Raw genomic sequence first — 288,358 nt, 5'->3', positions numbered from 1 at the left:
TACAAAACGCTCGTTAGGCCACAGCTAGAGTACTGCCTGCAGTTCTGGTCACCACCCTATGGGAAGGATATGATTGCACTAGCAAGGGTACAGAGGAGATTCATCAGGATGTTGCCTGGAGCGTTTCAGCTATAAAGAGAGATTGGTTAGGCTAGGGTTGTTTTCCTTAGAGCAAAGAAAGCTGAGGGGGAACCTGATCGAGGTGTACAAAATTATGCAGGGCATAAATAGAAAGAGACTTCGCCCCTTAGTAAAGACCAAACATTCTCTCTTCCACTTTCTTCCACTGGGAAAAGACACATACTCACCAACTCAAGAACAGTCTCTTTCCTGGATCTACCTCACACTAAGCTGATCTTTCTCTACACCCTAGCTATGACTGTAACACTACATTCTGCACTCTCTCCTTTCCTTCTCTATGAACGGTATGCTTTGTCTTTATAATGAGCAAGAAACAATAATTTTCACCGTTTCCCAATACATGTGACAATAGTAAATCAAATCAAATCAAAAAATCAGTAACCAGGGGAAAAAATTTAAGGTAAGCTGCAGGAGATTTAGATGGGATTTGAGGAAAAACTTTTCAACCAGAGGGTAATGGGAATCTGGAACTCTCTGTCTGAGAAGGTAGTAGATGCTGGGAACCTTACAACATTTAAGAAGTTTTTCGATGAGCACTTGAAACGCCAAAGCGAACAAGGCAATGGACCAAGTGATGGTAAAGGGGATCAGGATAGATGCTTGGTGACTGCCACAGATACGATTGTGCTGTCAAACTATGACACTATGGCTCTATATGGTGGTTTGATGGTAACATCACAGGAGCAGCAATCCAGAGGCCCAGTCTGATGCTCTGGGGACATGGGTTCAAACCCCACTAATGGCACGTGGTGGAATTCGTATTCAATAAATATAAAGCTAATCTCAGTGATGGTGTCCATGACAACTGTCGTCAATTGTTGTAAAATTCCAACAGGTTCACTAATGTCCTTTAGGGAAGGAAATCTGCCGTCCTTACCTGGTCTGGGCTACATTTGACTCCAGAGCCACAGCAATGTGGCTGACTCTTAAATGCCCTCTGCAGTCTAGCCAATTACTCAGTTCATGGAAGATGGGCGGGTAATGCTGACCTTGCCAGTGACACCCACATTCCAGGAAAGAATAAAGAAAAGAAAAATTTTCCATTTCAATTCAAATCATATCCTGCACAACCCATTAAATTAGCATTGTCCAGAGATTAGTGTTTACACACGCGGCTTAGATGCAGATTATGAGGATTTACAGACCATTGACATGGTTTACACACATAATCGCACTTCAGGCGAACTGGCTGTGGCATTTGGATTTGTTGCCCAAACAGCATAAAGGATTTGATTTGGTTTATTATTGTCACATGTATTGGGATAGAGTGAAAAGTATTTTTTCTTGCACACTATACAAATAGAGCATACCATTCATAGAGTACATAGGGGAGAAGGAAAGGAGAGGGTGCAGAATATAATATAGAACATTGTCACCTCACTCCAGCACCATCTTGTTACTTGACTAAAACCCTTCCCAAATTTCCACTCTCAGGAAAATCAAGCGGCTCGAACTAGTAAGTATGAAATAAGAATGTACATAAGAACCCAAGGCTCTGATGCCTGGTTTGCCCAGGTTTTCAGATTTTAAGACTATGGAGGTTATAACTAGTCCACAGCCGCACCAAACAAAGATGTGGAGATGCCAGTGGGCACAGTAAGAAGTCTCACTACATCAGATTAAAGTTCAACAGGTTTACCTGGAATCACGAGCTTTCAAAGCACTGCTCCCTCATCAGGTGAGTGATGAAGGAGCTTTCAATAAGTAAACCTGTTGGACTTTAACCTGGTGTTGTGAGGTTCCTTACTGTGCACTAAACAAAAGCAGCAGGAGGAGCAGAATCTCGAGGCAGGTCTGACACTGGGGTAGCAGCAGAGTTCACTGCATTATTAGTGAGGATAGGATCTTTCTCAGGAGGAGGCCATTTAGCTCCTCTAGCCTATTTCAGTCAGATCATGGCTGATCTATGACCTAACCTAATGCAGGGCGGCACAGTGGCACAGTAGTTTGCACTGCTGCCTCACAGCACCAGGAACATGGGTTTAATTCCCGGCTTGGATCACTATCCGTGTGGAGTTTGCATGTTCTCCCCGTGCCTGTGTGGGTTTCCTCTGAGTGCTCCGGTTTCTTCCCACAGCCCAAAAGACTGCTGGTTAGGGTGCATTAGCCATGCTAAATTCTCCCTCGGTGTACCCGAACAGACTCTGGAGTGCGGCGACTAGGGGATTTTCACAGTAACTACATTGCAGTGTTAATGTAAGCCTACTTGTGACGAATAAATTAACTTCATTAACTTTAATCTATGTATATATCTTTACTCCATGCTCCTTAGTACATTTGGCTCACAAAAATCAGTCTTTCTTTTATCCTGGGATGTGAGCATTGTTGGCTAGACCAGCATCTATTGCCCAATCCTAACTGCCCTTGAGAAGGTGGTGGTGAGCTGCCTTCTTAACCCTCTGCAGACCATGTGGTGCAGTAATGCTGTTCGGAAGAGAGTTCCAGGATTTTGATCCAGTAACAATGAAGGAAAAGGAATCGATTTCCAAGTCAGGATGGTGGGTGGCTTGGAGAGGAATTTCCAGATTCATGAAAGAACGGAATTCCTTCAGCCTCACTTTCCAAACGTGTGACCTCGACTATCTAGAAGGACAAAGGCAGCAGATGGAAATTCCTTCCAGCCTAAGCGTCATCCTGACTTGGAAATAAATTGCTGTTCATTCATTATTGCTGCGTCAAAATCCTGGGACCCCCTCCCTAACAGCACTGTGGGTGTACCTACACTACTTGGACAGCAGTGACTCAAGAAGGCAGCTCTTCACCACCTTCTCGTGGGCAACTAGAGACGGGCAATAAATGCTGGCCAGTGAGGTCCATAATTTAGTATGAATTTAAAAAAAATCTGAGTGTCTTATTGTCTCATTCACTCCAGCATTCTGATGCTAATGTGGAGATTTGGAAGGTCGATTCACCCAGAACACTGCGTTAATCTTTTAGCACAGCGAGCTGGGAGAATCACAAGTTGGCCAAATCGTGGGATTCCTGCGCCTGTGTCTCCCAGGTCTGGGTTTTGCACCTGCGTCTGCACGGATTTTACTTACTATTTAAATGCTATTAGTAGGCCCTGGACTGAATTCTCCAGGCCCGCTCACATCTCTCACCCCACCAGGAGTGTTTCATTCCAGCGGGGTTCAGGCTAGCTCTCCACTTTCAAGGAACTGGCGGGTTGACCCCACTGGAGTGAAAAGAGGGCAATCGGGGTCCCCCCAGGGGGCCACGTGATGAGAGGGGTGCACCCTGGGCATGGGCACCCTGGCAGTGCCAGCCTGTGCCATCTGGCACCGTCCGAGGGCAAAATGTCCATGCCCTGGGGGCACTGCCCATCAGGCATGGGGCAGTCCGAAGGGGGCAGGGCCTGCTGGGGGATGGGGCCTAAGGGTGATCGGTGGAGGTGGGGAGGCCCACTGCCACTCTGCATTGAGGTCCAGCTGGGAGGCCAGCGATTGGAGCAGGCTGGGAGGGGTGGTGGTCAGGGTCTGCCTCCCAGTGGGGGGGACGTCTGCCGGGACAAGGGGCGGCATTCTGGGATGGGTGTTCGGGGCTGGCCCGCGAATGGTCCGGGGGGCATCAATCGAGCTTTGTCGGGGGGGATGTTTGGGGGGCAGCACTGCAGGGACCCCAGGCTGGCCAGCAATCGAGCCAGTAAGTCAGTGGGGGGCTGGCAGTGCGGAGACACTGAGCATGCGCAGAGACCTGCTGATTTCAGCCTCTCCTGTGGGAATAGGTCCCGCCCTCTGAGATCTAATGATCATAGAATCATACAGTGCAGAAAGAGGCCCTTTGGCCCATCGAGTCTGCACCGACCACAATCCCACCCAGGTCTTACCCCTACATCCCTATACATTTACCCACCAACCCCTCTAACCTATGCATCCCAGGACAGTAAAGGGCAATTTTAGCATGGCCAATCAATCTAACCCGCACATCTTTGGAATGTGGGAGGAAACCGGAGCACCCAGAGGAAACCCACGCTGACACGAGGAGAATGTGCAAACTCCACACAGACAGTGACCCGAGCCGGGAATCGAACCCAGGTCCCTGGAGCTATGAAGCAGCAGTTCTAACCACTGTGCTACCGTGCTGCCCCAAATCTAATGATATTCACACTGGTGGCCTCTGTAGTGCACAGAGTGTGGGAGATTCGAGTCTGAACTCCCACTGAAATAACCAACATGGATTAGTCCAGTTTTCCTGTGAATTCGACACTTAGAACTTTGTTGGGAGAATTCCACCCTTTAAGTTTAGTTCAGTCAGTTAGACAAGATATTCGAGATATTACTTCTGTTTGCAATGAAACATCAAGTTGCTATATTGTTATATGGTCTTTGTAGCCATTTCCACCACATCTGAAACTGCTGCTATTGTGTTATTCCTCACACCATTCTCATTTAAGTAAAAATTACATGTTTACAGTGACATCGTTTCAACCTCAACTTACCTAAGAGAAATATCATGAGGATTGGATTTGAGTTGTGTCGTCTTTGTTCTTGGGGAGGCAGTGATGGCCTGGTGGTATTATCACTGGACTATTAATCCAGACACTTAGCTCAGGTTCTGGGGACCGGGATCAAATCCCACCACGGCAGATGGTGGAATTTGAATTCAATGAAAAGTAACTGGAATTAAGAGTCTATTGATGACCATTGTCAGTTGTCGGAAAAACCCATCTGGTTCACTTTACTGAAGGAAATCTGCTGCCCTTATCTGGTTTGGCCTACATGTGACTCCAGAGCCACAGCAATGCGGTTGACTCTCAACTGCCCACGGGCAACTAGAGACAGGCAATAAATGCTGGCCAGCCAGCTACACCGATGTCCCACAAATGAATAAAAAACACAGAAACAGTAATGTATATGAATGGCACCGACTCAGGGCATTACACTGAACAACCCAAATTTTATAAACTGAATTGTGGCTCTTGGAAATTGGGAGGTCGAACTTCTAACATGGCGGTCACTAGGACAAGAATGTGAAATATGACTGGTGGCGCAGTGGGTAGCCTCCCTGGCTCTGAGCTAAAATCTCCAGGTTCGAGTACCACCTCAGGATTTCATGGCCAAGGAAGGTGAGTTCATAACGCGGACAAACAGGTTGAGTGCACAATCCTTCCAACACACGCCAGTGGTTGGCACTAAGAGCAGGAGAGACTCCTGTGGGTGGCGTCCCACAAGCTATAAATCCCGTGGTGACAGACTAGTGACCAGTCCAGGAATTACTAGCTATGGAAGCAGATGAAAGTCTGTCTTAGTGCATCAGCGGATACAGGGAGAAAATTGGGATACTATCAAGGGATGTCTACTTCTGAAGATGAAGAAGATTTGACTGCAACTATTGAGCATTCCTTGAAAGGATCCTGGCCATCCAACAAGGCCAATCATTTCGTGAAAGTGACTATACTTAAGGTTTATTTCCTAACACTATTCCAATATTCGAGAGAATTTCAATGTAATGGGGCGTGAAGGGGGTTGGGGAAGGGGGGAGGGGGAAGAGGAGGCAGGCAGCAACGTAGACTTATGGCCACAATCAGATCACTGAGGTCTTTTTGAATGGCGAGTATGCTCGGTGGGCCAAATGGCTGACCTTTTCCTCCTTTCTCTTGTGATTTTATGCTGCTGCCTAAATGAAAGCTTCACAAGTTAACCGATGCTGTTATGAAGGGCAGCACAGTGGTTAACGCTGCTGCCTCACGGCTCCAAGGACCCGGGTTCAATTCCCGGCTTGGGTCACTGTCTGTGCGGAGTCTGCGCATTCTCCCCGTGTCTGCAGGGGTTTCCTCCCCAGTTCAAAGAACTGTGGGTTAGGCTGATTGGCCATAGTAGGTTGCCACTAGTTTCGGGAAGATTAATAGGGTAAATATGTGGAGTTAGGGTGGATTTGTTGTTGCTGCAGGCCTTCTGTAATGTAGGGATTATAATGTGCAGGGTGTGACAATACGGTCTGGGGTGGGACTGCTGCTGGTACAGACTCAATGGGCCAAATGGCCTCCTTCTGCACTGTAAGGATTCTATGAAGCACAAAGTGGACTTTTTATTTTCTGTCTTAAATGCTTATCGTAGTCCAGACCTATTAATTAACACCTAATTATAGAAAATTGCTGACAAGAGACTCTGTGGGGTGTCTTAATAGAAAAACGCAGACTGTTAAACCATCTTGTCCAGACAAAGAAATGTCTTGTCCAGATTTATGTCCAGATAAACATATACACAAAGTGAGAAAGGTTAACAAGATAGACATACACAATTACACCAAAAATGAACAAAGTGAACTCTTTGACATAAAACTAACATGGTTCAATATATTTACCTTGCCGATCAGCAAGTTCATGGGAGCAAGTTCCTGAATGAGACATGGGATGATTGTTTATGGAGTTGCGAATGGGGGAATATTGGATAACTGAAGACAATGAGAGACTCTTCACTGTATTACTGGGCAGGGCAGTTTATAACAGAAGGCCAGGCAATGAAACCTCCAGGAATACATTGGCCAGATTTGATTTGATTTGACTTATTATTGTCACATGTATCAACATGCCGTGAAAAGTATTGCGAGCTGTACAGCCAGAGCATACCATTCATAGAGAAGGAAAGAAGAGAGTGCAGAATGTAGTGCTGCAGTCATAGCTAAGGTGTAGAGAAAGACCAACTTAATATAAGGTAAGTCCATTCAAAAGTCTGACAGCAGCAGGGAAGAAGCAGTTCTTGAGTTAGTTGGTATGTGACCTCAGAGTTTTGTATCTTTTTCCTGAGGGAAGAAGGTGGAAGGGGGAAGGTCCGGGGTGCATGGGGTAGCTGAGGCAGCGGGAAGTGTAGACATTTGGGAGGCTGGTTTGCGTGATGGACTGGGCTACATTCGCAACGTTTTTTAGTTTCTTACGGCCTTGGGCAGAGCAGGAGCCATACCAAGCTGTGATCCAACCAGAAAGAATGCTTTCTATGGTGCAACTGTAAATGTTGGTGAGAGCTGTAGCGGACATACCAAATTTCCTTAGTCTTTTGAGGAAGTAGAGGCATTGGTGGTCTTTCTTAACTATAGTGTCAGCATGGAGGGACCAGGACACCTAGAGTGCTATCAGTTCCCCAGGAAAATTACACCCAATAATTCTTAATTGCTTTCTTGAAAAACAGGATGTGGAGGATGATTCATGTTTTTAAATTTCTCTGTACTCTGCTGTTTTGCCAGTGTCCTCTTGTTGTCCTGATCAATATTTCTCAACCAACATCACGATTGATGCAATGAGTTGTTCATTCATTTCAATGTTCTGACCAGTTTCGTACAAAATGACTACTGTTTTGCCATTCAAAACCAAATCATTGAATTCCTACACTGCAGAAGAGGCCATCCAACCCATCAAGTCTGTGCCGACTCTCTGACAAAACATTTTACCTCCGCCCTCTCCCCTACCCTATGTTTATAATCCCACATATTTTCCATAGTTAATCCATCTAACCTACACACCTTGGGAACTAAGGGGCAATTTAGCATGACCAATCCACCTAACCTGTACACCTTTGGAGTGTGGGAGAAAACTGGAATGCCCAGAGGAAACCCAAGCAGACATGGGGAAAATGTGCAAAGTCCACACAGACAGTCACCCAAGCCAAGAATCGAACCCAGGACCCTGAGGCTGTGAGGGAGCAGCGTTAACCACTGCATCAATGTGCCACTCATGCCTTGAGATCATTCTGAGATGAAATAATGTGTCACATAAATGCCAAACTTCCCTTTACTTTGTTATCCCTACACCTCGCCAACCCTGGCCTCCACTTTTAATCACTCCACCATTGGTTGCCATAGCTTTGGCTACGTGGGCCTTATTTTCTGGAATTTTCTCCTAAAGCCTCGCTGCCTTGAAAAGAGGAATCGATCGGGTGTTGGCTGCTTTCTCTCCACCCTCCCCAGTAATAAGGACATCAAAGCATCACTGCATGTTGAGGAAGGGACGAGTGATTCAGGGTGGCATGGTGGCACAGTGGTTAGCACTGCTGCCTCACAGCCCAGGGAACCGGGTTCAACTCCGACCTTGGGTGATTGTCTGTGTGGAGTTTGCATGTTCTCTCCATGTCGGCGTGGGTTTCCTCCGGGCGCTCCAGTTTCCTCCCACAGTCCCAAAGATGTGTGGGTTAGGCGAATTGGTTGTGCTAAATTACTCCTTAGCATCAGGGCGATTAGAGGGCTAAATACATGTAGCTGTGGGGATAGGGCCTGGGTGGGATTGTTGTCGATGCAGACTCGATGGACCATACGGCCTTCCTCTGCACAGTGCGAATTCTATGAGCTAATAACTCCTGCAGGAGGCGTGTGTCGGATGTAACAGTGGAGGAAGATGGAGAAATCTTTCACCTTCTCCCCTTGATTGTGCTGTGGCAGGAAGTTTTCTCATCTGATTTTGTAGTAAGCCTGCAGAGGCCAAAATCCCTTTATTTACAAACTCTAACAGTGGTACGCCGACTGCTATAGTTAGTAGTTTACCCCCGGGGGGTGTCAGAGGAACTGGCACTCCCAGTTAAGTACAAGGAAATGACTCCCTGATTGGCCTATCAATTGGATCCTTAATCAGGGAGCTCATACTCCAACAGGCCAATCTCAATGGCCTGATTGAAGCCACTACAGATTCCTTGGGAAAGGCCAGGGCAAAAGCTAGGCAGGTCCCTCAGAATTATCTGTACAAGATGTGAGCTTCTTACCCTAATTATTTAAAAGACCCGCATCGCGGCCTCTAGCCTGGGAACATTGCAGCTGAGACACACATAACATGACATGTCTTCTCTGAGCCATTTGTGCCTGTTGAGGCGAGGGAACAAAATGGCCTCATATTGTAATATCTCTGCAGGAATCCTACTGTATTTCCAATACTCCATTGTATTCCTCCCCAATGGCAAAAGCAAATCCGTCTCTTCCTTCATTTAAAGGTTATTTATTGGTGTCACAAGTAGGCTTACATTAACACTGCAATGAAATTACTGTGAAAATCCCCTAGTCGCCACACTCCAGCTCCTGTTCAGGTACATTGAGGGAGAATTTAGCAATGGCCAATGCACCCCAACCAGCACATCTTTGGAATGTGGGAGGAAACCCACGCAGACACGGGGAGAGCATGCTGACTCCGCGCTCAAGCCGGGAATCAAATCCAGATCCCTGGCCCTGCGAGACAGCAGTGTTAACCACTGTGCCACCAAGCACCCCTCCCCCACCCCCAGGCACTAATTGGTTGCACACGCCTCTCTATCAACATCAAAGATGTTTGCATAGATACAAAAAGAGAAGCAGTATTCAGGGGTAGGGCCCAACCTAACAGGTGGAGCCTATTTTTCAGTGATACATGATGATGTGGAGGTAAATGTGATTCAATCATGGTGTCTGAGGATATAAACAGACTCCATTTTGTCTTGATCTTTGACAAGGTGAATCATCTCGATGTTGGTTATCCTGAGAGAAAGATTTCTCCTCAGGAAAAGATTGAGGAAAACAAAATGTTGTAAGACTCCTTAACCTGTGTCAGGAGTTTTGGTGAGTAATATTTTCCAACTCATACAAGCGTTGCAGTAATAATGGAAATGGGGGGAAGATTAAAGCCATTCCTAGGAAAGCAAAGGAACAGCCCAACCTGAGGTAAACAATGTTGACCTTTGACCTGCATTGTCACAAATTATTGTCCTCAGTTCAGATAAAGAACCCCACATATTGGATAGCTTTGTTCTGATGGTTCAAAGGAGCTTTTTTAAGAGGATTTTTTTCTATTCTTTTTATCATGAGCGAAGGCCAAATTGTGAGAGAGGCAGAGATAATTCGCAGCAGGCAACCAAAGGAAATGGGTGACCAAATCTCTAGTCAGAGGGATTAGTTTGTGACGGAGTGAGGTACCCAGGGAGGAAAGGCTTAGAACACACAAAAAACCCGCCATTATCAGATGAAGAGTAGAATGAGGAACGTTCCCCTAACCAGGCCAAACCACAGCCATCACTACTTCACTCTCCTATTTGTCCGAGAGGGAAGCTTCCAACTCCACATCCTCACTCTTTATTCCAATCTCCGTGATATTGTTTCTGCTGCTGTCTCAGCCCTCTTGCTGTCGAAATCTTCATGCAAGCTTTTGTTACCTCCAGACTTGACCACCTCAATGCTCTCCCCACCCGTCGCCCATCATTCTCCCTCTGTAAACGTAAGTTCATCCAAGGTTCTTGCTGGGATCCAAACTGGCATCACACATTCACGCACCCACCCCCTCCCCGCCACCCCCCATTCACCCCCCACCCACCCCCACCCGCCCTCAGCTCTCTTCTTGCTGATCTACATTACCACCCAGTCCACTAATGCCTCAAATTAGAAGTTCTCACCTTTGTAATCCAAGCACTCCATAGCTCATTTGTTACCATGGCAACATGCTGTGGTGGCCAACTGACCCGGTAAAAATAGGAAGAGCATAGGGATTGGGGTGGGGGCACGGTGGCGTGGTTAACAGTGCTACTTCACAGCGCCAGGGACCCGGCTTCGATTCCCAACCTGGGTGACTGTCTGCGTGGAGTCTACACATTCTCCCCGTGTCTGCGTGGGTTTCCTTTGGGTGCTCTTGTTTCCTTCCACAGTCCAAAGATGTAGGCGCATTGACCTGAACAGGTGCCGGTGTGTGGCAACTAAGGGAATTTCACAGTAACTTCATTGCAGTGTTAATGTAAGCCTTGCTCATGACCAATAAATAAATTTTACTTGTGGCCCAGGGCATAGCCCAAGTGTAACAAAAGATCTTTATTAAGCCTTTACTTGGATTTACTTTGTGAAGTTGTTTTGTTTTTGCTTGTTACTGGAGGATTCTTACTGCCAGATGAACATTTCTGCCTCCCTATCTCTATAACCTCCTCCCGTTCTATCTGCAAACACTCTGTGTTCCTCCAATTCTGGCCTTTTGTGTCCCCAATACCAATCTCTCTACAGTGTCTTTGGCTGTTGGCTCCTCTCCCCTCAAGACACTCCTGAAATACTGGCCGGAATTTGACTGCCCTGCCCGCCATGGGAATCGGATTTTACTATATCGGGATGAGCGAGGTCATAAAATCCTGCCCACTATCTCGTTGACCATCTACCCTTACATCCTGAATCCCCATCCCCATTCTGTTCTGAAGAGTGGTATTTGGATTTGAAATGCTAACTAAAATTCTCCCCCTACTGATGCTGTCGGACCTGCTGAGTTTTTCCACTTTGTTTCTATTTTAGGTCTCCAGCATCTGCAGTATTTTGCTCTTATGTACTATTCTGCCTTTACGTCCCCTTTGGCTTGTGGGAGGGGGTCAGTTTTAGAAGAATGAGGGGAGATCTCATTGAGACATATAAGATGATGAATGGGATGGATAGGATAGAGGTGGAGAGACTCTTCCCACTCAGAAAGGGCAGTAGGACTAGGGGGCACAGCCTCAAGATAAAGGGGGGGCGGTTTAGAACGGAGTTGAGGAAGAACTTCTTCACTCAAAGGGTGGTGAATCTCTGGAATTCTCTGCCCGTTGAAGTGGTGGAGGCTGCCTCGCTAAATATTTTTAAGACGCGGGTTGATGGGTTTTTGATAAGAGAGGGGATTAAGGGTTATGGGGAGAGGGCGGGAATGTGGAACTGAGCCACGACAGATCAGCCATGATCTTATTGAATGGCGGGGCAGGCTCGAAGGGCTAAATGGCCTACTCCTGCTCCTATTTCTTATGTTCTTATGTTCTTATGTTTTGGTCCGATCACCCTTCTCTGAAGTGCCTTGGGATATTTTACTGCGTTAAAGCTGATATATAAATGCAGCTTGTTGTTGTGATGCGTTTCAGCATCTTATTGGGTGTTGCCAGGAGAGGCTGCCAAGGATCAGGGTGTGTAGGATCTGCAGGGCAGGTTCCTACAAGCAGGAGAGAGGTTACGGCAATGTTCAGAAGCCTAAAAGGGAAGCGTGGTTACTGATCTCAGTCCTCTCCTCACCTAATGCCCATACAGGAGTTCATATAACAATAGAATCCATTCAGTGCACTCCCTCAGTACAGACCCTCTGACAGTGCGGCACTCCCTCAGTGCTGACCCTCTGACAGTGCGGCACTCCCTCAGTGCTGACCCTCTGACAGTGCAACACTCCCTCAGCACTGACCCTCTGACAGTGCGGCACTCCCTCAGTACAGACCCTCTGACAGTGCGGCACTCCCTCAGTACAGACCCTCTGAAAGTGCGGCACTCCCTCAGTGCTGACCCCCTGACAGTGCGGCACTCCCTCAGTGCTGACCCTCTGACAGTGCGGCACTCCCTCAGTACAGACCCTCTGACAGTGCAGCACTCCCTCAGTGCTGACCCTCTGACAGTGCAGCACTCCCTCAGTGCTGACCCTCTGACAGTGCGGCACTCCCTCAGTACAGACCCTCTGACAGTGCAGCACTCCCTCAGTGCTGACCCTCTGACAGTGCAGCACTCCCTCAGTACTGACCCTCTGACAGTGCAGCACTCCCTCAGCGCTGACCCTCTGACAGTGCGGCACTCCCTCAGCACTGACCCTCTGACAGTGCGGCACTCCCTCAGTACTGACCCTCTGACAGTGCAGCACTCCCTCAGTGCTGACCCTCTGACAATGCGGCACTCCCTCACTACAGACCCTCTGACAGTGCGGCACACCCTCAGCACTGACCCTGTGACAGTGCGGCACTCCCTCAGTACTGACCCTCTGACAGTGCGGCACTCCCTCAGTACAGACCCTCTGACAGTGCGGCACTCCCTCAGCACTGACCCTCTGACAGTGCAGCACTCCCTCAGTACTGACCCTCTGACCGTGCGGCACTCCCTCAGCACTGACCCTCTGACAGTGCAGCACTCCCTTAGCACTGACCCTCTGACCGTGCGGCACTCCCTCAGCACTGACCCTCTGACAGTGCAGCACTCCCTTAGCACTGACCCTGTGACAGTGCAGCACTCCCTCAGCACTGACCCTGTGACAGTGCGGCACTCCCTCAGCACTGACCCTCTGATAGTGCAGCACTCCCTCAGCACTGACCCTCTGACAGTGCGGCACTCCCTCAGCACTGACCCTCTGACTGTGCGGCACTCCCTCAGCACTGACCCTGTGACAGTGCAGCACTCCCTCAGCACTGACCCTCTGATAGTGCAGCACTCCCTCAGCACTGACCCTGTGACAGTGCGGCACTCCCTCAGCACTGACCCTCTGATAGTGCAGCACTCCCTCAGCACTGACCCTGTGACAGTGTGGCACTCCCTCAGTACTGACCCTGTGACAGTGTGGCACTCCCTCAGCACTGACCCTGTGACAGTGTGGCACTCCCTCAGCACTGACCCTGTGACAGTGTGGCACTCCCTCAGCACTGACCCTGTGACAGTGTGGCACTCCCTCAGTACAGACCCTCTGACAGTGTGGCACTCCCTCAGCACTGACCCTGTGACAGTGCGGCACTCCCTCAGCACTGACCCTGTGACAGTGTGGCACTCCCTCAGCACTGACCCTGTGACAGTGCAGCACTCCCTCAGCACTGACCCTCTGACAGTGTGGCACTCCCTCAGCACTGACCCTGTGACAGTGTGGCACTCCCTCAGTACTGCACTGGAGCGGCAGGCTTGATATTTGTGCTCAAACCCTGAGGTAAGACTTAACTCAGAACCTTGTAATTTGGAGACAAGTGTGCTAGCATCTAAGCCAGAGCTGACACGTACAGTTGCAATCACTCATCCCTCCCTAGCCCAGGGGTGATTAGATCAATTGTTAAGTCCTGGCTGCTGTCACGTAAGATGAGATCCAATAATGCAGTACTGACTGAGGTCAAACCCTGAGACCTTCAGCACCTTTGCAAGCAGTTGATTTTGCGTTGAACCATCAGTATTTTGGTCTAACACCTCAGATATTCATGTCTGCTTCCTCACTATTTCTGTGAGCCTCACTATAGTGCAGAATATTCAAAGCCAGCTCCCACCTGCAACATGCACACCTTCCCACAGCTGTCACTCCTGTTGGAAGGCTGTGCTGCAGTGGTACATTCACTGGACTAACAATCTAAAGGCTCTGGGGAATTGAGTTCAGATCCCATCTTGGCAGAAGGTGAAATTTGAATTCAAATTTTAAAGACTGGAATTTTTTTAAGAAGTCTAATGATGACCATGAAACTACCTGGTTCCCTAATGTCCTTTAGAGAAGGAAATCTGCCGTCCTTACCTGGTCTGGCCTACATGTGACTCCTAAGCCACAGCAATATGGTTGACTCTCAATTGCCCCCTGAAATGACCCTGCCAAACACTCACTGCAAGGGCACTTTAAGGTCAGGCAATAAATACTGGCCCCTCCAGCTCGATTTTCAAGTTTGCTGACGACATCACCGTAGTGGGTCAGATCTCAAACAATGACGAGACAGGGTACAAGAATGAGAGAGAGAATCTGGTGAACTGGTGCAGCAACAATAATCTCTCCCTCAATGTCAACAAAACGAAGGAGATTGTTATCGATTTTAGGAAACATAGTGGAGATCATCCCCTGTCTACATCAACGGGGACGAAGTAGAAAGGATCGAGAACTTCAACCTGTCCTGGTCTCCCCATGCCGACACTATAGTTAAGAAAGCCCACCAATGCCTCTACTTTCTCGGAAGACTAAGGAAATTTGGCATGTCAGCTACGACTCTCACCAACTTTTACAGGTGCATCATAGAAAGCATTCTTTCTGGTTGTATCGCAGCTTGGTCTGGCTCCCACTCAAGAAACTACAAAAGGTCATGAATGTAGCCAAATCCATCCTCCAATCCATTGACTCTGTCTACACTTCCCACAGCCTTGGCAAAGTAACCAGCATAATTAAGGACCTCATGCACCCCAGACATTCTCTCTTCCACCTTCTTCCATCGGGAAAAAGATACAAAAGTCTGAAGTCACGTATCAACTGACTCAAGAACAGCTTCTTCCCTGCTGCTGTCAGACTTTTGAATGGGCCTACCTTGCATTAAGTTGATCTTTCTCTACACCCTAACTATGACTGTAACACTACATTCTGCACTCTCTTGTTTCCTTCTCTATGAATGGTATGCTTTGTTAGTATAGTGCACAAGAAACAATACTTTTCACTGTATACATGTGACAATAATAAATCAAATCAAATCATCTAACAATGCCCACATCCAATGAATGAATTAAAAAAGCTCCTCTATTTCAGATATAAACACTGGAATTTTACCACCTTGCCTGCCATGGAATCGGCACTGGCGAGGGTCCGACATCGGAAATCTGCATTGACCCTCGGGCGGGAGTTCCAGGTCTCGTCCGAGCGAGGCGATAAAATCACACCCAGAGTCTCCATCGTCCCAGGTGACCATGGGCTGTGAAGGGGAAAGCTGACTGGTGGCGGATTAACTCGAGGGTCGCCACAACTTAGGCAAGGGGCAAATCAAATTAAATTAAATGGGGGGGGGGGGGGGGTGGGAAGGGAGTGGGCTGGTGGAATAAAACTACAGATTGAAGCAAGATGTTAGGATTCCCAGGTTGAGTTGAGATGCAGAAGGGGTAGAGCGGGGGAGGGGGGAGTGGTGGGTGGGAGGCGGGAGGGGTGAGTGAAAGGATAAGGCCGGAATTGGAAAAGTTGGAGATTGTGAAAGGGTAGGACGCTGGACTGGATCCAGTGTCTGGGTGAACTAGGTCAGAGTTAGCAGACAGCTTCTGTAAACAGAGATTCCGTTGTGGATGTAGTTCTTGAGGAATTGTTTGTCCTGCTGCAGGAACAGTTGGCACTCTCTCTATCTCTTTATAGTTTAATGATCTTTTAAGATGTGAGACATGGGGAAGTGGTGACGTGGCAGTATTGTCACTGGGCTAGTCATGCCAAGACTCTGAGTAATGCTGTCTGTCAGATAGTGAAGCCTGAATTCAATAAAAATCTGGAATTAAAAGTCCAGTGATGAACATAAAATCCACCTGATCCATTAATGTCCTTTAGGGAAGAAAATCTGCCATCCTTACCTGGTCTGGTCTACGTGTGACTCCAGAGTCACAGCAGTGTGGTTGATTTCTTTTTAAAAAAAAGTCCTCCGTAAACTCCGCAAGTTAGTTCCCTCGCCATCAGCAACTGTGTGCAAAGCTCGCACTGGAACAGCAGATGATAGATAGAATCATAGAACCCATGGCACTGAGACAGGCCCTTCAGCCCAAACTAGTCCATGTCAACCATCTAAGATAACCCCATTTGCCTGCATTTGGCCCATATCCCTCTGAACCTTTCCTATCCATGTATCTACCCAAATACCTTTTAAACATTGTCGAAGTCTCTTCTTCAACCAGTTCCTCTGGCAGCTCATTCCACAAATGTGCCAGCCTCTGTGTAAAAAAGTTGCTCCTCAGATTCCCGTTAATTCTTTCCTCTCTTAACTTAAACCTATGCCCTCTAGTTCTCGATTACCCTGGGAAAAAGGATTCAGTGCATTCACCCTACCCATGACTCGCATGATCTTGTACACCTCTATAAGATCACCCCTCAGTCTCCTATGTTCCAAAGAAAAAAGTCCTAACATGTCCAATCTCTCCCTATACCTCAGTCCCTTTAAGTCCTGGCAACATCTTTGTAAATCTCTTCTGCACTCTCTCCTGTTTAATAACATCCCTCCTATAGCAAGGCGACCAAAACCGAACACAATATTCCAGATGCAGCCACACCACCATCCTGTACAACTGCAGTATAATTTCCCAATTTCTACGCCCTGACTGATGTAGGCCAGCATGCCTAGCAAATGCACTAGTGGTGATTTACCAAAATCCACTGGACTCTGGAGTGGTTCACACAGATTAGAAAACAGCAAATGTGACTGTTTAAAAAAAAGGTAGACAAAAAGCAGGTAACTATAGACCAGCTAGCTTAACTTCTGTAGTAGGGAAAATGCTTGAACCTATCTTCAAGGAAGATATAGCGAAACATCTGGATGTAAATTGTCCCATTGGGAAGACGCAGCCTGGCTTCGAGTCATGTTTGACTAACTTGGTATAATTATTTGAGAACATTATATGTACAGTGAACAATGGGGAACCTGTGGATGTGGTGTATCTGGATTTTCAGAAGGCATTTGACAAAGTGCTGCACCAAATACTGCTACTTAAGATAAAGGTGCATGGTGTTAAGGGTAATGTATTAGCATGGATAGAGGATTGGTTAACTAACAAAAAGCAAAGAGTGAGGGTAAATGAGTGTTTTTCTGGTTGGTGATCAGTGACTGGTGGTGTGCCTCAGGAATCAGTGTTTGGACCATAATTGTTTACAATTTGCGTAAATGATTTGGAGTTGGGGACCAAGTATAGCGTGTCAAAATTCGCAGATGACACTAAGATGAGTGGCAGAACAAAGTGTGCAGAGGATGCTGAGAATCTGCAAATGGATGCAGATAGTCTAAGTGAGTGGGCAAGTCTGGCAGATGGAGTACAATGTTGGTAAATGTAAGATCATCCATTTTGGTAGAAATAATAGCAAAATAGATATTATTTAAATGGTAAAAAAATTGCAGCTTGCTGCTGTGCAGAGGGACCTGGGTGTTCTTGTGTATGAATCACAAAAAGTTGGTTTGCAAGTGCAGCAGGTAATTAAGAAGGCAAATGGAATTTTTGCCTTTGTTGCTAGAGGGATGGAGTTTAAAAACAACGAGGTTATGTTACAGCTGTATAAGGTACTGGTGCGACCACACCTGGAGTACTGTGTACAGTTTTGGTCTCCTCACTTGAGAAAGGATATACTGGCACTGGAGGGGGTGCAGAGGAGATTCACTAGGTTGATTCTGGAGTTAAGAGGTTAGAGTAGACTGGGGCTATACTCATTGGAATTCAGACGAATGAGAGGAAATCTTACAGAAACATATAAAATTATGAAGGGAATAGATAAGATAGAAGCAGGGAAGTTGTTTCCACTGACAGTTGAAACTAAAACAAGGAGGCATTGTCTCAAAATAAGGGGAAACAGATTTAGGACTGAGTCGAGGAGGAACTTCTTCACACAAAGGGTTGTGAATCTGTGGAATTCTCTGCCCAGTGAAGCAGTTGAGGCTACCTCATTGAATGTTTTTAGGGCAAGGATAGATACATTTTTGAACAGTAAAGGAATTGAGGGTTATGGTGAGTGGGCGGGTAAGGGGAGCTGAGTCCATGAAAAGACCAGCCATGATTTTATTGAATGGCAGAGCAGGCTCAAGGGGTCAGAGGCCTACTCCTGCTCCTAGTTCTTATGCCAAAAGACTTCTTCACTGCCCCCTGTTCCTGTGACTCCACCTTTAGAGAACTGTGCACCTGAACTCCAAGGTCCCTCTGTTCCACGAAACTCCCTGACGTCCTACCATTCACGGTGAAAATCCTACCTTGATTTGACTTTCCAAAATGCAACACCTCACACTTATCTGTATTGAAGTCCATTTGCCATTTCTCAGCCCACCTCCCCAGCTGATCAAGATCCTGCTGCAAATTGTGATAACTTTCTTCACCGTCTATGATACCACCTATTTTAGTGTCATCTGCAAACTTACTGATCACGCCTTTGTACATTCTCATCCAAATAATTGATATAGATAACAAACAGCAGTGGGGGCCCAGCACTGACCCCTGAGACGTGATAACTGTATGTAGCACACATGGATTACCATCGTGTCAAAGGCAATGACAGCCCAAAAAGCAGGAACAGTATCTACAGAAGCTAGCTGTTCACAAATCACTCACTGCAGACAGTTATTGGAATAAAGACAGCCCTCTGCTTCTTGTAAATGAAGAAATTGGCCTTTCCAATGATGCAAGTAGCTTTTGGCACGCAATGTTGACGGCACCAGCATGTAGAGACTTGCAGCCACACGTTGACTTGTAAAATATGTCAGCTGCGGCAAGAATTTCCTTCCACTGCACAACCAGCAAGAGACTGAAGGTATGACCGACATGTAGCTTCCTGGTGCTGAATGCGCCCACATCACTGTCAGGCTGCAGAGGTTTACTTTGGATCCAGAAATATTTCAGTGGTAGTGGTCTATGCTCAGCACCCCCAGGCTGAGTCAGTTTGTGTTGTGTACTCCTGTCCCATGATGGTTTGTCAATCACAGTGCACCTGAATCTAATAGACACACGGCGAATAATGCTGCTTTAAATACCACTTCTCGTAGAAATCATTGAAGGAATCATAGAATCCTACAGTGCAGAAGGAGGCCATTCGGCCCATTGAGTCTGCACCGACCACAGTTTCACCCTCCACCCAGGCCCTATCCCCATAATCCTATACTCTAGCTTGTCTCCCACACACTAAGGGGCAATTTAGTATAGCCAATCCAACTAACCAGCACATTTTTTGGACTGTGGGAGAAAACCGGAGCACCCAGAGGAAACCTCAAGCAGAAGGGGGAGGAGAATGTACAGACTCCACACAGACAGTGACCCAAACCAGGAATCGAACCCAGGTCCCTGGTGCTGTGAGGCAGCATTGCTAACACTGTGCCACCACGCTGCCTGGTGACACAGTGGTCAACACTGATGGGAAATATAAATGTTTATTTGCATTAATGTGACCATCTGCGTAGATATCTCCAGGTCTTTACTCTGCGGGGTAAGCATTTCACTGTGGAATTCCTTCACATGAGATTTTGGGTATTGTTGTCTGCTTGGGAGCTGAGTGAAAAGGTTTATAAAGAAAGACTTCTGGACACTGGCCATCGATATGTAAAAGGTATGTATTGCTGTAATCGGCTGACTGTTATAGAATGCGGGCGGCACAATAGATTTTTTCAATCATTCATGGGACATGGGTGTCGCTGGCTGGCCCAGCATGTATTGCCCATCCCTAATTGCCCTTGGAGGGCAGTTGAGAGTCAACCAGTTTGCTGTGGCTCTGGAGTCACATGTAGGCCAGACCAGGTAAGGACAGCAGATTTCCTTCCCTAAAGGACATTAGTGAACCCAGTTGGGTTTTTCCAACAATCGACAATGGTCTCACAGACATCAGTAGATTTTGAATTCCGGATTTTTTAAAATTAAATTCAAATTCTACCATCTGCTGTGGTGGGATTGGAACCAGGTTCCCCACAACATTAGTTGAGTTTCTGGATTAATAGTTTAGCAATAACGCCACTAGGCGTTCGCCTCTCCTGCTGCCTCACAGGGCAAACGGGGTCGGGGTTCGATTCCAATCTTGGGTCACTGTCTGTGTGGAGTTTGTACATTTTCCAGATGTCTGCATGGGTTTCCTCCAGGTGCTCCGGTTTCCTCCCACAAACCAAAAATGTGCGGGTTGGGTGGATTGGCCATGCTAAATTGTCCTGTAGTGTCTCAAGATGTGTAAATTAGAGGAATTAGTGAGATAAATATGTGAGGTCACGGGAATAGAGCTGGTATAAGATGCTCTGTTGGAGCGTTGGTACAAACTCAATGGGCTGAATGGCCTCGTTCTGCGCTGCAGAGATTCTATAGTTCTATGATCAAGAAAAGGATGTATGTCTAGTTTCAATCTTAACCATCTTGCTTGGGATCCAATTGACCCCAGTCATGAGTTAGGTGTGGTTAGGATCTGAATGAGGTGTAGCCTACCAGTGTTCGAGCATGGGAAGAAACATAGCAATTATTAAAGATTTTGAAGGGGGGGTGGAGTAAAACATTGCAACCACCTTCATAGGTATGATTGGAATTGAGATGCTTAGAGGAAGAGTCTCAGACACTGGGAGATAGATTTTAAAAAACGGGCCTTCCAGATGTCACACATAGATCAATAAAGAAACAAGACTGGGTGTAGGAGAGAATGACTCAGATTTTTGGAACAGGCAAGGAGAACATTAAAATAAACAGGACCAGAAACAAAGCACTCAAGTCATCAACAACTTGTATTCTGGAGGTATGTTTATAGGAGAGTACACTGTTAATTTCTTGTCAATTTTATTGTTAAGGTTTGTTAATGTCATGAGGATTAAGATAAATAGGCAATGAGTATTAATTGCCTGAGCAGATATAAGCAGGGGATGGCTGGGACACTGGGTAGCGTTGTAGCCAGGGATTGATTCCTGAAATGCGTCAGCAGCCACAAGAATTTTCATCCATTGCCCAGCCAGCGCAATACACAATACACCCCCACAATACAAGCTCTTAAGAGTATTGATAGGCAGAGGGATCTGGGTGTACAGGTAACTGAAAGTAGCAGCGCAGGTGGAGAAGGTAGTCAGGAAGGCATACAATGCCTTCTTGCATTCGTGCCTTCATCGGCCAGTTTAAAAACTGGCAAGTCATGTTGCAGATTTATAGAATCTTGGTTAGGCTGTACTTGGAATACTCTGTTCAATACTGGTCGCCACACTATCAGAAGGATGTGGAGGCTTTGGAGAGGGTACAGAAAAGACTTATCAGGATGTTGCCTGGTATGGGGAGCATTAGCTATGAGGAGAGGTTGGGGAGACTTGGTTTGTTCTCACTGGAACGATGGAGGTTGAGGGGAGACATGATAGAAGTCTACAAGGTTATGAGAGGCATGGACAGAGTTTTTTCCCAGGATGGAAGAGTCAGTTACTAGGGGGCACAAGCTTAAGGTGCGAGGGACAAGGTTTAAAGGAGATACGGCAAATCTTTTTACACAGAGGGTGGTGGGTGCCTGGAAGTCACTGCCAGGGGAGATAGTGAAAGCAGATATGATGGTGAGTTTTAAGGGGCGTCTGGGCAAATACATGTATAGGATGGGAATAGAGGGATACGGGAGTAGGGGGTTTTAGTACAGATGGGCAGCATAGTCGGTGCAGGCTGGGTGGGCAGAAGGGCCTGTTCCTGTGCTGTAATTTTCTTTGTCCTTTAGACTGAGTGTGAGGCTGAAGAATTCAATAAATTCTCTCAGTAAAGGACAGCTCTGTACAGGGTGGGATTTTCTGGCCATGCTCACCCCAAGACCAGGAAATCCCACCTGAAATCAACGGAGCTTTGCATGGTCCGTGTCCCACCCACTACAGTCCCCATGGCAGGAGGGACAGGAAACTTCTGCCGCGTGCCTTGGACTTTGGGCTTCACCAGCTAGTTTGGATTGTAGTCACGCGATGGAGGTCGGAGAAGAGGAGACAGGATGAAGAAATGGAGAGGAAAGAAGAGAGAACAAGTAGTCCAAATAAACAAAAAGCAAATCAGGAAGTTAACAATGAATGGGCCACAAAGAGGAGAGATTAAAATGAACAAAATTGTAAAACAGTTGGAAGCTAGTTTGAGTTTTATCTGTGTGAATATGTAAAATATTTTGAATAAAATTGATGAAAAAAAGGAAATTATTATGCTGGGTACAGCAGAGGAGTAATGCTCCCTGTAAAATTAAAGTGTTATCGGTTTTTTTGTCATGCTATTTCAGAAGATCATTAAATCTTCTCACAGTGTTTAACACAAAACAAGGTGTGGTCACTGTCTGACCATGCACACATGCAGATTTAGCGGGAACATGGTACTAGGCAAAGCAAGGGCAGGATTGAGACATACACATTCCTGGTCACAAAACATCCGGGAACGTTTGAGCATCCGGAGAAAGAGAGATGTTAATATTAGATTCCAAAGGAGCAATGGTACACAGAATTGGTTTAGTGGGTGATGCTAAAGTTGATTCTATTCATTTAGACTAAAGGAATTACGAGGAACTGCGGCATTGTTACAGACAACCCAAAGTGTGGAAATTAAGTAGAGGGAGAGGTATGGATTCCCTACAGTACAGAAGGAGGCCATTCAGTCCATCAAGTCTGCACTGACCACAATCGCACCAGGCCCTATCCCCATATCCCCACTTATTTACCCTGCCGGTCCCCCTGACACTAAGGAACAATTTAGCATGACCAATCCACCTGACCTGCACATCTTTGGACTGTGGTAAGAAACTGGAGCACCCGAGGAAACCCACACAGACATTTGGAGAACGTGCAAACTCCATATAGACAGTGACCCGAGGCCAGAATCACACCCAGATCTCTGATACTGTGAGGCAGCAGTGCTAACCACTGTGCCACTGTGCCACCTTAAATGTAACAGATTAGAGAAAGATGCAGGAGTCAGAGGGATTGTAATAATTTGTGACTTTAATTATCCAAGGATCAATTGCAGTACGGGAAGTGGCAAAGAAGGGAAGACGTTTCTACAGGACATTTTCTATACTGAGTGCTGGCCATAGCTTGCTTCGTAGCACATTCACCTCAGGGTTCAAGTCCTGCTCCACTGCCGTGAACATGAACACCCAGAGTGACATTCCAGTGCGGCACTGAGGGAGCACTGCACTGTCAGAGGTGCTGTCTTTACGATGGGATGTTAAAAACAGGCCCCAGCGACAGACTCTGGTGGATGTAAAAGATCCCACGGCAGTACATTGAAGGAGAGCAGCTGATTTATCCCCAGTGCCCGGCACAATATTCATCCCTCAATTGACACCACAAAAACAGACTAACTGTTCATAGAGTGATAGAGGTTTACAGCATGGAAACAGGCCCTTCGGCCCAACTTGTCCATGCAGCCCATTTTTTTAACCCCTAAGCTGGTCATTAATGTGTAATCACTTTCGTAAAGTTGAAGTGCCACAGACAGTTTGCACACAGCAAGATCCCACAAATAGCAATGTGGTAACGCGTAGATAATCTATTTTTCTTGTGCTATTGATTGAGGGGTAACTCAGGTGGTTGGGGCCTGGTGTTTAATAATACTGACAATGTTGACTAAATTCCTGTGTTTGCAATCTGCCTTTTCGAATTGCCCCATGGTGACAGCACGCAATAGACTGCTAGAGATAGAGATATGTGGAGAGCCGTTGACCAACCGACTCAAGAACAGCTTCTTCCCTGCTGCCATCAGACTTTTGAATGGACCTACCTCGCCTTAAGCTGATCTTTCTCTACACCGTAGCTATGACTGTAACACTACATTCTGTACCTTCTCCTTTCCTTCTCTAAGAATGGTATGCTCTGTCTCTATAGCTATGTCTGGGGCTATGCTCTTTGGAATTCAGAAGAATGAGGGGAGATCTTATAGAAACATATAAGATTATGAAGGGAATAGATAAGATAGAAATAGGGAAGTTGTTTCCACTGGAGAGTGAAACTAGAACGAGGAGGTATTGCCTCATAATAAGAGGAAGCAGATTTAGGACAGAGTTGAGGAGGAACTTCTTCACACAAAGGACTATGAATTTGTGGAATTCCTTGCCCAATGAAGCAGTTAAGGCTACCTCATTGAATGTTTTTAAGGTAAAGATAGATACATTTTTGAACAATAAAAAAATTAAAGGTTATGGTGAGCAAGTGGGTAAGTGGAGCTGAATCCACAAAAAGACCAGCCATGATCTTATTGAATGGTGAAACAGGCTCGAGGGCCCAGATGGCCTACTCCTGCTCCTAGTTCTTATGTTCTTATACTAATACATGTGACAATAATAAATTAAATTAAAAATCAAAAAGAGGGCGGCATGGTGAGGCAGTGGTTAGCACTGCTGCCTCATAGCCCCAGAATCCCGGGTTTGATTCTGGCCTCAGGTAACTATCTGTGTGGAGTTTGGATAGTCACTCCGTGTCTGCGTGGGTTTCCTCCGGGTACTTCCTCCCACAGTCCAAAGATGTACAGGTGAGGTTAATTGGCCATGCTAAATTGCCCCTTAGTGTCAGGGAGATTAGCAGGGTAAATACACGGGGATTGGGCCTGGATGGGATTGTTGTAGGTGTAGCTCGATGGGCTGAATGGCCTATTTCTGCACTGTGGGGATTCTATGATGATTAACCCTTGGACAACTGAGGGAGTGACATGGAGAGAAAGAGAGAGAAAGAGGATAAACATTGGACCACGGTTAAATCTCAGCCTTTCTTCAAAATCTCACTATTGAGTCTTTAATGTCCACATGAATTGGCAAACAGGATCTCAATTTAATGTCTTTTCGCAAGACAGCACCACTGACAGTGCAGCCCAACCTCAGTACTGCATTGCACTTCACCTAGAGGCTTGTGCTGTCGTCTCTGGGTGGCAATTGTAGCTACATCTTCTGATCCAGGAGCAAGAATGCTTCTAACTGAACCATAGTAAACACAAGAGACAAGAAAGACTAAATTGAGGTAGGGAGAAAGATTGCTCAGAGAAGGTACAAGGTAATAATAAAAACATTTTCCAAACACATCAAAAATTAAAACAATTGTTAAAGAATAGGGCTAACCAGGAATGACAAAAGGCCCTGAACAAAGCCTAGTCAATCACTTGAACCAGCCTTCCATCATTGACTCTGTCTACACTTCCTCAGAAAAGCAGCCAGCATAATCAAGGACGCCACGAGCCCCGGACATTCTCTCTTCCACCTTCTTCCGTCAGTAAAGATACAAAAGTCTGAGGTCACATACCAACTGATTCAAGAACAGTTTCTTCCCTGCTGCCATCAGACTTTTGAATGGATCTACCTCGCCTTAAGTTGATCTTTCGCTACACCCTATCCATGACTGAAACACTACATTCTGCACTCTCCTGTTTCCTTCTCTATGAACGGTATGCTTTGTCTGTATAGCACACAAGAAACAATACTTTTCACTGCATACTAATAATACATGTGACAATAATAAACCAAATCAAATCAAGTCAAAGAAAAAATACAAATAGCTGAGATGTTAAATGAATGCTTTGTCTCAGTTTTCACAGGAGAGTGGGGTAGTTAGTACAGAGGACAAAAGGAGGACGTGGAGAGAAAAGAGATTTTTAGAAATCATTCTAAAAATATGGTGGAATCCAATGTGGCAAAGACAATAATCCTGCTGGCTTGTATCCTAGAATGCAGAGGAACTTTAATCACAAACTTTAAATGTTCTCTAAGTGGATGAGTGAGTTGGAAGGTATAGCAGAAGTCTGAAGCATTGCCAATGTAATATCTCTGTTCAAAAAGGGAGAAACCAGGTAACGTTGGTAAGCTTCCAAAAACAGTAATATGAGACATCATCCCCAAAAAGCCAGCACGCATTTGTAAAAGGGATGCAATGCTTAATGAAGTTAATGTAGTTCTTGGAAGAAACAATTGAACAAGTTGGAAAAGGGAAATGCAATAGATCTTGCAGACCTACATTCGCTCCCAATTCAGCAATGTTTCAACTTTAACATTTCTATCCTAGTTTTCCAATAGTCTCGCCCCTCCCTATCCCTGCAACCTCCTCACACCATAACCTGCACTCCTCCAATTAGAATCCCTGCAGTGCAGAATGAGGCCATACAGCCCATTGAGTCTGTACCAACTCTCCGACAGAGCATCTTAACCAGGCCCTACCAGCCTTTCCCCATAATCCTGCACATTTATCCCGCTTGGCACAGTGGTTAGCGCTGCAGCTTCGCAGCTCCAGCGACCCAGGTTCAATTCCCGGTTTAGGTCACTGTTTGTGTGGAGGCTGCACGTTCTCCCCGTGTCTGCATGGGTTTCCTCTGGGTGCTTTGATTTCCTTCCACAGTCGGAAGTTGCGCAGGTTAGGTTGATTGGCTTTGCTAAATTGCCCCTTAGTGTCCTAAGATGTATACAAATATATAAAATGAAAAATTGACAAAAACAGCCAAGAAAACAGCTCAGGGTGCAGTTGGGCACACACAGTGAGGCAAGGTCCTGCCTTCCAGAATAGCACGTGAGTGCATACACAACAATAAAACTAACAAAGAACAAAGAACAAAGAAAATTACAGTTCAGGAACAGGCCCTGCAGCCCTCCAAGCCTGCACCGACCATGCTGCCCGACTGAACTAAAACCCCCTACCTTTCCAGGGACCATATCCCTATATTCCCATCCTTTTCATGTATTTGTCCAGACGCTCCTTAAAACTCACTATCGTGTCTGCTTCCACTATCGCCCCTGGCAACGAGTTCCAGGCATCCACCACCCTCTATGTAAAAAGCTAGACTCATACATCTCCTTTAAACCTTGCTCCCACACCTTAAACCTATGCCCCCTTGTAACTGACTCTTCCACCCTGAGAAAAAGCTTCTGTCTATCCACTCTGTCCATGCCCCTCGCAATCTTGTAGACTTCTATCAGGTCGCCCTTCAACCTCCGTCGCTCAAGTAAGAACACACCAAGTTTCTCCAACCTCTCCTCATAGCTAATGACCTCCATACCAGGCAACATCCTGTATCCTCTCCAAAGCCTCCACATACTCCTGGTAGCGTGGTGACTAGACTTAAACCTTATATTCCAAGTGCGGCCTCTATAAAGCTGCAACATAACTTGCCAATTTTTAAACTCAATGCCCCAGCCAATGAAGGCAAGCATGCCGTATGCCTTCTTGACTACCTTCTCCACCTCCGTTGCCACTATCAGTGACCTGTGTACCTGTACAACCAGATCCCTCTGCCTATCAATACTCTTAAGAGTTCTGCCATTTGCTGTATATTTCCTATCTGCATTAGACCTTCCCAAATGCATTACCTCACATTTTAGTCTGAATTAAACTCCATCTGCTATTGCTCCGCCCAAGCCTCCAATCGATCTATACCCTTCTGTATCCTCTGATGGTCTTCATCACTATCCACAAATCCACCAACCTTTGTGTCGTCCGCAAACTTATTTATCAAACCCGTTACATTTTCCTCCAAATTATTAATATACATTACAAACAGCAAATGTCCCAGCACTGATCCCTGAGGAATGCCACATGTCACAACCCTCCATTCAGAAACACACCCTTCCACTATAACCCTCTGTCTTCTACGACCGATGATGTGGCAATGCCTGCGTTGGACTGGGGTAAGCACAGTGAGAAATCTCACAACACCATTACCTTGTAAATTGAGTTTGTGTCTGTATATGCCCTGTTTGTGAATACAAGTCCTCATTCACCTGATGAAGGAGCAGTGCTCCGAAAGCTCGTGCTGCCAAATAAACCTGTTGGACTTTAACCTTGTGTTGTAAGACTTCTTACTGCTCTATGACTGAGCCAGTTTTATATCCACCTTGCCAGCTCACCTCTGATCCCATGGGACTTCACCTTGTACACCAATTTGCCATGACAGATCTTGTCAAAGGTCTTACTGAAGTCCATGTAGACAACATCCACTGCCCTACTCTCATCAATCACCTTCATCACTTCCTCAAAAAACTCGATCAAGTTAGTGAGACATGACCTCCCCTTCACAAACCATGTTATTTCTCACTAATACGTCCACTTATTTCCAAGTGGGAGTAAATTCTGTCTCAAAGAATCCTCTCTAATAATTTTCCTACCACTAACGTAAGGCTCACTGGCCTGTAATTACCTGGATTATTCTTGCTATCCTTCTTAAAGGAGCAACATTGGCTATACTTCAATCCTCTGGGACCACCCCTTTAGCCAGTGAGGATACAAAGATTTCCCTCAAGGCAATTTCCCTAGCAATGCCTCTCTCAGTATTTTGGGGTATATCCCATCAGGTCCTGGGGACTTGTCTACCTTGATGTTTTTCAAGAACTTCAATACCTCCTTTTTGATCTCAACATGACTCAAACTATCTACACATCCTTTCCCCGATTCATCATCCACCAAGTCCTTCTCTTTGCTGAATACTGACACAAAATACTAATTTAATACCTTGCCTTTTCCTCTGCAGTGCAACTCCCCATCCCTTTTACCTTCCCCTCTATCCCACCTGAAACATTTGTATCCTGGAATGTTAAGCTGTCAAGCCTGTCCTTTCCTTAACCAAGTCTCTGTATTAGCAAAAATATCATAATTCCAAGCTTTAAGTTCATCTGCCTTGATGTAGAGATGTCAGCGTTGGACTGGGGTAGGCACAGAAAGTTGTCTCACAACACCAGGTTAAAATCCAACAGGTTTATTTGGTAGCACGAGTGTTTGGAGCATTGCCCCTTCATCAGGTGCTCTGGTTCCCCTTCAGTTAATTCACCTTTGCTTTGGCTTCCACTCCCCTGCCAAACTAGTTTAAATCCTCCTCCCGTGTGACACTAGCAAACCTCCCGGCCAGAATATTTATGCCCTTCCAGTTTAGATGCAACCCATCTTTCTTATACAGGTCCCATCTGCCCTGGAAGAGACCCCAATGGTCCAGATATCTGAAACCCTCCCTCCTACACCAGCTGTTGAGCTGCACTATCTTCCTATTCCTAGCCACACTGTCTCATGGCACAGGGAGTAATCCTGAGATTACTAGCCTACAGGTCCTGCTTTTTAACTTTCTACCTAACTCCCTGAACTGCTGCTGCAGGACCTCATCATTCTTCCTACCTACATCATTAGTACCAAAATGTACCACGACCTCTGGTTGTTCACCTTCTCCTTTCAGAAGGCTTCCTGCCCATTCAGAGACATCCTAGGAGCAGAAAAGCTGGGAAAACCTTGGAAACACTGAGATGTTTCAAGAACAGGAAGGCAGATCCGAGGTTTGATAAATAGAAGTGAAAGCAAAGAAGTGATGTTAAACTTTTACAAAGTTAAATGAGAATAGCTTCCTGTACACTGTTAGTTGTGGGCAAGGTAGAGAGTGAAGCTTCCTCTACGATAGGTATATCGAAGCCATACAGGTTGGCATCATGGGGTCTCGAACATCGCTCATAAAGTTTAAATTTTAAAACAACTCCCGGGGAACTCTACTACAAACCTCCTTCCAGCACAACAAACGTCCATTAATCATAACCCTCTTTTATTGATGTTTAACTGTTAAAATAAATTTAAAGTTTATTTATTAGCGTCACAAGTTGGCTTACATTAACACTGCAATGAGGTTACTGTGAAATTTCCCTCGTCACCACACTCCGGCACCCGTTCGGGTACACTGAGGGAGAATTTAGCACGGCCAATGCACCTAACCAGCATGTCTTTCGGACTGAGGGAGGAAACCCATGAAGATACAGGGAGAACGTGCATACTCTACACAGACGGTGACCCAAGCCGGGAATCGAATCTGGGCACTGTGAGGCAGCAGTGCTAACCACTGTGCCACCGTGCCACCCTACAGTGAGGTAAAGTTGCCATAGTCCCAGTTGACCATAGGCTGATGGTGATTTTAACCTGAGGATCAGCACACCTGAGGCGAGGGGCAAGGTTCAGGATGTGAGGCCTTCATAGATAACGTCAGCCGGTGCGGGATTTGAACCCACACTGTTGGCATCGCTCTGCATCACGAACCAGCTATCCAGCCAACTGAGCAAAACTGATCCCCGCTAGACTCTTTAGGGTACCTTACTTCAGGAATGATACGCACGCTATGGAGAGAATATAAAATAGATTTATTAGAACAATGCCAAGCATGAGGCGGGCTTGAGAGAGAGGAAACTGGGTCACTTTACAGCAGAATATAGAGAGTGAAGTAGAGAGATGGTAAAGGTGGGTTTAAACAGGAAACTAATGGGCATAAATGTAATGTCATCACCAAGAGAATATAAGGAGAGATTGACTTTTTAAAATATATTTGTTAGAAAGGGCATTGTCCCTAACAGATGATGTGGAGATGCTGACATTGGACTGGGGTGGACACAATAAGAAATCTCACAGCACCAGTTGAAGTCCAATAGGTTTATTTAGAATCTGATGAAGACCGGATGAAGGGATAGTGCTCTAGAAGCTCATGATTTCAAATATACCTGGACTTTACCTGGTGTTGCAAAACTTCTTATTGCGCCTCTAATAGGAGCAGGGAGGGGACACAGTTTCATAATTGTTTTTAATAGGGAAGTGGATAGATATTTGGAAAGTAAAACAATGGGAATGGGGACAGCCCATGAGGCACTAACACAATGTACATACTGTCCCATCAATATTTCCAATACAGTCTACATTCGATACAAAATAAATCTTTCTTATCCTGTCCCATCAAAGGCTCCCAGGTAAAGATTTTCTTTAGGAACGAGTTTAGTTTCCAGTACACTATCAGGTTGAGTACAGGTAAGGTGCAGACTGAAGCTTCCTTTACAATAGGAATATCCAAGCTTTCCCTTTGTTGGCTGCGCAGATGGGCACCATGGGTCCTCGGGCACCACATATAAAGTTTGAATTTTAAATCGATCCCAGGAAACTCTATTACAAACCTGCCTCCAGTCCTGCAAACAACCATTAACCATTCCTCTCTGTCACTCAGCCAATTTTGAATTTGAAAATGAGACAATTATTCAGAAAAGAAACAATCTGCAGGTTAACAGACAGAAGGCAGGAGAATGGCACTAGGGCAAATGCTCATTTGGAGAGCCGGTACAGACATGATGGGCTGAACGGCCTCTTCCTGCACTGTAACCATTCTGTGGAAGCTATATTCTCATTGATCTGCACTCATCCCAACCTGCTGCTCTCCATAGATCTGCATATTTCTATTTAGAATCTTCTTGTATTCATTTGTGGGACATCACTGGCTGGCCAGCATTTATTGCCCATCCCTAGTTGGACGTGGGCAGTTGAGACTCAACCACATTGCTGTGGATTTGGTATCACACGTGGGCCAGACCAGGTAAGGATGGCAGATTTCCTTCCCTTAGTGAAACAGATGGGTTTTTCTGATAATGGTTCCATGGTTGTCAGTAGATTCTTAACTTCAGATATTTTTTATTGAATTCAAGTTCCACCATCTGCTGTGGCGGGATTCGAACCCGGGTCCCCAGAACATTACCTGAGTTACTGGATTAATAGTCTAGTGATAATAATATTAGGCCATTGTCCACCAGTGAGGCAACAACATTAAAAGTAGTCCTTTCCAAACCTCCAGAACTAAATAAACCAGCAAATGACAAATACAAGAACAAGTAGGGCTTTTGGGTTTCAATAGCCATGTCGCCCAAGGTTGAGGGCTTTTTGTGGCCTTAGCATTGGACACTCCTACTCCACAGGTCCATCAGAACTTCCAGCTTGGATTCAAAGTAAATCTTCAAATAATCTGCCCCGTCGAGGGCTCCCAGGTTAGATTCAGCCTCGATTAGATACTGAGTAAAGGCCCCTCTTCATTGCCCCATCAAATATTCCAAAGAATTATATCGTTTCACCATCAGGGAGACTCAGCTCAAACACAGCTCAGGCGAGATACAGAGTAAAATTCCCTCTGCTCTGCCCAGATAAATGGTGAGCTCTCTACACAAAGGACTGAGCTGGGACTGTCAGGAATTAAGGTACAAATTGAAACAGCTACACACGTTGGAAATCTGAAATTAGAGAGTTCGATTTGGGTATGTATCTCTCTTCATTCAAAAAATACTTTGCCCATTATTCCTAAAGCTGGCATGGAGAAGAATACCCACCGGCTCTGGGAAATAAATGGGCAATATTCGATCCAGTTCACCAACCAGCCCCCTGGTATTAATTCCGTTAGCATCGAAGGTGCGGATGGAAGCCAGCCCACTGCCCAGCATGATGGTAGCTGCCTGGAGACTATTCTGCTACGTATGTCACTGGATGGAGTCTCTTCTGATTGGGAGAGGCAGACTGGCAGCCTGCCAGCAGCGTGCGAATTTTCGAGAATAAAGAAATTAATATTTGCTATCTGCTGGTGGGGAGATGGGCGGAGAGATAGACCACTGTTAAGTTTGTTCGTAAGCATTTATAAAAATGATTGTCCCAGATTGTCAGCTTGCTAATACAAGTGTTGTAACATCTCTAAGTCTCATGAGTTGTGACCACTGAAGCTGGCACAATAAACAGGATGAAATACAGCTCACTGTGACTTAACTGCGTCCCTCTCAAAGCACAGAATAAAATAGAATAAAATCATAGGATCCCTACAGTGCAGAAGGAGGTCATTCATCCCATCGAGTCTTCACCCACAATAATTCCACACAGGCCCATTCCGCATATTTATCCCACTAATCCCTCTAACCTATGCATCCCGGGACACTAAAGGGCAATTTAGTCAGGCCAATGCACTTAACCTGCACATATTTGGACTGTGGGAGAAAACCAAAGCACCCAAAGGAAACCCATGCAGACACGGGGAGAATGTGCAGACTCCACACAGACGGTGACCCAAGCCAGGAATCGAACCCAGATCCCTAGAGCTGTGATGCAGCAGTACTAACCACTGCGCCACCGTGCCGCCCAAAATCTATTATCAAACTCAGTATGGTGATTGTGAGTTTGGCGTTCCCTTACCATTAGACTGTTGGCTAATTCTGGCACATTACTCAACACTAAATCTCAGTCACTCTTTGTCATAGGATCCCTGCTGTGCAGAAGGAGGCCATTTGGCCCACCGATTCTCTGACAGTGTTTCTTACCCAGGCCCTTTTCCCTCACCACCCTGCCAATCCATCTAACCTGCACATTTTGGGACAATATAGCATGGCCAATCCACCTGGTCTACACATCCTTGGACATTAAGGGGAAATTTAGCATGGCCAATCAAACAAACCTACACATCTTTGGAGTGTGAGAGGAAACCAGACTTCACACAGTGACCCAAGCCAGGAATTGAACCCAGGTCCCTGGCACAGTGAGGCAGCAGTGCTAACCACTGTGCCACAGTGCCATCTGTGCTCTTGTTGGCTCAGGAACATATTGTTCCAGCAAATGCACTGAAGAATTTTTTCTGCTTTTGGGATTCCAGCTATTCCATTTCTCCCAGTCTATCTAAATCTTGGGTCACTGTCTGTGCAGAGATTGCACATTCTCCCCATGTCTGTGTGGGTTTCTTCCAGGTGCTCCGATTTCCTCCCACAATCTGAAAGACGTGCTGGTTAGATGCATTGGCCGTGCTAAGTTCTCCCTCAGTGTACCCGAACAGGTGCCAGAGTGTGGCGACTAGGGGATTGTCATGTAACTTCATTGTAGTGTTAATGTAAGCCAACTTGTGTCATTAATAAATAAACTTTAAACTTTAAGTCTAAGCACTTCACAGCTGGTTGTGGTGTAGGGAAAACAGGAGCCATGTTGCGCCTAACCCCCAAACTGCAGCATGATAATAAGTGGACAATCTGTCGCTTTGTGATGTTGATTGAGGGATAAATGTTAGCCAGGGCACACCAGGGATAATCCTCCGCTCATCTTCAAAATGGTTCCCATAGGATTTTCCACATCCGCCCAAGCAGGCAGTTGAGATCTCGGTTTAACATCTCATCCTAAAGACAGCGCCTCTGACAGTGCAGCATGCCCTCAAGTACCCAGAGCCTCAAACTTGTTTTTTATGCTCAATCCTTGGAGTGGGCCTCGAACTCAAAAGCTGTGACTTAGAGGTAAGAGGGTTACCGACACAACCACGCTTGACGCAAATGCTAAGGCAATGGAAGAATATCTGCGCATTAAGGTTGGAGAAACTGTTTATTTTTGGATTGAAGTTGTTGAATTGATTCATACCCTTTGCACCAAGGGATTGGCTGTGGAAGGAACCAGTGTCAAAACAAGCCAAGATAGTATCAATGACAAGGAGTACAGGCTCTCTTGATCCAATTCCTGCCTTGGGTCTGTGTGAAGCTTGCACATTCTCCCCGTGTCTGCATGGGTTTCCTCCGGGTGCTCCAGTTTCCTCTCACACTCCAAAGATGTGCTGGATTAGGTGTATTGGCCATGTTAGAGTACTCCTCAGTGTCCCAAAAGGTCTAGGTCAGGGGGATTAGTGGGGTAAATACATGGGGTTATGGGGATAAGGCTTGCATAAGATGCTGTTTGAAGGGTCGGTGCAGACTTGACGGGTAAAAATAATATTCCTAAAATGGAAAGACACATGAATATGTGTAAACGCAGGAGTTTCAGAATAATGAAGGGATGGAGATAGGTAACCCAGACTGAAGGATTTGTTGATGTCCAGTAAGGTTCATGAGCGAGTCTACATCAGCTTAAAGTTATAGCTTAAAACAATTCTTGGGGGTTGGGAGTAAATGATCATCACATTTGTTTGGCTTTTAGTCATAAAGTTAAGGGAGAAATAAAGGTCCACAGGTGCCAGGCCTACCGGGTGGCAGGCTCGAAGGGCTGGATGGCCTACTCCTGCTCCTATTTCTTATGTTCTTATGTATTTCAAATATCCAGCATCTGAAGTATTTGACATTATTGACTAAACCGAACCACATTCTTCTCCGGTGAGCTAACTATAGGAGGAAGGAAAGAAGAATATTTTTGTAGCATCTTTCGCTGCTGCAGGATGTACTTCTGCGGATAGTTGGACAGGAGGCCGAGAAGAAAACCTTGAAATATTTTACCTTGTTTCACAAAACATTTGACTTATTGGAGCACAACTTGGGGAGAGAGCTCAGAATAGGCAAATGGAACAGGACAAGAAACCAAAGTCTGGACACTCCAGCAACAGATGACAACTGCTGCCCACCCAGGATGGCCGAGACAAAATGGCCGCTCAGGAATATCCAACATTCTTGTTTTTGAAAGGGCTAGGCACATCCGATAGGACTTTGTTTAAATGGAATTAAATTGAGATCCACACAAACATTAGCAGGCTCACTTCGTGGTCTTGTATTTGATCCTGGATTTCTTCACCCTTTGACCTTTACGTCTATTACTATGTTTCTTGTGATTGGACAGGTAAAGCAAAAGTGTCAGCCTGGGTAAACCAATCCTGGGCAGACATGAACTTGGCCAACGCGGCCTCAGTCAGGGACCACAATAGAGACATAGTAACCTCAGCTGGTTTCAAAGGGATCTCTCTGCAATGACTTTAATCAGGCAAGTGCGGTGGGCCTGTTGGAATATGAACTCCCTGATTAAGGGACAAATTGATAGGCCAATCAGGGAGCCTCTTGCTTTGAACTTACCCAAGCGTGGGACTCTGAGTGGAGACTATGGACTGAAAGAGTCCGTAGTCTGTGACTACAGACAGCTCTCTGTGTGCTGTCATCAGACTCATAAAGAAAGGGGTTTTGGTGAAGGGACTTCTGCCTCTGAGGAATTATTACACTCTCAGACGATTAAGGCGTGCAATTTAATCGATCCATTGATTAAATACATTGAAGAATGAGTCAGGCTCTGAGTCAAGTTCACTGCAGGGAGGAGCTTAACCAGGGAGGATTAAAGAGAACTTAACCACAGTAATCAACAATAGCTCCTCTTTGAGCTAACTCAGATCACGTCTTGGTGCGATCCTTAACCAGGTTCAACAGGGTTCCCTTCAAATCCCTAGACTGTGCTGGATGAACAGAACTCAACCAAGGGGAGCTTTGGATGGAGGAGGAGAAACAGCCAGGGTTCTGCTCCTGATCACTTCCCCCAAGGAGTGCGTGCGGGCGAGAGAGTGAGAGCTGAGGACAGAAATCAGTTTTGCCGTGACGTGACTAACACCCGAGGGTGGATTTTGATTCTTGAGGGAGCCAACGGCCTTCTCGCCCAGAACAGGCCTCGGCTGATATTCCAGCCTGATTTACTCTCCATCAGCCAGCTGCCAGCTCCCCCCGCCACCCCACACCCCCCCCCCCCCACCCCAGTCAGGCAGAAAGAGGCAGTTAGGCAGCTTTGGACAATGTCAGGATAGTGAGGCCTGGAAGCTGCCCGACTGCACCAAGGAAGGGCTGAGAGTTCCGAGGACTTTGGGCCAGCAGAATCCCATAGTTCTGACCATCTTGATCCCATGTGAGTTGACTTACCTCAGGGGATGTCCACCCAGCAGAGTTAACCACCCACTGCTGCCTTACTCACTCAACCATCAAATGTCAATGGATCCCACAGGACCCCAATTCAAAGAGGATGCCACCCAAAACAGGCGAACACTTCAGGCACCTAAAGGAAAGGACCCAGTTAAGATGGTGGCAGATGGGATTGGAGCAGGATCAGGGTGGATGTGCCCCACTCCCATTAATGCCAGGCAGGGATGGGTTAAAATATCCTTTCACTCTCTATCCTCGAAGAGAGGCAGCTTGGGGGTGGGGCTGGGGGGTGGGGCTGCGGGGGGTGGTATGTGAAAGACTGCTTGTACTGACAAGGTAATCACAGCTCATTGGGCAAACTTGACATCAGACAGGAAGCAGTTACTGTCAGACTCTGGCTGTACAACACAAACTCCCTTTATAGAGAGGTGAGGCTACCTGTCAAACCCTGGCCATATAACACAAGCTCTTTATATGGGAGTGAAGCTACCTGTCAGATCTTGCCTCTGCGGTGTACACACTAATCTTCCCAAATCTCAGCTTCTACTGCTCACTTCAGATTTGGTTAGTTTTTTTTTCTCAGGTGAGTGAGTGAGTGAATTGTTACCTGAGCTGCGTGAAGCACACATGAAGGAAATTCTCTGCGTCCCTTCCCTGCGTTCAGTTCCCATCAAATCTCCCGGTGCCCCTATCTACATGTCAGAGCTGAAAATTAGCTGAATGAGTTTTGTGGCGATTGTCCCTTTAAGGACAAAACCATGTGATCCTTTCTCTGCTGTGTTGCTTTTAAAGGGACAATCCACCAGGGAGCCCCTCGCATCCAAGCCCTTTGCAGGCAGGGCTTTCACTCGTGACTCCTGACCTCCTCCCTGGCTTATTAACGACTGAAGCTGAAATAGGGCCACATTTTCCACAAAGTTCACCAAAACTCTGAGAGGATCCCCAAACCCCAAATAACTGCAGCAATCTCAGACGACTAGGTGGGCTGGTGCAGCACGTTGGCACAGCAGTTAGCACTTTTGCCTCACAGCGCCAAGTTCGATCTCCAGCTTGGGTCACTGTCTGTGTGGAGTAGGCACATTCTCCCCATGTCTGCGTGGGTTTCCTCCAGGCACTCCGATTTCCTCCCACAGTCTGAAAGACCCGCTGGTGAGGTGCACTGGCCGTGCTAAAATTCTCCCTTGTTGGTGTACCCGAACAGGCGCCAGAGTGCGCGATTTTCACAGTAACTTCATTGCAGTGTTAACGTGAGTAAATAAACTTAAGCTAAAACAGGTGGACAGCTCGACACAAAGATAGCCATGAGAACCACGTAACCAAACAACAGCCAAAGGAGCGACCTTCGCGATCCTGTCGCTGCCTATTCCCGTGTGCGAATGGTTTGCCCGTGTGACAGGAGCCTGTGAGTTGGAACGCACGCCCCTTCCTCACAACACAGTGCAATTAATAAAATCCAGCAATTTCTCACCTCTCAAACGTTGGCGTTTCCTTCCTTGTCTGATTCTCCTGTGCTCTAAGTCCATTTCATAACCTATGCCCCGGGGTTCAGTGCCGAGCTAACCCCTCAGCAGCCTGCTCCCTAGAAGTCCCCATACGACGCTGTGGCTTTAACACTCTCCTGACAACCGCCGAGACTGAAGTCCAAAACAAACAGCTTGGCCGCCTCTCGGTAGACACACTGACATTCCTTATCTGCAGAGTAACAAGATCTGTGTTCTCAGCACCTGGCGCCCGACTGCAGGAGGAGGTCCACTCTGCCTAAGGCAGTCCCCGAGCTCTGCCGTCGCTCGCTCTTTGGGTTCCGCACCAGGCGAAAGATCTGGTCAGGGTGCTGTGCTGACTTGCCTGGTAACCTCCCACTGAAGTGTTCCAAACAGGTTCTACTGGTGTGGAGCCCTGCACAGCAGTGCGAGAGAGAGAGAAAAGAGAGAGGTGCTGTTAGCTTCTCAAAGGAACATTCGGTACTAATTAAAAGGTAGTTCCTGCATGGCACTATGCAAATAAGGCACTTGAACTTGTCCAAATATCACTAAACATAAAAGCTTGGCCCTGTGTCTCTGATCAATATGACTGGGGAACCCAGCTCGGGTGACGAATCAGTCCATTGAATAATTTACAGACTAAACATGCCTTCACTTTACGCCCACTCTATGGTTGCCATTTGGAGTTCTCCAGTTTATACTGTGAGGCTGAAGCTTTTCTCAAACCGTTCTGTGTGCCGCCAAGTCTCCAGCCAGGGCCGTTAGTTCTAATTTCCTTTTACAAACAGGATTTGTAGCTTAATCAATGCGCGGGGCCCAAACTTCAATCTGGAGAAATGTCAAATCTCTTCCTAGAACAGATTTAGGAGCAGGAGTGGCCAGCGCTGGGAAACGGTGTGATTTAGACAATGTTCCACGCGAGGTGAGAGGTTGTCCCTTTCTGCGGTTTAAAGGAAAGATTTGCATTCAAAGGACTTCAGAGATGGTGAATAATCTTGCACGTGTTAACTCAACACAAACGCAGCCGCCATGTTGTGCTGAGTGAGATCCCACAATTCCTTTGATAAATGACCAGTATAATAATTCCAGGAGTCAGGCTGTAAAGGACTTTATTGCACAAAATAAGTTAAAGTAAAACCACAAGCCTGTGGTGAACACAAACAGGTCCTGACTGGGACAATACAATAGTAGACCCGCTCAGGGGTCTGCTTTATTCAGGGCTCAGTATTCGAGCTCCATCCGGTTAGTTAATTACCAATCCTCAGGGAGCTCGTATTCTACGAGTCAGTCAGGGAGGTCTATCAGTGTTTCCCTGTGCCTGTCCTGGGGGGTTATCACAGCCAGTTAAATCGCATTTGAAGATTTACTTCAACAAGGACACTGATACTCTCCGCTCTTTTTCACCTTGTGCCACAGGATCTTTAACATCCCAGATCAAGCAGCAAGAGTTTCAGAAAGCATTCTGCCAACTGTCCTTGATGGTCTGATCAGGGAACCATCTGACAGGATCCACCATCTCCTTTTTGAGGTGGCACAGTGATTAGCAGTGCTGCCTCACAACGCCAGGGACCCAAGTTCGATTCCTGGCTTCGGTCACTGTCTGTGGGAGTTTGCACATTCTCCCCGTGTCTGCATGGGCTTCCTCCGGGTGTTCCAGTTTCCTCACACAGTCTGAAAGATGCGCAGGTTAGGTGCATTGGCCGTGCTAAATTCTCCCTCAGTGTACCCGAACAGATGCCAGAGTGTGGCGACTAGGAGATTTTCACAGTAACTTCATAGCAGTGTTAATGTTAGCCTATTTGTGACTAAAAAATAAATAAACCTTTAATCTTTCTTTCCCGCAGGGTCTCGAGGACTGTCCGATGGTCTTGTGGTTAAAGGTGCTTCTCCACTTAAAATTTTCCACAAGAGACAGGTGGTACGATATGGTCCAGTTACCTGGTGCGTTCCGTGGCAGCGTGGTCAGATTCATTCTCCACAGCACGGGGGACAGGTAGAACCTCAGTACATACTGACACTTGGCGTTTGCATACCAAGGATTTACTCTCAGCTTGATGCAGCCAAACATAAAGATGGCCATCAGGATTAGGGAGATATTGGGTGCACGCCTCCGCCTTTATGTAAATGTTTGTACATCATGTCCCTTTGAACACAATCCATTTTTCATCCCCAGATGAAGTAGAAAATGGCTGCGGTGATTTCCACAACACAGGAGTTTTTTTTATTCATTTGAGGGACATGGGCCTCGCTGGCTGGCCAGCACTTATTGCCCATCCCTAGTTGCCTTTGAGAAGATGGTAGTGAGTTGCCTTCTTGAATTGCTGCAGTTCATGTGCTGTGGGTTGATCCACAATGTCGTTAGGGAGGGAATTCCAGGATTTTGACCCAGCGACTGCGAAGGAACGGTGATATATTTCCAAGTCAGGATGGTGAGTGGCTTGGAGGGGAACTTGCAGATCGTGGTGTTCCCATGTATCTGCTGCCTTTGTCCTTCTAGATGGAAGTGGTGGAGGGTTTGGAAGGTGCTGTCTAAGGATGTTTAGTGAATTGCTGCAGTGCATCTTGTAGATAGTACACACTGCTGCTACTGAGCATCGGTGGTGGAGGGAGTTGATGTTTGTAGATGTGGTGCCAAACAAGTGGGCTGCTTTGTCTGGATGGTGTCGAACTTCTTGAGTGTTGTTGGAGCTGCACCCATCCAGGCAAATGGGGACTATTCCATCACAGTCCTGACTTGTGCCTTGTAGGTGGTGGACAGACTTTGGGGAGTCAGAAAGTGAATTACTTGTCACAGTATTCCTAGCCTCTGACCTGCTCTTGTAGCCACTGTGTTTATGTGGTGAGTCCCGTTGAGTTTCTGGTCAATGGTAACCCCAAGGATGTTGACAGTGGGGGATTCAATGATGATTACACCATTGAATGTCAAAGGGCCAGAATGGGCCAAGTGAGGAATGGGTCAGACCTGCACCACATATAGAAATCATAGAAACCCTACAGTATAGAAAGAGGCCATTCAGCCCATCGAGTCTGCACTGACCACAATCCCACCCAGGCCCTACCCCCACATCCCTACATATTTTACCCACTAATCCCTCTAACCTACACATCTCGGGAGACTAAGGGCAATTTTTAGCATGGCCAATCAACCTAACCCGCACATCTTTGGACTGTGGGAGGGAACCAGAGGAAACCCACACAGACACAAGGAGAATGTGCAAACTCCACACAGACAGTGACCCAAGCCGGGTATCGAACCCAGGTCCCTGGAGTTGGATAGCAACAGCGAGACTGCCTCATACCTGATGACCAAGCTCTTACTTGCAATGGAGAGGGAGCATTGCTCCCACATTCCCAGTTTTTGGTTCATTATACCTGCTGGTTCCTTCCAGTTTCTAGTGCATGCCCTGTTCCCTACGAACCATATCCCAAGCGCCATCTGACCTGACAGTGAAGGAAACAAAGGATCAGTTCCCAAAGAACACACCCTCACTCTCGTCGCTATTTGTCTGAGGCCAGTGCAGATGTTGATCAGTCTGCGCTCTGACAGCAGATCTGAGCAGAAGGTGGTGACATTGTCTATATACAAGGAGCTTCCGAACAACACTAGCTTGGAAGCCCTCCCCATCGGATCCTTCCTACAATCCCGGAGTCTCACCTCATCCGCACATCACCCTCCAGGTGACAGTTATTCCTTGTGGAACGTGCCTTTGCAAAAAAAAAGGTCTGGAGAGAGATGGGTGGTTTTGGTTGAAGTTAATCTCCAGCAGCTCAGTGACTCTGTGCTCTGCGGGCTGTTCCCAGGGACACACACACATCGAGATAAGCATCACCTACTGCCGGAGGAATATCAACTGGGTGAAAGACACTCTTCGATCTGCCCAAAAACTTGTTGGTTTTCCAGAGTAAAGAATTGTCCCCGAGCGAGTGTTGCTGACTGGTACATTCCAAAGCCCAGGACTGTGTGCTGAGGGACGCACTAAAGTTTGGCACAGCTCCTGCAGAGGCACACTGGCGGAAGGTCACTGGCTAAGATCACTCAGCTATAATGAACTGTGGGGAGGGGATTTGTACAGAACCTCCCTCAGACTCACATTGAATGTACACAGTGAATGTTGCACATGTCACAATTGTATTGAAGCACCTCAGAGTGCAATTTGATCTATATAGACCCTTTGCAACATTTGTAATGACAATTAGGGCCGGCACAGTAACACAATGGTTAGCACTGCTGCTTCACACCACCAGGGACGTGGGTTCGATCCCTAGCTTGGATCACTGTCAATGTGGAGTTTGCACATTCTCTGCGTGGATTTCCTCTGGGTGCTCCAGGTTTCCCCCCCACAGCCCAAAGTTGTGCAGGTTAGATGGATTGGCCATGCTAAATTGCCTCTTCATGTCAGGGGGATGAGCTAGGGTATACATATGGGGATAGGACTTGGGTGGGATTGTGGTGGGTGCAGAATCGATGGGCTTAATGGCCTCCTTCTGCACTGTAGGATTTTGAAATATCTGTGATGTTTCTTTAATCTATTGAAGCAGCTCAGATGGACACATGATTTATCAGAGAACCAGAATATTATTGTACTTTGTCTGACAGCCACTTTGAAATGGTCTTTCAGATATTTTACAAATGTAACATTGTAAGAGTTTCAATTTCACATCCCATCCAAAGAGCTGTGTCAATGACAATGCAGCAATCCGTATCCGTACCGCATTCATGTCCAGCGCAGGCAATTTAGAAGCACAGAGTCTTATCAATAGAGTGAGAACACGGCAGTGGCAAGTGGCACTGTTTTGAGGGTGTGAATTTTGCTTGATTCTGTCCCACAACAGCAAGCTGCAGCAGGAGCTCGCTGAGGGCCAATTTGCACAAGTTTGATCCCAGCAGTTGCATAAAAATTCTTCAAGTAATTGTGCTTGGCTATCAAGATGTAACTTGGAGATTTTCCAGAGCCTAATTAATGGAAGTTTCAGCAATCCCAATCTAGCAAACAATTGGTGACTGTTTCAGTCTCTTCGTAGAGTCACAGAGGTTTACAGCATGGAAACAGGCCCTTCGGCCCAACTTGTCCATGCCACCACTTTATTTTAACCACTAAGCTAGTCCCAATTGCCCGTGTTTGGCCCATATCACCCTAGACCCATCCTACCCATGTCACTGTCTAAATGCTTTTTAAAAGACAAAATTGTACCCACCTATACTACTACCTCTGGAAGCTTGTTACAAACACTCACCACCCTCTGTGTGAAAAAATTGCCCCTCCGGACCCTTTTATCTCTCCCCTCACACCTAAAACCCACTTGTTTTAGACTCCCCTACCTTGTCTCCTGGCAATTAAAGGACAACTGACACAAGTGTCTGTGGCAGAAGAACAGTTGGGTAGCGCCACTTATAGTGATGACACAACAGATATGTTGAAGTTTTTCATCATGGACTCATCAGGGCAAATGCAAGAATACCAAATTTCAAGTGATCACTACCGTTTATATATACTACGCATGAGATTGTGTTAGAGAAAATGGCCGGAATTTTACTGTCCCGCCCACTATGGAATGGTCCACTGACCACAGGCGTGATTTTATGGATTTGGGATAATCAAAATCCCACCCAGGAGTGGATATATCAGAGAGTGGGAATTGGAGGTAGAGTGAAGCAGTATTAGAATGTGAGTGAGTGCACATGGATGAGTGTTTGAGAGAGTGCGAGACAACGTGTGTGTGTGAACAGGAGAGTGAGAGTTGTGCACACAGGGAATCTCCATGGGTGTGGCACATGTCAGAGCGAAACAAAATGAAGCCAATGAATGAGAAATTGTGCGAGAGAATACAAAATACAACAGGACACCTAACAGCAATTTCTACATCACCATTTTATTCAGTTCCACAATGACTTTGGGTGCCAGTTAAAGTAACAACGCACAGCACAGGGCAGCATGGTGGCACAGTGGTTGGCACTGCTGCCTCACAGCACCAGGGACCTGGGATCAATTCCCAGCTTGGGTCACTGTGTGGAGTTTGCACATTCTCCCCATGTCTGCATGGGTTTCCTCCCATAGCCTGAAAGAGGTTAGGTGCATTGACCCAAACAGGCACCAGAGTGTGGCGATAAGGGGAATTTCACAGTAACCTCATTGCAATAAGCCTTACTTGTGACTAATAAATAAACTTTAAACATAATACTGTACAATTGTTGAATTCACGTGGAAATAGATTCACGTGTGAGGACGTACAGAGGGCACCTACCTGAGGAGGAGGCTCAATGAGTCAATCAGGAGTTTCCCTCTTTATCTGATTGACATTGCACTGAGTGGGTGAGGGACTCCACACTCTATCTGATCTGGGCCATTTACACAGTACTGCCATGGAGGTTTTTATATCCATCCTTTCGATTTTCTCTCAGTCTTGAGTTTAAGGGTGTGAGCTGTGGGTGTGGGTACATCACCACAGTGTCAGACAGTAGGCCCTGTTCTCGTAGGTAATTATAACACATCAATTAGCGCCCTCACCCCCGACCCCCCCACCCCCCCAATTAAACTGCAGGAGAAAATTCTCACTGGTCAACAAAACGTTTAAATGGCCATTAATCAGAGAATTGCTACAGTGCAGAAGGAGACCATTCAGCCCATTGAGTCTGCCCTGACTGTCTCTGACAGAGTACCTTACCCAGGCCCTATCCCTGTAACCGCACATACTTACTATGGTCGATCCACCCAACCTACACATCTTTTGGACACAAACAGGCAATTTAGCATGGCCAATCCATCCAACCTATAGTTCCTTGGACACTAAGGGGCAATTTAGCATGGCCAATCCATCCAACCTACACATCTTTTGGACACTAAGGGGCAATTTAGCACGGCCAATCCACCCAACCTAAACAGCCTTGGACACTAAGAGGCAATTTAGCACGACCAATCGACCTAACCTACATTTTCTTGGACACTAAGGGACAATTTAGCATGGTCAATCCACTCAACCTACACTTCCTTAAACGCTAAGAGGCAATTTAGCGTGGTCAATCCACCTAACCTACAGTTCCTTGGACACTAAGGGACAATTTAATGTGGCCAATCCACCTAAGCTACACATCTTTGGAGTACTGAGATTGGAAAAATAATGGAACCAATAAACATAAGTAAACACTGGATATGTATGAGGCTGGATAATTTTAATGGAAGGTTTCATTGCGTATATGTGGATTTAATAAAATACTCATCATTGACTGTAAGACTAAGGTCTGGTTAGAAAGCAGACTTGTGCAAGTAAGCACCTGAATTTGTTCCAATTCCCAGGAGTTGATACCAAATAGCAAAAAAAAAGCCTGAACTCCTCACACAGGCCTCGACAGGCCTGCAACAGATTAGTTTCTGTTACCTGGGTTCCAGACAAACTGTTCACATTGTCACAGAACAAAACAGGAAGAGCTGAGCAGAGCTCCGAGTAGGGGCAAGGTGGGCCTGGCTAATTGTGCAGAGCAACTGGAAACGCTTATCCAGTTTCAATGAAATATTGATGGGCCCATGGCCTGAATTGAGGCAATGGCCCCACTGACTGCTTCTTGGAACAGGGCCAGTCACTCCAAAGTCAACACCTTCTGAGTGGCTGCTGATTAAAGTCTTTCTAAGCTACAATTATCATTTTAGGTCCAGCGATTCACTCCAATTAAACCCTTTTTATGTTTCCTACATTGGGCAGCATGGTGGCACAGCGGTTAGCACTGCTGCCCCACAGCGCCAGGGATCCAGCTTTGATTCCCAGCTTGGGCCGCTGCCTGTGCAGAGTCTGCACGTTCTCCCCGTGTCTGCTTGGGTTTCCTCCAGGTGCTCCGGTTTCCTCCTACAGTCCAAAAGATGTGTTTGTTAGGCGTATTGGCCACACTAAATTCTCCCTCAGTGTACCCGAACAGGTGCCACAGTGTGACAACTAGGAGATTTCCACAGTAACTTCATTTCTGTGTTAATGTAATGTACTAGTGACACTTAGCATGGTTCAAGTTAGAAACTCCAAAGTGTCTTATGAAGCCCACCTGAATCATAAGTTTTGCATCTTGAACGTGGCAAGGATAAGCATGAGATGTTTCACTTCAATGTGATTCAAAAGACCCACTAGGGAGGTTCTTTCAAATACAGTTTATTTAAGAAAATGGTGAACATGTATAGGGAGAAAATTGGCAAGAACCTTTCTCAATTACAAACAAGAAACTAACATTCACAATAATGCATAACCCTTAACCAACTTATATCAGATATCCCAATCAAAACCAATGAGCAATAAGCAAAACCCTTTTAACAGATTTATCACCTCACAAGCTAAAGTTCACATGATGCTGGAATCCAGCTCCCTGGGTTAAATGCTGATTTCAAATGATCTTGAAAATTCAGAACAGGTTGTAGTCAGATCAGCTCCCCAAAACCCATACCACAGATTCTTTACTGCAGCATAGCAACAAGCCTTTCTTTCAGCTAACTGGTAAAAGTTTCAAAGCAAAAGAGAGAGAGACGTCTTTTCCAGCTTGCTTCTAAAACTATCTTTAACACTGCAGCCAAAACGAAACTGAAAGGTGAAAATCCTCTGTCACCTGACCTGCCCACTGTTTCTTTACTCCTTCCAGCAATGAGATCACCCAAGGCTGTGACAATGATCACAAAAAACCTCTTAAAGCTACACTAACATCACACACTAATGAAAACTTTAAAGGTATTTTTATAAGGGGAAGTTATTTTTGTTGTGATGGACACAGGAAACTGCACAAATTTAGCTTTGCTGAGTGTGCAACCAGGCTGTCTAAAGTTCAGGGTGTTTGTCATCCAAAGCCCTGGAATGCCTCGCTCACCTCAACAGTCTCAGAGTAATTTGGTGTTTGTTTTAAAATGCCTGCCATTCATCTCCTCAGTGGCTCATTGAGTAAATGCCCGTGGCACTAACCATGCAGGACAGGGAGCTCCATGTCCTTAATCAATTGAAGATTGTTACAATGAGGATTAGTCAGGGTGCCCACTTCTGATTGTTATAAAATGTGCATTTGATGGCCTAGTGGTATTATCACTAGACTATTAATCCAGAAACAAATGTTCTGGGGACTGGGTTCAAATCCTGCCATAGTAGCTGATGGAATTTGAATTCAATTTTTAAAAATCTTGCATTAAGAATCTACTGATGACCATGAAACCATTGTTAGTTGTCAAAACCATCTGGTTCACTAGTATTCTTTAGGGAAGGAAATCTGCCACCCTTACCTGGTGTGGTCTACTTGTACTGTAGAGCCACCACAATGTGGTTGACTTCAACTGCCCTCCAAGGGCAACTGGGGATGGACAATAAATGCTGAACAGCCAGCGACGCCCAGATAAAGGACAGGTAGCCAGACCCTCCCATGCTGGCACTATAGTTAAAAAAGCCCACCAGTGCCTCTACTTTCTCAGAAGACTAAGGGAATTTGGCATGTCAGCTACGACTCTCACCAACTTTTACAGATGCACCATAGAAAGCATTCTTTCTGGTTGTATCACAGCTTGGTTTGGCTCCTGCTCTGCCCAAGACCGCAAGGAACTACAAAGGGTCATGAATGTAGCCCAATCCATCACACAAACCAGCCTCCCATCCATTGGCTCTGTCTACACTACCCGCTGCCTTGGCAAAGCAGCCAACATAATTAAGGACCCCACAAACCCCGGACATTCTCTCTTCCACCTTCTTCCTTCAGGAAAAAGGTACAAAATTCTGAGGTCATGTACCAACCGACTCAAGAACAGTTTCTTCCCTGCTGCTGTCAGACTTCTGAATGGACTTACCTCGCATTAAGTTGATCTTTCTCTACACCCTAACTGAGTAACGCTATATTCTGCTTCCTCCTCTATGGACGGTATGTTTTGTCTGTATACTGCGCAAGAAACAATACTTTTCACTGTACGTTAATACACTTGACAATAATAAACCAAATCAAATCAAAAGATCTGGCTGAGGCTCAGCTGCATTCCTTGTGCTAAAATATTCACCAGGCATCACCATGTAGGCTCATGTGAAGTATGCCTAACTTTGATGAATTACTTGATGTGAAGTATCCCCATGTTCAAATACCTCCTTCCTTTCTCCCCTTCCCAACTCTCCAGCCCTACCAACTTCCCAAGAACTCTGAAAGTACTCTGGATTTTTACACATCTCCCAGTCCAGCTTTCAGCTCCCTGGGGCCCAAGCTCTAGAATTCCTCATCGATCCTTTCCTTTAAAACCTTTCTTAAAAGCCAAACATTTGACCAAGCTTGAAGTTCCCCATTTCCTATGATCTCTTTCTTCAGCTTGGTACTGTCTCCAAATGAATTCATTCATGTGAAGCTTCCTGAGATGTCTTCCTGCTTTGAAGGTGCTATACCAATGCAAGTTGCCTTTGTTGTTATGAAGGTGGGGGAGGCCCTGGTGGCACAGTAGTGTGAGAAATCCAACAGGTTTATTTGGTAGCACAAGCCACAAGCTTTCGGATCTCTCCTTCATCAGGTGAGTGGGAGTTGTGTTCACAAACAAGGCGTACAAAGACACAAACTCAGTTTATAAAATAATGGTTGGAATGCGAGTCTTTACAGATAATCAAGTCTTAAAGGTACAGAGAATGGGGTAAGTAATGATGTTTTATCCATTCAAAATCTAGGGCAACCACATTGTGACACGAGACCTTTCGGAGACCCAGAGGGCACTGGGCCATGGCTGAGTAATATACATCTTTTCAATCAAGTGCTAAAGAGGTTTTGCTCTGTGAATTCTAAGTATTTTACATAAGAACATAAGAAATAGGAGCAGGAGTAGGCCATCTAGCCCTTCCAGCCTGCCCCGCCATTCAATAAGATTATGGCTGATCTGTCGTGGCTCAGTTCCACTTTCCCGCCCTCTCCCCATAACCCTTAATCCCCTCTCTTATCAAGAACCCATCAACCCGCGTCTTAAATATATTTAGCGAGGTAGCCTCCACCACCTCAACGGGCAGAGAATTCTAGATAAGTACCTCTAATGAATGCATCTTAACACCATGTTAGCAACACGGGCAGCACAGTGGTTAGCACTGCTGCTTCACAGCTCCAGCGACCTGGGTTCGATTCCTGGCTTGGGTCACTGTCTGTGTGGAGTTGGCACGTTTCCCTTTTGTCTGAGTGGGTGTGCTCTAGTTTCCTCCCACAACTCCAAACATGCGCAAGTTAGGTTGATTGGCCATGGTAAAATTGCCCCTTAGTGTCCTGAGATGTGTGGATTAGTGGGTAAAATATGTAGGGGTAGGGTCTGGGTGAGATTGTGGTTGGTGCAGACTTGATGGGCTGAATGGCCTCTTTCTACACTGTAGGATTCTATGAACACCAAACACTTATTTATCACAGTCAGTGTGACAACTCCCACCTGGGGTAGTTTTGTTTTATATATAGAACCCCTACAGTGCAGAAGGAGGCCATTTGGCCCATTGAGCCCACACCAACAACAATCCCACCCAGGCTCTATCCCCATATCCTCATGTATTTACGTTGCTAATCCCCCTGACACTAAGGGGCAATTTGGCATGGCCAATCAAACCAACCTGCACATCTTTGGACTGTGGGAGGAAACCCATCACTGACACGGTGGGAATGCATAAATTCCACACAGGCAGTCACCCGGGGCTGGGATTGAACCCGGGCCCCTGGCGCTGCAAGGCAGCAGTGCTAACCACTGCGCCACCGCGCTCACAAGGTAACAGTTGTCCTCCCAAATACACTTAACACATAAAAAGAAGAACACAGTTTAGATAAAAAGTTAATTTTCAACATTCTTATTGACTTTGTGGCTGTAGATTAACTCTGGCATGACCCACACCATTGTATAATTGCCCTGAGACTTGGCCAAACTGAGTGGTATCAATGAGAAGTTACTGGGCTGCACACCCGATCACTGTTTTGGTGAAGGTGATGCCAGTACAAAGCTGGACAGCCATTTCCTCTGGTCTATGACAAACAGGGTGAGGCCATTGTAGGGTGGAAATATCTAATTTCATGATTCATACCTTTTAGAAGCATCACTTTTAATTGCAGGATTGAAATTTTTCAACCTAAGGTGAAAAAGACTAAGTTTGAAAAGCTGGTAAACAGACCCAAGATAATTGCCACTCAAAGGATGGTTCCCATATACTTAAAGCGCTCGAGTTAAAGGTGTAAAAATAAAAATACAACAGGTGGTCTTTCCTGAGCTTCACACTGGAGACAGTCAGTCTGGCAGCATTGCAGTTGTCCCCATTAGAGATATAACTTATTCATGGCACTTCCCCCAGATGAAAGAAAGGCTCAGGTGAGGTCTTAAGGATGGCATCGTGGCACAATGGTTAGCACCACTGCCTCACAGTGCCAGGGATCTGGGTTCAGTTCCTGGCTCAGATCACTGTCTGTGTGGAGTCCGCACCTTCTCCCCGTGTCTGTGTGGGTTTCCTCCACGTTCCTCCCACAGTCCAAAGGTTTATAAAATGTTGAGAGGAATAGATAGGGTGGATTCTCGGAGGCTGTTTCCCAGGGCTGAAATGGTCGCTACGAGAGGACACAGGGTTAAAGTGCTGGAAAGCAAGCACAGAGGAGATGTTAAGGATAAGTTTTTCACTCAGAGGGTGGTGAGTGAATGGAATCGGCTGCCGTTGGTGGTGGTAGAGGCAAACTCGCTGGGATCTTTTACAAGACTTCTGGATGAGTATATGGGATCTAATGGGATTGGGAGTTACAGATAGTTCTATGGCTTGGTAGGTATAGATGTGATAGGTGCAACTTGTGGGCCGAAGGGCCTGTTTGTGCTGTAGTGTTCTATGTTCTATGTGTGTGTTAGGTGGATTGGCCATGCTAAATTGACCCTAAGTGTCAGGGGGATTTGCTAGGGTAAATACATGGGGTTTTGTAGATAGGGCTTGAATGGGATTGTGGTCAGTGAAGACTCAGTGGGCTGAATGGCCTCCTTTTGCACTGCAGGGACTCTAAGAATCTGTCTGCTTTTCAGGTCAAAGCACAGTTTTGGGAATTGGGAATGACTGGATCTCTACATGGGACATCCCACATTGCAATGCGATAGGTGGCTTTCTTTTTGGCCAAATCAAATAAATTAAATCAAACAAGCTCAGGGGCAAAGCAAGAAAAAAGGAATGCCCCAATCAGAAAACAAAGGGTAAAGGAAACTTAAAACACCAGACCAAAATGAGATTAAAGGGAGCCAATAATATACTCCAGCCCCTGCGGTGCCCAGCGGGCATGGAAGGCCTCAATGGTGCCTGTGAACCCCACATGCTCCATCTCCAGGGACACCTGGCTGTAAATATAGCCACGGCAGAGGGGCGCACAGTCAGGTCAGACGATCCCCTCAGTTGCCTGCTGCCTGGACTGGTTTGTGGCAAGTTTGGTAAACACAGTAAGAAGTCTCACAACACCAGGTTAAAGTCCAACCAGTTTATTTGATAGTAATCTCACAAGCTTTCGGAAGGTTCCACACACCTGATGAAGGAATACCATTTCTGAAAGCTCTGTACTCCCTCTATATCAAGGACACCCTTCCTCAGATAAGGACACCAAATCTGCATACAATACTCCAGGTGTGGCCTCATCAACACCCTGTGCAATTGCAGCAAAACACCCCTGTCCTTATACTCAAATCCTCTTACTATGAAGCCCATTTGCCTTCTTTACTACCTGCTGTACATGTGAGCTTACTTTTAGCCACTGATGCACGAGGACTCCAAGGTCTCGCTGAGTATCCACCTCTCTCATTCAAGTAATAATCTATCTTCCTATTATTGCTACCAAGTGAATAATCTCACATGTATCTACAGTATGCTGCATTTGCTATGCACATGCCCACACATTCCGATGATTGTATATTGTCAGTGAGCCATAGATTAGCAAAATGAAAAACAAACCTAGCACTAAATAGGCTTTATTTCTAGAGGGACAGAATAAGAAGGTAGAGAGATTATGCTAAACCTGTATCGATCCTTGGTTAGACCACACTTTCATGTAGCATTGCGTGTGGTTCTGGTCACCATATTATAAAAGAGATATAGGGCAAGGGTGGACAACCTGCAGCCCAGGTGCCACATGCGACTGGGTTCTGGCTAAGATCAGGCATCAGATCAAGCCCAGGACGAGATGCAATGCCTTTACTGGTCAGCTCGGATCTTGTCTGTCTCTATTGTGGGGACCGTGAATTGGATTCAGTTGGATTTTGAATTTGGTTTTTGGAACAAGCAAGGAACGGATTTGAACTTTCCCAGTCCATTGGCTTTGGAACTTCAAGAATGGAGTGAAAAAATGTTTAAAATTTTCTTTAAAAATGTTGCTGACCATTGCCCACACGTGGTGTTGCCACATCCACTGATTTCCATCTGTGTGGTTTTTCTTCTACATTGCGATCGAAGTGATTCACACGAAAGGCAAGGGCAAGTGAGATGTGTGCTGATTGCTCACAGCATTGACTGTGAGAGCCATCCCTCCCTCTGAGTCCAAAGTGTAAATATTTCTTGTGCTTTTATCATTTGAAATTGATGATAGCTCTATTAATATATAAATGAATAAGCATTTTCTATAACTTATTGTGAAATATTTGGCGTGTGTTTAATCTTATTCAGGAACATGTCCAATTCTAATCTTGTGTCCACTGAGACGGAGAAGGGCCACTCACGCAACCCACCCACTAGCCTAGATTACCCATCAGTGATATTTTTTATTCATTCTGGGACATGGGCATCGCTGGTCAGCATTTATTGCCCATCCCCCCTTGCCCTTAGAGGGCAGTTGAAAGTGAACCGCATTGCTGTGGCTCTGGAGTCACCTGTAGACCAGACAGATTTCCTTCCCTAAAGGACATTTGTGAACGAAATGGGTTTTTCCGACAATGATTTCCTTGTCATCAATAGATTCTTAATTCCAGATATTTTTTAATGAATTCGCATTCCACCATCTGCCAATGGGGGGATTTGAACCCGGGTCCCCAGGACATTAGCTGAGTTTCTGGATTAATAGTCTAGTGATAATACCACTAGACCATCGCCTCCCCCTATAGGGGGACTCGAGAGGGTGTAGAAAAGAGAAGGATAGTATTAGAGATATGTTGGTATCTATATCAGGAAAGAACCAACAGGCTGAGAATCTTTAATAGAATTATAGGAGCCTTATTGTACAGAAGGAGGCCATTTGGCCCATACCAACCTTCTGAAAGACGATCCTCCCCCAGGACCATTCCTGGTCCTATTCCATGCATTTACTCTGCTAATTCCCCTAACCTACACATCGTGGGACAGACAGTGACACAAGCCAAGAATCGAACCCAGGTCCCTGGCACTGTGAGGCAGCGGTGTTAACCACTGTGCCACTGTGCCACACCCATCAGTCTTTAACATCATAGAATGGATACAAAGGGAATGTTTCCTCTTGTGGGGAGGAAGCATAACTGACAACCATCTTATACAGTCACCAAGAGATCCAATAGGAAATTCAGATAAAACTTCTTTATCCAAAAAATGGTGAGAACGTGGAACTGGCTACGACAGGGAGTGGTTAAACAGAATAGTTTAGATGCATTTAAGGTACAACAATTCAAGCATTTGAGGGAGAAGGAAATAGAGGGTTACGATGATAGATTTAGATGAGAAAGGATGGGAGGATTGAGTGGAACATAAATGCCAGCATGGATATGATGGGCTGAATGGGCTTTTTCTGTGGCATATATTGTATCTAAAACTAAAAGATAGACTAAAATATTAACAGGTTGTGGATAGTTAAATGATTGCACCCAGGCTTTCTCTAATCTTTAGACGTACACTTCTCCAAATGAGCTTTTTGATCTCTGGTCACATCTGGCCAAGATTGTGGCCTGTGTTTGGGTTAACCGGGGCAATTACAGTAAGGGATCCCATCTTCCAGGACTAGCCTGGTCTCCAGCAATTGAAGATCTTTTCCTGGGTCATAGCTGTGTGCAATCCTGGAGAAAAATCAGCAGGATATTATAAAATATACAATTTTGAATTTTCTTTGATGTCGGATATAAAATCATTGAAAGTGGGTAAAAGGCCTTCCAATTGGCTCAGGAGGGCTGGCTGAAGTGTGGGGGCAAGTCATAGAATCCCAACAGTGCAGAAGGAGGCCATTTGGCCCATCATGTCCGCACTGACCACAATCCCACTCAGGCCCTATTCCCATAACCCCATGCATTTACCCAAACTACTCCCCCTGACACTAAGGGGCAATTTAGCATGGCCAATCCACCTAACACACACGTCTTTGGACTGTGGGAGGAAACCCCTGCAGACACGGGGAGAATGTGCAAACTCCAGACAGACAAAGACCCGAGGCCAGGAATCGAACCCAGGTCCTTGACGCCGTGAGGCCGCAGTGCTAACCACTCTGCCACCGTGCCGCCCTGTGACGAAAGGTCCAGGAACAGACTTAATCACAAGTTGGGCAGGCCCACCCTAAGTCTGTCATCACCCATCGATTCCTGTAGGAGTCACTGGATTACAAACAAGCCACGGAAAGAAAGCTGATTCTATTTATATCCTTCGCCTAAACCCATTGAAGCCAATTCTGGAGCCTCCCCCCTTACCCTTTCCCCATCACAGCTCCACCCCTCCCCCATGCCCCCTCCAAGCCCCACCCCACCTTCCCCCACTCTCACTAGAGAGTGGTTGACGCCGTTTAGACCTGTATAGTCGGGAATCACTCCAATCGATAGGAAATCCAACAAGCTATTGCGGGACAGCAGCCTGACCTTCAACACTCCCTTCCGGTTAGGATAGAGCGAGCCTGTGCAGACCTGTCTGAAATGCAGGCTGTAAAACTGACAGCTGCACCACCACACCTGACACAACACATTCCTGGCAGAGTTCGCCACTCCTGCTCCACCCCCACTCAGCACCTCATAAAACCCTCTGCTTCTGGGGCTGGCTGACAGCAAAAACCTTACTCAAAGCAAATGCAATTATTTCATATGATTTGATTTGATTTATTATTGTCACGTGTATTGGGATACAGTGAAAAGTATCATTTCTTGCACGCTACACAGACAAAAACATGCCATCCATAGGGTACATAGGGGAGAAGGAAAGGAGAGAGTGCTTTTTAGTCACAGCTAGGGTGTGGAGAAGGATCGATTTAATATACGGCAGGTCCATTCAAAGTCTGCGGGTAGTAGGGAAGAAGCTGTTTAAAAGCAAATTACTGCGGATGATGGAATGTGAAACCAAAAGAGAAAACGCTGGAAAATCTCAGCAGCTCTGGCAGCATCTGTCAGGAGAGAAAAGAGCTGACGTTTCGAGTCCAGATGACCCTTTTCTTTCCAGCATTTTCTCTTTTGGTGGGAAGAGGCTGTCCTTGCTTCAGTTTGTACGGAGTGAGTGGAATCGGCTGCTATCGGTGGTGGTGGAGGCGAACTCGTTGGGGTCTTTTAAGAGACTTCTGGATGAGTACATGGGTTTTAATGGGATTGAGGGTTATAGATAGGCCTGGTAGGAATGGACATGATCAGCGCAACTTGTGGGCTGAAGGGACTGTTTGTGCTGTAGTGTTCTATGTTCTATAACCTCAGACTTTTGTATCTTTTTCCCGATGGAAGAGGGTGGAAGAGAGAATGTCTGGGGGTGTGCGTGGGGTCCTTGATTATACTGGCTGCTTTTCTGAGGCAGCAGGAAGTGTAGATGGAATCGATGGATGGGAGGCTGGTTTGAGTGATGGACTGGGACATGGCTCAAAGTATAAAAGGGTTTATTGCCGTTGATAAATAGTTATTACAAACAAGGGTCTGACAAAACTAAATAGGTGATTATTCTCCACTCTTCTCTGGCTCGGACTGAAGATCCTCCCCCGTCCAGGATAAGCACCATTGCACCTGATTGGCTCAGCCTCATATCCAGACAGTCCATAAGGTCTGGCCCAATCATGTGACAATCAGGGGTCCCTCCTCTCCACCCCCCCCCCCCCCCCCCCCCCCCCCCCACTTCAAAGGGCCACACTATCACACTCCATCTCAGCCCTCCCCAACTCCAGAGTTCACCGATGGGCGGAACAGAAAGAATATCGTTAACACAGGCATGCAAATTACGATAGACACCAGGAATAGCCCAGGAAAACGCATCACCGGTTACAAAAAGAGAAAATGCTGGAAAATCTCAGCAGGTCTGGTAGCACCTGTAAGGAGAGAAAAGAGTTGACGTTTCGAGTCCAGATGACTCTTTGTCAAAGCTAAAAGACATAGAAAGTGGCAGATATTTCGGGTGAGGGAATGAAAGATGAGTCATCACCACAAAAATAAGGGGAAAGGCTGCTAATGGCAGCCATCACAGGCTAGGATTTCTGGACACTGGTGGAGTGTCTCAATTTTGTATTATACTCTTCGGGAAGTGAAGAATCCAGTCAGAGAGTCACAAAAGACAAACTCATCAAACTGGGTTCGAGATCCTCCCTCCATAGCTGCTGTCTCCTCATTTACAGAAACCACTGGTTGTTCTGGTTCCACATTTACAACCGTGATCTCTGTAACCAATCCTGGTGAACCCAAACCTACTGCGGGGGGGGGGTCACCTGCTAAACCCCTGTGTCAGGTCCAGCTCTCCTGCTCAGATGGTCTACACGTTTCTTAACATGACAACCCTTATCTCTCCTGTTGTGGGCCCACCCTACCACCACCATGACCCCGACTTCCCCTCCCCCACCGCCCCCACCCCTTAGCTAGGATACATGAGGTGGCACTCAGATTCCATTTTGTGACATATCAGGACAAGGTTAAAGAGTTAAAAGCTGAAATCCACAGCGCGTCCTGCCTCAACATTATAGAGTCTGAGTCTGAGCCCACCAGTTTAAAGACATTAGCACACACACAAAGAGGCACCAACAATTCAATCACAGAATGAGATCCTGATAACTGCCAGAAATCAGGCAGCAATCAGGAATATTAAAGAACAAGGGATCACCCATCAAGGCATCCCACTGGTCTAAACATATGTAAATATATTTCAATGTTTCTGGCTGGTTTCATGAAAGATGACATTTGATTTCATTTGATTCGATTTGATTTGATTTATTATTGTCACATGTATTAACATACAGTGAAAAGTATTGTTTCTTGCGCGCTATACAGACAAAGCATACCATTTAGTGAGAAGGAAACAACAGAGTGCAGAATGTAGTGTTACAATCATAGTTAGGGGGTAAAGAAAGATCAACTTAATGCAAGGTAGGCCCACTCAAAAGTCTGACAGCAGCAGGGAAGAAGCTGTTCTTGAGTCAGTTGGTACATGACCTCAGACTTTTGTGTCTTTTTCCCAATGGGAGAAGCTGGAAGACAGAATGTCCGGGGTCCTTAATTATGCTGGCTGCTTTGCCAAGACAGTGAGAAGTGTAGACAGAGTCAATGGATGGGAGATTGGTTTGCGTGATGGATTGGGCTACATTCATGAACTTTTGTAGTTCCTTGCTGTCTTGGGCAAAGCAAGAGCCACGCCAAGCTGTGATACAACCAGAAAGAATGCTTTCTATGGTGCATCTGTAAAAGTTGGTGAGAGTCGTAGCTGACATGCCAAATTTCCTTTGTCTTCTGAGAAAGTAGAGGCACTGGTAGACTTTCTTAACTATAGTGTCGGCATGGGAGCCAGGACAGGTTGTTGGTGATCGGGACACCTAAAAACTTAAAGTTCTCAACCCTTTCTACTTCGTCCCCATTGATGTAGATAGGGGCACGTTCTCCTTTACACTTCCTGAAGTCGATAACAATCTCCTTTATTTTGTTGACATTGAGGGAGAGATTATTGTTGCCACACCAGTTCACCAGATTCTCTATCTCATTCCTGTACACTGTCTCGTCATTGTTTGAGATCCCACCCACTATAGTGGTGTCGTCAGCAAACTGGAAAATCAAATTGGAGGGGAATTTGGCTACACAGCCTCACATTATCAGGTTATTATATTGAAATGGGTTTCAATGTCTTTGCAATTTAAGAAACAATACAGTAGTGAGTATCTTTGTCTGGGTAACATCCAGCTAAATCGTACTATGTGAATATATCTTCCAACAGAGGTAAAAATGTTGAGACCTCTACACTGACTCTTTGGAGAAAGCGCTGGGATTAGAGCAGAAGATTCTTCTCCACTGATGTTAAATAAAGCTACTTTGAAAGCCAGATTGGGACTCTGATTGTGGAGTGAACATAGATCATAGAACAGTACAGCACAGTACAGGCTCTTTGGCCCTCAATGTTGTGCTGAGCCATGTCCGAACCCAAGATCGAGCTATCCCACTCCCTATCATTCTGGTGTGCTCCATGTGCCTATCCAATAACCGCTTGAAAGTTCCTAAAGTGTCCAACTCCACTATCACAGCAGGCAGCGCATTCCACACCCCAACCATTCTCTGAGTAAAGAATGTACCTCAGACATCCCTCCTATATCTCCCAAAATGAACCTTAAGGTTATGCCTCCTAGTAACAGCTACATCCACCTGAGTGATTTCTGAATTTGTCTGCGCTAATATCTCCGATATCGGAGACCGATCCGGTTCTTTCCACAAACTTTCCAGCCACCCATGTTGATCCAGCTGCAAAGTCTCTAACCAAAACTAAATCATCAACTCCCTTTTGTCTTGAGTCACGATTTTCGTACTGGGACGCTTATCCAGCCTCCACCCTCCTGCTTAATGTGGGAATGTCATCTTTTGTGGGGCTGAGCATTGCTGGCTGTCTAGCATTTATTGCCCATCCCTAGTTGCCCTTGGAGGGCAGTTGAGAGTCAACCACATTGCTGTGACTCTGGAGTCACATGTACGCAAGACCAGGTAAAGATGGTAGAATTCCTTCCCTAAAGGACATTAGTGAACCAGATGGGTTTTTCCAACAATGGTTTCGTGGTCATCAGTAGATTTTTGATTCCAGATAGTTTTTAATTGAATTCAAATTCCACCATCTGCTGTGGCGGGATTCGAACCTGGGTCCCCCGAACATTAGCTGAAGTTTCTGCAATAATGACCTAGCGGTAATGCCACTAGGCCATCGCCTCTCCATAGTTCCAGTAAAATAGTTCTAGTAAGTCATATCCCTCCTAGTAATTGCTGTAGGGAGATGTGAATCCAGAATCTTCTAGCAGAGGAAGCAGTGCTAATACCTGAGCCACACCAACACCAAAACTTGCCTTCAAGGAATTCTGTTTTCACATTCCCATTTTTTCGTTCAGCTAGCTCCTTCAGTTTAGACTCCCATTCCTTCTTTTCCCTTTCCCTTTCATCTCACATTTCTCTGGATTATATTACATCTTCCATTCAGCTTGAAGTCTTTAACCATCTCTTCACTTTTACTGTGCCGTCAGCAAATCTCAGTCTCTTGGACTTTACGGCCAAATCCAAATGACTGATAAATATCAAGAACAAAAGTAAATCCCGGACTTAGCCAGAGTATACACCATTGCAAACAATTTAAAAACACCCATTTATCCCAATTCTTTGCTTTCTATCGATCAAGTGCGAGGTGGTCCACTTTGGTAGGAATAATGGTAGGAAGGACTATTACTTACGTGGCGAAAAACTGCAGCAGGCGACGGTGCAGAGGGACCTCGGGGTCCTTGTGCATGAGTCACAAAAACCCAGCTTGCAGGTGCAGCAGGTGGTCAGGAAGGCGAATGGGATGCTGGCCTTCATAGCGAGGGGGATTGAATATAAAAGTAGGGAGGTCTTGCTGCGGCTGTATAGGGCATTGGTGAGGCCGCAGCTGGAGTACTGTGTGCAGTTTTGGTCACCGTACTTACGCAAGGATATTTTGGCCTTGGAGGGAGTGCAGAGGAGGTTTACTAGGCTGATACCGGAGTTGAGGGAGTTGAGCTATGAGGAGAGGCTGGATAAACTAGGCTTGTACTCGTTAGAGTTTAGAAGAATGAGGGGAGATCTCATTGAGACATATAAGATGATGAATGGGTTGGATAGGATAGAGGTGGAGAGACTCTTCCTGCTCAGAAAGGACAGTAGGACTAGGGGGCACAGCCTCAAGATAAAGGGGGGGCGGTTCAGAACGGAGTTGAGGAGGAACTTCTTCACTCAAAGGGTGGTGAATCTCTGGAATTCTCTGCCTGTTGAAGTGGTGGAGGCTGCCTCGCTAAATATTTTTAAGACACGGGTTGATGGGTTTTTGATAAGCGAGGGGATTAAGGGTTATGGGGAGAGGGCGGGAATGTGGAACTGAGCCATGACAGATCAGCCATGATCTTATTGAATGGCGGGGCAGGCTCGAAGGGCTAGATGGCCTACTCCTGCTCCTATTTCTTATGTTCTTATGTTCTTATAACATTTTTATTCATGTTTCTACACCCCCTCTTGCATTACACACCTGAACGTTTGCAGTAAGACCGCCCACCGTAGTCACCTTATTGGATGCATTCTGAAAATCCAGTGTGCCACCTTTATTACATCTTTACCTGTAATCAGTTGAATCTGGCATTCCATCTATTCTGAAATGTGACTCTCAAACTCTAAAAGTAAACATACAGGATTGGGGGTGAGACACCAGTGTTACTCCAGTGCCTGATGTAACCAGGTTGGATCAGCGATAACATCTTCAAAGAAATTGTCTGAAGGGTGGCACAGTGCCACAGTGGTTAGCACTGCTGCTTCATAGCTCCAGGGACCTGGGTTCGATTCCCATCTTGGGTCACTATCTGTGTGGAGTTTGCACATTCTCCTTGTGTCTGTGTGGGTTTCCTCCGGGTGCTCTGGTTTCCTCCCACAGTCCAAAGATGTGCGGGTTAGGTGGATTGGCTATGCTAAATTGCCCCTTAATATCAGGGGGACTAGCTAATGTAAATGCATGGAGTTATGGGGATAGGGCCTGGGTGGGATTGTGGTCAGTGTATGCTTGATGGGCCAAAAGGCCTCCTTCTACACTGTAAGGATTCCATGGTTTTATATTGGCTGTATAGGGCATTGGTGAGGCCGCAGCTGGAGTACTGTGTGCAGTTTTGGGCGCCGTACTTACGCAAGGATATTTTGGCCTTGGAGGGAGTGCAGAGGAGGTTTACTAGGCTGATGCCGGAGTTGAGGGGGTTGAGCTATGAGGAGAGGTTGAATAAACTAGGCTTGTACTCGTTAGAGTTTAGAAGAATGAGGGGAGATCTCATTGAGATGTATAAGATGATGAATGGGATGGATAGGATAGAGGTGGAGAGATTCTTCCCGCTCAGAAAGGGCAGTAGGACTAGGGGGCACAGCCTCAAGATAAAGGGGGGAGCAGTTTAGAACAGAGTTGAGGAAGAACTTCTTCACTCAAAGGGTGTTGAATCTCTGGAATTCTCTGCCCGTTGAAGTGGTGGAGGCTGCCTCGCTAAATATTTTTAAGAAGCGGGTTGATGGGTTTTTGATAAGAGAGGGGATTAAGGGTTATGGGGAGAGGGCGGGAATGTGGAACTGAGCCACGACAGATCAGCCATGATCTTATTGAATGGTGGGGCAGGCTCGAAGGGCCAGATGACCTACTCCTGCTCCTATTTCTGATGTTCTTATTTCAATGCTCCAGTTTCTTCCCATATTCCAAAGATGTGTGGGTTAGGTTGATTGTTAGAAGTCTCACAACACCAAGTTAAAGTCCAACAGGTTTATTTGATAGCAAAAGCCACTAGCTTTTGGAGCACTGCTCCTTCGGCAGGTAAGTGGGAGTTCTGTTCACAAGCAGGGCACAGGTTGATTGGCCATGCTTAATTGTCCCTTAGCAGAATAAATATATGGGGTTAGAGGGATAGGATCTGGGTGGGATTGTTGTCGGGTGCAGACTCGATGGGCCAAATGGCCTCTTTCTGTACTGTAGGGATTCAATGATTCTTAAAAAAAGACAAAAGGCAAATATATATTTCTCAGAACATCTGCACTGATACATATTCAGCCAATAAAGAAGGATAATTACAGAATAAAATGTAAGAAACCTTGAAGTACAGAAGACAACAAATCGCAAATAACTCAAATGAGCACAATTTGAAACAACTGTCGGTGTGAACCAGTTTATTCAATCAAAATATCCTGGTATATATACAGGGCAGTCTGCATCTGCAATCTGAAGACTTCAAATTTACAATGGATGCAAACCAGTTTAGCAGAAAGTGTTTATGTGTGGTGCAATTTGTAGCAATTTAAAATGTATGTTTCAGAACAAAAGACACCAGCCACTGCAGCTACTCTTTCACAGGACAATTTATTCACACATAATTTAAGCAAAAGTTTTTGGCCTTAGGCTACCACCCAAATGAATCTGAAGTAATTGGTTGCCTTTTTTCCTTAAAGGATGCATAAAACATGCAAAATAGCCCATTATATATAACCCTCGTGCTAGTGTCAGGCTGAACAATGTTGAGGCTGAGGTCAGAACAGAAATGGAGATAAGGGCAAAGGAAAATGCCGGAGAAACTCGGCAGGTCTGACAGCATCTGTGGAGAGAGATTAGAGCCAACGTTTCGAGTCTGGATGATGCTTTGTCAGACCTATTCTCTCTCCACAGATGCTGTCAGATTGTTGAGTTTCTCCAGCACTTTCTGTTTCAGATTTATTTTGCCTTTGTAATGGAGGTGAGGGGCTTGACTATAAGAACATAAGAACATAGAAGTTTGAGATGAAGACTGACAGAATAGATTGGAGGAGGCATTTGCAAACCCTGGGTTTACCTCATGGGTTGGGGGGATCTCAGCTTGGAAGGAACATGTTTTTCAGTGAAAACAACCTTCGTTTCCACAGGTTCAACAATGTTGTTGAAACGATGAAGTTATCGTGTTTCTAACAGCAGTCTGAGAGCTACCGATTCAACTAAACTCACACTGCATTCCAGTTCACTAAGGTTACCTTAACTGCTACATTTTCACAGGTTGTACCTTTTAGGTGGGATTCCAACCAAAATCCTATTTACCAGTGGTTCAGGTAGGTGCAAAGAAGTCCAGAAAGTCCTCTTGGTATCCAGGTTCACATTCCTCCTTCAACCCAAACCACCAAAACAGATTAACTGATCATTTCATTTACCATTTTACTTGTTATTTATGAGTTCCTACAGCGTGCAAATTGGCCTAAAATAGCACTAGTAACTGGGTTTCAAAAGCAATTAATTGGCTGTGAAGTGCTTTGGGCTATCCTGATAAGGCATTGCGCAAAAGCCTGCACATCCCTAGAACAATAACTTGCATCTATATAAGCACTATTAACATAATAACAGGTCACAAAGTTCTTCACAGGGGCAAATGTCAACCAAAATTTGATGTAGAGCCATATTTTTTAATTGTTCCACTATTGGTGGCTGTGTCTTCAGCTAACTTGATTGTAAATTCTCTCCCTAAATCTTTCAGTCATACCTCCTCTCTCACCCCTCTTTTAAGACACTCCTTAAAACCTACTTCTTTGACCCAAGATTTTGGTCACCAATCACTAATGTTGCCTTATGTGGCTTGGTGTCGTATTTTGCTTTGGGATATTCCCATGCAGGGTCTTGGAGTGTTTTATTACACTAAAGGCACTATATAAATACAATGGTTCGTGTTATGTATATATTCAAGTGTAAGTGTATAGGCAGATATATAAATAACTTTGAGTTAGGCTGAAAGATGCGTGGGGACACCACCACCCTGGAAGTCCCCCTGCAAGCCACACGCCATCCTGATTGGAAAGATATTGTCATTCCTTCATTGTCGCTGGGTCAAAATCCTGGAACTCCCTTCTTAACAGCACTGTGGGTGTACCTACACCACAGGGACTTCAGCAGTTCAAGAAGGCAGCTGACCACCACCACCTCAAGGGGCAACTAGGGATGGGCAATAAATGCTGGCCTGGCCAGCGAGGCCTGTATCCCGTAAAGAAATAAAAGATGGCACCGTGTTTCTCTGCACAGTAAAGGAGATGGAAGACTTACTGCCTATTGGAAACACGAGGGGAAAGTTGAAATGAGCATTGATTGTAGTAGTTTTGAGAAAATAAAAAAGAGAGACAAGGAAGATTGCAATAGCTGGAGGGTAGAGGTGTGGAAGTCAGACAACAAGTTTTACAGGCGTGTTTTAGATTGCACACCATTACCATGTGTACCTATCTCTAGCAAAAAAAATGCAGCAAGGACCAGGATCAGATTACACAAATCATGTTTGGCTCCACATTCTTTATTAAACAACGCTTCACATTTTGTGATTGATGCACAATGATAAGGCAAAGTAGCAGTGATATAAATATATACATTATATATATATTTGAATAGTTTGGTCTTCCTGTTGTCAAGATTCTGAGGGGGCAGAGCGGTGCTGTTCTCTTGCTTGACTTGTAGATACCAGCCCAGTAAAGCTCAAACATGGCTTACTGCTGAACGGAAAAGCTTCCAGCACGGTTCAGGCAGTCGGCAGTACTTTTGCTTGCATTGGTCCATGATCCAAGAACGTGTTTAAGCCTTTAATGTTTGCATCTGTCTATTATGGAGCAGGCCTGTTGGAGGAGGGAACTGGAGAGTGGGAGTGATGTGGAGTCTTCTTGTTGTTAAGATGGAGGTCTCTGCCCTCCCTGTGTCTGACCAGCTCCCAAGACACAGTGTGGCTACTCATCCAACTGTAATTGTTGATGTGGGTTGGGTCTTTAAGGATCTCCATTCTTCCTGCCATTCATTAATGAGGACATGTCTCGTTCTGCTCAGAAATCAAAGGTTTAAGGATGCACTGGCGAATAAGTTGCACATTTGAGGCAATGCTTCAACGCTTCAACTGAGTAACAGTTTGGTCAGTTGGAGTCACTATTGGTTGTGGGTGGCGTTGCTTACTCATTGAGGATAACACAAAAGGACAGCACATCAGGCCAGAGCTGAACTAGTTCAGGACAGTAAAGAGAGAAAGGGCCACTGTATTGGGGGAAATGTAAAAACAGACCACACAGCCTGCAGACCAAACGGGAGTATTTGCAATCTTTAAGGGAGGGAAGGGGGGTTAAACCTGACCATCTTATCCGTCATTAAAATGGAGACGTTGCACAGCCATGCACAGGCAGCTGGTTAGGGTATAACATGCCACACATCTGCAGCAGACACCAAACCAAAAGCATTGACTTGTCCGAACTAATCAACACCATCACCCTGCGACTTTGTTCCCCACATCCTACTGCTGTGGGAACGCTTTGGCTGGCTGTTCAACAGGCAATGCAGCCAGTGATTTCTTTCTTCCAGGACGGGGCCATGCTGTCAAAGGCTGACTTACGATGCTGCGCTGTACACCACTTCCTGCGGAGATAAGAATCAGTCAAATTAGAATGAGAGCTCAAGAGAACAGTCAAATCTGGCAGGAGGTGAGGACAGTTTGTTATTCCTGCTTATCTGTTTTATCCATATTAATCTGGTCATTGTCTATCCAATTCTTCCTTTATTGTTTCTCAAGCTGTCCTCCTCCATACTCTACCTCTTCTCTATCTTCTCACTTTCTCAATGTTAAGATTCTTTACACCATCCCTTATTGAATTTCATTTTATTTAACTCTACATATCCATTAATATATCCTTCCTCCACACAATTCACACAGGCTTTTAAAACTCAAGATTGAGGGTCAACTAATTACAGTTTGCTGATCGACCCTGTCTCATTGCCTACTTTTTTGTAAGCTTGTAGATGTCCTACATGATCAACCTTAGCCACCCCGGGATTTCTCAATTTAGAACAGTCAATACTTATACACGGAGGTGAAGACAGCCTCCCTCATCAGTCTCTGCATCATTCATGGCTTCTGCCACGAGCAAGCTGTGAGAATCCTGGACTCAAAAAGCCCTGCTTCCAGTTACAGTCATATCGTTCCCATTAGTTGGGGTGGCACAGTGGTTAGCACTGCTCTCCCATTGCGCCAGTGACCCAGGTTCAATTCTGGCTTTGGGTCATTGTCTGTGTGGAGTTTGCACGTTCTCCCTGTATCTATGTGGGTTTCCTCCGGGTGCTCCGGTTTCCCTCCACAGTCCAAAGATGTGTAGCTAAGCGAATTGACCATGCCAAATTGATCCTTGGTGTCCCAAGATGTATAAGGTAGGGGGATTAACTATGGTAAATGTGTGGGATGGTGGAGTTGGGGGGAAGGAGGGCCTGGGTGAGGTACTCTGTCAGAGAGAGGTGGTGCACACTTGATGGGCCAAATAGCCTCCTACTGCACTGCAGGGGTTCTATGAGTTCTATGAGTTATTGGAACTGAATCCAAGTTCAGTGCAGATTTCCATATATAAACTTGGAGTTACATTATGGCCTTAACTGCCAAAAACAGTCACCCATACACTACATAAGAGTAAAAAATACCTTGAATTAAATAAGCACCTATAAATGTACACTCACATGTAGGTACAGGTCCAAAATATTGTGCATTTCAGAATCATTAGAACAATTCTGGGATCTCCTCTCATTGGTGAGAGGCAAGAAAATAAGGCAGAAACTTACTCAGCGTTTGAACCTTCACTTTTGATTAATATTTCTGTTTCCCAGTCGCAGCCAGCCAGATTGCAAAGCCTGCAGCACTAGCCCGAGCTGACAAGGGCAGAGGGCCGAAGAGGCTGGGGGTGGGTGGGAGGAGGGGGAATTTGCTTGGCAGTTGGGAGGAACATTGGACACCAGAGAAAAGATTGAGGTCTGGGGCGGTCAGAAATCAGAGATCAGGGGCCTGAGGCTAGAAGGGTTGGGAAGATGTCACTGGATAGCACTGCTGCCTCACAGCATCAGGAACCAGGGTTTGATTCCCAGTTTAGGTCACTGTCTGTGCAGAGTCTGTACGTTCTCCTCGTGTCTGTGTGGGTTTCCACCAGTTTCCTCCCACAGTCTGAAAGACTTTATGTGCAGGTTAGGTGCATTGGCCATGCTAAATTCTCCCTCAGTGTATCCAAACATGCAACGGAGTGTGGCGACTAGGGGATTTTCATAGTAACTTCATTGCAGTGTTAATGTAAGCTTACTTGTGACGCTAATAAATAAACTTTAAAACAGTGAAAAGCCAGCAGGTAAGGGGAAGACGCTTAGCTGTTGGATTCAGCATCTCCTCATTTCCCTTTAGCATTTCCCAGTCCTCTTGTCCAAGGCCCAGAAACTCAGTCTGCCGGGATTATTCTATCTCAACAGGGGGGTTATAATAAAAAGCATGCAGCTGCATTATAGTATTTAAATGGCCGTGCTAGTATCCACAAGTTCGTTGGCTGCCTGCCTCCTTTAAAATTGGATGTGGGCTGTTGGGGGATCAGGATACAAATTTCGAACATTTGAAGATCCCACAAATCAGACTACTTTTGGAGGTTAAAACTCCCTCCTGTGTGAGGCTAAAGGCTGACCCTGTCCTCCCCCAGCCAAGGGATGATTTATACTTCACCACCACTTGGTTTACAGTATGATCTGGAGCGGCGAGTCGAAAATTGTCGGATCAACTTATGGCCATCTCCCTGCCCCCAGCCTGCAGGAGGTCTCAATTTCAATGGCCAGCACTTCTGGCTGGAAACTCATTATTCCATGGAAACCAGGACACTAATCTGATCTGAGGATCTCTTTTCACCATCAGCGACAAGGCAGTGGGAACAGTGCAATCTCACCATCATTTGCGAGGGTTAAAGGGCAGTAAACGTCTCAAGGGCAATTGGGGATGAAATTGCTGGCCTTACCAGTGACACTCATCCCACAAAATAATTTTTATAAAACCTACCCCTGGAAGCAGGTGTGGGAATATTATGATTTTATTGTTTTGAGCCTTTCTAAAAGTCCTCAGCCTCTTAAATTGTTCCATCCATTATCCCTCCATCCCCTTCCCTACCCCATGGATCTATCCCTCATTGAGATAGAAATCCGAGCTGAACTCCAGGATCCACTGGTTCCAAACCCACTTGCTAGGAGGGATACAGAATCCTGGAGGAACCAGGTTACATCCTGCTGTGTTTATTACAGATACTTGCGCCACGGAAGATGCTGTGGGATCCACTCTTTCATGTTGCTGTATTTCATATCCGATGGTTATTGTCTTTTATTACAGTCATTCGTATGAAGTAAACATCCTTATGTGATTGTTCGCTGCCCCGAGCTGACAACACAGCTCAATCCCTACTAACCTGAGACAGTTGCATGCTGACTCACCGACAGATAAACATCCTGGTTATCTGCTAGTGCCTGCTTTGCCAGATAATGTTCCCGTTTCATTTTCACCTCGAGAGATTCTGGAATATCCGGTACCAACCAGACAATGAGACGAAGAATGAAAAACACCACATGCTGCAGAACAAAAACACAGCGACTCAATGACATAAAGGGCAACATGTAGAGCAGCACAGTGGCACAATGTTAGCATTGCTGCCACACAGCGCCAGGGACCCGGGTTCAATTCCAGCGTTGGGTCACTGTCTGTGTGGAGTTTGCACGTTCTCCCAGTGTCTGCATGGGTTTCCTCTAGGTGCTTTCCTCCCACAAAGATGTGCGGTTAGGTTGATTGGCCATGGTAAATTGTCCCTTACTGTCAGGGGGACGAGCAGAGGTTACGGGATAGGGCCTGAGTAGGATTGCGGTCGGTGCAGACTCGATGGGCCAAACAGCTCTTTCTGAAATGCAGGGATTCTGTGATAAACTACACCCAACCTGCATCAGAAGCAATAGGATCCAGTAATCTTAAGAGCGACCAGAAAGTGCTGTCTAAGAAAAGGAGAACTGTCTAAGGGCAGAGCACTATCTAAGAGAAAGAGCACTGCCTGAGGGAAAGAACACTGTGAAGGAGTATCCTAGCAGAACCTTTGAGGGAAGGGCAGCTGCAGAGTGTCAGCTAAGAAGGATCAGCAGCAAATGATCCATACACTAGGGACTTTTTTTCAAATAATAATCAGGTTCAAGTCCATGAGAAACACACTGGACTCTACATCTTTTTATTCATTCATTGGACACGGATGTTGCTGGCTGGCCAGCATTTATTACCCATCCCTGGTTGCCTTGAACTGAATGGTTGCTTAGCCATTTCAGAGGACAGTTGAGACTTAAACACATGTAAGCCAGACCAGACAAGGATGGCAGATTTCATTCCCTAAAGGACATTACTGAACCAGATGGGTTTTTCCAACAATTGATAATGGTTTCACGGTCATCAGTAATTCTTAATTCCAGAAAGTTTTTGTTGAATTCAAATTCCACCATCTGCCATGATGGGATTCAAACTCAGGTCCCCAGAACATTAGCTGAGTTTCTGCATTAATGTTCTTGCAATAATATTATCAGGCCAAATACTAACAACCCTGAGTGGTAACTAAGGTCTATAATGATGAGACATACCTAAAGGGACCCAACAGGTCCACAGGGCAAGAGGACAAAACAGCAGCTACTGGGTGCAAATAAATGATTCTTTTACCAAAATTACAACTTTGTGCCACTACTTTACCTCAAAGGCAATGATGAATCCAAGTCTTATAGCCAGCAGCTTCCAGTAGAATAGGGTGAGCTGTCCATCTGGGTCACGAAATTCCTTGTATCTGCCGTTAGACAGAAGCAATTACAACACAAAAACAGACTTATTGACCCAAGCTGTCATTGTGCTTATACCCCACATAGATAGAATCTTAATCCTCCTGTTCCTTAACCTCCCTTTCCTTCAATCTCCCACCTAACTTATTCCTGAATGTTAACATGGAGTGGGATTTTCCATTCTCCCTGTGGCATGTGCTGCAGGGGGAGACACGGCCCACCATTGGTCAGCAGCGGGATCTTCTGTTTCTTGCATTGTCAACAAGGTTTCCTGTTAGAATCACAGAATCCCTGCAGTGCAAGAGGCCTTTCGGCCCACCGGGTCTGCACTGAACACAATCCCAGCTAGGCCCTTTCCCTAGAACCCCAAGTATTTACTCTAGCTAGTCCCCCTGACATTAAGGGGCAACTTAGCACAGCCAATTCACCTAACGCGCACATCGGCACAGTGGTACAATGGTTAGTACTGCTGCCTCACAACTACAAGGTCCTGGGTTCGATTCCCAGCTTGGGTCACCATCTGTGTGGAGTTTGCATGTCCTCCCCATGACTCAAGCGGGGATTGAACCAAGGTCCCTGGCACTGTGAAGCAGCAGTGCTAACCACTGTGCCACTGTCCCGCTCCCTTTGGATTCAGCATTGTTTCCTGATCTTGTCTTGCCCTTTTATTTACAAAACTCATGCCCAGCTCTCCAACAATTCTCTGCTTCCACCCTGTCCATCGCACCAAGACCAGGCCACAGTCACCAAAAGATATTTTCAAGACTACAATAGAGTGATGTTATTTCTCCCTGTTCTCAACACGGCATTTGACACGGTCGATTATACCCTTTCCTTTCTGTAACTTTGCCTCTGATTTCCCTTGGTGGCATTGCCCAAGTTAGTTTCCTACAGTTTGCAGGCAAACCTGGCTTCCCCAGTTACTTCCAGAATGGCCACACACTTTGCGCCACCCAGCACCACAAAAAGAGGGACTAATCTCCAATCCAGAAAACTAGCCGGGCATCTCACCAGGGTTGAGGCAATAGGCAGGAATCCCACTTTGACCATCCTAGGGGGGCTTCAGGGCAATCCAGCCCCTAGCCTCCAAGACACAGGTCACTTGAGTATCCCAGGTTAATCTCACCTGCACATGGTGCGGTTGCTTTCTAGATAGCTGTCGGGAGCGTACGCTAACGTGAAGTTCACGTATCCATCCAAGTTAGCGTTGTGTTCATACTGATAAAGCAAGCGAGGCAGGAATTCAGACGTGAAAGCAATCAGGAACGCCTGGAGGAGAAAAGGAACGGAATTCAGACAGGAATAAATGGCAGAAGAGGAAAACGTCACATACTGCACCTGACAGTGCAACAGACAAGTACATACACAAGCCAGGTATGCAGACCATACAGATACTAGAAGACAGACTTTTCCAGATATCGGAAATGTTTTGCCTTATGTTGACCAGCTTTTCCAGCATCATGGTCCCTAACATATACAGTGACTAATTCAGCTAAGCAGTTTCTAACATTACTGGAATTAGTGAGCATGTAAATATTAAACAGATTCCAGCAAAACTCACTGAATTGCTAATGCTGTCACTCAGAAAAAACGTGACTATTCTTCACCTCTTTTAGCAAAAGTGCAAATATATTTGTTATAAACAAATTTAAGATCACGCGACAAACTATAGTGTTAAAGTTGTTGGGTCTCCAGCTTCACTTATTGTGCACCTCATAGCTTACCTGTTAAGGCAGTGAGTCATACAGACCAAGAGGATCAATCCCTGGTCTCTGTTTCATTAGCTGATTTCATCTAGGATGGCATGGTGGCACATGCCGCCTTATAGTGCAATGGACCCGGGTTTCATTCCAGCCTGGAATGTGACTGTCTGTGTGGAGTTTGCACGTTTTCCTTGTGTCTGCGTGGGTTTCCTCTGGGTGCTCCGGTTTCCTCCCAAAGTCCAAAGATGTGCGGGTTAGGAGCATTGACCACACTAAACTGCCCCTGTGTCCTGGGATGGGTAAGTTAGAGGTATTAGAGGGGTAAATATATGGGATTGAGGGATTCGGCCTGGGTGGGATTGTTGTTGGTGCAGACTCGATGGGCCAAATGGCCTCCTTCTGCACTGTAGCATTTCTATGGTCTATAGAATTGTACCCCAGCAACAATCACTCCTTCAAGAGAAAAAGGAAGCAAATTGGCAGAGAAAGGGTGCAAGTTGGAAACCAATGATACACACAGGGTTAACCAATGCAGACTGGCTGTATACTCACATTAATAATGACCGAAAGCTGGGCTAATGCCTCGAGGATGTTAAACCAGACCCCAATGTTCTGAGCGCGTTCAGCCACTGGTCTCCGGTATTCACACACAAACTTGTGAGCGTCCAGGCGAATCTCCACCCAGTTGTTCAGCAAAGCAAAAAGCGGAGCCAGTGGAAAGGCAGCCACAAATATAGTGATAAAACCAAACTGCAGAACTGTCGAGAGGAAGAACAGGTAGAGCGTCAGAAGCCTCAAATCTCTACCTGTGGCTGCCATCCTTTACACCTTCCTAACACACACAGTGTATCATTCCAGGTGGATTTTTTAAAAACTCTACCCATTTAGGATTTGGTTTTTGGGTCACTGGCCAGGCCAGCATTTATTGTCCATCCCTAATTCGCCTTGAACCGAGTAGCTTGCTTAGCCATTTCAGTGGGCAGTCAATCAAATCGCCGTGAACCTGGAGTCATCTGTAGACCAGGCCAGGTAAGGATGGCAGATTTCCTTCCCTAAAGGAAGTGAGTGAACCAGGTGTGTTTTTACAACAATCGTTCAATTTTTAATTGCAGGTTTTTACTGAATTCAAATTGCACCACCTGGCAGGACAGTGGTAGAATTCAGACCCAGGTCCACAGGGCTTTACCCTGTGTCTCTGGATTGCTAGCCCAGTGAGAGTACCACCATCTCTCTTGGAGGGCACAGTGAGAAGTTTTACAACTTCACCAGCTAACAAAGGAGCAGTGCTCTGAAAGCTCATGATTCCAAATAAACCTGTTGGACTTTAACCTGGTATTGTGAGACTTCTTACTGTGCCCAACCCCAGTACAATGCTGGGATCTCCACATTATCCCTTGAGGGAGAAGTGGTGTTGCAAGTGGTAGTAAAGTAAATTTTTGCATCATTTTTATTTTAGCCACATCCGATTCACACAGGCAATCTGCCACTATTACCATCAGGACAATCATATCATCATCTGTTTCACAGTGTGTTCTGTGGAGTAGCACAACATACTTGAGGTCAGAAGCTGCACAACATTCTCCCCCAGAATGATCCTTTCATCTCAACCCCTGAACATGTGACTTGCTTGTACTGCACTCAGTGCTATCCAGAACAGTACAGCACATTACCACATACCATCTGATCTCAGGAAAAACTTGCTGGACATCATTGGTTGTCATTGGTCACCACCGGTTATTATGGTAATTGATTTGTTATCATTCAGATCCATTACAGAGGTTATGGGGATAGGATAGGGGAGAGGGCCTGGGTAAGATGCTCTGTCAGAGAGTGGGCGCAAACTCGATAGGTCATATGGCCTCTTCTATTCTGTGGGGGTTCTGTGATTCAGAAAGTCCCACTTTCATTCTGTCCAGATCTTTAGATGGGGCACTGGAGTGTGTATATAGGTGGCAAATTGCAACTCATGGTGTTTAGTGTAGAAATTTGCTGGATCTTTTACAGAATGAGTGGCACGATGCCACAGTGGAGGGCGGCACGGTGGTTAGCACTACTGCTTCACAGCATCAAGGACCTGGGTTTGATTCCCAGTTTGGGTCACTGTCTGTGTGGAGTTTATGCATTCTCCCTGTGTCTGTGTGGGTTTCCTCTGAATGTTTCGGTTTCTTCCCACAATCCAAAGATGTGCAGGTTAGGTGGATTGGCCATGCCAAATTGGGGACTAGCTAGGGTAAATGCATGGGGTTATGGGGAAAAAGGCCTGGGTGAAACTCTGGTCAGTCCAGAATTGATGGGCCAAACAGTCTCCTTCTGCACTGTAGGATTCTATTTTATGATTCTAGAATGTGACTGTGCCAAATCATTTACTCTCCTGATTAAGACTGGGATATTCTATTATCCCCGTCATATGACACCATTTGCAATTACTGTTATTGATTATTGATAACTTGATATCGTTGAATATCATTGGACAGTACTGGACATAACTAGCGACCAACAGATATCACTGGACATCATTAGCTGTCAGTGGTTATCACTGAAACTGGATATTGCTGGAAGAGACTGAATATCACCCATATGGGATGGTAATTGTTTTCACTGTGCATCACCATCTCTGGATATTACTTCTAGGTGGCCTCAAAGGTATTTACCCAAATATTTAACGTCTAACTAAACTAAAATTGCAGCTGTAATACATTAGGTAAAAGAATGTGTGTATTTTATTTCTATTTCCATAGTTGTATTGTGAATTCCATTCAGATGCGTGCACTCAGAGATAAAAGGCTTGTTCTAACCACTCACCCATTTCCAGATACTCCTCAAACAGCCCCTCACATGGGATGAGTTCATTGTCTTCCTCCCATCGCTTGGACTCCTGACTGATCTGGGAGCCCCGGACAATGGCCAGTTTTTGTTTCTGCCTCCAGGCCTTCAGTTTCCTGACAAATGCACGCAACAAAAAGTGGAAATAATCAATGCTTTCAAAGGGAAAATGGATGGGCACTTAAAACTGCAGGGCTGTGGGGATCGAGCGAAGGAACGGGACAGGCTGGATTGTTCCACAGACAGCCGGCATGGATGCAATGGCCAAATGGCTCTTTGTATAGTGCAAATGATGCTCTGATTCTAATTGAGTCATCTGTGCTGTCCCTCCTAATAATGTGAAGGTGAGCTGGGTTACTGGATGCTGCATCATTAGTGGGCTTGAATTGGCTACAAAAGGCCCATGCCGTCAATCTCAAGAACGTCACAGTCCACTGCCTCCATGACTAACATACATCACTGTCAGATCATCAGCTGCCTCCATGACTAGGCTGAGCAATGCTTTTTCCTAAAGACTAAGAAATACTTCAGGACACGTCCGTACCTGTCTGGATATTAGCAGTACAGTTTCAATATTCTCTAACCAACATAACAGATCATTCTTTTCATTGTTTGTATTTAAAATAGCCCTAGTCACCAGTCATACTTTTGAGGCCAATATCCATACTAAGATCATGGGACACTAGTCACCATGAGAACAGATGGTGGAGTGGTGATAATATCACCAGACTAGTGACCTGGGGGGATATGGGTTCAAATCCCATTCCAGCACTGGGCGGAACTTCATTTCAATTGATAAATCTGAACTATATAAATAAAAAGCTAGTCTCAGTAATGGTGACCATGATAGTTATTGTCAATTTGTTGTAAAACCCATCTGGTTTAATGATGTTCCTTTAGGCAAGGAAATCTGCCGTCCTTACCTAATCTGGCCTACATGCGACTCCAGAGCCACAGCAGTGTGGTTGGCTCTTAAATGGCTAAGTAAGGCACTCAGTTCAAGGGCAATTAAGGATGGGCAACAGTTAATGCCAGAGACACCCAATCCCATGAAAAAAAATGTCAGGCATATCAGTCACGAGGACTTAAAAAAAACTCTAAACTCTTCAGTCTTCTGATCTTTCAAAATCTCTATTTTGTTTCAACTGAATTTCAAGCTTCTCCCAGTCTACTCAGCACCTCACCCCCATGTTACTGTGCCTAATGTGTTTCTTTCTGCATTGGATAACACTACAGAATGGTTGATGGTAATCTGGGTGTAGAATTTCCCAATGTCCTCTCAGTTAGCCCTGGTCTGATGTCGGGCGTGATAAAGGAGCTGGAAATCTGTACTCACGGAATGACAAACTCTTGAATGTTGCTGATGATCTGTTTCCCCACCATGATGATGAAAAGTTGCTGAGCGAGTTCAATCAAACATCCTCCGGAGCCACACTGACAGAGTCAAATATGACAAGTCAATTACCATACACTGCAGTCTCTATCCAGGCGAAATATTACAGCAGGACGGGTAGAAGAACAGAGACAGAGAGAGAGAGAGCAGCAAGGAGCAGGAGTATGGACCAACCAAAACAGGTACAATAACAATGAGCCAATTCCACAATTATATTCTCAATATATAAATAGCTAGAACAAAAAACAACATCATCTGGAAGCTTCATTACTTGTATCTTAAAGAGAGAGGGTCATGCATGGCCCTAGGGATTTAGTGCTCTGGGAAAGACACAACTCTCCTCACTCTGTGCTCCAGTGAAAGCTGTCCCCTCTCCCCATGTTATGTTCTTGTTGCTTCAGAATCTCCTCCTGTCTGTTTGAGATGCATTGTTTCTCCCTGTTGCTCTCAGTAACAAGGGATCAAGTGTGCTATAGGGAGACAGGCCTATCCCAGCTTTCCTTACACTTTCAAACTCATCTCATCTACAAAATGAGGGGAAAAAATATATAAAGATTTAAATAAAGCTGAAAGTTTAGGAAATATTGTCTTTGAGAAAGAAAAGGCATCAAAATCATAGAATCACTGCAGTGCAGAGTCTGCACTGACAACAATCCCACCCAGGCCCTATCTCCATAACCCTATGTATTTACCCTACTAGTCCCCCTGACATGAATCAATTTAATGTGGCCAATCAACCTAGCCTACATATCTTTGGAGTGAGATGAAACTGGAGCACCCGGAGGAAACCCACGTAGACATGGGAGAACATGCAAACTCCACACAGTCACCCGAGGCTGGAATTGAACATGGGTCCCTGGCTCTGTGGGGCAGCAGTACTAACCACTTGCCACCCTTAAATGTATCAGGTGTGATCCTATGTAAGGAAAAACAGGGCAGTCTCTGCAGTCCAGTATGTAGAGCACTGAGGTTGTCACCAAACATTTAGGAACAGAAAAGAGTATAAAAGGTTTGGCCCTGGTGTGTGAGTACTTGTCTGTCTTGCTCTCTCTCAATGTAACACAGTCCTCAGAGGAGGAGGGAATTAGGGAAAAATAATTGGTCCTATCCAGACCGTCTGGTACTTACATCCTCATTCCTCATCCCAAACAGCTTTCCATAATGTCCTGGGTAACCCACAAACCTTAGGGAAAGCAAAGAAGAAATTCTTAAAATTCCACATTCGGTCCCAGCTTCCATTCATGTAGTGCCGATACTATAGAAAGATTTCCAAGGCACTTTCCAGAGATATAACCAGGTAACAGTAAGGGTAACAAGGAATAAGAAGGAGTGAGCCCATGAAGTAACTTAAACATGAGGATGAGGATTTTAAAGTAGAGGTTTGGGGGACTAGGTGCTTTGATTTGATTTATTATTATCACAGTGAAAAGTATTGTTTCTTGCATGCTATATAGACAAAGCATACCATTCCTAGAGAAGGAAACAAGACAGTGCAGAATATAGTGTTACACTCATAGCTAGGGTGTAGAGAAAGATCAACTTAATGCAAAGCAAGTCCGTTTAAAAGTCTGACATCAGCCAGGGGAAGTGAGGGAAGGGGGGGTGGAGGAAGAAGTAGTAGAGCAAAACGAAAGGTTTAAGACAAGCTAGAAAGTGGGAGAGATTAAACAATAAATAGGCTCAGGGTGCAGGGTCAAAAGAGTGGCTGTAGGACAAGTAAAAAAACAAAAAGTTGTGACTGGAGGAGATGTTAATGGCAGAATCGTGAACAATGGCTGTTCAGGAGACATAAATTGGGAGAGAGAGAGAATCCAGAGAAAAGCCAAAACCAGCACAAAGAAAGAAAACAAAATGGGTTACAATCTAAAATTGTTAAGCACAATGTTGTGTCCAGAAGGCTATAGAATGCTTAGCTGAAAGATGAGGTGCTATTTCTCAATAAATGTACCACATTGACAGAGGATACAATTGGTGATACAGATTAGTGCTGTTTCAGTCGATGAACTGGAGTGGAAAGCTGACTGCATTGATTCAAGCAGAGGTAACGGGGCAAGATTTTACCACTGGCTTTGAGACTCCCACATTAGGATCAATTGGAAATCCAAAGCCCTAAGCTGCTGGCAGTCAGACCCGGACACCTATATAGAAATGTAGAAACAGAAGATAGGACCAGGAGGAGGCTATCTGGCTCTTTGAGCCTGCTCCACCATTCATTACAATCATGGCTAATCATCCAACTCAATAGCTTAATCCCTCTTTCTCCGTAGAACCTTTGATCCCATTCACCCCAAGTATTTTTTTGACTGCCTCTTGAATACATTCAATGTTTTGGCATCAACTACTTCCTGTGGTAATGAATTCCACAGGCTCTTGGGCAAAGAAATATCTCCTCCGCATGGACCTAAATGGTCTACCCGGAATCCTCAGACTGTGACCCCTGGTTTTGGACTCCCCCACCATTCGGAACATCCTCCCTGCATCTACTCTGTCTAATCCTGGTAAGTCTCTATGAGATCCCCCCCTCATTTGTCTGAACTCCAGCAAATATTTCCAGAGGCAGTCTGCTAATTGGCCACCTCTACAATCATGATCCAAGTAAGGACTTCAGGAGGCACGCTTCAGCTACACAGCCTAAACACTGGGCCAGCAACTCCAGAGCTTTGGCAGCTCCACTGGGAGATGTGGGCACTGCTGAGACAGGTAGGGGACCTCAAAGGTGAGGCATTCACAAAATATAAATTCAGAGGGCCAAGTATACAACACCCTCGGAGCAGAGGGAAACCTCCCCCCCAGTGGCCATGAGTAGATTTCAAGTGCAGCCTTTGCTATAGTGACCCCTTCCTTGGGTAATGGAGTTTTGACAGTCCCCCAGCCCATTGCAGGGAGGTCAAACTCAATTGAAGTGACAGCCTCCATTTCTGCCGCCAGCAAAATGCCAGCAAGTTCACTAAACCATCCCCAAATGGGACTTTAATGATTTGAAATTGGCTTCCCGCCTTCTTCAGTGGAGACCCGCCTCTGGGACACTTCCCTTGCAACGAGAATGCATTGGATTGCCATCCCAACAGTTCTCCACAACCCTATTTTTCTGATGGATCAATTTCAAGCCTGCTGCCATGCGAAGGGTAAAAATTCTGCCCACAGTCTCACATATCCAAAGATGTGCAGGTTAGGTTGATTGGACATGCTAAATTGCCCCTTAGTGTCCTGGGATGCGTAGATTAAAAGGATTAAGCAGGGTAAATATGTGGGGTTGAGGGGATGGGGCCGGGGGGGATCTATTGTCAGTGTGGACACAATGGGCCAAATGGCTCCTTCTGCATTTTAGGGTTTCTATGATATCCAAGGCAATTATAAAGGCTGGCTATCAAATCAGATAGCCAGAATGAGAAATTGGGTGTTTTTTGTCTTAGGAAACCAAGGTGAAGTTTGAGAGAAGTTGTGATTAGGTTTTAAAACGAAATAGATATATAAGGAAGCAAAAACTGACTGAGATAAGGAATCCCATCATTTTCAGGCACTGGTTAATAGTGAATCATTGTAAGTGTTAGTGTGATGAACATTGATTAATACATTGAGGATAGAGGAAGAACAAATAATGACAAGATATGTGAAGGTTAGGGTGAGCAGAAATATTAATCACCCCAAAGGTGTTTTCATTGGAGGCCAGACCCTCAGACACTGAGATGTATATTCAAATCTATATTAACCATGTCTTTTGTTCTGAGAATTACTCACTTTCAGTTTTAATAGAGTGGCATGTTCTGGAAAAGAGCCAGCACTTATCTCGAAGAATCAATGCTTTCTTGTTTCAACGCAAAACTATTTGTTTGCATTTTTGACTCACCTGCCTTTGAAAAATGCCACATAGAATGGAGAGGAATAGAAGTTCACAAACTGGAACACAAACACTTTAAAGGTGAAAGCGTCATCAAACTGCGACTGTGTGCGGTGCATCTCTGCACAAAACAGAAAAACAAGCGTCAATATGTAGCCAAAATGAGCATGTGAGCATTTCCTATTTGTTCATGGCAGATGGGCATCACTGGTAAGGTCAGTATTTATTGCCCATCCCTAATTGTCCTGGAGGTGGTGATAAGCTATGTTCCTTCTTAACTGCTACAATCATGCAACGAAGGTGCACCCACAGCTGTTAGGTAGGAGTTTCCAGGATTTTGTGACAATGAAGAAACAGTGATGGTGAACATGTCCTTATCCTTCCAAGTGATAGAGGTTGCAAGTCTAGGAGGTGCTATCGAAGAAGCCTTGGTGAGAAGCTATAGCATCGATGGTACACACTGTTGCCATTGTGCACTAGTGGTGGAGGGGGTGAAGATAATGACAAAAAACTAGAACAAACTTATATCCACAAAAGAAACAGGACAAATCCAACTTGGCCAATTTCTGCCCCATCATCTATCTTGATGAAAGCGTGGTGAATTGGGTCCCGCTAAAGCCACTCAGTTCCTGACCTCATTATAGTCTTGGTTTAAACGTGCACAAGAGAGCTGAACTCGAGGTGAGGTGAGAGTGACTGCCTTTGACACCAGTGTGTCATTTGACTGAGTGTGGCATCAAGCAGCCCTAGCAAAACTGAATTCAATAAAAATCAAGGGGAAAAATCTCCACTGGTTGGAGTCACACCAAGCACAAAGAAGGATTGCTGTGGTTATTTCAGGTCTATCATCTCCTTCCTGGCACACTGTTGCAGGAGTTCTTTAGGTTTTTGTCCTAGACCCAACCATATTCAGCTGCTTTGTCAATGACCTTTCTTCCATCATGAGGTCAGAAGTGGGGATGTTCACTAGTGATTGCACAATGTTCAGCACCATACGCATCTCCTCAGATACTGAAGCAATCTAGTCGATGTGCCTAAGACCTGGTCAGGCTTGGGTTGATAGTAACAAATAATAGTCATACACACAATTGCCAGGCAATGACCATGTCAAACAAGACAGGATTTAAACCATGATATTCAATAGCATTACTATTGCTGAATCTCCCACTATCAACACCCTGGAGGGGGGGGTTTCCATTGACTAGAGATTGAACTGGACCAGCCATTTAAATACAGCAGCTACAAGAACAGATCAGAGGTTGGGAATTCCACAGAAGTAGCTCACCTCCAGACTCCCAGAGCCTGTCCACCATTGACAAAGTACAAGTCAGGAGTGTGATGGAATACTCTCTAATGCCATTCCAACAAAACTCAAGCAGCTCAACACCATCCAGGACAGAGTAGCCCATTTGATTGATACCCCATCCACCACCTTCAACACTCACTCCCTCCACCACCGATGCACTGTGACAGCAGTGTGTACCAACCACAAGATGCACTACAGCAACTACAACAACAACTTCTAAACCCGGGATCTCCACCACCTGGAACAACAAGGGCAAGTCCAACATTGTGGAGGTTAGGTAGATTGGCCATGCTAAGTTGTCCATTAGTGCCCCAAGATGTGTAGGTTAGGAGGATTAGTCCGGTAAATACGTGGGGATATGGGGATAGGGTGGGGGAGTGGATCTGGGTAAGATGCTCTGTCAGAGAGTTGGTGCAGACTCGATAAGCCAAATGGTCTCCTTCTGCACTGTAGGGATCCCATGAAAGGCAGTAGATACATAGGAGCATCATCATCATCATCCCCTCTAGTGTTAACCACTGTGCGACCGTGCTGCCCTCTGAACCCTATACTGCATATATGTACATAAGTTCATGGTTAACAGATGTATATAGTTAACCAATTTAAGATTATGAAGTCTTTATTAAGACATGCCAAATAGTATCCAACACCTACCATTGTACAATTCAAACTGTAACTAGATGTTATGGTGTTAACTGCGATCTATAACGGACAAAGAAACTAAAATCATGTGACTGAGTTAAATCTGACTTGTGTCTTAAAGCCAGCTGAAATGGACAAAGCCATTGACAAATTTATACCAAATGGGGTCTGACTTTGTGTTGGCTGTGTTAATGGCTTGTGAAAGTTTCCTTACCCCATCTGGTGAGCTTTTCTGCCAGTGAGGTGTAGACTTGGCCCATCAGCAGGATGAGTATAAGATTTACCATGGAGCTGCTGATATTTGCAATGTTTCCAGCCTGTTGGGGATTAATGTAACACACTGAGTAAGTCACAACAATTACAATAAATGCAACATAACAACTGTACATGGGGAATAGACAGGTGAACAAGGAACCAGAGGGCTGCCGCCATCCATGGAACTGTTCCCAAAAACAGTTCACAACTTTGGGAGAGGAAGAAAGAAAATTGTATCTTAATACTGTGTGTGAGAGGCTATCTGGTAGTCAAAGCAGCTCAGACTTGCAACTGCAATGATTGCAGGAGTCCCACCTTGCACCAAAGATCCAGGATCTTTGGGATCTCATAAATCATGAGTTGCCATCAATGGGAAAATGTCAGAAGTGACATTTATTATTAGCAAGGATTACAAAACAGTTGACGCACATCAAAATAGGTTACATTTTTAAACCAAATTTAATGACCACCCAATCTCATGAGATTGATCTTTAACCATTGCAGAAACGCAATTTTAATCTTGAGGCCTTGTGCTTTACCCAAAGATGGGACCTATCTACCACCACAGCCGGTTTGACCTTGAAGCTTTCTCATTCGAGTGGTACACACTCCCTTTGCCCCAGTCCTTTCAAATCACAGCCCTTGCATTTGTCTATAAAAACCCTTCACAACATAAGCCTCTTATTCCTGAAATCTGCTGCACACCTGTATTTTCACTGAACAACGAGCCTCACACTCTGGCCTTCTGTGCTCCTTCCTTCTCTTTTCCAAATTCTCTTTGCATTCTTCAGCCGCTCCCATCCATGTTTAATCTCTCTTTTCACATTTAAAAACCTCTTCAAAATCCATGGCCGGTATTTTATGACCTCGCTCAGGCAAGGCTTGTAAAACCCCGCCCGAGGCCAATGGAGAATTCCGTTCTGCAAGCCTCGCCAGCCCTGATTCTAAGGGTGTAAAATTCAGGCCCATTTCTCCAATCATCCTTGCAAATCCCCTGCCTCCTAATTCAGCTATTGTTTTCATTACGCTTATGTGGGTTACATTGTTCATCCAATGTACGTGCAAGTCATTGATGCTCTGAGGGCTGAGGAATGCAGCACTTTTCAAACATGTGGGGCAGGATTTTCAGGCCCTGCTCACCCCAAGATTGGAAAATTCTGCCTGGGATCAACAGGGCTTTGCATGGTCCTATCCTGCCTGCTACGATTCCTGTGGCAGGCGGGACTGGAAAATTCCATCCGTAGTGTCAGACTTGGTCCTTTACTCCTCAGGTATAGCATGGGCTAAATGTACAATGGTGCTCCCTCTGTGCTGCTCCATCAAGACAAGCTGGTACGGTACAGTACATGTTGGATACAACGTGAAACTTCTTCTACACTGTCCCATCACACATTAAGAAGTCTCAAAACACCAGGTTAAAGTCCAACAGGTTTATTTGGCAGCACGAGCTTTCGGAGTCTCAGGCTCTGGCGTTGTGAGACTTCATATTGTGCTTACCCCAGTCCAATGCCGGCATCTCCACATCATCATCATCACACTCCCAGTGCAGCACTGTTACAGAGTAAAGATCCTCACACATATGGAATCCTGAACATGCAAATAATTGAATTATTTTGAACAAGGCCCTGCAGTCAACACCCAGGGTGGGTGATCCTTCTCTTACCTGGGTCATTAGAATAGTGTTGCCTGTGTGGTACATCATAATGCTGATAATCCCACGATACATGATCACAGTCACCAGGAATATCATCACTACGCACAGCTGGACCCGGCAGGAAATACAGGAAACGGGAAGAGTGATAATTGAGGGCAGAATTCGAGGGATAGGCAGAGAAACAACGGTGAGGGCAGTAAAAGATGATATCAAATAAAGGGAATGGAAAATGGAAGAACAAGGCAGAAGGGAAAGCGGTTAGAATAAGAATGAGAAAGTGAACAAGAAGTGAGAGTGGAGAGGAGAAAAGCCAAAAAGGGAGGATTGAAGGGGAGAGTAAAAATAACTATTAATATTTCCTCAAAATTATTAGAAGCATTAAATACAAGACCAATTAACTCACGAAAGCCCAATAACCCTCCAATACTTCCCAATAAACCCAAACATTCCCATCATTCTTCTTAAAACAACACACACCACAATCCTCAGCATCCCTCAATAAACAAGCACAGCCCATTATCCCTCCCTGAAACCGAGAGTGTTCTTTCCCAATCATGGAAAAGTGTCCCATGTCCAGCACCATCTTGGTCAGAATGAGAACCAAACAGGCCAAATTGCTTATCTTTGTAAAGGACCCTGTGTGTTATGCATCAGAAAACATTGCAACTCAATGTCAAGAGCATGCACAGAATAGTAGTGAATTTGTGACCAAAAGACAGAGACAAGTAGTTCAAGTTCTCCCCTATGCATATGTACAATAGCCCCACTTTCCATTTTAACATTCCAAGACTGGTATTATTATATTTGGAGGTGTCAGTGGAGGCATTTACTTCACATACTGATGCTGATGCCACTGTCAACTTTGGTTAACTGAGGTGGCTTTGTTTCCAGCAGTTCTGGGGGAATCCATGTAGGGCGGCAAGATGGCACAGAGGTCAGCACTGCTGCCCCACAGCATCAGGGACCCAGGTTTGTTTCCAGCCTGGAACGTGACTGTCTGTGTGAAATTTGCATGTTCTCTAGGTGTCTGCGTCAGTTTGTTCCAGGTGCTCCAGTTTCTTCCCACAGTTCAAAGATGTGCAGATTAGGTGGATTGGCCATGCTAAATTGGTGCTTATTGTCCAGAGATGTGTAGGTTAGGGGGATTAGCAAGGTAAATGTGTGCGCTTAAGGGAATGGGACAGAGGCCTGGGTAAGACTGTCACAAAGTCAGTGCAGACTCAATGGGCCAAATGGCCTCCTTCTGCATTGTAGGGATTCTATGATTCTATTCAATGACTGTATATAACAATAGTGGAAATATGTATGGCAGTGAGTATGGAACGCCATTATTTTCCTGGCTTGCTAGACTTGTCCATATTTTCACAAGTTTCTGAGCAGTCTTTCACCAGCAATTGAAGAAGGATTGTCGTTAGAAATGAAAGTCCTTAATTCTTGGCAAGGAAATGTCCATGAATTGGGCAGCACAGTGACACAGGGTTAGCACTGCTGCCTCACAGTGCCAGAGACCCAGGTTCAATTCCTGGCTTGGGTCATAGTCTGTGTGGACTTTGCACATTCTCCCCGTGTCTGCATGGGTTTCCTCTGGGTCCTCAGGTTTCCTCTGGGTTCCTCCCACAGTTCAAAGACGTGTGGGTTAGGTGGATTGGCTATGCTAAATTGTCGCTTAGTGTCAGGAGGACTAGCTAGGGTAAAAGTATGGGGTTATGGGAATAGGGCCTGGGTGGGATTGAGGTCGGTGCAGACTTGATGGGCTGAATGGCCTCCTTCTGCACTGTATGATTCAATGAATCCAAGTCTGGAACCCCAGTTTCTAACAGATAGGAGCACTTAAGGTCCATTCTTTTTAATAACACCTATCCCCTCACCATAATTATAATAACCATCGATCCGGTGAAGATTCGGGACAGACGGTCTCTCTCAGGGAAATACGGCTCCTTGACCCCAGTTATTGGATTCTGTTCCATCATCGGTGCCATTGCTGAAAACTCAGGTCTTGGACGTTCCTGCAGGAAAAGAGTTGCTATTACAAAGTAAATCCCTGAAGTCTGGTGCCATCGTCTTTCATTTCACCCTGCTGTTAATCCCACACTACCATTACAGCATACCAACACTGAAAAGAATGGTACAAGGAATGTTAATAGGGATCCAAACCTTGTCATTTAACAGCAAAACTATTCCCACCAAATAGAACAAAGCCAAGCAGCAACTAAACAATGTCATGCACCTACTTTCCAATTATATGAGACAAATGGGGGAAGTGCCTCTAACACCCATCCCTTCTTTCTACACTGGAAGCTGTGGCTCACACAAATTCTCTCCTCCTCACAAAACATAGCTTTTGGATTTAGCTGAATCATTTCCTCTCCTTATAAGATTTATTGTAAATTGTCAAAAACCATAAATGAGGCCATTTTGTCTTCATTGTCTTTTTGGTGTCATTAAGCACCTTCCATTTGGTTGGATGAGACAGGTTCCAAGTACCTGGGGATCAGGTTTACTGTACTTGGAGAGGTTGGTTGGATCATCAGGCGAGATTTTCCTGGAGTCAAGTTCAGGCAGGAAAAGCAGTCTTGGAGCCACTGATAGCAATGGAGGCTGAAGGGGTTGATAATCAGACAAGTTTTTAAAAATCACGTAAGCTGTTAGCTGCTAAAACAGAGAAACAGGGTTTCTGGAATTTTGCGCCAATGGGATTCTCTGGTCCCGTTGAAGTGAAATGAGATTCGGCTGAGCGTCAAATTCTCCAAGCTCACTTGCAGTGGCAGCATGGCATGAACAGCCAGGGAATTCCAGCACAGATGTCTTAACTCTAGGCAGTCCCAGATAACAGTCAAGATCCCCAAAACTCTTAACTGCAAGGGAGGCACATAGTATACATAGGAATTGAATTGAACCACATGCAGCTGCAGTTTGCCTGGTCCACCTTCCTTCCATTGTCAGTTCTACATCATTCAAATCATTTCAGAAGATATGAAAAATTATCTATGATTTTACTATCAGTAGGAATCAGTTGAAATTGTATATGATCTGAAAGTTTAAAGGAGGACAATTAAGCTTTCAAGGATCTGGACCTAACAAAGCAGGACTGAACTGGATTAGGCTTGCATACTGAATCAATAGATACATATTTCTTTATTCTGTCTCACCTCATCCTCCTCAAAGTTCATGCAATCCCAGTAATATGCCAGAGTGGCATTCTTCCGCCTCCAGTACTCCAGGAAGGTCACTGCCCAGAAGGACATGAAGATACTGAAGAAGACTGTACCAGAATGGTCAAAGAGGTAACCCAGCTGCAGAGAACAAATGTGATGAGACAATAAAATACAACTCAGAGTTATGCTAATTCTCATTGAGAGTGTAAATCTTTAAGAAATGGGCCTCATGATTAATACTGGGCTCTGTTACATTAATTAAGATTGGGGTTATAGCTACGAGAAGAGGTTGAGCAGCTGGGGCTCTTTTCGCCAGAGAAGAGTGAGGGATGGTATAATAGAGGTCTTTAAGATTACAGATTGTTTACACATGTGGGTGTATCCAGCATTATAAATATAAGATGGTCACTAGTAACATCAATTAGAAAGTCAGGAAAAACCTCTTTAGCCAAAAAGTTAAAGTTTATTTACTAGTCACAAGTAGACTTACATTCACACTGCAATGAAGTCACTATGAAAATCCCCTAGTCGCCACACTCCAGCACCTGTTCAGATACACCGAGGGAGAATTTAGCATGGCCAATGCACCTAACCAGCACATCTTTGGAGTGTGGGAAGAAACCAGAGCACATGGAGGAAACCCACACAGATAAGGGGAGAACGTGCAGACTCCACACAGACAGTGACCCAAGCCAGGAATTGAACACAAGTCCCTGGGGCTGTGAGGCAGCAGTGCTAACCACTGTGCACCTAATGTAGTGGAACTCACTACCATAGGAAATAGCTGAGGTAAAAGGCATAGATGCATTTAAAGGCAGCCATGATGCTGGCATTAAAGGGAAGCCAGAGGTGCGCATGAAGTAGAAAGGAAGTGATGTTGTTAGGATGAAATGAAGTAGAGTGGAAGGAAGCTCAAGGAGAACATAAACTCTGGTGAAGACCTGTTGGGCCATACGATCTCATTCTGAACAGTGATTTCTATGTAAAACCAATGTAATAATGGGTATGAAGAACTGTCAATGTTTAGTGAGTTCACAATCTACACTGATGAAATAAAGGGCAGTATTCAGTGAACGTTCAGACTTTCTTTCCCATCATCTCCTTGGTTGGAGTGAGAGAGAACACCAGTGGCAGGTAATAAGCCTGGCAAGTGAATACATTCCTGTTGTGAGGGGGAATCTGTGCTGTTTCACAGATAGGGTAGCCCCAAGCAATTTATATGAGTTTGGTCATAGATCAACCATGATCTCACTGAATGGTGGAACAGGTTCAAGGGCTAAATGGCCTATTCATGTTTCTACATGGCAGGCAAGTTATTCTTTATTTATCACCAGACTGTCCTCAGGCAACAAACCAGCATTTTGTGATATCCTTACAATGCAGATACTTCTTGGATACAAGACAGGAAAAGCACTGGGACCAACACAACACAATAAAATACTAAAGGTGTTGGAGACAAAAGATTCTTGTATAGAGTTGATCTAATGATGTTGGTGTAGTGTGAGCTATCATGACGAGGAATTTATTGAAGCAAAGATAAACTATATACAAACAAGCTGAATGTAGATTTAGTTCCACTGACTTCCGGTCTCACATTGGAGGTTCCATCCTACCAGGAAATGTGCCCTAACACCCAATCAGTGCCAATTCGTGTGTTTCCTTCAGATATGCCCCTGGAGGGTCCTGTGACCCATGAACATCCGTCCCTTAAAAGGGGCCACACTGCCACAGATGGTACAAAAGCAAGTAATTGCACAACCATGGGCACCAATATATAAACATATCCATACAAATAAATACAAATAATAACCACAAGTTTTAACAGACTTACTTTAGCCATGGAACAGATCTCGGAAATATTCCAGGTGTCACAGGTATCACAGAGAGGACACATGTTGTAATGGTTGCTGACATTACAAATCTCTTTCCTACAATAAGTAAAATACATAATCAATCCACAGGTCTGTGTGCACAGTCTCTCTATCACACAGCATGATATTCTGTACAGTTCTTAATGGATTCAGAACTGGCTTGATCATAGAAGACAGAGGGTGGAACAGTGTTTTTCTGAATGGAGGTCTAACTAGTGGTATTCTGCAGGCATCCATGCTGGGATGTCTGCTGTTTGTAATATATATAAATGACTTGGAAGAAAACATAGATAGGTGGGTTAGCAAGTTTGCGGATGATACTAAGATCGATAGAGTTGCGGATAGTGATGAAGATTGTCAGAGAATACAGCAGGATATAGATAGGCTGAAAAAAATGGGTGGAGAAATGACAGATGGAATTTAATCCAGACAAATGTGCGCTGATGCATTTTGGTAGATCCAGTTCATGTGGGAGCTATAAAATAAATGGTAGAACAATCAGTAGCATAGAGGCACAGAGAGATCTGGGAGTGCAGGTCCACAGACCCTTAAAAGTGGCAGCATAGATGGAAAAGGTGGTGAAGAAAACATAGCATGCTTACTTTCACTAGATGGGGCATCAAGTATAAAAGTTGGCAAATTATGTTACAGTTATGTGAAACGTTGGTTAGACCACATTTGGAATACTGTGTCCAATTCAGGTCACCATGCTACCAGAAGGACATTGAGGATTTGGAGAGAGTACAGAAAGGATTTATCAGGATGTTGCCTGGTGTGAAGGAGAGATTGAATAAACTGGAAGTGTTCTCCCTGAAAAGACAGAGACTGAGAGGTGACCTGATAGAAGTTTAAAAAATTATGAGAGGTATAAATAAGGTGAACAGTTGGAAGCTTTTTCCCAGGCAGAAATAACAATCACAAGGGGGCACAAGTTCAAGATAAGGGGGGAAAGCTTCAGTGGAGATGTGTGGGGGAAGTTTTTTTTTTACACAGAGGGTGGTGGGGGCCTGGAATACACTGCCAAGTGAGGCGGTTGAGGCAGTCACGTTAGCCACATTTAAGACTCATCTTGATAGCATATGAACAAACGGGGAATAGAGGAATATAAGTTGTTCTGGATAGGACAATGTGATCGGCGCAGGCTTGAAGGCCCGAAGGGCTGTACTATTTATTGTTCTAACAAAGGTTGACAATTGGTGACATGGACTGAATGCTTTCTCTTTCTTGTAATATGGTTTTCTCCCCCACAAAGTTTTCTTGCAACTTTTGCTGAGATAATGAATCAACCTGGGATATAGCTTTCACAGCAGCCACTCTTGGGTACTTCACTGAAATGGCCAATCGATGAGCACAAGATTAAATAAATAGAGTAGGTTACAAGGCCATGGTGGCCATTCACCCCCTTCAAAACCTATCCTCACCTGATATATATACACTTACACACACAATCACAACTGGGACTGCCAGATAAAGATCAGGGGCAGGGACTGGGTCTGATATTCATCACCCCAGAAGCTTTGAAGGCAATTATGGTGTTTTGTTTTATTTAATGGGGGATTAGCTTTTAAATACATTCCTGGGATGTGGTTGTGGGCCAGCATTTACTGCTCATTCCTAATTGCCTTTGAATTGAGTGGCTTGCTGGGCCGGTTCAGAAAGCACTTAAGAGTCAGCCACATTGTTGTGGGCCTGGAGTCACATGTCTGAAAAGGTAAGGATAGCAGATTTCCTTCCTTAAAGGACATAAGTGAACCAGATGCCTTTTTTGGACAATCAACAATGGTTTCATGGCCATCAACAGACTTTTAATTGCAAGTGTTGATGGTGGGATTTGAATCTGGGTCTCCGGAGCATTATCCTGAGTCTCTAGATTACAAGACCATTATGCACCGCCTCACAGCCAATTTAGCACAAATTGGGAGGCACAACCTAGGCCTTCCTGGTATGTTTGAATTGGCTGTATTCTGAACAGTGCACTTGTCCACTGACTTATCCAGCATAGCTTTCTTACAAAGAACAAAAACAGCCCGGGAAACAGGCTCTTCGGCCCAACGAGCCCACGCCGCCATTTTAACATTACCCGTCCCCCCTCCACCCATGACCCTTATCTATGCTTATGGCATTCCACATTGAGGGAAACTAATTTAGGGACAATTTATTACCTCCAATCAGCTTAATAGCACATTTTTGGGGTGTGGAAGGAAACCAGAGCACCCGGAGAAAACCCACGCAAGCATGGGGAGAATGCACAAACTCCCACAGACACTGGCCCAAATCCATGTGTCTGCACAGCAAACAGTGATAGTCACTGAGCTGTCGTGTTGCCCAGCATCTGGTCCAGTTTAAGCACACACTAACGACATGAAGCACTAGGCTATTCTCGAACATCCAAGAGCAGCCCTAGTACAACCCATCGCGTGTGTGCCCCTCGTTGGACAACAAGGCGGACCGACTTAAAACCTGTGAATTAAAAGAGAAAAACATTAGTATCATTCCACATCCTTTTACATTACCAGGGACATCCCAATGCTAATGAACCTTATTTAAAACAATCTCCTATTATATCCTCCCATCTCCAACCCATTCATGTGCCTAAGTTACTCTTAAACAACTCCAGCATGCCTGCCTCCACCACCTTGCTTGGCAGAGCATTCCATACTCCCACCACCCTCTGTGAGAAAAACCTCCTTCTAATATCCGTGTTATACCTCTCCCCCCTCACCCTAAGCCCGTGGCCCCTCGTACTGTGTGTCTCTAACATAGGAAATAGCTTACCTCTGTTTACTCTATCTATGCCCTTCATAATCTTATATACCTCTATTAGATCCCCCCTCAGTCGCCGTCTTTCAAGGGAAAACAGCCCCAATTTGCTCAATCTTTCCTCTTAACCCAGTCCTTCCGTACCAGGCAATATCCTGGTAACCCTCCTCTGCACTCTCTCCAGAGTCTCCACGTCCTTCTGGTAGTAAGGCGACCAGAACTGGACACAGTACTCCAAATGCGGCCTAACCAACGTTCTATACAACTGCAACATTAGACTCCAGCTCTTATACTCTATACTCCTTCCTATAAAGGCTAACATACCATAAGCTTTCTTCACAACCTTCTCCACTTGTACTTCAAAGACTTGTGCACTTGCACCCCCAGGTCCCGCTGCGTTTCTACACTCTTTATAGGTTTACCCTTTATCATATAACTCCCCTCTACATTATTCTGGCCAAAATGCATCACCTCACATTTATCTGGATTAAACTCCATTTGCCATATATCTGCCCAATATACCAGCCTATCAATATCCCGTTGTATTGCCAGACACTGCTCCTCACTGCCCGCCAATCCAGCCATCTTAGTGTCATCTGCAAATTTGCTGATCACACCACTTACTCCCTCTTCCAAGTCATTTATATACACTACAAAGAGAAGAGGTCCCAGTACTGAGCCCTGCGGCACACCACTAGTAAAAAGTCTGACAACACCAGGTTTAAGTCCAACCGATTTATTTGATATAAATCGGTTGACTTAAACCTGGTGTTGTCAGACTTTTTACTGTGTTTACCCCAGTCCAACGCCGGCATATCCACATCATGCACACCACTAGTGACAGACCTCCAGCTAGAAAAGGACCCTTCCACTACTACTCTCTGTCTCCTCTTAGCAAGCCAGTTCTCAACCCATCTAGATACCTGGCCTTGTATCCCATGAGCCTTAATCTTTGCAACCAACTTACCATGAGGGACTTTGTCAAACGCCTTACTGAAATCCATATAGACGACATCAACGGCTCATCCTTCGTCGACCGTTTTTGTCACCTCCTCAAAAAATTCTACCAGATTCGTAAGCAAGACTTCCCCTTTACAAAGCCATGCTGCGTATCCCTAATCAGATCGCAACGTTCTAAGTGCTCATACATCCTATCCCTAAGAATCCTCTCCATCAACTTGCCTACCACTGATGTCAAACTCACCGGCCTATAGTTACCAGGGTTATCCCTCCTACCCTTTTTAAACAACAGTACCACGTTCGCTATCCTCCAGTCCTCTGGGACCTCACCTGTGTCCAAAGAAAAGACAAAGATTTGCGTCAGAGGCCCAGCAATTTCATCTCTCGCCTCCCTAAGCAGCCTAGGATAACTGCCATCGGGCCCCGGAGATTTATCAGTTTTAATGCTACCTAAAAGCCTTAACGCTTCTTCCCTCGTAATGGATAGTTCCTTCAATTGGTCTAAAGCTCCCTCAAAGACTGTACCAGACATCAGGCCCCTCTCCTTCGTGAATATCGACGCAAAGTATTCATTCAGGATCTCCCCCATTCCCTCGGACTCTAAGCACAATTCCCCTCCTCTGTCCCTGAGAGGACCGATTTTTCCCCTAGCCACCCTTTTGTTCCTAACATAGGAGTAAAACGCCTTTGGATTTTCCTTAATCCTACCTGCCAAAGCCATTTCATGCCCCCTTTTTGCCCTCCTAACTCCCCTTTTGAGATCCCTCCTACTCTCTCTGTATTCCTCCAATGCTCTCTCCGTTCCCAGTTGCTTAGACCTAACATACACCTCTCGTTTCTTCCTGACCAAGTCCTCAATATCTCTAGTAATCCACGGCTCTCTAATCCTACCTTTCCCATCCTTCCTCTTAACCTGCACATGCCTTTCCTGCACCCATTTCAGTTTTCCCTTGAAAGACTCCCACATGCCTAACGTGGACTTGCCCTACAATAGCTTATCCCAGTCTGTATCCCTAAGCTCCTGCCTAATCCGACTGTATCTAGCCTTCCCCCAATTTAGCACCCTCCCCTTAGGACAGCACTCGTCTTTTTCCATTAGTATCCTAAAGTAGACAGAGTTGTGGTCACTATTAGCCACACGTTCACCTACTGCAACCTCAACCACCTGACCCGGCTCATTGCCCAGAACTAAATCCAGTACAGCCCCCTCTCTAGTCGGGCTATCTACATACTGCTCCAAGGACCCTTCCAATACACATCTTACGAATTCCTCCTCATCCAAACCCTCAGCTCTAGGCACTTTCCAATCCACTCCAGGGAGATTAAAATCTCCCACTACAACAACCCTGTTCTTCCTACACTTATCCAAAATGTCCCTACATATACCCTCTTCTACTTGCCCAACATTGTGCCAACATTTTCAACATTTGATAATTCAGCGTACCAGAATCTTGCCTCTGAGAAATCTGGTGTTATCATGTTTGCCCATTTTACAAGTCAATTTGTCCTGCTTTCCAATTCTCAACGGCAAATGCTGGCTGTACTACTACTCAGTGGAGCTTTCTATCAATTAGTTAATTAATAACAACATTTCTTCTTCTTCTTTTGATAGAATCCTCCATTATTGAAAGGTGGCCAAACCACAGCATATGCTCTGGCTTTCTTACAGGACAGAGTGGGGAGGCAGGCCCCACCTCTACCTCAACTGGAACAGGGTTAAACCCCACATGGTTTCCGTTACTCTGAACCACATGCTAGCTGGCTAACCAACTGATTTAATCAGTCCTCCCCCTACAAACAACATTTACCACATCTAATAATCTGGACGGCATAGCGGTTAGCACTGCTGCCTCACAGCGCCAGGGACCCAGGTTCAATTCCAACCTTGGGTAACTGCCTGTGTGGAGTCTGATGTTCTCCCCGTGTCTGCGTGAATTTCCTCCAGGTGCTCTGGATTCCTCCCACATTGCACAGACGTGCAGGTTAGGTTGATTGGCAAAGCTAAATTGACCCTAGTGTCAGGGGGTTAGCGGGGTAAGTTAGGGTTGCAGGAATAGGGCCTGGGGGTCAATTGTGCTTGGTACAGACATGATGGGCCGAATGGCCTCCTTCTTTACTGTAGGAATTCTACGATAATACCATAATTCACTACAACCTCCTTGATCTCATGAGAATGCATTTAAAGTCATTTTTCACCAAAACTTTCTGAAAGCATTCATATGCAAAATCCATCATCCATCCAATCAAATCGCACACTCAGGGTATTTTAATGAATTTCTTATGGGGACCTGCCTTTATTCTCACTGGCAGGTAATTAGCCATAATTCACAAAGTACCATAGGCATCTGTCTACATTAAAGAGAGATAATTGATTATAAAGTTTAAGGATCAACACATCACAATTAAGCTTGGGACACAGAGGGAGGCTTCCACCAACTACCACCATAGGTCAGTATGGGGATCAAATCTTTGCTGTTTGTGTCGTTCTGCACCTCACTCTAGCTATCTAGCCAATAGGGCTAACCCACCCAGCACTTCAAGCAGAATCAACTCTACTATTTATCTAATTAAAGATGTTAAGTTGTAATTTACAAAGCCTTGCCTTTGATTTTTAGAGTTTGTGATAATTTTGTGATCTCCCGCTGCCTTCACATTTTAAATCTCTGTCTCCACCACCTCTAATTCACATTTCCGCTAGTCTCTCAAATGCAGTTATGTCACTGCTCCATCTGCTGTGACTCAATTATCATCATTTTCATGAATCCACATGGCTCCCCAAAGACTCTGTATGACATATTAAGAAAAGCACTGAAATTCTTTATTATAGAATCCCTACAGAGCAGGGTGAGGCCATTCAGCCCATCAACAACAATCCCACCCAGACCCTCTCCCTGTAACCCCATGTATTTGCCCTGCTAATCCCCCTGACACTAAGGGACAATTTACCATGGCCAATCCACCTAATCTGCGCATCGTTGGATTGTGGGAGGAAACTGGAGCACCTGGTGGAAACCCATGCAGACACAGGGAGAACATGCAAACTTCACACAGACAGACAGTCACCCAAGGCCAGAATTGAACCTGGGTCCTTGGTGCTGTGAGGCAGCAGGGCTAACCGCTATGCCACTATGCTGCCAATCACAGAAATGATTGTGAAAACAATCATTCAAAAATTCCCATAGCCTGTCAGCCTCCTAACTACCTTAGTACAGTATTGTGTATTACTGGGGTACTACATTTTCCTTCACGCTTAATGTGCTGTCAACACATTCAAAAATCCAGATGTTTTAAACCTCGGATATCGTGGGTTAATTCAAGGCTCCAGTTGCTCCACAGCCCAAGTAGATGGTAAACTATATTATATCAGCGTTCACTTAAAATCAGTGCTTGTAAGAGTTGTGCTTTTCAGTAAATGTGAGGCTGTTTTATCTGGTAACTATATAGACTTTGGTAGTTGTGCAGTTGCTGCAATTCATTGACTTACGCTGGCATGTTCGAATTCATTGTCATCAGTCCAGAGATGAAAACAAAAGTGCCAACTAGAGCAGCAGGGAGAAGCCAAGCAGTGTAAAAACCTGCAGAGAAAGAGGTAAAAGGAGCCATGTACATATTTAAATGTGGCAAATTCCCCAAGTGCTCCCTTCGTTATTTTATGTCAAAACGTAGTGAGGTGTTAATGACCAACGTAATCAAAGGAAATCCACCCATTTACCATTTTCCCCAGAGTTTCACCAAAGGTCATCTACCAATCTGCCCCCAGCTACACAACACCTCTCTCCGTCCAGTTACCAAAATCCACAATGAGGCCTTGGATAACGTGAACCACTTTCCAACCTTGCGAGCCTACTGTCAGCAAGGGCAGACATCGACAGTGAGGATCACCACATCTCAAGTGAGGGGCAAGGTTGAGAAGGTGGGCCTTTGTGAATAACCTCCACCATTACAGGAATTGAACCCACATTGATGGCGTCACTCTGCATCACGAACCAGTCGTCCAGCCAACTGAGTCCCATGCTACAAGAAACCATAGAATAAAGAACTCACCCAGCCAAGCAAAGTAAATGGCAATCTTTTCTCCAAAGTATTCTCGAATGTGATCAAGCGGTTGATATTTATGCCATTTGGACCAACAGGCCCAGTACTTATACAAAATTTGTCTTGGATTCAGATTTTCTGGAGGTACATCGTACTCTGGTAATTCATATGGACCCTACAGACAGCACAAGATATACCAACACATAAGTGCAAGATTATCAACAGATCCAACACACAATGACATAATGGGCATCAGTACATAGGGTGACAGAGAGAGAAATTACCAGCTGTGGAAGAAATGACCAGAGTTAGATCCAGTCTGCAGCTGGTGACTACTACATTCCATAGTCCCCTATCTGTCACAGAAAATAAATATTTTCTTTATCCCTGTAAATCTTACCTCGTGGAGTGGGAAGGCAGAAGAAAAAACTTTTTCATTTAGCAAGCGATCAATCCCAATTTCTGCTCTTTGCCTTTTCCCGTACACAGTTGCGGCTAGAATTTCATATATCTGAAACATAGCAAGGTCCAGTCACTCACTAAACATACATTCACATTACAGCCCACACTAATTCTCCTACTCAATGTCCCACCGACATTTCAATGAAGCCTTCTCAAATATTCCCACCAAATATCCACAGTCATGATTTTCAAGTTTGCAGACGACACCATCGTAGTGGGTTGGATCTCAAACAATAACGAGACAGAGTACAGAAATGAGAGAGAGAATCTGGTGAACTAGTGCAGCGACAATAATCTCTCCCTCAATGTCAACAAAATGAAGGCGATTGTCATCAACTTCAGGAAGCATAGATAAAATGCTCCTGGCTACACCAACGGAGATGAAGCAGAAAGGGTCGAAAGCTCCAAGTTTTTAGGTGTCCAGATCACCAATAACCTGGCCTGGTTCCCCCCCCATGCTGGTTAAGAAAGCCCACCAACGCCTCTATTTTCTCAGAGCCTCTATTTTTTCAGAAGACTAAGGAAATTTGGCACGTCAGCTACAACTCTCACCAACTTTTACAGATTCACCACTTTCTGGTTGTATCACAGCTTGTTATGGCTCCTGATCTGCCCAAGACTGCAAGAAATTACAAAAGTTTGTGAAGGTAGCCCAATCTATCACGCTAACCAGCCTCCCATCCATTGAATCTGTCTACATTTCTTGCGGCCTTGGCAAGGCAGCCAGCGTAATTAAGGACCCCACACACCCCGGACATCCTCTCTTCCACCTTCTTCCTTAGGAAAATGATACAAAAGTCTGAGGTCACGTACCAACTGACTCAAGAACAGCTTCTTCCCTGCTGCCATCAGACTTTTGAAAGGACCTACCTCACATTAAGTTGATTTTTCTCTACACCCTAGCTGTAACACTACATTCTGCACCCTCTCCTTTCCTTCTCTATGAACAGTATACTTTGTATAGCATGCAAGAAACAATACTTTTCACTGTATTCTAATACGTGAAAATAGTAAATCAAATTAAATCCCTTCCTAACGTTCCACCCAACCATAAACAACTCCATCCTACTGAAGACCCCGTTCAACACTCCCAAAAGACATTCTACCCAAGAGTACCACTTCATCCCAACCCCAAACAACTATTTAATACTAATACACACATTACATCCACCCAATGCCAAAAACCTGCAGCGAATCATCACATTTCCCATCCGCTCAATATCTGAGCATTCCCTTTCACATCAACTCACTGTTCAATTCAAATCCCGAATCCTCCTTATCTGCACACTTCAATCTCTCACTCTCCTATATCAGCTCCTCCAATCAACTCAGTAATGCACTGCCAGTTAACACCCATGATCTGGTCTCCACTGTTAGTCCTACTTATCCTTAAGTTATTCTGTCCTGAGCTGAAACAAACTTCGCACAGAATACAGTGGCTTCATGTGCTTGTTCACATGCTGTATAGACAAAAAAAATGTTTCCTAGGCCTAGAACAAAAGGCCTAGGGGTTCACCTTTTTTAATGGATCAATGTTACCTACATATTTTCTCACAATCCATCAGTTCTGTCTCTCTCTACAGATCTAACTCTCGCTGGCAAATTATTACACAACTCAACATCCTTGCGCAAGTTGCAGAATGTCAGACTCCACATCCAATATAGGCTGTTATAGAAGTACAGAGGAAAGTAACAGACAATTCTAGGATTTACCTTATATGGAGTTTGTACAAGTTAAGAATGAGAACAGAAACATCAGAGGCACACAGAAGCTCAGTCAGTGTCTATGAAAGAAAGACGGTGTTTGTCTTGCTTTGGACTGGAAATTCCTTCAGACCCATTGCTGGGTCTGAAGTGGGCTTACACGTGGAACCCACAATCCAGTCAAGTCTGGCCTGAAATTAAGTCTCTATCCTTGTTAATATTATTTGTGCAAGCTGCCTCAATCCTGGGCATTGTAAGGAAAGGACAGAGGTGGTATATGAATGGAGGCTGGGAGTACTGGGGAATTGGGGCACCACTTTCGTTCTTCCTAGTCCAGCAATAATGATTACAAAAGAAAAAATTACCAGTCACTAAAGAATCTCAATTGGAGAAAGCTCAGCTCATTGCTGTCCAATTTTGGCATGGGATAGAAATGTTGAGTTGGCCACAATGAAAAGGGCAAACAAAGGCACATCGGGAAAAGAACTCAAATAAATAAGTGCTCGAGGCAGGTGAATACAGATGGCTTCATGAGACAATTGATACCTTTCTAGATAGAAAAGGATAGATAGACAGATGTGGTAAAAAGGTAGAATTCATCTGTTAAATGAAAAGAGCAAACAAAGGTGCACCAGGAAAAGAACTCAAATAAATAAGTGCCCAAGGCAGGTGAATACAGATGGCTTCAAGAGACAATTAATACCTTTCTAGATAGAAAAGGATAGATAGACAGGTGTGGTTAAAAAGGTAGAATTCATCTGTTAAATTATTGGGGCTACTGGCCTTGTCAGAGTCCTAAAAATGTTTGTGTTATCAAAACACACATGCACGCACATGAGCACACACACTTGTGTCATTGCATATTAACATTCACATATTGTTAAACAAGACTTACAATCTGATGCCGCTGTGTATTAGTAAAGTATGTGTCATGATCATTGCTTCCCAAAAACCTATAACAACAAATAGAAAAGGTCATTTTTGTCTTGAAGTGCTACATGTGAGCAAAGTCGGAACAAGAACATTGAAGCCACCAATTCAAATTGACTTTCCTATCTTGTAGATGTGGGGGAAAGTGGTGGAAAACGGGACTTTGGTGATTACTGTAAAGAAGTGTACCGACAACTAAACAATGAGGAACACTACAGACAATTACCCACAGATCCGACCAAAGAACACGCTCGTCAACTCAACAATCTGATCAAGACCTTTGATCCGGACCTTCAGAGCACCCTCCGTGCTCTCATTCCACGTACTCCCCGCATTGGAGATCTCTACTGCCTCCCAAAGATTCACAAGGCAAACACACCTGGCCGTCCCATCGTATCGGGCAATGGGACTCTGTGTGAGAACCTCTCCGGCTACGTCGAGGGCATCCTGAAACCCATTGTACAAAGAACCCCCAGCTTTTGTCGCGACACTACGGACTTCCTACTGAAACTCAGCACACATGGAGCAGTTGAACCAGGGACACTCCTCGTCACAATGGATGTCTCAGCGCTCTACACCAACATCCCCCACGACGATGGCATTGCTGCGACTGCATCAGTACTCAATGCTGACAACTGCCAGTTTCCAGATGCAATTTTACAACTCATCCGCTTTATCCTGGACCACAATGTCTTCACCTTCAACGACCAGTTTTTCATCCAGACACATTGAACAGCCATGGGGACCAAATTTGCGCCTCAATATGCCAACATCTTCATGCACAGGTTCGAACAAGACTTCTTCACTGCACAGAATCTTCAACCGATGCTGTACACTAGATACATCGATGACATTTTCTTCCTCTGGCCTCATGGTGAACAATCACTGAAACAACTATATGATGATATCAACAAATTCCACCCCACCATCAGACTCACCATGGACTATTCCCCAGAATCAGTTGCATTCTTGGACACACGCATCTCCATTAAGGACGGTCACCTCAGCACCTCACTGTACCGCAAGCCCACAGACAATCTCACAATGCTCCACTTCTCCAGTTTCCACCCTAAACATGTTAAAGAAGCCATTCCCTATGGACAAGCCCTCCGTATACACAGGATTTGCTCAGATGAGGAGGATCGTGACAGACACCTCCAGACCCTGAAAGATGCCCTCGTAAGAACAGGATATGGTGCTCGACTCATAGATCGGCAGTTTCGATGCGCCACAGAGAAAAACCGCACCGATCTCCTCAGAAGACAAACACGGGACACAGTGGACAGAGTTCCCTTCGTCGTCCAGTACTTCCCCGGAGCGGAGAAGCTACGACATCTTCTCCGGAGTCTTCAACATATCATTGATGAAGACGAACATCTCGCCAGGGCCATCCCCACACCCCCACTTCTTGCTTTCAGACAACCACACAACCTCAAACAGACCATTGTTCGCAGCAAACTACCCAGCCTTCAGGAGAACAGTGACCACAATACCACACAACCCTGTCACAGCAACCTCTGCAAGACATGCCGGATCATCGACATGGATACCATCATCACACGTGAGAATACCATCCACCAGGTACATGGTAAATACTCTTGCAACTCGGCCAACATTGTCTACCTGATACGTTGCAAGAAAGGATGTCCCGAAGCATGAGACCATGCAGACGCTACGACAACGGATGAATGAACATCGCTCGACAGTCACCAGGCAAGACTGTTCCCTTCCTGTTGGCGAACACTTCAGTGGTCACGGGCATTCAGCCTCTGACCTTCGGGTAAGCATTCTCCAAGGCGGCCTTCACAACACACGACAGCGCAGAGTCGCTAAGCAGAGACTGATAGCCAAGTTCCGCACACATGAGGACGGTCTCAACAGGGATCTTGGGTTCATGTCGCACTATCTGTAACCCCCGTGACTTGCCTGGGTTTGCAAAACCTCACTTACTGTACTGTCTGGAGACAATACACATCTCTTTAAACTGTGATCAGTGCTCCTACCACTCACATTGTCAGCCACTTCAGGTCTTGAACAGCAGGTTAGGTGTAAGGATTCGCATTTTAATCAGTAATCTCTAAACTGTCTGTGCTTTATATGCTCTGTCTGAGGCCAGAACTCTCCATTCACCTGACGAAGAGGGTAACCCCTCGAAAGCTTGTGAGAATATTATCAAATAAATAGGTTGGACTAAAACCTGGTGTTGTCAGACTTTTTGCAGTCTGTAAGCACAGACCACATTGCTGGCTAAGAGTTAGTGTTTGTTTCCAATCATTAACCAGTACCATTCTAAAACATAGTGGAAAACATAGACCCATAGAATCCTACAGTGCAGAAGGAGGCCATCCGGCTCATCGAATCTGCACCAAGCACAGTCTCACCCAGACCCTATCACCATGCATTTACTCTAACTCATCCCCCTGACACTAAGGGGCAATTTAGCATGGCCAAACCACCTAACCCGCACATCTTTGGACTGTGGGAGGAAACCAGAGCACCCGGAGGAAACGCACACAGACATGGGGTGAATGTGCAAACTCCAAACAGACAGTGATCCAAGCCGGGAATCGAGCCTGGGTCTCTGGCGCCATGAGGCAGTGGTTTTAACCACTGTGCCACCAAGTCATAAACATCCTCAAAACTGCAGCATCCAAAGAGATCAGAGTTCTTCTTCCCTCAGCTCATGAAGACTTCAAATTTGTGCCATAAACTGACAAGTATACATCCTAGTCCTCTTTTCCTCTCACACACTAGGGACTACTCCTCATTATACTACCTTCCTCATTCTGACTCTCACTTTAGGGAGCAGGATTTACACCCTGTGGTGCATGGTTGCCAATGAGCACACACTTTGTCAAAGCTACAAAAGATTTTTTTTGTCACTGTGTAATATGATGCTTGGAGGCTGAAAAACTAGCCTAAACAAACTACCTTGAACAATGCAAGGCTGCAAGACCTTTCATAATGAATAAAAATTTAAAATAGTTGGATAGGCAGGACCAATTTCCCTTAGCACGGAGGTCAGTAAGCAGGGGGCCTAGATCTATAGTAATTGTGAGGGAGATTTGAGGAGATTATTAGTCACCCAGAGGGTTTTGGGGGTCTGGAACTCACTGCTTTAAAATATGGTAGAGACAGAAACTCTCTTCATGTTTAAGAAGAATTTAGACACGTACTTGAGCTGCCATAACCTACACAATTACGGATCAAGAGCTGGAAAGTGGGATTAGGGCAGGATGGCTCTTCTTCAACTAGCTCAAACAAAATGGGCAGAATGGTCTCCTTCTGTGCCATAAATGTCTATGATTCCACTCCCAAATCTTTATCAAGGCTGCTCTGGACTCTATCACTCATGTCAACGTATCAGCAAAGGCATTCTTTGGCGATTACATTGCTACGCCAATCTCATTCTTAAACACAGATGATAATCATTGGCTCAATCTCTATAAGAGAATAATGGACACAGTGAGCAAGGGAAGGAAAAAAGGTGGGTGGGGAAGAAGGTTATAAGGCAGGAAGGAAGGTGGGAGGGCAGGAAAGTGGAAGGAGAGAGAGGAAGGTCGGAAGAGGATGAGGATGGAAACAGGAGGGAGGGAGGGAGGTGGGAAGGGGAGAGAGGGAGGGAGGTGGGAAGGGGAGAGAGGGAGGGAGGTGGGAAGGGGAGAGAGGGAGGGAGGTGGGAAGGGGAGAGAGGGAGGGAGGTGGGAAGGGGAGGGAGGGAGGGAGGTGGGAAGGGGAGGGAGGGAGGGAGGTGGGAAGGGGAGGGAGGGAGGTGAGGTGGGAAGGGGAGGGAGGGAGGTGAGGAGGGAAGGGAGGAAGGTGAGGAGGGAAGGGAGGAAGGTGGACAGGGGAGGGAGGATAATGGGAGGGAGAGGGAAGTTGGAAGGATGGAAGGATGGAAAGAAGGAAGGAGAGAGAGAAGAGAGACTGTTACTATGCTGAGCTATCCAGAGAATAAACTTGCTGAAGGTAAAAGACGTTTCGGATTTCCTTCTTGGGTCACTGTCTGTGGAGACTCTGCACGTTCTCCCTGTGTCTGTGTGGGTTTCCTCCAGGTGCTCCGATTTCCTTCACAATCTTAAAGACATGCTGGTTAGGTGCATTGGCTATGATAAATTCTCCCTCAGTGTATCCGAACAGGCTCCGGAGTGTGGTGACTAGGGGATTTTTCACAGTAACTTCATTGCAGTGTTAATGTAAGCCTACTTGTGACTGATAAATAAACTTAACCATACACAATTATTGGAAATAACAACTAAGGTGTCAATGAGTGTGCCTGGATTAGCTCTGGGAGGAAAACTCCACTTGGAGGTAATGCCCCATTTGGTTTTTCTCCATGGTAGCCTAGCCGAGTTCAGCAGCTCATTACAAGCACAAGTTTCAAATCCAAGTATGGCTCTGTGGGGGTTCCCACATATTCACTAATGAAAAGGCACACATTGGCATTCTAGAATTGAGACCTATTAGAATAATAATCTCAAGGACTCACTCCCCCTAAAAATGCAAGTAGAATTATACTGACAGTTCCTTGACTGGCAAGAAATCAGGTCATCATATCTCCTGCTGCAAGTAAATAAATTAATTTCATCCCACTGTTATTCATGATGTTTACCCTCCTCCAGCTTCCCAAGTAGAGGTTCCATGATACACAGAGGCACCAACATATCAGTAAATCCCTTGCAGGGGAAACAAAGGAACAACCCCAATCCCCTGCTGCGATTACTTACTTATCCAGCTTGGATTTGCGGAAAGGACAGGTATAGTAATCCACTGGCCTGTTGGGGACATACTCAGACATGATGTTGGGGATATTAAGTTTCCTCAGGACTGTCTCAGACGTATTCAGACAGGGATTGGGCTGTGCCTGTGAGTAACATGAAAAATACTGAGCTAGTGACTCAGCCAAGACGCACACACAAAACAACACAATGCTGGATAACTGAAACAAGCCAAACAGACAACGATTGCCAAAGAACAGCCAGAGGTAGCCAGCACACAGAGAGCAAATTTTGACTGATGTAGACAGATTGTGGATTCAGAGAGTAGGGGAACTACCCCATCTATTTTATACTTTTTTTTATTCATTTGTGGGACATGGACATTACTGGCTGGCATTTATTGCCTATCCCTTGTTGTCCTTGGAGAGCAGTTAAGGGTCAACCACATTGCTGTGGCTCTTGGGTTACATGTAGGCCAGACCAGGTAAGGACGGCAGATTTCCTTCCCTAAAGGGCATTAGTGAACCAACAGTTTTTCTCACAATCGATTTCATGATCATCAGTAGATTCTTAATTCCAGATTTTTTTTTATTGAATTTAAACCCCACCATCTGCCGTGGCAGGACTCGAACAGGGGTCCCCAGAACATTAGATGAGTTTCTGGATTGATAGTCTAGCAATAATACCATTTGGCCATCACCTCCCCATCGCCACTGCTAAGTGAAAAGAGGAAGGTGAAGAAAGCAACAGATTTAAACACCCCTTTCTGCTGTTTTTAGCAGGCTTGTTAATAAATTGGCGTAAATTGCTCTATTGTAAGATCAGCAATCTCAGCTTCAGTTGTGAGTAAAGGAGGCACTTTCCAATGTAAATGGCTGATTTTGCAATCTCTTTGCACTCTTATAAAATGTGTCTGTGAAATGTTGGTGATTGAAAGTTTTCTGTGATATGAAAGTACTCTACAGACCTGCAGAGGAGCCCTCATGTACAACTCTTCGGCATAATACACCAGCACATCCCAGGGGGCGCTCAGCTTCAGATAATGGATGCTTTTCTTCTCACTGACAGTAATATCCTAGGAAACAATTACATGAGAACCAATAGGTTATTTACTGCATGGATATCAGCTAAGGCATATAAACATCATGCATAATGTTCCCTAACTCAGACATCCATCACACACACACACACAGCCTGTCACACACTGCTGCCAAATGGGTGTCACACACCTAGTGGCAAGAATTCACATAATACACAGCATAAGTCACCGATTTACATTCCAATGGGGAGCCACACTCAGAATCACTAAATAGAATAACTGAATCTTACAGCAGAAAAGGAGGCCATTCAGCCCTTTGTGTCTATGCAGCTGTTTGAAAGAGCTATCCAATTTAGTTCCATAATCCTGCTTTTCCCTTTCTTCCCTTAAATGGGTCAAATTGCCTTTTGAAAACGACAATGGAATCAGATTCCACCACACTTTGAGGTAGTTTCCCTCCGCTCTGTGTTAAGAAATTTCTCATTTCGCCTCTAGTTGTTTTGATGGGCCTGGGTAAGATGCTATGTCGGAAAGACAGTGCAGATTCAATGGGCTGAATGGCCTCCTTCTGCACTGTAGGATTCTATGAATCCTCTCCCAGCAATGTTGTATTCCTAACCTGAAGCATGTTGGTGCTGAGGTAAGTTTGCTTCTTTCCCTACAGATCAGCTACTTCTGCTTTTGGGAACAGTTTTTTTTAAAATCAGCAGGTATTCCTTTCATTGCTTGAAATTAAAAAGTGACTCAGACTCGGTCCTTTGGCTGTACAAACTAGAACTGGAGTATCACTGCTCATCATAGGATCCTGACAGTGCAGAAGGAGGCCATTCGGCCCATCAAGTCTGCACCGACTCTCTGAAAGGGCAGATTACCCAGAACCCCCACATCCCCCATATCCCTATAACTCCGTGCATTTAGCCTGGCCAATCCACATCTTTGGATTGTGGAAGGAAACTGGAACATCCAGAGGAAACCCACGCAGACACGGGTAAACTCAACCAAGCCAGAATCAAACTGAGGTCTCTGGCACTGTGAGGCAGCAGTGCTAACCACTGCTAATCTGCTGACACGGTACCATTTACTCCTGTGGGGACAGAATGTTACTGCTGGTTGTGTTCCCTCACCTTCTCTAACAGGAGCCCCGCATTCGCCAAATTCTTCATAAACTTGTCTCTCCATTTCTCGTTATCATTGTTTATTTTTGACATGTTTTTCTCTTCTTTTTCCATTTCCTGATACGTGCTCCTCACCTTCTGCTTCTTGGGCTTTTTTGTTTTGACTTCCCAAACCAGCACAAAATCTGAAATAAAGGAATTGATAGCAAGGTGCACATTAAACATGCTCTCCTTTTCAGCTGACAAATGCAGACAATGAGCTAGATATCAGTCGCGAGCCCACACTGCTGATCCATCTCGCCACAACTGCCAATCTGACTGTGCAAAGGAACACTTAGCAATGACTCTTCAGATCTTGGATTTATAGGCAACATTATCGACGAACGTCTATTAACAGTGTTCCAACAGTCTTAACAATGATATTCCTGAGGATTTATTGACAGTATCCCATGGAATTTACAAATCATATCCTTTGGGATTTACTGAATAAGACTGTGGAATTTTGGGACTCCATGCTGACACCCCAAGCTCAGTCAATGACAAGAATTTTTTTTCCCACACCTTCCCATCTCATTCCCAAAGTTCTTAAGCCCTTGTTCGTGCTTTTGTCATCTACAACTCTTCCAATATCCACTATACCAGGCTCCACCCTCCATGAATAATTCTCTTTCACACAAAATTCCTCTGCTGACTCTGTCCCGGATGGCATGCCCCAGCACACATCAATTTCAAACTCCTCATCTTTTTCTTCAGATCTCTGCAGACTCATCCCTTACACTTTTGCAACTTTCTTTTGATTTGATTTGATTTATTATTGTCACATGCATTAACATACAGTGAAAGTACTGTTTTTTGCGTGCTATACAGACAAAACATATCGTTCATAGAGAAGGAAAGGAGAGAGTGCAGAATGTAGTGTTACAGTCAATCATAGCTAGGGTGTAGAGAAAGATCAACTTAATACGAGATAAGTCCATTCAAACATCTGACCGCAGCAGGGAAGAAGTGTTCTTGAGTCAGTTAGGACGTGACCTCAGGCTTTTGTATATCTTTCCCGATGGAATACTCCATCCCTCCCTCCACTCTTCCACCTTTAGCCTACTGTGCAATCATTCCTCCTTAAGCTACACCAGTAGCATTCAGCCACCTTTTCCCTATTTAGGGAACTCTCCCCAAACTCGCCCCACCTTATAACATCTCTCTGCACCATCAACATCCTCCTTTTAACTGACCTCTTTCACTGCATCTTGTATCACCTCCCCTAACCCCCTCCTACACTTGGGCCTGACTCCCACTTTTGAAGCACTATGAGAAGTTTTGAAAGCCAGCTAAATATAAATTGCTGCTGTTACGTTTGTAACATGAATATCCAAGAGCTCCAGTTTGACTTGCTGTAGCAAACCAAAGTTTTCTCAGAACACCATAGTGAACCCACTTGAACTGCATCATATTCTAAGCCAGCGCTCTCTTTCCCTTCTGTGTATCAGATCTCTCGGAAATATCCAAAACAGCTTCAGATAGAAATGATTTACTCTGAAGTGTAGTGTTGTATAGATAAAAATGGCAGTCATTTTGAGTAAGAAGTCTCACAACACCACGTTAAGGTTCAACAGGTTTATTTGTAGCAAAAGCCACTAGCTTTCGGAGCGCTGCTCCTTCATCAGGTAAATGGGAGTTCTGTCACTTACAGAACTCCCACTTACCTGATGAAGGAGCAGTGCTCTGAAAGCTATGGCTTTTGCTACAAATAAACCTGTTGAACCTTAACGTGGTGTTGTGAGACTTCTTACTGTGTTTACCCCAGTCCAACGCCAGCATTTCCATATCAGTCATTTTGGACGCAGCAAGATCCCACAAACGGCAATAAGATAAATTAATTGTTTGAAGGAGGAATGTTAGCCAGGACACTAGGAGAAATCCCTGTTTACAATGCCATGAAATCTTTAACATCCATCTGAATAATTGAAACTGTCTCATCCAAAGAGGGTCACCACAGACAATGCAGCATTCCCTCAGATGACATGGAGAGTGTCAGGCTAGATTATAATACAACATGGAGAGTGTCAGGCTAGATTATAATACAACATGGAGAGTGTCAGGCTGGGCTATAATACGACATGAGTCATACAGTGCAGCAAAGGCCCTTTGGCCCATCAAGTCTGCACCAACAAATAACTGCCACTAAACACTAATCCCATTTTCCAGCACTTGTCCCATATCTTTGAAGGTTATGATATTTCAAGTGCTCATCCAAATATTTCTTTAAAGGTTGTAAGATTTCCAGCCTCCACTACCTTCCCAGGCAGTGCATTCCAGATTCTCACAATCCTCTAAGAAAAATAATTTTTTCTCAAATTGTCTCTGAATCTCCTGCACCTTACCCTACATTTTTTAACCTTACCTTACTTTTGGGCGCCGCACCTGCGGAAAGATATTTTGGCCTTGGAGGGAGTGCAGAGGAGGTTTACTAGGCTGATACCGGAGTTGAGGGGGTTGAGCTATGAGGAGAGGCTGAATAAACTGGGCTTGTACTCATTAGAGTTTAGAAGAATGAGGGGAGATCTCATTGAGACGTATAAGATGATGAATGGGATGGATAAGATAGAGGTGGAAAGACTCTTCCCGCTCAAAAAAGACAGTAGGACTAGGGGGCACAGCCTCAAGATAAAAGGGGGGCGGTTTAGAACGGAGTTGAGGAGGAACTTCTTCACTCAAAGGGTGGTGAATCTCTGGAATTCTCTGCCCGTTGAAGTGGTGGAGGCTGCCTCGCTAAATATTTTTAAGACGCGGGTTGATGGGTTTTTGATAGGAGAGGGGATTAAGGATTATGGGGAGAGGGCGGGAAAGTGGAACTGAGCAGCGACAGATCAGCCATGATCTTATTGAATGGCGGGGCAGGCTCGAAGGGCTGGATGGCCTACTCCTGCTCCTATTTCTTATGTTCTTATGTTCTTACCCTAAACCTATGCCTTCTCATGATTGACCCCTCAACCAAGAGAAACAACTGCTCCCTACTCACCCTGTCCAAATTCCTCATAATCTTATACACCTCAATCATGTTCCCCTGCTCCCAGCCTTTTCTGCTCTATAGAATCCAAGCCTATGTAGTCTCTCCTTATAGTTCAAATGCTCCATCTCAGGCAACATCCTGGTGAACCCCTCTGTACCCCTTTGGTTTACATGCCTAAGCCCCAGAGTGAGACTTCAATGCACACCCTTCAGAATTAAAAGCACTTCTAACTGAGCCTAGGAGGTAGTGCAGTTTAGGCAAAGGTAAGGCAGTCAATGGCACTGCTTTATGCTTTCTATTTTGAAGTGTAGCTTCCTCATCTGTATTACTGCACTTCTTAATCCACTGGGTGTGAAACATTTAGGCATGTTTCTGAGATGTAAAAAGTGCAAGATTGCTTTTATAAATGAGTGGTGAATTTCTGCAGGAGTTCTTCCGCTTGTCTACCATATGCTTCCACGATTTCTGTGGCTCTTCCCCCAAAATTACAGCGGACAAGAAGTGCTTGCGAGAAAATTCATCTGCCTGGCATAACCAACTGTGCGTTAGCACACCCTGCTGGTCACAGGCAGCACTTATTCTGGTAAACTCCATTTTCCTGAAAAAACTGGCAAACTGCTATTTTTTTCAGCCACGCACACTGACACAGAATGTACAGGCTGCCAAACTACACCAACAATGCCTACTGCCCCATGATACAATATGTATGGGGTTCAACCCCACAAACCCAACCTGGACATACTGGAGGTAACTCACATGGGGAGGGAGACATAGACAGCGGCCATTTAGCAGGCTCCCCACTAGGCGCCATGGCCTCCACACATCTCCGAGCCCTGGATTTCCCACCGGAAATCCGTGCAAAGCTGCTTTAAATATTTAAATCAGTATTTCCATCTATTTAGCGGACCCAGGACTGAATCTCCAGAGCCGCTAGCCTCTCAACAGCCCCCCCACCCGCCCCCTGCCCCTCCCACCAGGAGTGGTTCACTCCAGCAGGGCTGACAGTAGCTCCCCATTAACATGGAGCTGGCCGCCCGACCCCGTTGGAGTGAAGGGAGCCATTGAGGCCCCCCCATAATGTCTGGGGTAAGGGGGGTTACCCTCTGGGCATTGCCTGGCAGTGCCAGCCTGGCACCCTGGCACTGCCCAAGAAGCAAAGTGACAATGCCCGGGGGCACCTTAGCACTGCCTACCAGTCACTGGGCAGTGCCAAAGGGTGGGGCCTATTGGGGGCATGATATGTGGGGGGGGGGGTTCCAGCTGTCACTCTGCAGTTGGGATCAGTGGCAGAGGGAAAGACAGGGCTGATTGAGGCTGGTCATCAGGGTGGGATAGGGGTCAGGACTGCTACTGGGGAGGTAGGGGAGGAATCAAGGCTGCTAGAGGGGGGAGAGAGATCGAGGCAGGTTGGTGGGGGGAAGGGGGGGATGTTGGTCAGGGCTTGCCTGGAGACATCCAGAAGGCCTGTGATTGGTACGGAGATGGAGGGGGTGGAGGAGATGGAGGGGGTGGAGGGGGTGGTCTGACAGATCGGCACGTGCGCATTGGCCCACTCAGCGCTATGCCACCAGCCTCTTCAGTGGGAATAGACCTCGCCCTCAGATTTTCAGCGTGAATCTCATTAGGGCACTCTGCAGTGCTCAGAGTGCGGGAGATTAATTTTGAAAATCCTGCTAAAAAAACCAGGGGGAGTTACTCCAGTTTTTACACCAATTTGGCACTTAGAACTTTTTTGGGAGAATCCCCGTCACTCTCTTCCACCTTCTTGGTATAAGATACAAAAGTCTGACTCAAGAACAGTTTCTTCCCTGATGCCATCAGACTTCTGGGTGGACCAATTTTTCACAGAGAATGTTGAGTGTCTGGAACGAGCTGCCAGAGGTATAGTAGAGGCAGGTACAATTTTGGCTTTTAAAACACATTTAGACAGTTACATGAGTAAGATGACTATCGAGGGATGTGGGCCAAATGTGGGCAATTGGAACTAGTTTAGTCATTAAAATGAAAGTCAGCATAGACAAGTTGGGCCAAAGGACCTGTTTCCATGCTGTAAACCTCGATGACTCTACCTTATGTTTAAGTTGATCTTTCTCTACACCCTAGCTATGACTGTAACACTACATTCTGCACCCTCTCCTTTCCTTCTCCCCAACATACTCTATGAAAGGTATGTTTTGTCTGTATAGTGCACAAGAAACAATACTTTTCACTGTATCCCAATACATGTGACAATAATAAATCAAATCAAAATCACCATGTTTTTGCTTCCATGATGGTAATGCAAAAAATCAGAGAACTAGGAAGCAAAGAGACGAATTAAATAAGTCATGGTGGGGGCAGGAAGTGACACGTATGAATCAAGATATGGTGACAAACAGAACAGAGATTAAAGCAAAATACTGCAGGTGTTGGAATCTGAAGCAAAATCAGAGAATGCTGGAAAAACTCAACAGCTCTGGCAGCATCCGTAGGGAGAGAAGGCAGAGTTAACGTTTCGATTCCATCCGACTCTTCAGAACTAGAGAGGGAAAATGTGTTGGATATGATACTGCACAAAAAGGGGTGGAACAGCTGGAACAGTGATTAGTGAGAGCTGGGAAAGCTTGCAACACAGATGTAGCAATCTGTGAGAACAAGTGATAGATGGCCTGGTGGGAGAGGGAGTAAGGGGCAGTTTTCCACACTGAGACAAAAAATGCATGGGGTATTAAAAAAAGGGTTGAGCTTTGTGGCGGCATGGTGGTACAGTGTTTAGTACTGCTGCCTCACAGCACCAGGGACCTTGGTTTGACTCCTGGCTTGCGTTCGATTCCCAGTCTGTGTAGAGTTCGCACGTTCTCTCTGTGTCTGTGTCAGGCTTCCTCCCACAGTCCAAAGGTAGGCGGGTTAGGTGGACTGGCCATGCTAAATCGCCCTTTGATGTCAGGGGGACTAGCAGGGTAAATATATGGGGTTATGAGGATAGAGCCTGGGTGAAATTGTGATTGGTGCAGACTCAATGGACTGAATGGCCTCCTTCTGCACTGTAGGATTCTATGATTCTACAATCTGGAGGAGAAAGACCACAGTCTAATATTGTTGTTCTCATTGTTGAATCCTCAGGGTTGTAAAGTGCCTAATCAGAAGATGCAATGCTGTTTCTCCAGTTTGTGTTGGGCTTCACTGGAGGCCTTCAAGGTGGCCTTCACGACACACGACGGCGCAGAGTCGCTGAACAGAGACTGATAGCCAAGTTCCACACACACGAGGACGGTCTCAACAGGGATCTTGGGTTCATGTCGCACTATCTGTAACCCCCGTGACTTGCCTGGGTTTGCAAAACCTCACTCACTGTACTGTCTGGAGACAATACACATCTCTGTAACCTGTGATCAGTGCTCCTTCCACTCACATTGTCAGCCACTTCAGGTCTTGAACAGCAGGTTAGGTGTAAGGATTCGCATTCTAATCAGTAATCTCTAAACTGTCTGTGCTTTATATGCTCTGTCTGAGGCCAGAACTCTCCATTCACCTGACGAAGGGGCTAACCCCGAAAGTTTGTGAGTCTATTATCAAATAAATCGGTTGGACTAAAACCTGGTGTTGTCAGACTTTTTACTGTGTTTACGCCAGTCCAACGCCGGCATACCCACAGCATTGCAGCAGGCCAAGGATTGGGCATGTGGGCGTAGGAGCAAAATGCTGAGTTAAAATGGTAAGCACTAGGAAGGTTGGCGTCATGCTTGTGGGCCGAGTGAAGTATTCCACAAAGTAGTCACCCAATCTGCAATTAGGCTCCTTAATGTAGAGGAGGCCAGATTGGGAGCAGCAAATATAGTGGATCAAATTAAAAGATGTGCAATTAAAACGCTGCTTAACCTAAAAGTAGTATTTGGGGCCTTTGAATGGTAGGAGGGAGGACCTAAAGGAGCAGGGGTTGTACATTCTGCAATTGAATGGAAGGTGCTGTGGGAAGGGGATGGGAAGTTACGCATGATGGAGGAGTGGATTAGGGTGTCATGGAGGGAATGATCCCTGTGGAATGTTGACGGGGGTTGGGGAAAGATGTATTTCATGCTGGAGTTGGTGGAATCGGCAGAGGCTGATCCTTTGAATGCAGAGGTTGATGGGGTAGAAAGTGAGGACAAGGGGAATCCTCTCATGGTCCTCAGAGGGAGGAGAAGTAGTGAAGGCAGGCGTGTGGGAAATGGATCGAACCAGGTTGAGTGCCCTGTTAACCATGGTGATGAGATAGCTGGAGAACCTCAGTTAAGGAAAAAGGCATCATCAAAACAGATGGGCAGAAGCAGATGAAGTCTTTACAGGAAGCAGGCTGAGGAGGTGCTGTAGATGAGGTAGGTGTCAGTGGGTTTGTAATGAATACTGCTGATCAGTCTGTCACTGGAGATGAAGACAGAGATCAAGGAAGGGAAGAGAAGTGTCAGAGACGGACCATATGAGAAGGGTGGAAACTGGAAGCAAAATCTATACATTTTTCATGTCCTAGACGATAGCATGAAGCAGCACTGATACAGTCATTGATATAATGGAAAAAGAGTTGCAGGATCAGCCTTGAGTATGACTGGAACAAGGAATTTTCCGCATAATCCACAAAATGGCAGGCATAACTGGAGCCTATGTGGTTACCCACAGACACACCTTTTATTTGCAGGAAGTGCGACAAACTAAAGGAGAAATTACTTAGGGAAAGCACAAGTTCAGCCAGGCAGAGGAGTGTGGGGCTGGATGGGGATTCAGGATTCTGCTCGAGGAAGAAGCAGAGAGATCCATCCCCAACAGGAAGAAGCACAGACCTTCCTGTTGGGGATGGAACATCCATAGTGACAAGGAGGCATTTAGGGTCAGGGAACTGGAAATTGTTGATATGATGCAGGGTGAGATGAACTTAGGTGGAAAGGGACTGAACAAGGAGAGAGAGGATCGAATCAAGACAGAAGAAATGAGTTCTGTGGATCAGGAGCAGGCTGTTACAATGGGTCTATGAGGGAAGCACTGTTTGTGGATTTGGGAAGGGGGTAGAAGTGGGCTGTGCAGGATTGAGAGTCTATGAGGTTCGAGGCTATGGAGGGAAGATGTCCAGAGGTGGTGAGGTCAGTGACAATCTCAGAAACAATGGTTTGATGTTCAGTGGTGGAGTCATGGTCCAGGAAGAGAACAAAGAACAAAGAAAATTACAGCACAGGAACAGGCTCTTTGGCCCCCCAGGCCTGCACTGAACATGCTGCCCAACTGAACTAAAACCCTCTACCCTTCCAATTGATCTATATATTTCTTAGCACAGTTCTATCTCGTCTGAAAATAAGGCAGGTTAGGCTATAGAGATCTATTCTTGAGGATTCTGTACAATCGTTTCACTGAATCAATTAGGCAGTGACGAGGGGAATTAACTAATATGACCGGAATAACTCGACACTCACCTCATTAAGTGGGTTAGATGCATTGTCCATGCTAAGATTAAGCACATATCCCTCTATTCCCACCCTATTCACATATTTGTCAAGGTGTCCCTTAAAAATCACTATTGTATCTGCTTCCACGACCACCCCAGCAGTGAGTTCCAGGCACTCACCACCCTCTGAGTAAAAAACTTGCCTCGTACATGTCCTTTAAACCTTACTCCTCCTTAGACCTATGCTCCCTAGCAATTGATTCTTCCACCCTGGGAGAAAGCTCCTGACTATCCACTCTGTCCATGCCCTTCATAGTCTTGTAGACTTCTATCAGGTCACCCCTCAACCTCCGGCATTCCAGTGAGAACAAACCAAATTTTTCCAATCTCTCCTCATAGCTAATGCCCTCCATACCAGACAACATTGTGTTAAAGGTAGGAAGTAGGAGGAAGTGTCTGAGATTTGGCGCTCAGCCTCTGCGAGGTAGAGATCAGCACGCCAAGCAACGTGGCATCACCCTTGCCAGCAAGTTTGTTCGCGAGGTCAGGGTTGGACCTAAGAGCAGCAAGTTCAGAGGGAGACAGGTTGGAGGAGGTGAGAGGGGCAGGGGAATTGAGACAATCAATATTACTGTTTGCGCAGAAATGAAGTTCTTACCAATTTTTGTTGTCCCGTTGCTGAAATAGTTCCCTCTGCACTCAGAGTTGTAACCACAGTCGGAATTAATACACGAGTCATCATTCTCAGCCCCCTACAACATAACAACAAAGATGGAGTTAATTACTTAACACAGCAACAAATAAGGGCATGAAAATACAGATATCAACCCATGAGAGTAGAGGTGTTGCGTTAATCAGTGAATGCTGGCAATTAACCCATTAATTGATTAATGACAACTGACATTAACCAGCAAAAGTGAGCAATAACCAGCAAGCAGAGGCATCTGGGGCTAAAGGGATCAAGGGATATGGGGGAAGGCAGGATATTGATTTTGATGATCAAAATGAATGACAGTGCAGGTTCAAAGGGCTGAATGGCCTGCTCCTGCTTCTAGTTTCTGTGTTTAAACAGAAAGCACCAGCATTAATCAGCAAACTTGTACACAAAGCACTGAATGCAAGTCATTACCAAAGGCATGCTCAATGAAGTCACATATTAATCATTAAAATCACAAGAGGTCAATACTCATCTGCATCTAAAATACCCAAATGCTTCATCAACTCATCTCAATCCAAACCCATCACAATTTCACTATTACGGCTTCTGATTTAGCAGCACTGATTGAAGTACATAGAGGCTATTCAGACAGGCCAGGGGCTTCAGTCACACAACAACCAAGCACCTGGATGCTCCAGCTCAAAAGGAACATACAAACATACAGAGCTGATGGACAGGAAGAGAGCAGCTGCTCCACGAGCATACCACATAGTCACAATGCCTTAGCCAGACATCATGATTCATAATACCCTCCAACACACTAACAGCTTTGTCATCCCCTGTAAAAATCCAGATTTGAAAATAAATGGAAATTTATGGGAAAACCTGGAAAATATTTCTCCAAGTCTCAATTAGTCCAGGAAACCAACTGACCTTAATTTATATGACACATTTTCCTTCACAGTCCACCTACCTTTAGTACAATGTGAGCTCTGAGCCCTGCCAGGAATTGACCCAGTTCCCTTGTGAACCCTTCAGATTCAATCTTAGTCTTTACCTTGTTCCAGAGTATGAAGCAACAGGATTAGGTTTTACAAAGAAATACATTGCCCACTCCAGGAAGATTTGTGTCATTAGCTAATGTCATGGAAACTATGTCGTGAGCTTCATTGTCCAGGGGTTACAGGGAAGTGGGGGTAAAAAAATACACGCCCAGGTTTCTAACCCTGATTGTTAATCAATGTTACATGTTGGAAAATACATGATAACGCTACATAAAGACATGACTGGACTCAGATAAATACCAAAGAACAAAGAAAATTACAGCAGGTCCTTCGGTCCTCCAACCATGCTAAAACCCCTTACCTCTTTAACCTGTACTTAACCCTGTCTCCATTAGGACTAGAGGGCACAGCCTCAAGATAAAGGGGGGGGGGCAGTTTAGAACGGAGTTGAGGAGAAACTTCTTCACTCAAAGGGTGGTGAATCTCTGGAATTCTCTGCCCGTTGAAGTGGTGGAGGCTGCCTCGTTAAATATTTTTAAGACGCGGGTTGATGGGTTTTTGATAAGCGAGGGGATTAAGGGTTATGGGGAGAGGGCAGGAATGTGGAACTGAGACACGACAGATCAGCCATGATCTTATTGAATGGCAGGGCAGGCTCGAGGGGCTAGATGGCCTACTCCTGCTCCTATTTCTTATGTTCTTTTGTTCTTTCCGGGGACCATATCCCTCCATTCCTATCCTATTCATACTTGTCAAGACGCCCCTTAAAAGTCACTACTATATCTGCTTCCACTACCTCCCCCGGCAGCGAGTTCCCACCACCCATCAAGATGTACAAAAAACTTCCCTCATACATCTTCTTCAAACCTTGCCCTTCGCACTTGAAACCTATGCCCCGTAGTAATTGACTCTTGCACTCTGGGAAAAGCTTCTGCCTATCCAATCTGTCCATGCCTCTTAAAATCTTCTAGGCTTCTATCAGGTCGCCCCTCAACCTCCTACCTAAACTTGTGGCCACTTGCCCTTGGTATGGGTCAGAGGGTGTGCATTGGTACAAGTGGGACTTTACTATGTCCCAACAGGTGCCTATATACCTTCTACAACTCCAGGAACACAAAGCACTCCACAGCTAATGAAATGCTTTAGCAGCGTAGCCGATGTTGTAAGGTAGGGGGACAGGGCAGCATTTTGCACATAGCAAGTTCCACAAATAGTAATGTGATAGCACCTAAATAATCTGTTATTACAAATGGTGGTTGAGGCATAAAAACTGGCAGGACACTAGGGAGAACTCCCATGCTCTTCTTCATAACAGCGCTGTGGGATGTTTTACTTTCACCAGATTAGGCATCGATTTCACATTTCAGCTGAAGGACAGCATCCTCCTGCAGCGTGGCGCTCCCTCAATATTGCGCGTTGGGGTGTCAGCCTAGAATTTGCACTCGCGTCCCTGAAGTGAGGTTGAATTTGCCATTCTTTCTAGGCAAGAGGCCTACCAGAGCCACAGCCCATGGCTTGAGGGCCCTGAGCATCTAGTAATTGAGGATCAGGTTAAAAGGTCTCTACAGGATTTACACTGATATCAGGCAGGATTGGTCACTACCTTGTGCCAGCAATGCTGACAAAAGTCAAAGCGGAAGAACCAGGTTTTGTGTGCAATAATGGAAAATTGCTGACTACCCAGATAAAGTAGCTGATGAATTTAATTTGAGGGAGTCAGAGGTGGGGAGGGTGTCTTATAGATTAACTGCAAATTTTAAACAAATGGAATTTCTTTTTTTCTCCAAACAAAATCTCAAGAGAGCATCAGGTATAATAAACTAGATTTCAAAAATATACTTCATATTTTAATTATTTTTCTGAGCTGTGCTGAACATATCATTGAAACAGCAACACTGGAGATCTGCTATCTCTCCTCCATTAGGGATCTAAGTTATTGCACTGAAATCAATTACACAAACGTACAGTTAATTAGCTGTTTTTCTTAAGAGGGTAAGGCAGCCCTTTTCAATACAAAGATTGTGTCAGGTCAAGATGTGTTGGCAACACTGAGAAACAGGGCACCGTTCACAGTATTATAACTGGTAGCAGAATAAATGAGGTAACTTACATAGATGTTAGAGCGATAACCCCCATTCTGAACACTTCCATATGTATCCATCACAACCCGGGATGCATCCTTTTCTAAGCACATCAACACATTTCGATTCTCCCGAGTCTCAAAGCTCTCACTCCGCAGCATCTTACAGCCTCACAGCACATCAAAACATGGTCATGGGTGAAAAACTGTGGAACACAGAGTCCCTGTCTAACGCCTGCAATCAGTGAGAACTTCAGTTCTTTTATCGAAATGAGACTTCAGCATTTTGCAACCATAAATCTGGCCGAGCGAATCAATGCAATAGTGGATTCCTTTGCTGCTCATACAGATGTGCTGTGCACAGGCGCAATGAACTGCATTAAATCTTCAGCATTTCCATTTATATTGTTTTTTTAAAAAATGGCCTTCTGGCACTCCCAGCACCTCCAGAATCTGATGCAGTTCTGCCTTCAAAATCTAGTCATTGCAATGCTGCTTTCCTTCCTTCCTCAATCTACTCAAACACAAAATATTCTAGGACAGTTGCTTCCTGGGCACTGATTAAATATTAATAATGCAATGTAAATATGCAGCACCACAGTAGGAGGAGGAGGCACAATAGAGCAAATGGAAAAGGCTGCCTTTTGCGAAGAATCAACATGAGGCAGATGCAATATTGTATTTCCCTTTATTGAATGTGACTGGCATCCCTAATGCAGCGTATCTATCAGGCAGTTCAATTGTTGAAAGCATCTTTCCACTTCTTTTGATGTCAGACACGCGTAGCTTAAACAGCCACACGTCTATTAACTTACACAATTTCACAGAAATGCGAACATTCAAAAACAAATGTACTATACTTCAGTCTTAATGCTGTTACTCCCATGTGACTACCGGTAAGGTTCATTATTCTGAGTACGCATGTTGCAGGTGCCCATCATTCTCTATATAACTCGTTCTATAACGTCCACCACCTGCCATTTACCTTGTGTCGCTTTCTACGTAAATGTGCTTTTGTACGTCTATTACTGGCCGTGCAATTTGCCCCAAGATGTCCATCACTTGCTGTGTAACTTACCCTTGGACATCCATCATTTGCTGTGAAATTCACCACTGAGTGTCCATCATTTGCTGTGACATTCATTTCTGGGTATCCATTCACTTGCGTGCAACTTACCCTCGGATGACTGTCACTTGCTGTGTAATTTACCTCTGGGTGTCTCTATGATTTCCCGTGTGACAATTTGTGTGACCAACAATTAAAAATGTCATTCGATTTGTATGCATGCAAGGCCGCACATTTTCATCAATTAACATTCTATTTGTATGATCAGTCTGCATTGATATAAAATCTGTGAGTGCTTTCAGAGAAGAAGGGATCAAATTCGGTGCCAAAGGTTACTAATGTTTCCTGCAAAAGTGATCTAGGCGTTCACATGCTAATGGCTGCTGTTTATGCACTGCTGTCCAAGTGTGTGCGAATCCGAACAAGGACCCCTCAATATTGTACTGGAGCACCAGCCTAGATTGTGCGCTAAAGCCGCTGAAGTGGGATTTGAACCCACAATTTTCTGAATCAGAAGTAAAAGTGTAACGAGTACAGTATTTGAATAAATCTGAATACAAGTAAATTGTCTCTTATCTGTGGAATCCTGCCATTGAAAATCCAAATGACCCAAAATGCACAAGAAGTGACATTCACATTTGTACGATTTCAGTTGCGTCCCCTTCTGTCCTGAAGGTGCTAAGTGTTGCTTGGAGTTAGTTCCGTAAGCTCCAAGCGTATCACAACCAATTGGCTACTCATTATGTGCCAGCCTTATTATGAGGTAAGAATATCACAATTGAGACTTGCCCAACATTCGTACATACAATTTCTATCAGAAGTTCAGGAAAACATTTTTACTCCATCTTTAAAGTTACAAAGCCAATGCTCAGAATGGACCGGGCAAACCCAAATCTATCTCCTTGCTTACTCCAGAAAACAAATTCAAATTGAATCCAATTCACAGTTTCCACAAAAGAGACAAACAAGATCCAAGCTGACTAGATAAGACCCTGCATCCCACCTTGGGCTTGAAATGACAACACTTGATCTTAGCCAAAAGGCCATCAAGAGTACTGCCTAAGAAAATATAGCTGATTTATAGCTCTCCCAAGGTTGGGATTACAAAAGTCAATTGAATCACTCAGCAAGGCTCCAATTGAGGTACATTGCCTGAGCAAATTGCAAGAGGAAACTTAACATGTTCCTGATGTGTGGGACTAAATATCCCATTCAGCAGCACCAATACCCACTGAGTATAGTATCAACATTAAATTATGTATTTTAGGATAACAATGTTGATATTTCTGTAACGGAATTAATCCCTATGAATGGAATGTGTTAGGGTCCACTGAGGAGACTTGAAGCAGAGGCCAAGTTACAATGTATAGCTTGGAGATAAAGTTGGTCTTTATTTCTTGAACAATAGAGACTAGGAAGGTCCCAGCAAGGTGGATGAGGATGGAATTGGGCATAGTTTCCATGAGGCATACAGATGAAGAACTGCCACATGCTGAGAACAACCATTATCTCTGGAGCAATATCCCAATAAGGAAAGGAACATCCTCAAGAAAGCAGAAAAGAATGCCTAATTTTAAGTGGGACTTTGGTATTTGATTTGATTTATTATTGTTATATGTATTGGGATACAGTGAAAAATTATTTCTTGCGCACTATACAGAGCATACTGTTATAAAGTACATAGGGGAGGAGAGGATGCAAAATATTGTGTTACAGTCATAATTAGGGTGTAGAGAATGATCAGCTTAATATATGGTAAGTCCATTCAAAAGTCTGATGGCAGCAGAGATGAAGTTGTTCTTGAGTCAGCTAGTACGTGATTTCCAACTTTTGTATCTTTATTCCGATGGAAGAAAGTGGAAGAAAGAATGCCCAGGGTGTGCGAGACCCTTGATTATGCTGGCTGCTTTTCCAAGGCAGTGGCAAATGTAGACAGTCAATGAATGGGAGGCTGGTTTGTGTGAAGAACTGGGCTTTGTTCCCTTTGTAAACACTTGCGGTCTTGGTCAGAGCAGGAGCCATGCAAAGGTGTGATACATCTGGAAAAAGATGCTTTCTATGGGCATCCATAAAAATTGGTGAAAATCATAACAGACATGCCGAATTTCCTTAGCCTCCTGAGAAAGTAGAGGCATTGGTATTTTTGTGATCAAGCTGAATTAGCACAGAGAGTAGACAATTCATGCAATACATTCTCTTCATGAAATTCCTTACTGCAAGAATGCAAAAATTGCAGTGTTGGATCAGGCGGGAAAAACTTGCCAGCTTCACAGATGCCTTTTCTCACTTGATTACACAGCATCTGTGCAATTGCAGAGTGCTGGCAAGGACCTCACAGCCAGCTAGAAGTGCAGGGCCTAGACTTCATAGAAGTCATAGAAACCCCACAGTACAGAAAGAGGCCATTCGGCCCATCAAGTCTGCACCAACCACAATCCCACCCAGGCTCCACCCCCATTTCTCTACTTATTTTACCCACCAAACCCTCTAATCTATGCATCTCAGGACACTAAGGGGCAATTTTAGCATGGCCAATCAACCTAATCCACACATCTTTGGATTAGTTCTGGTGATGATCACACAGCCAGCTGGAGGGGCAGGGCCTAAACACCCCAACATAGCTGGGATTCTGAGATGAGGTAACATTTTTAAAGGGAATCCCAATATCAGTCCAATTGAAGCCCCACCCCACCTTGTAGGCATTGGGGCTTTCCCTTCTCCCTCCCCACCTTGTAGGCATTGGGGCTTTCCCTTCTCCCTCCCCACCCCTTGCAGGCATTGAGGCTCTCCCCTCTTTCAGGCATTGGAGTTCCCTCCTTTTCCTCCCACCACATATAAGAAAATAACCCAACACGGGGTGGGGGGGGACCCCCCACTGCCAGAACCCTCTTCATATGCCCCTGGCACTGCCCATTTGACAAAGCCTCCTGGCAACTGCCAGGATGTTATGAGGCAATGACCAGCCATTTTCCCCCAACCCAGGAGCCCCAGATACCTCTACGCTCTGGCACGGTCATCATAACATGCTGGCCAGTGGGGGGAGAGTAGGATATACTGTGGGTGAAAGCTACAGCATAAAGCCCTTAAATGATGTTAAAATTTATTTAAATTCATGGAAAGAGGGCATGAGCCTGTTCGCATCACCAGCACAAATCCCTTTCTTGGCTGCTCACAAGATTTACCAGCCATTTCAGGATTTTCACCTGTGGTGAATGGGGCCATTAGATCACACCCTGTGACTGTGTTTATCAACTCATTTCCCATGCGAATTGGTGCAGAATTTTTAAACATTCATTCAAAGGATATGAGCATTGCTGAAAAGGTCAGCATTTGTTGTTGAATAAGTGGTGATAAACCACATTAACACACTGGGTGGCACGATGGCACTGTGGTTCACACTGCTGCCTCACAACACCAGGGACCTGAGTTTGATTCCCAACTTGGGTCACTGTCTGTGCGGAGTCTGCACGTTCTCCCCGTGTCTGCATGTGTTACCTCCGGGTGCTCCAGTTTCCTTCCATGGTCCAAAGATGTGCTGGCTAGATGCATTGGCCATGCTAAATTCTCCCTCAGTGTCCCCAAACAGGCACCACAGTGTGGCAACTAGGGGATTTTTACAGTAACTTCATTGCAGTGTTAATGTAAGTCTACTTGTGACACTAATAAATAAACTTATAACTTCTTAAGCAGCCACATTCCATGTGGTAAACCCACAGAGTAGTTCCAGGTTTATGGCCTAGTGACAGCAAAGGAACATTAACATAGTTCCAAGCCATGATGATGTGTGGCTTAGAGGAGGAAACTTACAGATAGTGCCGTTCACATGTGTCTGCTGCCGTTGCACAGCTAAGCAAGTTTCAAAGATGTTGTCAAAGAAACCTTAGTGAGTCCCTGCAGCCCATTTTGTGATACACAAGTGATCGAGGGAGTTAAGTGGTGAATGGAGTGCCAATCAAGTGGACTGCTATGTTACTCTGAACTGCACTCACCCAGACAAGTGGACAGTATTCCAACATACTTCTTATGCCTTGGAAGCCTTGAACAGGCTTTGGGGAATCAGGATAGGAGCTCCTCACCACAGAATGAGTGGTGAGGTATTTATAAATATCTTTTCTTTATGTTTTCATGGGATGTGGTCATTGCTTGCAAGCCAAGATTTGTTGCCTATCCCCAGTTGCCCTTGAATTGAGTACTTGCTAGGCCATTGCATAAGGCGATTAAGAGTCCACCCAACTGCAGTACTCTGGAGTCATACATTGATCAGACACGGTAGGGATGGCAAGTTTCCTTCCCTCGGGCATTAGCAAACCAGATGGATTTTTACAACAACCAAAGATCATTGTCATGTTGTCACCAAGGCTAGCTTTATATTCCAGATTTATTCACTGAATTCATGTTCCACCAGCTTCCATGGGATTTGAACCCATATCCCAAGAGCCTTGGCCTCTACTCATCCAGTGATATTACCAATATACTTCCTTCTCTGCCTGGCTGGTCCATTTAAGCTTTTGGTCAGTGGTTAACCCCAAGACATTGACAGTGGGGGATTCAGTGATGGTAATGTCACTGAACGTCAAGGAGCGATGGTTAAACTCATTCCTATTGGAAATGGTTATTAATACCTGGTACTTCTGTGGGACTAGTCAGCGAAAGGGAATACTTTGAATCAAGGGTGAAGCAATTGCATATTTAAATAAATACTCATTAACATAAATGCATCCTGAAATGATGAAAATCTTAGTGCACCAATCCTTTACTTCTGATTCTGTAGCCTGATATTCATCTCCAGCCTAAATAGAGGAACAGGATATCTGTCCTGCCCAGCTGACGAAGTCAGTAGTAGGCATGGTTATGAGTCATTAGCACTGAGAGATGATCGCATTGATTAACATTGAAACAGAGATTAGAAGCAGAAGTAGGCCATTCGGCCCTTTGAGCCTGCTCCACCATTCACTTTAATCATGGCTAATCATCGAATTCAATATCCTGATCCACCCTTTCTCTCATTTCCCTTGCTCCCTTTAGCCCCAAGAGCTATATCCAATTTCTTCTTGAAATCACACACTCTTTAGCCTCAACTACATTATTTGGTAGTGAATTCCACACATTCATTCACCACCCTCTAGGTGAAGAAATTTCCCCTCACCTCAGTTCTAAAAGATTTACCCCTTATCCTCAAACTATGACCCACAGTTCTGGACTCCCCCACCATTGCGAACATTCTTTCTGGATCTATTCTGTGTAACCCTGTTAGAATTTTATAAGTTTCTATGAAATAACAGTGAATATAATCCGAACCAACTCAGTCTCTCCTCATATGACAGACCCACCATCCCAGGAATCAGCCTGGGATTCACTGTACTCCCTCTATAGCAAGGACACCCTTCCAGATAAGGACACGATACTCCAGCTGTGGCCATACCAACACCCTACATACAACTGCAGCAAAACATCCCCATCCTTATACCCAAATCCTCTCGCTATGAAGGCCAACATACCTGTCTGCTGTACCTGCGTGCTTACTTTCAGCTAATGATACACGAGGATTCCAAGGGCACGTTGAGTATCCACCTCTCTGAATTTAGACCCATTCAAGTAATAACCTATCGTCCTTTTATTGCTATTAAAGTGGATAGCCTTAAATTTAAACACATTATACTGCACCTGCCATGCAGATGCCCACATACTCAGTCTAACCAAATCACGCTGAAGCATCTCTGCAACTCCCTCACAGATCAGCCTCCCACCCAACTCCCATCTGCAAATTTGGAGGTAATACATTTGGTTTCCTCTTCCAAATCATTAATATATAATGTGAACAGTTGGGGTCCTAGCACAGATCCCTGCAGAATCCCACTTGTCACTAACTGCCAATCAGAAAAAGACCTTTTATGCCAACTCTTTGCTTTCTATCTGCTCACCAGCTTTCTATCCATTTCGAGTCATTAGAATCCCTACAGTGCAGAAGGAGACCATTTGGGACCCACCAAGTCTGCACTGACCACATTCTCACCCAGGCCCTATTCCTGTAACCTTACACACATTTACCCTGCTAATTCCCCTGACACTAGGTGAATTTTAGTATGACCAATCAACCTAACCCATATATCTTTGGACTGTGGAGGAAACCGGAGCACCCGGAGGAAACTCACGCAGATACGGGGAGAAAGTGCAAACTCCACACAGACAGTGGCCCGAGGCTGGAATTAAACCCATGTCCCTGGCACTGTGAGACAGCAATGCTAACCACTGTGCCACCATGCCACCCCATTACCTGCAATCCATGCACTTTAACTTCACATCGTCATCTGTTATGAGAGGCTTTGTCGAAAGCCTTCTGAAAGTCTAAATAAACCACATTCACTGGTTCTCCTCAATCAATTCTACTAGTTACATCCTCAAAAACATCCAATAGATTGTAGGCAGTTCAACTGTTTGGGAGAGCAGGAAATTCAGTAGGGCAGCCACAGATCATGAAGCTGGGGATTGAAAGAGGGCAGGGCAGGGACGGACAATGGAGCAACTTATTTCAGATTCAGTTAAATTTATTGAGCAAAACCTGCAACAAAGCATTGAAGTTAAAGGAGGCTTAAGGCTAACTATATCCAAAAGTATTAATGACAAATTAAACATAATCCTGCTTTTAGCTTTAACTATTGCAACTGCAGAACCCTTTAAGGGAAACTGGAAATAGCCACATCCCCTGACCTGCCTTGTCCATGATTTCCAGGCATATTGAAGTCATGATGGCATTCCTGAGTGAACACTCCATTAAGATCTTAACTATCATCTGACCCTTTTTAAATATGATCATTAGATCCCCATCTGTTGTTTTACAAGACTAGATGCTATTTCCTGCAATGTGCATTGCACACTGATCCCTTCTCACATTTTTGTAAAGCAAATTCAATTGATCATAACATTTCAGCTAGGATATGTAATGAGATATTAAGTATCAAGTAACATATGCTACTCTTTCCAATATTCATTTAAAGATGTTAAACCAGCACTAACTTTTCAGAAAGAGGCAAAGCAGCAGCTGTTCAGTGATAAAATACTAATGTGAAAACCTTTTGCAATAGGGACGACTGATTCCCATGAAGCAGGGATTGAAAACCTTTATTGAGCTTGTTCAATTAAGTCAGGCCTCAAACAGATTGTCCCAATAACATCCGGTACTTATCCTTGGCAGTGTGTCACTTCCACTGTTGTGGTCAGGAGCTGTGTCTTCACAAAGGACACACAAGCACAAAGCTTCTCCAGTGACAACACAGCATGCTATATAATGGAACTAACTGTCACATCCTCGAGTTAAAAATCAGTAACATTTCCTGTTTGCAAAATGGATAAATGAAACATCAGTGCAATATCGAGCTTACAGACCAAGAAAGTCCTAGGATTGATCCTGGTCCATGTTGCGTTAGCTGTTCCAAGACCAGGAACAAAGGACTCTACTCTCTGGACTAGGGTGGTGGGGGCTTCGGAATCAGCCAAAGTTCCACATCCTGCTATCAAGTGTAGATTGAACAGGTTCAAGTTGTACTCTGTACTAGCTAAGTTGTACTGGCTTTATTTTCAAGCTTTAACAGGAAGGAGAGTCCCTTGGAGAATCCCAAAGATGTGCAGGTTAGGTGAATTGGCCATGCTAAATTGCCCCTTAGTGTCAGGGGGCTAGCTAGGGTAAATGCATGGGGCTACGGAGATTGGGTGGGATTGTGGTCGATGCAGACTCGATGGGCCAAATGGCCTCCTTCTGCACTGTAGAGATTCTATGATTCTAGGATTCTATGAGTGTTATGGGTCACTTGCTTGTGGTATCACTCCCCAACAACAGATCATCATCTCAGGATGAAACAGGTGAAATTAAATAAAAATAAATCTCAAGAACCCTCAGGGGAAAATATCTCTTTTTTTGCCACCCTATTTTTCTTTATTGTACTTTTGCGGTGATGAGCGGTCCGTGATTGTACACTTAGGACTCTGTTAATTGCTGTGCACCCCTGGATTATGCCAATCACTGGTCTGGAAGTCAGGACTAAAGTCCAGAGCACAATACAATGGCATTGTATGCATTGGGATCCAATTATTATAAAAATGTTACATTTCCATGCAAGTGGTAAAGGTTGTTAACTTTTCCAGAGATTGTAACCTTTACTTCTGGCTGGTTTTAATTAGAATCCCTGTACTTTTAAACTGGGTTTCACAGTTTTAGAACACGTCAGTGCAAATACCATCTGCATAGGAACTCAACCCATCCAATAAATATGGTTTGGGTATGAAAATGCACAGAAATGGAGAGCACCCATCTTCTACACATGGTAGTTCACCTTGCAGTTAGCAGCTGGCTAAGTGTTCAGACTGTGGCAGCTCAGAATGTCAACATTCATCCATGCTGAACAGATTTTAAATCATACTGTTGCCTTAAAAGGTGAAGCACTTCTCTTCCCCAGATCTCTTGCTGAATATCACCAGCTGAGAGATTGTGGAAAACTTTCACACCCATTTGAACACTGGCTGCTAATCATGGAACTGCAGGGGTAGGTGCATGGCAATGGTTGTGGCACCAACCTAACACATTTGGCCCAGTGTTTACAGGTCACTACCTTCGAGTAGACATAGGTTAAGAAGACTGTGTGCTCCAGGGAAGACCTGTAGTAACCTCAGCCAGGGCTGAAAGGCTCTCAACGGTGGTGTGGTGCAGGGACAAGTCCTGCTGTCACTTGATCTTGATACCAGAGCTGTTCAGCCACTCCATTCAGTATGTGCTCTACCTCCAGCAGCCCTGCATTTCCATCAAGAGTCTTTCCATCTGACAACCGTGGACCATTGACGCTCTTTATTTTGAAGACAGGCAGATGCCATGTCTTCTGGAAATCACGAAGTTCCTTCTCGGTGACATCTGTGTGCATATATTGGTCAAATCTGTTTACATTCAGTTAAAGAAAATTCATGGATATTGAGTGACACATCAACTGAAACCAGAAGCAAAAAGGTTATACTTACTTTTCCCTACAATTCTATAGCTCACAATACTGTTACAGTCCAGAAGTTTTTTAAAACCAATATGAGATAGTAAGCATCCTCAAGGAGAAAAAAAATTGAAAAGATGTTGAAAGCAGTGGTAGTGCACCCAGGCTGAGAAAAAAACCAAATCAGCAAGGATTCCTGTTGCTGATCGCTCTCTAATGTCCCTTGCTGGAAAGACCAACAATGTGACATTGGATTAGGATAAAATAAAGCTTACCTGTGTTGCCTCCACAGTCCTGTCAACATCAAGCTCACGTATAGAAAGGCCACTTCAGTGAGCAGGGCTACTAATTCCCAGTAAGGCTTTATGCTTAAGAACTGGAAAGCAAAACTTGAATTTTATTGTGCAAATGTCCTCACCATAGGTGAATGCACATAATTTTAAACTGTAATAAAATACTTTTCAAATCCTTCGACTAATTAGACAGCAAATAGAAAATATAAATTTGGTTAAATAATTTCACAGACTAAAATCATGAAAGAAAATTAAAGAAATCAACAAAACATTTGATACGTAGCTGTGACTGGTTTCATAACCTGAAACACTTTATAGTTATTCAAATGGCAGCAATTATCTGGAGGAGTTCAAATGTAAAATGCTTTGATAATTTAAGGATACTTTGTGCCAATAACAATTTTAACCATCTTCTCAGAGTCATGCATGATTCGTGACATTTGACTGGGTAAATCGTCGAACGATGATCGATCAGTGAAGGAGAAAAGAAACAAGATGGCGTCAGCCTTGTCCTTGCAGGCCTGAGGGGAATAGAACAAATGATTCAAAAACTACTCACTGCAAACAGTACATGCAATGGTCTGTTTAATCTCAGCCAACATGCATTGCAGCATCACTGCTGATGGAGAATGTAAATACCAAGGAAGAGGTATAGGAATAATCCTTCAAGTCTGTTTCCATGGTTGCTATGTAATTACATCCTCCCACTAGTGGTCATTTTGCCACTGTGCCTCAATTAAACATAAAAGCATATTTTACGTTATGTAATTGAAGGTGTATTTCAATTACATAATGGCTGATCTTCAACCTCAACTCCACTTTCCCACCTGATCCCCATATCCTTTGATTCTCTTAAAGTTGAAAAATCTATCAATCTCAGCCTGGAATACTGTGTGACAACAAGTGCCCACCACGCTCTGGGGTTGAAAGTTACAAAGGTTCACAACTGATAAGTGCAGAAGTGTCCACACATCAGAGGCATAAATGGCTAATCCTTTACCTCCGAGACTATGCCCGCTCCCCCATACAGTTCTAGTCTTCCCAGCAGAGAAAACAGCTCCTCAGCTGTTTAAGACAGACATAAATAGGTTCTTGATTAATAAGGGGTTATGGAGAAAAGGTAGGAGAATGGGGATGAGAAAAATATCAGCCATGATTGAGCGGCAGAGCAGAGCAGAACCGAGTGGCCTAATTCTGCTCCCATGTCTTACAGGTCTTATGATTAGCATCTAACCTGTCAAACCCTCTCAAGAATCTTTTGGCTTCAATAAGACCATCTCTCATTCTTCTAAAATTCTCATTCTATTCGGTTGGTCCTCATAGACCACCCTCTCATCCTAAGAACCAATCTAGTAGTTTCCACTACAAACACAGACATGGGGATTTATAATAAATTTGCAAAAGTAAGGACACAGTTGGATAACTTTAAAATGGGGACATAATCACATTGGCCCAATTATATTTTTTTCCAAAAATATACTTTATTCATAAAAATCTCAAATAAACCATTGCAAATCTACATGTCTTTGAATTGCAGAGTTAAACCTTTTTACAGTTCTATACAAATTACAGTCATAACATTTCAAGCCTTAAAACTATATACATGCCTCAAAAATTACTGTGTGCCGTTATTCTTTGACTTTACTTCACCAGAAAACTACATTTGTTCGTGTTTCCTATTGTGCACCGCGATATCATTATACATCTTGCAGGCGATGCAAATTTCCTTTCTTTGGTTATGCTTTTTCATCTACGTTTATTATAAATTGCTTTTTTTAAACTACAATGTTAAAGGTTGGGTTCTGATGTATATATTGGATACTAATTTAATTAGGCAAAAGCAGGAGCAGCAGAAGTTGAATGCATTATTCAAATCATTCTCCAAGTATGAAGACACTGGAGAAAATTATAATTCAAACAAAATGCTTTGAATGCCAAAGTCATCAAATTGAGTGCTTTGATGAAGCTCAGTGCATTAACGTGCATCAGCTAAGTTCAATTAATGGCATCCCCACCTCTAAGTCATTAAATTGTAGGTTCCACTCCCAGGACTTTCAGCAGAGACCCTTGGCTAACACTCCAGTACATTACTGAGGGAGATGCAAGACATTACTTGGAGGGCCCTTCTGCCTGTTCTACTTGTTCAGTTGAGCAATGACCACTATTACTTCATCACCCAATACCAAAAAGGTTAACTGGTTATTTATCTTCCCACTGTTTGTCTCTCTACGGGGCACCACATATAGATATAAAATATGGTTTCACTGAAACTCATTAATAATTATATCCCATAAATACAGGAGTTCAGCCCAAGGAGATTATTCAACTAACACATGAGGATTAAAAATAAATATAAATATTTTGCTTGGATTTTCAGAAAGCCCTTGTTAAAGTTGCATTTGCAAGGCTTTTAAAAATATAATGACATACAGAAATTACAGGTAATTGGCTGACTTCAGAATTAGATTGTAATGGTTTTCTTTGTTCCCTCTGGAGCACCAATGAACAGGACAGTTCTGTCTAGGTCTACCGATAGTCTCCTGCTGTTTGGACAGCTCAAAGGTAACATGGGGCTGATTCCTGCCTGTAGTATCACAGAAGTTGCTAATGGGTCAAAGTAGATGGATGAAGTAGAAAATGCCAGATAAGTTTCTCAGTGATGTGTGACCAGAGCTCTCCAATTAAATAACAGAGAGGGCTAACAAAGGTACTGTAGTTAATGTTGCATATATGGACTTTACAATGTTTGATAAAGCGCCACATATTAGACTTGTTAGCAAAATTGAAATCTATGGGATTAAATGGGCAGTGGCAGCCTGGATCCAAAATTGGCTAAGAGACAGAAAGAAAGAGAGTAGTGCTACCTGGTTATGTATTAGACTAGCGCAAGGAGGGATACACAATACTGTTCTCAAGGATTGGCATTAGGTCTGCTGTTGTTTCTGATATATATTAGTAACTTGGACTGGGTGCAATGGGCATCATTTCAAAGATTTCAGCTAACATTGTGCTTGAAATTGTGGTAAGCAAGACTTATTTAACAGTCTTCAGGAGGCCACAGACAGGGCAGACAAATGACAGCGGAAATTAGTGCACAACAGTGTGAAGTGAGGCATTTTGGAAGCAAAATAGAAGAGAGGTGATATACACTAAACAATTCAATTTCAAGAGAGGTGCAGGAACAGAGCTACATGAGGTGCAAACACAATTTTTTGAAGGCGATACGACTGTTTGAAAGAAACTTATAGGATCATTGGCATTATAAATAGAGGTACAATGTACAAAAGCAAGGATGTTATAAATCACTGATTAGACCTCAGCATAGAATTCTGAGCACCACACCATAGGTTGTGTGTCAAAGCATAATGGAGTGTAAAGGTTTACTAAAGGAATGAGAAGAATTTATTTTTTATTCAGTTGTGATGATCTGGAATGCATTCTCTGAAGAGGTGGAAGCAGATTATGAACTTTCAAAAGGGAATCAAATATTAACTTAAAAAGAAGTGCTGAGAGTTTTACATAGAACAGAGAACATTACAGTGCAGTACAGGCCCTTCGGCCCTTGATGTTGCACCGACCTGTGAAAACCAATCTAAAGACTATCTAATCTACATTATTCCAATATCATCCATATGTTTATCCAATGACCATTTAAATGCCCTTAATACTGCTGAGTCCACTACTGTTGCAGGCAGGATACTCCACGCCCTTACTACTCTCTACGGAAAGAACGTGGGAGTGGCACTAATTGGTTAGTCCTTTTACAAGTTGGCATAATCACAATGGGCTAAAAGGCCCCCTTCATGTGATTCACTGGGTAGATAATGAGCAACAGAAGGCCAGCGAAACAGATTGGCCTGAGTTTGCTTGTAGTTTCATCTCCCCTTTCCCATGACAATTGGCCCCAGCAGGTACTTTGGCGTCGCTGCAATCAGATTTTTGACTTGATTTTATTATTGTCATGTGTATTAGTATGCAGTGAAAAGTATTGTTTCTTTTGTCTATACAGACAAAGCATGCCATTCATAGAGAAAGAAACAAGAGAGTGCAGAATATAGTGTTACAATCATAGCTAGGGTATAGAGAAAGATCATTGTTAGATCAGCATATGTAGGCATTGGTAGGCACATGTCCTCAAACAATCACTACAAGATACTATGCCTTCAATATAAAATTTGATTCCCTTTTCAAACCTGTTGACGCCTGGTAGGATGTGGGTTCTCTGAGCATCAGCACCTCCAAGATACAACTAACCTCTTGACTGAATGTATGCTGGGAGGCATTTCAAATGTATTAGGCACCCTTAGCCACATCCAATCCTGTTCTAATCCAACAGTTCACATTTTCACTTTTCAGGAGGGGTCACTGAATTGCAATTAACAGCAAGAAGCTGATCAGTTTACCCTCTCACTAGCTCAACAATTTTATGACCAAATTTGGACAATCCATCCCTGCAGAAATAAAAACAGAAAATGCTGAAAAAACAGGGTTAACATTTCGAGTCTGTATGACTCATCTACTGAAGAAGTTTCTCTCTTCACAGATAAAGCCAGATCTGCTGAGTTTATCCAATACTTTCAGATTGCCAAACCCTAGAATCAAACCTGGGGTCACACCAGGCAGATGTTTGTACCCACTAAGTCTTTGGGGACTATATTACAATCCTTATTAATGCAACGACTCCCAAAGAGGTTATGTGTGCCAGTGGGAGTCTATTGAAAGAGAGGATTATGCAGACTGAATGAAAGAATGAAAGAAGCGATTAGCATCTCACAATACAATGCGGACGCATTAAACAGATAATTATTTACTGACATACAGAAAGGAAGCAGATCTCGGACTACATTTGGCATGGTGGCACAGAGGTTAGCACTGCTGCATCAGAGCTCCAGGGACATAAGTTCGATTCCCGGCTCGGGTCACTCTCTGTGCGGAGTTTGCACATTCTCCCCGTCTGTTTCCTCCAGGTGCTCTGGCTTCCTCCCACGGTCCAAAAGTCATGCTGATTAGGTGCATTGGCTATGCTAAATTCTCCCTCAATGTACCCAAACAGGCACCGGAGTGTGGTGACTAGGCTGTGTTAATGTAAGCCTACTTGTGACTAATAAGTAAACTTTAATTTCCAATTGCTGAGTTTTGTTTTGCTGTTGTTTGGCAGCTGCTTGTCCTATTTGAGAATTAAATGAGGAATGCACCCGAAGCATTCAACCTACATATTTCTTTACAATGTTTTTGATGCTTTCTTACAGCAAGAATGTGGTCAAACTTCTTCAGTGAGGCCTCACCGCAGTCCCAGAACTGAAAGCGAAACATGATCACTCGACCGCTCTCCACCAGCTTTGCTGGCCAATAAACAGTCCTTGTCTGAATTCCTGCATTTAAGATAATTGTGAGACTTCATATTAAAAAATGATAAAGCTTTCAGTAGAATCCCAGATATTGTGCTTGTTCTACTGATTTTATAGAACTCATGCACCACAATATTGCATCGATACGTACACTGCCGATATAGAAACAGTGCTACACACACACTGTAGGAACATATATATTCAGTATGGACGCTAAAATACACATACATACATGCATAAATAAAGCTGATATAGGCTGTAGCTTCACCTGTGGTCTCATGATGGACATTGGAAATCTCTAAGCCGGCAAACTTTGCAACTGCTGCTGTTTTTCCTACTCCACTCTTCCCAGACAGAAAGATCTTGTAAGTAGCAATGTCAGGCGCAACCTGTGGAGGGAGCACCGGCCATTCAAGCAATCCTGGAGACAAACACATTAGCATCATAGTGTTACCAAGGTCAAATACTGACAGGAACAGAACCGACGCCTTGGTTTGAAACATCTGTAATGCTAGGGGCAGGCTGCTGGTTAGCACTGCTGCCTCACAGCGTCAGGGACCCAGGTTCGATTCCTGGCTTGGATCACTGTCTGTGTGGAGGTTGCATGTTCTCCCCATGTCTGCATGCGTTTCCTCCAGGTGCTCCGGTTTCACCCCACAGTCCAAAAGATGTGTGGGTTAGGTGGATTGGCCATGCTAAATTGCCCCTTGGTGTCAGGGGGACTAGCTAGGGTAAATGCATGGAGTTAAGGGGATAGTGTCTGGGGATTGTGGTCGGTGCAGACTCAATTGGTCAAATAGCCTCCTTCTGCACTGTAGATTCTATGATTCTTGCCTAGGTTCCACACTTTTGAAAACTAAATCTTTCTTCAGTTACACAAAACAGTCCCAATCTTGAACTATCATAAAACCCCACAAAAAGCAATGAACATCTAATGAAACAAAGAGCTGGTATCAATTTCAGAATGAATACACCAGAAACAGGGTCTGAATGAATAGATGCAACTCGTCTACAATACAGTAAACCAAACCAGCTATTTGTGTACTGTGCGCCAAACCATTGTAGATATGTATGTCTGCTTGTCCTCCTGAATATTAAAATTGCACAGAGGTATTAAAATGATAAGCAGAAAATGCTACCCACCCTCAGCAAAGGAAATTGTGGAACGGAATTCCACATTTTAAATCCCCAGAAAATACAGTTTTAACAAACCAGCTAGTCCTTCCCAGCCTTTTTCCACATTTTTGTGTGAAGAGAAAAGGGTTAGAAATAAATTTGCCCTTTGTGAGTTTCCCATCAGTTTGAGGAGGAGAAATTTTTAACTTACCAAACACTTTCCTTTTGTTTCTGCGCAAAATGCTGGCCAGATATTCCTGGCCCTCCACAGAAGTGAGCCAACCTGCTGTTACCAGAGATCCTGATTTCAAGAAGTCTGCCATTTCTTGGGCTTGGAACTCAAGAACATTCAACTCTCACCAAACAAGAAACTGAAAAATTAAACAGACTCCTGGTGTTAAAATTATACTTCTAGATTTTTGTATCTCAGAAATGTAAATAGCCAGGGCAGTGAGGTGGATGTTGATTAGTCTTTTCCCACTCCACTCTTCCCAGGCAGAAAGGTCTTGTAAGCAGCAATGTCAGGTACAACTTGTGTGGCCACTCAAGCAATCCTGGAGTCAACACACATTTGAATCATAATATTCCTATGGTCAAATACTGACAGGAACAGAACTGACTCCTTGGTTGGTAACAGATAATGCTAGTCTACGTTCCATAAATTACGCTCACATCTGGCCAAATTAACGTTATAAAACAGCAGCATAAAGCTGCCTTTCACTCAGCCACCGATTGGCAATCCTAGATTGACCACAGATGTGATTTGATTTGATTTATTAGTATCACATGTATTAGTATAAAGTGCAAAGTATTGTTTCTTGCATGTTATACAAAGCATATCGTTCATAGAGGAGGAAAGGAGAGAGTGCAGAATGTAGTGTTACAGTCATAGCTAGGGTGTAGGGAAAGATCAACTGAATGCAATATCGGTCCATACAAAAGTCTGACGGCAGCAGGGAAGAAGCTGTTTTTGAGTCAATTGGTACGTGACCTCAGATCTTTTTCCAGACGGAAGAAGATGGAAGGGAGAATGTTCGAGGTGTGTGGGGTCCTTAATTATGCTGATATAATGTACCCAGCAGTCAGGTATCTGTTGATCTTTGAATTGTATCTCTGTCCCAAAAACCTTAATCACTGTCCTTTTAATAATTTCAAGGACATTTATAAGCAATGAACAAAGGCTCAATTGCAAATTACTTGGGATTCTGCTGGCTGCTAGGACTAAGAAGCATAGAATCCCTATAGTGCAGGAGAAGCAATTTGGTCCATCAAGTTTGCATCAACCCTCCGAACAAGCATCTTACCTAGGCTCTGCCCCCTGCCCAATCCCTGTATTCCCACACATTTACCATGGCTAATCCATCTAACCTTGGGACACCAAGGGGCAATGGTCAATCAACCTAATCTGCACACTTTTGGAGTGTGGGAGGAAACCCACAGAGACACGGGGAGAATGAGCAAACTCCACTCAGACAGGCACCCAAGGCCGGAATTGAACCTGGTCCTTGAAGCTGTGAGCCAGCTGTGCTAACCTTTGTACCACCATGCCACCCACTTCTGCCCAGATGAAGCGAATTATTGCCAATTTATTTCCCATGCCAACACTATAGTTAAGAAAGCCAACAAATGCCTCTACTTTTCAGAAGACTAAGAAAATTTGGCATGTCTACGACTCTTGCCAACTTTTACAGATGCACCATAGAAAGCATGCTTTCTGGTTGTATCACAGCTTGGTATGGCTCCTGATCTGCCCAAGACTCACAAGGAACTACAAAAGTTCGCTAACGAAGCCCAATCCATTAAGCAAAGCAGCCTCCATCACATCCATTGACTTTGTCTACATTTCCCACTGCCTCAGCAAAGCAGCCAGCATAATTAAGGACCCCACACATCCCGGACATTCTCTCTTCCACCTTCTTCCATCAGGAAAAAGATACAAAAGTTTGAGGTTACGTACCAACCAACACAAGAACAGCTTCCCTGCTGCTGTCAGACTTTTGAATGGACTTACCTTGCATTAAGTTGATCTTTCTCTGCACCCTAGCTATGACTATAACACTACACTCTGCACTCTCTTGTTTCCTTCTCTATGAATGGTATACTTTGCCTGTATAGCACGCAAGAAACAATACTTTTCACTGTATGTTAATACATGTGACAATAATAAATCAAATCAAATTTATTGTCTAATTTGCTAGTTACATTTTTAACCTTTTGACAACAAAAGCTTTTCCTTTTGACACATATCGCAAGTAATATCTTACCTAGACCTCAGACATCTATACTGTGTTAAGTTCTGTCATCGCTTCCTGGATTTTCACATCAGCTGTGTTTTGGGTTTTTTTGATGGCTTAATAGGTAAGTGTACCTCTTGATAACAATAAACTGGAGGACCCCAGGTTTGACCCCTGGTATAGAGCAACCATTGGATGAGCAGTAACTGCTATGATAACATTTGAATTGTGTCCCTAGACTAAGGAAAGGAGAGAAGGGAAATCAGTCTGGGTTTCCTCTCCTGATGAGCATTTAGTGATTTTTGTTGGAAGGTCCACATGCACAGACAGTTTCTGAGGAAACTAACGGCCTGGGGAACATTAGAATTACGCAGTACAGAGGAGATAAAAGTATGGATAAGGCAGGGCAAAGATGTTACAAAGGTTGATGTAGGCAGCCTTTGTGATGGAAACAATACAGAGCAGGGGATTTAGCTGGGAGCAAATAGGATGCCAAGGTTGCAAAAATCCTTGTGTAGCCCAGGAAAGTAGGGGAGGAGGGGATTGGTAAACAAAACTGAAAGGCAACAGCGGATGCAGTAAGAAGGAATATAAACTCAGTGGAGGGAAAATGAGATGGAACATCAGAAGCAGAAGTATTAAGCTGAAATGTAAGCAAGGCAAACAATCAAAATAATGTGAACCAATTAGTAAATGCAACCCAAGTACAAGAAAGAAAGACTTGCATTTGTGCAGAACTTTTCACAACTGCCAGATGTCCCACAGCACTTTATAGTCAAGGGAATATTTTTTGTGGTAGTCACTTCTGAATTTGGAAACACAGCAGCTAATTTGTGCACAACAAGCTCCCACAAGCACCAATGTGACAATAACCAGAGAATCGACTTTTATGATGTTTATTGGAGAATAAGTAAGTATTAGCCAGGACACAGGGAGGTGGAGGAGGAGTTGGGGGGGGTCGAATTGGTTCCCTCACTCTTCTTCAAAATAATGTCATGAGACTGTTTATATCCAGCCAAGTTGAAGCCTGTTTTACAGCTCATTCAAAAAATGGCACCTCTGATAGTGCAGCACACTGTCATCACCACATTAGAGTGTCAGGACCAGACACTTGAAGTGAGTCTAACAATGGTATCCCTTATTTGTAATGAATGCATGCAAACATTTACTTTCAACCATTCACACAATGCTAACCTTTTCCACTATGCATGAGTTGCGTTACTCTCTAGCCACACAGCATTAGCCCTTTTACACTCGATTGCTCTCCCTATTTTCTGCCTGAGCACCAGCCCCTCCTCAGCCTCTATCCACAGCACCAGTCCCATATGTCTCTCATCCCCAGGATCAGCTTGATTGACCCAGGACCGGATTCAATACCACCCTTTCTCTAGGACAAGCCCAGGACCACCCCATTACCCTCTGTCCCAATGGCTACAGCCATTTCCCCCCTTATCCCAGGACCATCCCATTAGCCCCTGTCCCAAGAGCCACCTATTACTCCCTGTCCCCAGGACCACAGCCATTACCCTCCTTATCCACAAGACCATCCCATTACCCTCCTTATCCCCAGGACCATCCCATTACCCCACATCCCAGGACCACCCCATTACCCACCTTATTCCCGGGGCCACCCCATTACCCCACACCCCCAGGACCACCTCATTACCCCTGTCCCCAGAACCACCCATTAACCAACATCTCAGGACCACCCTATTATCCCCATACCCAGGTTCACCCCTTGACCCCTGTCCCCAGAACCACCCATTAACCAACTGATCTCAGGATCACCCCATTATCCCCGTCCCCAGGTTCACCCCATTACCCCCTGATCTCAGGGCCGCCCCATTACCCCCTGATCTCAGGGCCGCCCCATTACCCCCTGATCTCAGGGCCGCCCCATTACCCCTTATCCCCAGGACTACCCCATTAACCCCTGTCCCCAGAGCCACCCATTGCCCCCTGCCTCCAGGACGACCCCATTACCCGACTGTGAAACTCCAGCACCCACCTTTACTCAGTCTTTGCTCTCACTCCGCAGCCACGGTCCTGATAGTCTCCATGGTAACCCGGCCCCTCAGCAACCCTGCGACTGACATCAACGCGCCACGTTCTACCGCCCTGACGTCACAAAGCATGCTCTATCCCACGGGCATGCGCGGTTTCCATGGAAACTTCATCCCTCAGCCTCTCGTCCGCCAAACTCCATCCCTCAGCCTCTTCGTCCCCTCCAATCCCCATCCCTCAGTCTCTTCGTCCCCTCCAATCCCCATCCCTCAGCCTGCTTCCCCATCCAAACTCCATCCCTCAGCCTCCTCCCCCTCTAAACTCCATCCCTCAGCCTCCTCCCCCTCCAAACTCCATCCCTCAGCCTCCTCCCCCTCCAAACTCCATCCTTCAGTCTCCTCCCCTCCTCCAAACTCCATTCCTCAGCCTCCCCTCCAAACTTTGTCCCTCAGCCTCCCCTCCAAACTTTGTCCCTCAGCCACCTCCACCTCTGTCCTTCAGCCTGCTCCCCTCCAAACTCCATCCCCCAGCCTGCCTCCCCCTCCAAACTCCATCCCCCAGCCTGCTTCCCCCTCCAAACTCCATCCCCCAGCCTGCTTCCCCCTCCAAACTCCATCCCCCAGCCTGCTTCCCCCTCCAAACTCCATCCCCCAGCCTGCCTCCCCCTCCAAACTCCATCCCCCAGCCTGCCTCCCCCTCCAAACTCCATCCCCCAGCCTGCCTCCCCCTCCAAACTCCATCCCCCAGCCTGCCTCCCCCTCCAAACTCCATCCCCCAGCCTGCCTCCCCCTCCAAACTCCATCCCCCAGCCTGCCTCCCTCTCCAAATGCCGTCCCTCAGCCTGCCTCCCTCTCCAAATGCCGTCCCTCAGCCTGCCTCCCTCTCCAAATGCCGTCCCTCAGCCTGCCTCCCTCTCCAAACGCCGTCCCTCAGCCTGCCTCCCCCTCCAAACTCCATCCCTCAGCTTCCCTTCCCCTCAACCTCCTCCCCCTCCAAACTCCACCCCTCAAGCTTCCCCCTCCTGCTGCTAATTGTCAGCAAACTCAATCCCTCAGACTTCCTCCTCCTCCACCTGCAGCAACAAGCCCCCCTCTGTTCCCCTCCCACCCCAGACAATCCAATCTCAGAAAAGAAACAGGCAGAAAATGGAACCTGCATCGACACAGCACCTCTCAAATGCTGAGGGGTGATGAGGCCCCGGTATGATAGGGGCAGCAGAATTTTAGGTGAACTCCAGTTCCTAGAGGGTGAAAGATGGGAAACTGGCAGGTGAATATTGGAATTGTCAAGTTTGGGAATAATAAAAGGTTTCAGTAACAGATGAGCTTAGGCAGACCAGAAAATGAGCAATGTTCTGGAGGTGGAAGTATGGGGTCTTTGACACGCTGGGTGATGGAGCGTATATGGTGATGGCATGATAGTACGGTGGGTTACCACTGCAGTTTCACAGCGCCAGAGACGGGGTTCGATTCCCAGCTTGGATCACTGTCTGTGCGAAGTCTACACATTCTCCCCATGTCTGTGTGGGTTTCCTCCCACAATCTGAAAGATGTGTTGGTTAGGTGCATTGACCTGAACAGGCACCGGAGTGGGCGACTAGGGAAATTTCACAGTAATTTCATTGCCGTGTTAATGTAAGCCTTAATTGTGACTAATACATAAACTTCACTTTACAAGTGGTTGGAACCTCATGTCAGGGTCAATACAACATCAGCTTTGACTCAGCCTCTGAGTTGCTGGGGGGAAAGGGATAGAGTCTGTGGCTAGAGAACAGAGTTTGTGGTAACAACCGAAGACAATGGCTTTGGTCTTTTCAATATTTAGCTGGATAATTTTACCAACACTAACCTCTGTTCATCCAGTCCTGAAGTTGCACAAGAAGTCTGGCAATTTAAGAGCCTGTGGAAAGGTCAGGAGAGTGGTGGCGAGATAGAGCTGGGAGTGCCCATGTGAAACCTTTTGTGTTTAAGAGGATATCATCAAGGGGCAGCATGATGAGAAATTGGAGGTGGGGGCAAGGATACCATCCTTTGGAGAAAGCCGATATAATGGTGTGGAAGTGGGAAGAAGACATTATAGCTGTTCCTCTTGCTACAAATGGATAGGTAAGAATTAAATCAGTTAAGTGTGGTCCCACTCAATGTAACAATGAAAGTCAGCTGCTCTAGGAGTAAGTGCAGTCAATCATGTCAGAAGTTGCAGACGATCAAGAAGGATGAGGAGGAATAGTATACCATAGTCACATGGGATATTATTTATGAGTCAGATAACAATTTCAGTTTTGTCATGGCATGGGAACCTGATAGAAATGATTCAGACCGTTACTGGAAGAATAAGCACCGCTTTTGAGAGGCAACAATATATTCAAGAGAGGAAAGGGAGGTTGGAGGCGGCACAATAATTTTCAAGATGAGCAGGTTTGATGGGGAAGCAATCAGTGCCTCACCACCAAATCTCCGGATCCTTCCACAGGTTCCTACATTACCAGACTTCTTGTGCAACTTCAGCACTGGTTGAATAGAGGTTTCCTCCGGCTAAATATTGGGAAGACCAAAGCCACTCTCTTCAGCGGTTGCCACAAATTCTGTTCTCTAGACTTTATCCTTCTCCCCTAATTAACTTGGCTGACAAACAAATTTACAAGTTTGGCAGTCAGTAATTTGGCAGAAATAGGGTCAAGGGAGTAGATGGGTTATGTGAACAAAATAAGCTCAGAGAGGGCATAAGGTAAGATAGGTAAAAAACCAGAGAGGGTGAAAGTTCAGAGTAAAGGAGATTTGGCTTGGTTGAATCAGGGAAGAAAGGGAAATGGTAAAGTCAGCTGAACATCCTTAAGAACCTCACACTTGTTGCTGGAAGCATGACTGGAGAAGTTCAGGGAGAGGGGGTTAAGAATATGATTTGTAGTGGAGAAGAGCAGCATTCCAGGAAGATCCTGGAATAACAAGTTCTAGCAGAGGAGATCAGAACCCAATTGTGCTTTAGAAATTTGGAAATGGTTTTAATTGGGTTGTAGGAAGCATTGTGGGACACAAGAAGGTGGGGTTGGGAGGGAGATGTAGGTGGAGAGCAATACAAGGAATTGATCGGATGCCTTTGTCTGTGATTGACACAATAAGAATAGTGAGGCTACCTGAGATGTCAGGGTCAAGGGAGTATTTGTGCATATGGGCAGGGGAATTTTTGTGGAGGTAGAAATTAAGGGAGAATATGAGAGCAGTGAACTTAGAGGAGAGTGTGATGAGTTAAAATAAAGGTTAAAATCACCAAGAATGAGAAGTTACTCAATGTGGAGGTTCAGGGGAGAAAGCACTGAAGATAATTTGCTGTGGAACTGTGGTGGGTGGTAGAGAAAGAGGCAAGCAGTGTGGAGCAAACTCTTTATGCCTTCACCACTTCAATTCAAAAATCTCCAAGTTCTCCACCCTCAATAAATTTAAGCCAATGCAGAACTTTGATCAGATTCTAGACTACACCATCCCATTCAGCCATCACCCCTGTCATTGTTAATCTGCATTGTTTCCTGGTACCTGGAAATCTCACAGTTAAAACTCTTGCCCCTATGTGAATCCCTTAAAAGCTTTGCTACTCCCAATATCTGTAATCAACAGAACACACTGTTCCTCTGACAGTGTCCTCCTGTCCTCATTCCTTTGCCTCACCATTGGCATGTACACCTTTAACACCTCCTTTCCGATCCACCTTAAAATCCATTTCTTTGGTAACCTCTCTTAATATCCTTACCTTGGTGTTCATTTTTCCCATCAATGCCTCTGTGAAGTCCCTTGCGCCATTTCTATGCAGAAGGCATCTTATAAATGTAAGTGATTTTGGTTGTTACAGGGAAGGGTATATCAAAGTATTGAAGTGTAGGATATATTAGAAAGTGTTGCAGTGAGGAGTGTGGAGTACATCAAAGAGTGTGTTAGCAGGGATATTTTAGATTTGCAGCATTAAAGCAACAGAGTCTGGCAACACATATCCACGATTTTCTATCACTTGTGATTTCACCAACTGGCAGCAACAGTTTAGAGACCATCACTTCCATATAATCAAGCTGACACTCTGAGCTTCAAGCTAAACATCCTGCAATTGAGTATGTCACCAGAATTATTGACTAGGACCTGGCATTTAAGTTTGACAGTCTGGATCTGGTATTGATTTGTATTTGCTCTGCTCCCCCTCATGCTCCTATTCTTGATTCTTCCTAGGTCTTAGTAAACAATTTGAGTTGTGCATCAGCTTTTAGACTAGAATTGTTGTGGTGTATTACAGTAAGGGAATACATAATATTGGGTGGCACAGTGGTGAGCATTGCCTCACAATGCTAGGGGCCCAGGTTTGATTCCAGCCTTGGGTGACTGTGTGGAGTTTGCACGTTCTTCCTGTGTCTGCGTGTGTTTCCTCCGAGTGCTCTGGTTTCCTCCCCACAGTCCAAAGATGTCCAGGTTAGATTGATTGGCCATGCTAAATTGATCCTTAGTGTCTGAGGATATTTAAATATCTGGGAATCGGGCCTGGGTGGGATTGTTGTCAGTGGGCTGAATGGTCTCCTTCAGCACTGTAGGGATTCTGTGATATGTTTTAATGTCATTGTGACAAGCAAGGGTACATTGGGAATATTTACATTGAAATATCAGACCAGTTTAATAAAAATATGAAGTGTTGACCTTTTGAAAAAAAGAAAATTTTACTGAAAGGAACACTTGCTTCATACCAAGATCTTTCTCAGCATTTTAGACATTCTCAATACAGGACACTTCTGACTCCACTCATGAAGTAACCAACAAACTCTTTAATTGAAAAAACTTCAAGTCAATTCAGAATGGCTTTTCTTCTCCGAAAAATAGAAATGAAGTAAAAATAGAGTGTGCCAGAAATACTCGACAGATCCAGTAGCATCGATGGAGAAAGAAACTGTTAGTGTGGAGTCGAATACGACTCTTCCTCAGGGCTTTGTTTCTCTCTCCATTGATGCTGCGAGACCTGCTGAGTATTCCAACATTTGGTTTTTATTTCCGATCTGCAGCTTCTGCAATATCTTGCTTTTATTATAGAAAAAAAGATGCACATTTAAACAGGAATATTGGAAAACCCTGGAGTTTCTCAGTAGTCTAACATCTTACATTGAGAATGGAAGAAAAGAATTAAGGTCTAATCATTTCTGGCCTCTGTAGTTGAATGTTTTAATAAATTTCAATTCTTGAAATGAAATAACTCTGAATTTGTGTTCATTTTCGACTCTGTGCGTACCTAATATAAGAGGATGTAGTACAGAGAGAAAGTATCCTTCACATTCATTGGGTCATTGTCTGCTAATGTTTTTTCCTGAGCCATTTCTGTCAGTAATGGTTTTGCCATAGTCTTCCACTCTCAGGGACAGGGTGAGAAGGAGGTCCTAGCTAGAATAGGAACTGAACCTGTGCTTTTTCAAAATTCTGAACCACGTTCCAGTTGCCTAGTCAACTGTGTTAACCAAACTCCTGTCCTCCATACTACCCACATACATCTATGTGGGGAATCAGAGCACGTTGTGCCTTAAACAATTTATACTGTGGGAGCATCAAGCATCGGTGAAAGAATTTGAATACCCTGTTTGCTTGGATTGAGCTATCATCATCTAAAACTGATTCAAGTGGCATCAATCCCATGTCCAAAAAAAGCAGCATTGCAGATCAGGTAGCAGTGGGTTTGAGGGCGTATGTGCTCATATCAATGAAAGCAATTACTAGTTTTGTACAGTGTGCAGGATATGGTCCGAGTTTATGAAAAAAATCACCAGACACAATCCCAGATTATCACCAAAATCCCAGATTATCTCAAAAGCATCTGATCACTCACTGGTTTTGATTTTGCAAGCTGTTGCAATGGAGTAGAAAGGTTTAATTAGTAGCACAGACTCTGGGAAGCAAAACCACCACTACCATCATCTGTGTTCACTAATAAAGTGCTGCTTGAATTTGCTTCTGGATCTAGATTCACATGAGAGTTTCCCTGAATTTAATTTTAGGCTGACATTCCAGTGCCAAACCGAAGGTGTGCTACAATACCAGAGATAATGTCTTTAAGATTAAATGTTAAAGCTTCTGGTTAGTGCCACTTTAATTCTGCATCTTGCTCAGACATCACTGTCTTTGGTATTTAACACTGTTCAATGAAGCTTAAGGGATAGCAACTCATCTTTTTACTTGGCACTTTACAGCCTCAACACAGAATCTCTGGGAATGGATCTGCTTCAGGTATATAGATGATCTTCACTCCTGAGGTCTATCTGCCTTCTGACACATTTCAGGCCACAGGAATCCTCTTATTTTGTCAGATTCTCTTCGGCTTCCTGCACCCATTTTTTTGTTTCTATTTTTATCCAATTATCACCACCTTTTGCCTTGCGTCATTCTATTTAACCATTCTGGGTCTCCATCATCCTATAAACCTTTCTATTTTGTTCTTTCCCGTACTCTCTGTACCCGCCCCCGCCCCCCCTTACCCCCACCTCCTTTTCTCCGGTTATTTAACTCCATATGTAGAGTGACACAAAAGTTCTACATTCCAGTGGAAAGATTACATTCTGCTCCTTTCTCCCCAGCTGCTACCCAACATAGTGTGTTTATTCCAGAAATGTCTTTCTACAGGTAGTGCAGATCTAAAATATTTTGCTTTGTGTTACGCAAATACAAATCTAATTCACACTTTAGAAAACGCAGTGACGGCCACAGCCACACACTTATTATCCCCCCAGCCTCATGTATTTACCTGGAACGAGATTCACTCTCACTTGGTATGTTTGTATGTATCAAATAACCATTGTCATGTATTTCCAGGGGCTTGTGATCTCTTTTTCAATCCTGATATTCAATTCCAAAATCTTTTGATGTTCATTGGGGAAATAATGAAACAGAAAGATACAGCAATGATCAATGAGTATCAATCACCAGTTGTAGTCATAACATGAAGGCACATCAGGCGACATGACCTTAACGTCTCCACTGGACTGTTCCTGCATAAACCACTTACTCTGATCTATCCTTTGTTTGATTCCCACACCTTTAGTATTCGCTTTTCAATTACTTTTGTTTCGGTAGCAATTATAGTTGAAAAACTCTGTTTCAATGGCTATTTGTTGTAGAGAATCCCAGATTCTAGAATGGCTTTTTTCTACTCTCCCTTGTCATTCTTTATGTCATCAGTTTAGTGTCAGCAGAGGTTTCGCAGGTCGCAGATCACACTTGAGCTCCACCCGTTTATGGTTTCCAGTAGAAGGCACTGGAATATTTTAGCTGCATGGCACTGCCCCCTTCCTTACACTGTGAATTGTAGTATCGCTATTTCCTCAACAAAGGGTGACTCAGTAGAGACGACGTATTGACAGCTTGGAACTCTTTTCTCTATGTCGTATTATACTTTGGTCAGTTGTGCCTTTAACCAACATGCTTTCTGCGTGATGGTAAATCCGTGTATACGGGTTGTAGCTGGCTCCTTTAAGGGGCGTACATCGAGAATGCCATGTTCCCCTTTGGGCGATCAGATCATGAGCACAGGGATCCCGTTGCCGATCGTGAGATTTTGCAACCAGCTCACATCTTAGAGCAGGAAGTGAGAACATTGTTACTCTACGTACCAGCTTGTAAAAAACCTGTTATAGTTCATTATACTTGAAATTGCTGCAACAAGTGTGATGGGATGTGTTGAATTATCTCTGGACACATAACTGTAAGGGTCAAAATCTCGTCTTATTTTTGTTTTTAAGCTTATGCACTAATGCACTTAGACCATTCCGTTTTATAATATTTTCAGCAATTTTAAAATTATATTTTGTTGTAATATTCTACAATATATTGAGAAAACACTTCAGTGTCTTTTGATGCTAGAGATTTTTCAAACTATATTAACTGCCCAAAAGGTTTTATAAATAGGTGCATAATGTATTAATGCAAAGTGAAAATTAAAACCCTACAAATCATTGATGAAGCTCTAGTTATGATATCAAGATCATGGAGAGACTGCAGGTATTATGACACAAGGTAGTAAGAAATTTTAGCTGGGGACAGACTAGAAAAACGTGCGGCTTTTTTTTAACATTAAGAGATCTGATATTAAATCTCTTAATTTTGAATGGCTCAAAATAAATTGAACAAATCTATTTTCACTGGTTGGTGAATCAGTAACTTAAGTGTTCACCAAAGGGATGCATCTTGAATTGGTTAAAAGCCAGATGAGTAGTATTATCAAATATTAATCTATACAAGGTGCATTGACTTGATAGCTCACACCCATTAATCCTGAGGGAAATAAGCAAAGAAATAGCAGAGGCAGTATTTAGTAATTTCATCTTTATTAAAGATCCCAAAATGTTTCCTATCACAGATGTTAATAGTGTGTATTTGCCTGTGCTAATTCCATCTTACTTTTTGAAAACCAATCATATTTACCAATCTTCAGTCTTCCAGCACACATATCCTCTCAATAGAAGTATGAAACACAATTTCTAGGGCCTCAGCTATTTTTCCATCCATTTCACTGATTTAAAAATATTAAAAGTAATCCACAAGTTTGGGATCCTCTTCTCATACCACCTCCTTGTAGTCACAATGATAAAGATGCAGCTGAAGAAATCTCAGATCAGAATTATCAAAATCCAGTTGCTTGGATAAAGAGTTGGCTGAGACTGAGTCTCTGGAACAATTCATGCTCCTCCATGTGTCAACACAAGGAAAAGACTCTTTTTCCAGCTGTGGGCATTAGGAGCTACCATGACTGTATTATAATAAATGCAGTACATCAGCTGTTGGCTGGTGCAATATGAGGTAGTTTTTCAAACCTTCCTCAATATGAAAGGACATCAAGTTTCTTATATCCTAGAGGTTGACTAAGATGAATTTACTATTTCATTCAACTTTCAACAAGTAGGTCACTTGATTTGGGGGGGGGGGGGGGGGGGAGAGACCAGAAGTGGATATGTGTGTGTGTGTGTGTGTGGGGGGGCGGGGGGGAACACCCAAAATTATCAGGTCTGGTGCAATGATCTTCACTTTTGTTTTATTATCTGTGGAAATAAGATACACATTAATCGGTTAATCACCACCTTGATTCATCCCCTCTTCTCAGTGATGACCCTTGCTCGCTTACAAGGTCCACAAGGCTGAGGTGTCCTTCAGTAACTTACCCAAGTAGTTAATCATATGCCAGTGTAGATGGTGAGTGACGGCAGATTATTTGATCATGAAGGGTATCCCAACTTTCACATATACACAATCACTTTTCAACAGAGGATATTGCCTAGCAGCAAGAGCAAGGATCCTGGGTGTTTTCCCCATCGAGGCCAATGCTGGCATTCCTATTGCTAATCTGTCCGAAATCAGTTAACAGAACCAACCAGGAATTCAACTTGGCACCTTCTTGACTCAGATGCAATTCACATTAAGACTACACAATCAGGTACTCCATTTGACAGCAATAACAATTCAATTCTTTCTTTAAACAATGTCTTTTTAATTAAAGGTTGGTTCAGTTTTACAAAACACCTCCATTGCACTCTAAATCATGGACTCAGGCAACAACACCTGCTCAGCCCATAACACAAGCTACTGTTGCATCTGTGTAGGAATGCTGTGCAGATTTTACACAAGACCACTGCATTAGAGAGGAAAGCTTCTTATGGAAACAGAAGCTATTCTGACAGGGAGAAACCTGGTTTAACAACAGCTTCTCAAAGCTGATTCAATCATCTGCATTCACAACAGTCATTTCAGCACAAAAACAGATGTTACAAAATTGACTGTTGTAATTTGTCCAGATTACTTTTCAACTTGCTCCTTCCACTGAAAAGGTTTGGATTTCAAATTTAAAATCTTAATGCAAGAGTACAGAATGCCAATTGTTGTTTTAAATACCAACATTATTTTCCAAAAGAAATCAACATGTCAGGTTTGTACCTAAGCATTGCTCTAGCGCCTGCCAATATGTGGCTGTGTGTGGAAATGGGAAGAGAGAGAGAAGGGAATCTCAACTGTAACTGCAGCATCAGCTTCAGATGTTTAAACTACCGCACAAAGCTAAATGGCATTGATGGAAAGTCATTGACTTGAAATGTCAATTCTGCTTCTCTCTCCGCACATGCTGCTAGATTTGAGGATTTCCAGCAACTGGAGCAATTTTTGTAGCATTAAGGCGGTTGCTACAAATCATTTTTGTTACTTTGGAGCCAGATACAAAGGAATCAGCCTGGAAAACACAAAAGGACTCAGAGAGAATCAAGAGATCTAGACAATTTGCAGCAGCGAGATAGCAAAAAAGATCCAGCATAAGACTTTTCACAGCTGCACAAAACTGTTTGTATCTTTATATTTCAGTGGGTGACAGCAGCAGACTCCATGGTGTATCAGCGCCTGATGACCTGGCTGTTTGTATGGAAACCTGATCTGTGTTGCCCATTGCAACTTCAGAATTTTTGCTCTACTCAAACTGCCAGCTGCAACTCGTGAGGGGAATAAAACCATTTACTATAGGGACAGAGCAGTGATAACTCCCAGGTCAAGAACCTCCAAGGTTGTGCAAAGAATTGAATGCAAAACAAATTCTCTCTTTTCATACAGAAGAGTTCAAAATAACAGATGTTGCTACCAGGGACCACCCTACCATGTGACAAACCTAGAAGTAAATACAAGCAATATGGAACATTTTGAGATTTAATTTTCCTTCTCCCCCCACCCCACTCCCAACCCCAAAAGTTTATCATTCCTAACAATAAACTTCTTTGAATTGGGGTTTCAAAAAGTAAAAAAAAATCGCATCTGGTCCTAGCTCCCAACATTCTAAATGTGTCATTATAAGTTAATCAGGTCTTGAGCGTACTATAAAATAGTTTGATTCTTCAATGCAGTATTAAGGGAGCCTGCTCCGTCAATGTCACTGGCTTTCAGATGATTCAAGTCTGCCTTTTTAGGGACATCTTTAGATTCTGTAGCACTATTCAAACAGGATGACAGTTCTCAAGAGTCCAGACTAACCATTCATCCCTCAACCACCATCACAAGTGACTAGTCATTTATCTCAATTACAAAATTATGGGACTGTATGTGCAAATTGTGTTTCCTATGTAACAAGTGAATTGAATTTTGAAATTATTTCATTGGAATATGAAATGCTTTGTCAAATTCTGAGCTATTTAAATACAATTTATTTCTATGCAATCTTTTCTTCCTAAATTTGTTAGGATAGTAAATCTTACATTTCTGAAAAAAAAACGGAGGGGGGCAGGGGGGTGTTGGTGAGGAGTGGGGTGTCTCTGATCTTTAACCTTCAGACCTGGGTTTGTGAATCAAGTCTCCCAGAATCCGCTCGCTGACAGAGTCCGAGATGAAATAAATTTGATCATTCCAAGTGGGCACCGGACAACGGGAAAAGTAAGTTGACAATACCAGAGAGGCAACAGAGAGGGGATGATGTTTTTGTAATGAAAAACTGAAGATGTCTTCTAATCCTGTGAAAATGTAGGCGTTGCCTGCGCTGTACATGACCTGTGAACTAAATGGAAACAGGGCCATTCTTTCATCTTAACCAGCACAAAAGTAAGAATGTTTTTATAAAACCAAGCAAAAATGATATTAAGCAAAGGTGTGAAGCCAAAAGTAACACCAAAAATGGCAGAAGAAATTAAATGGTTGATAAATAACTAAACAAACCCATATCCAGTGATAATACACCCTGATAGAAATTAGCAGAGGAAAAGGAAACCAACGTGGCCCTTAACTGCTCTGTTTAATACATCAATAGATAGAACATTTGCAGGGGATTATAATCAATGAACAAAGAGTTTGCAAGCTTCAGGTGTCACAATTTCCCTCCCCTTTGCATTTGAAATTGCTTGCTCTGGTTTGTATTGATGTCCAATTCTGCAACAGCTGAATATGTGAAATCATCGGATCTGATCGCAGCAGCTGAAGCCAAAGACAGCCAAAAAGTTAGGTAGTCTCAAAATACAATTGGTTAATTGGCCAAGTGTTTTCTTTACCATAGTGAAATCAGACCTTCTCGAAGAATCAGGGCATGCAAAGAAGAATGGCTATGTACCAGCAATAGGGTGCCAACAGAGTTACTACTGTATAGTCAAATGTCTGGCACAGAGAAACCAATCATTATATTTGAATCTTTAAACCAGGCTACACCTGGTCCAAAGTGAGTTGGCCATACTCTTCCCAGGGAATCACACTTCACTACCATTAGAGAACACAGGTACAGGTTGGCAGAGCAAATGATTAAAGACCCTCAAGTATACTCAGGGATACTTGCTGGTGCGTAACTGGTTAAAGCTGCACAGCTTACAAACATGGAGTATTAGTGAACTTCCCACCATTCGCTACAGAACTTCTCTTCCCATTGGGGTTTTCTAAGTGTAATCCCCACCAGTGAACATCGAGCACATTAGTGAGATTAGCTGTTCAAGCAACAATGTCCTTAAGTACTGTGAATATGGCTGCTTTAGTTATCAGATTATCAAGTCTGTACAGAGGGCTTACTGGCTCTAAACATCCACCACCAGGCACATCATCTTGGAGCAATCTAGAGTACAAACATGCCATGCTTTCCTCAAGAAGATAAGAATGGAACTGATATAGTGACTGCATGACATGGCTTGGATATATTAAACCTTTTGAGATACAGTGGAAGGATAAGCTGGAACCAGATCTGAATAGCTAAGTTTTGGGGTTGAAAGTATTGCATAGAATTTAACGTCACTGATTTTGTGAATCAATTGTGTGATTAGGAAACAGGCTGACATAAATAGCACCACTACTGTGGTTTTACTTGGAGAAAAATTACAAATACAAAACACATCTGCACCACAAACCTCATCAAACCCAGGCATGAATTCAATGAATTTAGGCGTGAAAAGGATTCCCAGATATGTACCCACACACCCAACAGTCTTATCATATACCTGGGGCACATCAAAAAGTGAAAGGCTTTTCACCACTTACATTTACTTGATTCAAAATTTGAGCAGCATTTTAGTTCATCCTTACATTAACTAAAACCTGTAGAAAATAGATCAAAGCAGCAGGTCTGGCAAAGGGACCGTATGTGTGCAATTTAAAGCCCTCTTTACTGCCTTCAACACATTTGTAGCCCTGGGCAGCAGTAAGCCACTGCATACACACAAAGAAGCTGATAGCTTCGAACAAATGATGGCATTCAGAGCCCTGTGACAAGTTCACTTCTCTCCAGAGTGAGTTCCTGATGTGCTCAGGGGTGGCACAATTCTCCGGTTTTAGGTGAAATTGTCAACACTTTAAATGAGTTGCAGTTTTAAGGATCAGGTATCTATCGAGAAATCCAAATAGCACAAAAATCAGCCAGGGTCTCTTGACTGTGTGACATTACATAAAATGTTACACACTTTGTTGCAGCAGACTCCAAACCACCAAAATTCACAAAGACAACCAAGGGAGCTGCTTTAAATGGGAACTGTTGCATCCATTAGCTTCCATGTACATTCATCTCTTGTATGTGTGCACAGGGCTGGCAAAGCAGCCCCTCTGTTTTCTGGGGTCTAGATAAACTTCACGTGGCTACATGCATACATACTAGCAAATCAAAAGCTCAACCATCCAACAAAATTCAAGATGACTCCTTGAATTTGTTCCTCATGAGTTTCAATTTGAAAGCTACAATGTGGGCATTTGCTCTCTAAAGAAAGGACATCCTTTACGTGATGGTCCCAATTTGCTGCCATTTGCTTTTGAAAGCTGCAGGCCTTCTGTTCTGCTGCACTTCAGTTAAATCTTATCCAAATTCTTCCATCCTTTGTGATCGGCAGTTTGTTAGATTTGAACAATTAGTGAAGTTTATGGAGCAGGAAGAGCACATTACCACAGAATGTCCCACTTTCCAGGGCAGTAAGACTTAATACTGTGGTGTCTTGCTCATATCTGCTTCCCTTTCACCTTCAACACTAAGCACAGTTCCTGCTCTATGTGCCTGTCCATGGTCTTAAACTGCACCATGCCTGCTTGGGATAGAGCCAGTGCTGGGATTCAACTCTTATTGGCAAGTTAGAAAGAGGGCAAAGCAACATTAGGAGACAGGACTATCCTGGCGTCCTCAAAGTAATTGAAGAGGTTATATTAAAACTATAAAACAACCGTGTTAACTTTCTGTTCTGCGTTTTCGTTCTCCTTTTGCAATCTCTCCATGGCAGCTACCCAGAAGATCATATATTGAGATCTCAGTGTACAAGAAATCACAAAGTTCACTACCTCTTTTTTGTGCAACGGGCAGGAGCAATCCTGAAGGCAACATGGCTCACAACAAAACTTCAGCAAAATATACTGTCCTGGAGTCTGCAAGACTGAAAGAACAGTAGAAAGACAGTGGATGCTTAAATAGTTCAGAAAAATTCCCTAGTTGCAAAATCGCAGCTAAGTACTTATTTCCCATGGCAACTTCATTCTGACCTAAGCCTTGGAATAATAGACAATTACTGGCAGCACACTCCAACTTAATTGATGATGGAATTGCTCATAACACAAATTAAAATTAAACATGTTATTTAATTAAAGCAGGATACTGTTCTGGTTCAAGCAGACATCTCTACATTATCGATGAACAAGGGCATTGTGTGTTGTCAATTAAATGGCCTTATTTGACTGCAACAGGCAGGAAAATAAAACATGAGCTTTTCAAGAGCAAAAATTCCAGAAAGTAAATAGAAAAGCTATCAAATATTGCCTAACAAGTTCCCTTCGCCACTGAAAATAGGATCATCAAAGCCAGTGGGGTGTGAGATGCTCTCAATTAAACCGAGACAACTGTGTCAACTAGCTCCCTGATACAGCCATTAAAATATAAATTAAACACCAGTTTGCAATTGTACCCCGACTGAAATGAGAGTCAGATTTCTAAGTCAGACAACAGACAGAATTTAATACAGCACAAGGTTGCGGCAATACATTCCAACTGATTACTACAACACTCAGCCTGCTATCATCAACAAAAAGGTTCTTTTCCCTTGGATAGACTCCATCCTATTTTACCACCTGGGTGACAAAAGGCTTTTGGCAGTTACGGGGCTTACATCCCTCAAGCATCTCTACAGTAAATCATTAGAACAACTCTAGAAACGCCAACATTCCTTGGTTACTTGCCCCCACTGATAATAGAACAAGTACACTGATCCCTTAGAGACCCCTCCTGCAATGGGATTGATGCAATGAGTGCTCCTTCCCCCAGTGGGGTGAATACGAGGGCTGGGTGCCCCATTCCACAGCTGGGACAGGTACGGCTCAGTATGAATGCCCCCAGTCTGCAGTGGATTAAGTACTATGGCAAGTCCAATTCTGTCTATATCGGGCATTTCTCTTTCTCAATACATTAGCTGCACCGTTCCTCTTCAAAAATAAATTAGTTATAAACTGCAGTAAAGAAAAAGGTTAAACTCTATACAGCATCCTTCATTGATCAGAATGTACGCGTCAACTCAACTGGCTTTGGAGTCAGCATGTGCAATTTTTGGAGTGCTTGGTTCATGTCAGTTAGCTGATTGATAAAAGGATAGTCACTGAGCAGATTGAAGGTTGCGACCAAAATACTGAATCGCAAAACTAATCCATCTCAGTGAGGTGGACATCAGCTCCTATGGAAAAGCTGCAACTTCAAACCAGGCATTGCAGACTCCTGCTAACCCGTTGTGCCACTATCAATGCACTTGTTTATAGTAAGATCTTACCTAGCTAAAGCACGTTTGCTAACCTGCAGCATACCACATACGAGTTACTGCAATGGTGGAAATATTGACACACCATTTCCTTATCTGGTCAGTATTGAAGGCAGCAGAAGCTTTTGAGAATGTAGCGAGAGTCAAATTAAGACAGATCAGTCCGAATATAACAAACTCACTGGAATGGGGTAAAATTTGTGTTTTAACAAGCAAACTTTAAGCCATTTCCAGAGTAGTTTTACAGATAAATGTTTTTTTTTGAATTCACAGCTTATGGGTGTGCATCAGGTCATGTGAAATACCTTGAGGTGGTGCATTATCTCTTCGCTCGCACAAAATACAATGCATTGGTTTTTGGATAGTACTTCACGTTCTGTTTCTTGTCCATTAGCCCCCCAAAAATGATCAACTCGCCCCGGCCTTGTACCACTGTGTGGAGACTGGTTTCTGGTGGGCCTACAACTGAGCCACTGTTGAATATTTTCCAACTAACTTTTCCCTTCTCTTTTGCATCCTTTATATCCAACACATACATTTGCATTGGCTTGCAGTTCATGCTCTGGTACAAGGGCTTCCCTACATTGAGAGATTGAGGTGGGTGGTGGCCTAACCGGCGTGCAATTGGTGGCAGTGTATGTCCATCTGCCTGGGCGGGTGAAGGGCGTGGTGGTGCATCAGTACTGTTTGAACTTTGACCGGTGTTTCCTGGTGTTACAGATAAAGGAGCCGAACTTCCGCTAGCTGAAACAACAGACGATGAACTTTGTGGTAAGAAATCCTTCACGGCCTCCAGTCCTCTTCGGAGTGCTCCTGGTGAGACTGGGCCTGAAGAAGCACTTGCAATGTGAGGTGGTGTGTGAATTCCATTTGTCTGCTCTGGAGCATTCCCAACATTAATCTCAGCTCCAGGACTTGTCCCATTCCCATCTTCTCCAAGGCTGCTGCTGGAAGAGGCTTTTGAGTCCCAGTTGACTGCATCCTGAGATCTAAACGGATCTAATCCTGAATCTACCTTCTGTTCCACTGGTGTGCTTTGCCTAGTGGCATGCGGAAGTCCTCCAATAGAACCTCGAAGATCATAACCCTCCACCACAGCTGATGTGACAGGGGATCCTGGTTGTACTGGACTATCCAAAGAGCCAGCCAAGGATCCTGGGGATAATGTTCCACCATTTAAAACTGGTGACCTTTCTCCTTTGGCTGGAGATAGGCTGCCTTCCCGAGAACCAGATGTTGTTGGCCTATGCGTCCTTGGCCGCAAAGTACCCCAACGTCCATTCACACAAGGAACTTCATCAGTACTTCGTACTGGAGACTGTGATCGATGCTCTCTCATTTCTGCACCAAGGGCTGGTGGTGTGGCACTGATAGGAGATGGGCGAGAATGCAAACTGGGACTGAGGGGGGCTCGGCCACTAGGTGCTTGGCTGAACACTACCACGCATTGTCCAACCTAGAAATTAAGTGAGAAATATTAGTCAACCTTGTCCACAATTATCAACATTTTAAAAAATCATCTGTTAACAAAAATTCCATTCAAACCATTTAAATGAACATAACTATCTCCTCCAACCTCCTCAAAGGATTGGACAAAAATATGGAGATGGACATAACCACTTCCCCTGACAATTAGTTTAATTTGCAGAAAATACTATTAACTCCTTGCCTGATCAACAAGATTACTTCTCTCTTTCCTCAGGGGAGGAAGGAGCAGTGCTCCAAAAGCTCTTGATTCCAAATAAACCTGTTGGACTTTAACCTGGTATGGTGAGACTTCTTACTGTGCCCTTTGATATAGTTAACGCAAATTTCCCTTAGCTTCCAATCATGTCTCACGACTTAGCATTTAGAATTTCAATACCTTCAACTGGCACCTCAGGACTTCATGATTTCATGAATGTCTTTCAATAAAAGTTGTGTCCAGTGCAACAATGGCAGACAGTGAGGTCCTGCCTCAAAGTCAAACTCATGGACCACATTATGGATAGTTCTATGTGTGCAGCTTGTGAAAAAAAGATATAAAATGGAATTATGCAAGGGAAAACAAATGACTTTTAGAAAATGAAAATCAAATTGAGTCATGGTTTTCCTAGTAACCTAGTTTAATGAATAATGAGATGTCACTGATCAACCAACTTCTGGAGTGCACTGACTCTTTCCTCACCTCACAGCGATCAGAATAACTGATTCAAAATTATGCTTTAAATTTTTGATTGTATTGATTCTTTCACGTATGAAGAGACTGACCTGACCCCAACCCCCCCGAATGTGGAAGGTTCTTGACATGGCTAGGTTTTACTTAAGGAATAAATCAAAGCATGATTGCTTCCGAAACAACCACAATAGGAAGGTGAATGGCTGCAGTGAAAAATAATGGTTTTATATCATGAGCCATAAGGCAAGGCAAACAATCCAGAAGTAATCCAAAAATATATCAATTGCCCCCTCCTCTCCTGTACTGTCTGCAGCACAGTGGCACAAGTGCCAGCCATTGTTCAGTACATTATTCAAGAGCCAGATAGTGAGCATCAGCTAACTCAGCATAAATCAACCCAAAATGGTTTTAGTCTATTCTCAGTTAATCACAGGGTCAACGAGCTGAGTCATCTAATCTCCATATTTAACACAAAACTTGTGTGAAGTCTTACCCTACAGGCCGGATGACACCATAGCTCTGGTGCCCCATGCTCCTCATTCTCCACTTTAAGCTGTTGCCATGTCCAAGGGGTACTGTTCATATGTAGCAACCAGGCATCCTTAAACAGCTGTTTTAGAACAGCAAGTCAACAAGTTTTAATGTATACACAAAAAGCATGCAGACTCGATTATTTGGTAATGTGGACCCAATCGGCCATTAACTAACATACAATACGATATTAACATCAATCCAAACTACCATGACTTGGGGCAGTTTACCAAGTTGAACAAACGCCACATTGAAGTTAAGGTGTATAAAGTACTGAAATATAGCCTTTTAAAATGGGACTCAGCTCCTCCCTGTTACAGCCAAACACCTCTTATTTATGCAAAAGTTGAATATGCCCCTCTTTATACATGCATCTTATTTAGGGGATGACAATTTATCCAAAATCTGCAGATTCCCTTGAACACAGATGTATCAAATGGCTGTTTATGGTGTTATCAATATGCATTTACTGTACCACGCATTAAAGGATAGCACAGAACTGTAAACTGACTTCAAGTGCAATATTGTAGCCACAAGATTTATAGCATTGCTGATGTCCCTTTATGTTTACATTATTACATTACTGCCTCCATTTAACTCCCATCATTTTTTAATGTTTATTTTTGGCTAAATTTATTTTCAAACAATTAAAAAAGAATGGCTATATTATTTTCCTTTAAACCAAACTAAAAGTTGGAATTTGTGATGTGGTTTGAAATTACATGGAGTTACAGTTCAGTGTCGGCTATCATATTAGCAAAAGGGCAGCCAGCCAGCCAACACAACCTATTCGAACTTAGTTAATTGTAGAATTGCTTGATCTTTTTTATTTCAATTTGCTATCCTTTCTCCAAAATCTTTAGTATTTTTACTTCCCAAGTATCTACCTTCCTTTTCACCCAAACATGCTTTCTGGAGCAGTTCTTCATTTTCACAACCCTATGTCCACAAGTTTTTCCTGGTATATTTATTTTTAACCAATACTCTTTAGCATCCGTGAAGACTGTAACGTTACTGACCCAGTCGGAATTTGCTTATTTCATTTCCTAAATTATTGAACATTTAAAACAGAAACAAGAAACATTTTAAGAGGATTAAGTAATTGTTCTTAAAGACTGTTTTTCCAAATTACGATACAGCAATCTTTCATCATAGTGCTACTGCACTAGCTATGACTAGCCCCAAATCCTAAGAGTAACAGGTAGGGAGAAAATGCCCCAGTACAGGAAGATGATGCAGATACTCACTGCATTGGGTCCTCCGCAGCCTCCCAGTATCAGGATGGTTTCATGATCAATAATAATCTAAACACAAGTTAAAATATTTTTATGTCAACGTCTTTGTCCATCAGTGACTACCTCAAGAATAAGTATCGTTTTTTAAAATTCATTTGTGGGACATGGGTGTCACTGGCTGGCCAGCCAGCATTTATTGCCCATCCTTGGTTTCCCTTGGAACTGAGTGGCTTGTTCAGTCATTTCGGGGGCGATTGAGAGTCGACCACGTTGTTATGGCTCTAGAGTTACATGTAGACCAGGCTGGGTAAGGACGGCAGATTTCCTTCCTGAATGGACATTAGTGAACCAGATGGGTCTGTACAACAATCGACAATGGTTTCATGGTCATTAGTAGATTCTTAATTCCAGATATTTTTTATTGAGTTCAAATTCCACCATCTGCCATGGTGGAATTCGAACCCAGGTCATCAAAACTTTTGCTGAGTTTCTGGATTAATAGTTTAGCGATAATATCACTAGGCCACCACCTCCCCTAATATTAATTATATTAATCATGTACTCTTGACAGCTCTGCTCTAAAGCTACTTAAAAAATATAGGGCACACTCTTCTGCGTGAACAATCTGACCCATTTAAATCAAAGGCAGAACTATGTTCACTGTGTAACCATTCACTAACACTGCAAATCACTATGGTATATCTGGTATTGGAATCCTCTTACTTTTACAGAGATCAAAACACAGAATTGATGTATTCAGCATTTATTAAAAAAAGAAAGGATTTGTGTCTGCACTGTGCCTTTCACAACCAAAGCACATCCCAAAGTGCTGGACAGCCATTTAAGGCTTTTGAAGAGTGGCACTGTTATAATGCAGGAAAAGGAGCGCATTATTGTACACAGCAAAATCCCAGGTTCCAGAGCGACACAAGTGATTAGCACTGCTGCTCACAGGGCCAGGGACTTGGATTAAATTCCAGCCCTGGATAACTGTGTGGAGTTTGCACGTTCTCCCCGTTTCTGATTAAGTTTCCTCTGGGTGCACCAGTTTCCTCCTACAGTCCAAAGTTAAGGAGATTAGCAGAGTAAATACGTGGGGTTATGGAATGGGATAATTGCCAGTGCAATGGACCAAACAGCCTCCTTCTGCATTACAGGGATTCTATACGATAACAACCATGTTTTTTTTTAAAGTTATTTAGGCTGAAGGATAAATATTGGCCAGGACACTGGAAGAACTTTCCTGCTTTTCTTTGAATAGTGCAATTAAATCATTTGCATCCACCTGAGAGGGTATATGCAAGGCCTTCATTTAGTGTCTGACCCAAGACACACAATCTCTGATAATACAAAAAATCCTTCAGTATGGCACTGAAGCACCAGCACAGGCTTTTTCTCGAGTCTCTAGAGTGAGACTTGAATCTATGACATTCTGGCTCAGAGATAATAATGTTATTGCTGTGTCAAAGCTGAGACCATCATACATTAGATTATACCTGCTCTACTGGGGTAAGGGAAAAGCACAGACAACAATCCGTTTGTGACACAATAGTTAGCACTGCTGCCTCACAGCGCCGGCGCACAAGTTCGATTCCCTGCTTGGGTTACTGCCTGTGTGGAGTTTGCAAGTTCTCCCCATGTCTGCGTGTTTCCCCTCTGGTTTCTTCCCACACTGATGGGAAGATAGGCCATCACCTCCCCTAATATTAATTATATTAATCATGTACTCTTGACAGCTCTTCTCTAAAGCTACTTTAAAAATATAGGGCACACTCTTTTATGTGAACAATCTGACCATTTATTTTTGGTGGGTTAGGTTGATTGACGATGCTAAATTGCCCCTTAGTGTCGGGGGTTAGCAGAGTAAATAAGTGGAGTCATGGGGATAGGGCCTGGATGGGATCGTGATTGGTGCAGACTTGATGGGCAAAATGGCCTCTTTCTGCACTGCAGGGATTCTTTAATTTGTACCCAGGTTTTTTTTTTAAATAGCGACAAGATGGCACATGCTAAACGAGAGTGATTTCACAGTATCTAAAATGATTCTATGACCCTACGTGGGTGAGAAAATGAGCCTGAAAGAAAAGCAAGAAGATCGATAGAAGAAAAGTTAATTACGAGGGAAGAAAGTTAAGACAAAACATTAAAAAAAAACAAATTAAATAAATGAGCTTTCAACCAAAAACAAAAAGAAAACTCTTCCTGGCTTCTTACTGAATGGAGCAAAGTGAAACTAGAATAAGGTGAGGTAGTGGTCAGGTCATTTTAGACACTGTTATATCACAATTGAATGGGCTACCTGAATATAGGCTTTTAATTACCTCACAGTATAATGCTAGTTCACAATGCCATCTCATGTCATATTTGCTGGCATGTGTTTGTTTAAAGAGAACAACACTTCATATCAGGGAAGAAAGATGAATCTAAATATCCCATACTTTGGTTAAATCAGCTCTGTAGTTGGGTAAATGTTTAATCTCAGGTGCTTTTCTGATATTCCAACAACTCTACTAATCCTTGACTGACTGCACCAAAACCTGGTCTATAATGACACCAATATAAATCACATCTCAAATGCACATTCCTCATTGCATCAAGGAAAAAAACATGCACACTGAATAAGAAGCAAAGTCACCATCAGGTCTCTCCCCTCACCTGGGATTGCCCACCCCTCGGATGGGGCATGGTACCTGATGTTGCTGGTTTAGACCAGGCCCACTGCTCCATATCTAAGATCCAGACTTCGTTACTCCTGCATGGGTCAAAATGGCACAGGTCAGAAAAGAAATACAAAAGACAAGTTAATGCAAAGATCAAGAAAGGAAGAGCAACACAAGGGTAAATCAGAAGAAATAAATACTGGAGCAAAGCAACTATCGGAAGAGAATTGGACTGCCAGGATTCTGCTAATCAAAGAAAAAGAGCTGCATTGAGAATAATGGGCTAGCGCTTAATATAAAAAAGGATAGCAAGAGTTTTTATAAATATATAAAAAGGAAGAGGCTGGCTAGGGTGAACATTGGACCCTTACAGGATGAGAAGGGGGACTTTGTGGTAGGGGATGGGGATATGGCTGAGGTCTTGAATAACTTTTTTGTTTCGGTCTTCACAGAGGAGGACGTGAATAATTTGCCGGGTGTTAGAGATGGAAAGGTGGTAGGACTGGAGGGTCTCAATGATATTACTGTTACTAGAGAGGCGGTGCTCAGCAGACTGGAGGGGCTGACTGTGGACAAGTCCCCAGGACCGGATGGAATGCATCCGAGGGTTCTGAAAGAAATGGCGGAGGTGATAGTGGATGCATTGGTGGTTATTTTCCAGACGTCTCTGGATTCCGGGGAAGTGCCGGAAGATTGGAAAACGGCTAATGTTACGCCGTTGTTTAAGAAGGGTGCCAGGCAAAAGGCAGGGAATTATAGGCCGGTTAGTTTAACGTCTGTTGTAGGTAAACTTAGAATCCGTCATCAAGGAGGAAATAGCGAGGCATCTTGAGGGGAATTGCTTGATAGACCAGACGCACCACTGTTTCATTAAAGGGAAGTCGTGTCTGACAAATTTACTGGAGTTCTATGAGGATGTGTTTAGGGCAGTGGATAGAGGAGAGCCAGCGGATGTGGTCTTCCTGGATTTTCAGAAGGCGTTTGACAAGGTACCTCACAAGAGGTTACTGCAGAAGGTCAGGGGACATGGAGTTGGGGGTAGGGTGTTAGCGTGGATAGAGGATTGGTTGTCAAATAGGAGGCAGAGAGTGGGGGTCAATGGGGGCTATTCGGATTGGCGGTTGGTGACTAGTGGAGTGCCCCAGGGGTCGGTGCTGGGGCCTCAGCTTTTTACCATTTATATAGATGATCTGGAGGACGGAACCGAGTGTATGGTGTCGAAATTTGCTGATGACACCAAGACTGGTGGAACGGCAAATTGTGCGGAGGGTGTGGAGAGTCTACAGAAGGATTTAGATAGGCTGGGCGAATGGGCCAGGAAATGGCAAATGGAATTTAATGTTGGCAAGTGCGAGGTGGTCCACTTTGGTAGGAATAATGTTAGGAAGGATTATTACTTACGTGGCGAAAAACTGCAGCAGGCGACGGTGCAGAGGGACCTCGGGGTCCTTGTGCATGAGTCGCAAAAACCCAGCTTACAGGTGGTCAGGAAGGCGAATGGGATGCTGGCCTTCATAACGAGGGGGATTGAATATAAAAGTAGGGAGGTCTTGCTGCAGCTGTATAGGGCATTGGTGAGGCCGCAGCTGGAGTACTGTGTGCAGTTTTGGGCGCCGTACTTACGCAAGGATATTTTGGCCTTGGAGGGAGTGCTGAGGAGGTTTACTAGGCTGATGCTGGAGTTGAGGGGGTTGAGCTATGAGGAGAGGCTGAATAAACTAGGCTTGTACTCGTTAGAGTTTAGAAGAATGAGGGGAGATCTCATTGAGACGTATAAGATGATTCCGGGGAAGTGCCAGATGATTGGAAAACGGCTAATGTTACGCCGTTGTTTAAGAAGGGTGCCAGGCAAAAGGCGGGAATTATAGGCCGGTTAGTTTAACGTCTGTGGTAGGTAAAATGTTAGAATCTGTCATTAAGGAGGAAATTGCGAGGCATCTTGAAGGGAATTGCTTGATAGAGCAGACGCAGCACGGTTTCATTAAAGGGAAGTCGTGTCTGACAAATTTACTGGAGTTCTATGAGGATGTGTCTAGGGCGGTGGATAGAGGAGAGCCGGTGGATGTGGTCTTTCTAGATTTTCAGAAGGCGTTTGACAAAGTGCCTCACAAGAGGTTATGGCAGAAGGTCGAGGGACATGGAGTTGGGGGTAGGGTGTTAGCGTGGATAGAGGATTGGTTGTCAAATAGGAGGCAAAGAGTGGGGGTCAACGGGTGCTATTCGGATTGGCGGATGGTGACTAGTGGAGTGCCCCAGGGGTCGGTGCTGGGGCCTCAGCTTTTTACCATTTATATAGATGATCTGGAGGAGGGAACCGAGTGTAGAGTGTCGAAATTTGCTGATGACACCAAGATTGGGGGAACGGCAAATTGTGCGGAGGGTGTGGAGAGTCTGCAGAAGGATCTAGATAGGCTGGGCGAATGGGCCAGGAAATGGCAAATGGAATTTAATGTTGGCAAGTGTGAGGTGGTCCACTTTGGTAGGAAGAATGGTAGGAAGGACTATTACTTACGGGGCGAAAAACTGCAGCAGGCGACGGTGCAGAGGGACCTCGGGGTCCTTGTGCATGAGTCGCAAAAACCCAGCTTGCAGGTGCAGCAGGTGGTCAGGAAGGCGAATGGGATGCTGGCCTTCATCGCAAAGGGGATTGAATATAAAAGTAGGGAGGTCTTGCTGCAGCTGTATAGGGCATTGGTGAGGCCGCAACTGGAGTACTGTGTGCATTTTTGGGCGCCGCACCTGCGCAAAGATATTTTGGCCTTGGAGGGAGTGCAGAGGAGGTTTACTAGGCTGATACCGGAGTTGAGGGAGTTGAGCTATGAGGAGAGGCTGAATAAACTGGGCTTGTACTCGTTAGAGTTTAGAAGAATGAGAGGAGATCTCATTGAGACGTATAAGATGATGAATGGGATGGAAAGGATAGAGGTGGAAAGACTCTTCCCACTCAAAAAAGACAATAGGACTAGGGGGCACAGCCTCAAGATAAAAGGGGGGCGGTTTAGAACGGAGTTGAGGAGGAACTTCTTCACTCAAAGGGTGGTGAATCTCTGGAATTCTCTGCCCGTTGAAGTGGTGGAGGCTGCCTCGCTAAATATTTTTAAGACGCGGGTTGATGGGTTTCTGATAGGAGAGGGGATTAAGGGTTATGGGGAGAGGGCGGGAAAGTGGAACTGAGCAGCGACAGATCAGCCATGATCTTATTGAATGGCGGGGCAGGCTCGAAGGGCTAGATGGCCTACTCCTGCTCCTATTTCTTATGTTCTTATGTTTTTATGATAAATGGGATAGGATAGAGGTGGAGAGACTCTTCCCACTCAGAAAAGACAGTAGGACTAGGGGGCACAGCCTCAAGATAAAGGGGGGGGCAGTTTAGAACGGAGTTGAGGAAGAATTTCTTCACTCAAAGGGTGGTGAATCTCTGGAATTCTCTGCCCGTTGAAGTGGTGGAAGCTACCTCGCTAAATATTTTTAAGAAGCGGATTGATGGGTTTTTGATAAGAGAGGGGATTAAGGGTTATGGGGAGAGGGCAGGAATGTGGAACTGAGCCACGACAGATCAGCCATGATCTTATTGAATGGCGGGGCAGGCTCGAAGGGCTAGATGGCCTACTCCTGCTCCTATTTCTTATGTTCTTATGTATAATGCAACAGAGTGACAAAATCATTGAGTTAAAGTGGCAATGGAATGTGCACAATGTAACTATGAATACTTACTGCATAAGACCACAACACAAAGGAGCAGAATTAGGCCACTCAGCCCATCGAGTCTGCTCCACTATTCAATCATGGCTGATATTTTTCTCATCCCCCATCCTCCTGATCCCCTTTTTACTCAAAAACCTCAAGAAACTTCAAGAAAATGCATCAACGCTTTCAGGTGTGGATTAGGGTTAAATCAGTGGGATTAAATCTAATCAACAAGGAAGGTCCTGAGACACAGCAAGTGATTACCTAAACCATGGTTCTGTCTATTCCACACTTTCTGACTGATATGAGGCAGCTGGTCGCTCAGTCACAAATTAACTTAAAAAAAATTGTGAAAATGTTATGTTCTTATGTTCTTAAAAGCTTCTTGACAGTTGACATTTTGATGATGTAATGCGTCATCTGCAGATGTAGGATGAAGGTTATGCTTGCGATTCCACAAACAACAACCTACTAACCTCAGCAGTGCCACCAGGAGTGAAGCTTAGCTACTCCACAGGCAAGAGTAATCAAAAATCAGGGAGTGAGGTCAAGAGATCGGCACATCCTTATAAACCAGGGAATCGTGTGCGAGCAACACTTTGTAGCAGGCAGCAACTTTTTGTTTTAAACAAGGAGGGGCACATTCAAAGTGTGAGACAATCTAAATATTGGATCTCATTGCAAAATCTCAGCACTGAACAGTTTCTGACTAATCCTCCCCAAAATTCCTTAAGGTGTATATATACATACATTTGTCGAGAGCCTAACGACCCTCCAAATACAATCATTTTATCTCCTATTACAGAGGATGAATGGCCAGCCATCGGAGGGGGTCCATGAGTTGTTACTATACAGTTCCACCTTCAGAGAAAGAAAAACAAGATGACATTTATGGAAAAGAAAATGTTCACAACCCAATCACATGCTCAGGCATAATCCAAACAGCAGGTAAGGAATGTTTTAAAGCATTTTTCTCCAGCCAATTTCAACCAGGGCTACAGCTAGATGCTACAATGGTACCCAGTGCACCAAGGCCAGGGAGGGAATCAGCTCAAGTTCCAGAAGCCCTGGTGAACACTGGTGCAAATTGTTGGTTATACACAGTGCTCAAAAGCCCTGTCTAGTAACACTCTTCAGCTTGGCATGTGAAAAATGGCCACCTAACAAGGAAGTGGAAGATGGCTAAATTTCCTGGAATAGGTTCCAGAGATATCCCATGTCAGGAAATACTCAGGAAGGCTGAAGATGCAGCAATAGCTGGACAAATATATTGGACATCTATTACTCACACTGATCTACTGCCAGAATAAATTGTCATTTCCCCTCCTTAGTGAAGATGTACCAATACCTCAATTCCCCAGAGCAGCCCATGGTCATTGGAAATTAAAGCTCCTAGAAGAAACCCAACATGGGACAAAGTCATAATACTCCCTGATAAAAGCCCTCTTTCTAGGTATGACTTCCTGGGTTCTTCTGATTATATAATGGATTTTCCAGTAGTGCCAGAAAAAACCCTGAAACGATAGCAAAAACCTCCATTCACTTGACTACTCGTATGAGATGCTTTCTACGTGCCAGCATTGATTCATTTTGCTCCAGAAAGACTCCCCGATTTATTTCTACTTCAGTGAAACATCATGAACAGAGTTTAACTATTCTCTTAGCTTGTCAACACTTTCGTTAAATAGGTGTTTTAAAAAATAGGAAAAAGGAATTTGCCAAATGTGTCAGAAATAGCAATGTCATCCTTCACACTTGATCCAACCTGACAGGCATGATAAGTGGGCGTTGCTGTAGTTAGTTGCTTAGTACATTTATCTAAAGCAGAAAAACAAGTGTATTCTCTCAAAATAAATAGTTAACGCAGCTCTTTCATTACGTATCAGCTTTAAGGTATAAAAAGTACAGTAACACATTAAACAATAATTAATTCTCTACCAGTTTTTGGAGGGCGAGTAGGTATGTATTTCATCAAAAAACCTCTCAGGTTGATGCAGAGGGTAGGGGCTCGGCCTGGTCCAGCCTCCAAACAATACCAGAAGATCCTTGTACACAACTAATGTGGCTCCAGCCTTGGGAGAAGGATAGGAACCTATGAGAAATAGGGAAGGGAAAGAATTATGTTTCTATGTAAAACATCAAAGCAAGCCTACAGAAATGCTTATCTAAGGTACCATGTATTGTGAAGTTCCTGGTTCAATGCCTGCCCTGTGCTAAAATCAGTTAATTCAGGGCAAGCTTGTGTTATCCACAAGCTTGAGCACCCAAGAACTCTTGTTAAGAAAAGGCAAGGATAAAAATAAAATAAAAACATCAATCAAGGTCCCTGCTCCTGATTGCTGCTCAATGAAAAGGATCAGACTAAGCTATCGTACGCTGTTACAAAATAACCGGCCCACACTCATTGTCCAGGTTGATTTAGAAAGAATATCCATATAAGTGAGGTACGTGGAGATCTGAGCATACCAAATCCAGAAAGAACTAGACCCAATTGCAGAAGTGGACTGGACAGGAAAAGGGGAAACAAATCAACAAAAGTAAGGGAAATCATTTCAAAAAACAGATTTTTTTCCTGTTCTACATAATTACCGCAGCACTATTCTTGAAATGGTTTAACTCTAAATATATTTTTTATGAATTCCCAGGATGTAGATGACATTGGCAAGCAGTGGTTTCTCTGGGCAGTGCAATGCAACAAGCTGGCTGCACACAACAAACAGGAATTAGAGAGAACATTGCTGATAATGCCATATTTTATGCCCAGTTCAAGCTGCCCTGAGAAGACTACTGGGATTGAATTGCCAGAGTCTTTGTAGTGATCTATGTTGAGGATTGGCAATATCAGGATTTTGACTTACAAACAGGAAGGATGTGTTCAAGTCAGAATGCTGTGCGACTTTGGAAGCAATGGTGCTCCCATGATCATGAAGCTCTTGCCCTTTCTTCCCTGTTTTTGTGGTTATGGTGAAGATATGGATAGTCCAGTTAAGCCTCTGGTCAATGGTGCACCATCTGGCTTTAAAGTACAAAGTATGGATGGATGCAACTGCAATAATCCACATGAAGCTCAACACCATCCAGGTCAGGAGATATCAGCTTGATTGATGCTCAAATATTATACTTATTATCTACAGGGTGCAGTAAGGTAACTTATCAAAGTTACTTTGGCAACTCCTTTCAAACCACCAAGATATTGGTGGACACTTCAAAGATGATGGTGCCTTTGAAAGGAAAGGGAAGTATTTGCATCTCGTCTCGTTTGTTAAAGTTTAGTATTCACGTGACAGAAATGTTACCTGTCATTTGTCAGCACAAGCCTGGAGATTATCCAAGTCCTACTGCAAACTGGTGGAGGATGCACAGACTATAACAAACTCACAGATCATGAACAAATAATCTGTTAACGCCATCGATAAGATGACAAACTGGACAATCCTTGGATAGGCCAATTCAAAATTGGATTGAAAAGCTATTTGCTATCTTATGCCTTCTTAAGCCATGTCACAGCACTCATTGTGAAAACTCTAGTTCTAGACAGTCATACAGACTCGAAACATTAAATGTTGCTCTCTCCACAGATGCTGCCAGACTTGCTGAGTTTTTCCCAAATTTTTTGTTTTTATTAAAAAGATGTGGTGCTATTCCCATCATATTCATGCATGGCATTTCCAGAAAAGAGACAGCAATTAACAGTTATATAGAACCAGCATGACCTATCTGCATACTTACAGCATTCACACATTACACAGCTCAATCACTCATTGGTTCTTTTTTCTATAAATTACAGTACCAGTTAAGATGCATTGTAGCTATGCATCACATTATATAATAACAAAGAAAAGTACAGCACAGGAACAGGCCCTTCGGCCCTCCAAGCCTGCACCGACCATGCTGCCCGACTGAACTAAAACCCCCTACCGTTCCAGGGACAATATCCCTCCATTCCCATCCTATTCACGTATTTGTCAAGAAGCTCCTTAAAAGTCATTATTGTATCTGCTTCCACAACCTCCCCTGGCAGCGAGTTCCAGGCACCCATCACCCTCAGTGTTATTTTACAAATTAAAGAGCAATTACAACAAGGAAGTTCTAACATGTACATTTTCTTTGGATAATTTCTTTAGTCCAACCTCCTCCTCAATATGCATAATTAATTGAAGCTTTCAGGACAAAAGGAGTTTACCATGAGATTTGATTTGGGTTATTGGGAATAGGTACCGGACAGAATATAAACCTTTGGCTCTAAGACACAATGACTGCATGTAAGGGGCAGCATAGTGGCACAGCGCCAGACCTGCTGCACCAGGTACCCGGGTTCGATTTCGTGTTTGGGTCACTGCCTGTACAGAGTCTGCACGTTCTGCTCGTGTCTGCATGGGTTTCCTCCAAGTGCTCTGATTTCCTCCCACAGTCCGAAAGAAATGCTGGCTAGGTGCACTGACCATGCTAAGTTCTCCCTCAGTGCTCCTGAACAGGCGGCGGAGTGTGGCGACTAGGGGATTTTCACAGTAACATTAATAAATGAACTTATATTTTTATATACATACATCAAAAAAGGTGACATTAAAGAATTGTAGAAACTGACTACCAGTATTTTCCCGTAAACAATATTAATGGTTCCCAATGATCATCCATGCCAATTTTTGGCAAATATTTATTTGATGCTCTGATGCTAAATGGATTGCACTATAATCTCATTCCTGCTTTTTTGCTGCAAAATGGAACAGAGCAAGGTTCAAGCTGAATATTTTAGGGTTCTCTCTTTTCAAATCCAAATGGATTGAAGACTGGTACCTTATGGTCACAGGTATACAATTTGAATATTTCCAGTAATGTTACTAACATTGTCACTTCCTAGCTCAATTCTACAGCAAAACGGCCACATAGAGAAGCAGCGAACATACCAAAACCATGGAAAAAACCTAAAACTAGTGAGATGACACAGATAAATAGCATCTAACAACTGAAAATCAGGATTGCTAATGAAAAATTTCACTGGCTAACCAGAAGGTAAGAACTTAACATCACTGCCACAAGTGCTGTGCCCGTGCCCACTACAGAAACACACTACTAAATTATATTCTAAAGTAGTAAACCCCACACAGAGGGATATTCAATGTACCTCATTTTTGTTGTGTGGGATTGTTTTAAAGAAGTATAGGTTGCCAGGACAACAGACTGGATCTCAATTGCTCTTTAATGAATAAATCAATACTCAATGATCGAAAGCAGAACGCCCTTATCAGCATCCCATGCCCCAAGAAACATTTCTCGGGGTAAAGTACTCTTGATGAGTAGAAGAGTTCTTTCCTGTGGCATTTCTCAAACAGGTCAGCAAGGGAGCTCCCAAAAGATTGAAGTAATTTTAAAAACAACACAAACCTTTCCATCAGGCATTCTCTAACCTGTGAGAGAAAAACTCAAAGCCTTTTCCAGAAATGCAAAATGTGATTAGGAAGCGATTTGTTCTGGATTTTGGATCACATTTACAATGCATTTCATTCGCAATAGATTTTTTTCTGGGGTTTGACTGTGGCTGGAGGAAGGAAGTGGACTGAGGTCACACTTTTTAAAGCAGAAAACTCTGCTTGGGCAAGCAATAAGATGCAAAACAAAAGGCTTCCGGTCTTTGTGGGTGGGGGAAACCCATGCTGCCATGACAAAATGTTCAATTTCTCAGGGATGATAAAAAGCCTAGTCACAGGGATTAAAGATCCAAGTTCTGAATGTCCCCACAAAAGTTTGAGGAAACAAAGAAAAAACAAAACAAGAAGCAGATCAACATTCAGCTTGCCAACTGAGCATTATTTTTAGTCATAAAAATAAGCCATAGATTCAACTTTTAGTCTGGGCTTAATAAGCTGATCTCAATTGGGGTTAAGATCACACTGATTGTGGACATATCGGACAAATGCTACTTCCGATTGTTATCAGATGACTCCTGCTGAAAAATGTGGCTGGCTGAAAAGTGAGCGATGGTATTCAACGTAGGAAAGTTTGAGATCAACCACCTTACATTTAAATGATAGATCAGACTATTTTCTAAATAGTGAGGCTAAGAAGTGAGAGGAGCGCACAGATTTAATCTCAAGTACAGAAATAAAAAGACAGTGGATAGGTATGAAAAAGTAATTAAAAAGATTAACCCAGTATTGGTCTTTACTTCAAGGCAGCTGGATTACAAAGGGGTGGAAGTTCTGTTCCAGCTATACAGAACTTTGGTTGGACTCCATCTGCAGTATTGCATTCAGTTCTGCCCAACATACATCCGAAAAAATATACTGGCCTTGGAAAGGTTGCAACATAGATTCATTAACCAGAATGATACCAGGGCTAAAAAGGTTAAAATAATAAGATTTTATAGACTAGGCTCATATTCTCTTGAGTATAGAAGATTATGGTCATTAATTAAAATGTTTGAGACGATTAAAGGATTTGATGAGATAGACAGGAGAGATTATAGACTAGGCTCATATTCTCTTGAGTATAGAAGATTATGGTCATTAATTAAAATGTTTGAGACGATTAAAGGATTTGATGAGATAGACAGGAGAGATTTTTTTTTAATTTGTTAATGCAATGTGGACATCGCTGGGAAGGCCAGCATTTATCCCTAATTGCCCTTGAACTCAGTGGCTTGCTTGGCCACTTCAAAGGGCAGTTACGAGTCAAGTATGTTGCTGTGGGTGTGGATCACAGCTAGGCCAGGCCAGGTAAGGATGGTAGATTTCCTTCTCTAAAGGACGTTAGTGAACCAGATGGGTTTTTTTCAACAAACGACAATGGTTTCATGATCATCAGCAGGTTCTTAATTCCAGATTTTTTAAAATACTGAATTCAAATTTCACCATCTGCCTGGGCGGGATTTGAACCTGGGTCCCCAGAACTGTAGCTGGGTATCTGAATTATTAGTCTAGCCATAATACCACTAAGCCACTGCCTCCCCATATGTTGTCTTGTGGAAGAATCCAGCACACAGGGCCATAACCTTAAAATTATAGCTAGGCCATTCAAGGATGATGTCAGAAAGCATTGTATCTTTAATCCCTGAGGGGTAAATGTGAGAACTCCCATTAAAAGCACTCCTTTCCGTGCTAACCATACAACAGTAAGCTAATCTCTTCTAACACTTCCTTGTGCATTTTCGTAACAACGTTAAGCAAATCCAGCAATTCTCCAACAGAGTACTAAATCAGATTTCAGGAAGTTGCCGCATTTCAAGTCAGCCTACATTAACATACCAACCAGCTTCCATACAAACAACACAAGATATTACTCAATGAGAAAAATTCTCAATCAGAGTACTCCTGATCATTTTTTGACAGCACTTTCCAAACCCGCAATCTCCACTACCCAGAAAAGAAATAGATAACGAGGGCATGGAAACACCACCTCCTGTAAGTGCCCCTTCCGAATCTCACACCACCCTGACCTCAAGCTATAATTGCCATTTATTCACCATCATCAACAGCATCATGGGTGTAATTGTAACACAGACTCTAGTAATTCAAGTTGGTGACTCACCTCCTCAAGGGCAGTTAGGAATGGGCAACAAATATTGCAGCTTGTTGAATATGCCATGGTTACGGCCACAAACTACACTTACTGACTTCTCTCACAAACTGCCAAATGAAAACTTTACATATGCTTTAAAAAAAGTGCAGCACAATTAACTGAAAAGGGAGACACTGAGAAAAACCCAAAGTCATTTAAACTCCACTTTGTCGAATTCCAAACTTGTCTGGAGAATGTGCAACAGGAAGTCAACATAAGAATTAATGCAGCACAATGCAACATAAAATAAAAGCAATGCATCATAATAAAGAAGAAACATACAACCTAGCATAACATGGCATAAAAATCCAAAGCAGTGCAAAAAACCTAATCCCTCAGAACATATACAATAGTCTAAAACAATGATGGGTTACCTAGACTAGTGAGTGGGCCACACGGTTAAAATTAGGCTTGTTCACTAAACATGGCCCCATGAATAAGATTAAATACATGTAATGCACACCAAATATTTCATAACGAGTTACAGAAAATGCTGAATCATTTATAAATTAATAGAAAAATCAACTTCAAATGATAAAAACAAAATAATTATTTACACTTTGGATTCATTGACTGCTCTCACAGTCAATGTCTGCGCAATCAGCATGCGCCTCTCTTCACCTGCCCTTGCATTATGTGGAAATCACTTCAGAGTAGGAAAAAACAACGCAGTGGAAATCAGTGGAATGTGGCAACCCTGTGCGCAGGCATTGGTCTTCAAAATATTAATGAATCACACTCAGAACCCAAATGGATCGCATGTTGCCCACCACTGGTCTAAAACCTCAAAGTAAGGTAATGCAACATTGCAGAAAACAAAAGTAAGTTGACGTAACAGTTTAGCCTAATGGCTAAATTCCTCACAGTGTAAAACCCATCACATTATTGTGTAAACAAAAATCAGTAGAATTCAGTCCAACATCCAAAGCAAGAGGCTACAACCCAACAGAATACTCAATCCAAGAATAAAATCAAGTGAAATGTTTAAAAAATACACCAAAAATTAAAATAATGGAATCAACCCAAAAGCAGGGAATTCAACATAATACGTGAAATACACAACACAACATAAAATTTCAACCTATCACAATATATAACAAAGTCCATTACAAGACAGCATAAAATGCAGCACAAAATCCAATACAAAATAGTGCAAATTCCAATGCAGAATAAAAACAAGAATGCATGACAGACCCAAGTTAATGCCATGAAAACTTCAATGCAACACAGCATAGACATAACTCAACTATACTAGAAAGGAGAGAGAGAGAGAAAGCAGAACTCAGAACAATTAGCCTGATGCCAGAAGTACAGAAAATGCTTGGATCTATTATTAGCGCATGGTAAAGGCACTTAGAAGATCTTAATATGATTGGACACAGTCAATGCAGAATTATGAAAAGGACGTCAGCATAGTCAGTAAGCTATTCTGGACGCCAGGACTAATTCTCCTGAAACAGAAGTTCAAATTCTACCGCAGCAGCTGTGATTAATTCATCTGGAATAAAAGCTTGGTATCAGAAAGGATGATCGTGAAACAGCCAGATTACCATAAAAACTTATCTAGTCCACTAATGTCCTTCAGGGGAACAAATGTGCCCTTTTAACCGTCTGGCTACATATAACTCTAGATCAACAGCAATATGGTCAGCTCTCAACTGCTCTCTGGAATCGCCAAGCTACTCAGTTGCATCAAATTGTACAATAGTCAAATAAGGACTCCAGATGTGGGATTGCTGTTTCAAGAAAGTAGCTCACCTCTATCTGACTTTTTGATTTGATTTATTGCCACACGTATTAACATAGTGAAAAGTATCGTTTCTTGTGCGCTATACAAAGCATACCGTTCATAGAGAAGGAAACAAGAGAGTGTAGAATGTAGTGTTACAGTTACAGCTAGGGCATAAACAAAGATCAATTAGATGTAGGGTAGGTCCATTCAAAAGTCTGATGACAACAGGGAAGAAGCTGTCCTTGTGTTGGTTGGTAGTATGTGATCTAAGACTCTTGTATCTTTTGCCCGACAGGAGAAGGTGGAAGAGAGAATGTCTGCGGTGCGTGGGGTCCTTAATTATACTGGCTGCTTTGCCGAGGCAGTGGGAAGTGTAGACAGAGTCAATGGATGGCAGGCTGGTTTGCATGATGGATTGAGCTACATTCACAAGCTTTTGTAGTTTCTTGCAGTCTTGGGCAGATCAGGAGCCACACTAAGCTGTGGTATAACCAGAAAGAATGCTTTCTAATGGTGCACCTGTAACATTTGGTGAGAGTCATAGCTGACATACCAAATTTTCTTAGTCTTCTGAGACCGTAGGGGCATTGGTGGGCTTCTTCTTAAGGGCAATAATGGATGGGCAACAAATGCTGGTTTTCCCAATGACACCCACATTCCAGGAACAAAGAAGAAAACAAAATGTTAATTTTTTTACTGAGGGTCTAGCCAGCAGTTAGATAAGGGGATTTGGATTTTGATTTTCAAAAAGCATTGATAAGGTACCACACAAGAGACTGTTATACAATGTTAGGGCTCAAGCAATTGGGGCAATATTTAAGCATGGGCTGAGGTTAAACATAAAACAGTCAGAATAAGTTATTCATTTTCAATTTGGCAGACTATAAGTGGGTTATTGAATGGGTCAGTGCTTGGGCCTCATCAATTTACAATCTATATCAGTTTTCAACCTTTATTGGTTAAGGATCTCCATAATATATTGTGAAATTCTATGGAATCACATCCAAAGTAAAAAATTTTAAACAATGCGAAGTTGAACCATATTGTTAAAAGTGCACATTTGAGACATACCATTATGGTTTGTCTAAAGGAACAAGTGGTGTGCACATCCTTGAGATCAGTCGTACAGCAACATGTGCCAGAATTTGAATCTGGGTGCAACCATGTTGTTTTCGGTTTGTCTGCTTGCTGGAAGACTGTCCTTCTGATGGTTGGTTAAAATTTCTGTGCTTGCAGAAGAAGCTGGCCACTGGCGTTTGTTCTGCCAATATGTTGGTATCCCAGTACCTCTCACCATGTATTACATTCTGTGCCCACTTAGACATTGAAATCAACAAGAATAATGATTCTGTCCTGGTGGGGTAGTCCTCTAATTATCTTGCTGAGGTCATCACAAAGTGCTTCTGTGACCTTGTATATGTCTTTGTTGGAGCATAGGGGTACAGATAAGTATGGAATGCTTGTTATTAGCAAGGTTTAAGTGAAGGATCAGGAGTCAATCACTGATCCCAGGAGGAAGCAAATCAAGTGTCTGTTCTAGTTCAGACCGATTGGAAAACTCCACAATCCCAAACTATGGACAGCAGCCATCACCTGAGGATTATGACTGAAAACCGTCAGTAGCATGCAATTACCAAAGGGCACAAGAGGTCCAGTGTTTTAGTTGATGACAAATTGCTGAACAATCTACATGTGGAGCATATTTAAGTGGTTTGTGCAGAACCTCTCCCACTCCCTCAACCAGGGCAATGGTGTTACACTGGTACAAAATCCCATTAGTTTGTCAGGATTATTGTGCCTTTGTGTCTGAGAATTTTACAGTGAGGAACTAAGCTCCTGACTCTCCAAAGCTTCTCCACCATTTACAAAGCACAGGTCAGGAGTGTGATAGAATACACCCTACTTGCCTGCAAGGGTGCAGCTCCAACATTCAAGAAGCTTAACACCATCCAGGACAAAGCTGCCACTTCATTGGCCCAATTCACAAACAAACCCTAACTCTCCACCACTGACACAGCGGCAGCAACGTGTACCATTTACAAAATGCACTGCTGCAACCCACTATGACTCCTTACGCAGCAACTTCCAAACCCAGGACCACTACATTCTAAAAGGGCAAGAGAGAAGGCATATGGGAACACCATGACCTGGAAGTTCCACTCCAAGCCACGTGCCATCCATTTATCAACATTCCTTCATGATCGCTGAGTCAAAATCCTGGAACTTCCTCCCTAACAACAACAAATGTGGTTCTTACTGTGTTTACCCCAGTCCAATGCCAGCATCTCTACATCAGAATATTGAATACAGGAATTGGGATGTCTTGTTGCAGTTGTACAAGACATTGGTAAGGCCATTGGAATACTGTATACAGCTCTGGTCATCCTATTGTAGAAAGATTATTATTCAACTAGAAAGGGTGCAGAAAAGATTTACTGGGATGCTATCAGGACTTGATGGTTTGAGGTCCTATGGAGCATAGGAGGCTTAGGGGTGATCTTATGGAGGTCTATAAAATAATGAGGGGCAAAGATAAGGTAGATATTCAACATCTTTTTCCAAAGGTAGGGGAGTCTAAAACCAGAGAGCGTAGGTTTAAGGTGAGAGGGGAGGGATACAAAAGAGTCCAGGGGACAATATTTTCACACAGAGGTTAGTGACTGTCTAGAACAGGCTTCTAGAGATAATAAAAGCAGGTACAACTTTGTCTTTTAAAAAGCATTTAAACAGTTATATGATAAGACTGGTAGAGAGAGATGGGCCTAAACATGGGCAAATTGGGACTAGCTTAATTGCAAAAACTGGGCAGCATGGACAATTTGGGCCAAAAGGCCTGTTCCAAGCTGTAAACCTCTATGACTCTATGATATGGATTGCAGCAATTCCCAGGGCAGCTATTCTTCACCTTCTCAAGAGCAATTAGGGATGGACAATGAATGCTGTCCTAGCCAGTGATGATCACACGCCATGAATGAATTTTTTTTTAAATTAAACCTAAGGCGCTTTGGCAGAGTCAAGCCACAAAACGAAGCTTGATGTAACTGCTCTTAAAGGCATGGCCAAGATACAACAACTGGAACATAAACTAGCAACAGAAATTGCTGATATCCTGGAGGACAATATTATCATTGAAGATTCCTGGAAAAGGGTAAAGAATGTTACTTACAGCACAGCATCCTAGATACCAAGATTTGTTAAACAGAAGCATCAAGAATGGACAAGACTGAAGACACATGCAAGCTTCTAGATGAAATGCATGATGTTCAAAGACCTTACATATCTGACAAGAATTTGTCTGCAAGGAACTCAGATATCAGGAGGTAAAGTACATGCTGCAGGTTAAACTAAGGAACGAAGAACCGATGGTGGGAAAACAAGATTGATGAACTCCAAGCAGTTTGTGATGAAAAAGATGTGCAGGACCTGAATGACAGTCTGTGAACATTCTTTAACCCAAAACCAATGGTGTGACACCCATTCTCTCAGATGGCAATCAGCTTCCAACAAATCGCATGAGATTCTCTTCATTGGGCAGAGCAGTTCAGTAATCTCCTAAACCAACAATCCACAGCATTCAATGACACCAGAGTCATTTCCACAGCACTGCACTATGGAAGAGCTGGCTCTCAATCTTTCTCAAGTCGCATCATGAAGCCAAAAATCAGCTTTGGGCAAGTGCCTGGAATGATGGCATCCCACCTAAGGTATTCAAATACAGAGGGGCTCATGTGGTTAGGAAACTATCCAGTCTCTTCTGCCTAGTCTGAAACCAGAATGCTGTGCCCCAAAGATTCCCAGAACTTGCTTCTACAAACAGAAAGGGAGCAGGTCCATCCATGCCAACCATCCTGGAATATCACTTCTTTCAAAAGAAAGAAAAATTCTTTCAAAGGTTATTCTTAATTGTTGGTCGCTCACCTTACTGTGTACCCAGGAACACACTATGGCTTCCATGTTGGACAGGGAACAATGGTCATTTTTGCAGCAGATCAAATTCAAGAAAAGCCTCGCAACCAGAATAAGGACTTCTATATGGCATTTGTTGCCTTAACTAAGGCTTTTGAAACAGTGGATTCAACCCCAAAGAGTCAGTTCAATTCTGCTCTAGCTGGCCTCAGTGTGAATGGACTCAAGCTTGCTTCTTCTACACATTTGGGAGATACTAGCAGGTATGGCTGTGTTTCTGAATTCAGGGCACAGCTGGAAGTATTCAGAATGCATTCAAGCACAGGAGATGCAGTTCCTTCTGGAATTCTTCATTTCAGGGTAAGAGATCGTCTGAGTTTCAATGTGGTTCAAGCACCAATGAAAAAAAAATGAGCCCATAAAATGTGGAGTTCTAGTTTTGTCAATTTTATTCTTCTATTTTCCTGAATGACCAACTCCTGCTGCAGATTAGGTTCCGAGGGCCCGAGCCATCCTTCGGGACTTCACTCAAATGTCTGGTCTCCATATCTGAGCTCAGCTGGCATGCTATTCAACTGTAGAAAGCATCACGATTGACCTCTGTCTGTCCTCACTGGGGCGACATTCAATTTCCAGGAGTTGCTGAATAATAATTAGCATCAGGATCACTGACTAATTTTCAATATCCAACACAATGGGTGCTGAAACTAATAGCTGCGCTCCAATTGCTGGCTCAGTTGCATTGAACCTTCCTATTTGAATGGGTGAATGCATGATCCAGATTGTTGCATTTCTCACTAGGCCACTGAGGAAGATAGCTGCAGCGTTTCCAGCACACTTCCTCGTTACTGTTGCAGCACCATTGACCAACTTTTGTTTGTGTAACCATTCATTGTTTGTTACTGATTGGCACACCCCAGTAGGGTATTAACTCTGAATTATACCTATTCACTGAGCAACAACTATCAAGAAATGTATCCAATCCAGGCATGTTCTCCTGGTTCTATATGATGCCTCTGGGCAGGCAGTCAGATTGCTATTTTGATCAATTAGATTTCACCATACTCTTCATCTCTTTGTTCTACCACATACCTGATGCCAGAGGTCGAATCCATTCTTTGCTGTTGAGGTCAAGCCGCCAAAGGTCATTGAATGCTGCATTACAACTGCTTTGAGTGCAACCCCCAAAGACATACATGGACTGATTGGCATCATAGTAACAAGCACCTGGAATTAAAAAGATGAACAGTAGGAGGTCTTGCTGAGTATGAAAGCAACAAAAGCTAAAAACTACACTACAATATGTCTAAACTGTAACATTGCCCTGATTTAACACTCTATAGGGGTGGCACGGTGGTTAGCACTGCTGCCTCACAGCGTCAGGGACCTGGGTTCAATTCCCGGCTTGGGCACTGTCTGTGCAGAGTCTGCACGTTCTCCGTGTCTACGTGGGTTTCCTCTGGGTGCTCCGGTTTCCTCCCACAGTCCAAAAGACATGCTGGTTAGGTGCACTGGCCATGCTGAATTCTCCCTCAGTTTACCTGAACAGGAGCCAGAGTGTGGCGACTGGAGGATTTTCACAGTTACTTCATTCCAGTGTTAATGTAAGCCTTTGTGACTAATAAATAAACTTTACTTTTACTTACTTTACAATGCTGAATATATTGGATTGTCAAAGAAATAAATTCCATTAAATATGACTTCAAAATCACATGGTGAAAACTAGAGATTAAAAACAAAATATTGCAGATGCTGGAAACAAAAACAGAAAAATGCTGGATATCGCACCAGGTCTGACAGCATCCACAGAGAGAGAATAAAGCCAACTCTTCTGAGTCTGGGTCATCATTTCTTTAGTTTCAAGTTTAAGTTTATTTATTAGTGTCACAAGTGAAAATCCCCAAGTTACCATACTCTGGTGCCTGTTTGGGAACAGAAGAGGAATTTAGCATGGCCAATGCACCTAAACAGCACATCTTTTGGGCTGTGGGAAGAAAACAGAGCACCTGGAGGAAACCCATGCAGACATGGGGACAATGTGCAGACTCCGCACAGAGTGACCCAAGCTGGGAATCGAACCCGGTTCCCTAACACTGAGGCAATGGTGCTAACCACTGTGCCACCCATGGGTAAGGTGGCCAAAACAGCACACAGTAATCCAGCTGTGGTCTCACCTAAACGTTATATAATTGCATTTAGTAAGGCCTCTTTACTTACATTCAATTTTTTGGGGGGACAGAAAGAACATAAAGTGGAAAGAGAACATGGTGAATAGTGCTCAAGCACTCACCAAAATCACGTTTCACTCTAAGCTTGGTAAATTCCCAAAAAACAACATTAAAAATAGAATCTGACATAAATATAATCCCTGTGGGCTTCTTGCTTCAGCACAGTACACTGCAGTTACAATTCATAAGGAGCAGCAATCCCAATACAGTAACTGTTTTAATAAACACCCTTCACTTAGCCCAAAACAATGCTATCAGGAAACTCTACTTACTGTGTGAAAAGCGCTGGGTAATCGGAGTCCCAGGGTAGGGATAGGTCCGGCTCTCCCACTGAATATATCCTCCTTGAACGGCTTTTATAAAACCATAGTAACACTGGTGAGCCACACCTGCAAGTCAAAGAGACACAGAAGCTTAGTGTCATTTTCAAAAAAGGAAAAGAAATCCGTGTACTAGGTACATTCCTACCACCCCCAATACCTCTCGCTTTCACCACTAAGGATTTCATTGAGTCGATTACCTCAAGCAGATAACTCAAACTTCTGGCACTTGGAACTATTTTCCAGTTGTGAGGCTGCATACTGCATTGACATCGCAACTTTATTTATGACTGCACCCAACCCTCCACCACCACTGCCTTGTTGCAACTGAAATCGGAAACACAAATGAGGCCTGTAAAACCTAATGGTATTTTAGAGTTGCAGCAGACGAAGCAGGAAAGGCTATTAAACACAAAAACATTATTGAGTTCAAGCGGGTCCTTCCATTATTGCTCCAGCGCTTTAACCCACCATATATCTTTGCTGCAAGAACTCAACAAAAATTGACAGAATCAAGAGCAAATGGCACAAGCATCTTCAGTACAAGGAAGGCACACAGACTCTCTACACCAGTTCAACACTAGAATGTGAGTGCAGGGGCAACACAGTTTTTTCAAGGGGGTTACAGGGGCTAGCGCCTGGGTGGGATTGTCATTGGTGTAGGCTCGATGGGTCCAATAGCCTCCTTCCGCACTGTAGTGATTCTATGATTTGTATTTAGGGAACTGCCAAAGTCACAATGGAAGAGGAGATAGTTAAAATACTGGCTAAGAATTGATAAACAGAAGGCGTTAGATAGTTTGGCTGAACTTAAAAGTTGATAAGTCATCAGAATACGATGGAATACATCCAAGAATGCTGAGGCAAGTAAAGGTGGAAATTGTGGCAGTACTGAACATTATCTTCCAACCCTCCTTGTTTGAGTGCAGTGCCAGAGGACTGGAGAATTGCAGATCTTGTACCCTTATTTTGAAAAGGGTGCAAAGATAAACCTAGCAATTACATGTCAGTCAGGTTATACTTTGATGGTGAAAAAGATTTTAGAAATGATAATCTGGGACAAAATATACAGTCATTTGAACAAGTGGGTCAATTAAGGAAATCCAGCAGGGAATTGTCAAAGGCAAATTATATTTAAATGACTTGTTTGAGTCCTTTGACAGAGGGATTGATGTGGGTAATGTGGTTGATGTAGTGTACATGGACTTCCAAAAGGGATTTGATAGGGTCCCATAACAGACTTGTCACTCAATTTGAATCTGTACAAAAAAAACAGTGACAGCATGGATATAAAGTTGAATGATTGACAGGAAAGAGAGAGAAATGGCAAATCACTAAACTTTTAAACTAGAAGGTATATAATGGACTTCCCCAGGAGTCAGTACTGACACCACTGCTTTTCATGGGATGTATTGATGTCTGAGACTTGGGTGTACAATGAACAATTCAATGATTTGTAGATGGTACAACTTGGAAGAATTATGAATTGTGAGGAGGATAGTGATAGGCTTCAAGAGGATACAGACACAATTATAGAATAGTTACCGCACAAGAGATCAGGCCAGTGTGGTTTACGTGCCAGCTCTGTACAGTAGCATCTCAGCTAATCCCATTATCTAGGGAATGACATGCTGGCCTTGGAGAGGGTCCAGTGGAGGTTCATGAGAATGATTCCGGGAATGAAAAGCTTGATGTATGAGATGCGTCTGAGGACTCTGGGGCTGTAATCGATATAGAAGTAGGAGTATAGAGGGATGAGGGGGAATCTCATTGAAACTTACAGAATACTGATAGGCCTGAATAGAGTGGATGCGGGGAAAATGTTTCCATTAGTAGGACAGACTAGGACCTGAGGGCATAGCCTCAGAGTAAAGGGACAACCCTTTAGAACCAAGATGAGGAGGAATTTCTTCAGCCAGAGAGTGGTGAATCTATGGAATTCGTAAGAACATAAGAAATAGGAGCAGGAGTAGGCCATCTAGCCCTTCGAGCCTGCCCCGCCATTCAATAAGATCATGGCTGATCTGAAGTGGCTCAGTTCCACTTTCCCACTTTCTCCCCATAACCCTTAATTCCCTTGTCTGTCAAAAACCTATCTACCCGTGACTTAAATATATTTAGCGAGGGAGCCTCCACCACTTCAACGGGCAGAGAATTCCAGAGATTCACCACCCTTTGAGTGAAGAAGTTCCTCCTCAACTCCGTTCTAAACTGCTCCCCCCTTATCTGGAGGCTGTGCCCTCTAGTCCTGCTGTCCTTTCTGAGCTGGAAGAATCTCTCTACCTCTACCCTATCCATCCCTTTCATTATCTTATACGTCTCTATAAGATCCCCCCTCATCCTTCTAAACTCCAATGAGCACAGACCCAGTCTATTTAATCTCTCTTCATAGTCTAATCCTCTCATCTCCGGTATCAGCCTAGTGAACTTCCTCTGCACTCCCTCCAAGGCCAAAATATCCTTGCGCAAGTGCGGCGACCACAAAACTCCAGCTGCGGCCTCACCAGTGCCCTGTACAGTTGCAGCAAGACCTCCCTACTTTTATATTCTATCCCCCTCGCTATAAAGGCCAGCATCCCATTTGCCTTCTTGATCACCTGCTGCACCTGCAGCCTGGGTTTTTGCGACTCATGCACAAGGACCCCCAGGTCCCTCTGCACCGTAGCATGCTGCAGCTTTTCGCCCTTTAAATAGTAATCCCTCCTACTATTATTCCTGCCAAAGTGGATAACCTCACACTTGCTAACATTGTACTCCATCTGCCAGGTCCTCACCCACTCGCTCTGCCTATCTAGATCCCTCTGCAGACTTTCCACACCCTCCGCACAATTTGCTTTTCCACTTATCTTCATGTCATCAGCAAATTTCGTCACCCTACACTCAGCCCCCTCCTCCAGATCATCTATATAAATGGTAAATAGCTGAGGCCCCAGCACCGATCCCAGCGGCGCGGCACTAGTTACCAACCGCCAATCAGAATAGCACCCATTGATACCAACTCTCTGCCTCCTATTAGACAACCAATCCTCTATCCACGCTAACACCTTACCCCCAACTCCATGCCCCCTAACCTTCTGAAGCAACCTTTTGTGCGGCACCTTACCAAACGCCTTTTGAAAATCGAGAAACACCACATCCACCGGTTCCCCTCTGTCTACCGCACAAGTCACATCCTCATAGAATTCCAATAAATTCATCAAACACGACTTCCCCTTAACGAATCCGTGCTGCGTCTGCTCTATCAAACAATTCTTCTCTAGGTGCCTCGCTATTTCTTCTTTGATGACGGATTCAAGCATTTTTATTACCACAGAAGGCTGTGAAGGCCAAATCATCAAGTGCATTCAATGCAGACATAGATAGGTTCTTGTTTATTGAGAGGATCAAGGGTTACAGGGAAAAAGTGAAGAATGGGGTTGAGAAACTTATCAGCCATGGTTGAATGGCGGTGCAGACTCAACAGCCCAAATGGCCTAATTCTGCTCCTATATATTATGGTCTTATTCCCAAACCTTTTTTTTGCAATGGTGGATATTTGACAGATGAAATTTAATGCAGAGAAGTGTAAAGTGATACATCTTGATCGGAAGAATAAGGTGTTGCAACATAAATAAAGGGTACAATTCTAAACAGAGGACCCGAAAAGGAAGATCTAGGAGTATTTGGGTGCAAATCATCGAAGATGGCACAACAGGTTGAAGTAGCAGTTAAAATGGCATATGTAATCCTGAGCTTTATAATTAGAGGCTTAGAGTACAACAGCAAGGGAATTACAATTAATATTTGCAAGACACTGGCTAGGTCGCATCCTGTGTCCAATTCTGGCTGCACAGTTTAGGAAGGATATGAAGGCTTTAGAGGGGGTCCAGAAAAGGTTTACAAGAATGGGTTCAGGAATGAAGGACATCATGATGGGCTTAAATTGGACAATCTGGGGATGTTGAGGAAAAGGTTAAGAGGAAATTTGATAGAGGTATTCAAAATCATAGTTAATAAAGAGAAATAGCTCCCTTGGCAAAAGGGTTAATGAAGGGCGGCACGGTGGCACAGTAGTTAGCACTGCTGCCTCAGTGTCAGGGACTCAGGTTCAATTCCAGCTTCCGGTCACTATCTGTGGGGAATTTACACATTCTCTCCATGTCTGTGTGGATTTCTCCAGGTGCTCCGGTTTCCTCCCACAGTCCACAGATGCATGGGTTAGGTTGATTGGCCATGCTAAATTGTCAGGGAGATTAGGAGGGTAAATACATGGGGTTATGGGAATAGGGCCTGGGTGGGATTGTGGTCAGTGCAGACTCAATGGGCTGAATGGCCTCATTCTGCCCTGTACAGATTCTATGATTCTAACCAGACAATACCAATTTAAGGCGAATGGCAAAAAAAAACAACTGCAAGATGAGAAAGAACATTCTTCCAAAGCATGTGACTAGGATCTGGAATACATTGCTTGAGAATCTGGAGGCCATGGATTCAATTGTCTTTCAGAAAGAACTGAATTAACATCTGAACAGGAAAAAAACATAGGAGAACGTGATTATGGAAATGTCTCTTACAGATAGCCAGCATGAATATGATGGGCCATCTGACCTCCTTCAGCGCTGAAACCATTCTATGATTCAAATTAACATTTTGCTCATAGCCTCAGATCTCTTTCCTATTTCAAAAACCTTCCATACCTTTAATAAGTCGATACCACTGCTTACAAACAAGAGCAGCTGTTTTGTGCTCCTGATATGGAGACAAGAACGATAAGATGTATTCCAGCACTTCCTCAGGCAACTCTAACATCGAACGGTTATGCCTCATTTCCTCAACTTCCAATTCAACATGAGGTTCCTCGTCCTGCTCCATGGGCCCATCCAATACTTCTTCTGTGTCCATGGCACTAAAACTGTCATCCTCGCTGTCTGATGAGCTGGCCATCGCATGCCACTCTATATCACAAGTGAGAAAGACTTGTTCAAAGGTGGGTTGAAATTGCCGCAATTATAGGTGCAAGACAAATGATTAAAAAAGTAACTGAATGCTGATATCAATAATATTAACCATATATTGGCAGTACAAGAATGCTGTTATCAGACTTGCATTGTTTTCTCCGCACCCTTCACAATGTTTTGTACATCACTACTAATATCAAAATACATACATCAGAAGACAAACTAACCTACCCCAATACAGAAAGGTGTAACTGCACAAATGCTGCAGACACTTCTGCCTAGTTTAAATCTGGTGTCTCGGATTAGACAAACAAAATACTTGTCTTAAAATCTGGTGGGACTTTACAAGTTTCTTTTGTGGACATATTATCAGCAGCTCAGGATTTAGTAGCACCCTGAATGTATGAGGCACATTTGAAGTGCATGTGATTTCCCCACAGGCTGAAATCAGGTTTAATACCACTCGTTGCTAAATGGGAGGATGTTCTTTCAGGAAAATGGAAAAGATAAAGGGTGAAGCACCCATAAAGGTATTACAATCAAATCAAAACATTTATGGACCTTGCCCATTCAGATGTTTCAATCAAATAGCGGTTCCTGGGATTATCTGATGTGTCTCACACGTCCTTCAGCCATTTGAGTGGTTATAAAATTTTGGAAGAGATCCTTACTTATCCAGAACCTGATTGGTCCAATCAACTCAATGACACACAGATTTCATTCATATTGTCATGAGGCATTTTATGTCTTGACATCAATACAGCAGAGCAAAAGTTACACTTAAAATGACACTGTAAAGTTGCAATAAGCTTCTCATATGATGCTCTTAATTCATCTCAAATTGCTTCCATCAATTGCAATGACACATCTGAACTCACCAGTATTTCAGCCCAGTGTCATTCAGCTCAAAATGCTCCCTCCACGCAGCCCTAATTTAGGAGAAAATCTAATACTACGCTCCTGGTTGTTTTTCATATTCTAGCACTGCTAACACAGAATGCTTGGCGTTTGCCTTCACAGCAAGCATTTTGAAGATCTACATACAAGAAACAGCAACACTTCCCACGCTTAGTCAATACTGTTACAAATTTAGCAAGGTCAAAAGGTGGTGTATAAAATCTCTCAATTCCTATGGCCCATAAAGACATATTGATAATCTGGTTTAAGGATGAAATGATGGCAATAGTAAACCATATAAAAAAATGTATTTCTAGCCATCTTAAAAAGGACAGAATCTCCCTACAATTCTGTAATCTCTGTGGCAGTATTGTAGTTCTGTAGGATCAGGACTGAAACTATTTGCCCAGTCTCAGCAAAACATCATGGTCCCAGGAACAAAGGAAAGAAAACACATTTTGGTTTGCGTTACGCTGTTAGCTGTTTCTATTTTTTTCTAAAAAGAGTCAAGTTTAAAAAAAACAACCTAAGCTTGATTTCTTTAATTTCAGTTACATATAGCAGCAAAGTAAAACCAATTGATCATTAGATCTATTGGTTCTATAGATTATGTTATCAAGTAAAACTCTAGAATTGTCATTTAACATCTCCCACTATTCAACAATAGGCTGTGCCACAGGTAACACTCCCTTTCCTGGAAACAGAGGAACCATTACTTCCATTATTCCCTTTATCTAGCTCAAAGACCCACCAGCATTTTGCTACAAGAATTCTGATTGATGAAGCATCATTACCTTTGCTCTCAATAAACTTTTGTTCCTTTTGTTTTGTTCTTTCATGGGATGTGTACACTGCAGGCGAGACTAGCATTTGTTGTCCATCCCCAATTACCTAGAACTAAGTAGGTAGATAGGAGGTGAGTGAACACACTGCTGTGTCACATGTAGGCCTGACTAGGTAAGGACAACAGATTTCCTTCCCTAAAGAACACTAGTGAACCAGATGGGTTTTTACAACAATTAATGATAGTTTCATGATTACCATTAATGAGGCCAGCAAGTATTCCAGAATCATTAAATGAAATTAAATTCCACCAGCTGCCATGGTGGGATTTGAACCCATATCCACAAAGCATTAGTCCGGACCTCTGGATTGCTAGTATATGAGCGTGTCACCATGTCCCCCTCTGATCAATCAAATTGTGAAGTTCTTTGGTGGAAGGCCCTTTTTCCTTCAAATTAACACAACAGTTAAAAAGCATCACCTATTGAAACTTTCATTTTAACTTTTCAACAATTTTATTTAGGTTGTGTTGGGAGACAGATGAGCCTGAATATTTGAATCAAGTTGCCTATGGAAGGAGTAGGGAATTCAGTCCCTCAAGCTTGTCTCATCATTCAATGAGATTTGGGCAGCTCTATAGCTTAACTAGAGTTTCTCACATTTGTTCCACATCTCCTGTTATTCTCACCTAACAAAAACATGAAGTTTGAAACATGTCAACAAGCCTAACATGCAGAACCTTTCAAGAGATGGAGCATATATTCTACTTTTCCACCAAGCCACATGAACAAGCAATTCTGGTTTTATCCCTAAATGTCCAAGATATAATTTTAAGATAATGTCCTCTTGATCTGGATTTGCCAGAAAAAAATAATGTCTCTGTATCTACCCTATTAAATCCCTCAACCACTTAAATGTTTCAATGAGATCATCCTTGAATTTCTAAACTCAAGGGAATAGCACCTTTGTTTACATGCAATACGTGTCTAGATTTTAAGATCTGGAATAACACTGGTGAATCTGCACTGTGCCTTTTCCAAGACTAACACAACTTTGCTGAAATTTGCCACCCAAAATTGAGGGCAGTAATGTAGATGGGGTCTGACTAAGGCTCTGTGTAAGTAAGGCATCACTTCCTCTTTCTTGATATCCAATTTTCTTGAAATAAAGGCTAACATTCTATTAGCCTTTTGGATTACTTCATACCTGTAGCTTTTAATAATCAAGTTGGCCCAATAGTTTACACGGTACAAAACAACACGCTATAAAGTGACAGGGTCTACACTGTACAGTACAAATTGCTTCTAGTGCAATGCTCAATTCATCTCATTAAACTATTTCCAGCACCAGAGGGAGACTTTAACAATATGAATATCACCCAAATGTCATACAGCTCAAAAAGCACTATCCAAATACAACATACACTGGAAAGTCTTAGCCTAGAATTGTGCAGCTGGGTAAGTTTCTACAGTTCAAATGGACATAAAAGTTTAATGTGCTTACGATTATGCGTTACTGAAGTCCTAGTAACAACACTGCAATGTACAGTCACTTCCACAATTATACAGTTTGAAATGTAGCTTTACTATAGAGACTCAGCTCCAATAACCACACATCAACAGTAATGATAACTGAATACTCCAAAGATGCATTGTACAGATGCTGAGTTAGTTGATTCAAAGCAAGCTCCTTGACCTGCATTCCCAGTCAGCCCGGCACTGTTTCTAACAACAGAACTGAAACAGGCAACCACTGTCATCTTTTATAATGGAAACAATAGTGTTTTCAAACCTATACTTTCAGTAAATTGAAATAATTTTCATGGTGCAGTTTTTATTATACTTCAGATGGATAGCACTCCTGCCTCACAGCACCAGGGACTCGGGTTTGATTCCCAGTTTGGGTGACTGTCTGTGCGGAGTCTACGCGTTCTCCTCATGTCTGCATGGGTTTCCTCTGGGTGCTCCAGTTTTCTCCCATAATCTGAAAGACGTGCTGATTAGGTGCATTGGCCACGGTAGAGTCTCCCTCAGTGTACCCAAACAGTTGCCAGAGTATGGTGACTAGGGGATTTTCACAGCAATTTTATTACAGTGTCAGCCTAACTGTGACTAATAAATAAACTTAACTTAGACTCTATTTATTTGTAAATCACTTTTTCAGGATAGAAAGTAAGTTTCTGCTGGGTAGGTTAGATTCAGTTCCATCATTAAATATCACGTGAGATTTGACTATTCACATCAAGCATTCCAGGTTTTGCTGAAACAGAAAAAAGATCCATCCCTCCCACCCTCTGCAATAATTCAAGAGACTAAGAAAACCAAAATAAAGTCAAGACATTCTGGCTGCTTGTCAAATTCTCATTTTTAATCCCTTTTGCACACATGGGAAATATAGTGACCTCTCCACCCCCTTAACCACATTGTGGGCACAGTGATTTAATTTGTCCTCCCTATTCATATGGTATACAGGAGCCATCACACTAGGTAGTTCCAAGTCAACCATTATAGGGTGGAGGCACAATGCTGTTCCTCTTTCTTATCAATATTATTCAGTTCAAGGATTATGCTGACCCTCATGCAGATTAAGTTTGTTCATCAAAATTTATTCATTAGTGTCACAAGTAGGCTTACAGTAACACTGCAATGGAGCTATTGTGAAAATCCTCTTGTTGCCATACTCTGGCACCTGTTTCGGTATACTGAGGGAGAATTTAGAATGGCCAAAACACCCAACCAGCACATGTTTCAGACTGTCGGAGGAAACTAGAGGAAAGCCACACAGACACAGGGAGAATGTGCACAGACAGTGACCCAAGCCAGGAATCAAACGCAGGTCTCTGGCACTGTGAAACAGCAATGCTAACCACTGTGCCACCCATTACACTGTGGAATGCAAAGACCATACAGCTACTGTACTTGCATTTTCGAGTTCGAGGGTCTGTGCCACCTCTCTTTGCCCATATCACAGGTTGGGCTAACTTGCCTTTCTTCAATTTCCTGCCTAGGGGTTCTAGATTCAGCCCCATGTATCAGTAATAGGGGCAGAGGAGATTTCACTGCAGGTGCATTTGGAGCCTGGACCCATGCCCTCCAAGACTGCCACTGGTACGTGGCCAATTTCCACTCAGCTGGGGAGTCTTCCCAATACAAAGGGCCGGATGCTGATGGGACCCACGGTGAGCTGTTAACCTGCTGAGCCCTGCCTGCCTGGCTTTGCTTCCACCAGCTCTGCGTTACCCAGCATTGAGGACAGAGCGCTCCCCCTCCCCGGGGTGAGCACCACCCAGCCCCCCGGGGGGGGAGGTGGGTGCTGGCACCCCACTGCCGGGGCCCAGCTTTACCCCCTCAACCCAACCCCAACCCACAGCTGTGTGGATGCCAGGCCGGGTGAGGGGGGGGGGGGGGGGAGAGGCGAGGGCGCACCCACTCACCGGCCTGGCTCGCTTCCTCGCCGTGCGCTCAGGACCGCCCGCTGCCGCCGCCGCCTGTGTGAGGGAAGCCGTGGCTCTCACCGCCTCCCGCTCTCCCTCAGTCGCTCCGATCCGCCATCGCCGCCATCTTCCGCCCGGAGCCACCGCGGCGGCGCGCAAGCGTACGCACTCAGGGCGTCACAGCTGCTCACGCGCACCCCCTGCCGGCTGCGTCATGCTGCGGCAACTCCAGCACCTGCGGAGCCCGGCCAGCTGGAGCACAGTCCGCTGCCCTACCTAGTCCTGCACTTTGCCAATGTCTCCCCCCATCCCTGCCAATGTCACCCCATCCCTGCCAATGTCACTCCCCCATCCCTGCCAATGTCTCTCCATCCCTGCACCTTGCCAATATCACCCCCCCCCGTCCCTATCAATGTCCCACCATTCCTGCACCTTGCCAACGTCACCCCCCATCCCTACCAATGTCACCCCATCCCTGCCAATGTCTCTCCATCCTTGCAGCTTGCCAATGTCACCCCCCCATCCCTGCATCTTGCCATTGTTTCCTACACTTGCCAATGTGTCCCCCGCACCTTGCTAATGTCCCCTATTCCTTGCCAATGTTCATGTCTCCTACCCTTGCCAATGTCACCTATCTCTGTGCCTGGCCAATGTCCCCTACCCTTGCCAATGTCCCCTCTCCCTGGAACATGCCAAAGGCCCTTATAACTACATCTTGCCAATGTCCCCTACCCCTGGAACTGGCCAATGTCCCTATCCTTGGAGCTCATTAATGTCTCCTATCCCTGGAACTTGCCAATGTCTCCCAGTCCTGGGGCTTGCCAATGTCCCCTATCCCTGGAGCTTGCCCATTCCTAGACCTTGCCAATGTCTCCCATTGGGGAGGCAATGGCCGAGTGACACTATCGCTAGGCTATTAATACAGAACAAAAACAGAAAATGCTGGAAAAAAGCATTAGAATTGACAGCATCTGTGGAGAAAGAATAGAGTCAATCTTTCAAGTCTGGATGACCCTTCATCAGAGCTAAAGGCACAGAAAATAGGACAAGATTTGTACTATGAGGGTATGGGGAGGGGGCTATAGTAGGGCAAAGGAAATGTAAATAGTGATGATAAAGGCTGAGAAAGGTGCTAAGAGCATCCATTAAAAGATTGGATGAAGGGCAGAACAAAGAAGCAGAGTGTCAGAGGACAACCTGAGGAATGTTGCAGTTGGCCATGGGGTGGTGGTGGGAGTTTATTTGGAAGACAAGATGGAGGAGAGATTTCAGAAGTGCAAAAATAAAAATGAGAATATGAAGTAATAAAAATGAATGAATATGATGAAAACAAGAAATAAAATAAATAGGGTGAAGGTGCAGGAGAGAGTTCATGTTCTGAAGTTGTTGAACTCAATTAATCCAGGAACTCAGCTAATGATCTGGGGACCCAGGTTCCAATCCCACCACATCAGATGGTGGAATTTGAATTCAATAAAATATATCTGGAATTATGAATCTATTGATGACCATAAAACCACTGTTTGATTAATGTCTGCATTAGGAAAAGTCATATTGGACTCAGAAGGATTCCCTCTCCATAGATGCTGCCAGACCTGCTGAGTTTTTCCAGCACTTCCTGTTATTTTTGGCAATCCACATTCTTGGACTAATAATCCTGAGACTTGAGTTCAAATCCAAATGGGGGATTTTAATCCAGTTCATTTATTAAACCTGGGTTTAAAAAGTTGGCTCAGTAATGGTGATCAGATTGTTGTAAAGACCCATGTGGTTCTGATGCTGAAGAAGATGTTTCCCCTTGTGGGAGAATCCAGACCTAAAGGGCACAGTTTCAAAATAAGGGGTCTCCCATTCAAGAAGAGATGAGGAGGAATTTCTTCTAAGAAACATAAGAAATAGGAGCAGGAGTAGGAGTAGGTCATCTGGCCCCTCAAGCCTGCCCCGCCATTCAATAAGATCATGGCTGATCTGATAGTGGTTCAGTTCCACTTACCCACCTGCTCCCCATAACCCTTAATTCCCTTATTGATCAGAAATCTATCTACCTGTGACTTAAACACATTTAACGAGGTAGCCTCCATTGCTTCAATAGGCAGAGAATTCCAAAGATTCACTACCCTCTGAGAGAAGAAATTCCTCCTCAACTCTGTTCTAAATTGACTCCCCCTTATTTTGAGGCTGTGCCCTCTAGTTCTTGTTTCCTTTCTAAGTGGAAATAATCTCTCTGTCTCTACCCTGTCTAGCCCCTTCATTATCTTATATGTCTCTATAAGATCCCCCCTCAGCCCTCTAAACTCCAACGAGTACAGGCCCAATCTACTCAATCTCTCCTCATAAGCTAACCTCCTCATCTCTGGTATCTACGTGGTGAACCTTCTCTGCACTCCCTCCAAGGCCAATATATCCTTTTGCAAATAAGGGGACCAAAATTGCACACAGTACTCTAGTTGCGGCCTCACCAGTGCCTTGTACAATTGCAGCAAGACCTCCCTGCTTTTATATTCTATCCCCCTCGCGATAAAGGCCAACATTCCATTTGCCTTCTTGATCACCGGCTGCACCTGCAAACTGAGTTTTTGCGATTCATGCACAAGGACCCCCAGGTCCCTCTGCACAGTAGCATGCTGTAATTTTTCATCATTTCAATAATAGTCCATTTTACTATTATTCCTTCCAAAGTGGATAACCTCACGCTTGTCAATGTTAAACTCCATCTGCCAGATCCTCGCCCACTCACTTAGCCCATCCAAATCTCTCTGCAGACTTTCCGCGTCTTCCACGCAGTTCGCCTTCCCACTCATCTTTGTGTCATCAGCAAACTTTGTTACCCTGTACTCTGCCCCGTGCTCCAGGTCGTCTATGTGTACGGTAAACAGTTGAGGCCCCAGCACCGATCCCTGTGGCACGCCACTAGTCACCAACTGCCAACAGGAAAAGCACCCATTTATTCTCTCACAGGGTCACTGATCTTTGGAATTTTCTACCCCAGTGAGCAGTTTATTGGACATAACTCAAGGCTGACCTCAACAGATTTTTGATCTACAAGGCAGCGAAGGGTTATGAGGAGTAGGCAGGAAAGTGGAGTTAAGACAATCAGATCAGCAAAGATCTTATTAAATAGCTGAATACTTTCAGACCTACGCCTGCTCCGATTCTTGAGTTCTTATGTTCGGATGTTCACTTATGGCATCTAGAGAATGAAATCTACAATCCTTATCCGGACTAGTCAATATGTGACTTCAGACCAACTGGATAATTCCTTAAATGGTCCAGTGAACCACTCAGTTGTATCAAACTACGACTACAAATTATAACAGGGAAAAAGCCAGATGGAGCACCTTGCAATGACCTCAGCACTGGTTTTGGGCATGACAAAGGTACGCCCAGCATGCCAAGAGGATTGTCCTCATTTACAGCTGGGAATTTGTGCCAAAGTTGAAAAAGCTGTCCCACAGACTGGTCAAGCAATGGCCTGATGTAGTCATACTCACAGAATTATACCTTTCAGAAAACGTTCTAGGCCCTTCCATCTGGATTCCTGCGTATGTCTTCTTCCAACTGCAGAGTCACACAAATTTCTTCACCGTTGTGACTGGAATATTGTCAAGGTCCCACAGCCTTTATTGTATCACCTACTCCCAGCCACTTCTTAAAATTACAATTGCACTCGTTTGGAAGAAAGCCCCACTGAAAGTCCTCAACATTAACTTCAGGCTCATTAAAGTTTCATGGCATCTGGTTCAACCTGGGCGAGGAAAACTCCTGCTGATTGCAACCTACACAGGGTGGCATGGTGATACAATGGTTAGCACTGCAGCCTCACAGTGCCAAGGACCCAGGTTCAATTCCGGCCTCAGGTCACTGTCAGTGTGGAGTTTGCATGTTTTCCCTGTGTCCGCGTGGGTTTCCTCCGTGTGCTCCAGTTTCCTCCCACAGTCCAAGATATGCGGGTTAGGTTGATTGGCCATGCTAAGTTGACACTTGAGTCAGGGGGATTAGAGGAGTTAATATGTAGGGTTACAGGAATAAGGCCTGGGTGGGATTGTGGTCAGTACAGACTCAATGGCCAAATGGCCTCCTTCTGTACTGTAGGGATTCTATGTGAATTTAGGGTCCATCACCAAGAGTAACTCAGTAGCACATGGCTAAAAGACCTGTGGAAGATGGTGAGAGAATGAACATGGAGGAAAAGCCTACTTGACCTCATCCTGACCAAAGACAGTTGTTTTGCAAGCATTTGTCCTTGACAGTATTCATAGGAATGGCTACCACATAGTCCCTGTGGTGATGAAGTTTCCTCTTCAGGCTGACAACATCCTTCTTTGTGTTGTGTGGCACCCCCTCAGAGATAGAGTCTGAACAGATCTAGCACTGTTGGCCTTCACTTGCAGCACAATTCCACCACAATACGTAACCTCATGGCCTGACATTTCTTCCACTTCATCACAGTCATCAAGATACAAACCTTGGTTCAATAAAACTGCAAGTGAACATGCCATAGCAGCAGCAAATCAAAAATACTGTCAGCCTGACGAAGCTACAGCACAGGACACTGGGCGGCACGGTGGCACAGTGGTTAACACTGCTGCTTCACAGCTCCAGGGTCCTGGGTTCAATTCCCGGCTTGGGTCACTGTCTGTGTAGAGTTTGCACATTCTCCTGGTGTCTGTGTGGGTTTCCTCTGGGTACTCCGGTTTCCTCCCACAGTCCAAAGATGTGTGGGTCAGGTTGATTGGCCATGCTAAGAAATTGCCGCTTAGTGTCCAGGGATGCATAGATTAGATGGATTAGTGGGTATAATATGTAGGGATACGGGGGTAGGGCCTAGGTGGGATTATGTTCGGTGCAGACTCGATGAACTGAAGGGCCTCTTTCTGCACTGTAGGGTTCTATGACTACGTGCATGCTAAACAGTGAAAGCAGCATGTTATATTCAAGGCTAAGCAATCCCACAGACTATCAATTAGCTCAGTCCTGCCGCATCTAGTTGTGAATGATGGTGGATAATTAATAAGAGGAGGTTCCATGGATATCCCTCTCCTCAAAAATGAGGGAGCCCAGCTCCCAGTCTGCAACCATCTTCAGCAGAAGTGCTGAATGGATGATCTCGCTCGACCTCCTCCTCAGGGCCCCACTATCACCACAGCCAATCCAATCCATTCCATGTAATATCAAGAAAAGGCTGAATACACTGGATACAACAAAGGTACTGACCTTTACACCATCTTGACCCTAACTGGTTCTTCTTCAGAACTAGCTGTGCTCCATGCCAAGCAATTCCAGTTTGACTGGGTGGCACGGTGGCACAGTGGTTAGCACTGCTGCTTTACAGCTCCAGAAACCTGGGTTCAATTCCCGGCTTGGGTTACTGTCTGTGTGGAGTTTGCACATTCTCCTCATGTCTGCGTGGGTTTCCTCCGGGTGCTCCGGTTTCCTCCCACAGTCCAAAGATGTGTGGGTTAGGTTGATCGGCCATGCTAAAAAATTGCCCCTTAGTGCCCTGAGATGTGTAGGTTAGAGGGATTAGTGGATAAATATTAGGGATACGGGGGTAGTGCCTGGGTGGGATTGTAGTCACTGCAAGCTCGATGGGCCAAATGGCCTCTTTCTGCACTGTAGGGATTCGATGATTGTATGACTGCAACAGTGGCAGCAAGTTAAGACTCTGACTCTGATCAGTGAACTAACAAAGGTTTATTAACAGAATGCACATTATACAGCAAAGGAAAAGGTTTTAAACCCTACAGGTCAAAACTCCGACTCCTGGACCAAGCCCAGGCAAGTCTGAGTGAGTCCCCAACTCAGCTCCTGATTGGACCAGGTCACATGACCCTTTCAGGGAGACACTCCTTAAAGACCTACAACAATGCATCCCTCCCCTTTTAAGTTTTGAACGATATATAAATATATAAAAAAAGGTAAGCAACTATTTACAAAAGTAACCCAAAAGTGGTAGGGCATCAAATAAAGCCCATTACAAGTCCAGTCTGTCCGGTGATTTCTAAACTCCTAAGCAGGTCCCTTTCTCACAGGCATAATGTCCCTCCCCCGCTCCCCACTAGATGAACTTCTTGCCAGTGACAAACTGGCCGATGCCCTCTTCACTTGCCAAAGATGCCAAAGTTGCTTCTCTTCGTGGGGGACGCACTTCACTCCCGCTCACCATTGGATGGCGCCACCATTACTGGCACGACAATACTTGATCTCTCCTCCAGAGCAACTCTGCAAGTTGCCCTCCAAACTACTCACCCTTGGAAATATATTGCCTTTCTTCGCAGGCGTTGGGTCAAAATCCTGGAATTCCCTCCCTGACGGTATTGTGGGTCAACCCACAGAACATGGACTGCAGCAATTCAAACTTTTTACTATGAGACTTTTTATTGTCAGACTTTTTACTGTGTTTACTCCAGTCCAACGCCAGCATATCCACATCACAATTCAAGAGGGCAGCTTACCACCATCTTCTCAAGGGCAACTAGGGATGGGCAATAAATGCTGGCCAGCCAGTGATGTCCATGTCCCATGAATGGATAAAAAAATTATGACCATGAAACCATCGTTGTCGTAAAAACAACCTGGTTAATTAATGTCCATTAGGGAAAGAAATCTGCCATCTTTACCTGGTCTGGCCTACATGTGACTCAGATCCACAGCAATGTTGATGACTCCCAAATGCTCTTGGGGATGGGCAATAAATGCTGGCCCTGCCAACGACACCCACATCCCATGATCACATTCTTAAAAAAATGACAGATCGGTGATGGAGGCAAAAATGATGGGAAGAGAAAAACTCAAAGCACTCAGTGTCTACAAGATGCCAGATGGTGCACACCATGCTGAATTTCACACATATATTTAATTTAATTTATGACAGAACTTGCAATATAAAATTAGTCTCTCAAACTTTGGCATGATTCATAGTTTGGCACTGCTCCCATGTGGTTTTATAAGTACTGTTGTGAGGGGGAACATGAAGCAAAAGCTCACTATTGCAATATTTAAGTGAAGAAGTTGAATAGTCCTTTGAACCCAAGAAATGAGGTTACTATATGGGGTGTGGACAAGAGGCAATTCGGAGAGAGATGGAATACAAATCTGAGAACAGCACTCTGGTATTCTTATAAGAAAATAAAATTGTTTTACTTTTGTTCAGTTTGGGGAGTTACTTTAATAAGACAACTCCTGACATTTGAGCAGCTTTAATGTTTATTTCAGTGTCACGTTGGAAGACAGACTAAAGCTAAAATTTAACTAGCCCAGAGAGGCTGTCAGTTCTAAGAGCTTGCTGGCAATCTCCAGTCAGATTTAAATCAAGTTTATCGCGTGCTCTGCATTTCATAAAACCCAACTGGCTGAGACTGGGATTTATGAATCGCCAGTTTACGTGTCTATCAGTATCTTATCCTTTTTTGATACATTCTTATCTAATGGAAATTAAATTGCCTACTCCAGCAATGGCTCCTTCCCTTCCCTTTCCCCTCACCATCAACTCCCAGCTGCTGCCAGAATGTGAAGTTTTCTACGTGTTTGACATTATTATAGATAATTACAGTTACCTGGGGAGTCCAGAGCTATTGTTTATTCTTCTGCCATTGACTCCATCCCTACCCGATCACTTCCATTAGCAAAATCAGACTAAAACCTTGGCATCCTGTTCAACCAGAATTAAGCTTCATCACCAAGGCTGTATGCTGCCAATACTCCTACCACAGCTGCTGTGCCACTGAAATCCTTATTCATGCTTCTATCACTTCTAGACTTGATTTGTTCAGTGACATCCTGCTTGCCTTCATTAACTCTAACTTGCTCAAAAATCAGTTGCCTGTATCCTGTTCCACACTAAATCCTACCCGATCATCACCACCATCATTGCTAACCTACATTGTACTCCAATGCATTTAATTTCAAATCTCTCCATAGCTTCGCTACACTGTATCTTTCTAACATTTTCCAGTCTTTTTTTATGGGATGTGGGTGTCGCTGGCAAGGCCAGCCAGCATTTGATGTCCACCCCGCTTGCCCTTGGACTAAGGGTATAGAGTCAATCATATTGCTGTGGGTCTGATGTCACATGTAGGCCAGACCAGGTAGGGACAACAGATTTCCTTCCCTAAAGAACATTAGTGGAATCAAAATCCGATGCTTTTTTTACAATAATCTATGATATTTGTCAAGGTCACCTTTACTGAGACTAGCTTTCTAATTCAGATTTATTTATTGAATTTAAATTCCATCATCTGCTGTGGTGGGATTTGAACTCACATCCCCAGTGCATTAGGCTGGGTCTCTAGATTACTAATCTCGTGATATTGCCACTACACTTCCCATCAAACCCCTCTGTTCTCCATTTCAGATCTTTCATGCATCCTCCTCCATCCCTTTGCCTCATTATTAATGGCATTATCTTTAGCCGCCTTTGTCATACTCTCTCAAATTCTCTATCTAAACACCTTTGCCCCTCCACCATTCAAAAGCTCAAAGTCTATACTTTGACCAAGCTATCTGTCATCCCTTCTAATCTCTTGTCATGGAGCTCAGCATTCATTCAGACACCTGTCACTGTTAGTACTTATCCACCCTCTGAAACTTTCCTTGCAATATCATTTTTGTAAAAAAAGCACGAGTTGGTTGTGCACTAAAGAAAGGCAAGGTCAGATATTTTCACAGGGCATTATAAACTTTCATAAGCATTGCTGATGGGTAGTATTGTTTTATCAACTGATTAAAGGCCAGCCTGTCGAAGGCCACTGCACTAACTTTCAGCAGAACCTCAGCAACACAGTATTATGGGCCATAGTCCAAGAAGCCAATTTCCAGGGAGCCCATTTCTCAAAAACAACAATTAGCACCTTTGAGAGAAGATTCCATTTGTGTAACCCAACCATAATACAGCTTGGGTTGTCCACCTGCTCACTCCATATTTCTGCTGCTTGATGCAGCGGCATGGTAGTTAGCACTGCTGCCTCACAGCACCAGGGACCCAGGTTCAATTCTGTCTTGGGTGACTGTATGGAGTTTGCACATTCTCCCATTGTGTGGGTTTCCTCTGGGTGCTCTGGTTTCCTCCCACACTCCAAAGATATGCAGGTTAGGTGGATTGACCATGCTAAATTGCCCCGTAGTGTCCCAAGATGTGTAGGTTAGGGGGATCAGTTGGTAAATGCATTGGTTTACAAGAATGGGGGTATTGGCCTGGGTAAGATGCTGTCTTGGAGAGTTGGTGCAGATTCAATGGGCCAAATGGCCTCCTTCTGCATGGTAAGGATTCTACGATGAACTGATAAATTCTCAGAATTCAATTCGCACTCATATTTCTTTAAAAAACACTGAGAGCTGACTTAACAATGGTTTTTAAAATTATGAAGGATTTTGATGGATTGGATACAAAGAGAACGTTTCCTCTTTTGGGGAACTGCATAATGAGTAGAAGTGCCATAATGGAAAAGGACTCCATATTTAAGAGGAGTATTTAGGCGTTGCTGTGGCTGTAGATGTGACTCCAGGAAGGAATGTTGCCTCCCTGGTGCCAGGATCAAGGATGTCACAGGGCGACAGCAGGACATTTGTTTTGAGGGAGGGCAAACAGCCAGAGGTTGTGGCCCACATTGGAGTCAATGACATAGGCAGGAAAAGGGACGAGGTCCTCAAAGAAAATTTTAGGGACTTAGGAAAAAAGTTGAAGAGCAGGACTTGAGGATAATTCCCAATTTCTTGTGCTCATAAGCAAATGAATAGAAGATTTAGGGAGATTGAATAGTTCAACATGTAGTTGGAAAAATGGAGTGTGTGGAGTGGAGGGAGACTGAGGGCTTTGAGACAGTGGGACATTCTGGGGCAGGTGGGATCTGTAGTGAACAGTTTATACCTTAACAGGACAGGGACTAATGTCCTCACAGGGACATTTGTTCATGCTATTCAGACAGGTATAAACTAGATTGTGGGTGGGGGAATCTTGAGGGGAAATTCAAAGAGGAGGAGAAAAACTGGCAGTGAAAAGTAGAAAAGTGTTAACCGATAAGGAGGATTGACAGAGTAGTATCAAGGTAAATAGAATACTGGTAGAACTGGGGTAGGCAATGGTAATTCATTGGATGGGGTCAGAGTAAAGGAGGAAAGTTAAGAAGCATAAATCTGGATTAATGTGCATGTTAAGTGAATACATGGGGTGCGGTTAATAAGATTGGTGATCTACAGACACAGGTTGACAAATGGAACTATGATATTATTGCTACAACAGGCTGAAAGAAGGCCTGGACTGGGCAGTAAATATTCCTGGGAACCAGGTGTTTGGGAAAGACAGGAAAAATAGAAAAGGGGAGGGACACTAGCAGTATTAAAGATGGCGTTACTTTACTGGAGAGAAAGGATGTTCCAAAGAGGCCAAGGATAGAATCTCTCTGGAGGTGAGGAATGAAAAAGGTGCATTAACATTATTTAGTGTAGACCACCAACTAGTGAAAGGGATGTACAGAAACAAATTTACAAATAAACTACAAAGAGATGCAAGAATCATAGAGTAATTATAATGGGGGACTTTAATTATCTAAATATAGCTCGGGATAGGAATGGTAGAAATGGATAACGAGTGAGCGTTCCTTAATTGTCATTCAAGATCATTTTCTGCAGCAGTATATCTCCGGTCCAATGAAAGGGCAGGCAGTGTTGGACCTGGTCCTGGTGAATGAGTTGGACTAAGTCAATGGGAGAGCATTTAGGACCTAGTGACCATTGTATCATAAGGCCATGGAAAAAGAACGATAAACAATCCAGAGCAGGCATAATTAATTAGGGGAGAGCCAACTTCAATGGGAAGTGAATGCATCTGAGTGAATTGGAATCAAATGTTGGCAGAAAAGATGGTGACTGAACAATGGGTCACCTTCAAAGAAAAAGTATTGGAGGCAATGCCAAGTTATGTTCCCTCAAAGGGAAAAGGTAAGATAAATAACCCTGGAGCACCCTGGATGACAAGACAGAGATAGAGATGAAGGTGAAAAGGAAGAAGTGTGCACATGACAGATGTTAGGTGGAAATTACAATGGAGAATCAGGCTGAATATAAAGGAGTAGTGGGGGAGTGAAAAACTAACAATGAAAGCAAGAAGATAGCATGAAAAGAACCGACAGCTAACATAAAAGGGGTTCCCAATATCTTCTACAAACATGTAATAATAAAAGAGTGATAAAAGAAAGAGTGGGGCTGATTAGGGATAAAATATGAGACTTCCAAATGGATGTGGGGGAAACAGCAGAACTATTATATGAATATTTTGCATCTGTTTTTACAAAGGAAGAAGATGCTATGCAGGCTGACGTGACAGAGGATGTAACCAGTACACTTGAGGAATTTACAATTGAGAAGGAGGAGGTGTTAAAAAGGTTATTTTTACTTAAAATTGTCAAGGTACCAGGACTGGATGAGATGCATCCAAGAATACGGAGGGAGGTAAGAGTGGAAATTGCAGAACACTGGTGATAATCTTCCAGTCTTCCTTAGACACAGGGGCGGTGCCAGAGGATGGAAAATTGTGAATGTTACACCCTTGTTTAAAAAGGGGTGTAAGGTTAATATTAGCAACTACAGACCAGTCAGTTTGACTTCAGTGGTAAGGAAACCTCTGGGAACTATAGTTTGGATCAAAATCAAGAGTCACTTAGACAAGTGCAGGATAACTAAGGAAAGCCAACACAAATTAATTAAAGGAAAAGAATGTTTAGCTAACTTACTGCAGTTTTTTGAGGAGATAACAGAGATGGTTGATAAGGGCAATGGTATTGATATGGTGTATATGGATCTTCATAAGGCATTTGGTACAGTGCCACACAACAAACTTATGAACAAAATTTCAGCTTGTGGAATAAATGGGAAAGCAGGCACCTGGATAAGAAATTGGCTGAGTGACAGGAAACTGAGAGAATTGATAAATAGTTGTTTTTCAGATAGGAGGAAGGTTTGCAGTGGAGTTCCCCAGGGTCAGAGTTGGGACCTTGTTTTCCTTATATATATTAATGACATTGCCCATGGAGTACTGGGCATGATTTCAAAATCTGCAGATGCTCTGAACAATAGAAGCTTTGTCAACTGAAATGAGGATAATCTTGAACTTCAGAAGGAAATTGGTGGGTTGAACAGACAAGCGTCAGATAAAGTCCAATGCAGAGGAATGAGAGGTGATTCATTTTGGCAGGAAGAATGTGGCAACACTACAAAATAAAGGAAGAAGCTGTGAAGGAGGTGCAGGAACAAAGGGACTTCGGTTTATATGTACATAAGTAATTGAAGATGGCAGGACATGTTGAGAGATCAGTTAATAAAGCATATGGTATCCTAGGTTTTAATAATAAAGACATTGAATGCATGAATAAGGAGATCATATTGAATTTACTAGTTAGGGCTCATCTGCAGTACTGTGCCCAGTTCTGGGCACTACACCTGAGGAAAGATGTGAAGGCATTGGAGAGAGCACAGAGGAGATTCACAAGACTGATTCTAGGGGTAAACAACTCTTGCTGTGAAGGTATATTGGAGAGGTTGGGTATATATTCATCGGAGACAAGAAGGCTTAGAGGAGAATTAATTTAACTTGTCCATACCCTAAGGGATATGCAGAGAAGTGTGGGGTAATTCACTTTGGCAGGAAGAGTGTGGCGGCAGTACAAAATAAAGGAAGAAACTGTGAAGGAGGTGCAGGAACAAAGGGACCTTGGTTTATATGTACATAAATAATTGAAGGTGGCAGGGCCTGTTGAGCAATCAGTTAATAAAACATATGGTTTCCTAGGTTTCATTGGTAAGGACATTGAATGCATGGATGAGGAGACCATATTGAACTTGCATAAAACACTAGTTAAGGCTCACCTGGAGTACTATGAGTATCCTTAGGGTATAGATAGGGTAAATAGTAAGAAACTGTGCCCTCTCAAGAATACATCAAGACAGCACAGATTCAAAATAATGGGCAAAAGGAGTAGAGGTGATGTGAGGAAAAATGTTTTCCACCCAGAGGGTGGTTGGAGTCCAGAACAAGGTAAAATGCTCTTCCAGGGAGCCAGGGCGGACTCAATTGCTGAATGGCCTCCCTCTGCGCCGTAAAAACCTGGTAATTCTGAGAGGGGCTAGCAGTATAGTATAGTCACCAGGAAATCCAATAGGGAATTCAGAAATCTCTTTACACAAAGAGAGAGAATGTGAAAATTATTACCACAGAGTGGTTGCAGCAAATAAAGAGAATCTAGACAAGTATATGAGGGAAAAGAGAATGCAGGATTACAATGACAGATTTAGATGAGGAAAGACATAAGACTCAAGTGGTGCATATGTGCTGACTCAGAATGGTTGAGCTAACTGGCATTTTTCTGTGTCATATATCCTGCGTAATCTTGTGTAATATCTGTGTGGTACTGAGGCAAACCACCAAGCATTGAGAGCCATATAGCCTTTCAATACTACACCACAGCTGGACTGTAAGTCTACATGATATAGCTTTACAAAGTGCCAACCTCTTAATGTAATTCAAGTTCGGCGGAACTACACATAGACTGTTTCAGTGCCGTGAATTCCATTGGATCCCAGATTCCTTGAATTCTGGCTTCCTCCAGAGGGACATCTATCACAAAGGAAGATGACAGGGGAGACAGCTCCAGCTGCAAACTGGTTAGCTGCATAGTGAGTTATGCTTTCATTCATAGTATCTGTGATGAACGTAATCATAAACTGTCTATTAACATATTTATAAATAAATTCAATTGTAGATCAGCCACTATGCTGTGAATTATAAATGGATTTCTGTTACATAGCTTGTTCAAATTTGTTTAAAAAAATACAAATATTTCTGGAGATCGTTATTAGTTTGGATATTAGCATTTGACAAAGTACGCATCATGGGTACTTGTCAGCAAAATTAAAGCCAATAGATTAAAGGAACAGTCATGATGTGGAGATGCCAACATTGGACTGGGGTAAACACAGTAAGAAGTCTGACAACACCAGGTTTAAGTCCAACTGATTTATTTGATAGTGATAGTGATTTGATTTATTTGACACTATCAAATAAATCGGTTGGACTTAAACCTGGTGTTGTCAGCCTTCTTAAAGGAATAGTGCCAGCCTGGATACAAAATTGGCTAGGAGATAGAGTGTAGTGAGTAATGGTGATATGAAACAGAATTTGCTTGAAATACTCAGCAAGCCAGACAGCATCTGTGGAGAGAGGAACAGAGTTCACATCTCAGTTCGATGGCCTTTCAATATCACTGGAAAAGGCTACAGATTTTAAGGAAGGGGCTGTAAAAGTGGAAAGCAGGAGACCATTCACCCCACAGTGTTCTGAACCCTCTCTCTGAAAGAACAGTCCTGTGCCCCCATCCCTGTAACTTTGTGAGGTGAATGGCCTCCTTCTGCATTGTAGGGACTCTACGATCTATTTCTGCGGCATTCCACCCTATCACAAATCCTTCATCACCCCTTCCCACTTTTATAGCTCCTTCCTTAAAATCTATAACCTTTTACAGTGATATTGAAAGGCCACAAAACCTGAGATGTTAATTCTGTTCCTCTCTCCACAGATGCTGTCTGGCTTGCTGAGTGTTTCAAAATTTACCGCGGCTAATGTACTTAACCTCCACCTCTTTGGACACTAAGGGACAATTTAGTATGGTCAATCCACCTAACTGGCAAGTTTTTGGACTGTGGGAGGAAAACGGAGAACCCGGTGGAAACCCACCCAGACGCAGGGAGAATGGCAAACTCCACACAGACCATCATCCAAGGCTGGAATCAAATCTGGGTCCCTGGCGCTGTGAAGCAGGAGTGCTAACCCCTGTGCCATCCTTAAATTGTTATTTAAGTAGTGGCAGATTAAAAGGTAAAAGGGATTATGGTGCAAGGAAAAAGAGAATGTAATGGCACAATGGCTAATAGTACAGTTAAATGCTTAAAGGTAAAGTTGCCATAGTTCCAGATGACCAGAGGATCACCACGCCTCAGGCGAAGAACAAAGTTGAGAAGGCAGGCCTTCATGAATAACCTCAACCGGTATAGAAATTGAACCCATGCTGTTGGCATCGCTCTGCATCATAAACCAGCTGTCCAGCCAATTGAGTTAACTGAATGCTCAGAGGGAAGAAAGCTAGCCAATGCTAAAAAGATGCTCAATTACACCTGGACAGCAGTCTTCTTTATCTATCTGCATTGTGGTTGCAGGGGTTCCATGGAGTTTAAATATTCATACAACAGGGAGCCAATGGCCTAGTGGTATTATCGCTGGATTATTAATCCAGAAACTCGCTGATGTTCTGGGGACTTGGGGTCAAATACCATGACAGGTAGCGGAATTTGAATTCAATAAAAATATCTGGAATTAAGATTCTACTGATGACTATGAAATCAATGTCAATTGTCAGGAAAAACCCATCTGATTCCTTTAGGGAAGGAAATCTGCCGTCCTTACCCGGTCTGGCCTACATGTGACTCCAGAGCCACAGCAATGTGGTTAACCCCCAAGTGCCCTCGAGCAACTAGGGATGGGCAATAAATGCTGACCAACCTGCAACGCCCATGTCCCACAAATAAATTTTTAAAAAATCATCAGACTCAGTCAAAAGATTCTGAAAAGGACACAGACTTCAGATGTTTTATTACGAGACAGTTTAAAATACAATGCAAAATGGTTGCAAAGTGACCACGGCTGGGACCTGAATATTCGAGGGTTTTTGACACTTCAAAGGACAGGAAGACAGGAAAATGGGGTAGGGTGCCTCTGTAAATGAAGAATGAGATTAGTACAGCAGTGAGAAATGATCTTGGTTCAGAGGGTCAAGATGTAGAATCAGTTTGGGTGGAGATAAAAGAAATAGGAAAGGAGAAACATTAGGGGGGTGGTTTATAGCACTGCCCCTTACTAGCCCCACCCTGTGACCCCAATAATAGCTACACTGTAGGATTAAGTACAAGAAATAACAGGGACTTATAGGGAAGATCTTGCAATAATTGTGGGAGATATCAAATTAGCAAAGATAGAACATAAGAAATAGGAGCAGGAGTAGGCCATCCAGCCCTTTGAGCCTGCCCCGCCATTCAATAAGATCATGGCTGATCTGTCGCTGCTCAGTTCCACTTTCCCGCCCTCTTCCCATAACCCTTAATCCCCTCTCCTATCAAAAACCCATCAACCCGCATCTTAAAAATATTTAGCGAGGCAGCCTCCACCACTTCAACGGGCAGAGAATTCCAGAGATTCACCACCCTTTGAGTGAAGAAGTTCCTCCTCAACTCCGTTCTAAACCGCCCCCCTTTTACCTTGAGGCTGTGCCCCCTAGTCCTATTGTCTTTTTTGAGCGGGAAGAGTCTTTCCACCTCTATCCTATCCATCCCATTCATCATCTTATACGTCTCAATGAGATCTCCTCTCATTCTTCTAAACTCTAACGAGTACAAGCCCAGTTTATTCAGCCTCTCCTCATAGCTCAACCCCTTCAACTCCGGTATCAGCCTAGTAAACCTCCTCTGCACTCCCTCCAAGGCCAAAATATCTTTGCGCAGGTGCGGCGCCCAAAAATGCACACAGTACTCCAGTTGCGGCCTCACCAATGCCCTATACAGCTGCAGCAAGACCTCCCTACTTTTATATTCAATCCCCTTCGCTATGAAGGCCAGCATCCCATTCGCCTTCCTGACCACCTGCTGCACCTGCAAGCTGGGTTTTTGCGACTCATGCACAAGGACCCGAGGTCCCTCTGCACCGTCGCCTGCTGCAGTTTTTCGCCTCGTAAGTAATAGTCCTTCCTACCATTTTTCCTACCAAAGTGGACCACCTCACACTTACCAACATTAAATTCCATTTGCCATTTCCTGGCCCATTCGCCCAGCCTATCTAGATCCTTCTGCAGACTCTCCACACCCTCCGCACAATTTGCCGTTCCCCCAATCTTGGTGTCATCAGCAAATTTCGACACTCTACACTCGGTTCCCTCCTCCAGATCATCTATATAAATGGTAAATAGCTGAGGCCCCAGCACCGACCCCTGGGGCACCCCACTAGTCACCATCCGCCAATCCGAATAGCACCCGTTGACCCCCACTCTCTGCCTCCTATAGCATGGAGGATGAGTTCATGGGAGTGTATTTGGGACAGTTTCTTAGAACATTCTGGAACCACCTGATAATGTGCAAAGAGTCAGTATTAATTAATGACTTCATGGTAAAGGAGCCTCTAGGTAAAATGATCATAATTGAATTTCACATTCAGTTTGCAGATGGAGAAATGAGAGATTGAATCGTAAACTTAAATAATGACAATTACTAGGATATGAAGACTGAGTTTGCTAAAGAGGAATACGCAAATAGGTTGAAAGGTAAAACCACAGAGCAGATGTTTAGGGAGGTATTTCAAAACTCTCAACACAGACATACTCTGTTGAGAAAAAAAGACTCTACAAGAACGATGCAACATCTGTGGCCAACTAAGGAAGGCGAGCGTGGTTTCAAATTGAAAGAAAAAATGTATAATAGTACAAAGAAGATCGGGAAAATGTTAAAAGATTCAAGAAAAGATGACCCAAAAAATAAAGAGGGATAAATAGGAATATAAGAAAAAAACTAGCAAGAAATATAACAGACAGTAAAAGCTTCTACAAGTATGTAAAAAGGAAAAACATAACAAAACTGAGCTATGTCAGTTAAGAGGTCCAGACAAGGGAATTAATAGTGGAAAAAAAGGAAATGGCAGAGACTTTGAATAAGTATTTTGTATCTATCTTTACAGTAAAAGACACAAAAAACATCCAAAGAATAATATAAAGGGGTGAAAGTGAGGACGGAACTTAAAACAATCACGACCATTAGAGAAAAGCTAGCAGAAAATCTATTGGAACTAAAGGCTGACAAGATCCCTGGACCAGTCCAAAAGATGTGCAGATTGGGGTGATTGGCTATGTTAAATTGCCCTTAGTGTCAGAGGGACGAGCTAGGGTAAATACAAGGGAAATACAGGAATAGGGCCTAGGTGGGATTGTGGGTAGTGCATTCAATGGGCCAAATGGCCTCCTTCTGTAGGGATTCTATGATGGTCTGCATCCTACATCCACAAATGTAACTCCACCATTCAAGAAGGGCGAAAGACAGAAAATAGGAAACTATAGGCCAATTAGTCTAACATCTGTCATTGAGAATCCATTATTGAGGAAGTAATGGCTGGATACTTAGAAAATCACAACACAATTGGGCACATTCAATATGGTTTTGTGAAAAGGAAATGGTTTTTGACAAACTTATTAGAGCCCTTTGAGGGCATAACAAGCAAGGTGATAAAGGGGAACCAGTAGATGTAGGATATTTGGATTTCCAAAAGGCACCAGATAAAAGATTACTGCACAAGAGCACATCACGTCGAGGGTTACATATTAGCACGGGTAGAGAGTTGGCTAACTTGAAAAGGAGAGCCAGGATAAATGGGTCATTTTTAGGTTGGCAAACTGTAACAAGTGCAGGGATCAGTACTCAACTATTTACAATTTATGTTAATAACTTGGATGAAGGTTTCATAGCAAAATTTGCTGATGATAGGTAGTGCAATGTGCAAAGGAATATGGGTAGAAATATGGGCAAATATTTGGCAGATGGAGTATAATGTGGGAAATAGAGAGGTTGTCTATTTTGGCAGGGAGGATAGAAAATCAGAGTATTATTTAAATGGACAGACTACAGACAATATGGTATAGAAGGATCTGGGTGGTCTCATAAATAAATCACAAGAAGTTAGCATGCAGGAACAGCAAATAATTAGAAAAGCAAACAGAATGTTGACTTTACTGCAAGGGTTGGAGTATAAAAATAGGAAAATCTTGCTACAACAGGACAGGACATTGGTGAAACCACACCTGGAATACTGTGCAATTTTGGTCTCCTTATTTGAGGAGCAACTTACATGGGATGAAGGGATTGTCTTAGGAGGAAATGCTGAACAGGTTGGGCTGACACACATTGGAATTTAGGAAGAATGAGAGGTGATCTTATTGAGACACGACATGTTAAGGGTATTGTATTTTACTTTTAATACAAATGAGAGAGTTGGGAGCAATCAAACTATAACAATGGTTTCTCAGGCATTAGAGATGGTTCTGCACAATTTATTTTCTATGAAGGTATATTTGTGACTTCCATTCCTTATCCTTATGCAACGAACTTGTACTTCAAGCAGATTCCCCTGTAACCATTGCCTCTCTTGTGGAGGCTCAGCTATCTTACGTTCTCCTTATAGCTCTTCAGCACATCCCCCAAACACTTTCTCTGCTGACATGTCAACAGCATAATCTGCATCAGAAAGGGCATGTGATCCTCATTCACAATAAACCTGCCTCGCCAAATTGAATATGGGGGAAGCAAATGAAGAAATAAATCTCTTGGAAGGTGCCATCTCTTGCTGGGGTGCAGCTTCAAGGGGATAGAGCGATGCTGTCTGGTACCACACTCAAGTGCCCATTCTTCATGTGACGACCTGGAAAAGTGAATTTTAACAGGTTGCTGGACATGTTCGAGATAAACGTGACCCTGTTTTGATGTCCATCGAGACAAATTTTCCAACAAGGGTCAGTGGACAATGATAAGGAGCAGCAACCCAATCTAAGTTTCTTTGCCTGACTTTCAGGATCTTTGAAGCTGGTTGCAGTACCCAAATTGGTGCCCCCATTGAGATCAGCAAACTCACCAGAAACTGGTGACCGAATGTGGAGCACATTTGTATGTATGGTTTGGTCACTACTAGGCTATCATGGCCACCTGGCAAAATCTATGTCAGGAAACTTTGCATAAGAAGAGCTTCACTGATGTAAGTCACCTAGTCAGGAAGCTCTGTCTATGCTATGTAAAGAATCCAACAGAAGAAACAGAATAGAGACTTTGAGAGGACATTCTGATGTTTGGAGATGAGGGACGCGTGTGCGCATTGACCAAGGAAGCGGTCTGTGGTAAGGCTGATCAGCAGAATTTAATACAAGGTTGCTATCTGTTGGGTTTCCACCCACTCAGAACCTTTTTGACAGGCTGGAGAGACGTATAAGATGATGAATGGGATGGATAGGATAGAGGTGGAGAGACTCTTCCCACTCAGAAAGGATAGTAGGACTAGGGGGCACAGCCTCAAGATAAAGGGGCGGTTTAGAACGGAGTTGAGGAGGAACTTCTTCACTCAAAGGGTGGTGAATCTCTGGAATTCTCTGCCCGTTGAAGTGGTGGAGGCTACCTCGCTAAATATTTTTAAGACGCAGGTTGATGGGTTTTTGATAAGAGGGGATTAAGGGTTATGGGGAGAGGGCGGGAATGTGGAACTGAGCCACGACAGATCAGCCATGATCTTATTGAAGGGCGGGGCAGGCTCAAAGGGCTAGATGGCCTACTCCTGCTCCTATTTCTTATGTTCTTATGTAAATCAATGACAGCAGCTAGGTTTGACAAATCTTTTCTTATTACAATAGTGTAGCTCAATTCACAAGGTGCCAAGACCTTCAGAGAGAATGTCTGCATTTGGAGTTATAATACTTTGGCTTCAGCTCATTAGAAATATTTGTTTAATGTATCTGCAATTCAAATACTGTAAAGGGAAAATTTCCAGACCTGTGTCAGAACCAAGTATTTTAGAGGCATAGGGGAGTAAGAGGTAACAATGGGAGATGAGGAGTTCCATGGTGGCCCAAGAGGGTTCCTGATCATGGGAGAAGGCTTGGATGATGGGGGGGGACGTTTCCCTGATCCCGCTCAAGTTTGACTGTGTTTGGGAATGCAGACAGATCGTGTGGGGATAGGGGAGAGGATGGGTGAGGTTTACTGGGTTAGCTTGCTGGGTCTAGAAGAAGCGTGCCTGTTCCTCCTGACCCACAAGCTGTGTTGTAAAGGCATTTACATTATGGGTACAACTCCATTTGCCTCCTTTAAGCTGCCATGTTTCCTGAGGCTCAGCACTGAATTGAGGTCACATCAGATCAGCAAATATCTTGTTGAATGGCGGAGCAGCCTCGAGAAGACCTTTTCCTGTTTCTAATTCATACGATACCTGGCCATCTGTGGGTAAAAATAGAATGCCTGTTAAAATGAAAGCAGGCAGCCTCATTATAATAGTTAAATGTATAGCAGCACAGTGGTTAGCACTGCTGCCTCACTGCACCAGAGACCCGAGTTCAATTCCAGCCTTGGGTGACTGTCTGTTTGGACTTTGCATGCTCTCCCTGTGTCTGAATGGGCTTCCTCTGGATGCTCTGGTTTCCTCCCACAGTCCAAAGATGTGTGGAATAGGTTGATTGGCCATGTCAAATTGCCCCTTAGTGTCAGGGGGATAAGTAGGGTAAATATGTGGGGCTATGGGGATAGGCCCTGAGTGGGATTGTTTCAGTGCAAGCTCAAATGGGCTGAATGACCTCCATCTGCACTGTAGGGATTCTATAACTCTTCTCCTATAATTCTTCTTCTAAATGAATAAACCCTTTCCATGAGTGAGTTGGTTGCCCGCTCCTCATCTCACCTCTGTTAAAACTGGAATTTGGCAGATGCAGTTGCTGTTAGAGTTTGTACATTTTAATTTCTGACATGAGGCCAACCCCCCCAATATTTGAAATTAAGATTCAGCCCTGAGTCCAGCTCACAGCCTTAATCACTTCAGGTTTCCAGGTCAATATTGAATAAAAGTTTTTCTTCCTGCATTGTTCCCATCTGCCATCCTCCACACCCTTAACCTACTGCTTCACCATTGCATCTTTGACTGAAATCAGTAGGCAAGAAATAGAAACAGTTCAAATTTCTAGCCTTTTTCATACCGATCACTTTTTAAGCACTAGCATGAGGTGACACAACACCAATATTTTGTTTGGCAATAACTTTTTTTTTAATTATTATTTGGTTTAAAAAAAAGAGAAAAAACAAAGACCAGAGGTTGCACTAAGCAGCCATTGAAGATTACAGCAACATCACTATTGTCAATTAAGAAAAAAAATAGCACAAACACCTTCATAAAACAATTTTTACCAACTGTGAATACTGAATGTGCCTCAAACGTGACAAATGTCCAGCTGAGGTGGTGTTGCTGTGTTGGATTTGACAAAGGCTATAAAAGAGTAAAAGAATTCTAAAAACTTGTATACCCAGAAGGTGAGATACATGAACTTTATGGAGGTGTCATGACAGAGACTTGCCACTTCTCCCTATGGTTAAGCCAAACACTAAATCAACCCACCCAAATCCACAGGCAACTACTGACCTTGCACAAATTTTAAATTTAACATGATTCCACCATGAATACTGCACGTACACATAGGTCATCTTCCAAGGATTCAAACCTGCTACTTTTGTCCTACCTTCTCCTTGCTACGGCAAACTAGCTTTGAGAATATTTCAGTTAAAAATCATAGGCAGTTTAAACAGCATTAGGACCGGTACTTAAATAGACCTGGGTTGGTTGGCTTTATGGGCTACAAGTGAATATTGCGGAGTGAAGTAGTAACTCCAGAATGGCACTGAAATGAAATATTAATGTTGCTGAAACTTATGTTCTTATGTTCTTGACCACAATAACCAATTTGCCAGTGACAGGGGATATCAGCAATTAAAACAGGTTTTTCCCAACAGCATCCAAAAATAATGATTCAGACTGAAACTGGCTTCCTTTCGACCGACATTTGTCAGTCCAAATGTCAAAACAGTGCCAACTTATTACTGTCCTGCAGGCCCTTGTTGGACAGCATCAGATAGGAACGACAATTTTCCGTGCAAGGAGAACCAGAAGAGCCAGGTCAGTATTGCCGTGGAAACGTTCAAGTGCTTCAACTGCTTCTTGCTGCGTAAATCCTGACCTTCTTATTCGTTCAATATTTGCAGCTGGGAAGACCTGGGTTGATGAAGCCGGGGAACACAGTTCTAGAGGATTGGCCAAAGAATGTCTATCAGGCTGATTCACATTTGCTTCCATGGTCCCTTCCCATGTCATCGGGGCAGCTGAAGCCTCTGAGACCTCTAAAGGACATGATAAATTATCTGTCGTCGCTGGCGAATATGTCTCGCTACTTTGTGACGTCTGGCTGGTTTTAGCTGCTGCAGCATCAGGCGTTTGTACCATCTTCTTTACCGATAACTGTTGGACCTGCAATGATTCCTCAGGGGGAGAAACTTCCATTTCCTTTGTTAGATCCTCGGATATAGTAATAAAAGCTGCCACCTTATCCTTTGCTTCTTGTACAAGCATCTCCACAGATTCAACTTGTGTCACGTCCGAGTTAAGTCCTTCTGGAAATACATTAGAGCTTTCTGCACTGCTATCACTTTGAGAGGAAATTTCGGAATTAGCTGAGGGCAAAGGTTCTCCTTCCATTTCCACAGCAACAGCTTCCAGTTCTGTGCTGACACACATTCTGCTCACGGCATCATTATCCAAACTTTCCTCAGATACTTCCATTGGTTGAACACATTCCTCCTGATCTGTGGCGCCTGACTGACAGTTGTCCGCCGAACTGGCTGATGTCTTCAAGGAAGCTTTCTGACACGAGGTGACTAACTCGCGATGCAGTTCAAATAAAGTAGCTACAGGGGAGAAGTGTGAATCAGAGTCTGCTGTCTGATCCGGCTGATAGGAAGACTGTTTCATCTCAGTAAACAAATATCCCTCTTCGTGCATCTTATTAGCGTAGCCGCTTGTAAACTCAACAGGTATATCCACCTGAGCAATAGAGGTGTTTGAACCTGCATGTCCATCCTCAAAGTCCTGATCCGAGATATGGACGTTCTCCTTTTGACAACTGCTTTCTGTGTTTTTTGATGCTGAATGTCTAATTTCCTCTACCTGCTGTTCAGTACAGTTTGCAATTTCAGCACCACAGAATTCAACATTCCCAGCTGAAGGTCTTTCATCGGTCTCAGTTTTCTTTTGACAGCAACACAGATCTTTTTCAGCTGTTTCAAGGTCCATGTCTGATGGCGCAGTGACTTGCTGCATGCGGCTGCATGGATCATTAATCTGCTCCCCAGTTTCAATGGGCTGCTGCACTTCATCCATGTTAGAAGCATCAACGAGAGCCAGTTCAAGTGAGGGTGGTTGGATTAATCTGTCGGCTACACCCTGTTCAGACACTGGATCATAATTTGGCCGTACAGCTGAAGAAACATCTCCGCCTCTTCTTATTGGTGATTCCTCCAAATCTTCTTTGTTTAAGCTTTCCAGCTGGGTTTTGGTTATAAAATCTGGAAGAGTGCAGTCTCCCTGTGTGATGCCATCCTCTTCCATGCCAACCTCATGTGGACTCGTGTCTGGCAGGACACATTTGGGCAGAGTCTCGTCATCAGTATTGGAAGTTGGATGTTTCAAGAGGTTTTGCGAGCTGTGATTAATGCTTTCACACTGCAATATGTGCTTTTTCCTTAATGATGCCTGAGAAGGAGCAGACAGATTGTCAGGAGATAAAGGAGTCAATGTATTGTCCACAGATCCTGATGGTGCCTGTTTTTCTACCTGTGTTTCCATGCACTCAGGAGTCATCTGAAGGCTTTTTACACCTGTAAGTTCAAATTTGTTCTGGCTTTGTGAAGGAAGGCTAGCAGGGACGGAAAGCGAACGGTCCAACTGACTTTGAGTTTGGGGGGCTTGAGACAGGTCACTTCTTGTACTGGGAAGTGGGAGATGAAGATGATGAGGTGCTGGTAATGAAGGGCTTTCCAATGAGGTAGTTTTGCCATTTTCTTTCCCTAAAACAGAAAAAGAAAATTGAGTCCTAGATTACAGCTATGTATGCGCCTTATTCCAAAACATCTTACACCAAAATGACCTAACAGTTTCAGTGCTATATCTTTGTTCTATCCTTTCTATTCTTTACCAAACCAGCACCATGTATACAATGTTAAAGGCCACCTTTATAGACAGCATAATTTATTTGGTTAAACCTCAGTACAGACATTTCACTAAATAACAGAAGTTCAGTTATAGTGCTTGGTGAGCTCACTGAACTGGCAAGAACTACGGGCTTAGTTTATTTTTCTGCAAGGGCTGTGATCGGAGGCAGACCAGGTGTTACAAACAGAACCAGTATGCTGGTTTCCCTGGCTCCATCATGTCTGTGTGCCCTGTTGGGCATTTGTTCCAGAGTGAGAAATGGTGGTGCTGCTGCTAACTGCCAGAGCAGTGGGCAGCTGATCCACTTCATTAATACCACTTATGATAAGTCAGCTGGGATTTCCCGGTAAGTCTCCAGGTTCCTGTAGATGCCAGTTTAGCCATCTCAAGATAGCTTGTCGGGCAGCAGACAGGACAGCCAGCACTGCAGGCAGGATGGGAGGCACTCCTTGCCTGCCTGGGTGCAGCAGCCCCCAGTGCTGCCCCTCCACAGTGCTGACCTGACCTGGTTGCAAAAGTCAATTTTTAATATTGAAATGTTGGAGACAGGATCTTCCATTTTGATGTGTCTCTCCCTCAATTATCTATCATTGCAACCTGCTGCTGCTTCCAAGCTGGAAGGTCCCTTATTGGCCTTCCAGCTTCCAGAGCCCATCCATTGTCCATAATTGAGTGGCAATTGCTCCAAGGAACATCACAATAAGTGTAGTACAGGTGGATTGGCCATGCTAAATTGTCCCTTAACGTCAGGGGACTAGCTAGGCTAAATGCATAGGGTTTTGGAGATAGGGCCTGGGTGGGATTGTGGCCGGTGCAGGCTCAATGGGACGAATGGCCTGCTTCTACAACTGTAGGGATTCTATGAAATGGCTGTTTCCCCAAGAGTGTGGGCCTCTGGTCCACATTTGGCCTGATAGCAGGGTTCAGAAACTCACAGGAAAAATCCTGCCCATCATAACAGGAAAGTTCAAGTGCACAGTGCCTAATTGAATCATAGATATTTGTAGTTGGTGAACAACACTGCTCCAACTTATCCTAAGCCATCACTCTCTGAAGGTCGACTGTTATACGATGACTGCAAGCAGCATTGGATCGTAATTGAGAATTTGTATGACTAAATTATGGAATATTTATTATAGGATGCACATTAGTGTAGGATGTAAACAATTTGTTAGTAGGGTATCACACAGCAATCACTCCTTTGTAACTCTGCAAACAACATAAAGTATCCTGAAATGTGACAGGTGATTTTTGTAATTTCTTGACTAGCAACAGAGCCAAAAACCAGGTATTTATTCAGATGTTTTCACAATGTGTTAACTTAACACTTCTGTGCTAACTTTATCTAGGAACTGGTGAGCCGGGATTGCCCTCCTTAGAACAGAGAACGTAAGGGGGGAGATGTAATAGAGGTATACAAAATTAGGAAGTGCTTTGATGGAGCAATAGAGGAGACATAGTGATAACATCATTGGGACTAATAATCCAGAGGTCCAGGCTAATGTTCTGGTGACAAGGACTCATGACTGGAAACACTGCAGCTGGTGGAATTTAAATTCAATTAATGAAACTGGAATTAAAAGTTGTCACAAAAATGCATTTGGTTCATTCATGTTCTTTGGGGAAGGAAATGTGCCATCCTTACCAATTCTGCTCTACATGTGACTTCAAGCCCACAGTGACTCCAAACTGCCCTCTGAAATGTTGAGGCAGGCCACTCTGTTCAAGGGCAATTATAAGGATGGACAACAAATGCTGGGCTTGCCAGAGACATCCAATTCCCAAGAAAGCATTTACACTTGCAAAAGGCTCTGTGGCCAAAGGACACAGATTTGAGATAACTAGCAAAAGAACCAGAAGTGAGATGAGGAGCATTTATCTTACGATCAAGAATGAAGTCCCTTAAAAGGAGAATCAATGGTAATTTCCAAATAAGGAACTGGATATATACTTAGAAAGGAAAACACTGCAGGACAATGGGCAAAATGCAGGGGAATGGGACAATTGGATTGTTCTTTCAAAGAGAAGCTGTTGTGCAGAATGGGGTGAATGCCTTCCTTCTGTGTTACATGATTCTTTGAAGACTGCAGAGTGAGCAGCCTTATGGAGTGCCTAGTTAGTTTGTGAATAGGGAATGCTTCAATTGAGTTAGAAAGGCTAAAAAAACTGAAACATTCACTGGGATTCACCAGTTCAAACAGAAATGTTATACAAGTGAACAGACAGGAAGCCAAGAATTGTGCAGGCATTGACTTAGTGGTGTGGTTCCATTAAGCCACAGCTGATCGTGAGCCAGGTCCTCAGTGCAGTGCAGTGAAGAAATCTAAATCCCTGGATCACAGAGAAGGGCGACATGAAATCTGACTAGCTATAGATCAACCTCAAAAAAGACAACTCAGAGAGAATCTTATATTAACAAGAAAGATAGATAATGGGGGAAAAATACAAACTTAGGGCAGTAAACCAGCAGAGTAGGAGAAGGGACAAGGTCACAAATGTGAAAGACAAAGTATGGGCCACTGTCGGGACGATTTTTTAAACAAAGGTAATTGACATGTTGCCAAAATTACAAATGTTGCCATAGATTGTCGGATTTTTAAAGTATTAATAACAGTTATGTCATTATTTTATCACAAGAACGTGTCATTATTTTATCAGCAAATTCTGGGCCAGTTGGATATTTGCTTTGACAGTCTGTCACTGAATGACACTGATGGGTGCAGGTCCAAGGAGTATTATATCTATATCATTGTGTGTTAATTCCCTAACAATAACTTGAACATCACAGCTCTGTCCCTGAGACATGTACTTTATAGTGAAACATGTCATGGTAACAGGAACTGAAGTCATTTCTAGATGTTATTACGTTACTCCTGACTTGATATGCGAATTGGAGGATAAAAATGTCAGGGAAGGATGTCCCACTTCTACGTCAGATTATAAAATCCTACTGCATTGCTGTAAAGATGACTGGGAGCTCTATACTTTACTGGGTGATTGAGATACAGGGACAGTTCACCTCAACATTGTGTTTTCCAATCGAAAGCAATGAAGTGTGGAATTCTGTAAATGACTCTACTGACCAGCACAAAAGGTGTTGTTCACTTTCAGTACATGAACAGAAAAATAAGAAGCTACGCTGTGAAGCGAGCCACATAGCTCAACTTGTTGAACCACAATAAGCCATTTAAAAGTAAAGAACATTAAATACCTGGGCTATGATCATCTTCAGGGGCAGCAAAAGTGCAACATGCATCAGTGATGCTGGCGTCCTGTTAGGATAAAAAAAAACCCAAAACAAACCAAACAGCAAACTTGATTAGCCAACGTACGCATGCAGCATGCATATACTTTTACAAATCACTGTGGATATCAAACAGATCAACATTCCACACAAACATATCACAGCGTAAGTTTGAGCGATATTATTAGACAATATTCATTCCATTAACACCCTCAGCTTCTGGAGCTGACGTGGGAGGCTGGACTGACCAGAAAAAAAAACACTGGAGTGGAGATATCAATGTCGTGTTAATTATAAATACACACATGATGTTATAGACACACTGAAACATAACAAAATGGAGTAGGGAAGAGTACAGGCCGACACATTCCCTCAGGAAATAGTGTGAACCTATGTGGTTTTAAATGTGAATGGGTCAAGGCTCTGTCCGACCTTCTGTTCTGTGTGGCTCAGTGCTAAGTCCACACTCCAGTACATGCTGATTAAGTTAATTTAGTCTGTGGCAGTAGTAGGGTTACTTAAATTGGCCTCCAAGGGGAAATCAGCCAAGATTCCTGCTCCTGACTACTATGCAGTAATTCCAACCTTGTCATGCATGTAGGCCTTGGACTGGAGCAGGATTGGACTCAGCTCTGCACTACTTAATGGTCAAAGGCCTGCAAATGTTCACTGTTCAATTCCAAGCTAAAGTTTGCCACTTTGAGATAGTGGACGCTGCCAGTACCCATGGGATTACACCTAAGCCAAAGCCAGCCACTTTCATAAAGCCAAAGGAATAACAATGGCACAAAAAAAAAATGAGTAAGCTGTGCAAAAAACAGAAAATTGGTTTCTACTTACCTTCCCATGAACAATCATGAGACCAGGACATCACCCGGGATCTATCAAGTGAAACCTTTACTGTAGACTAATTTGGGTGGCTGGGTTGGGGGACATCCTGCTTTAAACAATCCTGCAGTCCACTTGGGCACCAAATTTTAAATTACTGCATTTTGCAACTAAATCTATATTTACACAATTCTGGGAATAGGAAAAGACTTGTTGCAAATTTACCAGATTCCTCTGCCGATCTGTGTAGTGCCTCGGCCAGTTCTGCGTCTGCCAGCTCCTCAGGGCGAAGATCATCTCGTGGAACACCATATGCCAACCTGGCACACTCTGGCAGCTCTGCTTCAGATAAAAAGCGAGTCTCTGTGCCTGTGGTGCCGATAACTAACACGTTGCGTTTCAGGTCAATTGAACACTGCAAGCAGACAGGATTAAAGAGCAACTGCATTCATAACACTGGAAATTTTTTTTTTTAAAAATCAACAAACAAACAGCTAAATCTCTAGAACTGGTTTAAATTTTCATAAATGAGACAAAGTATTTTATTTATAAGTTTATTTATTTATTAGTCACAAGTAAGGCTTACATTAACACTGCAGTGAAGTTACTGTGAAATTCTCCTAGGCGTCTGTACAGGTCAACGCACCTAACCAGCATGTCTTTCAGACTGTGGGAGAAAATCGGAGTACCCAGAGGAAACACACGCAGACACGGGGAGAACGTGCAAACTCCACACAAACGCTTACCCAAGCTGGGAATCGAACCACTGTGCCACCATGCAATATGCAGAGCTTTTCATCAGTTTTAGGTCACTATCTCTTTGTGTCTACACTGGGGTGGCACGGTGGCAGAGTGGTTAGCATTGCTGCCTCACAGCGCCGGGGATCCGGGTTCAATTCCTGGCTTGGGTCACTGTCTGTGTGGAGTTTGCACGTTTTTCCCATGTCTGCGTGAGTTTCCTCCAGGTGCTCCAGTTTCCTCCCGTAGTCTGAAAGATGTGCTGGCTTAGGTACACTGACTCAAACAGGCACTGGACTGCGGCGACTAGGGGAATTCCACAGTAACTTCATTCATTTTAATGTAAGCCTTACTTGTGACTAATAAATAAACTTTACGTTGGTTGAGATAACAGTTTGCGGGGTTTTCTTGATTCAATTTCTCTCCTTTCCTAAAAACACCGACTTTTGCTAGGCCATGAATTTAACAAATGTGTGGCACCCCTTCATACCTTCATACTAACTTGGATATTAGAGCCCTGATTTTAACTTGTGGCAGCAGTAATGCAGGGATGTGCCAAGGCAGGTGGTAAACCAGCTTAATCTCAGCTGAGGGGCTTGGCCTCATCTACATAGAGCCAAGACAGGCTTCTGCCTAAAACTGGCTGGAAGTGGCAGATATTCAGTAGGTGAGAACACCAGTTCAAGCAGCACCAGACTACCATCAAGAACCAAATGACAGGAAGGGGATTCCAGACAGCCTTAACCATAGAACTCCTATAGTACCAAATAAGTCTGCATCAACTCTCCGAAAGCACATCCCACAAGGTCCACCCTCAATCCCAGGGATGTACTATGACTAATCCCCTAACCTATATAGCTTCAGATACTAAGGGGCAATTTACCATGGCTAATACCCCTAACCTGCACATCATAGACGGTGGGCAGAAACTGGAGCACCCGGAGGAAACCCGTACAGACGTGGGGAGAATGTGCAAACTCTACACAGTCATCAGAAGCCGGAATTGAACCGGGGTTCCTGGTGCTGTAAAGCAGCACTGCTGATCACTATTCCAATGTGCTGCCCCTCAGGATTGAGGTTGGAATGTCTGAAAGAAAGTTTGGGGCTGGAAAAACCTAAACTTTCCTTGTGGGACCCAGAGGAGTAATCAGACTGGCCTCAATTTCTTCTTCCCGCTAATTTAACCAAGTGATAAATCCACAACAGCTAATTTGCGCAGGACTTTGTCTAAAATAACAGGCGCCAATGACGTTATCGGAGCCCGAGCTGCATACATAAAGAAGACACCCACCACTTTCCAGGTGTGTTATTTCTATCTGCTCAGAACAGCAAGTTAAAATCAGAGCTGAGGGAGGAGATTGGATCTGGAGTAGCTAAGTCCAATGGCAATTTTAACTGCCTGCCCAGTTGGAAAACACAAAGCAGGAACTTGTTGTTGCCAGTTATATCTGGGACCAGTGAATCCTAAAGAAAATTTGTTGATGAAGAGCCTTGGAGTGTGTCATGGCGTTACAGTAGAAGTAGCAGTTGCACAAATGGGTGAATGGCCTTGTATTATCAGAATCAATGGCTTAGTATGAATGGCCTTGCATGATCTGAATCAATGTTCATGGGATATCAGCTCCAAACTTTCAACTGTACTATCCTCGTCCTAATGAGTTTGGCTCTGCTACTTAGAATTGTTGCTCACTTCTCACCTGGTGCCTTTTGAGCATGTCGAGTCCAAGCAACATATCCATTGGCTGGTCTTCCAGCAGAGAGAAAGAGCAGGGAAGGAAGTCACCTTCAATTTGAACCTGAGCTGTAAAGAAAAAAGACAAAATTAAAGCCACCTGAATTAAACAACAATAAATAACTACTGAACACCACTGTGTCTTTTCCCTGTTTCTGTGCACAAATGTTTGACTTTGCCCATGGTTCCCTTCCTGTGACTACTAACAACACAGTCCCTTCCTTTCTGAAGCCATTGATAACACTGCCCTGAAACTAATGGGAGGTGCTCCAGCTCGAGAAACCGAACAAAAAGTAGGAAATGCTGGGGGGGAAAAGTTCAATACATCTGGCAACATCTAAGGAGAGAGAATCATACATTCTATGGCATGGAGACAGGTCCTTTGGCCCAAGCTGGTCCATGCTAACCAAAAAGCCCATCTAAGCTAACCACATTTGCCTGCAGATTTAATCAGAGTTAACATTTTGAGTCCGTATTAAAAAAGTGGCTTCCAACTGGTACACATGTGGAGTCAGGAGTCATCGATAATGCTGGAAGGATGTTTTCCCTGGATAGGAAAGTTAGAACTAAGGCTCACAGTCTCAGAATAAGTTGTCAGCCATTTAGGACTAAGGTGGGGAGAGATTTCTTCACTCAAGGTTTTGTGGATTTTTGGAGTTTGCTAACCAAGGCGGCTATGGATGCCAAGTTGTTGAGTATATTCAAGATGTAGACTGATGGATTTTTACATACTTAGGGAATTGTGGGATATCAATATAGTGTGGGAAAGTTCAGCCAGGTTCATATTGAAAGGTGGAGCAGGCTCAAAAGGATAAAAGGCCTATCCCTTTTCTTTTTCTTATATTCTGATATTTCTGTCTTGGACCAGTACATTATTTTTGGTTATGTTTCTCTATACCATTTCACGTGTTCTTTCCTCCCATTTCCTGGTGCCAGGAATGCGTAGTGGGATGCTGCACTGCTTAAAATGTTACATCAGCTCACTGCAGATCATAAATAGTGAGATACCAAATCAAGTCTTCTCCAATAAACACCTTCAGAACAGTAGGGATAGGGGGACTGGAAAACTCACCACCATATCATAGCTATCACTATTAGCTCTGAAGGGATGGTAATCTATATATGCAGACAACTCTTTGTGATTTCCCTCCAACCGTTTAAAAATTCATACTGCTACATGTATTCTGCTTTACTTCCCAAAACAATAGTAATGGAAGCCCATTGAAATTCTAAAAACGCAGGATCGTACCAGGTTAAACTACTCACCCAAGTGAACTCTGCCGATGATTTTTTGTGTTCCAACACCTTTAGCGATTCCTGCCCACCGCCTATCAACCAAGCGCATGATGTTGCACCTCTCAGCACATGCCTGGCTCATGATTGTCATCTGTGCTCCTATATCAGTGACAGTGTAGACTTATTAACAAATTGGGTGCACAATTTCACAGTTAGATCACAGCCCCACAGTATCAGTCCCGTTTGCTTACCTGCCCAAAGGTAATCCGATCATTCCAATTTAAATATTTACTCCAACACTTGGAAGGATTTTATCATGCAAGCTTACGGTGAAATTATATACAGGACACATGGAAGGAGCAGCCATGAGATTAAGTAATAGCATTAATGATTGCGTACTAATGTGTATACATAGAATGGGTGGACAAAGCAGCAATTGTGTATTTAATGGCTTATATAGAGGATAGCTGCAAGTGGCCATTGTTTGCATACAACAAATACAGCATTTATACATGGAATAAAGGTGATATAACAAAGTGCAGTAAACTTGCAGCCCCCACGTACCTGTTATGTCTTGTATATCTGATATTATTCAACTATATACTTTCTCTGCACTTTTATCCAACCTGCTTCCCAACCTGGCCTGCTCAGAATGCTACCAAGGATTTTACAATTGTTTCAAACTAGCTCAGAATCTAGATATAATTAGTCTCACGAGAACATATAAACTCACCTGAATCCACAAATGCTTTAACTGGCATCCCATTAACCTTGCAATTGATGTAGAGCATTACCACCTGACCAAAACTCTCTGGTGATTCTTCCATTGCAATTGTCATGTTCTCTTCAATGTTCTGCTGCCTGGGAAACAAAACTTTCTGTTAACAGGACAACAAAATGAGGTAGAAGAGCTACTACAGCACTATAATTAGAGGCCAGATCCACACACTCAGCAAGCAAAATTCACCAGCAGAGGTCACTGAGGTATAGGGCTAAAGCTAGCATTGCACTATCATAAGAACATAAGAACATAAGAAATAGGAGCAGGAGTAGGCCATCTAGCCCTTCGAGCCTGCCCCGCCATTCAATAAGATCATGGCTGATCTGTCGTGGCTCAGTTCCACTTTCCCGCCCTCTCCCCATAACCCTTAATCCCCTCTCCTATCAAGAACCCATCAACCAGCTTCTTAAAAATATTTAGCGAGGCAGCCTCCACCACTTCAACGGGCAGAGAATTCCAGAGATTCACCACCCTTTGAGTGAAGAAGTTCCTCCTCAACTCTGTTCTAAACTGCCTCCCCTTTATCTTGAGGCTGTGCCCCCTAGTCCTACTGTCTTTTTTGAGCGGGAAGAGTCTCTCCACCTCTATCCTATCCATCCCATTCATCATCTTATACGTCTCAATGAGATCTCCCCTCATTCTTCTAAACTCTAACGAGTACAAGCCTAGTTTATTCAGCCTCTCCTCATAGCTCAACCCCCTCAACTCCGGTATCAGCCTAGTAAACCTCCTCTGCACTCCCTCCAAGGCCAAAATATCTTTGCGCAGGTGCGGCGCCCAAAACTGCACACAGTACTCCAGCTGCGGCCTCACCAATGCCCTATACAGCCGCAGCAAGACCTCCCTACTTTTATATTCAATCCCCCTCGCTATGAAGGCCAGCATCCCATTCGCCTTCCTGACCACCTGCTGCACCTGCAAGCTGGGTTTTTGCAACTCATGCACAAGGACCCCGAGGTCCCTCTGCACCGTCGCCTGCTGCAGTTTTTCGCCACGTAAGTAATAGTCCTTCCTACCATTCTTCCTACCAAAGTGGACCACCTCACACTTGCCAACATTAAATTCCATTTGCCATTTCCTGGCCCATTCACCCAGCCTATCTAGATCCTTCTGCAGACTCTCCACACCCTCCGCACAATTTGCCTTTCCCCCAATCTTGGTGTCATCAGCAAATTTCGACACCCTACACTCGGTTCCCTCCTCCAGATCATCTATATAAATGGTAAATAGCTGAGGCCCCAGCACCGACCCCTGGGGCACCCCACTAGTCACCAACCGCCAATCCGAATAGCACCCATTGACCCCTACTCTCTGTCTCCTATTTGACAACCAATCCTCTATCCACGCTAACACCCTACCCCCAACTCCATGTCCCCTGACCTTCTGCAATAGCCTCTTGTGAGGTACCTTGTCAAACGCCTTCTGAAAATCCAGAAAGACCACATCCACCGGCTCTCCTCTATCCACTGCCCTAGACACATCCTCATAGAACTCCAGTAAATTTGTCAGACACGACTTCCCTTTAATGAAACCGTGCTGCGTCTGCCCTATCAAGCAATTCCCTTCAAGATGCCTCGCAATTTCCTCCTTAATGACGGATTCTAACATTTTACCTACCACAGACGTTAAACTAACCGGCCTATAATTCCCCGCCTTTTGCCTGGCACCCTTCTTAAACAACGGCGTAACATTAGCTGTTTTCCAATCTTCCGGCACTTCCCCGGAATCCAGCGACGTCTGGAAAATAACCACCAAGGCATCCACTATCACCTCCGCCATTTCTTTCAGAACCCTCGGATGCATTCCATCCGGTCCTGGGGACTTGTCCACAATCAGCCCCTCCAGTCTGTCGAGCACCACCTCTCTAGTAACAGTAATGTCATTAAGACCCTCCAGTCCTACCACCTTTCCATCGCTAACACCCAGCAAATTATTCACGTCCTCCTCCGTGAAGACAGAAACAAAAAAGTTATTCAAGACCTTAGCCGTATCCCCATCCCCTACCACTAGGTCCCCTTTCTCATCCTCTAAAGGACCAACGTTCACCCTAGCCAGCCTCTTCCTTTTTATATATTTATAAAAACTCTTGCTATCCTTTTTTATATTAAGTGCTAGCCCAGCTTCATAGCTTCTCCTACCCTCCTTTATCAACTTCTTTGTCAATCTTTGTTGACATTTAAACCTTTCCCAATCCTCTTCTCGCCCACTGCTCTTAGCTACTCTAAATTCCTCCGCTTTTAATTTAACACTTTCCTTCACCTCCTTCGTTATCCACGGCTTATTACCTCTCCTCCTACGGTCCTTTTTGACCATCGGAATAAATTTCTGCTGAGCACCAAGAAAGATCTCCTTAAAGATCCTCCACTGCTCCTCAACAGACCTACCTTCCAACGCGCTCCCCCAGTCCACATTCGCCAATTCTTCTCTCATCCTCCCATACTCCCCTCTATTCTCTTCACATCTTTTTTGTGTCTACTGTAATTCCTAACATAGAACAGTACAGCACAGTACAGACCCTCCAGCCCTCAATGGTGTGCCGAGCTTTGTCCGAAACCAAGATCAAGCTATTCCACTCCCTATCATTCTGGTGTGCTCCATGTGCCTATCCAATAACCGCTTGCAAGTTCCTAAAGTGTCTGACTCCACTATCACAGCAGGCAGTCCATTCCACACCCCAACCACTCTTGAACAGGAGAGGGATGTGGGAAGTACTCGTGAAAAGCTACAATAAGACCAGAACATGTTCTGTGAAACAGATGGGTTGAATAGGAAAAGAGTGGTTAACCCATCCAAGAACTCCAGTTGCTCAGGTAAAGTGGCCTGTGAAGGACTGATTGCAGACAGGTTGGGAAAATCGAGCAGCGCACGGACAAAACTCTCCACCCATTATTCAAGCGCAGCAGCAAAATTCGCACAAGATATTAGAGACCTAAGTGATTAAAAAATTACTAGTGCCCTAGGACCAGCATAACATTCCCCCAACAATTCTGCAAGCACAAGTGCATTTCAATATGTTTCATGTCAGCGAATGATTCCATGGGCTCTAAACACAACCTCGCCCACGTTCAGGTAGCTATAGTTATTATGTAAACTTAGAGTGCATTGGCAGACTATTCAACTGTAGAATACATCACAGCTGAGTGTAATTTTGTCCTCTGTCAACATTATACAGATTCCAGCAAAGGGGACTTGGAAGCAGGAACAATGCTCAACTTTCCCTACCTAACGTAGGGCACTATATTCGGTGTTCATATTGTGTTCTTGTGTTCAGACAGAAACCACTCAATACAGACAAGCTTAGATGCTCTAAGTGTAAGGAAAACAAGAATAAAGAAAAATAAATCCTTGTGATTACATAGCATCTTATCGCCATCAGAATGTCTCAAAGCAAGTGTTAAGCAGGAAAACTCAAGAGCTCAAGCAACAATGACTCTATACCTGATATCTTCCTCAATTTTGGCCTGTGCCTCCAGGTCAAAAGGGTCAGCATTCAGAAGTCGGATCCTCTCCTGTTCTCGCCGTGCTCGCTCCTGCTGCTGTTCTCGTAGCACCTTTGTAAACTTATCTTATGGAGAGATGGCACAAAGTGGAAAAAAACTGCTTAACCATTGAGACAGAACATAATATACAACAGCCATGAGTGAGCACAGCCAAACAATTGATCACTTAGCTTAACATTAATTAGTAACATGGGAGTCTTTCTTCCTCTGTTAATATTATTACTCATTTTGGTTCTTTTGTTCAAATTTCCCTAAAAGACTCTTGGGGCGCTTGTGAAAATGTCGTCATCTCCACATCTAAAGTCAACAACTCTTTACCAGAGTACAGCTCCATAGGCAGTGGCTGCCCTATGGCTATTCATCCAAGTGGTCATTTGTGTGCTATAATGAAACTAAGTTTGTCATGGCCATTAATGAACAAACGTGAATTTACATAGTGTTTTTCATGTCCTCTGGATATCCCAGGTGATTTAACAGTCATTTAAGTGCTTTTTTGAATTCTTGACGCTGCTGTATTAGAGGGAAAAGGCAACAGATAATCAGTGCACAGGAAGTTCTTACCAACAGCAATGAAACAAATACCACATCATCTGTTTTTATTTTGTTGCTTTAGGGATAGAGTAAGCAGGACAGTGGGAGAACTGCCCACTCTCTGAATGGTGCTGGGGACCTTTTTATTCAGTTCAGAGGTTTAACATCACGGCTGAAAGACATCACCTCCAGCAATGCAGCACACCTTCTGGTTCTGCACTGAGGTCTCAGCCAAGATTATGTGTTCAAATCTTTAGTATGGGGCTTAAAACCAAAATCTTCTAACTCGGAGGTGAAAGAGCTACTAATAACCTAAGGCTGGAACCTGCTAAAACTATGAATTTTCTTCCTTGCTGGTTAACTTCTCCAGCATTTTGGGGAACGTTTATAGCAGAAAATAACCAATCATATCCAGCAAAAAAAACCCCTCTACCTCCAATTTCCCATCGCATTTAACAAAAAAAAGAGGAAGCTCATTCCTCACCCTCTGCACTTCTCACTATATACCCTCAAAAACATAATTCATCATACAATAAAAGCTCACAACCTCATCCCTCACCTGGTCTTCAATACTTCCCTGCCTCACCCATGCTCCCACTTCAATAGGCAGCAAGGTATCCTGCTGAGTTTTTAAATATCCTGCATCTTCCTGTAATCAGGCAAAATTTGTGCTAAACGTGTGCTTTAGCAGCCTCAGGACTACAATAGTGAGTGGCACGGCGGTTAAAACTGCTGCCCCACAGTGCCAGGGACCCAGGTTCAATTCCGGCCTCGGGTCACCGTCTGTGTGAAGTTTGCACATTCACCATGTTTCTGTGTGGGTTTCCTCCCATAGATTAAAGATGTGCAGGTTAGGTTGACTGGTCATGCTAAATTGACCCTTAACATCAATGGGTTAACCGAGTAAATATGTGGGGTTACAGGAATAGGGCCTGGATGGGAATTCTAATCGATGCAGACACGATGGGCCAAATGGTTGCCTTCTGCACTGTAGGGATTCTATGAGCCACACTGTCATACAGAAGCTGTCTAAAACTAATGCACATGACAATCTAATACCTGTACTCAAAACCTTTTCTCTACCTATGTACATTTGTTAGCTCCTTATATTAAACACAATTATTGAATTCAATTTCCCAACATTTTCAGTAATTATCAATACGATTTAATAAGCAAAAGCCCACTGATACTCAACGAGTATCCCTCATCAGCCTGCTGTGGAGGAATTCCATACAGGTGTCCTACAACAAATTGTGAGCAGTGTTTTAACCACCACAAGTCAATTCAATTGTGAAACAGGAACACCTACACAGAGGAGGACAGCAGAAATAACAACACAGAATTTCCATATTTACCAAGATCTCCACTAAGAAGGGCCTCAGCTAACGGAGGATTTCGCTCCTTCAACAGCGAGAGCTCATGAGGGTTGGCCAGAAGCATGTCCCGCAGCAGAGTGGGATTATTTTCCAAACTGTGTGGAGCCGGAACAGGGGGAGGAGACGCAGTAGAGCTACTGGGAGTTGGCTTTGGTGGTTGCTGATGAGCTGCTCCATGCGTAGCCATTCTGTGTCCCATTGATCCAGGCACTGAGATACCACTGAAATCAATCCTGGGAAGTCCTGAAGGAGGATAAGAAACGAAAACAGCAAAATACAGTGACAACGAGTAAAGCCTACATCAGCACCAGTGTCCGTACTACATTGCTGAAAAACAGTGTAAGAGATGTGTAAAAACATACGAGCTATTGTACCTCTGGAATTAATATTAAAAACATGTTTGTAAGCAAGCTTAGCGAAGACATGTACAGCAGAGGCTGTACAGGCATGAACAATGATGGAAAGTTAAATTCCCCTTGACAGGATCTTATTCTTCAGCTGTACTCATCCTTCATTGATTGCACCACACAAGATCTTGACTTTACAAACAGCGGTGAAGAGTATAAACACAAGAAAGCAATGCTAACATTTTATAAATTACTGATTAATTCTCAACTAGAATATTGTGTCCATTCTTGGCACTATACATTAAGAGGGATGTCAAGGTCTTGAAATGGGTGCAGACAGTTTACTAGAATGATACCAGGAACGAGGAACTTCAGTTACACGAAGAGCTTACTGAAGCTGGGAACTATTCTTACTGAAGCAGAGGAGATTAAGGGAAGATTTAAGAGGAGTTTGGTAGATAGGGAAAAAGTGTTTCCATTAACAAAAGAGTCAGAAACCAGGGGATGTGGATTTGGGCAGCACAATAGCACAGTGCTTATCACAGCTGCCTCATAATGCCAGGGACTCAGGTTCGATTCCTGGCTTGGGTCACTGTCTGTGTGAAGTTTGCATGTTCTCCCTGTGTCTGCATGGGTTTCCTCCAGGTGCTCCAGTTTCCTCCCACAGTCCAAAAGATGTGCTGGTTTGGTGCACTGGCCAGGTTAAATTCTCCTTCAGTATACCCAAACAGGTGCGGAGTGTGGCGACTAGGGGATTTTCAAAGTAACTTCATTGCAGTGTTAATGTAAGCCTAATTGAGACTAATAAATAAACTTTAAATTTTTTTTAAAAATAATTGGCAAAAAAGTCAAAGGAGACAAGGAGAATGTATCTGACATAATTTGATGTTGTGATTACCTGAAGATGTGGTGGCAAGAACTCAATTCTAACTTCAAAAGGGAATCTACTGTACACTTGAAAAGTAAATGTTTGTAGGGCTATGGAGCAAAATAGGGGAGTGGGACTAATTGGACTGCACTTTAATGAGCCAAACCAGGCATGACAGGGCAAATGACCTCCTCTGCACTGTAAGATTTTAAGTAATAAAGCCATTATTAACGAGGATATTTTCATATTGGCAATGTAATAGCATGGCTCTGGCGACTCTGCCAAATGGTTCAGGAAGGCAGCCCAATACCTTCTAAAGGGCAACGAGAGATGGGCAATATATGCTGGCCCAGTCAGCAACACCCACAAACCGGAAATACATTTTTAAAAACTCTCCCTTTGTCCTATACAAAAGAATATAAAATATTTCCAATCAAGTTATAATTCTGAACGCTAACAACTCTTGAATTGTCAAAGAACAAACTAGCTCAGATACTGTGTTCAGCATAGTCTCATCTGAAGAATTAAAAAAAGCCCAAATACTTTTGTCTAAATATATACATATAAGACATTCATGCAAATAATCTGACCTCTCCTAAAGGCATTGACTCCCTGCGAAGTACATTTCAAAGTTCAAAGAGATTTGAACACTCTTTCAGTATTCCACCCAGGTGAGTCTGGACAGTGAAGCCCAAAGCTATTGCTCCATATAATGTATCATCTAAGCCCAATCCCATCCTCATCCAAAATCCATATGCTCATCCAGATAGTTTTCAACATGAAAGTGATCTAGAGCAGGAAACATGAGCTGATTTCCTCCTCCCTAATCCAAGATTACTAAATTTAGTAGCAATGCCTTTAATGATAACTCGCCAGTCTTGCAGGGAGACTGCAGGAAAGGAATGACTAATATCCTTATACCCTGCAGTTCCCTGTACCACAACCATTTCAAAAGGATAATCACATGTGTAATTCCCTTTGTTGTCATGACAATGTTGGGGAGGATTCAAAGATGGGGTTTTACAAGAGGGTATGTACAGGACTGGTAGGCAAAATGGGTAATCAAATTATGGAAACTGTTGGAAAAATGATTGGTAAGCTGTTCTTACAGGATCTCTCACCTGATACACCGGGGAGTGGTAGACCAGACTGTACCGGTGGTCTATCCAACTGTCGCAATACCAGAACATCACCATCTTTCAGTCCGTACGCTGTCAGTGTTGAATGATCATCTGTCAATGGCCTCTCTGCAAAGATTATCTGACACAGAAACAGCACTCAGATTTAACTAACATACAGTGATTCTGCCACTGACAGGCACCTCAAGACTCTGCATCCACCATCTTTTCAGGGAGAGAGTTTCAAAGATTCACAACCCTCTGGCTGAAAATATTTCCCCTCATCTGTTTTAAAAGGGCGACCCCTTATTTTTAAACTGGGGCCCCCAAGTTCAAGGTTCACCCACAAGAGAAAATATCCTCTCCACATCCCCTTGTCAAGATCCCTCAGGATTTTCAATCGAGTCACCTCTTACTGTTCTAACGAATGAGGTAACTTTCTAAATTCCATTGGGTATGGTTCCAATGAATGGCGGGGGGTGGGGGGATGGGGGGGTTGTATTCTAAATTGTAAAAAACTTGTAACCAACAACTGTCCAAATAAACAGATATATTTATTAAATTTTACCAGAAACCAATCAAAAAACATTTGCTTCACAATCCCTTACTTTTCACTGTAAACTTTCAGCAGCGGGAATCAAATGCAGCTCGAGTAATTTGCTTCACCCGTCTCACCTTTACATAATTATGTTTCATGGGAAATGGGGATGAATTGGAAAAAATATAAAAAGATGTACAGAAAAGGTATGGGAATGAAATTACAGTACAAAACTCATACCGTGATATAAACTGTAATTTCTAAAGTGCTGGCTGTCCATATTTGATCGATGTATTTTTTTTCAAATATATGACTTTCAGCTTGCTAATTGGTACGGGGCCAACACATTCAGTTACTACTTGTTGCTGATTCATGAATTTGACATTGCAATCAATTAAATGCAAATGGCTTGCATATATTTGAAGTCTTGCATACAGCACCGCACATCAACCCAGTTCCTGCCTCACTTCGGAGATTTGACAAGCAAGATTTGGCTTATTCAGTCACTGTAAATCAGTGACCCTAAAAATACTGTAGCACATTGAATAGTGTAACATCTCTATCAAAAGTGTCCCCTCCAAATCAAAATGAGCAACACAAGAGTTCTCCAAAGATTATTTGATTATAAGGAAAAGAAATGGAAATGAAATTACAGTATATAACTCACACCAAGGTGATATGCTGTAATTTCTAAAGTACTGGCTGCCCAGACTATTTAATTATCAGCAGCAGTTCATTAAATTGCTTATGGTGGGTTGGGCAATACATTGTTCCATGTGGGCAGGAATGTTATTCTATGCATTGCACAAAGGTATCCTTGGGTGATATGGTGGAAATGTCTCCCTTTAAAGTCATAAAATCTTAATTCTTAAGTTGACAATGTCTTGAATTCATTGCATTTAGTTGTTGTTTGAAGGAAGAACAAGTTAAAATGTGGCAAGTTTCAAACTGCATATAAGCACAATTGTTGTGATGATTTTGCAACGAGAAATAACTGTCACACACCTGTGTGGTACTTTACGAAATTACCGGATTTCCTATGGTTCACAGTAAGTTTCAGAACGTTTGTTTTTTTTTGGGTGTATTGAACTGTGTAAAGAGTGTGCTCTTGCCGAACTGGAAATGTAGATCATTTTACTGCGACAAAGTAATTACTAAGCATTCTTGAAATCCATCACATGCTGATTACTCAGCAAATCCTCAGGTCAATTAGGAGTCAGGTGGCTTTCTTTCAGTTTCCTTTTTTAAAGTGTTGCAGATGTGTCTGTGGATGTATCTACAGACAGGAGCAGTTATATCTCAAACTGTGTGTGGGTCTTGTTGCATATATCTGGGTATGTACGTGACACACACAGACATAGCTCAAAATATAGTTGTAGATAGTTCCAGCTATGTATATCTGGTTTGGTGGGTGTATTTTCATGTGTGTGTATGTGTAGGCAGATATAATTACATATAAGTTGGGATTTTCTAGCCACCACAAGATCCCACCCAAGGTCAATGGCATGATCCTGTCCCACCCACTACGATTTCCGTGGAGGGCGGGACAGAAAAATTCCACCCAAAGTGTTTTATATAGCATTGGTCCTTTTTTTTAAGCCATTTCAATTGAAACTCAGTCAGCTTATGGGGCCCCTGTTCTCATTTAGCATTGCAAGTTTAATTTTAAAGTTGTTTTGCACCAGGTCTGATGTGGGGCCCTGTGACATAATCTCCACCACTCTGGAACTGTCTCTGTAGTTGATCTCCAATTTGTGGCCTCTGCCACTCCCACAACACTCCTTCTCACTGCTGACCCTCAAAGTTCATGACTTTGAGGCTCCCACCCTTCTCTCTTAACATTGACTCTCCTATTTGCAGCCTTTGTCTCTCCCTCTGACCGCCTCTCCAGCTTACCTCCCACAGGTTATTGCTCTCCCTGCCTCTCACCTCTAGCGCCCTGGTTCAAGAGAAGGAGGCAATGAGCAGGAAAAGTGGAGGGTGGCTGGTTGCACAAGAGGAAAGGTCTGCGCCAGATAGGCAGGTCAGGGAGCAACAGAAGTTGTGAACCAGAAGGTCAGTAAGTGTAACAAGTCAACAGCAATCAGGAGCATCAGGGAGTTGAATATGGAGATTTGGCAAGCAGCAGCGGCAGTGACCAGGAAAGTAGCAAGTAAAATGTCAACTTACAGGGTATAATTTTTTTTTTCTGATGATAAAGTTCCTACAGTACCTAACTCTAGCTTTTATATTGATTTTAATTGGAAACTCTTATTTGCTGAAAGTTATTTCATTTAAAGTTGCAGTTTTCAGGAATGCAATTACAACTGAGATCATGATGTAAGCTGTTTTGAGGAGGGCTTGTGGTACAATGGGTAGTGAGCCTGCCTTTGAGAAAGAAGCTCTGAGTTTGAACCCCATTTCAGGACCTGACGGCCAAGGAACGTAGACTATCAACCTGTACATCCTTCCAATGTAAGGCAGGAACTCCTGGTCAGCCATGTAACGAAAAGAAAATTATAGTCTCACCATCACTACTTATAAATGTAAAAGTATTTGTTGCCAAGCAACTCAGGGACTCCCTGTGTGATCTATAAGGCCCCCCCATTTTTTTTTTTTAAGTACTCAGGAGTATATGTGTGGATGTGTGCTAAGACAAACATCAACTGTGGCTGGAGGATCATCAACTCGCTGAAAGATGCTTTTTAGTCTGCCCGAAAACTGTTGGTCGTCCAGTGCAAAGAACTGTCCACAACTGAATGTTGCTGGCTTGAATCTTCCTGAGGGAAGCACTAAAGGGTGGGCAGTCACCACAAAGGTGCACAAGTGGAAAGGCCACTGTCTAAGGCTTTTCAGCCATAGTGCACTGAGAAGCTGTAACATTGTTGGACTCCTCGGACTCTATGCTTGTCATTGAATGAATGTGGTTAAGTATTACGTGCATTGCAATTATGCTGAGGTACCTCAAGTTTTTTAATTTGTGGGACATTGGTGTCACTGGCTGGCCAGCATTTATTGCCCATCCCTAGTTGCACCGAGTGGCTCACTTGGCCATTTCAGAGGGCAGTTGAGAGACAATCACATTGCTGTGGCTCTGAAATCATATGTAGGCCAGACCAGATAAGGACAGTAGGTATCCTTCGCTAAAAGAATTAGGGTTTTTATGGCAATCAACAAAGGTTTCATGATCATCAATAGATTCTTAATTCCAGGTAGTTTTTTTTTACTGAATTTAAATTCCATCTGCTATGGCAGGATTCAAACTCGGGTCCCCAAACCATTAGCTGAGTTTCTGGATTAATAGTCTAGCGATAATACCAGTAGGCCATTGCCTCCCCTGTAGGGAGCAGCAATGAATATAACTGCATTTTCCATAATGTCCCGTTTGGAATAAACTTTTTAGACATTTTATGAATAAAGTATATTTTTGAGAAAAGTAACATGCAGAGGACTTTCTATGCCGTTTAACTTAACAAAGGGTTATCTGGACTCAGTCAGCTCTTTTTTCTCCTTACAGACGCTGCCACACCTGCTGAGATTTTCCAGCATAGCTATACATAGTGAAATGCAGATATGGCTCTGGAATTCAGACCAGTGTACAAGCAAAGCTTGTATTCAATTGTAGATACCTGGATTGTTTTAGTTTATAGTTAATTCAACGGGGGTAGACGAAAGAGAGGGAATGAAAATAACCCAATGTTATACAGCCCTGACAAAGGGTCATCCAGACTCAAAACATTGGCTCTATTCTCTCCCTACTGATGCTGTCAGACCTGCTGAATTTCTCCAGTATTTTGTGTTTTTGTTTCGGACTGCAGCATCCACAATATAAGATACAGATCTGTGTATAGGCAACATCGTGGGCCGAAGGGCCTGTTCTGCGCTGTAATGTTCTATGTGTTCTATGTTCATATGTAACCTGGGGTTTATTTGCTGAAAATCAATGGGTATATCCTAGTGTGCAGCTCTAGGTCTCCTGCATATGCTTGCCACCAGGCGTATAAAGGACTGGTCCGAGTGGGGATATCCTAGTTGAGATTCAGATGCGGGTTTCATATCACAGTATATATGGGTGTGGTTGCATATACAGCGATGAGAAGGTCTGACTGTGTATGTTATTGGTGTGTGTACACTCCGTAGCTGGTATACTGAAGCCTGTAACATGTCCCCTCCTGCTCTCACCTGGCTCTCTGCCGCGGGGATATTGCTCTCCATTTCACACAGCGCCCGGAAAGTCTCCAGCTGCATGCCGCCATTCACCTGCAGGGTGAAGGTGATCTCACTCAAGTCGCGCCGCACACAGTAAACGGTGAGCAACATGGCGGCAAAACAGCTGCCCAGAACCCGGCAACAGAGCGACTCCTGGACCCGGGGAGGGGGCAGAGAGTGCCAGACCGGCCCCTGATCGCCGCTAATGCCGAGGCCCAAAAAGGAGAACTCCCAACACGCCAACTCCGCGCTGCACAATCCGCCTGACCGCACGGCCGCAAACCAGCACCGCCTCTGTCGCAAAAACACAACAGCCGCAAAGCGGCGTACACGTCGCAGATCCACCGCCATCTTGGTGAGGGAACGTACCTCGCCAGCACCCACACCAGGTTCCCACCGTATTCAACGTTAGCATTACTAACCGACTCAAGCACAGCTTCTTCCCTGCAGCCCTCAGAATCCCTACAGCGTACGGTAGGGTAGCACAGTGGTTAGCGCTACTACCTCACAGCTCCAGGGACCTGGGTTCGATTCCTGGCTTGGGTCAGTGTGTGTGTGGATGTAGCACATTCTCCCAGTGTCTACATGGATTTTCTCCCACAGTCCAAAGGTGTGCAGGTTAGTTTGATTGGCTATGCTAAAAATTGCCCCTTACAGTTGTGAGATGCATAGGTTACAGCCGGAGTAGGATTGTTGTTGGTGCAGACTCAATGGGCCAAATAGCCTCCTTCTGCACTGTAGGGTTTATGATTTCTAGTGCAGAAGGAGGCCATTCAGCCCATCGAGTCTACATCAACCTGGTCTATTTCCCTAACCCCACCATATTTACTCTAGTATCAGGGGATTAACAGAGTCAATTTAACACGGCCAATCCACCCATCTTTTGAATGATCCTGATTTTGAACTATATTGCGTTCAGTTCTGGTCGCACATTATAGGAGGGATGTGGAAGCATTGGAAAGGGTGCAGAGGAGATTTACTAGGATATTGCCTGGTATGGTGGGAAGGTCTTATGAGGAAAGACTAAGGTACTTGGGGCTACTTTCATTAGAGAGGTGGTTAAGAGGTGACTTAAGAGGCATACAAGATAATCAGAGAATTAGATAGGGTGGACAGTGAGAGCCTTTTTTCCTCGGATGGTGATGGCTAGCACGAGGGAACATAGCTTTAAATTGAGGAGTGATAGATATGGGACAAATGCCAGAGGTAGACTCTTTACTCAGTAGTAAGGGCATGGAATGCCAGGCATAGGATGCCCTGCCTGCAACAGTAGTGGACTCATCAACATTAAGGGCAATATGGATGATATTGGAATAGTATAGGTGAGACAGGCTTTAAATTGATTTCACAGGTCAGCGCAACATTAAGGACCGAAGGGCCTGTACAGTACTGTTCTATTACAGCATACTCAAGGATCCAGGCAACCCAGATATACTCTCTTCCACCACCTTCTGTCAAGAAAAAGATACAAAAATCCAGAAACACGTATACAAGTTTGAGAACACATACCAACCAACTCAAGAACACTTTCTCCCTGCTACCATCAAACTTTTGAATGGGTCTGTCATACATTAAACTGATCTTTCTCTACACCCTAGCTATGACTGTAACACCACATTCTGCACCCTCTCCTTTCCTTCTCCCACGTACTTTACAAATTGTATGCTTTGTCCGCATAGTGTGCAAGAAACAGTACTTTTTACTGTATCCCAATACATGTGGTAGTAAGTCAAATCAATACTTTTGCCCAAGTCCAGATTTACTGATGGGAACTTTACAGAAGGATCATATTCAGAAGTTAGTCCAAAATCTAAAATAAAAAGGCAGGCAACTGCTAGTTTATTTAAATTCCCAGATACTTGTCGGCTGCATCTGGCTTTGGGTGATCAGCATTCCATTTGCCTTTCAGTTAATTAAATCCCCGATGAAGTGTAACTTAGGAATTACACCTTCTGTCTAAAGAATTTTTTCAAAAATCATGTTGTCCTTTTCCCTGAAGGTCTGTGGATTGTGTAGAAATTGAAATACTTTTGAATCAGCAGCTAAAAACCACAGCCTTGATAGTTTTGAATTTAATCACATCTTCAATTTCAGAGCTATCTCATCCTGCCTTATCAATTTAATCAAACAAATAGTAATTACAATTCTCATGCAGCTATATTTTTCTATTATAACTTACTTTGAACCATGCAGCCTGTGTCACAAGGGGCAGAAAGTTTCCCCACTAGTACTCCAAGCTAAAATGGCAGTATGCTAATTAACTGGTCTGTGGGTGGATAGGCAAGATAATTTGCAGCTATGATGGTCTCCCACCACTTGTGGTAGAATAGCCAGCTGACATTTGACAAATTGCCACAAGGATGAGGTACAAGTTGTGCACTCCAGAAAAGTTAATATAAAAGTAATTACCGTTTACTCATCTGAGAAACAAACGCTCCAACATAGATCTGTTAGATTCCACTTTCAGCAACAATGGAAGTCTGCACCATTTTGCAGAATACCAAAATACCACCTCATGGACAACAAGTGAGATAACATTGATACAAGATATTTGGAGTGTAATATTGGAGTGTAATATTTGGATATTTGGATGTAACAAGATATTTGGAGTTATAAGAAATGGAAGATACAATAAAATGGAATGTTAAACTTTATTTCCGATGGTCTGGAAAAATAACTGAGCACAAGTTACATCAACGTGGGTGTAAAACTGGAGGGTGACATTATAAATTAAACAATTGTCATTGAATCGATGAAAATAAATTTCACCCAGCTCATTTTAATCTCTTATTGGCCAAAGGGGTAGATCCCTCTGAAGAGAGACCAAGTGGTTAAAGTAACTCTCAGATTCTTGATTTGAAGTGGTGATAGGCAAATGCAAAGACTTCTAAGTGTTTCTTGTTCATGGAGCTATCACTTTAGTGAGTGAAGAATCAAAGAGGTTCATTGTTTCCAATAGTTTGCAACTGACCCAGCCACAGAACAATGAACATTATCCTCAGAATGGAAGATGAACACCTGGTTCTCAGCCAACTTTTATTCATAGAAGTATATTCATCTTCCACACAAAAAAAAGAACCAATATCTGGATTCAACAACTAGCACCAGGAGGAGAATTTATACACCCACTTTCAGTAACCTGCAGTTCATGGCTAACCTCTGATCAACGGAGGGATCGACAATAAATGGGACTTGAAGCTTTGTTGCATCCTATGTTGTATGAGCTCCAGGAAATTACCGTGACCAGTACAAAAGGTTAGAATTTGCACCCATCTATCACCAATTTAAACCAACTTAAACCCTCAGCATTGCTGACGCCAAGAAAGTGGAACACTGCAATCCCGGCTCACTCTGCTTTCTCCTTCTCTTTCATGTGCAAAAAGACCACCGAGAATAAGAAGAGTCCAACCATCATGGAGAAGGTGCTAGCGTAGTACGGGTAAGCAGAGGGGATGAAACGTTCATACTGTGTGTGCTGGAGGGGTCGAACAGACACCTTGGACAAAAGAGAGAGAGATCTGCTTAGGTTTAGGTAAAAAAAATTCTACTCACCTCTAAACAGTCACATGAAAAAATATCTGCCAATTCAATCATGGGTTGCAAATACAAGGCCCTGCACCATCTGTGTTCTCCCTCCATGATGTGGAGATGTCAGTGTTGGATTGGGTTAACATAGTAAGAAGTCTCACAACACCAGGTTAAAGTCCAACAGGTTTATTTGATAGCAAAAGCCATTAGCTTTCAGAGCGCTGCTCCTTCATCAGATAAGTGGGAGTTCTGTTCACAAACAGGGCATATAAAGACACAAACTCAATTTACAAAATAATGATTGGAATGCAAATCTTTACAGGTAATCAAGTCTTAAAAGGTAAGACGTGAGTGGAGAGAGCGTTAAGCACAGGTTAAAGAGATGTGCATTGTCTCCTGACAGGACAGTTAGTGAGATTTTGCAAGCCCAGTCAAGTCGTGGGGGTTACAGATAGTATGACATGAACCCAAGATCCTGGTTGAGGCCGTCCTCGTGTGTGGAACTTGGCTATTTAAAATGATGAGGACGGCCTCAACCGGGATCTTGGGTTCGTGTCATACTATCTGTAACCACCACGACTTGCCTGGGCTTGCAAAATCTCTCTAACTGTCCTGTCAGGAGACAATGCACATCTCTTTAACCTGTGCTTAACGCTCTCGCCACTCATTGTCTGTATATTTAAGACTCGATTACCTGTAAAGACTCACATTCCAACCATTATTTTGTAAACCAAGTTTGTGTCTTTATATGCTCTGTTTCTGAACAGAACTCCCACTTACCTGACAAAGGAGCAGTGCTCCGAAAGTTAATGGCTTTTGCTACCAGATAAACCCACTGGACTTTAACCTGGTGTTGAGACTTCTTACTGTGTTCTCTCTCCACTACAGGTGACAGGGTATCAATAGTTGAAGGCAGAGGAATAGCCCCAAAACAAAAAGGACATTCCCCTACAATCAAATGCAATCCTTGCTACAAAAACATGTGGCCGATGCTTTCATGAAACAGATGCTCATCAGAAAATCTGATTACCTAGCAATGGAAGATTCTATTCCAGGCCTTTTTCTTGGTGATTCACTCAGTACAACCTACCTCCATGCTGATAAGAATGCAGCACCACGCCCCCCCCCGCCCCAATCCAAACAAGATGCTTCAATCCCTTGACTTACATTGCTCCCAAGGACCATGGATGCATCATGTACTAAAGCACCATGTCATCAAAACATACAACAATTTCGTAAAGCCTTGGTAAATGAACTCTGTCTTGACTATTAGGTTGACTCTGATCAACACTCCTATACAACTGAAGCATAAACATTCTCTCTGTACTCTACTTTGCACTTCACCCCTCTTGAGATCAAGGCCAACATTCCATTACCCTTTATGGCTGCTTTTTCTTCCTGTCTCAGTTTTTAAATGAGTCTACATGTACTCTCAAACCTCTGCTCCTCTGCAGTTCCTAGTTTACCACTATTTACAAAATTTGGCAATTTCTCTCTCTCTCACGTTGAAGATGGATGACAATTGTCCACACTAAATTTCATCTGATTTTCCCACTCACTTAATCTGCTCATGTCCCATTGTCACTTCCTACTCCCACTGTCCCTCCTAATTCAGTTTCATCCCCCAAAATTATTTCTCCTGTACTAAGTGAAAGCTGCCTGTGATTAGCAGTTGCACAAGAAGCAGAAATCATACTCTAATGTTGGAATGATAACAACGGAAACTTTTCCCAGCTTGAACAGAATAGAGCAGTGGATGGGTTCAAAGACCTAACAAGGGGTTTTCTCCAGCATCCATCAGGATTGTCTTCAGGTTAATATTTTTGACCTTTCACACATTTATTACACAATGAATTCAGGTAAATGTCAAACAATGTTGCTGCTCATGTGTTTAGCTTGACGCATACCTGGGTAGAAGAGTAAAGATGGGTATATCCAAGCCTGTTGTAATCTACTTTAAACTGGAACACTCCATAAACGTCAGGCAGTTTGAACTGCACGCTATATTTGCCATCTGGGAAAACAAGAAATACAGACTACTGAACATTTTCAGTCTCAATAAACTGCCAGGATAAACCTATATTCATTACAATGAAACCTATTCTCAAGCTGTATAAATAGAAAATACAGAAGTAAGGTAAACAGAATTTTGTAGGCAAAAAAAACCAGAAAAGTATGTTTCAGAGCAGGTGCTGACTCTCAGCACTGCATTTCCTGTCCCTTTGTCCTTGCATTCTTTCACCTAATCTAGGTTGATGGGATAAAAGTCTCCTGTCTAAAAAAGACTGGAGTTTGGCAATGTGATGTTGCTCAATGCTGACAGAGATACTCAAAATGGAATTGTTCCAACAGTAACATCCTATATCAAGCACTAAACCAATGTTAACCTGTTATTTCTCACAGAAATTTTCTTTTCCATTATTTGAGTAAACTTTGCTTATAATTATCTTTCAATCTCCTTCCTAACAAGAGCAGCACTAACATATTACACCGTTTTCAGAATTATGGTAAAACATTAGATATTGAATATACAATACAATGTCAAACTCTATTCATATATTTGTACTCTGCTCTTCAGGCCAAACACAGCTAAACATCATGGACATTTGATAACTGGAGCTATACAGATTCTACTCACCCTTTCTCTTCAAGTAAGTTCTAACAAAGGGATCAATTCGAACAAACTCCAGCTGAATGTCATCGCCATCAAATGGGACCCATTTCCCATTGGAGAGCTTCTCGATAATAATGCTGTACTCCTGCACCAAGACAGAACATTACATATAATCACAAAGCATTTCTAAAACTCTCTCAGCATCAGAGCTGAGTTCTCAATACAAAGGAATATAATCAGACTTGGGTAGTTACATTTGAATAAAAGAATAAAGTATGTCAATAAAAAGTCAGCAGATTGAGAGAATAATTTCCCATTACATTCCATCACATAGTCCTGCTTTTTAGAGAAGTATAAAGGGCCCCCATCTCCCTCCACTCTGACCAGTAATTCAAATTCAATTTGAAGCATTACTAAACGACCTGGCTTAAAGTCTCTAACCGTATACACAATTTGATTTTCAACCAATGAAGCTTATCCAAACTCTTAAGAGGTAATGATGTTGCTCTGTTTCCACTACAGGTTATATATCAGTTTTGTTGTCAAAGAATGTGATTAAGATCTGAGTCCATTAGCATGAAAATCACTCTTCAAACAGTGAAGGGAGCAAGAGACAGACAAAGTGAGTAAAAAGCAAACACTGTCATAATATCCCCAATCACCATGAGGTGGTGTTAGGACTAATGCTGTAGAGAAGAGTACCAGGTACATGGTTCATAGAAAGTAAATTTCTGGCAAAACTAACCAGACCCAATACAAACAGGTTGGCAAGATACAGCAAGGAGCTGGGCTAAGTAAGGCAAGCTACACCAATCGAACATGCAATGAATGAATAAAAGAAAACACGACCTCTCCCCCAATGAATTTTTTTTTAAATCCAGGGAAACCATAAACTAGGTGATCGAATAAAATGCTATGAGCCCTGACACTGGGTCAGTGAATTTAGCTAGGGAAACACCCATCCCAGAACAAAGAGAAGAGTCAACCATTCCCAATCATCATTTACCAATCCTGCAAAATTGTTCTATCAAGAGAGGCCACAGATTGAAAGAGTTATGTCTTTTTTTTAATCTCAATTTTTTTAATCTCAATGTTGAATTTACAACAGTTATAAACCTAAGTTTTTTTCCAACAAAAAGTGAAGTTTCAAGTTCAGGGTCTTCATATCCACAATGAGAACACCAAGTGCAGACTGACTTGAAAATTCAAATCTACAAATCAATTCATGGTCTCATTCTACCCTATCTCTACACCCCCTATAGTCAACACATCCTGCTTATTGTTCCCTGCTTATTTGAATCTCAGTGTGCAAGCTCGCCAACATTGGAGGCAGGCATTCGGCCCTGCTCTTTTCTTTCCCTAAACTCCTCTGCCTTGCTACATCTTTCCCTACTTTCAATTGCCTTTGCAAAGCTTAACTCTTCAAGTGCAACCATCACCGTCCTTAACTCTTCCCAATTCCCATTTGACAGCTGAATTCCCACTTGCTCCGTTTAAGTATCTTCAGCCGCTAACTGTCCCTGCTGTATATTTACTTAATTCAAAAATATCTCCTAAAATAGCCAGTGAAAATTTCTAACAATAAGCATCCGTTTCATTTGTACTCACCACCAGGTCAGTTACAGTATAGGCATTTGGTGGTTTGGTTTCTCCAACAGGGTGGTGAGACACTTTTCCAACACGGAGAACTCCTTCCTCTTTGAACACCCAGCGGGACAGTGCCACTGCCAGTTCATAGTTCCCAGTCTTTGAGAATCTAAAATCAAGAAAAAGTTTATATTCCATTGAACTCTAGAATAATCTTATACTAACTTCAAATTTACATCACAAAGTGGGAAGGAATCCTGAAATGTTTATTGTAGTGACCTGCACACCTTGGTCCAAATTTTATACTCTTATATTATGACTGACTATCCCTCTTTGGATCTAGCAATGTTACAACCATAACACTTTGCATTCCTAATTCACAATCTCAGCTCCACAAGTTCAGAGACATCTCCAAATGGCTACTCTCAGGAGTGCTACTTTTTGGTATTGAATGACAGTACATCAGATGAATCACACCAGCACACCAGATGCACAACCGCTTCTATTCAAATAAATCCTTGGGTTCAAAGATGCTGCTTGTAAACAATTTCACATTTCCACAATTGTGCTGCAGCTAAATGGAAGTATCTGGATATTGATTAACCAGAAGAAAGAGTTTCCATTGCACAACAAAATAAGCTACAGTATGAAATCAGATTTTAAAACTATGCTGAAGTCGAAACGTGCTCACCCAAATTAAGAATTCAATTGCACAATCCCCGTAAAACTATTTGTTTAGTTTCCTTTGCAAAATATTCATTTGCTTATCAGGTCACAATACATTATAAAAAAAAACATTTCAACTATTTTTGATAATCTTTAATGTAATAAAACATCCCAAGATGCTTCAGAGGAACATTAAAGAATATCACTGAGCCACAAAAGGAGATATTAGGTCAGATGACCAAAAGCTTGGTCAAAGAGATAGATTTGAAGCAATGTCATAAAGGAGGAAAGTGAAGTAGAGAACTGGAGAGGTGCAAGGAGGATATTCTAAAGTAACCAATGATTACCAATAATGCTGTGATTAAAATCAGAAATGCACATGGAAATCGGAATCAGAGGATCATTTGTCAGAGCTTATCAGAGTGCAGGAGGTTACAGAGATAGGGAAAGAGAATCATGGTGGGGTTTGTAAACAAGGTTGAGAATTTTAAAATGAAGACAAGGCTTGACCTCCAATTCAAGTTCGTGAAATCCAGACTTGGCCCAATAAATATTAGGTTATGCCCATTCATCGGAAATCATAGCCAGCTCTCCATGACCTGAAATGACACCATTAGTGGGTCCCTCCACAACATCCTTGGGTTCACCACTGACCAAAAGCTGAACTGGACCAGCCACTTCAACAATGCAGCAGAGGCTGAGTACTTTGCAATTAGTGGCTCACAATTCTTAACCCCTCTCAGAGCCTCCTCATTATTCACAATGCTAAAGTCAGGAATGTGATGTAATACATACTGTGTATCTATTGAGACGCAGCCCCAATTTGATATCAAGCTTAGCTAGCGTCATTCAAGGCATGGTAATTCATGAGATGTGTGTCCTTACATATCAACCCTCTGCTCCAACAGCTGTGGTATGTATCATCTATAGAGTCCAATTCAAGTAACTAGCCCTTCAGCTGAGCTTCCCTCATGTGGGCCACTACCACTAAAGAGGAGCAACAATGCTGTTAGAATCCCATCACTTCCAACTGTCCATCCAGATTGAACATAAATCATTACTGCTTCATTGGCAATGGATCAGAATCCTGGTATTTGCTGCTTAACACCATTGAGAGAGTACAAGAACTGCAATGGTTCAAGATGCAGGCCACTACCACCTTCTCAGGGACTATAAATGCAACTTTGCATGGATTTCCCAAACTCTCAGGAACAAGTTTTTCAAATGACAAATCTTCTTTTTGCAATGCAGTGACAATGAACCCATAGGAATGCAAGCTACTGATTGAAAATCTTGTAATATGCAAAGTAACTTGGCCCTTTGGCATCTGGTCTTACCTCTCAGCTCCTGGAGTAGCTTTTTGTACGGGAGAGTTAAAGAAGGCGTCACTGAAGAAATCAATGGAGCCACTGAAGACTACACGTGCATTGTTCCGGGCTTGGAGGCCAGCAATCAATAAGGTGTTCTTTCCCACACCATGAGGATACTAGTACAATGAGGAAAAAACTGGATGTTTGTCACAATTCTGGTGGTCTTTTACCTTCCTATTTTACATAGATATTTAGCTATCTGTTATTGCAGATGAACAAAAGGCCATCATGCACTCTGTGCAGTATTATTTGAAGCATGTTCAGCTCCAATGCGTTTTAATTGAAAGGGAACTCAAATGAACAGAACTAAAAGCTCTGAAGAGTCATACAGACTCAAAACTCACTTTCCACAGATGCTGCCAGACCTGCTGAGTCTTTCCAACATTTTCTATTTTTACTTAGAAAGAGGAGGAGTTGGGTGATGTACATGCACAGAGTGCCCAGAAAAAATATACACACAGGTGTACCCAATATATACCCAGTAGGTGCATTTAATATTTATCCTTCCAGCACCCAGTACAACAGAACATGTTGCACAAAGCATGTGCATCACTTTCACTTAACAATAAGTTTTTAAGAATGATTTTAAAGTTTATTTATTGATGTCACAAGTTGGCTTACACTAACACTGCTATGAAGTTACTATGAAAATCCCCTACTCACCACACTCCGGCACCTGTTCAGGTACACCGAAGGAGAATTTAGCACGGCCAATGCACCTAACCAGCACAACTTTTGCACTGTGCGAGGAAACCCATGCAGACACAGGGAGAAGATGCAAACTATGCACAGACAGTGACACAAACCGGGAATCAAACCCAGGTCTCTGGCGTGGTGAGGCAGCAGTGCTAAACACTGTGATAAGTATGCAGTTGTGAAATTAACCCAGTAGTGAAAACACATAATTACAGATATTGATGCAACAGATTCAATATTGCAGGAAATACAAGGAAAATGAAACAGGACTGAACCTTCTCGATTACTTAATTGACAAAGGCTGAACTGAAAACAATGACTGAACCAGCAAGCCTCTTTCAATCTGTGGTCTTTGCTGAGTTAGCTGATCTGAGACAGGGCAGCAAGTGGGTCACAACAGTTTACCTCAGTGCCCTTGAACTGGTAAAGGGATGAATGTGAGAACTGTGCTCCTGATCTTCATCCAGTGATCCTTTTTTTGAATATCCCATTGTTACTTTTCAGGTAATATTAGGATTGATAATTGGTTATGGTTCCACACTCAAAAAGCTTGTTGAAATTCACCTTCTAAGGCTCATGAATGAAAAATGGTCAGTTAAGTATAGAACCAGAGGTTGCTTGTGGAACCATACTCCAGCATAGGTTCACCAAGTGATAGAGGATCATTCCACCATCTGGAGATTGCACACAATAGTTACCTGTGTGATAGGCTTGTCCGGGAAGAAGGAGTAAGAGCTGGAGGATCCAGTCAGAATATCCAGTACAAGAGGATTATCAGGATCTGCCACCATACTAGAAAGAAAACAAAATGAAACATTGAAGCCTTGGCTGATGGACTCAAAGCTAAGTCAATTAAGTTGCTTTCATTGCAGTTTTTAATCAAAAAGTTGGTCTGCACAGAAGATCGATCATAATTTGCTGATGCAGGATGCTAACGCATCACCAAACACACATTAATCTCTCTGTTCGAGCTTGTTTCTTGAACTGAGCACATCATCTCCTCCTCTCGTGTGCTTGTTTGGTTACTTTGTCAGTGTTTCCCATATTACATTGTCTCCAACTCCTATACCATGTTCACAGTCTCCACTCTTCTGCCTCTGGCCTACCATATGTTCTCCCACTCACTATCATTGCTGGCAGACCCTTCCATTATCTCTCCTCTACACACTGGAATGCTCCCTAACTTTTCCATACATCTCCTCCCCACCAAAGTTGCCTCAAACTCAGCTTCCTCTATGCCTTTTGGCAGCTCCCCTAATTTCTATCCTCCTCCTGTCTGACGAACTGCAAAGCACCTGGGAATTTTTGCTGCGTTAAAGACTCAATAGAAACAGTTTTTCATAGTAATAGCATCCAAATGGCACAGAAAGAAACCAATCAGTCTATAGTTGCTGTTCTATATGAAGTATCAAATGAAACAAAAACATCCAAAATAATTTCTTCCACAGGCTAATATGTAAAATATCCCATTCATGATCAGTTGCCTTCATTAGCATGGCTTTGCCACTGAGCGATCAAAGGGTACAAAATTTGTTTCAATCACACTTAAACTACCCTTCAGATGTATTCCATCACATTTCACGTGACTAAATACTTTATGGCTGATCAAATCATTTCCTTTTCCATCTTTATGGATATTCCTTACTCTCACACCCCCAACACGTCAATCCTTAAAACCAGCTACACTAACTAAACTAGAGTATATACTATAGTTATTGAAATAAATCCGAGTGCTACCAACCTCCTTTCTCCTTGTTATTTTAAGATTGCTGTAATTTCAGCCCTTTTTAATCGATCACTACATGTTCTTATATTCACAGTGGTTAGCATTGCTGCCTCTCAGCGCCAGAGACCCAGGTTCAATTCCCAGCTTGGGTCACCATCTGTGAAGAGTCTGCATGCTCCCCCCATGTCTGCATGGGTGAGTTTCTTCCGAGTGATCCAGTTTTCTCTGTCTGAAAGATGTGCTGGTTAGGTGCATTGGCTGTGCTAAATTCTTCCTCAGTGTACCCAAACAAGCACTGGAGTGTGGTGACTAGGGGATTTTCAAGTAACTTCATTGCAGCGTTAATATAAACCTACTTGTGACACTAATAAACTTTTTATGCCATCAAGACCTTATCACAAAGCCTCAGCCAACATTTGCTTGCGTAAAAGCAATTAGCATTCCTCAGAAAGTTAAGTTACACAACTTAATTAAAACCAAAACTACTGAAAGTAAAGAACATGTATGCTTTGGGAAACAAAATGCAAATATCAATACAGTGCAGGATATCAAAGGTATCACTCTACACGTGTTTGCAATCATCAGCAATGAAACCAGCTTTGTTTTGCATTTAGGTTTACTTAAATTGCCAAATTCAGATTGATGTGAAATGTACACTAACAGCTGAAGACTGCAGGTTACAACTGTGTTGTGTTTCATGGTTAAGTCTCACAACACCAGATTAAAGTCCAACAGGTTTATTTGGTATTACAAGCTTTCGGAGCACTGCTCCGTCATCAGATGAAGAAGCAGCACTCCGAAAGTTGTGATACCAAATAAACCTGTTGGACTTTAACCTGGTGTTGTGAGAATTCTTACTGTGCCCACCCCAGCATCTCCACATCATTTCATGGTTAAGTTTGTGACCAATTATTGATTGTTTTGCTACAAAGTATAAGAGCAAGAAATACCTTTCCTACTTACCCAACTCCCTGAAATAAAAGGGGATTCTTTGGCTGTTTCCCCACCACAGTGGGAGCCTTCAGCAGTTGGTCATTATCAGCGATGATCAGCGTGTGCTTTGGAAACAAAGAGACATTTATATTCAACTTTTCTTTCTTATGAATCAGTCTTTTAGAATATTTAACATTTCTTTTTGAAGCCACAATTCTCAAATTAGTTTACAAATATTTATGTCACATAACTGACCTAAGAATTTGATGCTCACACTAAGTCACAAAATTTAAAACGCATTCCATTTCTCAGCACTAATATTTCTCACTTTAACACAAGTAAAATTAATCTCACAAAATCAAATAAGTCAACAGCTCCATATCTATTTTCTGCGGGGGTGGCGGGGCTGGGGGAAGAAACAAGTATGTTCAAAGTCAATTGCTCTTCCTTTGCAAAGACCTCCTATAGCATCACTCAGGTTGCTTTGTGAGGAATATGCTACTATTAGATCCAGCATGACTTCTTACCCTAATGTTCTTACCTGGCCAGGATCAGAAACATCATAGTTATGATGGTCAATTACAGAAGTTTTCTCCTCATCAAATTCGATTCCGCATTCACTACCCAGTTCACGTAAAGGGTCCCCTTTAAGCAAGCAAACAAAAGTCAAACTCAATATCAGAGATACTGGAAAATTCTAGCTGCATTCGCCCTCCACTGCTCCTGACCCTAACTCAAAGAACCTGCAAAGATTGTGCCCCTTCGCGCTTCAAATTTCAGTGTTTCCCAACCTTTGTAAATATTTTCCTGTTCGACTGATGATGTCCCTCATTCTTGCCTCAACTCCTAAACGATGCTGCTTTGCACCACAATTAACTCTACATAGTGCTGTTAACATGGCCATAAGAGCAGGAGTAGGTTAATCAGCTCTTTGAGCCTGATCCACTAGTCAACTTGATTGTGGCTCATCTTCTACCGCTATGCCATTTTTCTGTACTATCCCAATATCCATTGAAATTGTAACTATCTAGAAATCTATCAATCTCTGGCTTGAACATACTCAATGACAGTCTCCACAGCCACTGAAGTGGAGAATTTCAAAGATTCACCACTCTGAGTGAAGATGTTCCTCCTCATCTCAGTCCTAAATGACTCTTATTGAGACTATGTCAATTGGTTTTCGACCCCTCCCCAGCCACCGGAAAAAAATCCTTCCTACATCTACCCTGCCAAGTTCTGTAGAAATTTTTATGTTTCAGCGAGATCACCTCTCATTCTAAGCTCTTGAGAATACAGGCCCAGTTTCCTCAATCCCTCCTCATAGGAAAATCCTGCCGTTCTACTGGTGAACCTTCATTACAGTCCTTCTATGGCAAGCATATCCTTCTTGAAGTAGGAGACCAAAACTGCAGACAATAATACACCTGCAATCTTACCATGGCTCTATTCAATTGCAACAAAACAAATATTCACTCAAATCCTCTTGTAACAAAGGCCAAATCTACTATTTTCTTAACTGCCTGCTACATGTTAGCTTTCAGTGACTTGTTAACAAGGTCAGCCAGGTCCCTTTGACACTTTCCAATCTCTCACCATTTAAGAGATGCTGATTTGGACACCACAGCACGTTTTGAGATGTCAAAACTGAACTCCGTCTGCTCCTTTAAGTGGCCGTATAAGACCACAGGGCACTCAGTACCTGAAGAGCAGTTGTGTTCACTAGTGTCCAAGCCAGCATTTTTCCTACAACCAACGTCACCAAGATTAAAATGCACAAAATCATGGTTGATATTTTCTTCATAGTACCAAAGTCATTATATTTCAAGTATAATAATTAGCATGGTTCTTTTTACCAATGTCTGAGCTTGCAGCAACCAATACATTTCCACCGCCATCGATGAACGTGGCAATAGTGTCAACGTTGATGTTGCCTCCAAAATCTGAAATCGAAAAGCAAATCTCATTAGTGCAGGCTACAGATCTTTTCTTGCTCCTCCACATCTCCAAGTAGAGCAGATATTGGTTCTGGGAAGAGTATTATTCTAATCTCCATCAGCCTGAGATTTGTGCGGGTGGATGGGGATGAGGTGTTACGGCTGGTGTGGGCAGCAGAGAGAAGGTTGCAAATGCTCATGCAAGCTAACAAACAAAACGCTGAAGGGAGGACAATCCCTGGTCAAAGAGATGGATAATATCATTCTCTAGAAGATTTGCCCTGACAAAGCCAGGAGGAGAAATCGCTGCAGCGGACCCTACTGCTGGTATTCAGTTTGGAATTCTCCAAAAACTAAGAGATGTGCCTTTTTGTTGTCATTCAACAAAGCAGGGAAGAAATGGCCCCTTGAAATTAGGGAGTGGCTGTGGATTGTTTCCTATAAAGACTGTAATCCTGTGCTGAGCATGTTGTAATTGGGGTGTGGTTATTGGTCACATGAAAGCATTAAAAGATTATCTTTTCTGTGGAATATTTAGAGTATTAGTTGTCTACTATGTTTTGCCACTGTTGCTTTTAATTTTTTTGCTGCAGTAAAGGCCTTAAAATATGAAATTTTGTGCAATTCCTTTAAATTGATCACAAGGAATTAAAACATCATTTTAAAAGTGAGCAGTCCCTACAGACGGTCGTATGATACATTTGAGGACAAACACCAATTTTCTGAAGGGGCTAATCAATACTGAGGAGGACTGCATCAAATTACAAAGATATTTAAAACACAATACTGGAAATTATTAAATGAATTTCAACACAGTCAAGTATTTTGGTAAATATGTTGGTAAGAAAAATAAGGTTAATAGGCCATAATGAAAAGCAAATCATGTCTTATTTCCAAATGGATAGAATCAAGACCTTACACTAAATTTGTGTCAAACAATATCCAGGCTTGGACTGACAAGTGGCAAGTAACTTTGCCCCACACAAATGTCAATGACCATTTCCAACAAGCGAGGATCTAACCAGTGTCCCTTGACATTCAGTGGCATGACCATTGCTGAATCCCACACTAGCAACATTGAGGGTGGCCACTGACCAGAAACTGAACTGGACTAGCTATATACTGTGGCTACCACAGCAAGTCAAAGTCTAGGAATCCTGTGTCAAGTAACTCACCTCCTGACTCCCCAAAGCCTGTCCACCATCTATAAGGAACAAGTTGGGACTGAATGAGTACAACTTCCATAACACTCAAAGGAGCTTGACACCACCCAGGACAAAACAGCCGCTTGATTGCTATCCCATCCACAAATATTCAATCCCTCCACCACCGATGAACTGCAAGATGCACTGCAGAAACTCACCAAGGTTCCTTAGGCAGCACCTTCCAAACACACAACACTACCATCCAAAAGGACAAATACACCAGATACCTGGGAACACCACCACCTAGAGGTTCCTCTCCAAGTCACTCACCATTGTGACTTAGAAATATATCGCCATTCCTCAGTCACTGGGTCAAAATCCTGGAACTCCCTCCTTATCAGCAATGTGGGTGTATTTACACCACAGGGACTGCAGCGGTTCAAAAAGGTCACTATCACCTTCTCAAGGCAACTCAGGATGGGCAATAAATGCTATTCTAAATCTAGTCAATTGTAGCCCACATCCCATAAAAATGAATTTCTAAAAATTTAGACCACAAATGGAGTACCATGTATGGTTTTGGTTGTCAAATTATAAAAAAAAAGGCAAGAACATGGAAAAAAATGCACAAAGCTCATATTAAAACTGCAAGCAAAAGATGAACTGGCTGACACAGGTTTAATAGCCTCCCTTCTTTTGAAAAAAGGCTGATGGATAACCAGAGACACCTAAAATTAGAAAAGATTTTGATAAAGATTTTGATATTGATAACATCAATAGCATGGAACCCTAGATATTGCATTACTGCTTCTTAGGGCTGTTCAGTTGTGCAAATGTAGCATGTAACAGATCAAGCTTTTGCACTCAAGCTGGACTTAAGATGTGTTTCTACAAATATGCAATCTTTCATCTTACTTTTCACAGAACAATACACTATAGAAGGTGGTCATTTGCCTATTACTCTGCACCTGAGCAGTCTAATTTTTCTCATTCCTCCACCCTTTTCCCATAATCATGGAAATTTTTCAAATACACATAAAATTCCCTTTTAAAAGTTGCTACAGATCTTGCATCCGGCACTGCCCCCACCACCGCCACCCCCCGATCAGGAAGTGATTATGGTAGATTATAACAATTTATTACATTAAAAAAAACTCCTCTCCCCTTGATTTTTTTTTAATCAATTATCTTAAATCTGTGTCCACTGGTTATCAGCACTTCTGCCACCTTATTTACCCTACCAGCAGCTTTGAGCATCTCTCTTGAATCTCTACTTAACATTCTCTGTTCTCAGGAAATAAACCAGCTTCTCTCATCTATATATAAAACTGAAGTTTCACATCCCTGTACCATTCTAGTCAATCTACTCCACCAGCTTGCTGAAGATCTTGATGTCTTTTCCAGAGTATGGTGCCCAGAACTAAACACAATATTCTAACTGATACCTAAACAGTAATCTGTGAAGGTTAAAAATAACTTCTTGCTTTTAACCTTACACCTCTGTTTCTAAAACAAGAATCTCACCTGATCATTTTTAACAGTGTTGTCAACTTGTGTTTTCAAATGTTTGCATAATTACACATGTTCTATTCTTACATATCCTTTAAAATTGTATCATTTAGCTCACATTTCCTCTACTCATTCTTCTTAACAAATTCAGATTATTAATAAAAAAGTTTTAAACCCAGACACCTGAAAGACACTGTCGACTGCCCCATCCCCTACCATGTCAAAAGCAACTTTTCACCATTTTTCTCTGCTTTATGACTCCTAGCCAATTTCAAATCCATATTGCCAATGTCCACTTGATCTCATAGATTGCAAATTTCCTTAAAAATCCATTATTTGGCACTTAATTAAACACAATTTCAGCTGCACTAGCTTCATCACCCCTCTAATTTTGTTCTTTAACGGTAGTTTCTAAAATTGCAAATTCTGCACAAAAGCAGTTTCTGTTGTTGTACATGAAGTTTCTATTTGAAGCATGGAGTACAGCATATAATTGAGATAATTCCAGTAATGACACTGTTTTGAGTTTATGTCCTTCCCGTGGCTGATGATTTCATCTTTCTGAGTCAGTGAAAGCTCACCAGATTATCGCAGTTCTGTTTGCCTAAAATTTAAGGTGTCATTTCAGGAACAAAAGGATGCACTTTCCCCTGCATCATTGATGCATATGACTCAGTAGGAGTTAGACCGATACTGAGTGCTTTTACCAGTGTGTCAAACTACCACAGGGCAGAAGGATATTGGAGAGGGTAGCATAGGGCTGTTAAGATTTGTATTCTCTCTGTAAATAATTGGCAGTTGACTTGAGCCTCATCAGAGGGAGGATGGCGATTGCAACTGGAGTGACAATATCCAACCAGCATCCATGTTCTTTCTGTAGAGTGTATCATCATTACAATGACCCTAGTGATGCAGCTGTGTTTTCTGTGTGGTTTGTATGGTTTTAAGTTCTTCAGAAATATCACTGAAATTTATAATTTGATTGAGTTTGGTGTGACTCAGTGGTTTATTTGTCCCTGAGTATTGCTTATCATTTACATTTTCTACATTCACAATTGGCGCAGCTGTAGGTATTTTTAAGGTTTTGTGAACAAAAGTATCACAGCTATTTGTTTTGGTGATTGATCCAAGGTAAAAATTATGCCATTTGTTATCTGGGAGGGGATGGGAGCGGATGGAATTTAATGCGGAGAAGTGTGAGGTAATTCACTTTGGTAGGAGCAACAGATGTGTCGAGTATAGGGCTAACGGGAGGACTTTGAATAGTGTGGATGAACAGAGGGATCTAGGTGTGTGTGTACATAGATCCCTGAAAGTTGGGAATCAAGTAGATAAGGTTGTCAAGAAGGCATACGGTGTCTTGGCGTTTATTGGTAGGGGGATTGAATTTAGGAGTCGCAGCGTCATGTTGCAACTGTACACTACTCTAGTGCGGCCGCACTTGGAGTACTGTGTGCAGTTCTGGTCCCCGCATTACAAGAAGGATGTGGAGGCGTTGGAGAGGGTGCAGAGGAGGTTTACTAGGATGTTGCCTGGTATGGTGGGGAGGTCCTATGAGGAGAGACTGAGGGATCTAGGGTTGTTTTCGTTGGGAAGAAGGCGGCTAAGAGGGGATCTTATTGAAACATATAAGATGATTAGGGGTTTAGATAGGGTGGATAGTGATAGCCTTTTTCCTCGGATGGAGAAAGCTAGCACGAGGGGGCATGACTTTAAATTAAGGGGGGGTAGCTACAGGACGGATGTCAGGGGTAGGTTCTTTACCCAGCGGGTGGTGAGGGATTGGAATGCCCTGCCTGCTGCAGTTGTAGATGCGTCTAGTTTGGGGGCGTTTAAGAGATCTCTGGATAGGTTTATGGACGAAAAGGGATTGGTATAGGCTAGTGGGTCATTGTTTTTGTAACTGGTCGGCGCAACATCGTGGGCCGAAGGGCCTGTTCTGCGCTGTAATGTTCTATGTTCTATGTTCTATGTTCTAAACTAAACAGAAAGACTTAACAGGTTTGGGGAGGCATAAAACATAAGGTCAATAAAACAAGCACAAAAAAAATCAAGAAGAAACTTATTCACTAAGAGTGGTGCTCATCAACACAGGTTGAGACCATTAGGTTGGATACATTTAATGGTGGCTAGATATACATCAGAGGGAGATGGAAACAGAGGGAAGAGGCTGCGCAGAATATAAACATTAGCACAGACTGGCCACACTGATTGGCCTGGAAACGTCTATGTAATTCTATTGCTGATCTCAACTGAGCCAATATGCAATTTGCAAGCTGCCTCAATGATCTTGGTTAGGAAAAGAAAACGTACCAAGCAACTGGAGAACAACCTACAAAATCAAAAGGCAGTTAACGTCATTTGAAGAGATAAATATATTTCCTGACACTGAACCTTGTTGACTTTACATTAAAAGCCCTCCAACTCTGTGGCTGATGTGGTATTTCTTTTCAATCACTACACAACTACTGCATTCTAAGTAGGCCATGCAGTCCACCAGCGATTTTCTTTAAACAGCAAAGCTCAACAGGCCTCAAAAAGAAAAATCAACATGCAATTTCCAAGTGAGAAATCTATTACAGGAAACATAGAAATCATAGACATCTTTACCTTCCACTGATGGAGAAAAAATGATGAGATGATCAAATAAAAATTCTCCGTATTTAATCAAAGACAAACCCGGATCATCCGAAATCTTGAACGTCAAGTTAAATCCAAGATCTAATTGGAGATTTCAAACAGAGGCAAGGGTTAGTGTGTTTCAGTAACTGATGAAGAACGTTCAGAAATACACAACTGATATTTACAAGATGTAACGTTAACTGGTATGAATTGTCCCTGTCCTGAGAGTATAAATGGCTATCTGAACTTCTAAAGTTGTTTGTTGTCTTAATTTTCACAGTCACAACTCCTCTGCATTCCGGTTGTTACTGAATTTGGATTGTCTCTCCTCCAGCTCCAGCCAACCTTACTCTCTGGACTCCAAAGACCTCTGGTGCTGATGGTACCCAGTGATCAGCCACATTACTAGCTGATGCAGTGGCACAGACTCTATTGTATGCAGTCAGATTAATTTGTGACTGGGTCAGATATTGATCATAAGAACATAAGAAATAGGAGCAGGAGTAGGCCATCTAGCCCTTCGAGCCTGCCCCGCCATTCAAAAGATCATGGCTGATCTGAAGTGGATCAGTTCCACTTTCCCGCTGTCTCCCCATAACCCTTAATTCCCTTGTCTATCAAAAACCTGTCTACCCGTGACTTAAATATATTTAGCGAGGTAGCCTCCACCACTTCAACGGGCAGAGAATTCCAGAGATTCACCACCCTTTGAGTGAAGGAGTTCCTCCTCAACTCCGATCTAAACTGCTCCCCCCCTCACTTATCTTGAGGCTGTGCCCTCTAGTCCTGCTATCCTTTCTAAGCAGGAAGAATCTCTCTACCTCTACCCTATCCATCCCTTTCATTATCTTATCAAATAGAAAAATGTCTTAAAGACAACAGATGGCCCATTTGATCTACTAGTCTCAGCTATCACAGTGTGTGACAGGCTTGTTGGACCAACTGGTCTTTTTCTGCCCATTAATACTGGACTGGACTCTCTTTTTATCTTGTCAAAAACGTATACTCCACCAAGGGCCACATAGTGGTAAGCTCTGCTGTCTCGCAGCACCAGGGACCTCCAGTTTGACTCCAGGATTGCTTCATCATCTGTGTGCACTTTGCACATACTCCCTGTCTGCATGGATTTCCTCCGGGTTTCCTCTAAAAGACGTGCTAGTTAGATGCAATGACTATGCTAAAGCCTGTCTCAGTGTATCCGAACAGGCGCAGGAGTGTAGCGACTAGGAGGTTTTCATAGCAACTTCACTGCAGTGTTAACGTAAGCCTACTTGTGACACTAAGAAGAAAACTTTAACCACCGCACCCAACATTGAGACGAAGTCATCCTCCCACCCTGCAGCCAGCTCCCACCTGTCAGGCTCTTGAAAAACATGGAGTGTGTCTCCTTCATGTTGGTGTTCTCCAGAAGTACCAACGTCCGCCCGGACCCCTCAGCCACAGAGAGGAAGGAGACGAGCAGCAAAACCCAGGCCCCCGAAACCCAGTGCGCCCCCATTCCACCCTGGCTCCGACCCACCGCCATTTCCAGCTCCCGCACAGAGACCGGAACCGGAAGCAGCCCACCGACCCCTCAGCAACAGCAGTCCTCCATCTCTCTTTCCCCGTTTTTTACCATTGTTAACGTTGCATTTACTATTTATTTGTAGATTTCAGGTCCCAAAATTTTTTAAACGCGAAAATCCGACAACTTGTAAAGTCAACCACGCCTACTTCTTAAAAGCTAACCAATCAGCGCCAGACAACTTGTCACTACCACCTGCTGCAACGCTGGAAGTGGTCCCCGGAAAACCAGAGAGTGATCTTGGGTTCCCAACTTTCCTCTTAATACCAAACACCAAGCAGAATAGAGGATGGCTTATGGTTTAATTTATCATCTTTTCTATCCTGATCTAAAATCATAATCCTAATAACTAAAGTTTATACATCATAGGATATGCTGTAGTAAAAACATTATGTTAAAAGTCAGGCGTCATGTTTACATTTGCCAACTATATTAAAACCTTGCAACTCCTTAAGTTTCACTAGCACATTTGTACAAAGTGGCGTATGCATTGATTTGTCTTTGAAGTGGTACAAAAATCACTGTTTACCCAAAGCACTGTTCAAACCTAGCAAAGAAAATGGCAAAAATACCTGATAAAAAAATTCAAACACAAAAAAAGGTGTAGCTGAATGGGTGGGGGAATGGGTGTACAGCCAAAGAGAGAGTCATCTGGAGTAACCAAGAGTTTGTTCAAAGAGCCTTAAGAAAATCTTAAAGGAAATTCAAGAGCAGATGAGTTTGTGTAGAAAACAGTAGAAAATGAGCGTGGTTGTCAATAGGACAAAATAAAGAAGAGCATGTGCAAAGACTGAAATCGTAGGAGAAGCAACAACTCAATAGTCTACAATTCCAATAAAATTAAGAGTAAGTTTGAGATTATTATTGAGATTAAATGAGTGAGCCCTTATTTTTAAACAGTGATCCCTACTTCTGAATTCTCTGAGAATGTGCTTTGGCGGTATGGTGGCACAGTGGTTAGCAGGCTCCCAGGTTCAATTCCGGCTTCGGGACACTGACTGTGTGGAGTTTACACTTTCTACTGGTGTCTGCATGGGTTTCCTCCAGATGCTCCGGTTTCCTCCCACAGCCCAAAAATGTGCAGGTTAGATTGATTGGCCATGCTACATTGACCATGTCAGGGGATCAGCAGGATAAATGTGTGAGGTTACAGGAATAGGGCCTGGGTGGAATTGTGGTTGGTGCAGGTTTGATGGGCCGAATGGCCTCCTTCTGCACTGTAGGAATTCTATGAATCGCAAACATCCTCTCTTGATCTGCTCTGTCAATGCCGTTCAGGGTCTAAAAAGGTTTTAATCAAGTCATCTGTTACTTTTCTAAACTCGAGTGGACACAAACCCAAACTCGCCAATCTTTCCTCATAAGGCAACTTCATTCATTCTTGGTATTAGTCTAGTCACCTTCTCCGAACAGTTTCTATGCACTGATATATTTTCATAGATAGGAACACCAGTACTGTACACAGCATTCCAGATGTGACCTCACCAATGCCTTTTACAACTGAAGCAAAAACTCCTACTTTTGTAATCAATTCCCCTCACAATAAAAGATAACATTCTATTAGCTTTCCTAGTTGCTTGCTGTACCTGTATACGAGCCTTTTGCGATTCATGCACAGGCTCACCCAGATCCCTCTGTATCTCAGTATTCTGAAATCTCTGCCATTTAGATAATAAGCTTCTTTTGTACTCTTGCTACCAAATGGACAATTCCACATCTGCGCATATCTTACTCCACTTGCCAGGTTTCTGACCACTCACTTAACCTATGTTCCTTTGTAGCCTCTTTATGTCTTCTTCACCATTTACTTTCCTATCTAACTTTGTGTTGTCAACAAATTTGGCAATCATACCTTTAATCTGTTCACCCAAGTTATTTATATAAATTGTAAAAAGTTGAAGCCCCAGCACTGATCCCTGTGGCACACCACTTGTCACATCCTGCCGAGCAGAAAAAGACAACTCTATTTCCTAGACAATTTTCAATCTATGCCAATGTCAGTTACCCCCTACACCATGAGCTTTAATTTTCCGCAATAACCTCTCATGTGGCACCTTAGCAAAGGCCTTCTGGAAATCTAAGTATAGTACATCCACTGGTTCCCCTTACTCCACAACAGATGCAAAGAACTTGAACTGGTTAAACATGATTTTCCTTTCACAAAACATGTTGATTCTGCCTGATTACCTTGAATTTTTACAAATATCCTGCTATGATAGCTTTAATAATGGGACATCAATTTTACAGGAGCAAGTTTTTCTGGTACCTGCATTTCCGAATAATACAAGCCCTACAGTGCAGAAGGAGGCCATTTGGCTTATTGAACCTGCACTGACAACAATCCCACCTGGGCCCTATTCCCTTAACCTCCCCCGCATATTTATCCTGCAAATTCCCCTGACACTAAGGGGCAATTTATCATGGCCAATCAACCTATGTTTGGAGTGTGGGAGAGAAAACCCATGCAGACACAGGGAGAATGTGCAGACTCTGCAGTCACCTGAGGCTGGAATTGGTGTCTCTGGTGCTGTGAAGCAGCAGTGCTAACCACTGTGCTGCCATCCTGCTGGCTTTGGTGGTTTTGTCCTGAAGCAATGACCTTAGCCATAAACACTCTGGCTTGTTTGATTTCTGAGTGATTAAACCCTTTGCAAGACATTATAATGTGGGAATAGTGTGGCAATGTTATTTGTCAGTCATGCCCATGTCCTCAATGTGTTGCAGTCTCTTGTTGCCCAGGCACAGAAGATATGGTTGATAAATTTCCTGGAAACACAAAATTAGGTAGGAAAGTAAGTGGTGAGGAGACCATAAGGCAGCTACAGAGGAAGATGGATGATTAAGTGAGTGTCTGCAGCCTACTCTGGGAGGCTCCAGCAGTAAGAAGTCTCACAACACCAGGTTAAAGTCCAACAGGTTTATTTGGTAGCAAACAACACTAGCTTTCAGAGTTCTGCCCCTTCATCAGGTGAGTGGGGAATTCTGATCACAAACAGGGCATATAAAAACACACACTCAGTTTACAGAATACCAACTAGAATGCAAGGCTTTACAACTAATCAAGTCTTAAAGGTGCAGACAATGTAAATGGAGGAAGCATTAAGCATAGGTTAAAGAGATGTGTATTGTCTCCAGACAGGACAGTTAGTGAGATTTTGCAAGTCCAGACAAGTCATGGGGGTGACAGATAGTGTGACATAAACCCAAGATTCCGGTTGAGGCCGTCCTCATACATGCGGAACTTGGCTATCAGTCTCTGCTCAGCGACTCTGCGCTGTCGTGTGTCGTGAAGGCCGCCTTGGAGAACACTTACCCAAAGATCAGAGGCTGAATGCCCGTGACCACTGAAATGTTCCCCAACAGGAACAGAAGTCTTGGGGAGACCATGCAGATGCTACGACAACGGATGAATGAACACTGCTCAACAATCATCAGGCAAGACTGTTCTCTTCCAGTCGGGAACACTTCAGCGGTCACAGGCATTCGGCCTCTGATCTTCGGGTAAACGTTCTCCAAGGCGGCTTTCACGACAGCACAGAGTCGTTGAGCAGAAACTGATAGCCAAGTTCCGCACACGAGGACAGCCTCAACTGAGATCTTGAGTCCAAGTCACAGTATTTGTAACCCCTATGACTTGCCCGGACTTGCAAAATCTCACTAACTGTCCTGTCTGGAGACAATACACATCTCCTTAACCTGTGCTTAACGCTCTCTCCACTCACACTGTTGGTACCTTTGAGACTTGATTAGCTGTAAAGACTCGCATTCCAATCGCTATTCTGTAAATTGAATTTGTGTCTTTATATGCCCTGTTTGTGAAAAGAACTCCCACTCACCTGACGAAGAGGCAAAGGCCCCGAAAGTTACTGGCGTTTGCTACCAAATAAACCTGTTATATTTACCCTGGTGCGGTGAGATTTCTGACTGGGCTCCAGCAGCGCAGCCGGAACCCGGTCGGCCGCCATTTGCAGAAGGTCAGGCAGCGGCTGTGGGTCCCTCACCGCCCCGGGGGAAACCGGCAATCCAAGATGGACGACTGTGAGAGGAAGCTTCTGCAGCGGCACCGCCTGCCTCTGGTGACAGGACTGCAGCCCGAACTGCTTTACGATCGCCTGGTGGCGAAAGGCATCTTCAGTCAGGACATGATCGAGGAGATCAAGGTGCGAGAGGGAGCGGGCCGGGGAGGGCGCAGGCCGAGCCCGGCAACCAGGCTCCCTTCTTCAATCTGGCCCGCGGCTCTCGGTGTTACTGGGGCAAAGGGGGAGGGGAGGGATTGATTGGACTGGACTGTGATGCTGCACACAGTTGAATATCACAGTTCACGGAGCCCTTGGAGCTGGGTGAGGGGGATGTTGAAGAATTGGACTCGACTGTGATGCTGCACACAGTTGAATATCCCAGTTCACGGGGCTTTTTTGCGGGGGCGGGGGCGGGGAACGGTTTGAAGAATTGGACTGGACTGTGATGCTGCACACAGTTGAATATCCCAGTTCACGGGGCTTTTTTGCGGCGGGGGGGAACGGTTTGAAGAATTGGACTGGACTGTGATGTTGCACACAGTTGAATATCCCAGTTCTCCGGGCCCTTGGGAGGTGTGGTTGAACAATTGGACTGGACTGTGATGCTGCACACAGTTGAATATCCCAGTTCTCCGGGCCCTTGGAAGGGGGGGAGGTGTGGTTGAACAATTGGACTGGACTGTGATGCTGCACACAGTTGAATATCCCAGTTCATGGGGCCGTTATAAATGTATGTATGTGTGTGTTTGCATGTATATGTGTGCATATTGTGAGAGGCACCACTCTGCATCAATTGTGGGGTAGGTGAGGAGGCAGCTCCCAAGCCGACCTCAGCTGGAACAGGAATTGAATCTATGCTGTTATCAGTGCTGACATTATGGGCCAAATAGCCTTATTCTGCAAATCTGTGATTATTCTGAACCACATGTCAGTCAACTGAGCTGAACAACCCCTAATGTTGCAATTAATATGTTTAATAACTAACAGTCAAATGTGTAAACTTGCATAAAATAGCATGAGTAAAGGTACAGTAATTACCTTTACTGTAGTTTAAGTTTTGTTTGCTTATTTTGATATACAGTTGCATACTTTAAATAATTGTTGCAGTAAGTAGTCACACAACACCACGTTAAAGTCCAACAGTTTTATTTGGTAGCATGAGCTTTCGGAGTGCTGCTCCTTCATCTCTTTCTTGCCTGATGAAGGAGCGGTGTTCCGAAAGCTCGTGCTACCACATGAACCCCTGTTGGACTTAACCTGGTGTTGTGAGTCTACTTAATGTGCCTACACCAATCCAACACTGGCAACTCCACATCACAAATAATTGTTGAAATGTACTTACTTGGATCTTGCAATAATTAAATATACCAGTGTAGTAATTAGTTATTTATTGCTTCTGAGGTTTTCAAATATTAAACACTGCAGCCAGTTCTGTACAACAAAATAATTTAAGGAAATCAAGTCAGGTCAAATAAAATATTTTAATAACTTCTGTCTGCTTGTCTTGTTTCTTTTCTATTCTCTTGTCTATATTATTTTGTATGTAAACCCTGAACAAATCAAGGAAGATCAAGGGAATTTACAAACATCATGTTTGAGACATAGCCAGACACAATTTAGGAATAGAAGTGTAGCTTCGAAGTTTATATAATTTTTTGTAAATTGGTTTGTGAATGTGCTGCTTCTACTATTTCCTACTTCTGTTTGAAATCCTCCTTTCGTTACTGTTTGTCTGATGAAATTCGTGAAGATTAGCCATTTAAATAAACCAAGTGCCAGCTAACATTGTGACAATGTTAATACTGCTTAAGTTTGAAATTACAGTATTTAAATGATCGTCAAAATGTAGTTTACAGAATTTTCTCTGACTGTAGAATTCGGGCACACGCCGGGACCAAGCCCGTCAGTTGGTAACTGACCTGCAGACTCGTGGGACAGCAGCATTTCCTGCTTTTTTGGAAAGTCTGGAGGAAACTGGACAAGTTGAGCTTGTTGATTTACTGCGAGAGGGACTCCCTGTCCACGACAGGTCCTTCACCCCTGTTAAACCAGTTGAACCCTGGAAAGGATATAAACCTGTACGGAAGGACACCAGGACTTCTCACCCTGTCCAATGTACGCAGGTTGTGTTTGAAGAAACTGATTGCTTGACAATATGGATTTACCTTAACCCTGTTCTGGTTACTATTTAGTGGCTAATCTAGGACCAGTTTGTAGCTACTGATCTTGAGACTATAAAAGTCCCAGCCATTGTTTTTAGGCAGATGTTGAACAGTTGCTTCGCCTCCCCTTTCCTCCTATAGGGAAGAAGTCTAAAGAAGTAAACTGGAAGCTAATGGGGCAAAAGGTTTGAAGGGTGCACAAAATGGTACAGCAAACGTGAAGGGAATCTGATTTAGCAAATGGTTCAGAAACTTATAGGACAATGAAACTGATATATCAAAGAGACATTGGGAATGAAAGATAGGGAATGCATTTTTTTTTTCTCAATTCTGTTCAATGGGATGTTGATTAAACATAATCATTGGTTTTTTTTGCTATAAAATAATTCATTGAGGCTGTGAAGTGTGCACACTTTCAAACTGGTTTGATATAGTATAAAAGAGCATGGAGAGATCTGCCATAAAGAAAGACATGCGTTTTTATTTAAAGTTTATTTTTTGGTCACTAGTAAGACTTACATTAACACTGCAATGAAGTTACTGTGAAATTCCCCTAGTTGCCACACTCCAGCACCTGTTCAGGTCAGTGCACCTAACCAGCACGTATCTCAGAATGTGGGAGGAAACTAGAACACCCAGAGGAAACCCACGCAGACACAAGGAGATCGTGCAAACTCCTCACAGCCAGCGACCCAAGTCGGAAATCAAAACTGGGTCCCTGGTGTTGTGAGGCAGCAGTGCTAACCACTGTACTGCCCTTTCAGTTTCTAAGGATGCCACTTATTACAGCCTGCATAAACAAGTTTTCTATTTCTCATCTTTGAAAACACTTCAAGCTTACACTTTATAAAAACTGACATTGGGGTAAAGTGTAAACACATTTTGATTTATAGGAGTCCAGCATCACAAGCAGGATCTGAAAAACAGTGTCTAGAGAATGTAACAACAACTTGCATTTATATAACATCTTTAACCTAGAAAAACATCTGGTTATTTTATACAGCTGTAATTAGGCAAAGATGGAGGTGGAGCTGGATGAGGAGGTATTAGGAGATCTTTGTTTAAGAAGTGAGTTTGAAGGAAACCTAGGTGAGATGGCGAGGCAGAAGAGTGGGAAATCCCAGGGTGTGGGACCCAGAGGATTGCCAATAGTGAGGTAGTGAGAAAAATGCTCAAGCTGTTGGAGATGGAAGAAGAGATGGATGAGATTTACAAAAGAGCTCTGAGAGGTAGGAAAGTCAAGGCGAAGAAGGAATTTAAGGATGATTAGATTTTAGAATATGAGGGACCGAGAGCCAAAGTATGGTAGCAACTACAATGAGGGAAAGTCAGCAGGACCTGGTATGGGATTCAATTTGATGAGCAGAGAATTTGATAGGCTGAAGTTTAGAGTATGGAAGGCTGTCCAGAACAGCATTGGAACAGTCAAGGCTATGAATGTAAGTTTCTGCAGCAGATGGGCTGAATAAGGGCAGAGATGTGCAAAGCTACAGAGGTGGGCAGGGAGGATATATCAGAAACTCAACTCAGGGTCAAATAAGATGCTGAGGTTGAGAACAGTACAGATTAGCCTGGGATATCAGCTGAATAAGGGAACAGGATCCTAGGCAAAGGTCCAGGCTTTCTGGCTGTGATCAAAAGCAATGGCTTTGTTTTTCAATTACATCAACTTACATTTGTATAGCCCCTTTAATGTACTAAAACATTCCAAAGTGCTTTGCAGAAGCATGATAAAACAAAATGTGACACAGCTTAGTAGTGGGTCAGGTGATGAAATAGTTCGATTTAAGGAAGGTCTTACAGGTGGAAATAAAAGGAGGGAGCCAATTTCAGAGCTTAGGGCCTAGGCAACTAAGCTCTGAATGGTGGTATGATCAACTGAGTTGCACAAAAGAGAAAAAGGGTTAGGGGAGGCTGATGTGAGAACCATGTCAAGTCCTGCAGGCATTTGAGAAGAAAAATGTACCATGATCACAGAGGATATGTTTTGTGACTCAGATTAAGACTGTTGGTAACCTAAATGACCAGTTTCATATTTGTGGTAAAGGCGGGCACAAATTTTGGAAGGAAGAAATTCAAAGGGATGGTAGTATGTGAGGTCTTAAAGATTGAGGGCTGTTTTTCTTTGCACCAGGTTTGAAAGAGCTGTTTTTCTTTGCACCAGGTTTGAAAGAGATGAGAATGATACCATGGAGAGGAAGGATAGTTAAATGATCAGCAGTTTGGTAGAATTGTGGGCAAGACAGCAGAAGGTAGGTTTCATGGGCAAGTTGAGCTTGGATGGGGATGTAGGGCACAAACTGGAGACTGAAGCAGCATCAAGGTAAGGGGAGGAAAAGCCTGAAAGAGAGATTTGATTTGATGGGTGAAGATAAGGGAGGTTTACCTTAGTGACAAAGTCTATGAGCTTCACAATCTTGCAGGAGGTGAGGCTGGAGGAAATTGGGGGGAGCGGGGGAGTGGAAAAGATTCAAGGGATGATTGATAGTTAAGAAAAGCAGCCAGAGGTGGTGTTCTGCTCTCCAGAAGTAGGCAACGTAGTCGAGGTGAAAGTAATTTGCCCTTGCATGGTCTGGTCAGAGTTGGTGATGCTCAAGCCAGTTGTGCATCAGTTTTGCTTCAGTCTACATCTCTTGGATATGAGAGATAAAAGACAGAGCATAAACCGGGAGCAGTGGTCAGAACGAGAGAGTAAAGATTTTACCAAAGATGAAGATATCAAAATGTGGAGAGGAGAGGGTGTCAAGTGGGATGACAGTGGTAGAAACATTGTGGCGAATGGAAGATACAAAGCTGGGCAGTTTGGAGTTTTGAAGTGTAGCTGTAAATGACTTGAAAAATTGTTCTATTGAGAAAGGTGCAACACAATTTTGTGTCCTTGTGTTTCAGGTACAGATACATATCTCAAACCTCCAAGTCAACCAATTATGGAAAGACTACAGGATGACATGGTGAGTGGTTATATCAGTATTCTATACAAACTATTGTTGAGTTTTGTGAAGGATGTTAGTTGGCGTTGAGCATAATTCAGTCCCAAATTCAATTTCTGCAGATACAGTTTTTGGAGATTTCCTGTATGTACAAACCAATAGACATGAAATTTATAAATGTTGATGTTCAGAGGGACTTTGATTTGATTTTGAAAGTTCACAAGTATTAGCACACAGTGAAAAGTATTGTTTCTTGTGCGTTATACAGACAAAGCACACAGTTCATAGAGAGGGAAGTGAGAGAGTGTAGAATGTAGTATTACAGTCATGGTTAGGGTGTAGCGAAACATCAACTTAGTGTGAGGTAGGTCCATTGAAAAGTCTGATGGCAGCAGGGAAGAAGCAGTTCTTGAGTTAGTTGATATGAAACCTCAGACTTTTGTATCTTTTTCCCAATGGAAGAAGATGGAAAAGAGAATGTCTGAGGTCCGTGGAGTCCTTAATTACATTGGCTGCTTTGCTGAGGAAGTGGGAAGTGTAGACAAAGTCAGTAGGTGGGAGGCTGGTTTGTGTGATGGTTTGGGCTATCTTTACAACCCATTGTAGTTTCTTGCAATCTTGGGCAGAGCAGGAGCCATACCAAGCTGTGATAAAAGCAGAAAGAATGCTTTCTATGGTGCATCTGTAAAAGTTGATGAGAGTTGTAGCTGACATGCCAAATTTTCTTTCTGAGAAAGTAAAGTTAGACTTGAGTCTACTCGTACAAGGAACACAAAGTTAGCATGCAGGTGCCATTAGGAATCAAACGGCAACTTAGCCTTTATTGTAAAGGGATTAAGAGTACAAGAATAAGGAAGTTTTAATTATACAGGACACAAACTGGGTGAATGAAGCAGAAGGAGAGACCACATCTGGAGTATTTTTTTTTTATTCATCCATGGGACATGGGCATTGCTGGCTGGCCAGCATTTATTGCCCATCTCTAGTTGCCCTTGAGAAGGTGGGGGTGAGCTGCCTTCTTGAATCGCTGCAGTCCATGTTCTCTGCTTTGACCTACAATGCCGTTGGGGAGAGAATTCCAGGATTTTGATCCAGAGACTGTGAAGGCAATATATTTCCAAACCAAGATGGTGAGTGGCTTGGAGAAGGACTTACAGGTAGTGGCATTCCCATTTATCTGCTGCCCTTGTCGTTCTAGATAAAAATGGTTGTAGGTTTGGGAGATGCTATTTAAGGATCTTTGGTGAATTGCTGCAGTGCATCTTGTAAATAGTACACACTGCTGCTACTGAGCATTGGTGGTGGAGGGATTGAATGTTTGTAGATATGGTGCCAATTAAGTGGGCTGCTTTGTCCTGGATGGCGTCGAGCTTCTTGAATATTGTTGGAGCTGCACCCATCCAGGCAAGTGGGGAGTATTCCATCACGCTCCTGACTTGTGTCTTGTAGATTGTGAATAGGCTCTGGGGAGTCAGGACATGAGTTACTCGCCGCAGTATTCCTAGCCTCTGACCTGCTCCTGTAGCCACTGTGTTTATGTGGTGAGTCCAGTTGAGTTTCTGGTCAATGGTAACCCCAAGGATGTTGACAGTGGGGGATTCAGTGATGGTTACACCATTGATTGTTAAAGGGTGGTGGTTAGAGTGTCTCTTATGAGCGATGGTCATTGCCTGGCATTTGTATGGCGTGAATATTATTTGCCAGTTGTCATCCCAAGCCTGGATATTGGCCAGATCTTGTTGCATTTGAACATGTCCTGCTTCAGTATTTGAGGAGTCACGAATGGTGCTGAACATTATGCAATCATTGGTGAACATCCCCACTTCTGACCTTATGATGGAAAGAAGGTCATTGATGAAGCAGCTGAATATTGTTGGGCCTAGGACACTAACCTGAGGGACTCCTGCAGAGATGTCATGGAGCTGAGATGACTGAACTTCCACAGTCATAACCAGCTTCTTATGTACCAGGTATGACTCCAACCAGTGGTGAGTTTGCCCCCTGATACCCATTGATTCCAGTTTCGCCAGGGCTCCTTGATGCCACACTTGGTCGAATGCGGCCTTGATGTCAAGACCTGTCACTTTCACTTTGCCTCTGGAATTCAGCTGTTTTGTCCATGTTTGAATCAAGGCTACAATGAAGTCAGGAGCTGAGTGACCCTGGCGAAACCCAAACTGGGCGTCACTGAGCAGATTATTGCTGAGCAGGTGCACAGCTTTGATCTCCATATTTAAGGAAAGAAGTCAAGCAGAGACTGTACTGAGTGAAAATTACATTTGCATTTTCAGGAGGTGTTCCTGTGAATTTCACCTTTCCCTTTTCCCCACCTCCAGATTTACAAAATGGACGCTGACCCTTGTGGCTTTTGTTTGATCATCAACAATGTGGATTTTGATCAAAGCAGTGGTCTGACTTGTCGCGCAGGTTCTGACATCGATTGTGAAAATGTGCAAAATCTCTTTCAGAAGTTGCATTTTGAGGTTATCGTGAAAAGAAATTTGACCAAAGAGGTGAGTATTTCCTTACACCACTAATAATCTTTGATTTGCCAGTATCGGTTATAGAGCACACGATGTGCCTGTAGAAGGCAGCACCGCTTTGCCTCAGACCCTTTGCAAAGGAATCTCAGTGTAACTAGTCAAGTGAATTCCAAAGAGCCATAAAAAAGTTTTTGAACTTGCTCAAAGCATGATTGCCCCTTCTGTAATGAATAGCATACCAAGAGTTACAGAGGGCCATCCAAATTCACCAGGAGCCTTGTAGAATCTCTCATATTTTCATTGGAGCTATCATCAGCCAGACCAAGTTATGTATCTCTCTTCCTGGAATTTAGCAGTTAACTTGAGAACTTAGTCAGGCTTTGATAAAAAAAAAGGCCGGCACACCTCTCTGAGCCTTTTACACAGTAGGAACAGTAGTAAGCATTTTGCTCCTCAAGTCTGTCCCACCCATTCAATGAGATCAAGACTGATTTGGAACCATATACCTTAATACCTTTGGTCAACAAACATTTATGAATCTCCGATGTAAACGTAAGGATTGACTTCACGTCAATTGCCATTTGCAGAAGAGAGTTCTGTACTTGTGCCAGCCTTTAGGTGTTTCCTAATTTCCATCCTGAAAGGTCTGGTTTCAATTGCTAAACTGTGCACCCTATCTATCCAACCAATGGCTGGAGTTGGACATAGCAGAAGGTTTACTATTTATGCAGTGACTTTATTCATTCCAGAAACTGTATGCATTACAAACATTTGGAAGGACTTCCTACCTTATGGTTTTCTTTTAACCTGGACTCCCTACCACTTTTCACTTGCCCTGGTAAAACAGATCGATGGATTCCATGTTCCCTGTTGATTTGTGGAAATCGTATTTTTAATATGTTGCATCCTGGATTGTTGGTGTTTCCTCATTCTGTTATTGCTTCTCTCTGACAGTTGATGATAGAGGAGTTGACTAATCTAGCTCGCAAGGACCATACGGATTTTAACTGCTGTATTGTAGTTATTCTTTCACATGGCAGTCAGGTGGGTGAAGATACTGATTTAAGCAGTAGCACAGTAATTGCATGGCATAATTTAGTCCAGTAGATTAGTAATATTTTAAACAATAGGGGTGAAAATTTCTTGTCTTTGTTTTACTTCTGTTTACGTGTTTTAGTGTTTTTTTTCACTTTGGTTCTGTCATTTGAATGCTAGTTTTATTTCTTTCTACTTCTTTTTCTGCCCTAGATTTCCTGTTCTTTTCTCATTGAACCATTGGAAATATTTCTCTTCCTCAATTCAGTGATAGTTCTAAATAGCTCTGTGTGGCACTGTGGTTAGCAGTGCTGCCCTCACAGCGCCAGGGACTCAGATTGAATTCCAGCCTGAGGTCATTGTCTGTGTGCAATCTGCACGTTCTCCCTGTGTTTGAGTGGATTTCCTCTGGGTGCCTCAGTTTCCTCGCATGCTCCGAAGATGTGAGGGTTAGGTTGATTGGCCATGGCAAATTGTCCTTCAGGGGGACTAGCAGAGTAAATATGTGGACTTAAGGGGACGGGGTCTGAGTGGGGTTGTTCTTGGTGCAGGTTCGATGGGCCGAATGACCTCCTTTTGAACTGTAGGGATTCTATGATCTATGTACAACAATCACTACTGTCCGTGATGCACTGCCCTTAGGTGGGATTTACAAACAAGCTTCTGCACAATCTTTGAGCCGCTGTACTGAGGTGGAAGTGTTTCCCAAAGACCTGCATGTCCCTTCAGATCCCAGTCCCTGTTGCTGCAAAGGACAAAGTCCAAAGGAGTGATCCCTGACACTAGCCATTTAGGAGAACTGAAACAAAGACAAAAATTGCCAGAAACAAAGCAGGTTCATCAGTGTCGGTCAGAGAGAAAAGACAAGTTAATATTTGCGTAAAGTATTCCTTTCTCTCTTAACTGCTGAATTGATCTGTGTTTCCAACTTGATTATATTTCCGATTCTCACCATTTGTTGCTTTTTGTTGCTTGTCTTTATCATTGTGAAGTGCTTGGTGGATGCCATTTGTTAAACTTCAACTTCTGGAATGGCTGAAAAGATGTATAGACAGTTTCATTTTAATTTCAAATGTTAATACATTCTAAAAAGAATAAAAAGTAAAACCACCTTAATATCTTGACACTGGGTTTTTTGTTTGCAATTTTTGTTGTTAAATTAGAATAAGAAAATTGTAAAATGTTTTTCACAAATGTGGTTGTCACTTAACAACTTAATGAACTTGCATGAACAAATTGCCCATTTGTCTTCATTCCATGGTGCGGTCATGACCTTTTTTCAAACCCCACCGACCAAAACTTGCACTTTACAAACTGTTGTGTTTTGAACTTGAAGCATCTAAGGATAAAAGGTAACTGTTTTGGAAGAACTTGTACTTAATTGTTACTGAATTTCTGCTTCAGTTGATGAGAAAATGAAGGGACCTTTTGTCTGGGTCAAAAATTCCAGCCTAAGATGATAACAAAGAAAAATAATCAGAGGTCAGTGACATTTGTCATGAAGCTGGTTGGAGTTTCATAATCATTTTAGCTGCCAGATGAATGCATGGTGTGGGAGTGTTCACAAAAAGAGAAGTCAAATATAATTGCAGAAATAGGCTGGGGAAACAAACTACTCATTAAAAGAAAAGATATGTGACACATGACGTGTAAGAATGATTAATTCTGAATACAAAAACTTTCGTATTTGTGCGAAACTTTACGTTCCTTTAGCTGAAGAATATTTATACTGTGGAATAGAACTTTTCCTGATTTCAGGCACTTACTAGAACCATTAAACCGTACCAGCTCAGGTGCAGCAAGTGTTAGACACAGAGTAAAGCTATCTAATACTTTACTCCTGATAATGTATCTCAATTGCATCCTCAGAACTTACCACTTATAGCAACAGTGGCATTTTACGTGTCTTGTATTAGCCTCTCTTGCCTGCTCTCTGAGCAGGAATTTCAGTTTACAGTATGTTTATTAGACAGAAGACTTTCACCCCATCATTATGTTTACAACACACATGTCAGTATAGAACAAGTGTTTGTATGTATATTATCCATTGTTTTTACAGTAACAAACATTAGATGTGTATTGGTGTACATTGCAATAAACACAGTAGTCTAGGTGTAGATGCACACTATGCTGTTATGATGTTGAACATTACACACATGTTTCTCTACTCAGGCTCAGCACAGGCAGTTTCCTGGTGCAATTTTCGGAGTGGATGGGGGTAAACCAGTTCCAGTTCAGCATATTGTCAGCTACTTTGATGGTTCACACTGCCTGACACTGCGTGAAAAACCCAAATTATTCTTCATTCAGGCTTGTGGTGGAGGTAGGTGCCATAATTCTTGCTGAGTTGTGGAAGTGGATTACCTATTAGAATCATTAAGAATAATCAGTGTAGTAACTATTGGCATAGTTAAACCAGTGACTATATTCAAAAGTTAGTTCAAATTTCAGCTACACAACCACAACCAGAGTCCTTCTAATCTTGTTCCTACGTCATTTGTGGGCACTATTATTCTCCTTTTATTGCCTTGTTTAGATGGATTATTGCTTTAACTCAGTCTTAGAAACAATGGTCAAATCCACACTGAAATATTTGCTGTCAAGAGATGGTAGTGGAGTGGTTGTAGCTGGACTTGTTAAAAAAAAACACACCTGATCTACGGACACCTGGTGTGGAGGGGGGAGGGTCGGGGTGACGACCTCCTTGTGAACCTGCTCCTGGGCCTGGCGAAACGTGTCACTTACAGGTCCAGGCAACAGGCGATCAAGGGGGCTGCCCGTCCTGACTGTCTGCCCCTCCACCGCGGCTACATTCGCGGCCAGGTGTCCCTGGAGAGTGACCATGCAGTGTTCGCAGGCGCAGTTGACGCCTTCCGTGCCCGTTGGGCACCACAGGGGCTGGGGTACATTATTGACCCTAATAATCACATTTTAATTTGGTGTTTTTATGTTTCATTTGTATTTTGTTTCTGTTTGGGCTGTTCCCCCTACTTTTGGGGAGCTGCCCCTTTTATTTTGTCCTAATTTAAGTTTGTTTATTTGGTTTGACCTTAAAAGAGGCCCAGTGGCCTATACAAATAAATCTCCTGCTGATTACTATCTCCTACCTCCCCTCAGCTGATGAATCAATCCTCCAGAAATTTGACTGCATTGGGGAGGGGGGAGTTGGGGGGATATCAATCAGCAATGATATCTCGGGAGTACCATTACTGACCATGCTACCCAAGTCCTGAAGGATGTAGCCACCAGTATGGGATTGTTACTAATGGTAAGACAGCCATCACAGGAGACTACTTAATTGCATCATCACCACTCTTAATTGTCATGATACATTGGTTCACAAAAGCATTTATAAATGTTATGTCCACACTGTCCTCATGCCTGCATTGTCATGATTTCACACTGAGAATACCCTCCATTATGTCATGTGATGCTAATACTGTGCGAAGTGGGATTGACCTTGGTCTGATCAAAAACAAATTCAGTAGCTCAAACTAAGCAATCGTGAGACACCTTGGCCAGCTGAATTATATGCAGCCACAATATATTATCTCATGCTTAGGAAATACTTCACTTCTCTATCACAAGCAAGCCAAATGACTAGCCCCATTCAAAATGTTGTGCAGGTGAGTTTGACATATCCCCTGGTGAAGCAACAGCAAAGATCTTCATTCTTGCGTATCAGTGAAAACAGCACTGTATATACAGAGCTGTACAATCTCACAACAAAGAGATTGTGCCAAACCTCGCATGACCAGTCACGAAAGGTACTAAGTTGTCCACCGCCAAACAGGAGAATGGGAGGTCATCAGTATTCCAAGTTCAGCGATGGGTGTAGTCCAACACATGGGTGCAAAAGCAACAGAACTGCAGTGGTTGATCATTCCCAGTTTTAGTTTCTGTTCCACTTAGACACTCCAGACCTCACTACAGCCTTGATCCAGACATGGACCCAAGCTGAATTTTAGAGGCGAGAGTGACTGCCATTAATAGCAAGGTTGTATTTGACTTGAATGTGGTACCAAGGAGCCCTAGTAAAACGGAAGTCAATGGGTATTGGGGAAACTCAACTGACTGGAATCATGTCATTAACTGCTTCTTTCTTCAAAGGTCCATGACATAGTGTGACTTTAGAAAATCTTTGGTGCATTTCTGGTAATAGTTACCTTGTGAAGTAATTGGATTTGTTCTCCCCACTTCTATCATATCCAATCTCTTCCTTATTACTTTTATTGATGCACCTTCCACATTGCCTGCACAGAGAGGGAAATAAATATCGGCACAGAGACTGAACAATTAGAAGAAAGCAACCCAATTTCTGTTTTTGATTTATTCTACGTTGTATGCACTCAGAGAAGAATATTAATTTGAATTTTTTGCATTAGCATTATCATCTTCCCTTTTCCATTGAAGTATAGCAATTTTAAGACTGGAAGAGGCCATTTCAACAGTGCTGAGATTAACTATTTAAATTGTGCTATCTATTTACTCTAGCTCCATTGTTCTGCCCTTTCCCTATGTTTTTATATTCTTTTTTAAATACTTAGCCTTTCTAATCCAAATACTTATAAAATTGCCTTTGAAGTTCTTTGCTGCTCTTGCAGCCTCTTCGATCATCTACTGTCCAGCCATCTCTTTTTCTTAAGTGCTTTCTCCTTAACCACTTTTTATCAGTTCCAATTGTCTCTATGAGACCATCTGTTTAGTTAATTGCTTGGAAGAGCGTGGCCAATGCAGTTTTGAAAGAGAGACCGGAGGGAGAGAGATAGGGCAAAAGAATGTACAAGTGGAATAAACCAGCAATGCAACCAGAGCGGGACTATAGTGAGGAGGTCAACTTTACACACCATCTCAGAGTATCTGAGTTATCTGAAGGACTCAATCCAATAGGTTTGTACTTTCATGGCATAATGGTGAAACATTTTCTCTTTTACAGTTCTGACGGATACAGGATTCAAAACTGCTGAGGAGGTGGATAGTGCTTTTAGTTTACCCTATGACACCATTAGTGTGCAGACCGACGCAACTTCTTGTCCACCAGAAGATGAGCCAGATGCATCATCAAGTTTACCAACCCCTAGTGACATTTTGGTCTCATATTCTACCTTCCCAGGTACCCTTACTTGCCCTGTTAATGCCTCTGGATCAATGTGAACCATGTTAGCAATGGATCTAATTGAATTTCAGCGTCATTGCATTTCTCAGGCACAAGCAGCCAGCATCAGTCAGTTCATAACACTTCTATTAACCTGAGTTAATTCCAATCTTGTGATTTTTGTATTTATCAAAATGATGAATATTAATGCTGGAAAATGAAGCACCTCCAATTCTGGCAATCCAACTGGTGACATTTTCCATTCATCATGTAGCCCTGTGCTTTCTGGAATGATGCTCACAGTTCTTTGCCAATTAGCAATAGAGGGTCATACTCTACACCCACCTTTGTAAGAAAAAAAAGTACTGTATTATTAAGGGGAAAGAAACTAAGTTTCCAAAGCAGTTTGTAAAGAAACTATGGTTTTGAAATGAAGTTAGGAACATTGAATAGGATACAATATTACTCGTGGATGTCTTTTATGATGAGAATCCTAAATGTTGAGTAGTCATTTACATTTTTACATAGAATGTAAAACACAGAAACAGGCCCTTTGGGCCACCTGATCTATGTTAGTGTTAATGCTCCACACAAATTTCATCCCATTCTTTTCCAGCAGGGTGGCACAGTGGTTTGCACTGCTGCTTCACAGTGCTAGGGGCCTGGATCAATTCCTGGCTTGGGTCACTGTCTGTGTGGAGTTTGCGTGGGTTTCCTCCGCGTGCTCTGCTTTCCAGACGTACTGGTTAGGTGCATTGACCGAAACAGGTGCTGAATTGTGGTGACTAGAATTTCACAGTAACTTCATTGCAGTGTTACTGTAAGCCTTAATTGTGACAAATAAATAAACTTTACTTTACCTAATAGCATAACGTTCTGTTTCTCCCTCTTTTGTGTGTTATTCCAGCTTTCCCTTAAATGCATTTATGCTATTTGCCTCAATGTTCTGTGAAATAGCATGTTATGCATTCAACCACGATAGTAAAAATATTTCTCCTGAATTTCCCATTGGGTTTCTTGGTGGCTGTCTTTTATTTATGAACCTATTTTTGGTCCTCCCCATCAGAGGAACTATTTCCCAATGTACCCTAACAAACTCTTTCATAATCTTGAAGACCTCTACCTCTACTTATGATATGAAGATGCTGGAGTTGGACTGGCGTGGACAAGATGACACCAGGTTACAATCCAACAGATTCGCTTGAAATCACTAGCTTTTGGAGTGCTGCTCCTTTGTCCATCTCTACTTAGCCTTTTATTTTCTAGAGAAGAGAGCCACAGCCTGTTCAAACTTTCCTCATAGGTAGAACCTTCTCAGTTCTGGTATAATCCTTAAAAATCTTTGTGCCTTCACCAATGCCTCTCAATATTTTATAATATTGAAGTAGTTTCAATATTATAAAAAATTAGTAGTTTCAATATTACAGAAGCTGTACTTTCAATATTACAGAATTGTAGAAACACTTTTACAGTTTTTTTTCTCTTATGCCACATAACAATGGCTTATTCTGATGTTTGTGAACTCTTTAGGCTATGTGTCCTGGCGAGATAGAAAGGAGGGATCTTGGTATATGAAAACTCTAGTGGATGTTTTCAGTAAATATGCCCATTTACATGATCTACAGACACTCCTACTGCAGGTGAGTTTTATTTTACTATGAGCCACAATAAGTTGGGACAGAATACTTAGGGTCAGCACCCGAAAAGTGCATTGTATTTGGTACGGGTCCTGACTGACCTCACATTCTCCACCCTACATGCTCATCCAAAATTCTGCACTTTCTTAACTTGCATCAAGTCTCATTAACCTGTCATTTCTGTGCTTGCTGACCTGCACTGGCTCCTAATCCAACAATGCCTCAGTTTTAAAATCCTTACCCTTGCCCCTTCCTATCTCTGCGAACTCCTTCAACCCTACAAACCTTCAAGATCTCTGCACTCCTCCAACTTTATCTCTTGCACCTTTCCTATTTTAATCGCTCCACCACTGACAACCGTACTTCAGGTTGCTTTGGCCAAAAACCCTCCATAAACCTCTCTGCTTTGCATCCTTCTATCCTCTGTTTAGATGCTCCATAAAACCTATTTTTTCAATCAAATCCCTGCCAGTATCTGTGGCGTCAAAAATATTTTTCTTGCTAAATGCTCTCATTTAAGTGCCTTGTGATGCTTTCTACATTAAGGATGCTGTATAAATACAGGTTGTTCTAGTTTGTTCTGCTTAAAAATCTCACACTTATGTTCCATAAGTGGCAACAATTCAACCCCATGTCAGATCTTTATTAATTGCAATTAGCTTTTTAAAATAATTTACCATTAGGAGGGGGATTGAATATAAAAGTAGGGAGGTCTTGCTGCAGCTGTATAGGGCATTGGTGAGGCCGCAGCTGGAGTACTGTGTGCAGTTTTGGGCGCCGCACCTGCGCAAGGATATTTTGGCCTTGGAGGGAGTGCAGAGGAGGTTTACTAGGCTGATACCGGAGTTGAGGGGGTTGAGCTATGAGGAGAGGCTGAATAAACTAGGCTTGTACTCGTTAGAGTTTAGAAGAATCAGGGGAGATCTCATTGAGACGTATAAGATGATGAATGGGATGGATAGGATAGAGGTGGAAAGACTCTTCCCGCTCAAAAAAGACAGTAGGACTAGGGGGCACAGCCTCAAGATAAAGGGGGGGCAGTTCAGAACGGAGTTGAGGAGGAACTTCTTCACTCAAAGGGTGGTGAATCTCTGGAATTCTCTGCCCGTTGAAGTGGTGGAGGCTGCCTCGCTAAATATTTTTAAGAAGCGGGTTGATGGGTTTTTGATAAGAGAGGGGATTAAGGGTTATGGGGAGAGGTCGGGAAAGTGGAACTGAGCCACGACAGATCAGCCATGATCTTATTGAATGGCGGGGCAGGCTCGAAGGGCCAGATGGCCTACTCCTGCTCCTATTTCTTATGTTCTTATGTTCTTATGAGATGGGGGTCATTCAAATATGGACAGCTATACTTGAATTAATGAGTGTACATTGTTCTCAGCAGATGCTTTATCATCACAATATTATTACAGGAAGCAATTGTTCGTGATACATGATACTCCTCAAATCAAATACGTAATTTCCTCAATATCCTCCCGTCACTACTACATGTTAGACAGATATCAACCAGTTATGTAGCCCAGTGTTATTCAGTTCAAATTAATCTCTCCATATACAACTAAGTTTGGAAGGACAAACCTAGAATTGTACTGCTGGATATTTTCACTGTTGATGTGGAGATTATTAGCTAAATTTGATAAAGTTCCACTGAAACTTAACTGACAACACCAATGACTTGAAATGTACATTGTACCTGGAACATTGAGAAGAACAGGTTGAGTGGGATGATTTTATTTGTTCTTAGTTTCTTATTAGTTCTTTTTCCGAAGATACTACTCTTGTTGGATATGAATAGCCTCCATTGGTGGCCATTCTTAGGTTATGGTGCTGTGTTGGTGAGTGTAATCAAGCTCTTCTCTTCACAATCAAGCCTGTTCATAGCCTCAGTGGTGGCACTGTGGTTAGCACTGCTGCCTCAAAGCGCTAGGGATTCAGGTTCAATTCCAGCCTTGAATGACTTGTCTGGGTGGAGTTTGCACATTCTCCCTGTGTCTGCGTGGGTTTCATCTGGATGCTCCAGTTTACTTCCACAGTCCAAAGATGTGCAAATGTGGGGATTGGCCATGCTAAGTTGTCTCTTAGTCTCTAAAGATGTGTAGGTTAAGGGGATTAGTGGGATAAATACATGGATTTACAGGGATGAAGCTTGAGTAAGATACTCTGTTAGAGGGTCGGTGCAGACTCAATGGGCTGTATGGCTTCCTGCACTGTAGGGATTCTACGATTAAATGCTCAACTCATTAAATAGGTACCTGTATCTGCAGCTGAAGTGTTGTAACTTGCCATGACCAGGGGCTGGAAGGTGGAATTAAAATGAGTCGCTAGTTTCTTTTTTCTCTTTTTTGGAAAGGGCAGACATGATGGACTGAATGGTCTCTTTCTGCACCACAGCTTTTCTATGGTCCTATGTTAAACCAGCCGAATTGCAAGGCTGTGGCTACCACCAGGGTTGCAATTTGGGAATCCAGGGATTAAATCACAGAGCTTCCTATGGCTCAGGTTCAGGGTTGGCTGCATACATTTTGGCTTCTTACGAGTTTGTTTTACAATTTAATTTTAAAATACGGAACAATATAAGTATTCAGGCCTGTGTGTCATTATGTGGTTTGCTGTAGAGAATTTTGAACAGGTGGTTCAAGGTGTTATCTATTTTTCAGGTAACAAGAAGCATTTCAGAAAATGAGGAAGCTAAAGGATTGTACAAGCAGATCCCTGGTTCCTTCAACTTCCTTCGCAAACATTTTTACTTCTCTAACAAAGCGAAGTGGTGATGTTTTCAGATTATGGATTGACAAGATTAGCAGCGTAAATATGTGGGATTACGGGAATAGGGCTTGAGTGGGATTGTGGTTGGTGCAGACTTGATGGGCCGAATGGCTTCCTTCTGCACTGTAGGAATTCTATGATGATTCTATGAAGTATTCGGCTATCAGCTTGCTATAAATCACTTCGAAAAATCTCAAATATCTCAGCATTCTGGTTTTTCAAGGAAATAATTATCAGCGTGCTGATCCATTCCTCTCCTTCAGGTTGTATATTTCTACTGTAGTTCAGAAATTTGTATCATATTAGGTTACACAAGGAGAGTGTTGAGTGCCAATTAATCATTGAATGTATTTTAATGTGCGGGTGACATTGCACAATTGATGAACTAACCAGCATTGACACAATCCATTCATTGTGCTAACATTCAAATAAAATAAACCTTGTCTTTTTGGGGAGGAGAACTATTCAAATTACCTTTAAGACACTTTACTTGTTCAGCTGGGGAGTAACAGAAAGCAAGATTTGGTTTCAGCATCTAAAATTGACCTTTCTCCATTCGATACTTGAATTGATGAAAGAACAATTGGATTCACACTATTTTAGTTCTTCAAACACATGGAACCACTAGAGAGTGGATGGTGAAATGAGGCAGTTTTTTAAACAAATTTACAATTCCCTTAATGTGTATTGAATTTTAAACAATATATTTTCTTACAAAAGACATTTCAAAAATAGCTGTTAACACACCCATTATTTTCAATATAAAAATTTCATTTTAGCACAGCACCAACTCTTGAATTAATAAGCTGAATAGGTGTCAAGAAAATGTCTCCCACCATCTTCTTTCGGTTACTTGGGAGCCTTGCTTTCTTCTCCTCCTATTTCTTCAACTTCTGCTTGCGCCATGAGATCAGCAATGTTTTTCTCTGGGTCATCAATGTGAGCGCTCATCTCATCACTTCTACCGATGATCTGGTCGGACATGGTCTGGAATTTGTCCTGCATCTGTTGAAGCAGTGTGGTAACCAGGGTGGTCAAATCCTGCACCATCTTACGCTCATCTTTCCGACATGGTTTTCAGTCTAATTGCTGGGCAGCTTGGTTACCACAACAAGCAGTTATGTTCAATTAATCTTGCCCTACCCCAACCCTGAGCTGGATTATGAAATGTGAGAGTTCTATTTAATTAGCTTCTGTGCCTAAATCAAGATGTATGGTAAAGAAATAACTTTGATCTTTGTTCTGAGTTAGTTAATCTTAGCACACTTACTGCCATTCCAGCTACAACTGGTATCTGTCGACACGGATAGGAAGATTGAAAACAGGCCAGTGTGCCCTTTCTTAATCAATATTGATGACCCTTACCGAAAGCTGAATAAAGACATGCTTGGATTGAGTTGTGATGCCTTCCATGTTTGGATAATTTGTCAGTGTTCATAGTCTACACTTGGGGATAAAATGGGTCATGCTAGACAAGTTACCAAAGCAAGACTGGCACTTTTGGAACTGTAATCCAATGTGGAGTGAGCACCTTCAGGAGGGAGAATGGGCAAAAGTCCAAAATAAATCAGTGTTTGTAACAGTTGTCTGATATTTTAGCTCACCTGGTGTGAATTGAATCAACTATGAAAGCTTGTAAAATATTTAATATTTCACTAATTTGTAACTTTGTACTTTGCACAATCAAAAATGCAGTCATGAATTGTATATTTTTATTATAAAATAAAAATCCGTCATAAAGATTTATACAAGAATGTTGCATTCTTCAGACCACAGTTTGTGGTATTGTTTATAATCTGTACAGTACTCTCCCCATGCAAGACTCAGAAAATAATGTCCCTGTAGCCTAGCCCTCATTGCAAAACGATTTTGTTTCCTGGTATATCTGTTGTACAACAGCAAGAGTTCTGTTTGCAGCATAAATTTGGAATCATTATTGCTTAATGTAGATTTTAAAAGATGAATTTCACTTGTTCACTGGATTCCATCATTGCATTCACGTGCACACTCAGCAAGACTGACTTGTTTGTTGAAAGGTTATCCTGATTACCAGAATGTTGCAGCATGAGCTCTTTGGACACAGAGATGATGGCCAGGATTTTATGGCCTCGCTCGGACAAGACTGGAAACTCCCACCTGAGGTCAATGGAGATTTCCATTGTCAGACCCTCGCCCGCTCTGATTCTAGGTGGGCAACGTGGTAGTTCCAGCCAGTAAAATTCTTTGTGTTAATTTTTATGAAACCAATGATGGGAGCACAAAACGGGAATTAATGATGAGAGACATTTCACTCACAAGGGGACCTCAGGTTTTGTCATTCATAGAATCACTCTCCCATTCTGAGTCTGTGGGTTCACTGTGAAGTGCCACTTCATCACTTGAAGATATATAGGCATTAATGGCATCAAAATGTAGACAAGAAATATTGTGGAGGTGGAAATAAACAATTTTTGTGATTGAATGGATGGGTAAGAGGATCAAGAAGATAACTGACCAGATCTTGGCTTTCAGAGCCAGTATTATATTTTCTTCCAGCAGGTTTTTTGCAATCTTTCATAGGCATCATTGATAAGACCAACATATCTAATTGCCCTTGAGAAAGTGGTGGGATGCCACATTGTAGATTCCCTGCAAGTCCTTCTGGTATAGATCAATTCCAGTGCCTAGTCTGATGCTGTGTGATCCAACTAGTCTTACAAATTGAATTTTTAGTAGATTGGTTCAACTGATTGATTTACTTGGACAGTTAGAGTCAACAACATTGCTGTGAGTCTGGAGTCACAGGTAGGGTAAATCGGGTAAGGACAGCAATTTTCCTCCCCTAAAAGCGAGCCAGATGAGTTTTTATGATAATCCAATAGTTTAGTGAGGATTTGACCCTTAGAATACTAGCCTGGGTCTCTGGATTACTAGTGCAGCATCATTACATCTAAGACACTGCCCTGCCGGAGACCAGATAGATTGACAGGCTTGGCTCCATATCAGGTGAGGAACACACTGGAGGAGACTGCTGCCCAGGAACAGGTAGGGAACCTGGAATACAGATAGAGTCGGGAGGCCGTGGAGTATCTAGAGAGCAGCTTGGGTGATGATGGGTCAGAGTTGAAGGAAGAGATCAATGGGATGGGAGGGCAGGTGTGTCCATGATCTGAAGGGGATAGTTTATTTGCTTTGTGGCCCGGAGGGAAGTATTTTTCCTCCTTCTTGTACTTGAACAATGCTGGAAAGGCATTTATCTTTTCCACGCAGATGTCCTTGCTTCCCTCCAGCTCCCAATGTTCAGGAAACCTGGAAGGCATAAAATGTCAGGCAAGCAACCTTTGTATAATATTTATCCCAAGAATGGGTTGATCAATCCCATTCCTGCATCCTGCCTCGACTAAGAATGGAAATAGGCATATTTCAAGTTGATTGGGTTTGGGTTTGACATTTCAATACTTTCCACAGCTCATCCATTTTGGGGTTTAAAAGCCCCCACATTATATTTGTGGATGGGGCCAAAATGATGGATGTTGAGTTTCAGGATATTGCCACTCATCTATAACTGAACATTGGACAAACAATTCACAGCACAGACCCTGTTGCGTTGAGAAGCAGAGTTGAGTGTGAGCACTGTGTAGGAACTGGCTCTGTATTTCTGGATGCAGTCATACGGAGAACAGTTATGGAAAGAAAACGTTAAAAGACTCTATACCTTTCCTGATGTAATTATCTTTTCTGCCAGTTCTGGAAGGCCACTTAACTCTTCAACTGAGAGAGATGATCTGTGTGTCAGAGAACGCTAATTAAAACTCAGAGCTATCTTAGCCTCTGCTTCAGCAAAGCCAATGTATTCTTAGAACAGAGAATATGCTGGTTTCGAATTGCAGAGGCTTGTGTGCCAACAGCTAACGTTTTGTGGGACTTGTATTTGCAAGAACAGGAATTCCTGCCTTGTGCATGCAGAGACTGGTATCATTACAAGACTCGGGTAGGATTCCTATTGAGTGTAAGAAGGAAATGGATCATAATGAAGTGAGATTGAAGCAACTGGGAATGGTGTTTTTGAGTAGGGCCCGAGGGGAGAAGATGCGATTAGGATTAGGGGTAGAAGAAGATTACCAGTGTTAACCAGAGAAGGGAGAAGTGCAAAGTGCAGTAGGGCAGGCTGTGGGGTCACAAAATGGTAATCCTCGGAAAGTAAGAATCTGCAGTAGTGGAGGAAAGAGTACGGATGCACAGATCACAGAACAAGGCGATGTAAGAAAAGCAAACAAAGTACAGCAGTTTATTTCTTGAGAAATAGAATTAAGAAACAGCAACATTGGGCAGTATTTAATGAAGGCATCTTAATCACCAGCTGGAAAGTTAGCAAGAGCTCAGTGTCTCTTGTAGGGAACACCACTATATTACTGCCACTCAGCCAGGCACTTGGTTGGACAGCAGTGGACTTCCTTGCGATCAAGAACTTGCAGAGCAGGTGTCCCACCTGCCAAGAATTGCCAGCTAAATCAGAGGCCAATTGAATGGCAATACCAGTGGTGAGATGCTGCTGCTGGTAGGATATCCATCCAAAGTTTAGGATTGTCACTGGCTGGTGATGGGGGGAGGGGGGAAGCAGGAGGGTTGTGGGATGGGTCATAGTGGAGGAGCTGGCCAGGTAATGGCTTTCAGTGTGCCTCTCATATACCTCTCCCCTTCCCAACATCTGGTCCCTCGATCAGGCATTAGTGTCTTTGAGCCAGGGACACCACCCTGGAAACTTGCAAGCAACCATGTGCATGTTTATTTGTCATGTTCATTGCATGTTGCTTCCTGCCGCTGCTAGGTTAATACCTTGGCAAGGAGTAGGAAAGCCATCCATAGGCCTTCCTGCCACTGACTTAATCAGGTTGGAAGCAGGAAGGCAGGGTCCCAACCCGTCACTCTCCGACCTGATTAAACACCAAACTTGCCAAAGCGAAGGCATTAAATTCCATCTATCGTGTTAGATCTTTATCGAATCTTGGTTAGACCACACCTAAAATACTGTGCAGAGTTATGATCTTACGTAGAAGGGACATAGAGGGACATAGACATTATAAGGCTAATAACAGAAGTGAGAGGTTACAAGGACAAGAGAGAAATTGATTAGACTTGGAGCTCTGAAAAGAAAAGGCTGAAAGATAACATAATCTTTAAGGTTATAAAAGGAATTGATAATGTATAGATACAATGTTTCCACTTTTGGGAGAGACAATAAAGAGGCCATAAAAATAAGATAAGTCACCAATAAAGGAGTTCAAAAGGAATATTTTACATACCTAGAGTGATTAGAAGTGGTGAGCTAAGCTCACTAAATAGTTGAGACAAACAGCTAAGTGCATTAACGGAAGCCAGATAAACATACAAAGAAGGATATAAGGGTTATGTTGATAAGGTTAGATTAAGTGAATTGGGAGGGGGCGCATGGGCAGCAGAAACACCAGAAAATATCTTTATCCTGTTTCTGTGCTGGATATTCTATGTAATTTAGTGTCATTATCTGAAAGAAATTAAATTGCTGGAGTAGAACAAGAAGTTAAGGTTTAAACATGAGAAGCCATTTTTTTAGGGCAGATTTCAGGAAATTCTTCACCAGAAAATGAAAGAAATGTAAATTTGTCTGCAAAACTCTCTATCACCCATTTTACAGTATGACAAGGAAGTGATCTGTATGTGGATCAAGGCAAAATACTGCAGATGCTAGAATCTGAAACAAAAACAGAAATGCTGGAAAATATCAGCATGTCTGATAGCATCTGCGGAGAGAGAATAGAGCCAAATGTCTGGATAACCTTTTGTCAGAGCTTAGTATGTGGAATTAGTTTCCATACCACTAGGTGATGGGTTAGTGGTATTATTGTTGACTATTAATCCAGGAACTCAGCTGATGTTCTGGAAACACAAGTACAAATCCTGCCACAGCTGATGGTGGAATTTGAATTTAATAAAAAATAGCTGGAATTAAGAATCTACTGATGAACATGAAACCATTGTCCATTGTTGGGGGAAAATAACCATCTGGTTCATTAATGTCCTTTAGGGAAGGAAATCTGCTATCCTTACTTGGTCTAGCCACAGCAACTAGGGATGGGCAATAAATGCTGGTCAGCCAGTGATGCCATGTCCCATGAATGAACTAAAAAAAAGGTGTAGTCAAAGACCCAAGATCATTTAAGAAAAAATAACTGAAGAGCAGTCTGTTGATGTTGAGATCTCTGGATCTGAATAGATGAATGAAACTATCTCAAAAATAATCAGGCAAGTCTATTTCAACACCAAACGTAATTTAGTAACATACAAATGGCTTGTAAATCCATTTTTTTTCAGACCAAAGTGACATAAAGGGGTGGCATGGTGACACAGTGGTTAGCACTGCCGGGCATAGCGCAGGGACCCAGGTTCAATTCCCAACTTGGGTCACTGTCAATGTGGCGTCAGCACGTCCCCCTGTGTCTGCGTGGGTTTCCTCCCACGGTCTGAAAGATGTGTTGTTTAGTTGCATTGGCCACGGTAAAATTCTCCCTCAGTGTACCCAAACAGGTGCCAGAGTGTGGCAACAAGGAGATTTTCACAGTAACTTCATTGCAGTGTTAGAATCATAGGATCTACAGTGCAGAATGAGACTATTTGGCCCACTGAGCCTGGGCACCGACAACATTCCTACCCAGGTCCCATCTCCGTAATCCCACATATTTATCCCCACAAATCCCCTCATCACTAAGGGCCAATCAAGCTAACCTGCACATCTTTGGACTGTGGGAGGAAACCCACACAGACACAGGGACAACATGCAAACTCCACACAGACAGTGAGTGACCCGAGGCTGGAATTAAACGCAGATCCCTCATGCTGTGAGGCAGCATGCTAATCACTCTGCCACTGTGCCGCTCCTTTATGAAATGTGAATGTTAATATTTAATGTGAGCCTAATGTGTCATGATGTGGAGATGCCGGCGCTGGACTGGGGTAAACACAGTAAGAAGTCTCATAACACCAGATTAAAGTCCGACAGGTTTATTTGGTAGCAAACGCCACGAGCTTTCGGAGCGCTTGCTGCCCCTTCGTCAGGTGTGTGGGGAGTTCTGATCACAAACAGGGCATGTAAAGACACACACTCAGTTTACAGAATACTGATTAGAATGCGAGTCTTTACAGCTAATCAAGTCCCTTTATGAAATGTAAATGTTAATACTTGATTAGCTGTAAAGACTTGCATTCTAATCAGTATTCTGAAAACTGAGTGTGTGTCTTTACATGCCCTGTTTGTGATCAGAACTCCCCACACTTGACGAAGGAGCAGCAAGCGCTCCGAAAGCTAGTGGCGTTTGCTACCAAATAAACCTGTCGGACTTTAATCTGGTGTTGTGAGACTTCTTACTGTGTTTACCCCAGTCCAACGCCGGCATCTCCACATCATGACACACTAGGCTCATATTAAATATTAACATTTACATTTCATAAAGGGACTTGATTACCTGTAAAGACTCACATTCTAATCAGTATTCTGTAAACTGAATGGGCGCCTTTATACGCCCTGTTTGTGATCAGAACTCCCCACTCACCTGACGAAGGGGCATCAAGAGCCCCGAAAGCGAGTGGCGTTTGCTACCAAATAAACCTGTTGTACTGGTGTTGTGAGACTTCTTACTGAGCCTAATGT

At 43.5% G+C, this 288,358-nt stretch overlaps 7 protein-coding genes across 12 annotated transcripts in view; 1 reads left to right on the top strand and 6 right to left on the bottom strand.

Moving 5' to 3' along the window:
- Nucleotides 1-38,373, bottom strand: part of arhgef19 (Rho guanine nucleotide exchange factor (GEF) 19) — a 103,667-nt gene extending 65,294 nt beyond the window's left edge. Inside the window, exon 1 of the mRNA XM_080215165.1 lies at nt 38,034-38,373. Coding sequence (XP_080071291.1) covers nt 38,034-38,088 — 55 coding nt within the window. The 5' untranslated portion in view covers nt 38,089-38,373. The remainder of the gene's footprint in view (nt 1-38,033) is intronic.
- A 25,812-nt stretch (nt 38,374-64,185) lies between these two features.
- On the bottom strand, nt 64,186-118,291 carry ano11 (anoctamin 11). Of its 2 annotated transcripts, none has more exons than XM_080215223.1 (23): nt 118,018-118,291; nt 114,904-114,997; nt 105,856-106,031; nt 104,660-104,767; nt 103,702-103,838; nt 98,940-98,997; nt 96,279-96,389; nt 95,888-96,053; nt 95,328-95,418; nt 88,084-88,180; nt 86,247-86,390; nt 84,966-85,103; nt 83,107-83,205; nt 81,403-81,505; nt 79,250-79,361; nt 76,531-76,585; nt 75,346-75,443; nt 73,989-74,125; nt 71,739-71,944; nt 70,610-70,752; nt 69,401-69,491; nt 68,094-68,253; nt 64,186-65,262 (listed from the first exon to the last, which is right to left on the bottom strand). In XM_080215223.1, the coding sequence occupies exons 1-23, from the start codon at nt 118,147-118,149 to the stop codon at nt 65,141-65,143; spliced, it is 2,778 nt and encodes a 925-aa protein (XP_080071349.1). In that variant the 5' UTR covers nt 118,150-118,291; the 3' UTR covers nt 64,186-65,140. The 2 variants fall into 2 exon arrangements, with proteins under 2 accessions (XP_080071349.1, XP_080071350.1); XM_080215224.1 differs by having other exon boundaries at nt 68,119-68,253.
- A 3,636-nt stretch (nt 118,292-121,927) lies between these two features.
- Nucleotides 121,928-145,823, bottom strand: cplane2 (ciliogenesis and planar polarity effector 2). 2 transcript variants are annotated; one of them, XM_080215168.1, is made up of 6 exons: nt 145,771-145,823; nt 134,991-135,150; nt 133,932-134,084; nt 133,563-133,687; nt 128,700-128,836; nt 121,928-127,975 (listed from the first exon to the last, which is right to left on the bottom strand). In XM_080215168.1, exons 2-6 carry the CDS (start codon nt 135,100-135,102, stop codon nt 127,735-127,737), a joined length of 768 nt encoding a protein of 255 aa, XP_080071294.1. In that variant the 5' UTR covers nt 135,103-135,150; nt 145,771-145,823; the 3' UTR covers nt 121,928-127,734. The 2 variants fall into 2 exon arrangements, with proteins under 2 accessions (XP_080071294.1, XP_080071293.1); XM_080215167.1 differs by lacking the exon at nt 145,771-145,823 and adding an exon at nt 139,022-139,120.
- A 2,213-nt stretch (nt 145,824-148,036) lies between these two features.
- On the bottom strand, nt 148,037-190,916 carry fbxo42 (F-box protein 42). Of its 2 annotated transcripts, none has more exons than XM_080214901.1 (10): nt 190,791-190,916; nt 185,417-185,674; nt 180,693-180,809; nt 179,285-179,419; nt 166,939-167,092; nt 165,751-165,861; nt 161,309-161,405; nt 158,666-158,722; nt 157,381-157,497; nt 148,037-156,185 (listed from the first exon to the last, which is right to left on the bottom strand). In XM_080214901.1, the coding sequence occupies exons 2-10, from the start codon at nt 185,661-185,663 to the stop codon at nt 155,049-155,051; spliced, it is 2,172 nt and encodes a 723-aa protein (XP_080071027.1). In that variant the 5' UTR covers nt 185,664-185,674; nt 190,791-190,916; the 3' UTR covers nt 148,037-155,048. The 2 variants fall into 2 exon arrangements, with proteins under 2 accessions (XP_080071027.1, XP_080071026.1); XM_080214900.1 differs by lacking the exon at nt 190,791-190,916 and adding an exon at nt 187,616-187,792.
- Nucleotides 190,917-211,193: 20,277 nt separating this feature from the next.
- ddi2 (DNA-damage inducible protein 2) lies at nt 211,194-236,932 on the bottom strand. Of its 3 annotated transcripts, XM_080214979.1 has the most exons (10): nt 236,648-236,932; nt 231,952-232,090; nt 229,595-229,858; nt 227,647-227,773; nt 224,161-224,288; nt 223,458-223,586; nt 222,157-222,260; nt 219,947-220,136; nt 218,861-218,921; nt 215,394-215,504 (listed from the first exon to the last, which is right to left on the bottom strand). In XM_080214979.1, the coding sequence occupies exons 1-9, from the start codon at nt 236,783-236,785 to the stop codon at nt 218,905-218,907; spliced, it is 1,236 nt and encodes a 411-aa protein (XP_080071105.1). In that variant the 5' UTR covers nt 236,786-236,932; the 3' UTR covers nt 215,394-215,504; nt 218,861-218,904. The 3 variants fall into 3 exon arrangements, with proteins under 3 accessions (XP_080071104.1, XP_080071103.1, XP_080071105.1); XM_080214978.1 differs by lacking the exons at nt 215,394-215,504; nt 218,861-218,921 and adding an exon at nt 211,194-211,841; XM_080214977.1 differs by lacking the exon at nt 218,861-218,921 and having other exon boundaries at nt 211,876-215,504.
- Nucleotides 236,933-239,311: 2,379 nt separating this feature from the next.
- On the bottom strand, nt 239,312-258,558 carry ddost (dolichyl-diphosphooligosaccharide--protein glycosyltransferase subunit (non-catalytic)). The gene is made up of 11 exons (XM_080215086.1): nt 258,358-258,558; nt 256,993-257,103; nt 251,648-251,734; nt 250,336-250,439; nt 249,825-249,919; nt 247,834-247,927; nt 246,407-246,555; nt 244,425-244,572; nt 242,841-242,961; nt 242,110-242,216; nt 239,312-240,170 (listed from the first exon to the last, which is right to left on the bottom strand). The coding sequence occupies exons 1-11, from the start codon at nt 258,527-258,529 to the stop codon at nt 240,021-240,023; spliced, it is 1,338 nt and encodes a 445-aa protein (XP_080071212.1). The 5' UTR covers nt 258,530-258,558; the 3' UTR covers nt 239,312-240,020.
- A 3,813-nt stretch (nt 258,559-262,371) lies between these two features.
- casp9 (caspase 9, apoptosis-related cysteine peptidase) lies at nt 262,372-281,549 on the top strand. The gene is made up of 9 exons (XM_080215525.1): nt 262,372-262,728; nt 264,462-264,702; nt 267,639-267,700; nt 270,016-270,192; nt 271,117-271,206; nt 273,370-273,520; nt 276,134-276,310; nt 277,823-277,932; nt 280,587-281,549. The coding sequence occupies exons 1-9, from the start codon at nt 262,597-262,599 to the stop codon at nt 280,698-280,700; spliced, it is 1,254 nt and encodes a 417-aa protein (XP_080071651.1). The 5' UTR covers nt 262,372-262,596; the 3' UTR covers nt 280,701-281,549.
- The last annotated feature ends 6,809 nt before the right edge of the window (nt 281,550-288,358 follow it).

The sequence above is a fragment of the Carcharhinus amblyrhynchos genome, chromosome 30 (genome assembly GCF_965287045.1).
Source record: "Carcharhinus amblyrhynchos chromosome 30, sCarAmb.v2.hapA, whole genome shotgun sequence".
In the NCBI taxonomy this organism is placed as follows: Eukaryota; Metazoa; Chordata; class Chondrichthyes; order Carcharhiniformes; family Carcharhinidae; genus Carcharhinus; species Carcharhinus amblyrhynchos.
Note: the sequence above shows the minus strand (reverse complement) of the source record. Positions and strands in the feature narration are given on the sequence as shown.

What these genes read in the sequence shown, in the direction of transcription:
- fbxo42 (XM_080214900.1), bottom strand. Translation starts at nt 187,709, where the DNA reads ATGCTTTGTGGATATGGGTTCAAATCCCACCATGGCAGCTGGTGGAAT. An exon ending in TACCCAGCGCTTTTCACACA is followed by an intron (nt 179,420 to 180,692) that starts GTAAGTAGAGTT and finishes TTTTAATTCCAG; the next exon opens with GTGCTTGTTACTATGATGCC. An exon ending in CGAGGGGTGGGCAATCCCAG is followed by an intron (nt 158,723 to 161,308) that starts GTGAGGGGAGAG and finishes ACTTGTGTTTAG; the next exon opens with ATTATTATTGATCATGAAAC.
- ddi2 (XM_080214977.1), bottom strand. Translation starts at nt 236,785, where the DNA reads ATGTTGCTCACCGTTTACTGTGTGCGGCGCGACTTGAGTGAGATCACC. An exon ending in TCCCCGCGGCAGAGAGCCAG is followed by an intron (nt 232,091 to 236,647) that starts GTGAGAGCAGGA and finishes TTTCTGTGTCAG; the next exon opens with ATAATCTTTGCAGAGAGGCC. An exon ending in CCTTCTTAGTGGAGATCTTG is followed by an intron (nt 227,774 to 229,594) that starts GTAAATATGGAA and finishes TCTCTCCATAAG; the next exon opens with ATAAGTTTACAAAGGTGCTA.
- cplane2 (XM_080215168.1), bottom strand. Translation starts at nt 135,102, where the DNA reads ATGGCAGACTTCTTGAAATCAGGATCTCTGGTAACAGCAGGTTGGCTC. An exon ending in AAACAAAAGGAAAGTGTTTG is followed by an intron (nt 134,085 to 134,990) that starts GTAAGTTAAAAA and finishes GTTTGTCTCCAG; the next exon opens with GATTGCTTGAATGGCCGGTG. An exon ending in AGTTTGACCACATTCTTGCT is followed by an intron (nt 128,837 to 133,562) that starts GTAAGAAAGCAT and finishes TATTCCCCTCAG; the next exon opens with GCCTGCAAGGACAAGGCTGA.
- ddost (XM_080215086.1), bottom strand. Translation starts at nt 258,529, where the DNA reads ATGGCGGTGGGTCGGAGCCAGGGTGGAATGGGGGCGCACTGGGTTTCG. An exon ending in TTTTTCTCCATCAGTGGAAG is followed by an intron (nt 251,735 to 256,992) that starts GTAAAGATGTCT and finishes TTTCGATTTCAG; the next exon opens with ATTTTGGAGGCAACATCAAC. An exon ending in AACTTACTTGAAGAGAAAGG is followed by an intron (nt 242,217 to 242,840) that starts GTGAGTAGAATC and finishes TTGTTTTCCCAG; the next exon opens with ATGGCAAATATAGCGTGCAG.
- ano11 (XM_080215223.1), bottom strand. Translation starts at nt 118,149, where the DNA reads ATGCTGCGGAGTGAGAGCTTTGAGACTCGGGAGAATCGAAATGTGTTG. An exon ending in ATTCAAGAGTTTGTCATTCC is followed by an intron (nt 74,126 to 75,345) that starts GTGAGTACAGAT and finishes TGCATTTGTCAG; the next exon opens with GAAACTGAAGGCCTGGAGGC. An exon ending in TGAGGAGTATCTGGAAATGG is followed by an intron (nt 71,945 to 73,988) that starts GTGAGTGGTTAG and finishes TCCTCTCGACAG; the next exon opens with TTCTGCAGTTTGGTTTTATC.
- casp9 (XM_080215525.1), top strand. Translation starts at nt 262,597, where the DNA reads ATGGACGACTGTGAGAGGAAGCTTCTGCAGCGGCACCGCCTGCCTCTG. An exon ending in ACATGATCGAGGAGATCAAG is followed by an intron (nt 262,729 to 264,461) that starts GTGCGAGAGGGA and finishes CTCTGACTGTAG; the next exon opens with AATTCGGGCACACGCCGGGA. An exon ending in TACAGACACTCCTACTGCAG is followed by an intron (nt 277,933 to 280,586) that starts GTGAGTTTTATT and finishes TCTATTTTTCAG; the next exon opens with GTAACAAGAAGCATTTCAGA.